Source organism: Neltuma alba, unplaced genomic scaffold (genome assembly GCF_004799145.2).
Source record: "Neltuma alba isolate B1F8T4 unplaced genomic scaffold, ASM479914v2 tig00012201_pilon, whole genome shotgun sequence".
NCBI classification, from domain to species: domain Eukaryota; kingdom Viridiplantae; phylum Streptophyta; class Magnoliopsida; order Fabales; family Fabaceae; genus Neltuma; species Neltuma alba.
This window is the reverse complement of record NW_021636740.1, coordinates 427,689-665,328: the sequence shown is the minus strand read 5'-3', so window position 1 is coordinate 665,328 and position 237,640 is coordinate 427,689. Positions and strand designations below refer to the sequence as shown.

The window sequence follows — 237,640 nt, the reverse complement described above, 5'->3', positions numbered from 1 at the left end:
TATATTACTCAGAGGTTATAATAAATTTTGATAGGAAAACAAAATATATTGCACCAAGTAGAAAAATCTAGCTAGTAAGCACGAGAATTCGTGAAGAGATTGAGAAATTGGGTTAAGTCGACATTATTAACCACCTGATCAGCACTGGGAGAAACTTTCTTCTATTTAAGGTCCAATAAGCACATATCTTCCACATCTCTGTCCTTATCTCTGTAGCTTGCTAGCTAGCTATCAGAGACATAGAGGCTGGCTCTCGCCGGTACCTTGGAGGGTGAAGTTGAGATCCATTCGCCTGCTGATAAGTTCTTCAACTTCCTTGTAACTCAACTTCACCATGTTCAGAACATCACCGATCACGTCCATGAAACTAAGGTGCACCAAGGAGACTGGCACAGCGTTGGTCCTGATCACGTCAAGCACTGGACTTTTACCGTCGGTAAGCCTTCCTCATAGTCAATTCATTCTTCAGTCCTTTCGTTGTTTCAAATTAATTTTCTCTCCATGCAGTATCTAATGCTTCACTCATATATGGTTCACTTATTTAGTAAGCATTATTGACGATCATTATTACAGATGGTAGGTGGAAACTTGTAGGGAGCACATTGAAGAGATGATCGAGAGAAGAAGTCGATCACGTTCAACCATTTTGATGGACATGTTGGTGAGAAGTACAAGACTTTAAAGTCTAAGCTTGAGCGTTTGAAAGGGGCATTAATAATGGGGCCGTTGCGAAATGGACTTACCAGTATGAGCAGCTCCATGAGGATGTGCCTCCTCCACAAGCCTACTTGGACTTTGTCATTAAGACCACTAAAGATATCGATGCTCATCTTTTAAAAGCATAAACATCAAATAAAACTACGGCTTCATGTTTTGCTTCTTCAGGAAAAAGGGAATCTATCTATAATAATTATATTTTAAAGCCAAGCGTGAACTCATCTATAATGTCGTTATTGGTGCCGAAAATTAAATAAGATGCGTGTAATAAAGTGTTTGATCTTTGATTCGTGTGCTTAATGACGAGATGTTGGTTATATTAGGTATAAATGAAAATGGTGCGAGTGATCTTATGGCCTATTAATGATACATTTCCATGATCCCCTGAAATTTTTTTTTTTTTACTTCATTGGCTAAAATAATCAGTCGATCGACTTTGCCTATTCTACAGGAGCGATGATATAATTAATTAACATGAATGCAGAATTACAACTCGTTGATGATCTCTAATGTCAGTGGGCCGGGTCGACTCCTTATTATGTTCACCCAAAAAAAAAAACTGTCTTCAATTAAATATTTTAGTAGTTGATCTTAAATTTGAAATATTAATCTGTATCCAATAAAATTATATGTGCGCGCGCACACGCGTGCAGATAAAACACTTTTTGTAAGCACAATAACTAGATATATTATATATATATATATATCGTCAAGTGAACTAGAGTATGTTATATTAGTACAATAAGCCATTGCTTTTACAAGGAAAAAAAATAACGAAGCAAATTTGTGGTAGTTTTACTATTATTTTTAAAAAAATTCTGAATTTGAGTTAAGAATATTTTGAATTTTCAAGCAAAACACATGAGGTTGCCTTTACCTCGCTTGACATCATACAAAGTCTTTTGTTTTTTCCCCGACCAGTCTGATCACTACTCTATTTTTCTGCATATGATCTTCCTACTGTGTGGCTGTTCTTCCATTTCACGCACTAAAAAGGTTTGGTTATAGCTACATATGGCAATTGATGTTTTGGGCGTATAATAGACCTATGGGTCACATTCAAAGTGATACAGGGAGATCTGTTGGGTGTGTACAATAGCTTCAACTATATATTAAAATTAAAACAATTTTTTTTTGTTTTTTGGCTTTTTTTTAGATATAAACATTTTGAAACTAATTAACCTTTCAATGAATCATCCAAGCAAACTTCTGTCAAACTAACATTTTATAAACATTTATCTAAACATAAATTAATTAGATCAAACTAATCAACTTGTATCCCAACCCCAATCGATCAAAACAAAAGTTACGGACGTTGATGCATGCTTAAGTTGGCAACCTCATCAAGACATTAAGCTATTGTACACTGAAGCAGGTCTTTGAAGAAAGAAGATAAGGAAAAAAAAAACTGCAAAGAAAAAGAAAAAATAAATAATAAAAGGGAATGACCACAAAAACGGGGTGTTGTGAATGAAAGCATGAGGGTAAATTGTTTGCAAATTCCATCGGGCATTTAGAGGAGAAGGGAGGTCGCCATCTTCATCCTCATTCATACGCCTTCGCCTTTTCTTCCTTGAATCATCACCATAAGCTGCCACACTCCAAAAAATACAGCAACCCATCATCATTCTTCTGGGGCGAGAAATAGGAACGGGAAGGCGATTGCGAACTAGGTGGCTGATCAAGACCAAAGACAAAGGACAATCGCGAGCCTGGTGGTTGAAAACCAGAGATTCGAAAGATACTCATGAGCCAGAGACGTTCTTGGCCAGAGAGATAATGGGAAAGAGGCATGAGAGAGAAGGGGTAAAATTTTCAGAAGACCAGTAACGCTAAAATGACTTCTCCACCGTTGACCGTAGCATCTTGTGGCTTCCACGGTACTATGCTTTTACTGCTGTAAGTCATATTGAGAAAAAGTTAATCCAAACGAACATTTGTCTTCAAACATGCCACCAACTCACGTTTTGCACATTCCAATGCATGTTTTGATCTCAAAACGGAGATCCAAACACATGCTAAGTTGCCCATATGTTGTGGGTAATCAAGTTGGTGTGCCGATTGCCAAACAGAGCATGACTTTGTCAGCTATATATGCGAGCATTTGCACGTAGCTAAGCTAATACCAGTAAATAAAATGCACCTGCGACTACTTCCTATATTCCCTAATTAATAATACACAATAGATATAGCTAATATCGTTTCTAATTGGGTTCCAAAAGTCATATGATGATGACTTGTTGAATGCTTAATATAAATTAAATAGTTAGATGGGTTGATAAGGCCTATTTGAATTTGAAACTACAATAATATGAGGTGAGGATATTAGCAGTAGCACCTGCAAAGAAACAATTAATCCGAGTCACGTTCTAAGGATACTGTCTTTAAGAGCTATTCCGTAACCACCGACAGATGAGAATGGGCACTCCCCAGGATTGAACAAATTCTTCGTGTGAAACAGGGTGAGCAGAACAACATAAGATAATAATAAACTCAGCAGGTAAAAAAACACACAAGAGGGGTAAGAGAGGAGCTCGAAAACTCTAGAGCTGTGTGTTTTGAACTTTAGTTTTTTTTTTGGTGAATATTTTGAACTTTAGATTGAAGCACCTTTTTATAGGCCTCCATGATCTAAACGTTGCTTGCCTCTTAATGATAATAAAATTTCAGTTCTGAATGTTGAAAATCATTGAATAATTTAATTGCATAATCTGAACTGTTGGAGGCAAAGGAAGAAAGCATTCTGTTTTAAATTTCATAATCATCTTTTGATACATTAAAAAAGTTTAAAAGCACCAGGATTTCAAACCTTTCAAGCCATTAGACAATTATAGAGAATTTTCGTTCAGCAATTTAAATGCTTCAATGCATTCAAGGATTTTTCGGTTTAGGATTTTAATGGGCCACTTTAAATCTCTAAGGCATTGAAAATCCATTTATAACATTAAAACTATTTAACATTTGATTTTCCTATTCCAAAATCTGTCCATGATTAATGTTCAATTTGTGTTTTTATCTGCCCACATTCCCAATTACGTAGTATCCTTTCTTTGACACATCCACACAAATATCACAACATAGGAGGCCCGTATTATGATACCTATCTTCGTATGGCATAAACCCTAAGTTATATGTGAAATGTGTGAGGAGGAGGAAGACAAGATACGCCCAATACAACTGAATTTGGCTTCTTCTGTACAGTTAAGAGCCTGTAGTATATCAGTTTGCAGTTTGATCTGGAATAATAATAATGCACAACAAGAAACGGTGTGAAATAATGATATATTCACCACGTGCAGAGAACATGGCAAACTGCTTATATAGTTATATTCCAAACATATTTGTAGTTCATTTTCTCCCAAGATTCTTCATCTTCTTTCTCTATGGACGGTTTTGGCGCTGTGGCAGTGTGGCGCTATATAGTTTCTCATTATCTGTGCAACGCATAAAGACTTGGATTATCATTTATCAACATCGTTTTATTGTTTGCCCAAAATGGAAAATAATTTATGGTCCCTAATCACAGTTGTCGCTTGTACAACGACTGACATTAAATATTCAGATTTAGATCACTGATATCTTGATGTGGTTAAAGGATGTTGACTTGGCAAAAAAATTGATGGTTGATTTAATTTAAATCAAATTGGCAAGCTAATGTTGACATAATTTATAGTAGATACTCTCATTCTAGATAAAATATTGGAGGCGCGTTTAAATTGTTGATTTTATGCGCAACTTAAGACAATCAGAACTTGACTACTAACTTCTATAAAACTAACAATTTTATGTTTGGAAGCCACAAAAATGTAATACGTTAAATCCTTTTAAATTATTCTTGAAAAGTGTAAGATATTCAAATTCAATCCATACAGTTGACTAGTATCATAACGGACAAAAAATGTTAATTAGTATAATAAGCCAATTCTCTGTCATATTTGTGGAAAAATTATTAATTTTCTACTTGATCATTATTGAGTCGATCGATATTTTTTCTTTTTTTTGGTTTTTGGTCAGCGTAACAGATATCTGGTTTTTTAAAAGAAAATCAGTATAGCCGAGGTTAAATATTCTAAAATCCAAAATAATGACATAATATTATAATTATTTATTAGATTTAACTAATATATATTCTTGTCAATTGGTCGAAGGTCCATTTAATTTCACAGTTTAATTTCGGCCTCAAAAGGATCAACCCGGCATAGGATGCCCTCTTAGCACATGAAATCAAGAATGCTCACCTGATATTAGGCCACGATCTGTGGACATGAGTAGTTAGCTAGGTCATAAATGATACTACAAGCAAAGGAAATAAAGGATGATGATAGGACCAACAAACGATGGTGGTTTAGTTGAGATTTTTAACATTTGATAATTTAGTTATATGATATCATTTATCACAATCTGATTTTCTTCATGTTTTGAAATTCAGCTTGGAGCCCGATCCCCCACATACACAGGACATGCACAACAGACAAAATCTCAAAAAGAAAAACGTGAAAGTACATAAGAAAAACGTGAAAATTATAAAACATTAGTATCACTTAAGAAAAGCAAATTAAGCGCCCTACCCTTAGCTTGGGTTGAGCCCAAACCCCTACCTAATATTTTTGCATCAAAAAGAAAAAAAGAAAATGAAATTTTAGGTGCATAGTAGAGAAAGTTTCTTGTATTTAAGGTGCAACAAGCAAGCATCTCCAACCCCATCCGATCCATATCGCTCTCTTCTTTTCTTGAGCTGAAATCAGTGAGAAATGGCTCTGGCTGGAAAATTGGAGGCTGAAGTTGAGGTTCATTCACCTGCTGCCAAGTTCTTCAGCCTCTTCGTAACTCAACTTCACCATGTTCAGAACATTAGTGATCTAGTGCACGAAACTAAGGTGCATCAGGGAGACTGGCACGGCGTTGGCTCTGATTCTGTTAAGCACTGGTCTTATACTATCGGTAACGAAGCTTTTACCAAATACCCTTACCCATCATCATGCGATTAATTTCAAGGGTTTTTGATCAATTTCGCTTATTTTGCTAATGTTGATGTATGTTAATTACATACAGGAGATAAGGTAGTGAACTGCAAGGAGCACTTTGAAGAGATTGATCATGAGAACAAGTCACTCACATTCAACCTGTTTGATGGAGATGTTGGAGAAAAGTATAAAAGCTTAAAGGCAAAGCTTCAAGTCGCTGAAAAGGGAAGTGGTGCCCTTGCCAAATGGACTTACGAGTATGAGAAGCTCAGCCCGGAAGTCCCTCCTCCACAAGGCTACTTGGACTTTGCCACTAAGGTTACTAAGGATATTGATGCTCATCTCATAAAGGCATAGCCCTTTAAAAGCAATATGGATTTGGCTCTGTGGTTTTTGTTAGGGTTTTATGTGAACCAACTGTGTGTGCCAAGAATAAGAATGCATGTTTCGCTCTTAGGCGAAAAAGATGCATACTTGTGTGTTAAAATAAGCACCAGACGCCGTAAAACAACTTATGGCGTCTGCTGAATATAAACAGAAGCCGAAACATGATGAATTAATTAGCTACCACTTCTGTTCCTTTAATGACAAAGCAAAATCGAGTAATTATGTTAGTATTTTGTACTAGTGTGCTTGATGTTTTAGCATTGTGCTTCGTTATGAACCGTTGGTTCTGTTAATGGGACAGTTAAGTTTATTGTCTTCGTCATTTTATTCAATTTTAACTAGTCCTTATAACTAAATCCCTATGATTTACATCAATTTTTTTTTAATTTAGTCCTTGCCGCTAAAATTTTGCTAGTATTCATTAAATTTCATTATTACAGCTCATTCTATATTGTTGACACTCTTAATATATGTAATTTGTACGAAGAAAATTAATAAAACTGTAAATAATAAAAGGAGGAAAGAGTTATGTTGTTGAAGACATTCAGTTTAAGGTACCTACCATTTTTTTTAATCTCATACCCGGAAAAGACCTGCTTTACCATGTTTTGCCTTATATATAACGAAAAGGAAATATGAGGAGTGTTAATTTTAGCCAACCATTGCCGTTTTAATCAATTCATTTTATACAAGGATCTATATATACATACATACATACATATATATATATATATATCTGTGTGGGTGCGTATAGTAGACACACAGTACACGAGAATTGAAGAGGATAAAATTATTTTAGCGTGTAGTCATTTCATAAATTCAATTAAATACATGAATCAACAACTGGGAAATGTACCTCCTAACAAATCCTCCGGTCCTTAATATAGGACCTAATTGTTGAATTGATCTTAGTCCTAAACGTAAGATTTATTTCTCATATTTATCAATTTTTTTCTAAATTGCCTCTATTAAATCTCCGTCAACCATATTCAAATAAGAGAGGAAGAAGAGCTATTAAGAAAGATGATTATAGTGTTTTAGGAAAAAAAACATATCATATTTTTTATAATTAATTAACTTATCTAATTTACTTAATCTAATCAAATTAGTTAAATATACCTCATATCCAGGACTAGAGAAGTAATTAACAACACTGCATTTGACACCGACACGTACTGTTGCTACGACATTAAAAGTGATGAGCTCTATTTCAGCAGTTGCCCTTCTAATAATACATCTGCTGTTCTCAACAAACCGTCAAACAGAATGCATGTGGACGTAACTAGTGGATTCAATTAGTGTTGAGTGGGGCTCAGTTTCTATTTGGATGAAGGCCTGGAATTAGAAGCACATTAATTATATATTCAGCACTTAAAGTGGACAGAAGTTAGATCAGGGCAAGAGAGTGAAGGGATGCTAAAAGAAGGAAAGGCAGAAAAGCACGCATCTTGCGACCCGGGGGGGGGGGGGGAACCATTCTTGTATATTCCTATGATAGTCATTATATTGATAGGATTTTATATGAATTTCATTAATTACTGGATCAGGTTATAAGTTTGTTAGCAGGTTTGAAGACATCTAGCTCCTTATTTTCAACAATTGGATCATCAATTAGTTGCTTGGATTGCCAACAACCTTATAGCGTCGATAATAACACTTAGGCCGTTAGTCTGTAATTTTGTAAGAATGTTGATTTAGTTCTATGACCGTTAGCATTCATTAGTGAATTTGATTAAGGCTCTTTATAGTTATATGTTGACAGTTGTTTTATGGGTCCACATACATGACCCGCGGTTCTTGCTCTTACCTTTGAGGAGTTTTCTCATGTTTAAGATGGTGGTGCTTCTTAATCTATTTTTACTATTTAATTTTTATCATATATCGGTTTGAATTGTTTTTCGTAGATTCCTATAGGTGATGAAAATTTATTTCTCGTCCCGTAAGTTATTGTTCCAGTCACAATGAACGATGAGCCAACTTAATCACCAATTAATACTGCAAAAGTACAGCAATATAAATTAAAATAAATCCTCAGCTAACTATATGGATTTTTTAATTATCATAGAATAAAAATATATATATTTTTATAAACCATCATTTCATTCATTTAATAAAGTTTATTTTTCGTAGATTGCAGGTTCATCACATTATTATTAAATATTGATGTAATTATTTTATTTTTAATAAAAAACTTAAGTATAACCATATGGCCCTTAGTTATGCTATATCACTGGTGCATCTATTAGCCTAATCTTATTTATGATGAATTTAATAGATCTCGTCTCCATGATGCTATTTTTTATTATATCCAACGTCATAATATTATTTATAATTTAAGGTCCCAGAAACACACTAAAGATAAAAATAACATCAAAATGTTATGCACCATACGTTAGGATGTTGGATGTATTTGAAAAAAAAAAAATCAGGAGATATTGAATGTTCTTTACCCTAAGAAAAACGTGAGGGAACATACAAAGAAAGCAACATTTAAGGTATAGTAAAGAAAGTTTGTTCTATTTAAGGTCCACCAAACAAGCCTCTCTCCTGCCACATATCCATTACTCTCCTTGTTTCATCTTGAGCTCAATATCAAAGAGAAATGGCTCTCTCTGGAAAATTGGAGGCTGAAGTTGAGGTTCATTCACCTGCTGCCAAGTTCTTCAGCCTCTTCGTAACTCAACTTCACCATGTTCAGAACATTAGTGATCTAGTGCACGAAACTAAGGTGCATCAGGGAGACTGGCACGGCGTTGGCTCTGATTCTGTTAAGCACTGGTCTTATACTATCGGTAACGAAGCTTTTACCAAATACCCTTACCCATCATCATGCGATTAATTTCAAGGGTTTTTGATCAATTTCGCTTATTTTGCTAATGTTGATGTATGTTAATTACATACAGGAGATAAGGTAGTGAACTGCAAGGAGCACTTTGAAGAGATTGATCATGAGAACAAGTCACTCACATTCAACCTGTTTGATGGAGATGTTGGAGAAAAGTATAAAAGCTTAAAGGCAAAGCTTCAAGTCGCTGAAAAGGGAAGTGGTGCCCTTGCCAAATGGACTTACGAGTATGAGAAGCTCAGCCCGGAAGTCCCTCCTCCACAAGGCTACTTGGACTTTGCCACTAAGGTTACTAAGGATATTGATGCTCATCTCATAAAGGCATAGCCCTTTAAAAGCAATATGGATTTGGCTCTGTGGTTTTGTTAGGGTTTTATGTGAACCAACTGTGTGTGCCAAGAATAAGAATGCATGTTTCGCTCTTAGGCGAAAAAGATGCATACTTGTGTGTTAAAATAAGCACCAGACGCCGTAAACAACTTATGGCGTCTGCTGAATATAAACAGAAGCCGAAACATGATGAATTAATTAGCTACCACTTCTGTTCCTTTAATGACAAAGCAAAATCGAGTAATTATGTTAGTATTTTGTACTAGTGTGCTTGATGTTTTTAGCATTGTGCTTCGTTATGAACCGTTGGTTCTGTTAATGGGACAGTTAAGTTTATTGTCTTCGTCATTTTATTCAATTTTAACTAGTCCTTTATAACTAAATCCCTATGATTTACATCAATTTTTTTTTAATTTAGTCCTTGCCGCTAAAATTTTGCTAGTATTCATTAAATTTCATTATTACAGCTCATTCTATATTGTTGACACTCTTAATATATGTAATTTGTACGAAGAAAATTAATAAAACTGTAAATAATAAAAGGAGGAAAGAGTTATGTTGTTGAAGACATTCAGTTTAAGGTACCTACCATTTTTTTTAATCTCATACCCGGAAAAGACCTGCTTTACCATGTTTTGCCTTATATATAACGAAAAGGAAATATGAGGAGTGTTAATTTTAGCCAACCATTGCCGTTTTAATCAATTCATTTTATACAAGGATCTATATATACATACATACATACATATATATATATATATATATCTGTGTGGGTGCGTATAGTAGACACACAGTACACGAGAATTGAAGAGGATAAAATTATTTTAGCGTGTAGTCATTTCATAAATTCAATTAAATACATGAATCAACAACTGGGAAATGTACCTCCTAACAAATCCTCCGGTCCTTAATATAGGACCTAATTGTTGAATTGATCTTAGTCCTAAACGTAAGATTTATTTCTCATATTTATCAATTTTTTTTCTAAATTGCCTCTATTAAATCTCCGTCAACCATATTCAAATAAGAGAGGAAGAAGAGCTATTAAGAAAGATGATTATAGTGTTTTAGGAAAAAAAACATATCATATTTTTTATAATTAATTAACTTATCTAATTTACTTAATCTAATCAAATTAGTTAAATATACCTCATATCCAGGACTAGAGAAGTAATTAACAACACTGCATTTGACACCGACACGTACTGTTGCTACGACATTAAAAGTGATGAGCTCTATTTCAGCAGTTGCCCTTCTAATAATACATCTGCTGTTCTCAACAAACCGTCAAACAGAATGCATGTGGACGTAACTAGTGGATTCAATTAGTGTTGAGTGGGGCTCAGTTTCTATTTGGATGAAGGCCTGGAATTAGAAGCACATTAATTATATATTCAGCACTTAAAGTGGACAGAAGTTAGATCAGGGCAAGAGAGTGAAGGGATGCTAAAAGAAGGAAAGGCAGAAAAGCACGCATCTTGCGACCCGGGGGGGGGGGGGAACCATTCTTGTATATTCCTATGATAGTCATTATATTGATAGGATTTTATATGAATTTCATTAATTACTGGATCAGGTTATAAGTTTGTTAGCAGGTTTGAAGACATCTAGCTCCTTATTTTCAACAATTGGATCATCAATTAGTTGCTTGGATTGCCAACAACCTTATAGCGTCGATAATAACACTTAGGCCGTTAGTCTGTAATTTTGTAAGAATGTTGATTTAGTTCTATGACCGTTAGCATTCATTAGTGAATTTGATTAAGGCTCTTTATAGTTATATGTTGACAGTTGTTTTATGGGTCCACATACATGACCCGCGGTTCTTGCTCTTACCTTTGAGGAGTTTTCTCATGTTTAAGATGGTGGTGCTTCTTAATCTATTTTTACTATTTAATTTTTATCATATATCGGTTTGAATTGTTTTTCGTAGATTCCTATAGGTGATGAAAATTTATTTCTCGTCCCGTAAGTTATTGTTCCAGTCACAATGAACGATGAGCCAACTTAATCACCAATTAATACTGCAAAAGTACAGCAATATAAATTAAAATAAATCCTCAGCTAACTATATGGATTTTTTAATTATCATAGAATAAAAATATATATATTTTTATAAACCATCATTTCATTCATTTAATAAAGTTTATTTTTCGTAGATTGCAGGTTCATCACATTATTATTAAATATTGATGTAATTATTTTATTTTTAATAAAAAACTTAAGTATAACCATATGGCCCTTAGTTATGCTATATCACTGGTGCATCTATTAGCCTAATCTTATTTATGATGAATTTAATAGATCTCGTCTCCATGATGCTATTTTTTATTATATCCAACGTCATAATATTATTTATAATTTAAGGTCCCAGAAACACACTAAAGATAAAAATAACATCAAAATGTTATGCACCATACGTTAGGATGTTGGATGTATTTGAAAAAAAAAAAATCAGGAGATATTGAATGTTCTTTACCCTAAGAAAAACGTGAGGGAACATACAAAGAAAGCAACATTTAAGGTATAGTAAAGAAAGTTTGTTCTATTTAAGGTCCACCAAACAAGCCTCTCTCCTGCCACATATCCATTACTCTCCTTGTTTCATCTTGAGCTCAATATCAAAGAGAAATGGCTCTCTCTGGAAAATTGGAGGCTGAAGTTGAGGTTCATTCACCTGCTGCCAAGTTCTTCAGCCTCTTCGTAACTCAACTTCACCATGTTCAGAACATTAGTGATCTAGTGCACGAAACTAAGGTGCATCAGGGAGACTGGCACGGCGTTGGCTCTGATTCTGTTAAGCACTGGACTTATACTGCCGGTAAGCTTTCACCAAATACACGAAAACTACCCGTACTGATTAATTAAGCTCACTTGCTAATGTTGATCGATCTTAAGTACAGAAGGTAAGGTAGAAACTTGTAAGGAGAGCTTCGAAGAGATTGATCATGAGAACAAGTCATGCACATTCAACCTGTTTGATGGAGCAATTGGAGAATAGTATAAGAGCTTAAAGGCAAAGCTTCAAGTGGCCGATAAGGGCAGTGGTGCCCTTGCCAAATGGACTTACGAATATGAGAAGCTCAGCCAGGAAGTCCCTCCCCCACAAGCTTACTTGGACTTTGTCACTACGGTTACCAAGGATCTTGATGCTCATCTCACAAAGGCATAGCCCTCAAAACATCGAACAGAAGGAATATATGTAATTTGGCTTGTGTGTGGTTATTAATTAGAGGGGTTTTATAATCTAAATAAAGTGCGTGAACCTATAATGTTGGTACCTATAACTAAGGATGGGAATTTCCTTCCACCAGCAGGGAGAGAAGCGATTCCTTCACATGTATTAATGTATATTAAAGTGTTTGACCTTTGTAAGTGCGCTTAATGTTATAAAATATATGTTGATTATATTAATGTGATGCAGAGATCATATCTTTGTCCCTATGATTTTAAATGTTAGCTTGATCCTAAAAGCCAGTTGAAACTCAAATCTGTCAATATGATTGTCATAAATCTCAACCAAGCTCTATCAATAAATTCTCTGAAAGCTCAGCTGGTTTAGACGGGAAGGCTTGTGTGTGGCTACTGGCTCAGGTGGTTGAGTCCTAGAAAACAAGATATTCAAAGTGTCCATTTGCAGTAACTATAGAAAAGTTTACCAAGACAAATTTTTTTATGGAAACTATTGGAAGTCGTTACCAAAAATATTGTTATAATTGTACACAAATTTAAGAGGAAGAGATTTGATAGCAACTATATTAAAAGTGACGATAGATAGGAGTTATGTGCCCCTGCTAATTTGGTAAGCTTTCACAAAATCCTGCCATTCTTTGGCACACCAAAATTATGTGTCCCGTTATGATGAAGCAGTTGCAAGAGTTTAAATTTTGCTTCTTGGTTTAATAATGCAGTGAGTTTTGTCATCAAATCGTTTTATTTCTCTAATTTAAACTATGATATGCAATCCCTTGTAATTTCATATAGGAAGCAAGGAGTTCAGTCCCTGCAACATATTACTTCCGGTCCTAATTATAAGATCTCATTTGTAGTTTTTAAACAAGATCTTATAAATAAGACCGTAGTATATCTTTTGACACTTTAATTCCTTAATTGAATTTATATATTCTTTTACATGGTCTGTCCCTTATTAAAACTGTGTAGATTACGTACTTCAAATTGCAATTCCCTTCATTGCATGAGATGGAATATTTACTCTACTGTAACAATTCATACTACGGGCGAAACAGATTATTCGATCGAGAGATTAATTTGCATGTATATACACAGGAATATATTAGTTTACTAATAGCTCAGAATATAGAATTACCTGCCGGAGGGATAGCAAAGGAATTAAGATGAATTGTAAATTAGGCTTAGTTTACGCTACATAATTCTCATGCTGATTCACTTATATATAAGTGAAAAGTTTATATTGGTTAATCTACTTGATCTTAAGTATGTTAAAATGATAATTAGTGGAACTTTGCAAGGAGAACTTTGAAGAGATTGATCATGAGAACAAGTCATTCAGATTGGAGCAGCTGTTTGATGGAGATGTTAGAGAAAAGCTAATAAATAGGTGACAAAGAAGGGGCAATGGTCCCCCTCTTCTTAAATATCTCCAGTTTTTTAAATTTTCATAAGTTTCAGCATTCAATCAACACCTCATAAATATAAGGTACCCCCAACCAACTCTAATAATTTACAAATTATTAGCTCAGGTATGAAGCTGCTTCATTGTCCCTTTCCTATATGTGTCTACTATTCTTAACAAACATTCAAACAGTATATTATAAATATGTGTTAGCTAATGCAGCTGAGCTGCAAACGGCTATTCAAATCCTTGATTATTATTATTATTATTATTATTATTATTATTATTATTATTATTATTCTTTGGGTTTGGGTGGTGCTACGACCCTTGAGAGAGATTAAGTACGTAGTGGGCGCTCATCATTATATTGTGGAACTTTATACTTCATCGTTTCATTTAAAATGATAAGTGATAACGTAATTTATAGTTCACATTATGTCATTTTATTTATCGTACACTTTTTTTATCAAACTTAACATAATATTTTACTTGATGATTTAAATCATAATTAAGCAATAAACAATATTATGCAGGCTACACAGTGTAAAGTGTCGAGTCCAATAAGTTATATACTATGCTCTTCCTTAAAAGGAGTGTGTGTGTGTGTGTGTGTGTGTGTGAAAATTATAATAAATCACTTAGGGAGAATAACCTTAGGGTAACTCGTAAAAGATATTATTGATGCTTCATCATTATCATAAGCACAATTATTTGTAATTTATCCTACGGAGATTAATGACCATATCATACCTCATTAATGAACTGCTGTTTCGAAATAGGTACCAAAGTGTGTCTATATATAATTTCCTTATAAAGTACTATGCCTCTGATCTTTAATATAAGAATTAGTGGACTAATTTGAGTAGATTAAGAAAATTAGTTAAGTTAGTTATTTATAATAAAGAGGTGTTGTTTTTCCTAAAATATCCTTGCTAATCAAGTGTATTGGTTAGAACTACTGTTATTACAAGGACTATCTTAGAAACAAATGGATAAATATAAGAAACATAATGAATTATGATCTTATATTTAGGATTAAAATAAGAGTTAAGGTGCGCTCAGCACCCCAAACTATTTTCTCAGGTGTATCCAGTGTCCTAAAGTAATTTTTGGTGCATCCAGTGTCCCAAACTAATTAAAACGGTGCATCCAGTGTCCCAAACTAATTAAAACAGTGCATCCATATCCCGGACTAACAGAAAAGTTAAGTTTGACCGTTAGTTGACCGAAAAATCTGACGTGACGGACATGTAGGCATCTGATGTGTATTATCTTAACGAGTTAAGGTGCGCCCAGCACCCTGAACTATTTTCCCAGGTGTGTCCAGTGTCATAAAGTAATTTTTGGTGCATCCAATGTCCCAAACTAATTAAAACAGTGCGTCCACATCCCAGGCTAACAGAAAAGTCTCGTTTGACCGTCACCTTGTTGATTCAGCTGAAGGTTGATCGAAAAATCCTACATGGCGGACACGCAGGCGTCTGATGTGTATTATTTTGACTAAAAATTCAATTTATTTCCTCCGCTTCTAACATTTATCTTCTACCAGTTTTTAAACTTAAAAAAAAGAAAGACCACCGATCTACCCTCTTAAATCCTAGTACATGTACCACCTATTCAATCCCATTTCTTCCACTACTCCGATTTGAAACCACAACTGCTGTCACAGGCTCACAGCACACTTCCATCTTCATCTCTGTCGACTCCTCATCCGACTCGCATTTGCTTTCCTCCTCGTAGAACATAGTAAACTTCCCCTTAGTCACTCCATCGACATTGTCGTCGCCTTCTGAGAAAACATCCTCCACCACGGGGCTCGTCTCGGGAGCTTTAGTCAAAATAATACACATCAGACGCTTGCGTGTCTGTCATGTAGGATTTTTCGGTCAGCCTTCAGCTGAATCAGCAAGGTAACGGTCAAACGAGACTTTTCTGTTAGCCTAGGATGTGGACGCACTGTTTTAATTAGTTTGGGATACTGGATGCACCAAAAATTACTTTAGGATACTAGGCGCACTTGGAAAAATAGTTCAAGGTGTTGGGCGCACCTTAACTCGTCAAGATAATACACATCAGATGCCTACATGTCCGCCACGTCAGATTTTTCGGTCAACTAACGGTCAAACTTAAACCTAGGATATGGATGCACCATTTTAATTAGTTTGAGACACTGGATGCACCGAAAATTACTTTAGGACACTGAGTGCACCTGGGAAAATAATTCGAGGTACGGAATGCACCTTAACCCTTAAAATAAAAGTCAAACGATTTCTTATAATAAGGACTAGAGGTAGTAGTTAAATGTATATTTTTAATTATCTGTGATATTTTAGCTAACCTTTTAGCAAGTAGCATAGATATATATTCTCATATTCTCAACCGCTCAAATAATAAAATTATTGTGAGTGATTCAGTAGAGATATGCATGTCTGTCTATTCTTTATAAGGCTCAAAGGTTCCTTCCAGTACTCCACAACAATCTCTCCCTATTCCTTGAGGTCTCGCGATGACAAATTAAAGAGCTTGAAGATGAAGCTTCATGTGATTGAGAAGGGTAATGGTGCGCTTACATAATGGGCTTTTGAATACGAGAAGCTGCATGAGGGCGTGCCTCCTCCGGAAGCCACTTGGACCCTTATCACTAACATTACTGAACATATTGATGCTCATCTTATGAAGGCATAGCCCTCAAATATCAGAGAGAAGGAATACTAGGAATTAGCTTGTGGTTATGAGAGGGCCCTTATCCCAATGGTGTCAGCTTATATACTCTTCCGGTCCTAAATATAAGACCTTTATAGACATTATATACATTATATAAGGGTTTTATATATATATATATATATATTATTTAGGGCCGGAGGAGTATATGGTCTTGTTGGTATCAAGAATAACGATACGTGTCCAAGTTCACTGCTCGTGTTAAAAATGTTTGATCTTTGTGAGTGTCTGTGATTATTAAGTTTTTTGATACACACTTATCTTTGTCAGTATTATTATAGTTTTTAGTTTATATAATCCTTAAAGCCAGATTAGTTCGTGGTATAATATAGGACTTGAATAGAGATATCATTCTCATTCTTTTTTCTGTTAAATGAAAAGTTTGGGTAAGTTGAATTTCAAAAACTTACCAAAATCAGAACATGCCTCTAGACATAACGTTAATACACCATTCTCATTTTGAAATAGGTAATTGAGGACGTTTTGTTTTTCGACCCAATTCTGAATTACAAAAGAAGTTGAGAAACAACAGTATGTGTTTTGCTCTAAAATTTTAATCATAGAAACTTGTGTTATCGAATAAAATAATCAATAAATTAAATTAACCCAAAATCATTCCCTCTCACACACACATGTATGATTTAAATTTGATATTGATATTTCAAAATTTGACATTAAAAACTTCTATCAAATGCAATAATTTTAGTAGAAGATCAAAAGACACTAAGAAATTTGATTCTAATATCCAAAGTTTAGCACTAAGATTCCAAAATTTGATAGGAGCACAACTTCAAAACATCGATGTGAAATTTTAGAACCTTCTAGTCCTAAACAAGATTTATTTTTTGTTCTGAATATGTCATTGTAGTTTCAATGAGTTAAAAATTAAATTATTAAAATTATAACATGGAATGTCCGTCATGTCGTCGGTATAACGGTGAGAAAATTTTTAAATGATAAACCCTCCATTGCGGCCTCTCCAAGTTCCTGTACTTCTATCGCCTTACTCCATCTTTTAGACTTGTTGCCTCTCAAAGTCTTATTGACTTTATTCAATATTTGAGATTAGAAATAAAACAAGCATATTTTTCATTCATATTTCAGATAAGGGTCGTAGGAAACTTTGAATACACCATAACACTTGCTTAAACCTATAACTTATTCCTCAAGACCTCAACTGACCATAAAAATTTAAAATGGACACTATAATCTTTTGAATTATATTCAATTCCAGGCCTTGAAGTGAAAGCTTTTGTGTCATGCCCCGTGGGTAGAAGGCATTTACTGAGATTGCATTCTTTCCATTCCTCTTCGAGAAAACAGGTAGGATTGATAGTGTCCCACTTCAGTATTAATGAGGTTCTTTCCTGATTTATCCATTAGTTCAGCTAATGGGATAGTTCCTCATGGTATTCATCAACCAATTATTACGCTTACCTATTCATACACCTCATACCACGAACGTTGCTTCTACTAGCGAATCAAGCAAGTGCTGCAGTTCTTATCCAATTGTTAACAATTCTCGTTTCCTCATATAATGTCAACTCTATGGCTGTACTATCAAATGACAACGTGTCTAAATTATCTAGAATTTGTGTCTCGATAAGTCCCCAAAAATTGTCATCTAAGATCATCCACAGCAGCATTCAACTCCATATTAGGAAACTGCATACCATATAAATTCGTGAAGTCACGCAAATGGATCATCGGATGAAGTCACACATATAAAATCTCGCACATGCTTCATCCAAGAGTCAATAAGTGATTGAAGATTGAAGATCGGTGCATGTCTTCATCACATTCATCATCGGTGCATATCTCCACCTCAATTTTATAACTTCATTTCCTCAATATTCATGGCTTCAAGCTGCTCCACTATACTCTCTTTGCTTTTCTTCCTCTTCCTCCTCCTCCTCCTCCTCTTGAAGTAGATGTCCCTACCCTGCATTTAATTGGTTCTTCTTTCTTTTAGCCTATGAGATTACTTACCCTCCTATCATAGCCATCCAATTACTGATATCTCCGATTCTTCTTGTAATGTGGAGCTAGGTTTCCTTTGATTAAGGATTTTTGTGGACCATTTGTCAGTTAAGCCAATTCTTATTATTGCATCCTGAGTGATGTGAGGAATTTCAAACCCTTTCTAAGTGTTAGGGTTGTGAAAAAAAATCTGGTGGTCCAGGTAACTTGGTCCAGTCTAACCCCAAAAAAACAGCCCAAGCCATAAAACCAACTAGAACAGATTGGGTGGATCATCGAGTCAGACCAGATTTCGGGCTAACCCCAAAGACCATGTAGTCTAGTATAGTCCAGCCGGACATGTAAAAAACTTAAGCAACGTCATTTTAATTCCTTACTATTTTCTTTCCTATTTACTAATTTTTTTTCTGAACCCTAGTACATCAATTCAATCGACACCTATTCTTCAACTTCTCCTCTTCCTTCGCGGCCAACACCTCTTTCTTCAACTTCTCTTCTTCCTTCAATTTACTTCTCTTATTCTTTTGCGGTTGCAATCCCCCTCTCCAGCACCTTGTTAATTTCTTCTTTCTCTTCTTTTCTCTAACATGAAAGAATAGAATAGTCGCAACCTCTTTCTCGCAACTTGCGCAATCTATTTCTTTTGATTTGGAGATGTTCACAATAAAAAGTAGAAATGATGGTTGAAGACTGAACAGCGAATAGATTTGTTAAAGAAGAAGACGAATGCTAACCTAGAGATGAAGAAGAAATCAAATAACAAAACGATCACCAACTTAAGAAGAAGAAATCAACAAAGAAGAAGATCCATCGCTTAGACACTTGAGTGTATTTTTCTTGTGGCTTCTCCCCTTCTTCTCCTTAGATTGGCAACTTAAAATTGCTTTATTTTTGTGGTGTGGGAACACTAGAAGTGATAAATCCTGATTTTAATATATTGTTTGATATCTTTTTAGAGATATTTATCAATTAAAGTGGGATAAATTGCATTGATTGTGGGTATTTTGAATCAAATACTGATTGCATGAAATTAGAGATTTAATAGGAGATCTTATCATATTTTTTATCTCTTTTTAAATATTTAATTTTAGATTTTATGATAGTATCTCAATATATCTTTTGCAGGTCTTAAAAATAAGGAGATAAAGATCATAGAAAGCTGAAAGGAAGGAAAAAAAAAGAAGAAAAGAAAAGAAAAGGAAATTGGAGACACAAACAACTTGGACATCAAGACATCAGATTATTATTTATATTTTTATTCATGAAAAAAAGGGGGGCAACAAGGAATTCCAGAAGGCTGCCAATCATCTCTGATCCTTCGGATTTGATATTGGATATAGATCCCCTCCTTCACGCAATATGACGCGGTCGCCTCCCTCAATCCCTTTTTTATATATACCACCGCAACACACAATCAGAGGAGAACTCACTCACACCCCTTCACGTCCTTCACAGCCGCACGCAAGAGCACAGAGCCATATACACAGTCACGCCGCACGCATCCTCCTTCTCTCCATTCAAGACCCAAGCCGCAACATTAATTCCACTCACACACACGGCCAATATCCTTCAAAAATTCATTCTTCAAGTTCGTACAAACACCGCCGCCGCAACACTTCAATTTCAATCTTCCAAAATTCATTTTCATATTCTTCCATCAACCACGTCCCACACATCATTGCCACCAACCTAACCGTCATCCATGGCTGCTAAATCTTTGGCACGAGTTGTGGCTTGGTTCAAGACTATGAGAGGCTGAGTTCGCTGTGCTCTTCGGGATTGATTTCAATGGCTTGAGTTTGAGAGCTACAAAGGGGAATTTAATTCTAGTCCTTAGTTTAGACTATTTTGTTGATGATTTCTGGTTTGAAGTTTGTTATATTTGGTTTAAAGCTAAGAATTGCTAGTTGTAATTCTTGGTTTGGATTGAAATTGCTGAGATTTGGATTGGTATTTATAAGTTTGAGTACTTGGTTTATACATATATTTATGTTTATGCCTTTGTTAATTCATTGTTAGTGTGATTTTTATGCGGGTTGTATAGAAATTATGCTTGAAGTGAATTTAACAAGTAATTAATGTTCTAGTTGAGTATTAATTTAAAAGGAATAACTTATATAAACCAGTCTTAACCACTTAAGTTACTCCCATATCATTAGACAAGCTAGGATGGTCATTGATTCATTCCTCAAGAGCATTCTCATCACTGATTTTCTAAAACCCAAATTTGCATTTTTCATTTTCTCTTTATTAAAAATACAAAAAAAATAGTTTAGATTTATTTCTTATTTTCATAATTAGTTTTATTAATTGAAAAATCCTTTTTCAACCCCCCCTTTTTTATTCTTTGTCACTTAGTTAACTTAGGAATTAATAAAAGGCTCCTCAAGAGACTCGACCCGAGTTGTGCTTTACTGCATAATTTGGTTTTATTTTTGATTTAACCCAAGGCGGCTAAAAAAGTTCAAATCAAGAAGTTAGTTGCAAGGAGCAACATTTCAACAACCCATTGAAGCTAGAGATGGGGTAAAAGAAAGGGAATGCTTGATCACTCAAGGCATTTAACCTTTTTTCTCTTGTTTTTACACAATGGTCTTATAGACCAATCTTGAACTCGAACGACCAAACTCGGTTTAGTTTATCCACGGGTTTGTCCTAGACCAAACCAATCTAATAATTCGAGGCATTTAACTTTTTTTTATTTTTATAAAATGGTCTAATAGACCAGTTTTGAACCCAAAGGACCAAACTTGGTTTGGTCTACCCTTAGGTTTGTCCTAGATTAGCCACACCTTGGGCAACAAAATATAACCCGAGGTAATTTCATACCAGACCTCAGGTTGAGCTTGAACCCGATCTATTTAGTTTGGTCTTTGTGCAGCCCTACTAAGTGTTATGTGCTTACTAAGTGTTATAGGACATGGCCCAAGGTGTAGGATCATCTAATCAAAGTGGCAAGCAAGTACCCTTAGGTAGGCTAATAAAGGAAAGCTTAATAAAGAGCTTGACCTTAGTAGAGATTGTCTTACCTAGGGCTATGTATATACTAGACCAATATTGAGTTAGTGCCTAACCAATGGTCTAGTCTAGAAAAAGGCTTGTGCTAAGTAAGGCTGACCATGGTCTGGTCCAACCCAGCTTAATACGAGGCTTGGTCTCCCAGGTTGGGGAACATTCTACCAGACTACATTATTATTATTATTTTAAATTTAATCATCTAACCTTAAGGAGAAAAGGGGATTAAAGGAGCTGCTAGAAAAGAAATCACTGTAGCGATGGCATTTCTGATTTATTACTTCTTCTCCTTCCTCACCTTGTCACCACTGTCTTCGGATGTGAGAGAGAAAGGGACAACGCGATATCGCGATGAATGGAAGAAAGCCAACTGAGTTCCTCACCTCACTAACAAATAATCAGTTATAGGAAAATTAGTAAAAGATGGTTATATCTAAAAAGAGGGGCGGCCAGTAGGAACCCTGCAAGTAATGAGAGACCACCGCCTAACCCCATGCAGACCCTGCTAGATCATCTGGAACAGGTAATTGAACAAGTACGAGAAGAAATGGCGAGGGGATGACAATAGACAAGATTTTGCATGTCTTGAAAATGGGTTAGCCCATACTAATTAATTAGCCCAGCCCACTTTACCGAGTTACAAACGGGTCGTACCCATTTGTACTAATACCCGCGAGTTAGAAGCAGCCCATCAAGCTTGCCTGTGCCAACCATTATTAACTCTCTTTAAGATTAGTAGTTTGCAATAGAGATTGGCTGCATGGCGCACCCCTTTTGGCAGAGGAAAAAGTGAACAGGCATTGATGCAAATGCAATCATCCTATTCGTATCTGTTTTCTACAAACATGATATTATATGCCATTCCATCAACTAGATAACTAGGAAACTACCAAGATCACTATTTGAATTGTTTCAACATCGTTGAGAGTAAAAGAAGACCACCAAAGCAAATAGTGGTGCACTGACATATATGGATCCTACGTACGCAAGGAATAATGTATCAGAGAATGAAGGAACAAGGCCAGACCATATCAGTGCTTGTCAATAAAACATTCCCTCACTACCTTGACAAAGAAAAATTCAAGACGCAAGAAAGCAAGAAATTCCAAGAGAGCAATGCCAATGTTGCTATCAGTGTTTTGAACTATGCTGGAGATTACCCTCTCTCTCTGAATTACTCTCACAGTTTGATTAGACATCACAATAATGAACAAGGGAGAAAATTCGGGAAGAAAATAATCACCAGGAAATTCAATCAGCTATATAGTTTGGATAACTTTAACGTAATAATACTGACGGGAAAATCAGCAAGAAATATATGTTTTGAATGGGAAATATATCCACCGACTACGATAAATTCCAATACAAGCATCAAAAATCATTGCCGATCAGAATCCAATGAAGCAAATGAAAACTATAAGATGGGTTCTGCTAAATGATATCGAAAGAGAAGGGAGGAAAAATCAAAGAATAACGAAAGAGCTAACGATTTGAGACCTTGCGGACCAAGAATTCACTAGCAGGAGATCTTGTTGCCGGAACCGAACGCAATCCCTTGTTGCTATACCACTAGTATAGCAGAACACAGACCCAAAGGCGATGATCAACTGCTGAAGATCTGCGATTGAAGAAAGCGGAGAAACCCCACAAACCAGTCAAAAAAGAATGAATGGCTGAACGAACAATGTATGTCGGTGGGTCATCCAACGAGGCGAGTTGAACTTTTCAGCAACAGGGGAAGCTTGCTTCTGTTTCCCGCACTGTCAAGCAAGAATTCATTCGTTGAAAAATTCCTCATTCAAGAAGCCAATCACCGCAAATTTCCAGAGAAGAGAAACAAGCTTTTCCCAGCAGGATGTGAAAAGCAGGGATTTAAATATAGCCGTTGAGAGATAAAGCGGTTGCGTGGGTGATACGCCTCCTGAATTCTTGAAGACTTATTTGTCTTTTTTTTTTTTCCAGGTGACTTAACTTTCACGCATCATTTTTTTCAATTTATGACTTTTTTCGAATAAAAAGGCCAACGTGAATACAATATGTTTAGATTAGATAGAAGGTAGCGGCTCCTTATATACAAGTTAAAATAATCACAAGCTTAACCACTTGCGCAACAAAATGATTTTGAATTGTTTGATTCGAATTATTTGATGAGCCGGATTTGAATTATTCATTAAAAGTCCTGTGTATTTCTACCCTTACTTTTTTCATTTTCATTTTTTTTTGTTTGAACCATTCATTAAGTACCTATCCATTAACACCCTTTTTTTCAATAAAAGCTTGTTTCCATTTTTCTTTTGAATTCATACCCTTGCTTTAAGTCGTACGGATTTTGATGCCTATGTTACAATAATATTTTTTATAAGGAAAAACTAAAAAAGTCATTTGAATTTCAAAATCCTATAATAAGAAAATGTATTTTCATTTATTTTTATGTATCGTTAATTACTATTATAGTATAAAAAGTAAAACTGGTTTGAAGTTATTATATTATTAATGTAATATGTGACAGTGTGACATAATAACGGATTACTATATCTATATCTATATTATATTATAGTAATAATAACTCATTTTTCCCGCTTACAATGCATGACATCTACAGATAAATGGATCAAATCGTTGAAGGTGTCGAGGTATCACATCCTCCCCTTCAATCATCCTGTATCTGTCTCTACGATAAGATGAGATCAGAATTTTGCGGAGATCCTGGCTAGATATTATAAAATACTCACTGGCCAATAGTATGATTTGAACTTCTCAACATGAATCACGCGGGTTGGGGGAAAATACAGTTTGCGAGGAAAAATGTTTTGAATACCCCGCGGTTCCTCCTCAATCTCAAAACTTAAGTTGGATCAATGTTGCTTGTTTCTAAGTAAAAACCAAATTATGATTTTAATAATAATTTTACGATATACGAAATAAATATATATATAATTATTTTGATTTACATGAAAATACTTTTTAAATTTTTTTTTTGTGACTTTCCAAACACCTCTTCTGACACACAAATAAACCAACTGCATCTCGTCATGGGCTGGGTCAGACTTCAACCTATGTTGGTTTAGGCCCATATCAACAGTCAAGTAATCAACCGTGCCGATGGACAAACCTTAGGCCGAGCCTTTAAGTGCATAGGCCTAATAAGATGGGCTTGAGCAAAACTGTAGGCTTAAACCTATACCCAGTATGTTGGACTAAGCATATTCACAATGGACAATCATATTTAGTGCCCAACAATGTCTCAAATAGGATTATCTCCAATAAGAAGATACCTATACATAGGGGGAAAAAAGGAACAATAATCACATCGCTTGGTTACTAGCACAGATCATTATGTTAACTGATACTGATTCCACATTTCTACATGACACTAAATGGTTCTGCTTCAACTCTGCCGAATATAAACTAAGCAGTCTCAGATTATTGATAATACGAATACACTCACCATCACACGGGTAACACCGTGGATTCATGATAGAAATATCCTACCAAATACAACCCTTCATGACACATGAGGAGAGTCTAGCTCTAATCCTCATTAAACATTGTGCAGAAGACTTAGATCTCAATCCCAGATAAGCCCTTGCAACCTGGAATTTCCTTCCACTCAATTTCGACAACTACGTAGCCACATTCCACGTTTCTCAAAGCAAGAGTCATTTCTTGGGTGATTTTTCCATTCTTCCATATGCAGCTGCTCTCCTCAGCAAGGTAGTTTTTCCCATCTGGTTGAACTCTCTTCACTATACAACCACTCGGCAGGTTGGTCAAGTTCATCTTCAGACACTGAAGATATGGCTTTATGTCTATTTCTGCATCCCCCATTGTGTCATCCCCGGTGAATGTGTCATGGTCGAAAACTGCCTGCAAGGGTCAAGCAAATTTCATAGCCACCATCAACAAGTGAGCATGAGGATAGGACCTAGACTTAGATTAAATTCTTTAGGTGTCTGCTATCAAATATCTGCAAAAGAAAATTCAGCAGCAGCACCATATTATTGACTTCTTGAGGAAAGCACCTCAACATGTGATAATTATTTTATCAGAGAACCTGATGGCATAAACACTCGAAGAACTTAAAAAGCAATTCCTCCTTGTCCCACTAATGACTGCTTCACCTAATAAGGATGTGAATCTGCAAACAGCAATATCACTGATGGTATGAGGCAGTTTGGTTTAGTACTTACAAGATGAACTGGAGAGTTGACATCCTTAACAGAGAGTGTCAATTCATCATCCCACTGAGGGTTGCGGTTATTCTTCACGACACGAGTCTTCACTTTCTGTTCCAACAAATAAACTTCAAATCAAGCAAGGCACAGCAACAAAATGTGGAATCAACGATACTCAAGCAGCATCAAGAAATCCAAACTTCTCGAGTTCAAAGCGTGGTGATAACCTTTCAAACAATCAGTCATTAAGATTTAAGAATATGATGATAATTTACATCTAAAAGAAGAGGCATAGAACAGGTCATAGTAGGATTATCAAAAGAAGGTATCCGTAATCCACTCCATCCTTCAAAATAGACTAAAAATGCAAGAGCTTTTACATGAAGAATCCAGATCGGCCATGAACTTCCTTTGTACTAAATTAAGAATAGTTCAAATGGCAGTGCAGGGCTCCAAAACGAAGGCTTCCTACTTGCTATTTTGTCAAGCTGCAAAACTGTTGATGCAGATATCTAGGACTTTCTGTTATTTTAATTTTCATTTTATTATTCAGTTTATCTTAATTAATTATTTATTTTGTAATCAATGACTTAGTGGGCAGTTATCAATTGTAGTAATTACGATGAAGTCATTCTCATTGTTCAACACAATTAACTAATATTATGGGCAGTTAACAGCCACATGCGTTTTGCCAAAAGAAACAGCTACACATATCCAGATATCTTTTACACATCAGGCTTCAACTTTGAATTTTCCAAATATATGATGTGCCTTAAATATGACATCAGTTCCAGGAGTGTATACTAAATAGAAGATGATTTAATACAATAACAATCACTAATGAAAATATTTAACTTTATCAGGCAAAGTTACATAAATCTTTTGGGCTTAAAGTGGGAAAAGCTTCCGTTTAATTGTGAGAAATGAAGATTGAAAAGACTGAACTCCCAACTCCTAACTCCTACTTGATTACAGGGCAGGTGAACATCGTATAATCTCAAACGATGAACGCCCAAAAGGGTGTTTTCCACCCCACGAATGCAGTACAGACCAGCATTTATGAAACAGAGAGAACTTACGGAACAAAAACAGAAATTATTAAAATTTAAAAACCTAAACATTTCAAAAGGGAAAGTTGGGAAAACTAGAAAGAGAACGAAACTCTCCAAATTCTCGGAGAAATTGAATATTATTATTGGCCACAACAAGCCATTTCATGAGGAGGCAGCCACAGAGGTAAGATAGATTGATTCAAAACCACGCAAAGAGCAGGAGGGTTCTACTGACCTGGTCGCCCAAGGTGGCAACGACATAAGGATCACTGCTACGAGTATCACGAATCGCGAGAGAAATACCTCTTTTGATACGAAGTTTGAGAAGACCCAGAACGTTATCCATTGCAGAGTGGCTTAGAAATCACAGGAGGAAGAAGGAAGGCGGTCGAGAAGAAGAGAAGCAAGAAGACTGATGAAGCAAGGAGTGAGGTGGAGCTGCTTATATGGACAGAGGTGAATTGACCTCGTGAGTCTTTATAATATCTAATTAATACATCATAGTAGTGCTGATTAGTAGCATTAGATGGGTTTAAAGAAGTAAGAATAGAGAGTCCCAGATCCTGAAAATGACATGTCAGGGCAAAAGAAGACACCGTAATGAGATGGGACGGATTATTGGGGCCTGAATGTGAGCCGAAACCATGGACACTGTCCACCTCACAAAGTTGGGTGGTTCCAAAGCAGAGCATAGAGATTTTTACTATACAAATATTAACTCCAAACGTTTTTATAAAAAAATGAATGATGAATAAATTATCATTTACTTGTTTAATTTAACCAGCATAATTTTGTTTACTCTTAAGATTTAAACCTTCAACTTAAAAAACTGTTTTTTTTTGGTGCGATCCAACTTTCAGAAAATAGATTTGAAGAGATTGTGAAGTTTTGATGTTTAAGTTAAAAAAAAAAATATTTTTGTTTTAGGTATGGATAGAGAAGAAAATTCACTTATTTTTTATTCAACGCGTGGCCACATAATAAAAGCAATTAAAGGCATTGATCAATGTGAGGACAAGCGCAACGTGAAAAACATGGGTGGTTATGGCAGATTCTGCACATGCTTGAGCGTCCCCACCTGCACAATAATCGCATCCCTGTTCTCCTGCTTTCACACTGTGTGGCTGTCCCGTTTCTCCACGCTTGTTTGCCTTTTAAATATTTGGGGGGGCAAAAAAGTTATCTCCCAAAAATAAAGGGAGGAGGACGGTCACGTAGAGATAATGAGTGTTTGGACCTTCTTAAACAAATGGAGATGAGGGGAAAGAGGTTTGGAGTGGCTCCGCGTGCAACGCGTTGGGGAATAGCAAAGTTGCAAAAAGCAAAAGGGTGTGCAGTAATATACTGTTATCTGCAACGTTCGACAAAAGCTTAACACAGAGTTTGACTTGTTAAAACCTGATGGATTGCACATTTAACAAACGTGTTGATATGAATGGATCAGTTTGGGAACATCACCAAACGGCATGTGGGGGAGTAGCCACAGATCCTAACAGCGAATGGCTTACGAGATCCCATAAAGAAGTTGGGTTGTGTTCAGTTACTGAAGCCGAACTGATGAGGGGATTATGAGCCAGATCATCGGCATAGACAGGTTGGTCATTATGGATATCAGCCAGGGACATGATGCTCCTTGATAGATTATTGGAATGTGGAGATGCACCACACTTGCAGGGAAATTACTGGACGTGCTGACTATGTGGCACAGGAAGACCCCAACATTGAAGCTCCTGACATGGGAAAATATCAGGTTCTAAAGCCGTCTATAAATTGATCTCTCTAATTACACCACAATTTATGTGTTATCCTCATCCATTTCATTCACCAGCGCTCCATCTCTAATTCTCTATTTTGGACGGACTTTGGATTCCCTCCCGCCTCCGTATGCCTTCCGCTGACGCAGAAAACGATGGATTCCTCAAGGTGTGGTTCTTGCCTTCCATCGTCCCTATCCCACCCTCATCCAACAACTCCACATTTATTCGTCCTCAAAGCAAAAACAAAACATATATCTACACATCTGCATTTCATAAATTTCACTTCACATCATATCATTTTTTTTTTACCACTAATTTTGCGTTTCAGAAATCGACACTTCAGAGCCTCCTCGAACATAACCCAGTTTTATTTTACTTTTTTAATGAAAAATGATCCCAGGTTCTGCCACGCTTCTGGCGTGCGTGGCATCCCGATAGCCGGAAAAGCGGACAGATTTCCATATATGGGCCTGGTTATTATGAAACAGGCCAGAAATATTAGGCCCATTTCCGTTAAAAGCCCAAATACAGATCCACATAGTCTGTCCAAAATATCAGGCCCAATCTATCAGCTTCGCCATTGGATTCAGTCATCCAGATGAATGAATACAGACCATGATTAGGTTTGTGAATTATAAAATAATGCAGAGTTGCGGCGGATTTGTAACATAAAATATTAATATACCCCAATCGTCATTATTTTAGTTGTACAAGTGGGTGACATCATCGTTAATGCAAAATCGAGGCTATTAAGATCTCCAAACTATGATTTCAAAAGTACTTTTCTGCAAAACGAGACAAACTTCTCTACATATTTATTTCGTAAATTATAAAAACACTTCTGAAATTATGGTTTGGTTTCTATCCAAACACCCCCTTAATAACAATATGGCAAGTAATCTCTAGAGGTCTAAATATAAACATGTTGCTTAATTTGACATCCACCACTTGTGATCATCTTTGACTGGGTTAGTTCTTAGTTGTCTAAAATATAAATTAAGAAAATAGCTTTTTATTCTTTTTAAAAACAGATTGAGATAAATTAAAACGCTCGAGCTCCATAGACCGTCAAAGGCCGAATGAACGAATCCGTCTACTTTTCCAGAATGAATCATGAGACTTTGTTTTCTGTTTGGGACTTCTTGGCTGAGACTGAGAGTATATTAATTTTATTTTTAACATACACAAATATGTATTGTATTTCAGTATTTATAGACACACAAACAATGATTGAAAATTGAACATATCTCGTTCTCATTTAATATGTATAAAATGTTAGTAAAAAAAGTTATATACAATTAATTGTTTGAAAGACTATAATTATGTTGACTATTTATAACTATGGTATTCCTCTCATCCTAAATATAAAACTCTTTTTATAATATAATTTACATTACAAAAAAAGAGTATATTAATTTTATAAACATACATCAATTGTAAATTGAAATTCATTTAAGCTCGTCATGCTGGGCCCGCGCACTGTGAAAAAACATATAGTATCTGTTTGATTGATTGATAACTTTGTCATGTTGCGTTTTCGTGTAACACTAACAATTTATCATGCTAGCGTTAACAAGTTGGATAACGAAGATGTGGAAAATGAAGGTGGGTGTGTATTTAAAACACAACACGTCAGAAAGGAAAAGGAAGGGACATTTGTTAAGTTCCTGGGTAACTTCATCAGCAGCCCACCAATCAGCAATTTTATAAACTAATTAGTTAAAAATGGTTAAACCAAAAAGGAACGTGAAAAATGATGCATTCTTTGGGATGAACAATTTAAAAAAAAAAACAAGAAGAAGAAGATATTAAAATGAATAATGGAGGGCGAAGATGAAACTAGGAAGCCACCATGGGCCAGGTTGGACCAACACAGTAGGAAAAAAGTAGAAATATTGACTAGGAAGGCGCCGTCAGCCATGTTGAGTTCGCCCGGCAATTTCCAGGAGAGCCCACATCGAATATATAATGGAATATCCTCTCCTGTGTTTTTTTTTGTGGTGAAATACAAAATCCCCGGATTATAAACAATTCACACTGAGCTACAAGATCTCATTTGAGCCACGAATCTCTGACTACTTTCGCTGTGTCGGTATCCAATAATAGCATCGCCACATTAAGTCATATGTATATTTGCTGGTGGCCAGTCTAATGTCTTCTTACCGGATAATTAATTTAAAAAAATTAATTAAGTTAATTATTTCAAATAAATAAATATCTTTTCAAAAAATATATTTATTAATAAGACTTTTTCTAGTCAAATTATTTTTTAATCGATCTTATTTGGTCCCATCCAGGATGTTCTGGGTTGCGTTTTCAATGCAGACCCGCTTTTGTGCTGACGTGGTAAGGTTGAAGGCCGGATGAAACAATACTGGCGAGATTCCACTCTCTTGTGGATTTCTTTATTTCTTTTCCCCTTATTATTATTGTTGTTGTGGTTGGCAGCTGGGCTCTCTTCCCTTTTTTTTTTTTGGCCACGAGCAGGCTCTTTTTCTGGATTTCTACTATTTTGACTGTTCTGCTGTTGAAGTTTTCGGCTGTAAAAATTGACCTTCGCTTATGAATGTGACGCCCACCAGTGAGACAGACTCCCCAACCCCCGAAAAACAAAAGGAAAAAAAAAGAGCAAAAATAACAAAAAAAATTTGGAAATTTATAAATACTAAATTAGAAATATCAACAAATTTTTTTGTTATTTGTAAATTCAGTGTTGTCAACACCAAATAAAATGTTATAATCAAATTTAATTTGAAATTTAGTAATTTTTAACTTTTTTCCTGTTATTCTCTTAAGATAAAAAGAAACAAAAAGGAAATCGTTAGAGATTAACTCCTGTTGCTTTCGTAATTTTAACATTTTAAACAGAACATCCATCCAAAACATGTGACTGCGTTTTTTTGGGGCCGAAAATTTGTGACCGCTTATAGTTTATACGGGATATATCTAGGACGCGGACCTGAAACTTTCTCCAATGTCTTTTCTGTGTATTTGATTCTTTCATGAACCATGGCCCTGTTTGTTTAGTTTAACCGACTTTTTTAAAACAGAAATAAAATCATTGGTTGCCTGGCTGGGCTAATTATATTCCTTAAGTACCTAACTCGCAAACTCGTTCATAATTTGCTCATTAAGCTTTCTTGTTTCTGGAGGAGTTAAAATCATTTTGAGATAAGTATAGTCATATGGGAATTTTATTACTAAAGAAACGGTCGGAAGACTGCTGAGTTGGATTATCCACATGGTGATGGCCATCGTGATGCTCATTCCCAGTGCAAACCTGTGCCGTCTTGACCGTGGGATGAGGTTGAAGGTTGAAAATGAAACAGTAATTGGGAGACTCCCCACTCTTTGGGGAGTTCTACCTGACACTCCCGTGTCAAAACGTAAATTGCCCTCTTTTGGATGAAAAAAAGATCAGGATATAATATTTTACGCAACCAAGGAGACCGCTATCACGTTAAAAATTAACAGGCCAGCAGAGTTGATTTATTTTACTGATAAGATGTTGACTTTTAACTTATAAGATTATGAATTTACGCAAATGAAGTCATAGTATGAAGCAGAATAAAAAGAAGAAGAAAATGTGAAGATCAGACGCACAGGGTACGTAGGGGGTGATGAGAATGAGATGGGTACGCCAAGTTGCGGGCGCGGGGCGTAAAGGGAGGAATGTGATTCCGAGCGCAAGTTGGGAGGACGCTGCCTCTCAGGAGATTGCTTGATGCTGACGAGGAGTCTGACCAATTTGGGACCCCTGCTTTATTTATTTATTTTCCCCCTTGTTTATATTTTTTCTGTAGCAGAGCATCGTTCGTCCAGTAGAATTTCAGATTGATTTTGATTGGACCCAAATCTACAACTGCATGATTCGTCTTCATGGATGACTGATATGAGATCACAGGCATTCCTGCTCTAACATGGCGTATGATTCCAACCGGCCACAGCATCTTATTATAAGCCCCTCTCTTCGAAACTCGATGCTCTCCCAGGCTGACTGTGTTCCTGTGTGGGCAGCACGCAGCAACCCTATCCTCTTCAACAAGTAAGATAGCGACACCACATGTGAAGCCTGTACGTCCATTATTCCCTGCATTTCACGGCCTCCTCCGTGCCTCCTCCGTGCCTCTCTCTCCTCCGTCCACACTGCCCTGCCCTGCCCAGCATCCATATTTAAGATTCCATGTTCAAATACAAATTCAAATTGAAAATATTCTAGAAAATATGATTACTATAAACATCACAACGATTACTATTAGGCAAATTCTTAACTCAAATTTTTTATATTCATTGTATCAAGTTTCTTAATTATATATATAAACAAGTCTTATTGTTTTTCCCATATGAGTCTTTTAATTAGATGATAATATTTTAAAAATAAGACACGTGATCATGTGTTATTGAAGAGCTAACATAATGAATATAAGAAATTCAATGTAAGTATAATATTTATTATTATTATTATTATTAAATCACACAAATTCTGTTCTTAGATTTTAAAAATTTCAAAGCCGCCTTTCAAATTAAACAGAATTTTAATAGAAAGATTATTTTGTGATTTTAATTAAGGAATGTAATAACCAAAATAACAAGCTTGAATGCCAAAAAAAAATGCATGCTGTTTATTTATTATTATGACTTTTTTCGTGATTATATTTTTGTGGGATCTTGTAGTGATTTTCTTTTCCAATGTCTTCAATAATAATTTTTCAAAAATATGACGTTCAATTGAAGGCGGATATTTTCTTCTTTCAGTTGCTACCACATTAGACCTCTCTGAGAGCTTAAAGAATGAGCTACTATTATTTATCATTGACCATCAACAAGTAAGAGGCTCCTTATGAATTTTATTTTTTATGACTGATTAGTGTTTGTTATTTAACTTTTTTTAAAGTACCCAAATCAATCATAGGTTTTTTTTTTCCTTTAAAAAAACTGTGTCATAGGTTTTCCTCGCCACGCAAAATAATTTTTATAGTCATCAAATCAACATCTTAGAATAGTTGGTTGCATATAAATAAATAAAATGCACGAATTAAACATATTTGAAGAGATCAGACGAAAAAGTTTCATTGCTCTGAACAACGGCGGAGAAAAGTGTCGACGGGTTGTCTGCAGCTGGATCTCATCCCTTGATCGAATCCAAGAGAATCATGCCGAGACAATAATTTACCCACCATCTTAACTCTATTTAATTTGTTGTTATTTATCCCTGCTCTTTATTTTTATTTTTCAAATATAACATTCACAACGTACTGTCAATGTAGGAGGTAAATTAACTACTTTACCTATTTTTTTATAATCTAATCAAATAGGTCTTACATTAGAGTATACATTTATTTATTTATTTTTGATCTTGCTGTCACAATAAACCTTTTCTACCCCATGACAACTTAATCCGATCCCTAATTGACATTTTAATTAAATACGGTGATCAACTAGCCTACGAAACATTAAACAATAAAGAAAAGCTTGCAGTGAATACCGCCTACTAAATTATGAGTTACAAATAATTAAAACATAAATTAAACGCTAAAGAGAAGTTAAGTAAGGGGGGGAAAATGAAAAAAACGGTTATAGTACAAAAACATATCATTAATTAAAAATGAAAAATGCATTAAAATTCCAAAAATTTCTATAACTTATAGAAAAATTAGAGTCATTTAAAAAATTATAATTGATAAAAAGCACATAAGGGAGTAATTACTATGGTTGTTTATTTATTTTGTTAAAAGGGGAAAGTATTCCACAATCCAAAGGCCGAATGAACGAATCCGTCTTCTTTCTATAATGAATTATGAGACTTTGTTTTCTGTTTGGGACTTTTTGGCTGAGACAGAGAGTATATTAATTTTATTTTTAACATACACAAATATGTATTGTATTTATAGACACACGAACAAAGATTGAAAATGTGAATTTATCTTGTTCTCATTTAATATGTATAAGATGTTATTAAAAAAAGTTACATATAATTAATTGTTTGAAAGACTATAATTACGTTGACTATTTGCAAACACAGTATATTAATTTTATAAACGTACAACAATTGTAAATTAAAATTTATTTAAGCTCGTCATGCTGGGCCCGCGCACTACGAAAAAACACAGTGTTTGTTTGTTTGACTGACTGATAACTTTGTCGTGTTGCGTTTTCGTGTAACACTAACAATTCATCATGCTACCGTTAACAAGTTGGATAACGGAGATGTGAAAAATGAAGGCGGGTGCATTTAAAACGCAACACGTCAGAAAGGAAAAGCAAGGGACTTTTGTTTAGTTCATCATCAACAGCTCAACAGTCAGCAATTTAATAAACTAATTAGTTAAAAATGATTAAACCAAAAAGGAACGTGAAAAACGATGCATTATTTGGGATGAACAACTCAAAAAAAAAAAAAAAACCAAAGAAGAAGATATTAAAACGATTTAAAGAAGGGCGAGGATGAAAGTAGGAAGCCACCATGGGCCAGGTTGGACCAACACGGTAGGAAAAGAGTAGTAATATTGACTAGGAAGACGCTATCAGTCACGTTAAGTTCGTCCGGCAATTTCCAGGAGAGCCCACATCGAATATATAATGGAATATCCTCTTCTGTTTTCTTTTTTAATTCTTTTTTATCTATAATATCCTCCTATCCAAACTACAAGAGACTAATGTCTTAGAGTATTGTTAGAAACCAATGCCTTGGCAGAAACCCCTCTTAACAGTATTTTTTTTATACATACTGTCCCAAGAATCGAACCTAAAACATGATATTTAAGATATCTAAGTTCTTTCTACTTTGATCAACTCTTGTTGTTTTTTTTTTTTTAAGATTATAAACATTTCACACTGAGCTACAGATGTAGAAGACGTTCGATTTCATTTGGGCCACGGATCTCTGACTACTTTCGCTGTGTCAGTATCCAGTAATGGCATCGCCACATTAAGCCATATATATTTGCTGGTGGCCAGTCTAATGTTATCGGCTCGTCCCACTGGATAATTAATTTACCAATATTAAAAAATTAATTTAATTATTCATAATAAATAAATATTTTTATTAATAACGTATATCGATAGATTTTAGACTTTTTCTAGTTAAATTATATTTTAATCGATCTTATTTGGTCCCACTCAGGATGTTCTGGGATGCGTTTCAATGCAGACCGGTTTTTGTGCGGACGGGGTAAGGTTGAAGGCCGGATGAAACTATTGGTGAGATTCCACTCTCTTCGGGATTTCTGCCGCCTCTCTTCCCTTTTTTTCCCTCTTTGCCATCGAGCAGCCTCTTTTTCTGGATTTCGACTATTTTGACTGTTCTGTTGTTGAAGTTTTCGGCTGTAAAAATTGACCTTCAATTATGAATGTGACGCCCGCCAGTGAGATAGGACCCCCCCCCGGGGAAAACAACAAAAATTTTGGAAATTTATAAATGCTAAATAAGAAATCAACAAACTTTTTTATCATTTACAAATTCAGTATTGTTTATCCCAAATAAAATATTACTCTTTTAATTTTAAATATAAGACGTATTTTATAATATAAATTACACTACAGGGTAAGTCTTATATTTAAAACTAAAATAGTATTATCAAACTTGAGTTGAAATTTAGTAATTTTTAACTTTCTTGTTATATTATTCTCTTGAGATAAAAAGAAACAAAAAGGAAATCGTTAGAGACTAACTCCTGTTGCTTTCGTAATTTCAACATTTTAAACAGGACATCCATCCAAAACGTGTGACTGTTTTTTTTTTGCGGCCGAAAATCCGTGACTGCTTATACGGGATATATGTAGGGCGCTGAAACTTTCTCAAATGTCTTTTCTATTTATTTTATTCTTTCATGAATCATGACCCTGTTTGTTTAATTTAACCGATCGTTTTTGAACAGCCAAAAAAATCATCGGTTGCCTGGCTGGGGTAATTATATTTTTTAAGTACCTAACTGGAAAACTCGTTCATAATTTGCTCATTAAGCTTTCTTATCCGGAGGTGTTGTTAAAATCATTTTGAGATAAGTACAGTCATATGGGAATTTTAGTATTCTCTCAGTTCTAAATATGAAATCCATATATACACTATAAAATAAATATTATATTTAGGACCAGAGTATTAAAGAGACGGTCCAAAAACTGCTGAATTGGATTATCCACATGGTGATGCGCATTGTGATGTTCATTCTCAGTGCAAACGTGTGCTGTCTTGACCGTAAGATAAGGTTGAAAGTTGAAAACGAAACAGTAACTGGGAGACTACCCACTCTTACAGGATTTCCACCTGACATTCCCGTGTTAAACCGTAAATTGCCCTCTTTTGGGTGAAAAGAAGATCAAGATATACTATTCTACGCGACCAATGAGACCGCTATCGCGTTAAAAATTAAGAGGCCAACATAAATTAATTTTAATTGGCAAGGAGTTGATTTACATTGTTGGCAAGATGTTAACTCATTTACGCAAATGAAGTCATAGTGCGAAGCAGAATAAAAAAGAAAGAAAATGTGAAAATCAGACGCCGAGGGTACGTAGGCGCTGATGAGAATGAGATGGGTACGCCAAGTTGTGGGGGCGGGGCGTAACGGGGGGAATGTGATTCTGAGCGCAAGTTGGGAGGACGCTACGTCTCAGTAGATTACTTGATGCTGACGAGGAGCGTGACCAATTTGAGACCCCTGCTTTATTTTATTTATTTCCCCCCTTGTTTATATTTTTCTGAAGCAGAGAGCATCGTTCATCCAGTAGAATTTCAGACTGATTTTGATTGGACGCAAATCTACAACTGCATGATTCGTCCTCATGGATGGTTGATTTGAGATCACAGGCGTCCCTGCGCTAACATGGTCTATGATTCCAACCGGCCACAGCATCTCATTATAAACCCTCTTTTCGAAACTCGATGCTCTCCCAGGCTGACTGTGGTCCTGTGTGGCAGCATGCAAGCAACCCCTATACTCCTCAACAAGTAAGATAGCGACACCACATGTGAAGCCCCCCTGTACGTCCATTATTCCTCGCATTTCATGGCCTCCTCCACGCCTCTTGCTCCTCCGTCCGCACCGCCCTGCCCTTACTACCATCCATATTTAAGATTCTATGTTCGATTACAAATTTAAATTGAAAATATTCTAGAAAATATGATTACCACAAACATCACAACAATTACTATTAGGCAAATTCTCAACTCAAATTTTTTATATCTATTATAATAAGTTTCTCAATTACACACACACACATATATATGAACAAGTGTTATTTTTTCCCCATATGAGTCGTTAATTAGATGATAATATTTTAAAAATAGGATAAGTGATCGTGTGTTATTGGAGGGCTAACCTGATGAATATAAGAAATTTAATGCAAGTATGGTACTTATTATTATTATTATTAAATTACACTAATTCCATTCTTAGATTTTAAAATTTTCAAAGCCCGGCTTTTCAAATTAAATAGAATTTTAATAGAAATATTATTTTGTGATTTTAATTAAGGAATGTAATAACCAAAATAACAAGTTTGAATTCAAAAAAAATAATAATAAAGTGCATGCTGTTTACTTATTATTAAGACTTTTCTGTGATTATATTTTTGTGGGATCTTGTAGTGATTTTCCTTTCTAATGTCTTTAATAATAATTTTTCAGAAATATTACTTTCAATTGAAGGCGGATATTTTCTTCTTTCAATTGCTACCACATTAGATTTTTTTGAGTGCTTCAAGAATGAGTTAGTATTCCTCCGGTTCTTAATATAGGACTTAATTCTTGAGTTGGTTTTGATTTTAAATATAAGACCCATTTATCATGTTTATCAATTTTTTCTAAATTGTCCCTATGGATATTCCCTCAATTATAATCAAGTAGAAGAGGGAGAAGGGGTATTGAGAAAGATGATTATAGTGTTTTAGGAAAAATGTGTCACTTTTCTTATAATTAACTAACTTACCTAACTTTCTTAATCTAATCAAATTAGTTAAATGGGTCTTATATTAAAGACCGGAAGAGTATTATTTATTATTCACCATTAACAAGTAAGAGGCTCCTTATGAATTTAATTTTTTATGACTGATTCGTGTTTGGTATTTAACTTTTTTTTTTTCAGTACCTAAATCAATCATAGGGTTTTTTTTCCTTTAAAAAATTGTGTCGTAGGTTTTCCTCGCCACACAAAATAATTTTTATAATCATCAAATCAACATCTTAGAATTAGCTGGTTGCATATAAATAAATAAAATGCACGAATTAAACGTATTTCAAGAGACGAGACGAAAAAGTTCCATTGCTCTGAACACCGGCGGAGAAAAGTGTCGACAGATTATCTGCAGCTGGATCTCATCCTTTGATCGAATCCAAGAGAATCATGCCGAGACAATAATTTACTATTTAAGTTGTTGTTATTTATCCCTACTCTTTATTTTTAAAAAAAATATAACATTCACAACATATTGTTAGGAGGTAAATTACATCCTGATCAAATTAGTTAAATAAATTTTATATTAAACTATATATTTATTTAGTTCTGATCTTAGCGTCACAATAAACCTTTTCTACCCCATGACAACTTAATTGATCCCTAATTGACATTTTAATTAAATATGTGTGATCAACTAGCCTACGAAACATTAAACAATAAAGAAAAGCTTGCAATGAATACCACTTACTAAATTATGAGTTACAAATAATTAAAACATAAATTACAAGTTAAAGAGAAGTTAAGTAAGGGAAAAAGTGAAAAAACGGTTATAATGCAAAAACATATCATTAATTCAAAATAAAAAATATATTAAAATTCCAAAAATTTCTATAACTTAAAGAAAAATTAAGAGTCGTTTAAAAAATTATAACTGATAAAAAGCACATGAGGGAGTAATTACTACGGTTGTTTATTAAGTTTGCTAAAAGGGGAAAGTATTCCACAGTGCACGGTTACTTACTTTCGATGCAAAAAAAAAAAAAAAAAGGGCCGAGCGACGGGCGACTGAGGCGCGCAGATGAAGGGAGAATATATGTGAGGTGGGTAAAATTAGCGGAAGCGGTTACCTCGCCACGCTTCAACTCAAAAGCAATTCCGCAACTTCAGATACTTCCAAACCATGAAACCAACCGATATCCATTGGTCAACCAACCAGGGGAAAGAAAAAAAAAGAAAAAAGATTGATTTCCGAATCCCACCTCCGCCAGCGCCAGCCTTAGCCCTAACCCTAATCCCTTCCCTCAAGCTTTCCCTCCCGTTTAAATATCCCCCACCTTCTCTGTCTCCCTCACCCAAATCCGCCTTCTTCTCTTTTCCCCCATCTCCATTAACCCCCCAACTTTCTCCAATTGATTTCTGGATTGGTCTGGTTCCTGTTCTTCCACTGGGTTCTTGTCCCTTCAATCCCAATTTCCCACCCACGTTCCCGAGTCTCATAGTTCGTTGTGAATGGTAGAAACCCTGAGTACCTCCGATTTCATGCTCTCCCTTCTCCCGTCGAGGGCGAGCGCTCTTCTCCCTGCTTCTGCTTTCGCTTTCGGCTCCTGCAAGGAAGGCTGGTACTACCGCTGCCTCGGCGTTGACCCCTGAACTCGCCGTGCGGACCCAACCCCCTTCGTTTTGCTTTTTTAATCAATCCTGCGCCTGATTCGTCATCTCTCGCATCCTCTTCTGATCTCCGTTCGGTTCAATTCTTAGATCCTTTCTTTCTTTGGGATTTTGGGTCCCGGGTTTTCGATCGCTGATTCGTGATTTGAGATTTTGATTCGTGACTGTGACACAATGTTGCTTTCCAAGCCCAAGAAGAGCCAGAACGCTAATGGCAAGAGGCTCTTGATCAGCATCAATGTGCTCGGTAGCGCCGGCCCGATCCGCTTCGTCGTTTATGAGGAGGAGCTTGTCGCTGCGGTCATCGACAACGTCCTGAAATTGTATGCGCGTGAGGGTCGGCTTCCCGTTCTGGGGTCTGATATCAGCGGCTTCTTGCTTTATTCCCCTCAGGTTGGATCAGATGGTAGGTTCCATTCTATGTGAACTTGTTTTAAAATATAATCTGGGAATTTCAGCTTCATTATGTATTCATTTGTACTTCAGATAATTCATGCTTCTTCTTTGTCCTGAATTTGGATGTTATTTCAGCTCTTAGTCCATGGGATACAATTGGATCATTTGGAGCTCGGAACTTTATGCTCTGCAAGAAGCCACAGCCTGCGAAGGAGGCAGAGCAAGCAAGTGTGGCTGCAGCACTTGTGCGCAAGGGGGGCAGTGGCAGCTGGAAGAATTGGTTCAACAAGTCCCTCAGCCTGAAAGTTTCTTCCCATTGATCGTGGTTTTGAGCTTTCCCCTGATTCCACCTTGTGTTCTTTATTGGGTCAGTTATCTTGTGTTGCTGTTCACTTCTGTTCTTATTAGCCAAAGGCTTGTGTGAACTCTGAACTCTAAATAACTCTGGCTTAGAGATTCATTGTGTCCTCGGCCTTTGATATAATAAAGTTGAATTAGCTATTGGTGTCTGTTCGCCTTAGCTAAGATTTTTTTTTTTTGGAGTCCTTGACATTGAGTTATGTCGGAAATTATGACCAATTACGGCTTCCTCTGGGCAGCGAACTCTTGCCGGATTCATGTTGTTCTCGTATCAGAGATTCATTTTTATTTATGAATAAAGCTGGAATATTGGTTGACGTTTATTGTTCACCATGCTACTTTAGCTTGGCACATTCTCCAAGTTTTTGTAGTTCTCATTTTCATTAAGGCAATGAATGGGGCAAATATTCTTGGGTATATTCTTGTAGTTGCATGGAACGGAGAATTTGGATGCCCCTGGCATCAAATATGTTATGTTTGTTGACTTTGTGGATGAGAAAGGAATTAACATCTAAACAAATCCAACTATTGTAATATCTTTTATTTGGATCCTACTTCTGAGGCACGTAGCAACTTGCACGGTAGGTATGTACAATCTTGTGCAAATTAATTGATGGTACAATATTGAATTGACACAAAGCACACTAGATTCAGTGATTGGCGAACCGAGTATTACCTAGCCAGAAAATCATCCCCAAGTAATTAGAAATGTGGATTGATTTTGTGTTCCTTTCTAGTTTGGAAAGGACTAAAACCATAATCTTGGTGGAAACAAGTTGCCATATGCCTCTTTATCTTGTGTTATTTAAACTGAGTTCATGTTTCTATCAAAACTGTTATTTTAGTAGTTTTTAACGTGAAATAGAGGGGGTCTATTAATTGTACCGTGACCTAACCAGTGTATTGGGTCTGCAAATAAAACGAAGCCATGAGTAGATATTACGGGATCGTGTGAAGCACGGAATTGGGGACGTCATGGACGGTTGTATATTGGTTCCATGGGATCGGGACGTTTTTGCGCAACGTCATCTTGAAGGGTTGGCAACCAGTAAGCACTCTGGTTGGCCGTAAAAAATCGTATGGTAACTGCCCTCCCGCGTCGTGCATGATTCAGATAGTTGTACTAAAGTAATGTCTCAATCAATGGATGATTATTTTATTCGCCCGAGCTTTTGATGTGCCATGTATAAATTATTGTTTTGGTTCAATTGGATATTCTAATCACAAAAGCATGTCGATTTTTGTTATACAATGAAGTAGTAGTGATTTAGGAGGGGGTTTTTTCTAGGCAATGAAATGGTATGATCGGTAGTGATTTAATAAAACAAGCGTACACTAGGATGGTGTCTAGTGTCTAAGTTGAAGATATAAACCTCATGTAATCATAGATTGTGTGTGTTAGGGTGTGTTTGGTATGAGGGATTTGGGAGAGGGGGAAGGGATGGGAGGGGAGGGATTTTAATCATTTCCTCTTGTTTGGCAACACACAAATTTTAGGAGGGGAGGGAAATTTTTTTAAAATTTCTCCTCCCCTCCAAAATTGGGAGGATTTAGAGGGAAAGGGTAATATTTTGTCATATTATGACCATTATGCCCATATTTTGTCATGTTGTAACTATTATGTTTATATTTTGTCATGTTGTGACTATTATGCCCACGCCTTAAAAAAAATAAGAGCAAAATTGTCCATATTAAAATATTTTTCCCTCCCTTCCCTTTTTTTTTTATAAATCCAAACAAGATAATATTAAAATCCTTCCACTACCCTCTCCTCCCCTTCCCTCCATTAAAATCCCTTCCCTCCCCTTGGTCTCACCCTTACGCTGTGTTTGGCTCAATGGAGGGAAGGGGAGGGGAGGGATTTTAATCAAGGGAAGGGGAGGGGAGAAAAGGGGAGGGTAGCTACAACGGGGAGGGGAGGGAGAAGGAAGGGAGGGGAGGGATTTTAATGATCTCCTGTTTGGATTGATTGGAAGGGAGGGGAGGGAGCAATTTTAATAATACCTTATTTTGTTCTAATAAAAAATTGACTATTTTAACCTCATAAAATTTAAATGAATTTTCTCACTTTTTTATTTTGTTAAGATATAACTATATATATATATATAATACAATTCACCAATTTTGATTTACAAGACATAGTCACATACTTATAAAATATCAAGATAAAAAGTCACGAGTGATAGATTTCAATCAGAGAAAAGACCTTGAAGGTGAAAGAAAATACCAACAATCTCTTGGAATTAGAAGAAGAGAAAAAAAAAGTTTACAAATGCTCACTAATTTTGGAGACAATTATCTTAATAACCTCTTATTAAATACTCAAAAAAACTCTTTTATGTAGAAATGTTTACGACTGATTAGAGATTAACAAATCAAAATGGTATATAAGGAATTAAAATATTATCTCTCATCTCCCCTCCAAAAAACCCTACTTTTGGAGGGGAGGCTAGAAGGGAAAAGGAGGAGAGAAGAATCCCTCCCTTCTTTAAAAAACATCTTAACCAAAAGAAGGAAGGGGAGGGGCTTCCCTCCCCTCCTAAAAAATTACACCAGCCAAACAAGGAGAGGGGAGCAACTCCCCTCCCCTCTCCTCTAAAAATCCCGTACCAAACATAGCGTTAGTGTCGGAAGAGAAATGGGGATTGAGCGGGGAGGGATGTTATGGGGCAAACAGGGGGGAGTGGGGAGATGGCAGAGGTGAAACGGGAAGCAGGGCAATACAGTGGCTGTGTTTGATTGTATTAGGAGGAGAGTGTGGAGTGAGGCTCACGTGTGCCGTTGCGCCGCGGCATATGATACGGTAATGGGAATGGGGGCGTTTGCTTCTTGTACTGTAATTGGAGTCAAATAATAATGGATAAAAAAAGCACGGGCAATATGCACACGTGTTCGTTTCTTATTCCGCCCCTTCCTCTTCCCCATGAGCCATTTCACGCACGCCTCTCCTTGCATCAACTTGTCTTCATTTCTTCTCCACCTTTCGCTCTCAAACTCCCCACCGCTTGAAACCTCCCGTAAATCAGCAGATTTGCAGTTCAACTCATCCTCCTCTTACGCACTTTTAACTTCCTAACCTAAAACAAAACCAAAAAGCGCTACTCGCCCAGTCCTAAATATAATACTCTCTCTCTTCTTTATTATAAGAGACATTATACTCTCTCTGTTTTTTATTATAAGAGACATTTGATGCTTATGGCATGTTCCTATATATAAGAGACACTTAAAAGTTGTCTTTATTTTTTTTGTTGATTTCTTATTTTATCCATATTTATTATCTCCAACTAACACTCTCTCTCCCTCTCACTTCTCTTTCTTTTAATAATTTAATTTTTTTTTCTCATGCTCTCTCTCCTTATTAATGAGGGTATTTTTAGAGAAAAAAATTATACTTTTTACACATTAATTGTTCGTGACTAATTTTAATTGTTTTTTTATCAACATACTTCGGTTATTTGTCTCTTATAATAAAAAACGGATGGAGTACCATTTTAATAGTATAAATTACACTAAAAAAAGTATTATATTTAGGACGGAGAAATATTTTTAGAATAATATGTGTTGTTGGCATGACCCGGAAAATGGATCGTCTTCCAACTCTTTTTGAGTCATGAAATAATTGAACAGGCAAAAGATCTGCCAAAAAATCAAGCAAAGATCTCGTATCGTTGTGTTTGTCATGATGTAAAAAGTGAGGCTAAGGTTGCCCCAGTAATATGTTTTGGAATCTCTGTATCAGCATGAAGGGCGGGTACGGTAGGCAACTCCTTTTTGTACCCGATCAACAGCAAGTGATCCCTACTTATCTTTATGCCTTTCTCTGTTGGCCCTTCTTTCCCGCCTCTCACTCTCTCCACTCTTCTCCTCCGTCCTTTTCGCCATCATTTTCCAGCTCTTGCCCGGAATCTTCTCACCCTTCTCGTCAATTCCAATTCAATGACCCTCTCCTCACCTGTCATTTTCAACACCCCATAAACGCCATGTGCACCATAATTATCAATAACAAAATATCACCAACAAATTAGCAAATTAGCCTTCGATTAGTCTATTCAAAACTTCATTCGTTTCAAACCGGGTCTTAGATCACCGACTCCGTGCACTCTGCAGCAGACTGAACTCCAACAAATGTAACATACTTACCAGCATAAATAGTAGTATCAAGTATTTTTCTAATAGGACTAAATTATCCTAAATCGATTTTTAATTTTTTATTACAGCCACCTCATTTTTCAATAGCATTCTAAAGTAGTTTTTTTGTCATGCACTTCAAAGTATTGTTTTCAATTGTACTCGGTATTTTAAGTTCGAGATACTTATTGTTACAGAAAAAAAAATTTAACTTGGACGAAAAGTTATTTTAGGATATTACGTGGTAATTGATGAAATAAGAAATCAGTTTAAAATAATACGTGCTTCTGGAAAAAAAAAAGCTAAATGCAATTTAACCCCTATAAACTATAATTTAGGAAAAATGGCAAAAAAAAGGCCATCAAAATAGAAAAATTATAAATAAAGACACATAACAACATTGGTATGGGTTTTGATAACGATAGGATGGGTTTTAACAATAATTTTACAAACCGGTTCTTGTGTGTATTTTTCTATTTCGGTGGTTTTTTTTGTCATTTTTCCTATAAGTTATTGCACATTTTTTGTATAATCGGTGTGATCTGTACATTGCGCTGCCTACATTCAATAACGAGTTGAGATTGTAATTTATACAAAAATTTATTATGTTAAAATAGATAGATCCAGGGGTAGGTGTGCAAGAGACAGTTTAGTTAGAGTATAGCGTCCGCGTTACAAACAAATGAAGACTGACCTGACCTCTCCCTTTAAATAACTTGCACATGGCATGGACTGACACTGGGCTCCAAATATGCCATGCTCACATGCTGCTGGTTGCGGCAATTGTGTCTGCTAATAAGAAAACATTAAACAATAAGGAACTCAAGATTATTTATACAAAACCTTGAACTAAATATTTATAAATTAAAACATTAGTAGATTTATCCGTTTTTAGTTTAGAATAGTTTATAACACTAGATATTAGATGATTTGATTAAAAGAAAATCTAACTCACAGTCTAAATCAACAGAACATTCACGAGTTTGAATCGTCAGTGTGTGCCTGTGCCAATCGTCACCAATGGATTGGGGTCCGCACAGCCCACCCCAGCCTGAATGGGACAGTAAACGATGAGGGGCAATATGGACCGGCCTGGCCCATTCTCGTTGGCCCAACATACAGTGGACATTTAGTGGGCTCCCCTATCTATTTTCACGGCCCAGCCCATCAGCCCACTTGCTCTTGTTGTGTCGCATTACCTGTCGTGTTTATAACTTTAATTTTTTGCCAGCAATACGTTATATTCCAACTTCATGATGCGATAATCTACGTAATTTCCTCCTTTATTTAATACTTTTATTGTGGGTTTTTATCTGCGTTTTTCAAATTTTAGGATTTTTTTTTTAAAAAAAATGACAGCAAAATACTATGTGAATTTTAAAAAGACAAATAAGGCAGATGAATAAGCAAAATGATAAATAGGGCATTTGGTACCAATTTGGAATTTTATTTTTGGCCTAATGACCGAATTGCCCCGATAAGTGAGGTAAAAAGGAGCTGAAAGTGAGAAGAAAGCAAACAGAAGAAGACGTTGATGAAACACGGGAAGAAGGAAAGAAGAATGCTGGAAGTGCTATTATCTTATTCCTCTGCATCGCTATTCTGTAGAAATTGTTGATTTGGTCGGTTTTGGTTGTGGGAAAGAGGATTTTTAGTAAGAGAGGGAGTAAACCTGTGGGATTACATGAGTGAGTAGAAGTTGATGGCATGATTTAGATTATTCATTTTTGTGGCTGCTTCATAGTGAAATAGGAACAGGATTATTGCATTTGAGGGTTTATATTCAGTATTTGGTGAATGATGAAGCAGAAATCAGAAAATGGCGGCAAGCAATTACGTAATATAACTGTTGTCATATGCCTACTGGTTTTTGGTAATTCCCATTATGTGAATAGATTTTATTATACATGTAGTTAATTATGAAAGTTAATAGTTCAATGTTTATTGTGATGTACTTCAGGTGCACGTTCACCGAATGATTTATTTATACTTACAAGTTGCCCTTCCGGTGAAAACGGGTTTACAAAACCCATTGAAGAAGTTGTCACTTTCACTATAAAAGTTGTAAATCCCATTATGTGTTTTGTAAAATTCAGTATGAAATTTTATTGGTGGTGAAAAATAAGTTACTCATCCCCCAAAAATATGTTGCAAAACCTATTAACAAAGCGGTCACTTTTATTACAAAAGTTATAAATCCCAGTATATGTTTTGTAAAATTCAACATGAAATTTTATTGGTTTTTAAAAATAAGTTACCTATCTCCTGAAAACAGGTTGCAAAAGCCATTTAAGAAGTGGTCATTTTCACTATAAAAGTTGTAAATCCCACTGTGTGTTTTGTAAAATTCAGCGTGAAATTTTATTGATTTTTAGAAACAAGTTGCTCATCCCCTGAAAAGAGGTTGCAAAACCCATTTAAGAAGTGGTCATTTTCACTATGAAAGTTATAAATCCCACTATATGTTTTGTAAAATTCAGTGTGAAATTTTATTGATTTTTAGAAACAAGTTGCCCATCCCTTGAAAACATGTTGCAAAACCCATTGAAGAAGTGATCATTTTCACTATGAAAGTTGTAAATCCCACTACGTGTTTTATCAAATTTAGGGTGAAATTTTATTAGTTTTTAGAAACAAGTTGTCCATCCCCTGAAAACAGGTTGCAAAACCCATTGAATAAGTGGTCATTTTTACTACAGAAGTTGTAAATTCCACTATATGTTTTGTCAAATTTAACGTGGAATTTTATTAGTTTTTACAAACAAGTTGTTTGTCTCCTGAAAAAAGGTTGCAAAACCCATTAACAAAGTGGTCACTTTGACTACGAAAGTTGTAAATCACAATATGTGTTTTCTAAAATTCAGGACAAATGGTTTAATAATACTAGAAAACCAGACAGCTTCATATTGTCTGAAAACGGTTTTATGCGAAGAAAAGAGATAGAACCAAAAAGAGGAATGCTAGACAATAACATGTTAAGCTGTGGAGACCCATCGAAAATGCTCTATGAATAATAATATTTAAGCTTCCTACTTGTTTCTCACAGCTTGTGTTACTTCAGTGACCTCTTTGATGATGACAATCTCAGGGAGCACGAGTTATTTCAGACAGGGTAGTGTATTTCAACGATAGTAACCAAATTCAGCGACGGTAATCTACTCCTGTGACGGCGGCAATGTGATTTTGAAGAACCCTTTTTGGTGACTAGAGGAACTTGGATTTAGTTTCGTTTAAGGAAATCAGTTTCTCCCTTTCTCTATCGCACGAATACACTACTCAGTGTTCAGAAACAATCAAGTTTATACCAAAAATGCAAATTCCAGATCAGTACCTCATGTCCATTTGGTCATTTTATTTATTCAGCTGTCTTATTTGTCTTTTTGAAATTCACATGGTATTTTGTGGTTATTATTTTTTTTAACGATTTCTTCATATTTATCATCGACTAATCTCGAAGCAAAAATAAATTAAATACAGGTAAGGTGGTTAAACTCGTTTTGATAAACCCTAGTGAAACGGCGCCGGCGGGGTTAGGCTGCGATACCACAAGGAGAAGGAAATGAAGACCGTCGTTAGAAATTGAAAGAGGCATGTTAGCAGCTACAAGGGCAAACCTGCTGTCTAACTTCACCTTCCTTAGACAACTTACCCGTCCTCTAATGGCTGACGCTACCGCTAGGTCTTCTGCTTCCTTCTCCGCTGCTTCTCCCATCAACTCATCTCTCAAGCGTGTGGGCACTCACAATGGAAGCTTCCACTGCGACGAGGCCCTTGGCTGCTTCATGATTCGTCTCACTGATAAGTTCTCCAGCGCCGAAATTGTGCGCACCCGAGACCCCCAGGTCCGTTCTCTAAGCTCTCCAGCGAATTGCTTCTTGTGTATGGTTCCTGGGAAAATGTAAAGGTGGATGCTTTACATAAATTCCATTGGGAAGCCTTCCAATTCTGAAAATGCTGCCAATAACCTTCATGGGAGAGCAGCTATAATGGAGCAGGAGGGGTGGGGGGACGGGTTTAATTCCCTCAAAATATGGAAAATGTAACAGAAGCTTAATCATTCTTATAGTAGATATCTTTGACAATTTGTGTTTGCAGGTGTTAGAGGGTCTTGATGCTGTTCTTGATGTGGGGGGAGTTTATGATCCCAGTCGAGATAGGTATGATCATCACCAAAAAGGATTTGAGGAGGCTTTTGGGCACGGTTTCTCTACTAAACTAAGTAGTGCTGGTCTTGTTTACAAGGTAATCTCTTTTTGAAAGAAAACGTGTACTCAGCAAATATTTCTAAATCCGACTTGAAAAAGAATTTAATTTTATGACGTTACTGTCCTTTTTTCCCTGCCTATAGCATTTTGGCAGGGAGATTATAGCCAAGGAACTGAAGGTGAATGAAGATCATCCAGATGTGCATCGATTATATCTTGCCGTGTACAAGAGCTTCATGGAGGTAGCCAATGCCCAGTTCTGTGTTTTGAGTTTTATCCTCTTCATCCCCCCCCCCCCCCAAAAAAAAAAACAAAACAAAACAAAACAAAACAAAAGGCTTCATAAGAGCGATACTTGAATTTACAAATAAAAAAGATCAGACAACATCTGTGACTTTTATACGAAAAGGAACGATATTAGACTTAATGGCATGATGGAAATGGACAAAAGGAATAGTTTATGGGGATTAGGGGAACTAAGTTTGTGCCTTTGCACACGATGCTATCATACTGTATACAGTGACTGGTATTGTTGCATGACGAGTGTACTAGTTACTTTGCAAAATATGGCAATCAGTAGGTAAAGCTTTTTCACAAAATATGCTCATATACAATATAAACAGGAGTGTGCAGTCTACTGGCAATCGGGTTATCATTCATTGTGGGCATCGGACATATCATTAATTTGGAAGCTGCAGAAGTCATCTTGATATGTGTCAATGTATCTTCCTTATCAGGGTTAAGTTGGAGAGATCTGAATTGCTGGAATACAGCCCTATAATAGGGAAAGGTTTCCATGTTTGGTATATGGCTGGTATAATCTGAATTTAAGGTCCAGTCGTTTTGATTCAACATTCAATGGCCTCTTTGCAATAGAACTTTGATTATGCTTGTGTTGTGGGAGGGACATTGAAGCAAACTGAATCTTGAAGTACATGTTATCTGGTTTAATAAAGCAGGGCTCATATAACTTATAGTGCGTTTGTGGTTTATAAGTCCTCCCACAGTGTTGATCATTTTTGAACAATAATCATGTTCTTTTATATTCATGTCAGGCAATTGATGCTATTGACAATGGAATCAATCAGTATGAGACAGACCAGCCTCCAAAATATGTGAATAACACACATTTGTCCTCAAGAGTAGGAAGGTTTAACTTAGATTGGACAGATCCTGATCAATCACAGGAGAAAGAGAATGAAGCATTTCAGCGAGCAATGGCTCTTGCGGGCAGTGAGTTTCTGGATGTAAGCTCTCTCTTTCTCCTCTTTTATTTTCAAACATTTTAATGAATAAGGGGTTAAATATAGTCTTGCCTGGTGTTGGATTATGAACAGCTTGTAGCTATCTCAAGGCAAAAAGGATTTATGTATGATGTGCTATTGTGACTCTTTGAATTTGTGTTTTAGCAAACTTTGTTATTAATTTTGCAGAGTGTCCGGTTTCATTTGAAATCATGGTTACCAGCTAGGTCAATTGTAGTGGAGACCCTTGAAGCAAGGCATGCTGTTGATCCTAGCGGAGAAATATTAGTTTTGACAAAGTTCTGTCCTGTGAGTGGAGAATTCTTGTATCCCTCTTGTGGTGCTGTGGTGGTCCCTGTATACTATTTAAATTTTATTTCACATTCATTCAGATGTTATTTTCACAGAAATCATAATTTGAATTCATAGGATACTAACTGTGGTGCTGTGATGGAGCGTGCACACTGCTAATTACTAAAATTAGCATCTTTAAGTATCTATTGAGTGATAACTGAAATTAGAAGAACTAGAGACACATTTTGTTAAAAAAATAGCATTATTATAATGACATAGAAGTATGCATAACGGGCTTAATACAAGGAAAACACATTCTGGAAGTAATATACATATGCTTTCATAGTTGCTGCTCATTCTCTTAATTTCTTTAATCTATGCACTTTTCTTTACCCGATCTTGGTAGCCATTAGTAGACTTTCTGGGAGAAGCTTTTATTCTGACGGGTTCTGTGAAAGCATGAAGATTGAGTGTGGCTGACAAAATTAGTGACATTTTATATGTTTTGTTAGTGGAACCCTCTTTAACATGCAATTCAAATTCATATTGACATAAAGCTGCCGGAATGTAGGCCTAAGCCAATGAACTACACAGAAAAAACAATGGAAAACGCAGCACGCACTACCATTTTAGAGGTCAATACTTTTCCAAACAACTCATGAATTGCCTCATTCTAACCATAAACCCCGCTATACATTGTCCACTCCCTCTCTCGCCCACATTTCACGCCTCACAGCCCATAGGTTAGTGAAGTCCAGTGCAGTGGGCTTGGGCCCTTAGGCCTTTCGGACTTCTAACATGATGGAACCCTCTCAAATATTGTATTCAATTTAAGATATATATGCGGGAGTGTAGGTCTAATCAAATGAACTGAAAACCAATAACAAATGCTGCACACACTAGCATTCAAGAGGCTGGTTCACTCCTCTCACCCCCCCACCTCACCTTGCAGCCTATACGTTAGTGACAAGCTTGGCCCGTAAGCAGTAGGCCCATCATTTATAAAATCATTCATGGTTAATGTCAGAGATAGTTATGTCTTGAAGAACATTTTTGAAGCCGTCCATTATTCTGAGTGGGGCAGATTAGAAATGGTAGGGGGCAAATATATTACCTTTGAAATTTCATGTTGGGGATGGCTGCCGCTCACTCCTACTGTATAGGACCCTCCTTGATATTAATCTCTTCAGCATTTCTTTATTGTGAAAACGAAAAATCGTGTTTTTCTCATAATCTTGTTATTGCAATTTTTTCTAAAAGAGAAAGATACAATTAGCAGAAGCCACCTTTCATCTGTTGATTCTGTTCATTTTCACCAACTAGCTGATGACTCTTACTACCAAAATGATTTTTCTTCTTCCTTGCCAAGTTGAGATTTGTTTTTAAATTTTAATTCATTTTGCTGCACTTAAACTAGTGATTCGGTAGCAAGACAACTTCCTGGATGTTAGCTCGCATGCAACGTCTATGTTGATCTTAATGCATGATAGGCATTAGCTAATATCACGACATAAAAGAGCAGACAAGCTGCTGTTGCTGCATATGGTCTAGAATGCATTAACATGAGCTACACGGTGTGTTTGTAAGAAAATTGGAACTTCTATGTTATCTTGCAGTGGAAGCTTCACTTATTTGAGCTTGAGGAGGAGATGAAAATTGACCCTCCCATCAAATATGTTCTCTATCAGGTATATTCATCATCACTGTTTTCTTTTTGGCAACAATGATTTGGTGCTTAGTACAACGATCAATCCAAATTTCAGCAGTGTTGAGTGGGGTAGTTATCCCAACGTCGTTTGTTCTTATTGTGTTTGGCTTGGTGCCTGCATGTAAGGGTTTCCACACTATTTATTTTTATGTAAGAACAAGATCTTCGATAAAAATGAACTCCTATTGAGAGAATATTTTTAAGAGGACAGAAAAGAATAAAAAAACTATAGAATTTTTCACCGTAACCAATGCAATTATTTTATTCTGTAGCGTGGATGGATGAACAAGTAGGGTCAATATTTGATAACGCCTTGGCTTGTTTTTGGTCAGCTGAAATTCATATCCCATGAGTAGGCTTCAGTCCTTATATCATCACCAGAACCTCGACCTTTCCTTGTTAAGACCTGCTAGGTTGATACATCCGTGGTATTTTGTTTTGACATTTGAGCTGATTTTTCCCTTAACTGAATGCGTTTTACAGGATGAGAGAAGCAAACACTGGCGAGTTCAGGCAGTTGCAGTGTCTCCCGATAGGTTCGAGAGCCGAAAACCTTTACCATCACAGTGGCGGGGTCTAAGAGATGATGAGTTGTCAAGGGTATCTGGCATTCCTGGTTGTGTTTTTGTGCACATGAGTGGTTTCATTGGTGGAAACCAAAATTTTGAAGGTGCCCTAACCATGGCCCGGGCTGCTTTGAAGATATAGTAGAAAAGATCCTTAGTCAAAGTTGTGTTTTTAATTTTGCAAGAACTTCCAGGATTTGAGGATATAGTTTACCATTTGAATTTCACACAAGCCTAAATTTTACATGCAGACAGTGGCATGTAGGGTGGGCTGAAACGGTATTAATCGATTCAAATGGCATTCCAGAAGCTCCTACACTCTGTATGTGGAAGGCAGATTGATTCTGTTGCTAATGGCGTCATTGTTTCTAAAATCCAATTTTCTGCTGGGATAGATTAATCAATAAGAGGCCGAAAGAGATAGCTGCATAGCTGCCCTTTTGCCTTGGTCAGATGCAAATCATATAAAAGCGAAAGTTTAATGTGAGAAGCCAATTTTACTGTTATAATTAGTTGAACTAACAAAGAAGGGAACATGAAAAAATTGCAATGTATGATGAATTGAAATGGATGAGGACCTTCCAAACGAAACTGACAGAGAGAAATTTCAACGAACAAAATCAGTAGAACAAACGTGGAAGACTCGAACTATAGAAGCGAAATTTTAAACGACTACTTCTATGTGGCATCAGAATTGCAGATTCAAAAAACATGTGAGGCTAATCCTATTGTCATTCGCTTTAATTTTTTCCAGAGCTCGATCAATATTAGCCAAGATAATCCAAACACACTCATAATAATTTGCTTTGCTTGAAAAATCAAAACTGCTAATGGCAAAAAGATTTGAAGGGAGGGAATAATATGAGGATCAGGATTTGCAGACAAACACTATTCAACAAAGACAGGAAGTCATAGAAGGGTCCCACAAATGCTTCTCACTTTGACTGTTCATACCCCACGAGTGGGAGTGAATTAGTGATTCAGATTCAGATCATAACAGATCTCTCTCTCTCTCTCTCTGAGAGATATTGCAGCGCCTCCGCCGCATTAGCAAATACATGCGGCCTTCCAATCTCATATTTCTTATTCACCAACCATCACCTCACATTTCAATTTTCTTTAACTTAAATTCAAATATTTCTGATTCTGATTCCCGACATATAAAAGAGAAACGTATGAAAATGAAAATGTGTAGAAATCTATCTCTTCTCTTTCAAGACAATTTTGGTACAATTTTTAAATATTTTATGAATATTTATCTTTGAGAAATCCGAAATGTCATAGCTTCCTCTCATTTAAGAAACTGCAAATTAATTATTGCTTTGACCGTAACTCTAAAATTCATACACTTTGTTCCTTGATCCCAAAAAAATATACCTTGGAACCCGTACTTCTGCTTTGACTTGGCTTCTTTTACTTCCACTCACTTCTGATTCATCTTCAAATGATTTATCAACTTTTTTCTTTTTCTTTAAATTAATCCTCTTCTTATTAACAGAACTGAACAACTACTCCTGCTTTAGAAGGCGATCCATTTTCTTTTTCTTTTTGACCTTTTAATGCTTTCTTTTAAAACCGCAGTTTAAGTGTATAACTGAAAGAGACCTCATCGACTTTCTCTGGCTGCTTGAAAAGGATATGCGAAATTAAATAAAAGGTGAATAACAAAAGTATGGGCCTCATGTGGGCCATTGATTTTGATGTGTAAGCATGAAAGAAGGATCTACATTATTCAAGTGGACAAGTTGGTCTCAATTTTTTCTTGTTGAGAAAAATATCAAACTCAAACGATATATGAACTGGGAGAAGAACAACAAGAAAAGGTTAGGGAAATATTTCGATACCGGCTGTTAAATTCAAATTCAAGAAACTTATCTTTACAAAAATTCACAGTCATTTGTATTTGATTATTGATTGGAAAAGAAGACCCCTGAGTTGCAGAGAAAAAATAGGAAAAAACGACTTATCATGTTGAAAATCATGACTAAGAGTTGGTATCATGCTAAATAAATTATTTTCAAGCAACAAAAATTGTGACTGAAATCTTCAACATTTCTTTAGGAAATTGATAATGTCACCGACAACATTTGAGTTTGAGATCGTATTAAGAACTTAATTCACCAAAAAAAAACCAATTATTAGCTATAAAAAACTTAATACTGCTAATCCATGACTTTTCTCCATTATAACACACAAGTGATCCTTCGCATTAACTTGACCGTATTTGCAAGAACTTATTTTATTAATCTATTAAGGTAGGTGGCCAAAAAATTAATTTAGATGATATTGGAAGATGGTCCAATACGCAGAGATGAATATGGATGTTTCATGTGTGTGTGGTGGTACATATACACACATATTTCATGTATTCATTTTATTCAATTCAATAATCCAATGGCCTGCCCTCCCAAACACTAATTATATTTAATGCCTCCTCCTATCTGTATTGACATATGCTGATGAATCACTCTCTCTTGGTTCTTCTAATTGTTTCTTCTCACCTTTTATTTATCTATATAGCATCGGCATTCTGGGATGTGCCACCTTAATGCTTTTAACATGTTGCTGTCATCACTCTATTATTGTTCCTTTTTTTCCTTCCTCTTTTTAATATCCACATAAAGAATGGGTCAATCAAATGAGATATTTGGTTGTTGAGGATCAATTCAGGAATAAACTGAAAATATTCTCCGTCTTGTGATCATCCTAGGTGGCCTTATTTTTATTGTGTTCCAAATTCATTTAGTAATATTGGTGTTCAATATCTGATAGGATTAAAAAGAAATACGGGTTAATTAATGGAGACACAAGCAAGTTAATCTAGACTCTTTTTATTGTTAATATCACTGTTGTTGTTGTACTAAGAAATAAGGAGATGTTTCAATGAATACACGTTTGCTGCTTAGATTCCAAGACATTACCACAGAGTTTGCATTTGCATTTGAGAAAGCTAATGTTGTTTATTATTAATGTTTCGGTAATTGTGGATCATAGGGAATTGCAGATGCAAGTTGCCAGAGTTTTGAGGATTTAAAAAATTTGGGGAAACAGGATCTGTGAGGAGGACAAGAAAAACATGGAGGATCTTATATTAATTATCTGCACCTCCTGGCAAGTACAATCATGGTTATCAACAAGTAAAATAAAAAGAATAAACCAACTAGGAAGATCAAGATTCTTGCTTTGACCAATGATCTGGATGCTGCTTCATCTTTGAGTATCTTTCACGGTTTTACATGCTCTTTTTTATTACAAAAATCACATCTTTTGGAGATAGATGAGACATGGCATTATCTCTTCAGCATGCAGGGGGAAGAAGATGAGAAATGAACCAGAAGACTGCAGGTTGGAACCAAGTAAAGAAAGGAAAAGGTATAAACTTTATGCGTAGTTATTTCAAATTTTATGGGAATGTGTCACGGTTTCAAAGGGGATGGATCCAAAGCGTGCAGAAAATACAGAATCTGAAATGAACCCGGAAACTGAAAAACGGAAACTGAGAGTTGGAAAAGGAAAAGATTGAGTAGAAGAAACCACGAACAGTGAATAGCAATATGATTGAGAGAGAGAGTGAAAGAGAGCCCTAAAAAGTGCAACTTTTTCAACTGGGAAAGCACCATGAACCATAAAGATCTTGACATTATACGGCTTAGGTAATCCCTTTTTTTAAATTTTATTTTCACTTTCTGGTGATTGTGCTTTCCCCAGGACATTAAAGAGGATGCTGTTTTATCACACTAAATTTGCATAACACTGAAACAGTCCCATTCCATCAACCACATCGATGGCATTGGTTGCATCAAACTCAGTCTCTTTCTTGAAAGGGAAGCCCGCTTTCCCTGCACTCGCTTATGCAGATCAGCTAGCACCACATTCTCCATTTTGGCAAATTAACAACTTGCATGCACAAGATTAATTGTGACGAATAAGTTTATCATGATTTACCATTCATCATTTCCCTTCTGCATTCATCATTAAATGGCCCCATAAGAAAAAAGATTACATTTATTAGCAGCGAGCTATTTATATCAAGAGATAAATACAGCATCAGCCCTAGTTTTGGATTCAACCCTGAAAAATAACAAGAGATTCCAGTCCAACCCAACAAAGGAAACAAAACTGGTAAAAGAACCCTAAGCAGAAAGGGGAATGGAATTGTAACAGAGTGAGAGAGAGGAAAAAGAAAGGCAAGGGGGGAAGGCATAGACATTGGTGGGTCTCAGCCTCTCAGCGAATAGCTGTACAAACAGCTCAGCATCACACTGCACCCTCTTCCCCACAATCGCTTTCTTTTCTTTCGGAAAAAAATTGGGAATTTCGGAAAGTAAAAAGGACCCAACTCGCTGAGTCAACTCAGCGAACAGCCCCCGGTTTCTAGGCGAGTCGCCAGGCCGATGTAGCGATCAATGGCCGAGTATGCCAACCCAGCATCAGACAACCGCCGTTTTCTTCTACTCTGTAACCATCTCCACCGGCGAAGAGAGCCAGAAGCATGCTTGCTTGCTTAAAAGCGTTAGAGCCCAGGTGAACCGGAGCGAACCCGGCAGAACCCAACCGGTTCCTCCACTGACTCAGTGTCTCGTGCCTCTCAATGCGGTCCACTCCTTCACAGGCGACCACGTTACAGATTTGCTTCCCCAGATACACCTCCGACATGATCTTATCCTGAGTGTCCACGGATCCCTCCAACGAGTCGAACAGGGTCGAGTAATAGTGTAGTGACTCGGTGAACCGGTCCAGAAACCCCGGTCCGTTGTGGTTCGCTTCTTGCTCTACAACAGTGACTATTTCCGGCTTCATCTGCTTCACCACCGATAACACCTTCTCGATCGCTCCGGGTCGGGCCAACAATTTGTGAAGCTCGAACACCGAGTTAACAGCCACAGACTCAACTTCACTCGGTCTCAGGTCGAGCATAGAAGCATCTAGATCAGCTAAACTGTTCGCAACAAACCCTCTGTACTCAAATTCAACATGAATAGTTTCTGCTAGCTGAGCGAGTTTCCAACCCACTTCCTGGAGGTGATCTGAGTTATCCGGAGCGGGTGGTCCAATTCCTGTTAACCGGAACGCCGGTGGACCGCCAGGTCGGAGAGCCAGTGCTTGCATGAGAGCCGGCCACTGCATCCCTTGATTCATGCTGAAATCGATGACATGAACTCGCCTTTTGCCTTCAAAAGCTTCGAGGATGGCTTGGTTAGCTGTGAAATGGGCGAATTTGAGGTATGGACAGGTCTCGTAGAAGTGAATCTGAAGCATGTCGGAAAGAGAATGATCGAGGGGGTTTTCTGGGTAAAGCCGATATATACGGCGAGCAAGCGCTTCCGCGAAGTAGGTCGCAACCTTGCGCATAGCTCCGGCCTGAGACACCGCGAGGAATCCGATCTGTTTGACCAGAGCTTCTGCGAGAGAAAAATTGTTCTGGTGTACGGCATCCGCGCAAGCCATCAATGCATGAACGAGTCGAATTCCGTTTTCTTGCGAATCGACGAGGACGACAGGACGAGTTGACTCGTTGGGTAAGGTATAAGACCCCAGAGGGGAGGACGAGAACAATGCAGGGTTGAACGCAGAAGAAGAGGGTTTCAAACGTTTGCTTTCTCGGGAAGGAGATTCGAGCTGCTGCTGGTGCTGGGTTTGAGTCTGACTGCTGTAGATAGCTTTGCCTGCAATAGCCTTGAGATCATAATCTGAGGAAGATGCGTCTTCGAAGATTAAGCTATCTTGGTGCTTATGCAGAGGATTCAAATGCTGCTGCGGGCTATGGTCAGTGAAATCAATGGAGGTAATAGTTGATGATTCCGCCGGAGCCAAGAAGGCAGAATCATCAGCCGGGGGAGGAGGAGGCGGAGGGAGCCGTGGCGCAGAGGCGGCGCCGGCGACGGCAGTCAAAGAGTCGAAATTAGGAGATGGGTTGAGCTCAGAAAGCACGCTTTCAAGCCAGGTAGAGAGATCAGAAGGGTTGTAATGAACAGTTTCGGAGGAGAGTTGAGAGATACCGCCCTGAACATTACCCATGGCTTCTTCAAGCTGTTCAAGCTTCTGGGCAACATCGGCCATGTCCGACGCCCTTACCTTGTAGCCGAGGACGGCGAGAAGCTCGTCCATGCCACCATCTTGGGCCTCATCTTCCCATAGCGTTGATTTGCCGCTAGAGCTGGCGGTCATGAAGGAGTCGCCCGGGTTGGGACAAAGCTGATGATGCTCTCTTTTCATGGCTGGTTGCTTTTCCTCGTGATTTGGGGCTGAAGATTTAGTTTCAGATTCAAAGGGGGGTTTTGGCGATTGAGAGTGATTTCCCTTCCTTCGATTAGCGGGTGCGCTCAGAAACCCAGAGGGTGAGGATGGAGATGAGGCAGTCGCTATGAATGGTGAAGAATCTGAGCATTGGGGATTGGGGCTCTGTTGCTCTTTGGCATGGTTTTTTCACCACTACTAGTACTGCAAATTCCTCTCAACAGCAAATAGGAATAATTTGAAATCCACAAAATATATCAAATCTAAAGTATAAAAATTAATATTATATATGTCACAGAAAAAAGAAATGAGAATGCTATTTGAAAACGCTCGTGATCAGGCGCGACCTCCTATGAACCCATCAGGTAAACAATAACAACAACAGCATCAGCTCAAACAGATAAGATCCAAATGATGCATTTTTGGGTTTTTGTTTTTTTTTTTTCCTTTTTAACTTTTACCCTATGCACACTTGTATGAGTTGGAAAAATTGGATGATGAGGTATTTTCTTGGTTACCATGAGGTGACCAATTGAGGGATTTCATTTATTTTGTAGTGTAGCTTGATTGAGGCCAGAGTCCAGAGTCACTGCGAAGAATGTACCTTTGGCATTAAAATTACAAATTTATTAGCTGCACTTGGTGTGGCCTATTTGATACATTTGGGTGTAACGAGCCAACGATAGTGCCATTTGAGTGTCATTTTATGTAGTAGTCTATAACTTATTTCATATAGTGCGTGCATAGATATTGAAATCTAGTTCACAATTATAGATAATTCTACTCCCATTCTTAATATGGGAATGAGTTTGACATTCAATTTGATTCTAAATATAATACTATTTTCGGTCCTAAATATAAGAGCTAGTTGACTAATTTGAATAGATTAAAAAAATAAGTTAAATTAGTTATCTGTAATAAATATGTGTTGTCTTTTCTAAAATATCTTTGCTAATCAGGTTTATTTATTAGAATCCCATTGTTAAAAAATTATCTTGAAAATAAATAAATAAATATGAGAGAGAAAGTGGATTGTGATCTTATATTTAGAATTAAAATAAAAATCAAACAGGGTCTTATATTAAAGGCCAGATATAGTATCTTAATTCATTTTATCTCTCATTTTTATCTTTTTTTCCTAAAGTAATTATTGTAATAGTCATATATGTTAAATATTTCATTAAATGATAGTTCTAAGTAATACGTATGATTAGTAATGACATTTTAAGAAAAACAACACATATTTATAACAGACAACCAACATAACTAATGTTCTTAATTTATTCAAATTATTAGTCAACTAACTTTTATATTATGGGCCAGAAATAGTATAAAAGGCTTGATATAAAATATTTCATAAAATATACTATTCATGAATCACAAATAGATTAGCCCGTGTTGAATTTCTCTCTTTCATGTTATTGCATGAGTGCACCGTCTAATTATTATTTGGATTTGAAAGTAGTTTCTTGTATTATTTTAATTCAAGGATTCCATATAACGCAGGCTGAAAGGGATACTAAGTTTAACCCGTGATAAAGTCTCGTTTTTCTCTAGGGATTATATGCATTTTTTCTTATTGATAGTCTAATATCTTTTTCATATTCATTTCAATTTATAAGTCAATTATATAAATAAATAGAAACTATCACTATATTATTTCGCACGATGATTAGTTTATTATATAACAAGAAATTTTTTAATATTTGAATTGTGCCCTCGAGTTACAAAGCTACAATATTACTTTTAATCTAGAGAAAGTTCTGAATTTGATAGTCACATATGAGCCGATACCGTGTGTTTTTCAAAATAATTTTTATAGATGGTAAATGTGAAATTTTAAGCATAATGTGCACTAAGCACCCAATTTTTTTAATGGTGTAATTTTATTGAGTTTTTTATATTATTTTACTTATGATCTTTTAATTTGGCACAATCAACATATAATTGTATCAATAAAAAGATCATAGGTAGAATTGTAACATTACAAAAGATTGGGGCGATATGTGCAGTTAAAAAATAAGATTAATATTAAAATCACACATTTACCCTTTTATAAATACAACATCAATTAGCAATAATATGAGGCTTTCGCTGATACTGCTAAAAATGCTCGTGGCCGAGCAGCAGTTGATTCGTGATTGAGGGTGACAAATATGAGAAGCATCCATAAAAGTCGTAGCTGATGAAAATAAATAAGGCGCAGAATCGATAATTAAGGTGTAATTAAGTCAAAGCAATCGATCATTAATCATTCCCCCCACTTTACTCCTCCTGATGATCTGTACCTATCACAATTTATTTCCCCAGAAGCGCGTTGGCATGAGCGCGTGGAGTTGAATTCCCATTATGATTAATCTAATGTCAACTCTGCCCCACACAATGGAGACCGTTTGACAACAACGGCCCCGCCGTCGACGTCACACGCCACCAACGGCCGCCCAAACTTCATCCTCTCAACTATAATCCCCGCTTTCCCATTTCAACCCTAACGCCGTCACTTAACTAATCTCTTCCCCTTTCGTTTATTTGCTGTGAGGCCGGCTTTTACGTACCCTTAATAATACCAGTAATTATTAGAGCTGTGTGGTTTTAACTTAAAGTTGACAAGATTTACCTTAGGTTTCAATTCAATTTCTTAATTTTTTTTAAACTATTCATTTTGAGAAATCCTCACTACGAGTGAAAGAAAAGAGAAGGGGCTTACCAAAAAATAAGTTAAAAAAAAAGGAAAAAGTTATGGTATTTATAATTTATTAACAGCATACAGTGGATTCTCAATTTCTCATGTTCGATGTCAGGTAGGAGACTCACGTCTATCCAGTGCAGTGTAAATCGAACACGAGCCCCACACATGATTACATTCTTTTTTATTGCTCGTGTTGTTCTAATATAAGATTATTAAAAAAATAGGATTAATATAATTTTCGGTATTTAAATCTGTCATCATTTCCGTTATAATCCTTCAAATTTAAAGTTATAGGTTTCAGTTACTCAAAAAGTAAAATAATCCCACTTTTTATTAAATCATAAGAATCAATATTTTGAAGGACTAATATTTATGATTTAAAACTTTAAAGACCAAAATAAAAATAAATACAAACTTAAACAATCTGTATTAACCCAGAAAAATACCATCCTCTCGATAAGGACTTTTCACCTTTATGCATTGTATTTTGATGTCAGGTATGCTTCACCAAAATAAGAGAGAACATAATAATTATAAATGAGATATCTTGAAAAATATTAATCATTTAGTATATTAAATTATTTAAAGGATTTTATTAATAGTTATAAAAATTGGAAGGAATTTTATAAACGCAGCTGGACGAATCAAATAGTGATTAAAAATCTGCTATTTTTCATTAAAATACGAATAAAAAATAATATTTTTTTAAACAAATATGAATCAAAGGCAAAGGAATTTTCAGTTGCGGGAGGGACGAGAGGGGAGCGGAAAAGAGCGGAAACTGGACTGACACACACCCCCACCACCATCCTGAACTGTCAGTACCAGCTGTAAATGGGCCCCACACCATGTGATTTTGACACGTGTAACCACTAATGATCCCCCACGTGGGCCCTCCCACATTGGACGCTGTGTCCCCCCACCCCCTCGTACTGTGCCTCTGCCTACTCCTGTCTTTCTCGTCTACTATAAAAATTTACACTTCACATTATTATATGTATTCCTCGCAATTTCATGGCTATAATATTATAAGGACCAGATATACTGAATTACGGATGAATACTGATTATGGGACCATCAGTGCCACGTATTGATTTCTTTTTTTTTTTTGGGCCCCGATATATTGATTTCACATCAATCCTAACGATCAAATGAATAACAAAAATTTGTAGTAGCATATTGTCTTACTCATGAATAACAAAAATAATACTCCTCTTATTTTTAATATAAGATCTATTTAACTAATTTGATTAGACTAAAAAAATTAGGTAAGTTAGTTAATTATAAAAAAAAGTTATACATTTTTTCTAAAACACCATAATCATCTTTCTTAATACGCTGTCTTCCTCTTCTACTTAATTATGGTTGAGGAGTATCTAATTTAGAAAAAATTGATAAATATAAAAAATAGATCTTATATTTAAAACCAAAACTAACTCAAAAATTAGATATTATATTAAAGACCAGAGGAGTACAATTCATGTTTTCGATTCAGGGTGTGTTTGGCAACCCTAAAAAACACTTTTAAAAAGCACTTTTCCACAAAATAAGACAAATTCCTCCACATATTTATTTCTTAAACTGTAAAAACACTTTTAGAACCGTGATTTGAGGGGTGTTTGGATGAAAACCAAACCATGGTTTTAAAAGTTCTTTTACGATATACGAGACAAATATATAAAAAAATTATCTCATTTTACGAAAAAGTGCTTTTGAGAAGTATTTTTGGATGCTTCCAAACACCCATTTAGTTGCTATCTAGACACCCCGGTTAAAATGATGTTTTGAATTCCACGTAACATGTGGATGCTTTTTCCCCACTTTCAATGTGTGACCTCGTACATTCATCTCTTATATATGGTAACAATATTTTCTCAATTTATCACTCAAAAAAATATTTTCTTAATTTTATGCATAATAAGCAAGATCATCATGTTTTTTTTAATATTTAAATTGGTTCCTTTTCATGTATTGCTGCTTTTTAAATTAATACCGAGCAAATACACGAGGAATTATTAGAATGAAAACTATTTGATTTTTATTTTAATAAAAAATATAAGATCTCAATTTACTTTTTTTATATTTATTTTTTAAAATGTAGTCCTTATAATAATAGTAACTCTCACCAATACACTTGATTAGCAAATATATTTTAAGAAAGACAACACATATTTATTATAAATAACTAACTTAACTAGTTTCCTTTTATCTAGTCAAATTAGTTAATAAGCTTTTATATTAAGAATGTGAGGTAATAGTATATATATATATATATATATATATAACTTGTAGTCTCTCGTAATTTCATTCCATTAAAATTCTTTCCTCCAAATGAAATTAGATGGGGCTGAAGCATATTTATTTGCCTTTAGAATTGTCTGTACTTCGGTGAGTTTTCATGATTTATTGTATTATTCGCCGGTCTCTGTTCATCGTGCTATATATTTAATTAGATCGAGCTGATTGATTCAGTTTATTTTATTATATTATAGCGAAGAAAATGATATGATTCATTTATGAAGTGGGCAGCTTGATATAAATTCTACACCATATATATAGTGTTATGTTGATTGATACGTAACTCTAAAGAAGAGCGAAATTCAACTCCCATTAATCGGGCGTGGACTCGATAAAAGATTGCTGATGTATGTCCCTTGCCAGTTGCTACATCTGTGGAGAAAATCTTATAATTAATTACTTGCAACATTCATTATGTGGGGGATTTGATCATAATTCTTCCAAATAAACTATATTTCATATATAAGACCGGAAGTGGTATTTTACATTGAATTATGATGTTTCTATTCTCTACTCTTCATAATTTCCAGCTCTTCTTTTTTATCTATTTGATTGCCACGCCCAGCAAATATTCTCACATCTTCAAATGAAAAGGAAAACTTTATAAGCTCCAAGGGTTAATCGTGCATTACCCATTATGTTCTTATTTACCAATCACTTTTAATATTTTTTGTTCAAATTTAAGAATCATGTTTTTTTTTTGTATAAACATTAAATAAATTCTTTATTCTTTCTATATTGAATGTATATATACATACATCGTTAGAAAGTTTTTTGCCCTCAAACATCAGCATTAATTATGGATAAAAACAAAATATAATAATTAATAAATAATCAATATGATGTATTATAAAAGAAACTCTGATGAAATACTTCATATAAACATCTCAATCTCGTGAATAGAATCAGAGAAAGTTCATGATGACTTAAATATCAAGTACTCCTCCGGTCCTTAATATAAGACCCATTTAACTAATTTGATTAGATTAAGGAAGTTAGGTAAGTTAGTTAATTATAAGAAATGTGACATGTTTTTCCTAAAACACCATAATCATCTTTCTTAATACCACATCTCCCTCTTCTACTTGATTATGATTGAGAGAGTATCTATAGGGGTAATTTAGAGAAACTTGATAAATATAATAAATGGGTCTTATATTTAGAACCAAAACCAACTCAACAATGGGGTTCTATATTAAGGACCAGAGGAGTAACTTATAAATGGTTCCAGTGGCACGAAGAGGATAAAAAAGAATAGGAGTCAAAGCATTGCTTTCTATCATTGATATAAGATCCAATAGTATCTAAAAAAGTCATGTACAGGGATGAATGTTTTGCACCACATTCACTTCTTATTACAAGAGTCAATTTGATATTTATTCTGATTCTAAATATAATATCTCAATCCACTTTGTCACTCATATTTATTTATTTATTTTAATATAATTCTTGTAGTAGTTGTATATTAAATATTTTATCAAATGATAGTTCTAACTAATATATAATACTCCTCCGGTCCTTATTATAAGACCCAATTTGACTTTTATTTGGTCCTAATTATAAGACCCAATCCATTTTGTTTCTTATATTTATGCATTTTTTTTCCAAGATAATCCTTCTAATAATGATAGTTTTAGCCAATATACTTAATTAGTAAAGATATTTTAAGAATGACAACATTTATTTATTATAAATAACCAACTTAACTTGCTTCCTTAATCTCCTCAAATAAGTCAATTGGATCTTATAATTAGGACCGGAGGAGTGTTAATAAATGTATTTTAAGAAAGAACACTCATTTATTGTAAATAATTAACTTAGTTAATTTTTTAAATCTATTCAAATTATTGAGGATCAGAAGTTGGTAGTACATAAATGGGTCAAATATCGGGTGCGATGCGTGACATGTTATTATATGTTTATCTTTAATTTAATAATACACGTACATGTGGATTATAGGGATGGCTTCAAATTTTAAAACCCACGGCATCATCGAATGAGCAGCAAAGACCAAGTTCAAGGAATGTAATTAGAATATGTATTCAATGAATAAGTTTAGTTCATAACTACTTAGTTAATGAAATGCATTCCTATCTCCTCCAAACACGCTAAAAAAAAAAAAAAAAGCCTTCTTACCTTAAACTCGTACAAGCCTGTCCCTTGTTTCCTTCATAATCAAAATATCAATAAATAGTCAAATACAAATTTAAGTATCAAACCTAAATGTGTCTTTAAAACTGGATATATATATATTATATATACTGGTGGTCGTTTCTCCCCCATTCTGGAAAAAGAAAAAGGAAAAGAATACTACTTGCTAATTAAAGCCACTTTTTTACAAAAATTACAAGGGTGTCCAGAAAAGTTAATTGATATTTTCTATTACTAGTACCGCATTTATAATTCTCGCTCTAAGCCGCACCTAAAATTCTATAAATAGGGGCAAATTGGACAGTGAATTACAAAAAAAAAAAGTCTTCTTTAAAATTCATTTTTAATTTGGTGCAACTATTTGGCATATACATGATTATATACGAATGCTTTGAATAAATACTTTGTACGGTCTAACTTTATGAAAACTTTTATTTGCTTATCTATATAGCTAGATTTTTGGAAGGAAAGAAATAAATCCATAGAAAACATGGTGAATATATTGTTTCCCTAAAAAATAAGATTAGGTTATTATTTACAAGCCCAAAAAAAAAAAGTAAAACACAATGAGATATTAAATTTGAGAATAGTTTTATATCACGGCGAAAAACATATGTTCTCAATTTCACGGCATCATGTGAGCGTTTGGGACAAAGGGCATCATTGTGCGCCTTCCATGTCGACGAAAAGGATTTTAGTTTACGGCAAAATAAGATTTATCTCCGAAAAGGAAATTTCGGCAGACTGCCCCAAAAAAATTATTTTTCAGTTTTTACGAATATTTCTCCATAGAAATACTAGTAACTGTACGCTGATGAGACATGTCGAATAAATGATGAAACTTGGCATTTATATTTATATTTCATACTAAATATTACTGATAATAATAATAAAGTTGGGAGTCGATATTTTCGAATTGTAAAAACTTTAATTTATTCAACGAAATTCCAAACACACTGTCATGATTGGATTGGCATTTTTATATACGCTAATCACCGATTAATTTCTTTCCTAATAATACATAATACTTAGTCATGTCAGGCGGGATTAAATTAATTCCTTATAACAAAACCTTAATTTATCGATTAATTAAAAAACCGGTCAAGAAGGATAACAGCATTAGCACGAAGGTTATTTTAATTGAAGTCCACGTCATCCTACATCCCAAAGACCTATCACTGGAAATAATAAAGTCTTAAAATAAGTAGTAATCAAAGTATTGAGGATAATATATATAAATATAATTAATTTTTCTCGGGGGGAAAAAAGTGGTGTCTTGTTGGCGTTGGATGTAAGAGACGGCATTATTAACAATCTGGACAAGTGAAAGCAACCATGCATATGCATGCTCGTTATTAAAATTTTTTAAAAAGATTAAAATAAATAATAATGGTGCAATAGGAGAGAGATCGACTGATTGCTTACTAATTTTGTTGGTTATTTGCGTTGTTTGCGATAGTATTTCACAATGTGATTGGTTCAGAAATTAATGGAGCTTATTCACTTATCAATCATTCATATATGTGTATGTATATATTCTTGTCCAGGCTGGGATTCTTCTATATGTTTCACATGATGACTCATTATTCTCATTTGAGATGACATTTCTAGAATTTAACAAATCTGAATTTCTAATCGATAAAGTCAGCACTAATTTCTGGCCCATGAGTTATTGAACATTTTCAGGTTCATTTTTAGTTTATATTCTGCAAGTTTTACCTTCATTTTTTAATTAAAAAAATAACTTTTTTTTGTCAGCCTTTATTTTTTAATACGACAGATCTTAAATTATTTCTGTGAAACGCTTCATAGCTAAAATTATACAATCGTTATGTATAAAAAGTTCTAGATGATTGTTCGCTAATGTTATGATTTTTCTTTTCAAAGGTCGACCTTAACTTCCAAAGGTCATCATGATTTCTTTGAATATCAAAGATGTCTTTTCTCTCTCTTTTTTTTTTTAAATTATTTAGTTAAGAACTTATATTTGTAAAAACTACATTGAAGTAGTAATTGCTTAAAATTTACTCTTCTGATTCTTAATATAAGACCTAATTATAAAATTAATTTTGGCTCTAAATATAAGATTTATTTCTTATATTTATCAATTTTTTTCAAATTATCCTTATTGATACTCCCTCAATTATAATCAAATATAAGAGGGAGGGAACATATAATGAAGATGATTAAAATATTTTAGAAAAAACATGTAATATTTATTATAGTTAACTAACTTATCTAACTTTCTTAATCTAATCAACTTAGTTAAATAAGTCTTATATTAAGGACCGAAAGAATATATTAAAAGACTTTATTTGTAACGGGAAGACTCATTTTTTAATACGTGCATTTTGAAAACTATTGTTTTATATAAATATAAAATCATCCGCTTTAAACATGTTTAAAAACACACGAGAAAGTGATACTATTTTGGTCCTTCATATAAAAATTAGTTAACTAATTTGAGTAGAATAAAAAAAATTAGTTAAGTTAGTTGTTTATAACAAATAAGTGTTGTCTTCCTCAAATTATCTTTGCTAATCAAGTGTATTGACTAGAATTACCATTATTATAAGAACCATCTTGAAAAAAAATAAATAAATATAAAAAATAAAGTGGATTACCATAGTTAAAGGACTTTATATTAAAAAAAATAAATAAAAATAAAAGACAAAATTTCTATATATTAAAACCATAATAAAAGTTAAATAAGTTCTTATATTAAAGACATGATGCAATAATACTCAAAATTCAATAATCAAATGAGTGAAAATGTTCATGCACGGTAGTTGAAAAGAAACAATTAACTAAGGATAATAGCATCTGGAATGAAATAACTTTTGTGGATGCTAGTTAAGGTTGTCATATGCGGGAGAAAAAAGATGTGGGTTGATCTAAATTGGATAATGACTATAATTGATCGCAGCTCTAAAAAATACTACTTCCAGTCCTTAATATAAGTGTTAATTGACTGATTTGAGTGGATTAAAAAAATTAGTTAAGTTAGTTATTTGTAATAAATATGTATATTTTTTCTAAAATATCTTGCTGATAAAGTGGATTGGTTAGAACTACCGTTATTACAAAGAGTACATTAGAAAAAATTAAACATATGAGAGACAAAATGAATTAAGATCTTATATTTAAGATTAAAATAAAAATCAAATGAATTTTTATGTTAAAAAACGGAAGTAGTAATTTGCTGCATACATTGGCTGGCCAAGAAAGTAGCTTATCGAGTGGAAATTGGTTATGTTATATGTCGTCCTTACTAGGAAGCCCTCAATAGTTGTAGTCATCTATTAAACCACGATTATGTATCCAATAATTAGCCTTTGTGCGTGTTTTAGCATGATAGTAGCATATCATAAGAACAAAAACAACGTAAATTTAAACACTTGAATCAATTTTTCATTTTGAATTACCCGGCGTACAAAAAGATTAAATATTTAACAACGATACTAATAGAAGAAGAACGCACATTTACCAGCAATAAACCCAAGAAGGAAAGGAAACAAGAAAAAAAAGAGAGGATAAGTCAAACAAAGTGGCAGAAATGTTGAGGTGTCCAAAGGAGAGAGGTTGCATTTGAAAAGGGCATAAAGTTACGTGTTTAAGCAGAGTTGGAATTGGAACAACAATTAATGAAAAGGGCTAAACATTCCATTTTGCTGATGTTTCATTATTCATCGTCCTTTTGTCTGTGAGTGAATATCCTTACTCCTTAGTACCACGTCACATTAAATTAATTAAGACGTCCAACCTTCACTCCTTTCTCATAATTCATTTTCAAACCGTCCCAAAATCTCTCCATCATATTATTATAAGTACCTACCCAAAATGGCGAGCCATTAAGACTGACCAACTCAAAAAATCCACATCCACATTTTTTCCCAACACTGAATTATATGATTCTATTTTAATTTTAGGACTTAGGTTCCTTAATTTCTCTTCACACCACGCACAACACTGCGGTGCATGAATCTCCATATGAATCATATATACATATATAGAAGGCGTGCTCAGGAGAGAACGCCACCCAATCTGCAATCTGAGTATATATGATTCTGATTTCTGAACCTGAGAACATTCCAGAAATTAACAGAACATTTTGGGTAATTTTGAACGTAAAGTATTCCAGAAATTAAATAACAAATTCATATCAAACGCAGCTTGGGTTTTTAATATTATACATGGACATGCACGAGCACAAGATCGCGCGCCCATTGAATTGAATTTTTGTGTGGAGAGACATGTGAAAATAAAGCATCAAATTAATAAAAACACTGTAACTATACGCATAGGAAGCATCCGAGAATGAAGGTAATTATAGGCTGATGAACGCAGAATTAATAAGTTAATTAAAACGTGAAAGCAATAATGACTTCTCATATCATATCAACCAACTGTGTGTGTGTGTGTGTGTGTGGCAGTCGCAAGTGGAATTTGTTTGGGAAGATGAGAGGCAAAAGAGGGAGGATAAGTGAAAGGGTTCTTCGATGCAGAATTTATGATGGAAATGAATTGGGAAGAAAGCTACATGGGACCTGTAATTGTTGAGACTCAATGATTTTCCTGAGAAAGTAAGCCGGGGCTTTCCGGGAAAGTTGAATAAGTTCATGCACTCGTACCCTCCCCTACCTGATGACCCCCCCTTCCCCATTATTTCTTTCACCTTTTGTCCCTCTCCGGATAATATCAAACTGTGTGGTTAATTATTCATATAATTACATCCCAACCAACGCATTCATTATGTGCCCATGAATATACCTCTCTAAATATCAACACACCTCATCAACGATGTTGAAAGCTGGTCCAACTCATGAAGCCATCCACACACATATATAAATAAATATTAAAATTTTGAAACAGTTATCTCAGATAATAAGTCTTATTCTATTAAGTGGATCGGTTATATGAATTGTACAAAGTCATTGTGCTCTGTTAGTAACCGAGTATTACAGATGATGAGTGTGGAGTGAAATTATGAGTGAGGTTTAGAAGAATTGAAACACGCTGCAATGGGTGGGGCAAGGGTTTTCTTTTCTATCCGTCCTTGAAGTCTATATTTTAAGATCAAAACTAGTTATTTAATTATCTCGTTCACGTCCGCATCTCTTTTGTTGGAGGAAAAAGAAAGAAAAATCAATATCGCTCGACTACATAATGAGACCTTGGACTATTCAATATTCCCCGCGACCACCATGTAACTTTCAAAGATTCCTTTAGTATTATTATATATATTATTTAATCTCAATTACGTTTGCTGTTAATTATTTTTTGTCTGCGGAAATTTGTGATCAGTTAAGTACGAGAAAAATTATTAAATACACTTGATTTACAAATAGTATTGACTTCTTCAAAACACATTTTACCGGTGATAAATAGCTGACTTGCGGTCACTTAGTTAAAAAGTGGATTTTTTTTCTTCTTTTAGGTGGTTGAAGCAAGAAAGGGAGAAATAAAAGAAGGGGGGGGGGGGGCCACATAAGCAGCATCCAAGTGTGCATTATTGTTCCAAGTTCTCTGCATCTTCCTTCTGAAACCTTCCGTTTCTCCCTCTCCTTCCTCTTTCCCTCTTTGGGGTCCTCTTTTTTCACATCTATATATATGTACTTTTTTAAATTGTATATTAATCATGCATGTTTTCTCATATTTTATATGGAGTCCGAAAATGAGTCAGCGTGTCTTACTTGTTAATGCAAAGAATGAAAAAAAAAAATGATCATGATGATAATAATATACAAATAGTTGCTGAATTATAACAAAACTATAATGTTGTGTGGATGATTATGAAAATAATACATCATTTTTAGGAATTGCTTTCTTTCTTCTTTTTCATTTTTGTTCACTCCTCACATATGAATGCAAACAAATCATAGGCGGCCATCTAGTGCGGCTTACCCCGGATTACTGATACTTCTTTTCCTTTTATTTTCTTTTTCTTGATTAGTGATAACTATTAAGAAAAAATAAATACACTGATTATAATCTTTTAAACATAAGAGATAAGTATTTAGGATGCTGATATCCCGACGAGTATTTACCCTTAATATTGGTGACCTATATATATATATATATATATATCCTCTTTGTTTGAACTGAAACAAAAGAGAAAGTTGAAATCATTGTCCACACAAGTTTAGCTTGAAGTTTTATTTATATTTTATCAAATCTTTTCGGGTCATTCTATTAAATAACTTGGAGTACTCCGTAGTAGGAGTTTTCAGCTTATTAGGGTATTAAAAACAAACAAGACAAACTTGGGCTTGAAACGCCGCTTGTCATAAGGCCTAGCCCAATATGTACCCTAAATGATAGGCCTGGGAAAAGTTATTAACGAGGCCCATTCATTAGTTCACGAATCGCCTAACCAATTGTATATCGAAATGACATTAATAGTCTGGTTTGACTTCAGCTACGAATGTTTTAGCCGCCTCCTGAGGATAAATCCTTATGACTTGCATCATCTACATTTTTTGGCGCAATTTAATTGTGAGCTCATTACAAAATTGGGAGATAGTTAGAGCCCAAGGTGCATCATTTGGTGAGGAGGCATTGGCGAGTAAAGATTGCAATGGGATTGGGTAGGTGACAAAAGCCCATTCGGCAGCAACCATTCTCATTGACTATTAGATTTGGAGGGAACAAAGATGGCTCCATCGAATTCACGAACACTAGTCATCTTCCTCGGTGAACGCAGCTGATCCGGGTGCTTCTGGAGCACAACCAGGTAAATCCAAGCCTTCCTCCTTCTTCCCTTCCCTCTTCTTCACATTCTCTTTCATATTCCTTTATGCCCATTTTCTATTTCGCCATCTTCGCCTTGTTTCAGTTATTCATTTTCTCCCATGCTGCGAAATTTCTCTTTTTTTCCCATCCGGATTCAGTTTTTGTGATGTTATTTCTCTCTTTTACTGATATCATTTTCTGTTCGCCATTTTATTTTGCTGTCCATTTTTTCCTGGAAAAATAAATTGTGGCCCAATGCAATCGTTCAGGCCAAGGTCGTGGTTGTTGGATCTGTCTCCCTGTTACCTGACCCCTATTCTGATTTTCCATCCGGGTGGTTCTGCGTATGTGATCTGAATTTTGTTACTCTCTTTAATTTTGAGCTGTTCCAATATTAAAGAAGTCTTGAATCTACCTTCATTTCTTTTCACAGGTTTGAAAGATATGAATTGGGTTCAGCGCAAGATCTACCTCTACAATGTAACTTTTGGGCTTTATATGCTAGACTGGTGGGAGCGTTGTCTTTTCAGTATCCTCTATTGTTTCTTTACTGCTAAAAATAGTTTTTGTTTGTCAACTTCACAGTACCAGAAATAGATCCTTTTGCACTGGTGGAGCAGTCTCGCATGTAACGATTCCATAATTTAGGAACCCATTTTGCTCATTGCTTAATGCTTGTATATAATTGGAACTTAAATTTTGTAAAATACCAAGTATTGATTGTTCCCAGATGATTATATGGAATCTTGAAATTGTGAAACTAAGATTCAGGGTTTTTTAATCTGTCTGTTCTGCATATTAACTATTTCGACGGCCAGTCCAAGTTAAGAGATATTTTCTTTTTCAAAGAAGTTGATGATTTTCCTGAGTTCACAAGCAATCATGCTTGCCGTGCTTTGTACTTGTGACTTCCTGAATTTTTTGTTCCAGATATCTTGGTGATTGTACTTCTGTGGTTTGTACTCTACAACTGGTCACGACATGTTAATGAATTCCTCAAGAGGTATCATGCTCTGCTTATAAATTCTTTCGGACGCTAAGTTGTGTGTGCACATGTAATCATCTCTTTCATTTCTTAACATGCATGTAATTTTCTGGCTTGGAGAGCTAAATATTATTATTCCATGCTAATTTTAATTGCAATATTTTTATGATTTACAGTATTTACTTTAATGAATTCAAACGAGTGCATGGCGCATGATATTTCTCAGTTCTCAACCTATCTGTGCGTCGTAACATTCCTACATATAGGAAGAATGTTCTGCAATCACCCTTCCTCTGTATGAGTCCCTTGACTGAACTATTAGTGAAATCAGCAAATGTTATAATTCTATGTTTAACATCTATATCAACTTTAAAAACCAGACCTTCAGGCAAAACTTTGAACAGATGAGTATTTGCATGAAATATTTTTCTGTCTCTAATTGTTATAGACTAGAGACTTCAGAAATTCAAGCCAAAATGGAGTATGAGAACATTCGATTATGAAGGAATATTATAACTGGGCATCGAGCTTCCATTCCCAATTATGTATGCATATAGGGAAAATTAGAAGAGGGATAACAGGTTATACTATTGAGAAGGCAAGTTTATGTTGCATTACAGTATCGCAAATTTATAAAAATATACATCCTTTCATGTGGTTTTAGAACATTTTTGTTCACTGTTGTATTGTTTCATGTATTGCGGCTGCATACTTGCTTTGTTATTTTAATGCCTTTATGCTCTTCCACTTTTCTTTTTTATAATCCCTGCCATTATTGGAACAACCATGACTATAACTGATTGACTTACTAGGGATATTTTCTTAGAGTTCAGGCCTACTTTAGTGTAGGGAGATGTCAACTGGATTTGCGTGTGGGTGTGAGAGAGTGAGAGAGAGAGAGCAAAAGGCTTTAAAAAAAGAGTTCTCTGTAAGTGGATTTTTGCTGAGCCTAAGATTGGATATATATAAAACTTCCACATGAGAAGGCACTGATGGATCAGTTCAAAATCCTAATAAGATTATAAACTAAACGCGAGATAATCATACTTACAACTACCAGGTAAAATCCTAGTTTTTCTGACAGGAATTTTAGATAGCTAGTTGTGCACCTATCACAGCTACAGGAGAATATAATACTGTTTTTAGTTTTGAATTTACATTAATGGTGCGGAGGGTGCAAAAATAATTGCTGCTTCACTTGGGGGTTAATCTATATATAGAACTCCAGCTTTCAGCTGTCAGATTGTTTCACGGGATTCATGAAGGTAATAAAATATTCTTCGTCATGAATCTCGAGCTAATGACACTGCTGGTGCTCACTGCTAAACCCTTTTCTTCTCTTAACTGTGATATTTTCATTGCAGGTCTGTATGGTGAGAATGAGAGAATCATTCTCTTTAGGAAGGTGCCGATGTGGATTTTGATGCTGATTGCCGAGATGTTTAAGTATATTGCAGCTGCACCGTATATCTAGATATTCTTGGTATTCATAGTTTTACTTATCTAGGTAAGCTAATCCAATAAGTAGCGGCCATGTGAATCTGCGATAAGGACTCAGACTCACTTTTGAGTTTTGACATGTGGGAAGTGCAGCTTCTCTTAATTGCCGTGAAGAGTTTTGTTTTTCAGCCAAAAAACTGCCATGAAGAGTTTGGCTGGGAAAGATTTGTTAATAATTTAGTTGTTCGTTTTCTTTTACTAGCGACTAAAACATTTGGTTGTAGAAAAAGATTTAAGTAAATGTGCTTTACAATTTATTTGTAGATTAACTCATAACATGTCAAGTATAAGCATTTCCTTAAAATTAGATTTATTTATTTTCTTTCCCTGGTTTTTCCAACTATAATATTCAGGTTTGTTGCCCAGATCTCAGGCTCGGCTAGCCAAACCTGCTCGAATGCAGAGAGATTAAGAGAATATAAAGAAAATATTTTTATTTAATGCTTTCAGCTAATTGAATGTTAAATTTAGTCTTAAATATAATATTTTAATTAATTTTATTTTTTTTATATTTATCTATTTTTTCTAAACTAGTTAATTTATAAATTAATATATAATCTTAATTATTTTAAGGACACTATGTCATATTTATTATAAGTAATTAATTTATTTTATTTTCTTAGTTTAACTAAATCAATTAAATGGATTTTACATTAAAAATAAAAAACAGAGGTGGTCTGATTTGATGTGTTATGTTCTTGTTGTTGCCATTTTTTTTTTCGCCAGAATTCTTGCTGTGCTATTTCAAACTCGCACTAAGAGTGGGAAAAAATAAATTCTTCACGTGACACAAATTAAGACGGTATGAAGGCTACAGCTAACTGATCATTTTAAAATCAATATATTCTTTTAGTTCTAAATATAAGACTTATTTTATTATGTAAATTACACTATAATATGAGTCTTATATTTAAGATCGGATGAGTATTTCTTTTTAAGAAAATACATGAGGTCATCTTCAACCAGAAAAATAGAATTTCACCTGATGCCTTGTAAAACCAATTTCTTGAAAGTTAAGGATTTCTTTTGACAAAAAATTGTTTCCATTTAGTTTTTAAATCATTAACTATTTACTATTCTATAATAAATTTAAGCATTATCTAAAAGTTGGAGAAAAAATAGCATGCCTACTAATTAATATGTCATAAAATATAATTCACTACAATTTTTTTAAGAGCATTAAAAACAGACTTTATTAAAAGGAGAATTGCTAGAGTCCAAAAAAAAAAGAATATAAGTACTAAATGTCTGTTTGGTACCCCTAGTCCGTGGGTTCAACTGGCGAAGGGGTTAAACTCTCTTACCAAAAGGAAAGGGTTTGATCTTGAGGAGTGCCACTTTGTTGTGGCTCCAGTTGCGGCCCTGGAAGAGGTATCACCACAGCGTAGTGAAATTGAGTGATTCCTACCTATTGGGTCAGAAAAAAATGGCTTACTTGTCATTCTCCTGTGCCCATAGGGACAGACCCTAGTGGATCAAGCGTTAGGTGTCCAGCTTTTGGATCGTGGGTGAACCCAACCCCTTTCCTAAAATTTGTGTATAAAAAAAAAAAACTAAATGTCTGTTTGGTTGGATGCATTGTATAAGGATTCCCCATAATCCTGATGCAAAGACCTTTTTTAAATATTTGGTTGGCACATTTAGATTGTAAAAAAAAGAAGGCTAAAGTGTACATTTGGTCTTTTAACTTTATGTAAAGTTTTATTTTGATCTCTTAACTTTAAAAAGTATACTTTTAGCCCTTTAATTTCAAAATTATTAGTCTTAAATGATATTTTTTATAACAATTATGATTGTTTTGAATATTAAACTTAATATGTTAGTATTTACTAATGTTTTATAAGTATTTAAGAGCTCAATATCATTATTTTTTGTTAACAGTTTTAGAGTTAAAGGGCTAAAAGTTTACTTTTTAAAATCAAGAGACTAAAATAAAATCTTGTATAAAGTTAAAGGACTAAAAATATATTTTAGCCTAAATTACCATTCAAAATCTTGCTTGCAGCATGGACATGATTCCGATTCCCCCCCTTTCTAATACCTATCTAAGCTTGTGTCGTGCATATATCATCTACAACCTTTTCCTTGTGTATCGAGTAGGTGGTGAAGGACTCGTAATTGATATATACAAGTTGCCCAGAAAAGCTATGCTACATCGTCCATAGCTTTGAGCTGCCATGATTTCAAAAGATGTTTCTTATATTTGTAGGCATTTCTGAACCCTCCTTTTTCATTCGTTGTTGTCCATCATCTTCTCTTAGAGAAGATGCATTTTGATAATTTCCCTATTGATGATGCAGAGGCCGCATAAAAAAAATTAGGTTAGAAGCTTTCCTTTCCAAAATATTTTGAAGGACTCATGCAAAATATTTTTGGGTTAGTAATTTGGTGATATATGACTTTGTTGCCAATTTTGTTTTATATCTTCTTGCGTAACCGTCTTAGAGATACATGTTTGACTCTGCAGATAAAACACGAAGGATAAAGTCGTGCTGAGAACAGTTTGGAGATGCAACATTTAGGAGGAAACCTTGGGTCCATGTGTAACATAATATGAAAGATGGATATCTCCTCACTTTGCAGAAGTTCTGTTTCCTGCAAAAAGCTAATTTGGAATATAAATGTCACATGAAGAATAATAATTTAGTGGTTAGTATGAGCAACAACTCCCATTAAGTACCTTCCAAATACATTTTTTCAGTTTTCCCCATTCTACTTTTACCCTTATGAATTTGGATTTGAGGTGGGAGGATGGACACCCAAAAAAAAAAAAACTGCTAATTGAATGTAGATTATAATTTCAAATTAATTATATATTGTCAGTAAAAAAATTACAGTATAAAATTAAATTATTATTCTCCTCCTTTCTTGCTTTCATATATAAGAAAATGAATCATAAACCTTATCCAATTGTCCGACCTTCCAATGAACATATACTTGACCCTGTTAATAATGCAAATAAGCCTAATAGATTTTTAGCGGATTTGCATAGCTCAATGTCAATCAAATACACGCAGTTAATAAGCCTAATACATTTTTGAAAAGAAATGCAAGACTAAATGTGGTCGCATATGTCCATAATAGAACACAGTACTTGTGCATTAATCCAATTAGCATTACATTTATTTATATAACAGTATAAGAGTTTAGCTCAACTATATTTGCACATATTTTTAAATGGACAATACTTACATCTAATTACTTATCCGTCATGTTAAGTCATTAATCATACATGACTAGGTGTCTTATTCTTAAGATATTGGTATTTAATAGTATTTAATTATAAGTTTACATGAAATAAAAATAATTACATAACTACTCCTCCTATCTTTAATATAAGACCTATTTATCATATTTATTAATTTTCTTTAAATTACTCCTATAGATACTCACTCAACCATAATCAAGTACAAGATGAAGATGAGGTATTAAGAAAGATGATTATGATATTTTAGAAAAAACATGTTACATTTCTTATAATTAACTAACTTACCTAACTTTCTTAATCTAATCAAATTAGTTAAATGAGTTTTATATTAAAAATCAAAGGAGTATGTCTGATTAAGGAACGTGACATGATAAAAATAAAAAACTTAACCTAAAGTTCTTCCCTTTTCAAATCACTTATCACTATCCAAAGCTCCTTTTTAACAAGACAAAGTAACAGCTGCAACATCAAGGACGTCTCAATACGTCGAAATGTGAGTTTAAAACATATGCAACTTATGAAAGGGCAATGTAACTTTATAAATTACGAGATCCATAGCAAGTCTTATTTGTTGTGACGTTCTATTGTCGAATACAATTGAACTGCTTGGAATTGTTCGCGAATTGTATACGCCCCGTGCAACACAAGCCAGTTCATTCACAAGTATTCCATTGAAGCCTGTCTAATTAAAGAGAACAGTATTCTTGTGGGCAACTATTTTGGAACATCAATTATGATAGACACTTCGAATAAGGGGATCTAAAAAGATCTTGACGTAATTCCTCAAGGTAGTATAACCTAAACACCCCATAAAATTGGCAAATCTAAATGCAACTAGAATCATTGATGTAAATTTACTCTTGTTTGGCAAGATAGTAAACTGTCAGATCTTTACAAAAAGAAAATATCCAGAAACCATCCTTCAAAAACCGAAGGATATTTTCAGAAACTATGCTAACATGTCAATTCCTTTAATTAGAGTTACTAACACTAACAAGAATCATTTCTTGGTTAGAGAATCTAGATTTGTCGGAACCTGAGCTGTGGAATCATAAATCTCATGAATTCGGAACTCTTCACAGTCTGTAGAGCCATTTTTAGTGAAAAATGCAATAAGTGTGTTCATCATCCTACTCACTGCTGACTGGAATTCACTTTTGTTATCGTCTGTCGAACCTTTTATACTCGGATCAAAATTATGTACAACCGAGCCAACTGCGTTGCCCTCCACATATGACTTACATGCCGTCAGTATGTTAACAGCTCGGTTTCGAAAGTGCCCAACAACCAACTCCTCGAAGTGCTGCAGAACACAGGAGAGAACAAAATTGAGATTATGACTCATAGACTAATTCAAGTTCCTGCCACATCAGCATAATCACATGCTATATACGCTATCCTTATAGTTTGAAGAATATAGAGAGGATAGCTAACGAATCATTGTAGCCAACAAACCTTTGGCGGTTTTCGCAGCATATACATCATTGTCTTCAAAGACAAGATGAATGTATTCTCATTGTACTCCTTGGATTTTCTCTCCCCCACTGAACCAACAAAGGTTGATGAGTAGCCGGGCTCATTAAAGAAGGGCTTCTCATTTAAAATCAGAGCTTGTATAGAAACCAGAACTTGAAGCATAGTTGATTTCTCTGGAACCCAGTTTTCAGTACCCTTGCCATGCCAAGTGCCCAAAAGACTAAGGCAGACTTTTCCACATTGATATAAATTTGGATTTATCCTTAGGCCACCTGAGTGGTAGTGCACCTTCTGCAAGAGTTCAAGTCCAACTTCTGTCATCCACAGCACAAGACATTTCAATACAAGGGGAATATACGTAATACTTACTGGTGGACCTGCAGGATAAGATGAAGGGAAGAGGCAATCAAAAAAGAAAAGCCCATCATGGTATGGAGTGCCAGAAGGTCCAATAATGACAGCCCTTAGAAGCTCCATCCTTGATTCACAAACTCGCACAAAAATTGTTTCTGTAAATACAAGTTTGTGAGATAGAGACAAAATCAATGATGATTAAACGTCAAAGGATCAAACCCAATTTCTGTACAAGGTTGAATTTCATCACAAAGCAAACTAATAGCAACGGTAAGAAAGATACAAATGACATTGCGTGATGATTATACGAGTTTATTGTATCCTCAACAAGCAAAACAGGAACAATGAAAGGAAACAAAAACCTGAAAAATTATTAGGATCCATAGTTATAATAACAAGGCATGGGCATCCTTCAAAAAATAAGAAGGAAAAAAGAAAAAAAAAGAAAAAGAAGTGAAAACTCACCTGGCAAGTTTTCCTCCAAAATTTTCCACTCCTCCTGGATTTTTTTCGCCCAATTCTTTGATCGCTGTCAGCAGAGCAAGATTCAATTTAATCAAATGAGTGAAGCCATTAGTCAACAGGGGTTGAATTTTCAACAAGTTTCTAATATATGCTACCTGCTGCTCTGAAGAGCCCTGTTTATCATAGAAGTGATCCTGAAAAGACTCAATAACGTCAAATTGCTTAAATTGCTGGGACTCTTGGATGACGGCATCTTCAGTTTCTTTTCCTTTACCCTTGGAACTGGACTCTGCATGGCCCAAAGTAACGTCCTGCTTGGATACATTTATATCAAAATCCTTCAACCATGGCAGTGGTGCCTCTACCCCAGAAGGTAAATCCACGTGGTCAAACTGATCCTGCATACTCGTGTAGTCATCTTCATATATAAAATCATCGTTGTCATAAAAGTCATAGTCATCCTCATCCACACCATCCACATCATCATCATCATCATTCATTTCATCATTTTCATCTTGATATGAAAAATCAGAATTGGGACTATTAGCATTATTTGAAGACATGGAACTCTTGGAGACATCACCACTTCCTGATGATTCTCCCACAGTCACGGAATTTCCGTGATCACTTGTAGAAGCATCCTATGAAAAGAAAAGATCAAAATTAAAAACCTTTATAAAGTCAGAAAATCATGTTAAGAAAATAGATAGATTCATCAAAATTCATCACGTAAAATAACATCGTATAGCTTGATATTTCCACTCCTGAAACTGATTTCTATTATTGTTCATTTGTTCCCCTCGATTAAATGAAAATCATAAGCCCTCCCCTGTAAACAGATAACCATGCACGGAAAAAATATTAATAATTTCTCTTGCAAGAAATTCCTAATCCACACCGACTAGCAGAGTTGTGAAGTTTACATGTACAGCTGAGCAACGGCCTGGTGCATGAGACCCAGCGCAGCAATAATGCATTGGTCACTTGTAACGTTCCAAATAAGCTTGCATTGCTCAAACACTTTACTATTCCTAAACCATCGTATTGCCATATCATGATGATTTAGCCACTTGACACTTTTGTAAAGCACTTTTATTACCTTGAAGCGCAAATTAACATTCGTCCTACTAATATACAAGGAAACTAAAGATTCACCACATAATCAAATCTAGAACTAAGCTGACTTAATACTTCAATTGACTGCCCAGTGTCGTTGAATCTTCACCAGAAAAAGGCAATAGCTTGCACAAAATTGATCGCACGAACCAACATCTTTTCAAATCAGCTATTTGCTAATCCTTTTTATCAAAGAGAAAGGGAAGCCTGGGACAGGAGAGGAAAGTGTAGGGCACCACTTGATTCCAGCAGTTTATTCTCTTTTTCAAAAATCTAAGACAAAGCATTAAAAGACCAAACCAACAAAACCCACACAGGCAGGGAAGGACGCATCCCCTGACAACGTTCGGAAAAGCCGTTAACGTTGTTCTTGCTCACAGAAACTTGACAGCAGTAACATTATACATGGCAGCAAGGAGAAATCTAGATTGGCTCCCAATTAACCCAAATCAATCTATTAGTGAAGAAGAAAAGAAACTACATATAAAAAGGGGGGAACATCAACAGTAAGTGAACAACAAACTCCAACCCAATTTTTAAATTAAAAAATAAAGCGCATGCGCACACTCTACGCTGTATAAACGATCACCAATGAACGCTTAAATTGAATGCAAGCGAACCAAAGCCAAAACCGGAAAATGATCGAAATTGACCAATAATGTGTCGGCTGAAGGGCATACTTGAGTACACCCAGTGAGGGAAAATATAATTTGACCCAAATACAGACAAAAACGCTTAAAACCCAAGCTTGGCATGAAATAATTTCGAAAAGAGTACCTCTTCTTGTTTGCGTCTCTTCGCCGTCCCTGATTTTACAGGATTTTCAGGGACGCCGTCACCCATCTCAAGATCCATGAGCAATCGATAAAAACCCACACACACGAGAGCCCGAAGAGCGAGTACGGAGAAAGAAAGAGACGTTCACTCTCCCAAGAAAGAAAACAATATCGAAGCGCGTGGGACAGAAGGGTGGAGGCGAGGGAATTATAGTGATCGAGTCAAGTGTGAGACTCGGAGAAATTGCCAATTAGCGGAAGAGAGAGAAAAGTTCAATTCGCAGCCTAACAGATATTGCAATTGCAAGGGTAATCGGTTTCCTTTCGAAGGAAGACAAAACCCCCCCCCTCGCCCCCCCCCCCAAGGGGAGGGGGATGTTATATCACACGGCAGGATCCACGAAATTACCGATTCGTTTCGGTGTTTCATTGGTGAGCGGAGAACGTAAGTTTATGTACACGTGGAGGGTTGGCAGCCGGGCTCCATGTGTACTCTTTGTGAGCGTTAGCGCACTCGATTATTGCTCCGGAGGAATTTGCTCGTCTCCCAAGTTTTTCTTGGGAGAACCGAGAAAGACTCATAAAAATCATCCGCAAAATAATGTTAATTTCATATTATTATTCTAGATAAACGGTGATTCGGTAACTCTCGATATTCAAAATCATTATAATTATGTAAATAAAGATATTAGCCGTATTCATTAGATTAATTAGGTTTTCTCAGAGTTATTTAATTTGATAAAATTAAATATCAATATTAGCTACATCATCTATCATCCATAGTTTAGATTTAAATTATATTATATTATGATAATATTTGATTTAGATACTTAAAATCATTTGATGAGAAATGTTTGAAAATGTTTAATTAGAAGGGGTTTGTTCCTGCTGGTCAAAATAAAAAAAAAGAAGGGGTTTGTTCCTTATAATTTGATGATAAATTTTTATTGGAAAATGTATTTATATTTAGCTTGTGTTTGTATTGGCATTAAAACCAACAAATGTGTCCTGGGCAGTATGAAAAGTAACTTGGTGGGTGGTTTTAGCATTTACTCTTCTGATCTTATTTATAAGATGTTTTTAGTATGTTTGACATAAACTAATAAAAATTTTAAGCTTTATGAACTCTCATTTAAAATTTAATAACTTTTTAATTTTATTCCCATTTAATATACATTATACATTATATAAATAAAATCAACACAATAATAAATAAGGGATAAAATTGTACATCATGAAAATTTTTTCCCTTAATATCTTATAAATAAGATTAAAAAATATTTTTTTACCTTATAAACAATTAGAAGAATATTCTTGTTTAGGCTAACTTTTTCTCTAATGAGCTTTTGGGAGGGGGGAAAAAAGGTACCGCCAAAGCTAAAAATTTGAGCTTTTTGAGTCTGTACGGTGGATAGAGGAACAAATGAGGATGAAAAGAAAGAGAATGGTATTTACGTGGTTCATACATTGACCCAAAAATTTGATTTTTTTTTCCTTACTAGTAATAATTTTTTTAATACTTACAATTTTTTAAGGAAAATATCTGGGTCAAATTACTTATATTTGTTATGTTAATTCTCCAATCACACATAGCCATGTGTTCTATTTTTTTATGAGTTTATAATTAAATACTATTACATGGAAATATTTTAAAAATAAAGCACATGGTAGATATAAGAAACCTGGTGTGAATATTGTTCTTTTTTTAATAATGTATTAACTCTTTTAATTTTTATTATTTTTATTTTTATTTATTATGTTTCTTAAATTTATCAAATTCTATATAAATGAGATGTGAGATATATGTCATAAAATCCACAGTTTTTTCAGTCATTTTACATGTAGAATTATTTTTTTTTATTACTCATCCCAATATGTTTCAATTCAGCAAACTAACTTTTTATTAAAAAAACTAACCCAAATATAAATTACATTATACTAACTGTCTTTTAAGCTACCTGATTTTTTGTAAAAATCAGACAAAATAAAAATTAGTTTTGTCATTGCTAATCCATACACATTCTTAACAGCCGACAATGTATCAAATAGAAGGATATGTATGTCTTGGAAAAAAAAAAAGGTACAAAACTAAATCACATGACTAGTGCATTCATGAAATAAGAGGAACAGTGCCTTAGTGTAATTCCTCAGTCCTTTTTCAATTAAATGAAACGTGTGATGTTATTACTTGATTTTATCAAATAACTGTGTGTGTATATGTGTGCATATATACATTTTAAAAAAAGATGTTATGTGTTACGTACTTATTATTTTTGACTAATTTTAAACGATATTTTGATTTAAGTGAATTTGTTATTCCTAACTTCGAAAGTGACATGGAACCTAATTCATCTCTTTTCTGTTCAGAGGCAGTACTTCATACTTATGCCTGTTGATTTTTGAACCCTCCTTTAAAGGATACAAGTCAAATTATGATTCTTAATAGATTGTGTTGTCTTCTGATAAACACTCAATATTGCGATTTTCATTTTTGCGGGATCGCCATTGGTCCAAAGCACCTTGTTGAATATCGTGAACCAACGTTTCGCAACTCATCAACCTTTTTTTTTTTTTTAAATGGGAGTCGTGCATGATTGCTACCAAAAGATATTATTCGAAGAAAAAAGAAAGGTGTTAAAAGTAAAAGAGCATAGAAATCAGAAAAGAAGAAAGAAGCCAAGAAACGGGTTGCTTCAATTTGCACATTTTCATTTTTTTAATAGGTCTTATAGGATGATCATTGGTCACAGTGAAACTTGATATTTTTTTTAGCTGCCTGCTTTGCCCAACAAGAGCTCCCCAACCGCCTTTTGTTAGCATTCAGCTACATATCTTTATTTTCAGGTTGTGCACGTCAATACCGAGATGAGATATGTTGGCCAGATATTTCATCTTATTTGCGACTTTAAATTCATATATATATATATATATATATAATTATTATATCACCCATTCAAGTGTTACTCTGACCGATTGAATTATGAATCTATTAAACTATTAACATTTTTAATGGGACGTCCAATTCGGAGTTTTATTTATACATTAGTTCTTCCTCTTCCTCAACCATTGGTTTTCAAAAATTATGACGCCTCATTGTTCATATCCTCCAGCCTGATTCATCATTGCAATCATAACAGTATAAATATGTTTTAAACATATAATATTATATTTGTATGTAATGTTCTTTTTTACTCAAATAAGGTCTACCTTATTTGTAAATTACAAATAAAATCTTATAATTAAGACCGGAAGTATTATTTGATAACAATTATTTTCCCTATAAATGTGGCATAATGGTAGTATTGTGTTGATATGTATGTGATTCATTCATTATATGCCTCATATACAAAGGAACGTAATTTAATCACAAACATTGATAAAGTAATATACATTAACACAATAACATTGCATAATTCATCACTTGTTCCGTCACACCCATGTGCAGGACTAGAGTTTACTGCATACAATTTCAGTATCTAAATCCAAATCTTTCTCTTCAAAGCCTTCTTCTGCTTTGATTAAATCTTTTCTTGTCATCTCAACACTTTGCTCCGTGTTAGCAATATTTTCTTTCACCTTGATCATCTCTGTCTCCAAAACCAGAAGATTTTCTTTCATCTTGTTCATTTCTGTTTCCAGAACCACCAATTCTTGTTTTAACCTTTTCACCTTTGTTGCCTTCTCAAGGTATCCCTTCATACTTAAAGCAGATTTAACTTGAGGTTCCAACCAACTCAAATCTAATCTACTAATCTCAAGTTCATCCCATAATTGTTGAAGCTGCTCACAGGCTTCCTCGTTCATATCTTTCCATTTCTTGTTCTCTAGAAATTGCAGAACTCGACCCAAGCTGGTGAATACCCACTCTGTAAACTTGCGACTCCTCTTATTCTTACAGTCCATCAATGAGGGATGACACAAACAAGCCTCCTCTAGCAGTGGAACCATCGCTTTCTCTATTTGTCCCAAATCCTTGAACTCAGTGGCATCATCATTCTTTGGGACCAATGCTTTCTTAATTTCAGTGCCTTCAGAGATTACTTCAGAAAATTCAAGTTCAACAATACATGTATCATTCAAAATATAGCCGTTAGAAGGGTTCTGAAGCTTAGCCAATTCCATAAAAGATGGATAACCCCAGTCACATTCATTCGCAGTGAACTTGCTGTTTGAGCCTGCATTCAATTCCCTCAAAAACAGAGGAACATCAGTGGAAGACTACCATAAGATTCCCATCCCATTCCAATACAAAATTATAATATACTTTCAATCAGGTTGTTAGGCCTTCACAGTACAGTTTAATATTTTATTTACTTTCTCTTTAGGTTGCAGGAGAAAATCAGCGTCCACCGCCAAAACAAAAGCAGCTTTTAGAAGAAAACACAATGAAGTAGCATGAAATGATACCTCTTTTAACAGATTTTTTAGTGGAAGCTTGATTGACCACCGTGAACCTGTAGATTGCATGTATACTCCAACCTTGATGCAAACTCGATACATCAGCTACTTTCAAATATATAGCCAAATTCTTCCCATCGTTTTTCTTTGTTCCTTTATAGAATGCAATTTTCCTGCAACCATTCTCCCGTCCAGAAAAAAAAAAACAGAGCGATTACATTAAAACATACATATATGAGAAACAAGGAATTTTATTCATAAAATAAAAGATAAGAGATTTTCATGAAAATGAGGGATGAAGGACATGTGTATATGATAGATGTTCACTAATACCAAGCACATCCACCGATATTGAAAACCTCAGAATGGCGCGCTTGATTGGTCTTCAATGTGCTAAAGTTTTTGATCGTCCATGCTACTTTCTTATAGGTTATATCCTTCAGTTCCTGCTTCTTCATCGTGCTATCACCTTGCGATATCTCCATGTTTTATAAAAACCTGAAAGCCGTAAACCCCACAAGACAAAAACTTGAAACTTCGAGTACGAGAACTAGCCGAAAGTGAAGTAAAATTGAAGTGAAACCATAGCAAATTATTTGAAAGGTAGACCACAAAGTGAATGTTGGATTATACGAACATATGACTACCTTATTGATGAAGCTCATAGAAAGCCTGTCTTTCTAGACATTAATTAATTGTAGCAAGAAAAGTAAAATACAAAGACGCATCAAGGGGAATTGGAAATAGAAAAAACAAAAGCATGAAGGAATGTACTGAATAGAGGAAATAAAACTGACTGTTACTATTCTCTAGGATCAGAAATTCCAAATGCAGAGTAGGCATTAGGTAATTCTTTCACCATTCGCAAAGTTCTTTACTGCCTTGCATATCCCAATATTCGGCTATACCCGTCATATATGTATACACTTTCTTTTAATTTTACTTTGAAATTTTGTAAGCTTCTCCAATGTTATCCTAGATGATACCACTTTGGCAACAAGAAATATTGCATCAAACAGCATAGCCTTAGCGAGGAGGACAAAATCTATGGATGGGAAGCCTTTTGAAACAGTTGAATCCTTGATTCATATGATGCTGGTCAAAGGGTGTCTGATTGAAATCGTTTGAGTCAGAATGTTCCTAGAGTCGAGAGACATGCATGCTTTCGTATTCCGGTCTACACCTGAAGAAAAGACTGGCTATGGAAAATACCCTACATAAATGGGGGTTAACAACCGATGATGTCTGTGCATTTTAAAATCAACATGAAGAAAACACATGTACCAAAGTTTGTAATAGCCCATGCCATTTTCTTTTGCATGTTACATCCTCCTGTCCTGATTCTTCATCGGACAACCACCTCGCTATGTCTACTTGTTTACCTAAACACAAACCGAAAAGCAACAACGCAACGGATGAACCAACTAGCGAAAGGAGCAGTGTTCTAAAAGCCTAGCCGGAACAGACAGCCCGGCCGGCCAGAGTTGGGGACGACTCGGATTGAGCCGGAAAATAGCCGCTTTGACTCTGGAATCCGGCACCGATTTTGGAAGACCGGGCTGCTTCCAGATAGTATGTACAGTAGCTCCTCGATATGTGAAAACAGAGAAGATGTAGAAGAAAAGGGACAGAAGATAAAAAAATCCCAACAAATCCATCTTTTTTTTTCCTTCTCAGTAACAATAAAATGTGAGGAAATTCGAAGAAAAACACTCCATATACTCACTAGCGGGAAAGGTCAAGGCTTGAGGTCCTGCACGGTGTGGTTCGTCAATCGAGGGACTCTGAAAGCGTAAAGGGAAAAAAAATGAAACTTGAACTCAGAGAAAGACAAGGCGGAAGCTACATTCATTTCAAAAAAAGAAGAGAAGGGTTAAAAGAAGAGGAAGATGGAAATTTAAATTGAAAAAAAAAACAGAGAGAGAATAAAGTAAGATGCAAATAAACTGAAAGAATCCGCATCACCCCTGATGAAGCCAAAAAGATCAGAGCTTGAAGGTCGCTGAAACTGGAGTTAAAGCGGAATAGCACTGATGGAGGCAAGATATTGCATGAGGAGTCTCATCCAACAGACAAGAGAGAAAGTCGTCTTGACTCTTGAGATATGAAGAAATATGCCCCTGAAAAGGATCCGCACGCTGGGAGTCCAAAGGCAGATCATAGTCAAATATCCTTCGAGCCTCCGCGTTTTTCATTACAACCTCTCCAATAATTGTTGACTATTCAATATTCATTATTCATTATTATAAGAAAAGGTCTGTCATATGATAACAAATAAAAAAAAAATACCCTTTCTTATAAAAAAAAAATTCCGACATCTCATTTTTTAAAGAATTTAAAAGAAACTTTTTACTAATTAAAATTTATTTTCTCAACAATATTTTATTATTATGATCATAACTTTTTTTCACATGACTTTTTTTTTTGAGTAGATTTATGTTTGATAATATAAAAATATTTTGGACAAAGCCGCACCAAAAAAATATAATGAAGAAGGATACAAGGAAACTAAACATAGAAAGCATAAATGAGCAGCATACCACTGGATACTAGGTAGAATGTTGTCATTATGGAGGATCTCTCGAACTCCCAATCCCAGTAATACAATGTTTCTCTCAGTTAATGACTTGCATGCCCAGAAGATAGAGAAAAACTCACGTGCCTTATTTGATGATTTTTTTTTTCTCAACTCCTAACAAATGATTTTACCAAACACAACCGCAGATAGTGAAAAACGTCAGAACGGTGTTGGAGATTGGCGTTCAATGTTTTAAATTTTTCGATGGCCCAGGTCCTTCCACCCTGATTCACTTCATCGTACTATCACCTTATGATTTGTATGAATTATAAAAACCTGAAAGTCGTTGAATGATGCACAACACAAAATTTAACTGGAAAGTTTGAACATAAGAAGCAGCAAATAATTACGATAGGAAAATTAATTGAAACCATAACAGCTAGCTTGTTTGAAAGTTAACCACAGTGAATGAGGATTTACACAAATGTAACTTCCTTATTGATGAAGCTCACAGCCTTCAGGCACAGAAAGCCTGATCTTTCAAAGACGCATGAACCTTTATACGAAAGTAACTCCCTCATTGATTCATAGGATGTCTGTCAAAGTTTGTCCCATGGAAACTTGCATGGGTCAGTCAGATCAGAATATATGTCTGCAAAAAAAAAAAGGGTTGGCCCATGAATAAAGACCCGTTTTTGTTGGATAGAAAGTCATGCTATAATACACATTATATATAGAGCTCGGGTTTCCCATAACCAATTTCAGTATTCAAGTCTTTCTCCTGAAAGCCGAAGCCTAATTGTTCTTTGATTAAATTTGCCCTTGTCATTTCAAAGGCTTGCTCTGTTTCAGCAAGATTTTCTTTCATTGCGTTAATTTCCCTTTCCAAGATCAGCAAGTCTTGTTTTAGCTGTTTCACCTTTGTTGCCTTCTCCAGATATTGTTTCATATTCAAAGCAGATTTAACATGAGGTTCCAGCCAACTCAAATCCAATCTGCTCATCTCAAGTTCATCCCACAAAGTTTGAAGTTGTTCGCAGGCTTCTTCATTCATATCTTTCCACTTGTGGTTTTTTAGAAAATGTAGAACTCGCCCCCAATGCAGTAAATGCCCACTCTGTAAAGCGACGACTTCTTCTCTTCTTACAATCCATTAATGAAGGATACCACGAACAAACTTCTTCTAAGAATGGCACCAAGGCCTCTCAATTTGCCCCAGATCCTTAAAATCAACACTAAGGGCCTCATCATCCGTCGGATTTGCAAGGGGACTTGGCTGAACACTTTCGGACTTAAGTTCCAAAAAATTCAACTTCAACTGTCAAATAATCATTCAGAATATAGCCGCTGGATGGGTCTTGAAGCTCTGTCAAATCCATGAAAGATCGAAAACCCCTAACGTGTTCGTGTGCACGGAACTTATGCCTCAAACCCTGCATTCCATTCGCCAGAAACAAAGGAACATCATTGAAAGACTGCTGTAAGATGGGTCTGTCCCATACCAATTTAAAATTTCAATTCACACATTTTTTTTGGCGTTGGTAATCTAATAGTTTATGCACTCGATCAATGAGTTGAGGAGAAATCAGCTGTTTAGGGAAGAACTAGCCCATTAAGTTAAGCAAGGGGGGGAAATACCTTAAAATGACACCAGCAGAGGGAAAGCAATTTTAGTCAAAGAAATAAAAAATGAAGACGTGCGCATGGAATGATATACCTTTTGCATAAGATTTTTGGCTGGAATTTGATTGATCACCATGATGGTGAGGTATGCATCTATGCTCCAACCTTGAGGCAGAGTACTAGTATCTGCTACACACAAAAAATATACCAAGATACTTCTCGTCTTCCAGTCCTCGGTAGATTGCAACCTAAACCTCCTCCTGCAACAATCACCACAAAAGAAAATTATATTAATATGCTAAAATTCATGTATCTCGTTCTCTGCCCATTTATGCAATTTTTTTCCTACTAGTTTAGCCATCGACGAATTTACATGATTTAAAAAAAAAAAAAAAACTATTTTCTACCGAATATATAGATATGGAATCGTCATATGGAACTGAACAGATATATATATATATATATACACACATATGATATACTAGAGGAAACGAAACGGGTGGGGAATGGTAATGTAGTATGATAAAGAAGAGCTTTAATTGGAAATATTAAAATAGACGTTGATAAGTACCAAGAACAATGGCCAGCGGTGAAAGGATCAGAATAATGTGGGGCATTGGTCTTCAGTGAACTGAAATTTCCAATAGTCCATGCTATTTTCTTGCTTGTTACCAGTATATCTGTCGGTTCCATTGTGCAATCAACTTGCTCTGTCTATATGTTCACCAAACACAATCAAAACCCAAAACCAAGAACACAACTGGGTGGGTCAAGTGTAAAACGGTTGAAGCAACCAGTGAAAGGACTAATGAAGAAGAGAAAAGACAGAAGATAAAAATCCCAACAGATTCCATCACTCTTTCCTTCAAGAACAAAAAAACTTTGCAGACATTTGGAGGAAAACACTTCAAGTACTCACTAGCAAAGAAGGTGAAGGTTTTTGAAACAGTTGAATACTTGATTCATATGATGCCCGTCAAAGGTTGTCTGATTGAAACTCGCTTGTGAGTCAGAATGTTCCTAGGGTCGAGAGACATGCATGCTTTCGAATTCTGGTCTATACCTGAAGAAAAGATTGGCTATGAAAAATACCCTACATAAATGGTGGTTAACAACCGATGATGTCTGTGCATTTTAAAATCAACATGAAGAAAACGCATGTACCAAAGTTTCTAATAGCCCATGCCATTTTCGTTTGCATGTTACATCCTCCTGTCCTGATTCTTCAGCGGACAACCACCTCGCTATGTCTACTTGTTTACCTAAACACAAACCGAAAAGCAACAACGCAACGGATGAACCAACTAGCGAAAGGAGCAGTGTTCTAAAAGCCTAGCCGGAACAGACGGCCCGGCCGGCCAGACTTGGGGACGACTCGGATTGAGCCGGAAAATAGCTGCTTTGAATCTGGAATCCGGCACCGATTTTGGAAGACCGGGCGCTTCCAGACAGTATGTACAGTAACTCCTCAATATGTGAAAACAGAGAAGATGTAGAAGAAAAGGGACAGAAGATAAAAAAAATCCCAACAAATCCATCTTTTTTTTCTTCTCAATAACAATAAAATGTGCAGAAAATTCGACGAAAAACACTCCATATACTCACTAGCGGGAAAGGTCAAGGCTTGAGGTCCTGCACGGTGTGGTTCGTCAATCGAGGGACTCTGAAAGCGTAAAGGGCAAAAAAAGAAATGAAACTTGAACTCAGAGAAAGAGAAGGCGGAAGCCACCATTTTCGAAAAAAGAAGAGAAGAGTTAAAAGAAGAGGAAGATGGAAATTTAAATGAAAAACAAAAAACAGAGAGAAAATAAAGAAAGATGCAAAATGCAAATAAACTGAAAAGAAGCCGCATCAACCTGATGAAGCCAAAAAGATCAGAGCTTGAAGGTCGCTGAAACTGGAGTTAAAGGGAAATAGCACTGATGCAGGCAAGATAATGCACAAGGAGTTTCATCCAACAGACAGGAGAGGAAGTCGTCTTGACTCTTGAGATATGAAGAAATATGCCCCTGAAAAAGACACGCACCCCGGGAGTCCAAAGGCAGATCACAGTCAAATATCGAGCTTCGAGCCTCCGCGTTTTTCATTACAACTTCTACAATAATTGCTGACTTCAATATTCATTATTCACCATTCATCATCCGTGGTTTTTTTAAAATTATAAATTAACTGAATTAAAATTTTATATTTTTAAGAAAAGATCTGTCATAATGATAACAAAATAAAAAAATACCATTTCTTTTCAAAAATTCCGACATCTCATTTTTTAAAGCAATTTAAAAAACTTTTACTGATTAAAATTTATTTTTGTCAACAATATTTTATTATTATGATCATAACTTTTTTTTCACATGACGTTTTTTTTGGGTAAATTTGTTTGATAATATAAAATTTTGGAGAAAGCCGCACCAAAAAAAATATAATGAAGAAGGATACAAGGAAACTAAACACGGAAAGCATAAATGAGCAGTTGACCACTAGAGACTAGTACAGTGTTATCATGCTGGAGGATCTCAAGCTCCCAATGCAGAGCATAATTTCTTCAGTTAATGACTTGCATGCCCAGAAGATAGAGAAAAACTCACGTGCCTTATTGGATAATTTTCTTTCTCAAGTCCTAATAAATAATTTTGCCAAACACAACCGCAGATAGTGAAAAACGTCAGAACAACGTTGTTGGAGAATCCCTGGTGGTCCTTCGACACCTGATTCACGTCATTGTACTATCACCTTATGATATTTGTATGAATTATAGAAACCTGAAAGTCGTTGAATGATGCACAACACAAAATTTAACAGGAAAGTTTGAATATAAGAAGCGGCAAATAATTACGATAGGAGAATTAAATTGAAACCATAGCAGCTTGTTGAAAGTTAACCACGGAGTGAATGAGGGTTTACACGAATGTAACTCCCTTACTGATGAAGCTCACAGCCTTCAGGCACAGAGAGCCTGATCTTTCAAAGACGCATGAACCTAAAGTAACTCCCTCATTGATTCATAGGATGTTTGTCAACGTTGTCCCATGAAAACTTGCATGGGTCAGTCAGAATATATCTCCGGAAAAAAAAAAAAAGGGTTGGCCCATGAATAAAGAACCGTTTTTGTTGGATTAGAAAGTCATGCTATAAGACATATTATATATAAAGTTAGGGTTTCCCATAACCAATTTCAGTATTCGAGTCCTTCTCCAGAAAGCCGAAGCCTAATTGTTCTTTGACTAAAATTGTCCTTGTCATTTCAAAAGCTTGCTCTGTTTTAGCAAGATTTTCTTTCATTGTGCTAATTTCCCTTTCCAAGATCAGCAACTCTTGTTTTAGTCGTTTCACCTTTGTTGCCTTCTCCAGACATTGTTTCATATTCAAAGCAGATTTAACATGAGGTTCCAGCCAACTCAAATCCAATATGCTCATCTCAAGTTCATCCCACAAAGTTTGAAGTTGTTCATGGGCTCCCTCATTCATATCTTTCCACTTGTGGTTTTTTAGAAAATGTAGAACTCGCCCCAGTGCAGTAAATGCCCACTCTGTAAAGCGGCGACGACTTCTCTTCTTACAATCCATTAATGAAGGATACCACGAACAAACTTATTCTAAGAATGGCACCAAGGCCTCTCAATTTGCGCCAGATCCTTAAAATCAACACTAAGGGCCTCATCATCCGTCGGATTTGCGAGGAGACTTGGCTGAACACTTTCGGACTTAAGTTCCAAAAATTCAACTTCAACTGTCAAATAATCATTCAGAATATAGCCGCTGGATGGGTCTTGAAGCTCTGTCAAATCCATGAAAGATCGAAAACCCCTAACGCGTTCGCTTGCACGGAACTTATGTCTCAAACCTGCATTCCATTAGCCAGAAACAAAGGAACATCATTGAAAGACCGCTGTAACATTGGTCAGTCCCATACCAATCTAAAATTTCAATTCACATTTTTTTGGCCTTGGTAATCTAATAGTTTATGCACTCTATCAATGAGTTGAGGAGAAAATCAGCCGTTTGAGGAAGTAACAGCCCATTAAGTTAAGCAAGGGGGGAAAATACCTTAAAATGACACCAGCAGAGCAAAAGCATTTTAATCAAAGAAATAAAAAATGAAGACGTGCGCATGGAATGATATACCTTTGCATAAGATTTTTGGCTGGAAATTGATTGATCACCATGATGGTGAGGTGTGCATCTATGCTCCAACCTTGAGGCAGAGTACTAGTATCTGCTACACACAAAAATATACCAAGATACTTCTCGTCTTCCAGTCCTCGGTAGATTGCAACCTTCCTGCAACAATCACCACAAAAGAAAATTATATTAATATGCTAAAAATTCATGTATCTCGTTCTCTGCCCATTTATGCAATTTTTTTCCTACTAGTTTAGCCATCGACGAATTTACATGATTTTCAAAACAAAAAAAAAACTATTTTCTACCGAATATATAGATATGGAATCGTCATATGGAACTGAACAGATATATATATATATATATATACATACACACATAGAATACTAGAAAACGAAACGGGTGGGGAATGGTAATGTAGTATGATAAAGAAGAGCTTTAATTGGAAATATTAAAAATAGACGTTGATAAGTACCAAGAACAATGGCCAGCGGTGAAAGGATCAGAATAATGTGGGGCATTGGTCTTCAGTGAACTGAAGTTTCCAATAGTCCATGCTATTTTCTTGCTTGTTACCAGTATATCTGTCGGTTCCATTGTGCAATCAACTTGCTCTGTCTATATGTTCACCTAAACACAATCAAAACCCAAACCAAGAACACAACTGGGTGGGTCAAGTGTTAAAACGGTTGAAGCAACCAGTGAAAGGACTAATGAAGAAGAGAAAAGACAGAAGATAAAAATCCCAACAGATTCCATCACTCTTTCCTTCAAGAACAAAAAAACTTTGCAGATGAAGGCTTGAGGTGCTGCCGGTTGTGGGTCGTCAATGGAGGACTCTGAAAGCCTAAGATGAAAGACAAATTTGAACTCTGATCTGGAGAAAGAGAGAAGGCAGAAGCCGCGATTTTGGAAAAAAAGAGTTAACAGAGGAGGAAGATAGAAATGAGAAAAGAAGAAAGAAACAAACTGAAAAGAAAGAGTCGTAACCTGAAGAAGCCAGGAAGATCAGGTCCTCGTCCCTGGATTGGTTAAAATTTTAGTGTTAAAAGGAAATAGTCCTGATGATGTACTCGAGATATTGCAAAATTAGCTATCTTTGGAGTTTACCTTTGACTGGTAGTTGCCTTTTCCATTTGTTTTTCAAATAATACGGGCCTGAGACCATTTTATTAAAACTTCACAGAACGTGGGAAAATATTTACACAAAGAGCATGTACAGATGCTTCTGAACTCTTCTTGGTGGGGCCTATCAATTTTTCTTTTTAATTTTCTGTTTCACTTCTCTTTCATTTCTTTTCATGTTGACCGAACTCTTAGGGGTCATTTTTCAGTCAATATAATTTTTGGTTTATTACATTTTGATTGAACGTCAGGCCAAAACAAAAATTGATTGAGCGAGCATGATTAAGAAAAAAATTTACTCTTGACTCTGGCAAAACAAAAAACTCCTGATTGACTTAAAAAGTACCAATATGAGGACTGTCGAGGCAATTCTCAATCAAATATTAAAATACAATACCACAACAACACAATTCCTCATCTAATTATTTCATCTCCATTCCATTCTAGTTGTCATGTTTAATATTTAATTCACATTGGATCGTTGCTCTATTCCAACTTCCGGGAAGACAGAATAGAAAGTTTTTGGCTAATACTATAAATTAACTTTAGATTAATATAACATTTGGCCTTTCAAGTTTGCATGAATTTTGGTTTTAGGTTCTTAAATTCAAATCACAGGTTCTGGTCCCTGATAGCCAAAATAGTTTTTTTTTAATATAAAGATTAATGATTTAAATGAAAAAAAAAACTTGAGAAATAAAACTTATTATTTGAAACTTGAGGAAATGAGATCAAATAAAATTGAGATATTGAAAATTATATTAACCCATTAATTTTTTTTTTCTATCATGATTCATGAATATAAATTGTCCAAATTAAAGTTTAATAATTTAAATTTATTTAATTATATTTTAATAATATTATGATATAATAATATTTTATGAAATATTATATTTGCACTATTTTTTTTTATCTTCTTTGATATTATCATCCGGCATCCCATGCCTTTTCTAGATCCTATTATCAAGTATGTGAGTATTGACTAATCCGGCTCGGGATTCATTATTTTTCCTCCTAATATATGTGTATCCTTTGAAACTTGAATTTGAGACTCAGAGAAATTTAGTGGGCCATGTACTGTTAGACTATTTACTATTTTATTTTCTATCTAACCATAAAGAAAGAAAGGAGTTTGAGAGGAGAAGAAAGGGAGAAGGTCCAAGATGCAAATGCATATACTGTTTGTATTGTATGTATGTGATGCTTGGAGGTGGCCTCCAGGATGAAGCATACGAACAGAGCTCACTTTCACTGTGGCAATCAATATTTTTTGTTCTGTTTGGGGGTTTGGCCCGGGGGGGGGGATCTGCAAAAGGAGGGATCGTTATTGATTGTTTGGTCTGCTCATTGTGTGGATGGGAAATGGGATGGCTCGATCTCTTACTCTTACCGATTATGATAGCCTCTCAAGGCAGTCTCACTTGAATTCAGATACTCCCAGTTTTGTGCAAATGCAGCTTTTTGCCTTTCGACTTCCCTGGTGCTGTGGTGCGTATCTTTTTTACCAAGACAACTCTCTCCCTGGCTAATATTCCCTCTCTGCATGTTTGTTTGGCTCAAAGAAGGTTTAATGTCAGATCTGCACATGGGGAAGCAAAATGGGCATTAACAAGTCAAAGTGCTCAGTCTGCAGCTCACCAAACTCTGGTGCCGTCACCTCGCATGGCTAGTCTTTGGGGAAGTGATTAAAATTAAAATAATACTATATTTTAAGGAGAATGTGAGTGAATTAAAATAATACTAATATTTTAAGGAGAACGTGAATTAAATTAATAATATTTAGATTTAATATTCTATAAAAAAAATTATTATTTTACTTAAACTGTTAAATTCTGAGTTCATGAGTCAAAACGTTTTACAAATGATATTTTGGATTCAGATCAAAATTCATTCCATCTCTAAACAGTGACAACATATCTTTAACATAAGTCCTAATTTTTTCCGATTAATTTTATTTTAGTTAGTTTATTTCTTAATTTATTTAAAATCAGAACAAAATTTAATTCAAAAGTATTCATGTTGAATCTTTTAATGGCATTTCGCATAAAAAAAATAATCAAATAACAGCATTGTTATCTCCGTACATATATCTAGGATGCGTTGAATTGGTTACATATCCATGTACAGGATTATGGTCTTCCATATCAATTTCTACATCCAAATCCTTCTCCTCAAAGTCTTCCTCTGCATTCCCCGATCTTTTCTTGTCATCTGAACACTTTGTTCTGTGCTAGCCAACTTTTCTTTTATTATGTTCATTTCGGTCTCTGCAACCACCAAGTTTTGCTTCAACTCTTATTTATCCCCCTTCTCATCATATCCCTTCCTATTAAAGCAGACTTTACAAGAGGCTATAGCCAACTCAAGTCTAATCTAATCATCTCGAGCTCCTCCCACAATTGTTGAAGCTGCTCAGATGCTTCCTCGTCATTCATTCTTTCCGCCTCTTGTCCTTCAAAATTGCAGAACTCGACCCAATGCAGTAAATGCACATCAGTAAACCTGCGACTTTTATCCTTCATACAGTCTAGCAATGAAGGATGCCCCGAACAAACCTCCTCTAGGAGTGGAACCAACGATTGTCCATTTTTCCCAAGTCCTTGAAATCAACGCCATCACCATCTTTTAGAGGTTCAATGCCTTCAAATGTCACGGAGAATAATCAACTTCAACAATACATTTATCATTCAACATATATCCTTGTATGGCTCCTCAAGTTCACTCAGGGCCATAAAACTAGGGTAACCCCAATTACGTTTGTCTGCACATTATCATTCAACATATATCCCTTGTATGGCTCCTCAAGTTCACTCAGGGCCATAAAACTAGGGTAACCCAATTACGTTGTTGCACAGAACTTGGCTTGTACATCTACTTCTGCATATTCAATCAAATCACCCAAATATAATAATTTACCGTTTCAAATTTAGAAAAAAGGATCTTACAGTTAAAAATGACACCATCGAAGCGAAAAAAACTTTTTAGAAGAGGAAAAAATATGAATAATGAATATGCAAGATACCTCCGCGTGTCAGAGATTTTTTCCGGGAAAGTTGATTGACCACAGTTATGCGAAGGGCTGCGAGTACCACTCGCCCTTGAGGCCAACTGGAAGCATCGGCTGCTTCCAGATATTATGCCCATTGAGAGCTGCTGTCTTTCTTCCTCTGTACGCAATAAGTCTTCTACGGACAATCATATCATTCTATTACATATTTGATTATTAATATATTAAATACATATATTCTCCTCTGTCTATGCAAAAATTTTCATCTAATGCCACATATACTTGCACAAAGATTGAGATGTTCTTAGAATAACACGTAATTATAATAGTATATGTCACAGTTGCTAAGCCCAATTCCAGGCCCAGGAAGAGACAAATTACCAAGCACAATGACCGACCGTGAAAACCTCAGAATAGTATGGGACATTGAAGATGAATGAACTGAAGTTTGTTATAGTCCATGCCATTTTCTTGCATGTTATTGTATCCTCGGTTTCTGGTTCTCCATCTCACAATCAACTTGCTACCTTTGTATGTTTACCTAAACACAATTGAAACCCGAAAATCAACAACACATAACTGGGTTGGTCAAGGGTATAAATAAGAACCAAAAGCCTCTTAATGACATAGAAGACCAAATTAATTAATGTCAAACTATATCGCAAGTGAAAATAATCCAAACTTAAAATAAAATTAGATCTCAGCATATATAAACAAATATCACAAGCCATCAGATGAATAGGATTTAAACCAACACGTCAAAGCCAGCAATATGAATGATGGCAGGAGAAAAATCAATAGAAAGGCCGGAGGATTGGAGGAATAGAAATAAAGGAAAACAAAAGGAATCTGAACGTAAAGAAACATGAAGAATTAAGGGATATTCCTTTCTGGTATTCCAAGATATGTCATTGTTCTTGATGGAGCAGAGACTCCCGGTTTTGTCTTCCCCTCTGTACAAGGCAACTATCCCACAACAATTCTTCCAACCACCATAAACAATGCTTAAATTAAATTTTAGAAACAAAAATATGACAACTGAAGAAATAAAGATTTGTTATATTTATAAAGAAGAGAATTGAGATAACACGAGAGATTTGAAAATTACACAAGATAGATTTCAGTTGCCAAGCACAATCGTCTATAGTGAAAGTTTTAGCATAATAATATGCACCGAAGTTTCTAATTGTCCATGTGCTATTTTCTTGCATGCCATATCCTTCGTTTCCTGATTCTTTACCGTACAATCTCCTTTTGATATTATATATATATATATATCTATAATCACTTAGTTGAAACTCATTTAACGCATGCATAAGACCAGAATCAACTTGAAGCTTTGAATATAGGAACCTAAAGCAACCATAATAAAATATAATTAACCAGAAACCGAAACCTGTAATAACAGTGGGAAGGAAATGAAGCTCACAGACCTTCAAAACGCAGATACTGATTGCAGCAAGACTATTACAAAGAAGCACGAAGAGATCATTATAAAGGAAAGCAGAAGGAACCAAAATGAAGATATGAAAAGGGGTAATCCTTTCTTGTTGCAGAGACAAAAAGGGACTCCAATATTATTCTTGGGGACTAGGTAATTCCAAATGCACAGTAGGTGCTAGGCAATTATTTACCCATGCCCAAGTTCTTTTTATTGACTTGCATAACCAGAGAGTCGGCTATATATCAATTCATTATGAGAAAGGGAGCACGTGGACAAGTAGGAAAGAAAAGAGAACTGTATAATACACGGCGATGGTAGCATGAAATATAGTCAAAAAACATGGCATTAATGCTCATGAAGAAGACAATCTATCAGAAGCCTTTTAAAACAGTCGAATACTTGATTCATAATGCCAGGATGTTTAATTTTAAGGAATCTTGTTCAAAGGTCGTCTAATGGAAACTCTTTTGGGGAAGTCAGAATATTCATAGACGCATGCTTTCAATAATCTGTGGTTTATCTGAAGAAAAGATTGGCTATAAAAAATAGATTGCATAACTGGATTTGTTTGAAACCAACATGAGGGAAATAGCTCTTCTATTCTTTGATCGTTGCTTTTGCAAAAATATTTAAAAAGATTTGCAGAATTTATATAATTCCCTGTTGTTGGATTACGCATGCAGATCCGTTTCCAAACACTCAGTTACTTTATTTTTTTTTCATGGTTATTTTCTAATTAATACTGTTGCTAGGGATATACCTGATTAATATTATTATTATACTTAAGTTTTACATTCTCTATTAACTATTTCTTTTATTGATCATACTTCTATATCCATTGATTCAAAACTTAGCTTCTTCTCATAACAGTAATCAGCAAATACATTAAAGCTCGGGTACAAGACGCAACAAAATATGACATAAGAGGTGATCATTTTTCAATTTAACTATAGAATGTTATCTTTAATTTGTTAGCATTATAGTAATGAACATGGAATTAATCGGAAATTATGGCCAAACATAAGTTGGCAATAGTAGACTTCTTCAAAGTAAACCATCCTGAGACGTAATCCATAGAAAAATTGGCTTTAAAAAAACCGTATACATAGAATAGAAAAGAACGATTCAACACTTGGTATAAACTGCTTATATATATACAACTTCTTTTTTTTTTTTTTGTTTAAAAGGTACAGTTTTGTATTAGACACTTAATTAGGAGAGTTACAGGAGATTTACGCAAGCATCACGCAGGAAGCATGTTACATTATCAAATAATATTAGTGCTATCGGATTGGGTCTTCCCATATCCGATATTTGCATCTAAATCCTTCTCTTCAAAGTCTTGTTCCGCATTCGTCAGTTCTTTCTTGTCATCTCAGCGCTTTGTTCCGTGTCAACCAGCTTTTCCTTTATCTTTTTCATCTCTATCTCCAGAACCACTAACTCTTGCTTCAACTTCTTCACTTTTCTACCTTATCAGCATATCCTTCATATTTATAGCTGATTTGACAAGAGGCTCTAGCCAACTCAAGTCCAACTTACTCATCTCAAGCTCCTCCCACAGTTGTTGAAGCTGCTCACATGCCTTCTCATTCATATCTTTCCACTTCTTGTTCTTTAGAAATTGCAGAACTCGACCCAATGCAGTAAATGCCCATTCAGTACACTTACGACTTCTCCTTTGCTTATAGTCCATCAACGAAGGATGCCACAAACAAGCCTCCTCTAACAGAGGAACCAATGCTTTCTCTATTTGTCCCAAATCCTTGAACTCAATGGCATCATCATCCTTTGGGACCAACGCTTTCTCTATTTGTCCCACAATTTGAGTGCCTTCAGAGCTTACTTCAGAAAATTCAACTTCAACAATACATATATCATTCAAAATGTAGCCATTAGATGGGTTCTGAAGTGTAGCCAAATCCATAAAAGATGGATTACCCCAAACTACCACTATCTGCACAGAACTTTTTGTAGAAAGCTGCATTAAAGGAACAAGGAAAAAATAAAAGATTATTGTAAGATTGACCCATCCCATTCCAATATAAAATTATAATCCACTTTTAATTATTCTGTTAGGCCTTCATAGTACAGTTTATTATTTTATTTATTTACTCTTTAGGCTGCTGGAGAAAAAAGAATAAACAATGAAGCAGCATGGAATAATACCTCGTCGTTCAGATTTTTCAATGGAAGCTTGATTGACCACCGTGAACGTGTAGGCTGCAGATATACTCCAACCATGAGGCAAAGCCGAAAGATCAGCTACTTCCAAAAATATAGCCAATAATTCCCATCTTGTCTTCCTCGGTATAAAACAATTTTCCTACGATCATTCTCCCACCCAAAATATTAAGAGAGAGAGATGTTAGTTTAATCATCTTCTATGTGAATGGATGAATATTATGTCATCGAAACGAAAACACATACATATATGATGACTGAAAAGAATGGAGAAAGAAATTAATGAGGAATTGTATTCATAGAATAAGAGATGAGAGGTTTTGATGAGAATATATGATAGATTTTCACTCATACCAAGCACAACGGCCAATAGTGAAAACTCGGAATGGTGTTGGTGATTGGTCCGCAATGTACTAAAGTTATTGATAGTCCACACTACTTTCTTGCATGTTACATCCCTCGGCTCCTGATTCGTCATCGTACTATCTCCTTATGATAGCTGTATGTATTAACAAAACCTAAAAGCCATTAACTCATGAGACAAAATTTAACTTGCAATACGAGAAGCGGCCGATAGTGATTATAGTAAAATTAAATTGAAACCAGATTTGATAGGTTACCACAGAGTGAACGAGGGATTGTGTGAAGGTAACTCCCTTATTGGTGAAGCTCACAGCCTTTAGGCATGCAGAGACTGATCTTTCTGGATATTAATTAATTGCAGCAATTGAAATATATACAAAGATGCATGGAGGGGAACTGAATATATATGAATACAGAAGGAAACTGCTGAATAGAAGAGAAAACAAAACTGATCAAATAGAAAGGGATAATTCTTTCTTTTTGCAGACAACGAAGAGATGCTTCGCTGTTATATATTATTCTTGAATATCAGAAATTCCAAATGCAGAGTAGGCACCGGATAATTCTTTGCCAATACCTCATGGTGCCGTTTGGTACCAAGCATTAAAAATGAAGAATAGGAAGTGAGATTGTAATTAAAAAAAATTAGTAAAAAAGTTCGTAGTATGAGTAATTACTTGTTACATGATATTAAACAAACTCATGTATGTGAAATTAGAAAATGCCATCTCTTCCCATGGCATTATTTATTCTCACGTACAAAGGTTTATCAAATCCCATGCATTAAGTAAACTCTCATACTAAATATCTTTTTAGTAGATTTTTTTAATTCCAATTCTAATATCTATCTCTTATTTTCAAGGCCATTTTGTTAAAACTTCACAGAACGTGGGAAAAAATATTTGCACAGAGCACGTACAGATGCTTCTGAACTGTTCTTGGTGGGGCCTATCAATTTTTCTTTTTATTTTCTGTTTCACTTCTCTTTCATTTCTTTTTCATATTGACCGAAAATCTCATGAGTGATTTTTCAGTCAATATAATTTTTGGTTTATTGCATTTTGATGAACTTCAGGCCAAAAAAAAAAAAAATGATTGAACGAGCATGATTAAAAAAAAAAAATCTTGACGCTCGCAAAACAAAAAACTCCTGATTGGTAAAGTACCAATGTGAGGACTGAGGAGGCAATTCTCAATCAAATATTAAAATACAATACCACTACAACACAATTCCTCATCTAATTATTTCATCTCCATTCCATTCTAGTTGTCATGTTTATATTTAATTCACGTAGGATCGTGCTCTATTTCGTTGCTCTATTCCGCCGACTTCTGGGGAAGACAGGATGGAAAGTTTTGGCTAATACTATAAATTAATTTTAGATTAATACTCCTCCGGTCCTTAATATAGGACCCAATTCTTGAATTGGTTTTGGTCTAAATATAAGAGCCCTTTTCATATTTATCAATTTTCTCTAAATACCCCTATGAATACTCCCTCAATCATAATCAAGTAAAAGAGGGAGATGAGGTATTAAGAAAGATGATTATGGTATTTTAGGAAAAATGTGTCACTTTTCTTATAATTAACTAACTTACCTAACTTCCTTAATTAATCAAATTAGTTAAATGGGTCTTATATTAAGGACCGGAAAATCTATAATATTTGGCTTTTAAGTTTGCATGAATTTTGGTTTAGTTTCTCAAATTCAAATCATAGGTTCTGGTCCTTAATGGCAAAATAGTTTTTTTTTTAAACATAAGGATTAATGATTTAAATGAAAAAAAAACTTGAAAACCAAAAATTTACGATTAAAACTGAGGAAGTGAGATCAAAATGAGAACAAAATTGAGAGATTGAAAAATTATATTAACCTATTAATTTTTTTGTTTTCGTGTCATGATTCATGAGTATAAATTGTCCAGATTAAATTTTAATAATTTTAATATATTTTATTTATATTTAATAATAATATGATATAATAATATTATGATGAAAAATTATATTTGAACTATTTTTTTAATCTTCTTTGATATTATCATCTGGTATCCTATGTCTTTTCTAGATCTTATTATTAAGTATCTGGTAATTTGGTCTTGGATTCATTATTTTCCCCCTAAGATATGTGTATCCTTTGAAACTTGAATTTGAGACTCTCAGAAATTTAGTGGGCCTTGTACTGTTATACTATTTACTACTTTATTTTCTATCTAACAATAAAGAAAGAAAGGATTTTGAGAGGAGAAGAAAGAGAGAAGATCCAAAATGCAAACGTATATACTATTGTATTGTATGTAGGTGATGATATTGTATTGTATGCAAACGTATATACTATTTGTATTGTATGTAGGTGATGCTTGGAGGTCGCCTCCAGGATGAAGCAGAGCTCACTTTCACTGTGGCAATCAATTTTTTTTTTTGGGGGGGGGGGAGAATCTGCAAAAGGAGGGATCATTATTGATTGCTTGGTCGGCTCATTGTTGGATGGGAAATGGGATGGCTCGATCTCTTGGTCTTGCCAATTATGATAGCCTCTCAAGGCAGTCTCACTTGAATTCAGATACTCCCAGTTCTGTGCAAATGCAGCTTTTTGCCTTTCGACTTCCCTGGTGCCGTGGCGCATATCTTTTCACCAAGGCAACTCTCTCCTTGGCTAATATTCCCTCTCTGCATGTTTGGCTCAAAGAAGGTTAATGTCAGATCTACGCATGGGGAAGCAAAATGGGCATTACAAGTCAAAGTGCTAAGTCTGCAGGCTTACCAAACTCTGGTGCCGTCACCTCGCATGGCTAGTCTTTTGGGGAAGTGAATTAAAATAATACTAATATTTTAAGGAGAATGTGAATTAAATTAATAATATTTTAGATTTAATATTCTATAAAAAATATTATTATTTTTCTTAAACTGTTAAATTCTGAGTTCATGAGTCAAAACGTTTTACAAATGATATTTTGGATTCAGATCAAAATTCATTCCATCTCTAAACAGTGACAATAAATCTTTAACATAAGTCCTAACTTTTTTCGATTAATTTTATTTTAGTTAGTTTATTTCTTAATTTATTTAAAATCAGAACAAAATTTTAATTCAAAATTACTCATTGTTGAATCTTTTAATGGCATTTAGCATTAAAAAAAAAAAATCAAATAACAACACTGTTATCTCCGTACATATATCTAGGATGCGTTGAATTGGTTGCATTATCCATGTACAGGATTAAGGTCTTCCATATCCAATTTCTACATCCAAATCCTTCTCCTCAAAGTCTTCCTCTGCATTCCCCGATTCTTTTCTTGTCATCTGAACACTTTGTTCTGTGCTAGCCAACTTTTCTTTTATTATGTTCATTTCGGTCTCTGCAACCACCAAGTTTTGCTTCAACTTCTTTATTTTCTCCTTCTTCTCATCATATCCCTTCATATTTAAAGCAGACTTTACAAGAGGTTCTAGGCAACCCAAGTCTAATCTGATCATCTCGAGCTCCTCCCACAATTGTTGAAGCTGCTCAGATGCTTCCTTGTCATTCATTTCTTTCCACCTCTTGTCCTTAAAAAATTGCAGAACTCGACCCAATGCAGTAAATGCACATTCAGTAAACCTGCGACTTTTATTCTTCATACAGTCTAGCAATGAAGGATGCCCCGAACAGACCTCCTCTTGCAGTGGAACCAACGATTTGTCTATTTTTCCCAAGTCCTTGAAGGCAACAACATCATCATCTTTTGCAGGCTTAATGCCTTCAAATGTCACGGAGAATAATTCAACTTCAACAATACATTTATTACTGGACATATATCCCTTGTATGAATCCCCAAGTTCACTTAGGGCCATAAAACTACCAAAACCCCATGTAGGTGTAGCTGCACAGAACTTGCATTGTACATCTACTTCTGCATTATTCAATGAAATCACCCAAATATAAAAATTTGCCGTTTTCAAATTTAGAAAAAGGATCTTACAGTTAAAAATGACCCCATCGAAGTGAAAACAACCTTTTAGAAGAGGAATAACAATAATGAATATGCAAGAATACCTCCGCGTGTCAGAGATTTTTTCCGGGAAAGTTGATTGACCACCGTTATGCTGAAGGCTGCCAGTACCCTCCCCCCTTGAGGCCAACTTGAAGCATCGGCTGCTTTCAAATATATAGCCATTGACTTGCTGTCTCTTTCTCCTCTGTATGCAACAAGTCTCCTACGACAATTATATTATGCTTATTATATATCTGATAACATATATATATATATATATAGAGAGAGAGAGAGAGAGTTTCCTCCTCTGCCTGTGCAAAAATTTTTTGTCTATTACCAAGCACATTGACCGATCGTGAAGACCTCAGAATGGTGTGGGACATTGAAGATGAGTGAACTGAAGTTTGTTATAGTCCATGCCATTTTCTTGCATGTTAATATATCCTTCGATTCCTGGTTCTTCATCGCACAATCAACTTGCTGTGTTTGTATGTTTACCTAAGCACGATAGAAACCCGAAAATCAACAGCACAGCTGGGTTGGTCAAGGGTAAAATAAAATTAGTTTTCAGCATTTATGCATATATCACAAGCTATCAGATGAAGAGGATTTCAACCGACACGTCAAAGCCAGCAATGAATATGGCAAAAAGAAAAATCAATAGAAAGCCGGAGGAGGATCATAGGAATTATAAACGAAAACAGAAGGAAAATGAACGTAAGAAACATGAAAAAAGGAGGATCATCATTCCTGATGGACCAGAGGCTTCCAGTTTTGTCTTCCTCTATGTAAGGCAACTATTCCACAACAATTCCCCCCACCCCAAAACCATATGCAGCGTTTGAATTAAATTTTAACCGAATTTAGAAATACTGTATCATCCACAGAACCAAGAACAAAAATATGACAACTGAAAAGTGGAGAAGAAAGAAATGAGGATTTGTTCTATTTATAAAAGAAGAGATTTCAAAGAACACGAGATGAAAAATACACAAGCGATAGATTTCAGTTACCAAGCACAATGGCCTATAGTTAAAACCTCATAATGGTATGCAATGAAGTTTCTAATTGTCCATGTGCTATTTTCTTGCATGACATATCCTTCGTACAGTCTCATTTTGATATTTATATATATATTCAATCAATTGCTTGAAGCTCATTAATGCATGCATAAGACAAGAATCAACTTGAAGCTTCGAATATAGGAACCTACAGTAACCATAATAAAATTTAGTTAACCAGGAACCAGAACCTGTAATAAGTACGGGAAATGAAGCTCACAGCCTTTAGATGCAGATACTAATTGCCGCAAGACTAATACAAAGACGCACGAAAGAGATCATTATAAAGGAAAACAGAAAGAAATCAAAATGAAGATATAGAAAGGGGTAATCCTTGCTTGTTGCAGAGACAAAAAGAGACTTCAAGATTATTCTTGGGGCTTAGATAATTCCAAATGCAGAGTGGGTACTAGGTAATTCTTCACCCACACCCAAGTTCTTTTTATTGACTTGCCCAGCCAAAGATTCGGCTATATATCAATTCATTATGAGAAAGGGAACACATGGACAAGTAGAAAATAAAAGGGACACGTCATGATATTTCTTGTGCTAAGGAAATTAGTAATCCCAAATTAAAGCAATGTTTAGTTTTCTTAAATTCGGAAGACCTAGTAATTAGTATTTGATTTTTTTTATTTGGAATTTGTGGAAAATTTTCACAACTAAAAACTTCATTTTGATTTTTCTATCTTACTTGTACTTCCTTTTGAGATTTTGAAATTTGTAAAGGTTTCTCTGATGTTTCGAAGATATGTCACTCTAGGCGCGGCATTAAATAGAGTCAAGCAACATTGCATTAATCCTCATGGGGAAAACAAAATACATCAGAAGCCTTTTAAAACAGTCAAATACTTGTTCATTAAGATGTTTTGATTAAGGAATCCTGTTATAAGGTTGTCTAATGGAAACTCGTTTGGGGAAGTCAGAATATTCCTGGACGCATGCTCAATATGTGGTCTGTATCTGGAATCCTTGAGAACATCCTTTTAGACATTTTCTAAAGAAGCACAGTTCTGTATTTAGACGCTTAATTAATTAGGAAAGTTGTGGCAGATTTACCCAAGCATAAAGCAGGTAGCATGTTACATTATCAAGTAATATTTGTGCTCTGAGATTTAATTTGGGGCTTCCCATACCCAATGTCTGCATCCAAATCCTTCTCTTCAAAGTCTTGTTTTGCATTCACCAATTCTTTTCTTATCATCTCAACACTTTGTTCCGTGTCTACTAGCTTTTTCTTTATCTTGTTCATCCCTACCTCCCAAACCACTAACTCTTGCTTCAACTTCTTCACTTTCTCCACCTTGTCAGCATATCCTTTCATATTTATAGCAGATTTAACGAGAGGTTCCAGCCAACTCAGGTCTAATCTGCTCATCTCAAGCTCCCCCCACAATTGTTGAAGCTCCTCACATGCCTTCTCGTTCATATCTTTCCACTTCTTGTTCTTTAGAAATTGCAGAACTCGACCCAGTGCAGTAAATGCCCACTCTGTAAATTCAAGACTTCTGTTTTGCTTACAATCCATCAACGAAGGATGCAACAAACAAGCCTCCTCTAGTAGTGGAACCAATGCTTTCTTTATTTGTCCCAAATCTTTGAACTCAACAGCATCATCATCCTTTTGGACCAATGCCTTCTCAACCTGAGTGCCTTGAGAGCTTACTTGAGAAAATTCAAGTTCAACAATGCATTTATCATTGAGAATATAGCCGCTAGATGGGTTTTGAAGCCTAGTTAAATCCATATAAAATAGAGAATCCCAATCGGGGTTATTTGCAGCATGGAACTGGCTTTCGTAATCTGCATTCAATTCCCCCAAAAGCAGAGGAACATCAGTGAAAGACGACTATAAGATTGGGCCACACCATTCCGATATAAAATTATAATCCAGTGTTAATTATAATCTTAGACCTTAATATCATAGTCTAATATTTTATTTACTTACTCTTTAGGTTGCAGGAGAAAATTAATTTTTGAGAAAGAAAAGGGATACCATAAAAATGACACTGCCAAAACGAAAGCAGCTCTTAGAAGAATAAACAACGAAGGATCATGTAATGACACCTTCTTTGACAGATTCTTTAATGGAAGCTTGATTGACGATTGTAAATGTGTAGGCTGCATGTATACTCCATCCTTGAGGCAAACTCGAAGCATTAGCTACTTCCAAATATATAACCGTAATCTTCCAATCATCTAGTTCTCTGAGTAAAAGATTTTCCTAGTTCTCTGAGTAAAGAATTTCCTATGACCATTCTCCCAAAAAAAAAAAAAACACACACACACACACACACAGAGAACAGTGAGTGATTGCATTAATATGTTAATTTACAATCTTATCTGAATGGATAACTATCATGTCATTGATCGAACGAAAAAACATGCATACGTGATGACTAAAAGTAATGAAGAAAGAGGTTAGATGGTTTCCTTGTATTCTTTTGTAAATTACGTTAATACTTACTTTTCCATTGAAAAATAAAAAGAAAGGAGTGAAGAAAGAAATGAGGCGCATTCATATAGAATAATAGATAAGAAGAGGTGAAGGATACGTGTATTATGTGATAGATTTTGCAGCATGGAACTGGCTTTCGAAATCTGCATTCAATTCCCCCAAAAGCAGAGGAACATCAGTGAAAGACGACTATAAGATTGGGCCACACCATTCCGATATAAAATTATAATCCAGTGTTAATTATAATCTTAGACCTTAATATCATAGTCTAATATTTTATTTACTTACTCTTTAGGTTGCAGGAGAAAATTAATTTTTGAGAAAGAAAAGGGATACCATAAAAATGACACTGCCAAAACGAAAGCAGCTCTTAGAAGAATAAACAACGAAGGATCATGTAATGGCACCTCTTTTGAAAGATTCTTTAATGGAAGCTTGATTGACGATTGTAAATGTGTAGGCTGCATGTATACTCCATCCTTGAGGCAAACTCGAAGCATTAGCTACTTCCAAATGTATAACCGCATACTTCCCACAGTATAAAATAATTTTCCTATGACCATTCTCCCAAAAAAAAAAAAAAACACACACACACACACAGAGAACAGTGAGTGATTGCATTAATATGTTATTTACAATCTTATCTGAATGGATAACTATCATGTCATTGATCGAACGAAAAAAACATGCATACGTGATGACTAAAAGGAATGAAGAAAGAGGTTAGATGGTTTCCTTGTATTCTTTTGTAAATTACGTTAATACTTACTTTTCCATTGAAAAATAAAAAAGAAAGGAGTGAAGAAAGAAATGAGGCGCATTCATATAGAATAATAGATAAAAGAATAAACAACGAAGGATCATGTAATGGCACCTCTTTTGAAAGATTCTTAATGGAAGCTTGATTGACGATTGTAAATGTGTAGGCTGCATGTATACTCCATCCTTGAGGCAAACTCGAAGCATTAGCTACTTCCAAATGTATAACCGCATACTTCCCACAGTATAAAATAATTTTCCTATGACCATTCTCCCAAAAAAAAAAAAAAAAAACACACACACACACACAGAGAACAGTGAGTGATTGCATTAATATGTTAATTTACAATCTTATCTGAATGGATAACTATCATGTCATTGATCGAACGAAAAAAACATGCATACGTGATGACTAAAAGGAATGAAGAAAGAGGTTAGATGGTTTCCTTGTATTCTTTTGTAAATTACGTTAATACTTACTTTTCCATTGAAAAATAAAAAAGAAAGGAGTGAAGAAAGAAATGAGGCGCATTCATATAGAATAATAGATAAGAAGAGGTGAAGGATACGTGTATTATGTGATAGATTTTAACTCATACCAATCACAACCGCCAATAGTGAAAACCTCAGAACAGTGTCTGTGATTGCTCTTCAACGTACTGGAGTTTTTGATAGTCCATGCTACTTTCTTGAAGGTTATATCACCTTGTGACATCTCTATATGGTACTACTATTAAAAACCTGAAAGCCGTTAACGCCACAAGACAAAATTAAACTTGAAACATCGAGTATAAGAACCGGCCAATAGTGACGATGGTAAAATTAAATTGAAACCATAGCAAGTTATTTGAAAGGTGACCGCACAATGAATGAGAGATTATGCGATCGTAACTCCCGTATTGATGAAGCTTGCAGCCTTTAGACGCAGACGCAGAGACCCTGATCTTTCAATGACGCATGAAGGGGAACTGAATAAATATATATATATATATATATATATAAATGAAAACAGAAGGAAACTGCTGAATAGAGGAAACAAAACTGAAGATAGAAAGATAATCCTTTCTTGTTGCAGACAACGAAGACACTTCAATGTCACTATTCTTGAGGATCAGAAATTCCAAATTTAGAGTAAGAACTAGGTAATCTTTACCAATTACCCAAGTTGTCCATTGGCTTGCGTGACCCAATATTTAAAGGTTGTCTGATTGAAACTCTTTGGGTAAGTCATAATGTTCCTAGAGTCTAGAGACATGCATGCTGTCATTTTCTGGTCTATATCTCAAGAAAAGATCGGCTATGAAAAAATACTGCATTTATAAGTGGGGATTAAGTGATTAACAGCCGGTGATCTTTGTATATTTCAAAATCAACATGAGGAAAATATATATGGTTCATCTTTTCTTTGATTATATTGTTGCTTTTACAAAAATATCTAAAAAGTTGTTCTCAACAGTTACAGAACATAGAAGCCCTTTTCGTTGGATTAGAAAGTTTAACTATAGTTCGGTAGAAAAATAAATGTATTAGTTTCAACTGGTTCCGTTTAAAGGTATATTATTCCTTGCGGTTCTAAATAGTGACTCAGTGTATTTACTTATACGACCTAATTGTTGAATTGATTTTAGTCTTAAATATAAGACGTATTTATCCTATTTATTAATTTTTTTCTAAATTACCCATACGGATACTCCCTCGATCATAATCAAGTATGTACAAAAAGGATAGAGGATATTAAAAAAGTTGATTATGGTATTTTAAGAAAAACATGTCATATTTTTTATAATCATCTAACTTTCTTAATTTAATCAAATTAGTTCAATGGGTCTTATATTAAAGACCAGAGGAGTACTTTTCAATTTTCTTCACACATAGGTATTTATTGCGTGCATGTAAACTTTATGGATTGAGTTTTACATGTAGGCATGGTCTCAGTATCTGCTAAATCATTCTTTTATGTAAAGTAAGTTGTTTTCAAGTGCATATTGGACAGTTAATTTGGATTAAATGATTTATGATTTTTACATATTATGCAATTTTTTTTTTGTAATTTTGTTATATTATACTGCGTATAATATGGATTTTTTGTTTTGAGAGAATATACGTCTCTGTAAGAAAATAACAAAAGATTCGGGCAAATATAAAACATGAAACGTTGGATTGGCATAAAAAGTAAATAATAATAAAAGAATTCTACGCATCCAGTGGTCCTTTTACATTAGGTAATCATCCACATCCTTATTTTAGGGTTTTCCATATCCAATTTCTGCATCTAAATCCTTTTCTTCGAAGCCTTCTTCTACATTGGCCAAATCTTTTTCTTATCATTTCAACATTTTGGTCTGAGTCACCCAGTTTTTCCTTTAACTCCTTCATTTCTGTCTCCAAAGCCTCCAAGTTTTCCTTCAACTTCTTCACTTTTTCTGCCTTCTCCTCGTATCCTTTCATTTTTAAAGCAGATTTAACAAGGGTTCCAACCAACTTAAGTCTAATCTACTTATCTCAAGTTCTTCTTCTCTATTCGCCCCAAATCCTTGAATCAACCACATCATCATCCTCAACCACTTTGGTTCCTTCACGGGAACTTGTTTGGATTCCTTGGACAAGGAAGGATAAGTTAAATGGCTTGGAGGCTCAATGCGATCAGGTTTGACCACATAAAATTCAACTTCAACAATACAATTATCTTTGAAAATAAACCCACTGGATGGGTCCTGAAGTACCCTCAAAGGCATAAAAGATGCGTAACCCCTATTAACTGCATGTGCACAGAACTTGTGTTTTACATCTGCATATTCAATTGAAAGACTATTATATGAGATCGAGCCATCCCATTCCGATCTAAAAATGAGACCACCGAACCGAAAACAAGTTTTAGCGGAGTAAATAATGAACAAGTATGAAATGATGGTACCTCCTTTTGCAGATTTTTCCCTGGAAACTTGATTGACCACAGTGAGAGTGAGGTCTGCATCTATGCTCCACCCTGAAGGCAAACTCGAAGCATCGGCTACGTACAAATATATGGCCAAAAACTTGCCGTCCTGTCTTCCTCGGTATACACACACTTTCCTGCATCATTTACGGCAAAAGAACAATTGTATGAATATGTTAATTAAATTTTATCTATTCCTCAGCCATGCAACTTAGCTTTTTCGATGATCTGACCATCAACTAATTACAGTCTTTTTTATTTTATTTCTACCCAATTATTATAAATATTGAATTCTCAAAACGAACACGCATATGACAATTAAATGAGGAATTGTATTGTAGTATTTGAAAGACAGATTCCAGTTACCAATTACAATCGCCGATAGTAAAAACCTCAGAGTAATGTCGGGTATTGGTCTTCAATGTCCTGAAGCTTCTGATCGTCCATGCGATTTTCTGGTATGTTATGTCCTTCGGCTGCTGATTCTGCATGGTCCAGTCGACTTATGATGATGATACCTGGCCAATCAAAATCAGAAACCTAGACAACAAATTAGTTTCAAGCTTATGATCAAAAAAGAAATATCATGTCAAAATTAACCCATGACGTCAAAGTCAATAGTAAATATATATGACGGGAAAGTCATATTGCCACCAGCGCATGATGAGAAACCCATACACACTCATCAGTCAAAATTTTCAGTGACCATTAGCTGGATAGAGAAAGGGAAAAAAGGGTTATTACAAGTGAAGGAGCTGTCAATTTTGGGGAACTGCAGGAAGAAAAGTGGTCAGAGAAAACAGGAGGAAGAGGGACTATATAAAGGAAGAAGGCAGAAGGGAAGGGAACAGAGAAAACAAAAAAGGAATAATTCTTTGTTGTTGCGGACAAGGAATCAAGAGTAGTCCAATTAATGTTAATATTCTTGAGGATCACGAAATCCAAACATGCAGAATAGGTCCTAGGTAATCCTTTACCGATAACCAAGTTGTTCAATGTCTTTCTATAACCAAAGATTCGGCTATACATACTAGCAATTATCTTTAAGAAATTAATTAACAGGATGTCTACTCTCGTTGGTGCAAAATAAAATGGACACGTCATCGTGTGATTCATGCAATGGCTTTATCTTCCCAACTCAGTTTTACTAATCATTCGTACGTCCCTCCTACAGACTTCCTTTTAACGTGACGGCGTACATAGCAAAGCAGATGGTCCTTTTTTCAGAGCCGTGGCCGCCAAGAGCTTTTCCCATGCAATCCGAATCAGCAGGCACTACATAGAGATCATCTGAAAGAATGAAAGTTGCTGCCCAGCCAGACTTCATTTCAAATCACAATTAAAAATAGTTATAATTACATTTTATATAATTTTAGATAATTTTTTTTATGTATTTACTTTATATTTCAAATTATGACCAAAAAATTACTTATATACTCATAATTGATCATGTCACAGTAAGCCCATGGCCACAAGGAGCAATATGGAGGTGAAGGGGTAATTAGGGTGTTAAATGGCTATTGGGTGATCATTAATTATTGTTGATTTAATATTAATCCGTCCTCTTCTAGATGCGAAAGCTCATCTTTTGTCGATCACACTCATACCGTCACAGATCACGTGCTCCTGGCCCCTTCTTGGTTTGATATTCAAGAGACGTCTTCTACTTTTCCTCAATCTTCCTCTTGGTTTTTTTTTTTAAATTCCTTTTTTTGCCAAAAAAACAAGAAAAATTGAGACAAAGTTTCTGATTGAAAAACTTAATTGATGAATGTTACCTCCACTTTCAGATCTACCATTCACTAATTAATTTTATCAATCACATACTTTTTCTTAATTTGTCCCTATTGGTCTTTTTAATTTAAAAAAGCCGGAGAACTCTTTCCCTTTTTGTGATTGTGATGTGAACTTCTTTTTTTCAATTATTATTACATGAGAGTTAAGTGAGATAGAGATCTAATATCACAAAAGCGAGTGTCACACGCTCACACCAACCTGTTTCTTTAATTATTAAACACTCACTTTATCGAGTTTGAAATGTGAACTATATTCATGGGGCTCTATCTATTTTATCATGACTGAATTTTCATATCCTTCACTGCTTAATATAAAGGCTAAATGCTTAATTTACAATTTCATTAAAAATACTTAATTTAAAAAATTAGTTAATTTAATTATGTATAATTAATGTATCCAATTAAGTTAGTTATCTCTAACTAATGTATTTTGACTTTTTAAATTACCTTACTTAATCATATACATTGAAATTATATGCTCCTCGGGTCCTTAATATAAGACCCAATTCTTGAGTTGATTTGGTTTTAAATATAAGACCCATTTCTCAGATTTATCAATTTTCTCTAAATTACCCCTATAGATACTCCCTCAACCATAATAAGTAAAAGAGAGAGGGGGTATTAAAAAAGATGATTAGGTGTTTTAGGAAAAATATGTCAATTTCTTATAATTAACTAACTTACCTAACTTTTATCTAATCAAATTAGTTAAATATGTATATATAAGGACCGGAGGAGACTTGGATAAAGATGCCTCACAATCAATAGGGATTTTTTTTAAAACATATTATCCATTAAAAAACAAGTGAATTGAGTATTATATTTAGGACTATTAATTAGTAGCATTTTACTCCTTGGTTCTGATTAGAGAGCAGAGACAAGACATATTATAGTCCTGTTTATAAGGATATTAAGAGAAATTTTTTATATGGATATATAATTTTATCTTTTATTTATTATTATGTTGATTTTATTTATACGAGATTTAATATATATTAAATAGGAATAAAGTAAAAAAATTATTAAATTTTAGATGAAAGTTAATAAAATTTAAAATTTTTATTTATTTATATAAAATATATTAAAATAAATTTATAAATAGGATATATCGCTCAAGATAGATATATATATATATTTTGTCATGTGCTCATAATATTATTCTGCCTTTCTGCGTACTCTGCATGGTGATTAAATTGACACGCGTTCTATAACTATTGGTTAAAACACGTGCCGCCCTTTTTGTTTAACACCTAGTTCGTGGCAGCGTCGTAATTCAGACCTCAAATAAAGGTGAAATTCAACAAAGTCAACTTCATAAAATTCTCTTTAAAATCGACCCTCCTCAATTCTCTTCTCCCCTCACGGTTCCCACCAAAAAGAAAAAAGTGTGAGGAATCGAGAAGCCTTGCTCGCCACAATGGAAGAGTGCATGCGGCTTTCGAGTCAAGCGCTAGTGAAGTAAATGGGGTCACTGCTCCTGACCATGGCTGGCAGAAGGTCACCTACGCTAAGCGACAGAGGAAGACTAAGCCCGCCAACAACTCTGATTCCAACGCGAATCCTAATAGGATTGCTACCAGTGAAATCGTGGCCGGTACTGACAACTTTTTCCGGTCCCTGGAGCAGCAGTCAGAGGACCGGCGCCGGAGAATTCTCGAAGCACAGAGGGCGGCCAATGCCGGTGATGTTGATGTACCCCCCAGATCGAAGCAACGGCCTGATTACGATGATTACGAAGAAGATGAAGATGGTGATGCACCGGAGAATGGGAAAGTGGAGGAAGTGAAGAAGGTGAAGCAGAAGAAGCCGAAGAAGCCTAAGGTGACCGTTGCCGAAGCGGCTGCGAAGATTGATGCGGCTGATCTGGCGGCTTTTCTTGCTGAGATATCGGTGTGGCATCTTACTTGCTTTATGGGTTGTGAATCACCCACGACTGTGTGTGTGTGTGGGTTTGATCTGTTGATTCAGGGAGGAACTGCGTTCGGTTTAATTGTCTGTTTGCTTTTTCCAACAGACATCATACGAGTCGCAGCAGGACATACAGATGATGCGGTTTGCTGATTATTTTGGGCGTGCATTTTCTGCTGTGGGCTCTTCACATTCTTCTAATTCTTATATGATCCATGCATCCATGTAATTATAGTCGTGATGATAAATTTGGGAAGACCGAAGTTTTTTAATAAAAAAAACGGCGCCTTGATAAGCTTGTCACTGTTGCTTAACTGTGATAGATCAACAGTGTCAAAGATGGCTGATGTGAGTTATCCATTCTTCTAATTCTTATATGATCCATGCATCCATGTAATTATAGTCGTGATGATAATTTGGGAAGACCGAAGTTTTTTAATAAAAAAACGGCGCCTTGATAAGCTTGTCACTGTTGCTTAACTGTGATAGATTGCATCAAAAGACATCTGACATCGACTTATAAGCCGCGCATTTTATTTGCATGCATGTAGTTATGGTGAAAAGCGCTGACCATTGGGAACTAGATTGCGAATGTACGCGCTGAAGTGTGAACCTTTGGTCACCTTCAAATAAAAATGGGAACTAGGCCAGAGTGTCTTTGTTCCTTGAGGTTCTGTATTGCTTTTCAAAATAAGAATGCTTTCCAATGTATTGCTTCTTTCTTTCTTTGATATTCTTTATTCTTGATGATGAAGTGATTGGGAATTTAAATTGAAATGCATATTGATTTTAATTCTCTGTGCCACTAAATGTGGTGCGATCTTATCGGCGAGTATAATATGATTGTAATTATGAACGTTAAACTTATCGGAAACCATGTATCGCGATTTTTCCCTTGAATATTCTAAACATTGAATGAATCAAGTGAAAGCTGCCCATTATACAATATGATAATGTTCTAATATCTTTCTGCTTGTGTTTGTAGACCATCATGCCTCACGACATTCTTTGGGGTAGTGATGAGATCATACAATATTGAAATTTCTGAATGTGTTTGTAACACGACACAATTTTTTGCTAATTCCTTTCTATTTGTACCATTGTAGATTTTATTATGCCTTGTAAGATTACTTGATGTTATGGTAAGATAATGTTCGAACAAAATCTGATGGACATCATTAGCATTCAAACTCTTTCTTATGTGACCATAATAATTTTCGTTTTATTTATCTGACTTTCTCCTGGGAAGCTAATTAACAAGTTTACATTTCCAGATGCCGCTATCTCACATTTCTGACCTTGTATACAAGACATCAATTGACTGGATCAATCAACGTTCTCTTGAGGCACTTAGTTCCTTTGTGCTGTGGTCTCTAGACAGTATTCTTGCTGATTTGGCTAGCCAGCAAGCTGTGGCCAAGGGCTCCAAAAAGGCTGTACAGCACATGACTGCAAAATCTCAGGTAACTTGATCCCACTGGTGAACAGTGCGGTTTGCCTTGAATTACTGATGTTTGACTAGTTCATCAATGAGTTCTTTATATTTATGGGCTTTCCATCTCTGAACGAGATTTGATATTTTCTTTTAAATTATGTCATTAAGTCCTGTATGCCATTCTGGGGCTATTCAATGGGGTTGAGTCTAGTTAATGTCAACTACAACTATGTGCAAGTAGCTGATGTATGAGTCAGTGTTGATGATTGTTTTAGTATTATCGTTGTTTTCATTTTCTTATAGGGTCTTTGTGACCTGTAGATCCCATAAACTAGAGAAAATAAATAAATGAATTGCCAATGACGTGCTCTCTAGCACCTAATTCATTTCCGCCTTGCATCTAGATATATGGCTAAAAGAGGAAGCTTGAGTTGAATTTATGGTACAATCTTCATGGGGAATTATAAATATTTTTTGAAATGGTAATATATATTATCTTTCACTTTGTATTGGCATTTCTTGCAGGTTGCAATGTTTGCAGTCTTAGCTATGGTGTTGCGGCGGAAGCCTGATGTTCTAATTAGCCAGTTACCCATATTGAGAGACAATTCAAAGTATCAAGGCCACGATAAGCTTCCAGTGATTGTATGGATGATATCTCAGGTGAGTGCTGAATGCTGAAACAACTATACGAGTCCCCCCAGAAAAATGCCTAAAACATTCAATTTGACTTCTCTTCCCTTCAGTTTTATAATGCTGAACATTGAAGTACTTCTGTCCAGGCTTCAATAGGAGACCTCTCAGTAGGTTTATATGCTTGGGCACGCAATCTCCTGCCAATAGTGAGCGGCAAAAGTGTTAATCCACAGTCCAGGGATTTGGTTTTGCAGCTTGTAGAGAAGTATGTAATTAAGCAAGTTTCTTATTAGCCTTTTTTCCTCAGTGGTATTGCAATTTCTTGATGCCATTGTTATTTTTTTGTATTGGCAGCAGAATTTTGTCTGCTCCAAAAGCACGGCCTATTTTAATAAATGGTGCAGTCAGGAAAGGGGAGCGATTAATTCCACCATCTGCATTTGAAATATTAATGCGGGTTACATTCCCCACATCTTCGGCTAGAGTAAAGGTGGATTTTCATCTGGTTGCATGTTTGCAATTCAGTTGTTGTAGCCCATAATGTGCTTTCAAGACTCACGTCATCTGCTGTTTCTGTATAGGCTACTGAAAGGTTTGAGGCAATATATTCCACTCTGAAAGAGGTAGCTCTCGCTGGTTCCCCTGGAAGTAAAGCAATGAAGCAAAATTCACAGCAAATATTTAGTTTTGCAATCAGGGCAGCTGGAGAAGGTATGTGAACCATATTTTATAGCTTCATTTGTTGTTTCCTTTTTTTTGTTCCCGCATGAAATATTAGAGAGAAGTAAATATATATTAGAAATTATATGTAGCGTAGCTGTGTTTTCCAGGCAATCCTGAGTTGTCAAAAGAAGCGGCTGACGTCATACAAGATTTTTGCATGTTTTATGTCTTGAAGGGCAGTTCGATTTATTTTATTTTATTTTAGTTAGTCTCATATTTTATTGATCACGGACAGGAAAAAATTTATCCAGACAACTTAGAAGCAAGTGTTTCCATTCTGAAACAACTTTCTGAAGATTGGACTGGGCACGCAGCAAAAATATCTCCTTTCGAGCCCCTGAGGGAAACTCTAAGAAATTTTAGGCAAAGGTAGTTTCTCATCCATATACCTACATGATATTGTCGATTTAAGTAATCTGGAGCTGCTTACCCATACCCCTGACATGGACTGATTGGCCGTGCTGATTCATTTATATATGACTGCTTCATAATATGTGAATTTTTTTCTTTAAATAATGACTGGCTACTTTTTGGCTACAGAATGATAAAGCGTTGTCTAGTGGGACAGATGCTGCTCAGCTAGCACTCCTTGAGGATGCTGATAAGTATAGCAAAATAATCCTAGGAAGAGTATCGCGAAGTCATGGGTGTATGACATGTTTGACCTTTACAGCTGTTGCTTTAGCTTTGGGTGCTGTTGCATTCTCCCCCAGTATGGGGACATGGGATTTAAGGAAACTCTCTGTAGCCTTGAGCTCTCAGCTCACTTTCTGAAAAATGAGAGTAATTCTCCAGCGCTGGCAGCAATCGCTTTTTTCAGCCCACCACAAATGCAACGAGTTAAATTGTGAATTCGCCTCATAAAGTGCACAACGTGGAGGCTGTATATTCTAGTCCTCGTCGGAGGCCAGAGTAGTTTAGGCAACACCGCTTTGAGAATGTGTGTTTTAGTTGACCATTTAGGACTCATTTTATCTTTTTTGTTTCTTTTATATTTTTCGTCCAGTTTCCAAATTTTTTTTACTCGCGGCTTAAAAATGGCAGTGCTGGCAAAATGCCAGAGAGGTAGCTTCCCCTGTATTCTGAAGTCAGTTGTAGCTTTTCACAAAATAGTGCAAATTTTTCTTCTAAGTTTGCATGGTTATGGTTGTAAGTGTGGCCTACTCCATTTGTGCTCGCTTTTTACTATAATCTATAATTGATCATAATTGCCTCTGCAAATCATTATCTGGCTTTTTTAAAAATCAGTAATTGATGACTGCTGGAAGAAAAAAAAGGAGAGGGTGGATGTTTCTTTGATTAACTCAAAGTACCTAGCCTTTTCTCTTCTGGCACTGATGCATGATTCAATTTTCATCCGCTGGACACTGTTGAATTTGGACCTATGATTTTGCCATCATATGCTGGACGTAGGTTTATGTTTTGAATTTGGCCCCTGCCCTTTTCTTTTCCCCCCTACTCTTTCGTCATGAACCTCAAATTGGAAAGTGAAAAAGAAGTATAAAAAATTGTGCTTGTATCCCATTCAATGAATTCTCTGATCACACGAAGAAAAAGTATACTTTTTTGCCATTTAGAAAACTGTAGACATACAATTTGATCCAAAAATCTCCAACTAGATATTTTGTGCCGTGAATACAGTTTCATGGATAATCTTCAGGTTTTGCGAACGGGTACTTCGGATATGCATTTCTAATCTTTGAAGGATCTTCAGGCGTAGACCAAGGGTACTTCAAGGATGGATCTCTTGGGAATTTCCTGAAGTTTAGAAATGGTGCCCACAGAAGTACCCTGCAGAAAACAACAGGCAAATAATTTAACCATTCATGGTGGCATAATAGAATTCTTTTTATGGTTCTAAGAAGGGAGGAAGTTTTTGGACAAATAAAATATTTTGGAAAACGCATTGCTATGTAGGAAGCAAGTAATAAACACGGTAGAACCGGTACCCACAAGAACTTTACAATTTGAAGTGTTCATATATAACTAACAAATAAAGTCGCCCCGTTCAGTTTTCTTAAACAGCATTATTTATTTGAGTTTTTATATTACATATAGACCCGAAAATTTTTGTAATCACGTTAGTGCATAACTATTCAAAAGGAGCAGAGGAATAGCTTCTCACCCTGGGAAGAAAATGAAGACAAACATGAATTGCACATACAGCTCGAGAAGGTTTCTTCTGTACCATCTTATCCTAAGCCAGTTCAATATAATTGGCTGCAATTCGCCCGCAGGCACAAGGATCAGAATTTCGGGATAAGAAAAGCAAGCAAAAAGTTCGCAATCTGTATTGAAGGAGAGAACTTACAGGCATAACTATGAAGTACCCAAAGAGAACAATCGCCAATTGTATCAGAACCCAGCTGAGTTCTGGCTCGTTATTCACCCCAGTTACAGCAAACGCCGGTTGCTCAGCCTGTTCAAATGACCACAGTCAACCTTAACTTAAAGCTGCAAGAAATTATTGAAACTTTTGGTAAATCCTATTGGTTGATTTCTAAGATCATTAATGTTATACTGGTATGCCATGCCACCCCGATAATCATATGTGGAAAAGAATATCTCACAAAGGCCAGGAGAGCTCCTATTTGTAGAGCCAAACTTGGTTTCTGCAGACTGATGGACTCATTTGGCTTCAGGGAACTGCTTGTAAGGGTCTGTAATTGAAGTCATGGATCTTGTCAGAGGAGAAATTCAGCGAAAAATATAATTAACCCAAAACTGTTGGCAGAACAAAGAGAATCAGACTATGCCTTTTGGGCAGGAGTGGTGGTGTGAGATGATGGTTTGTGTTGGGAAGCAACGAAGAAAGAAGGAGCAGTCCCACATCGTCGAGAACAGGAGAAGAGAGGAGGTAGAGCTTTGGGAAAATGGAGGTTGAATGAGTAGCTCATTTTTCCAGAGCTCTCTTTCTCTCTCTGTCCGATTTCTTATCCTTTTTATTAGTTCAATACTTCAAGTCGATGGCCACCATAGGATGGCCTTTCAGTTCAAAGAGAAAAAAGACAAAATCTTCAGCAGATGCCACGTGGATATCAGACTCATCCGCTCCCACTGACAGGAGAACTATAGTTTTTTTGTTTTTTTTAAAAACAGTTATGACATGGAAGAATGAAATGTATCAGATGGGTCTTCAGACAGTCGGTCAGCTACGTACTGATGTTTTATTATTTTAGGCCAGTACTATATCCTGGTTTTTGCTTCTGAATTTCTGGTCTTCTGAAGTATGGATTAGTTGAAGCTGAAAAGCAAGATTCAGAAACCTCCTGTTGAAGACTTCACATCAATGTACACAACCAAATTTCCGGAGCAAAGGAAGGAAAGGGAAGAACAAGAACTAGCACATCAAACACATTTCCCAGAAAAGGAGGGGTTTTATCCTCGGATCTCATGACTTGCGAAACAAAACTCACAAATGTGGGGATGAAAACCAGCAGCTGCAAACAGAAGTTATTGATCCTGTTCTCTGAAATTTTGTTAACATTATAAATTTATTTGGTTGGTTATGGCCTTCTAACATTATAAGTTTGTTTGCTAAGATGTTTTTGGTGCTTGATTACAATTTAAAGTATTTGCATTTAAGAAATTAAATTGAAAATATTTCATTGACAAATAACCAGATTAAAAACTTTATAAAGAAATTCATTCAACAAATTTATGTTTAAAAAAAAAGAAAATTCATTTTATTACTTTTTCCTATTCACAGTTGACGGATGTGATTTTCGTATTAAATATATGAAATGATGGTTGTAGAGCCACGAACACTTAAAAAATCTAGAAGTTGAATTTTTGAGATGGTAGTTATCCTTACTTAAGTAATTAAAGTTATTGCTTCTTAAAGTGAAATAATTATTAATTTACCAATTTTTAGAAAGCTAGGAGCTGCATTTTAAGAAAACAGTTATATATACATGTATATTTTGGCCAGGATATACATACTCCTCTGGTCCTATTTATAGGGCAGAGAGAGAAGTTTTTTTTGGTCCTATTTATAAGTCACCTCATTAATTTTACTATACTTTACCATGTTGTCCTTCATTTATTATAATGTAGATACTTTTTTGAGTATATATTAATAGGGGTAAAGTTGGAAAGTTGCTATATTTTATGAGGAGTTAATGCAGTTTATTTTTCGGTCTGTGAAACTTTGGACCTTATATCCAGATATAAAACTTTGTATTTATCTTGTATAATTTGCCCTGTATTGTGTATTAAGAAGTATCGGTAATCCAATCGATCCAATAGTTATATAATTTTTGTGATGGCAGAAAAATTTTTTATGATTTTTTGTGATCGAAAGGTGACGACCCTTGCCCTGAAATTTCCAATCTCAATGTCAGTGACGGCGGCGGTTAGCTATTGAAGCTTTCGCAGTCCGCAATAAAATTATTAATTTTTCTTAACTTCAAGATAATTATTTTTTGACCAGCCTTAACTTCAAGATAATTAGATCATTCAAAACAATAATTTTTAAATAATTTTTAGAAATTTCATAAAAATCAAGCCAAGAATTATCTTGACATTCCCATATTGTTTTTATATCTCTTTAATTTATATTAATGCTTTGCGGAACTTGACAAAAGATCAGGGGAGTTACTAACCATGATTACTGGCAAAAAAAACAATTTTTTACTAACTATATGGCTGATATGATATGGCCATGCGAACCAATTAAAGAGGTGCTGACTCAAAGGAGCAGCTAAAAACCACTACCACCCCTATCTGATGGTTCCAGAGACACTGGGAGTGAGAAAGGCAGAAAGCCCCCTCCGACTGTGAAGCCTTTGCTGCAATTCTAGCGATCATATATTTGCTTTACTTCGTTATCTTTTTCCAGACTGTCCTCCGTATCGGCTGACATGTTTGCCTCAACGATCCTAACACCGTCTAAACTGAAACCTTTGCATTTCGTGTTACTCCCCCCAAACAACAACATTGAAATCTTCCCATCTGGAAGCAGAATATGCCGGCGAAGCAGAGTGTCAGTTTATTATAAATTAGCCCATCAAAGTTGCAGTCTTTACCCGAAATCGAACACTAGACCTATAGTGGCCACGAGGGTCAGTAATGGCGATGATGGCGCGTTTGATGCTGCTTCACAACAGTCTTCCCCTCCTCCTTCTGTACGTTATCAAGTACTCTTTCTCCGTTATGGGTTCTTGTTTCAATCGGTGACCATTTTGAAGGCGTTTATGGAATGCATATGTTTCGGTAGTCGTAACATGCTAGGGAAACGGGAGCCTTATTTGTATTATCTGTAACACTGTACAGTTTATTCTTTTTGAGTCATAATGCATGTGTACAAAGCTAGACAATTCCGAATCGAACGTACTTAATGCTTTGCTGCTGGAAAAAATGCCATGATTCACGAGTGCATTATTGGCTTTTCTCCACCTATGGTAGTAAGGGGTGGGTGTTACTTACTGTCTCATGCGTATTGTAACATAAATTTCTGAGTTGTTTGTGGGGCCAAAGGTTCTCCTCTCCACCCTTGTGCTGGCATACAGTAAAAGCACAAGTGATGTGGCTTTTAATTCCGGATATTGTGATGTTTATCGCTGGGATTGGTTCTCTCAATTATATTTTAGATGCTGCTATTTGAGCATTTAGTTGTGGCAATTCCGGTCACGATTAAATTTGTTTAATGCCTGTCTAGTGCATGCACTGAGCTAGAGCATGGGATACTATGTGATTTGTATATCTTCGTACTCTATGATGTATGTAGCGTTTATATTCTTTTGGGATTTGGCTGGCTATGGTCGTTTGAGTTAGAGCACAGTCCATTTCATAGGCTATATATTTTTCTTTGTTTTCAGGACATTGAAGAAGTGAAGAGTACCTCTTCTGGTCTCGGTGATGGTTATGTGGCCTTATTTGTTCGAATGTTAGGCTTAGATCATGATCCTCTTGATAGAGAACAGGCTATAATTGCTTTGTGGAAATATTCACTTGGCGGAAAGCAGTGTGTTGATACTTTAATGCGGTTTCCTGGCTGCGTTAATCTTACTGTGAACCTCCTCAGATCAAATTCTAGTTCAGCATGTGAAGCAGCTGCAGGCCTCCTGCGATCTCTATCTTCAGTCAATCTATACAGGAATTTGGTAGCAGAGAGTGGAGCAATAGAAGAGATAAATAGACTGCTGAGGCAGTCTTCCTTGGCTCCTGAGGTATCGGAATAGGTATATTGCCGCTTGGATTTATCCATATTTCTTGCTGTAGAATATTGAGGATTATGTGGACGTCATTTCCATAGGTAAAGGAGCAGAGTATGAGTACATTGTGGAATTTATCTGTGGATGAGAAGCTCCGCATTAAACTTACAAAGAGTGATATCCTGCCATTGATTATTAAGCACCTTGAAGAGGAGGATGTAAAGGTGAAGGAAGCTGCAGGAGGCATATTGGCAAATTTAGCTTTGAGTCATGTTAACCACAGCATTTTGGTTGAAGCAGGTGTTATACCAAAATTGGTGAGACTTCCTTTGAGTTTACATCGTAGTTAAAAGATGGTTATTTCCATAATAAAATGTTTGCATGACATGCTGGTTTTACATGCATACTGATCGTAGGCATGTAAATCCAGCCAGCATAAATTCACTAAATCCCTTAGGAATATTGGAGGGAGGGGGTGAATGAAAGAATGGTAAGAAGAATTTCATATTTTCTGTGGGACTTAATTCTTGATGCTTACAAAATTCCAGATCAATTTTTCCTGCAGGCAAAGTTCCTGACTTCTGATTCTGAAGGATCCAAAGTCATTAAAAAGGAAGCAAAAAATGCATTGCTGGAATTTGTTAAGGATGAATATTATAAAATTCTTGTTGTTGAGGAAGGTCTGGTTCCTGTGCCACTGATTGGTGCTGAGGCATACAAGTCGTTCTCCCCTGGTCTGCATTCATGGCCCAAATTACCAGATGGTACAGAGATTGAACGGGCTTCTCTAAAACCTTCCAGGTATGGCGCATCAGAATTACTTCTTGGACTTAATATTGATGATAAGAGAGCTAACATAGAGGAAGCAAAAATGAATGCGATTGTGGGACGGACACAACAACAATTTCTTGCCCGTATTGGGGCTATAGAATGGGAAGGAAAAAGCACATCTGATTCCGAAAGCTCTGATAGACAACAACTTACACTTTTACCTTGGATGGATGGTGTTGCTCGCTTGGTACTTATGTTAGAACTGGAAGATAAGTCTCCCATAAAAAGGGCTGCAGAGTCAATAGCTGATGTATCCATCAATGAACATATGCGCATTGCATTCAAGGAGGCTGGAGCTGTTAGGCACTTAGTTCGGCTTTTGAATTGTGATGATGATGCTGTCAGATTGGCTGTAACTCAAGCTTTGGAGAGGTTATCCGCCAGGTAATTGAAATCCATCAATCTTTTTGAAAGAAAAATGAAGTGAAAGGATCGACTTCAAATGAAAGTATTCTAAATATAAACATAAAAATCATTATGAATGTTAATTTTTTATTATTTAGTTGTACTTGGAATGCATGGTTTAAGGATTACATTTGTGAAATCTTACTAGTTTAGTCAGAGAATGGTAGAAGTGAATAGTTTATTTTTATTTGTTTCTTGCTGGTTGGATCTTGGGGCGTAGGGCCTCAATTGAAGTATTTATCTCCGCTTGTAGACTGTAATTTCTTCTTAATATTGAATGCAAAGACCTACTTCTAATGATGATTGCCACCAGCACGGGTGCACTAGATGGTGTGAATTTTGATGCACATGTAAATATGCAGATCAAATTATATGGGCGCCAAATTACTGTTTATGATATACTTAATTGTTGATGTCACTTAATCATTTTTATTCATTAACACCAACAATTTACATTTAATTTACATGCTTGACTGATGACATATTTTCCTTATATAATGCAAATAATTCGAAGTTTTGTTTTTGCAGCAATGGAGTCTGCCAGAAAATTGAATCTGAGGGAGCGTTAGGTCCTTTAATTAATATTCTAAAATGCTCAGAGGTTTCTGAAAGTGTTGCAGAAAAGGTATTGTTATTTCCTGTCAAACAAATTATTTATGTTTGATAAATTAAATTTACCAGGATTCTGATGACGTTGTGGTTTTTTTCTACAGTCTTTGAATACAATTGCTCGCATACTAGACCCCAGTAAAGAGATGAAACTGAAGGTTTGTATCTCTGATCTTGCAGCAAATGTGGAGAACCTTTTTCCGTAATGACAATCAAGCACGGTTATTCTTTTCAGTTTTATGATGGACCAGTGAATGGATCTGAGAAGGCCTTAAGGGAAGTTAGAAATGATGCTGTTTCAGCTAGCTTTGGTACCACTGAATATCCGACATCAAAGACCACTACCAGGTTAACTTCCCCCTGCTTCCCTCTTTCGATTTATAGTTTATTTCCTTCAATATTTGTCGCTACCTTTTAATTTTTGGAATTCCTACTGTTGCTTAAGTTAAGTTCCGTCCAGTTACAGTCTATTGTAATGATTGACCTTCTCTTCATATGTTCTACTAAATAAAAATAGGGAGATTAATATGCATTGTTGTGTTTTACTTATGATTGATGTGGGACCAGTAGGGAGAAAGGCTAGTTTTGTCCTGTGGGTGATGTATACTTCCGAAGGTCTTTAGCCTAAGAGAGGACTTGGATTTCTTGATGTTCCGATCTATAAGTTCCGAGATTGACTCTTTTGTCATATTAATACAAATAGTTAACTACACTAGCTTCCCAAGGTAGTTTTTTGTAACAAGAGTGGTGATTAGCTAACTGCTGATTCCACGTAACAATAACTCTCTTGTTTTCAAACATTATAGCCAGCTCCCCTCCAATTTATTTTCTATTAACGAAGCACAATTTCAGCACTTTTTTCCGAAGATAAAATTATTACTTGATGGTATTGTTGTATTAAGAATAAAATCACAGTTTTATGTACCTCAAGGAGGCTAGCGTAATTTATTCCAATATGATTTTTTCGTCATCACTGATATGATTGATTAAAGAATTGATAATAAGTGCGGTGAACAGTGATCCTTAAAGTTCACTTGCATTTGATAACTATTTCAGGAATGATGTACTGGATTCTGCTTTTGTAGCTCGCCTTGTTGAGATTCTGAAGTCCTCTTCTCCCACTTTACAAGGAAAAGCTGCATCAGTTCTCGAGTTTGTTGCATTGACGGACCCAGCTTTGGTCTCCATTACATCTGTAGATATTGAAACTGCTCTCAATGCTGTCTTTGAGCAAAAATTTTGAGAATTTCAGGTCTTAAATTTCTTCTTTGTGAACATTCATTCTAGAAAATTATAATACATGTTATTTAGCTTGGTCTCTATGTATAATATAGTTAATAAATTGTCCGGTGACCAATGCTACCTATGCCTCCGCGATTGCATTGACATTTAAATTGCTTTTTACCTTCATGATTAACATTTTTCATTTAAAATCTGCAATCTTGTTTATCTGCCTTCCTTGCTTGGTTCTAGTTTAACTGTGAATCACCAATCGGGAACTCATTTGTATCTAGAGATTTGACTTCCACAAGCTGCAGGTGGAGAACCTGATGTAGAAGATCAGTTTCAGAAGCATACCCGATTGAAGTCGAAGAAGCTGGCCTTGCCATATCTGCAGCATCCCGCTTAATGACGAGACTACTCGACTGTCAGCTTTTTCGCGACAACGTAAATTCTTTCCATTTCATTGGCTTGCTTCGAAAAATCCTCAAGTCCTGTATTCCTCTCCACAGCAAAGACTGGGTGGCTGCTTGCCTAGTTAAACTCAGCTCTCTCTCCAGTGACAACCCAAGTATTGATCCAATCAATGTGGAAGTTACACTTTATGAGACAATCCCAAGACTGGTAGAACAGATAAAAACTTCGTTCTCTCTGGAAGCACAGAAGCTGCTGTGGTAGAACTGAACAGAATAATATCTGAAGAAGTAGTGCATTCTGCTAGAGCTATTGTGTCTGAGGGGGCCATAGACCCATTGGTGATGCTGATAGGAGGAGGAACTGAAAGGGCCGTTGAAGCAGGATTGGCTATATTGTATAATCTGAGCATGGACCCTGAGAACCATTCATTGATTTTGGCTGCTGGAGCAGTCCCTGTATTGAGAAGGATTGTGCTCTCACAAAGGCCACAATGGGAAAAGGCTCTTCATTTACTAAGAAATTTGCCCACTTGATGATGGGTTTCAAGCATAGAAGTCTTCAAATGATTTTCTTGTAATGGATCATTATTTCCAATTTTGTAAAATAAAACCTGTATTCCCTCTTACAGGATTTTTCTTAAAATTTTAAATATACAGTCAGTAATGATTGTGCATATATAAACTCAGTTATAAAAGAGACTTGCAAGGCTGTGCGATTTGACGTTAAAAGGAAAAAAAAAAACATGCCTATCAACTGAAGAAGTGATTTGTTTAATTAAGACCTTTGTGCAGAGAAATTTATACTTAAAACAGATTTTTTTTGAAAAAAAAAATTTTACCACGTTATTTTTTACAATAAATTGTCATGATTGTTAAATTTTAATATTTATGTGAACTTGCCTGCACTTCTAAAATTTATTTGGTCAGAAAATGGTGACCCGATTTTTAAAAAAAAAAAATGACAAAAGCATCTTTGAAGATATTTTATTATTTTATAGATCTTTATCTTATCTGTGTTCAACGTTGTATGTGGCGCTTAGTCGTATGATATCGTAAAGAACAGGGAATTTCACAGTAGAAGACGACCCGCCATGTTTTGCTTATCTAACTTTTCCTCCATAACTAAAACTGTTGCTCAAGCCAACCTTCCCGAAAGCGATTCATCTTCCCCGCCCGCACGAAGCAATGATCCCAAAGCTCCACTTCTCTCCGCAAAAACCATTCCTTTACCAAGAAAGAGACGCAGACCTTCTCCCCCACGGCCCACTGTAGTCCAAATCGAACGCATTGTCGGTGCCGGAAGCTTCCGCGACGGCCAGCCAGCGTGCGTACTTCTTCCCTTCACTTCTAGGCAGAGTAGGACTGTTTGTTTGCAGAATAATATAACGTGTTATTTTCACGTGGTTTAATTCATTATTGTTATAAATGCATATACATTTGCGCGCGAGCGCGCAATTCTGGGTTTTTCATTTTAATGAACAGGGATCCGGACGTGAGGAAGTCCATATTTGACTTGTTCTTGGGCAAGAGATTTGAGGGACCGGTGGAGAAGAAGCTGCGGGAGACTGGAGAGTGGCTAGTTAACAATACCGAGCAAGATTTCCGTTCATCTGGTAACAATTCCTTTTTAGGCTGTGATTTTTGTTTTAGTTTAGGTGATAACTTTGAGATTTTATGTTTTTGGGTCCCGGCGAGCGAGGAGAGTTCCCCAAAAAAAAAAAAAAAAGGTTTCATACTTTTACTTGTAGGACCAAACTCTGTTGCTCGTTGAACTCAAGAGGTAGCTAAGCTTGAGATTGAAATGCTTAGGCCGAGACAGAAATATGAAGTAAACAGACAGCTATAATTTCTTTAGAGCAGTAAATTTGGTAAATATTACGATATTACTGGAAAAGAAGGCTTTGAATTTGACTAGGCAGGGATTGCTGAGAATATCAATCCCAACTTGTCCTTATTGAATTGCTGGGAATGACTTCCGTTAACTTGTGGCACTATAGTGTCAATAAGATTTAAGTCTGCAACAAGGAAAAAGTGTGTATAACTGTCTTAGCTTCTTTGCTTCATGTATGCATGTAGGTAGGTAAGCCAATTGGGCAGATCAATGTATAGTTGTGGGTTTGCAGGGAAGATTCAAAATCCAAACATAATATTGGAATTAGACCTAAGTCTAATATGAGGTTAGATTGTATGTAGCTCTTGGTAAGTGCATTGTGTCTGATTGTTTGTGGCTGGATTTGGAACTTGATTGCAGGAAAAAGGATTCTGTTTTTTGTGTTGCAATGGATACTACCTATTTGGGCTATGTCACTCCTGATAGCTTCTGGGGCGATCAAGTTACCATTCAACTCTCCTTTTCTTGATGACTTGATCATGTAATCATATAGTCCTCTCACCAAAGTGCAATTACTCCATATTTAGAGTAATCAATCAGGATTCAAGACTCTATTGAGCCACTGTGCTGTCACTATGCAGCAGGATATAAAAAGAAATATGAGATGAGTGAATCCCACTTATTTTTCACCTGGTAAGTGGGATTAACCTCTCTTAATGTCTCTTTTTGTTTCCTGTTTCCTGGTGTAATGCTTGGATAGGATCTAAATCCGAACAGTCAACATGTATCACTTGTTGTACATATACCCTACGGATCTCTTCTCTTAAGAAAAGTGTTCTCTTCGACTGGTTTATGTTGGAATATAATGGAGAAAAATTGTACATTAAGGTCAAGGATGCACGCTTTAGTTCCATGCAAATCTGTTCAGCTTACAGAGATGAATAGATGGATTTACCTTTCCTTAACCACTCGATATTTTATTCCTACAAATAGTTTGGCTAAATTTGTGAGGTGAGCAAGTATTCAAAAGGTGATGAAAGTAATGTTTTGTACGATGTCTTGTATTGATGTTTGGGTGAAAGATTCTTGAGTATGTTACTCAACTTGGAGCACATTTCACTTCAGAGGATTGCAGACTTCCGGGGGAAGTTGTTCTTGTCTCGCGCCAATTAAGGTTCACTTTAACTTTTATCAACATAATCAAGGTAATTACAAAATATACAGTGTATTTGCTTTTAATTATATGCTTAGTTAATATGCCTCCCCCCCCCCCAATTAAAAGTGGGAATATGTTTTAATGTCGGAGCGGTCTTTTTAAACTACTGCGCTGATAGAAACGATCTGGTTGCATGAAATTTTAAGGGGGATTAAATTTTTGTAAATAAAAATGCTACTTGCCCCAAAACTAATGATGTGTTTAATAAATAATGGTGTGTTTTTCTTTTTTTAAAAAAAGTAGTATTTGATTTTACTTGGCGGTAAATGTTAGCCGCCTTAAAGGCAATATCCTTGAAAGCAACAGGTTGAATAAGAAATGCCGAGAGAGAAACATTGTTTAATTTATGGGGCATATATCAAATTTTTTGGGGCATCTGATAGAGGGTGTTAACTCAAAACAAAATTTACGTTGCGTCTATTAGGCTGTGTTTGGATTAGCAGTGACAAAATTAATTTTTTTATAGTGTAATATGATTTATGTTTACCCTTAAAACTATATTACGGGGGTGTTTGGATAGAAATCAAACCATAGTTTCAGAAGTGCTTTTACAGATTATAAAATAAATATGTGGAGGAAGTTATCTCGTTTTGCGAAAAAGTGTTTATGAAACCAATGCCAAACACCCCATACATATATTTGAAGTGAAAATATGCAGCTCTGGCTTGGATGATGGTAAATGATAATCACTTGCGTACAATTATAAACTTGCTTAAACAGTTAATTGTGTTTTAAATGCTGAGTCAGGCCAACCTCTTCTTTATTAATGAACTATTTTAGTGACTTTCATTGGAATTAACGATTATAATATGCTACATGCCCAGAAAGGTAGATGCCAGGCATCATCATTAGTCACATGATGACAATAAATGGCACATCCTTCCTCTTCCCACCTTATTTACTGGTATTTATAAGGAAAAAGCAATACACAGACTCACCTCTATTTAATGTCCTCCGTGCTATTAAAAACAAACAATAATTACACCATTATTCACCCAAAAAAAAAAATTACATCATACAATTTGAAACAAAATTTATACCTAGAAAAAAATAAAAATCTAAATCTGGACAAGTACATAGGTTCGAAAGAGAAAAAAAATGAATAGCCGAATTAATATTAAGAAAAATAATTAAAAAAACCTGGAAATTACTAAATTCCAAATCAGGTTGAGTAACAATATTTTATTTGGTGCTGATAACACTGAATTTATAAATAACAATCTTTTTTTTTTTTAAATTCCTTATTTGATGTTTTGTCATTTTTTCAGCTTCTTTTTCATATCTAATTATGTTGTAAGTAATTTTGAGTTTTTCTATCATTTTTTTAATATTATTATATTTAATTATGTTTTATTTATTTTTTGATCAATTTTAAAGTAAATATGATACCCATAGGTTAAAATTTAATCAGTTAATAAAAATTTCTTAATACTTAATTACTGGATTAAAATACGTGATTAAGCCTTAATGAAATAGCAATGATGACTGGATCAACATAAAGAAAACAGAGAAATTTGTTAATTAAAAGGTGAAGGATTGATGATGACGCACAGCGAAGTAGGGGCCGCCAAAAACCCAAGGTGGGAATTCCTTCCCCCGGTGCGAAGAAAATTACGCAAACAAAAATTGAAACGGTGTCATGCCACTCTAATTCCATTGTTTCCCTTTGATCAGATTCTTCTATTCTCTCTCCTCCGCTGAATTGCTACAATATCCATCTCATACACATAGAAATTCAAGAGCTGATTACCACTTGTACCCTGACTCAGGGGCGGTGGACATAGAGTGAGAGGGATCAGCGCTCAGAATTTAGATATGGGTACGCTTCAGACTTGGAGGAAAGCTTACGGTGCCCTCAAAGATTCCACCAAAGTTGGTCTTGCCCATGTCAACAGCGATTACGCGGTATTGAGATAATTGTTCATATTCTAAATATAGATTGTTCCGATGGACCGATGCCTCATAAAGTTTTGTCGATTTGATTCCTTATTTTCTTCCAAATTTCTTATGTGGGCATGGTTCAATTGGTTCCTATTTTTAGGATTTGGAGGTTGCCATAGTCAAAGCCACGAACCACGTTGAATGCCCTCCTAAGGAGAGACACCTTAGAAGTAAGTCGTCTGTATTTGTCGATCCAAATTGTTCTTCTAGGTTTTAGCTTTTGTATGTAAAGAATGAAAAAATTGCATTTTTATTCGTGTTGTATGCAGAAATTTTATTTGCCACGTCTGCTGTTCGACCCCGAGCCGATGTTGCTTACTGCATTCATGCACTGGCCCGCCGACTGGCCAAGACACGAAATTGGACGGTATTGCTATTTGTTGTCTGATTCAATTAATATGATGAGTTTATAGGGCCAGAAATTGCCATTACGAATGTGATTTGAACACGGCATAACTTGTTTATTTGCATTTTATTGAACGCAAGCATTTCTGGTTTGTGTCTACCTGGTCTTATCCTAGAAGTTGATGAGATCCACGTAACTTATCTTGCTAAGCATTTCAGAATTATTCTTTAGCCAAATTTACCTATGTCTGCTCACATCACATGCTATATGTTGCTTTAAAGTCTGGTTTCGCTCTTGTTTCCAAGTTCAAAACACGTCTAAACTGAATTTTTAGTATGCTTTTTAAACCCATGTTATCTCGTGGCTAATTTCATACTTATGAATCGCCTGAGACATTAATGACTGTTTAGCTTATGAACATTGCAACTGTTGAAAAATTCAAGTCCCAACAATATGGTGTACAAGGAAACGCTATTTTTGTCATGGAAGGGGATGTTTCAGTTTGCTTTTGTTAATTTGTCACCATCTATTTAGAATTCACTGCTAATTGAACTTGCATTATATTGGTTTCTTTAAAGGAATTACGCCTGGTTCTGAGCAATGTCTTTCAGGAATTAACTGATGTTATTACTCGTGATACCTTAGCTGTTGACTTTTTAGGAGTTAGATAAATCTTCTACTTCATCTTGCCTTGTTAACAGGTGGCACTAAAAACATTGATAGTCATCCATAGGCTATTAAGAGAGGGTGATCCCACTTTCAAAGAAGAATTTCTGAATTTCTCACAAAGAGGGCGCATTCTCCAACTTTCTAATTTTAAGGATGATTCTAGCCCAATTGGTATAATTGATTGCTTATCCTGCTTATTAATTTCATTTTTTTTTCAGAATGTCTTTTTTTGGTTCTAGTTACCAGCTTTTACTAGGTGTTTGTAGACTTCTGATACTGGTTCAATTTCAAAATCAAGTTATATATATTATATAATATTTCTGGCTATTTTATTTTCTTGCAGCTTGGGATTGCTCTGCATGGGTACGCACATATGCATTGTTTTTGGAAGAGAGGCTTGAATGTTTTAGGATTTTGAAGTATGATATCGAAGCTGAACGTCTACCCAAGCCAGCCCAAGGGCAGGATAAGGTACTTAACTTCATGAAACAATGACTATACTTCTTTGCAATAATGAGTCAACCTTGAGTTTGTAGCATCCCCAGTGTTATCATTAAACTCATAATTGACAATGTTGTCTATTATAGCTGTTGTTCTTATTTTCTTACTTCTTTTTATTTCTGATGGACATTGCAACAAAATTCCCAATGGTTGATTTTATCAATAAACCATTTATTACTGAAATGTGTGCCCTTTTAAAACATATAACTTTCTTCTATTGAACTAATTTTTGTTTTTAAAGAGGTTTCATGTTTAGTTGTTTTTTTATGAGCAGGGTTACAGCAGAACTAGGGATCTGGAAAGTGAAGAACTATTGGATCAGTTGCCTGCTTTGCAGCAGCTTCTCTATCGGCTTATTGGTTGCAAGGTAATGTTGCAAGATACGTGTAATGTTATTTCTTTTTCTTCTCGCTTTGCCGCTTTACCTTACATATTCATATAATTATTGTTAACTTTATGCTATTTTGTAGTATTATCATTTCCAAGTAACACAAACTGATTGTGTGCTGCAACTTTACAGCCAGAAGGAGCAGCTGTTAGCAATTATGTGATTCAATATGCTCTGGCTCTGGTATGTCTTTATCTTCTTTGTATAAAGCTATTTGTTAAGAGTTTCAAGTAGATTTGAGAAATTTTTGGGTCGTTGTGATAGATTTCTAACTATGTTGTGTCTTCATCATTTACTGATGTCTCTACTCTCGAATGTTGAGCTGGGAAAATGATTTACATTGGGTACTTTCTATTGTAGGAACTAAGTTTCAATCATATGCTTGAATGTGTTGTTTAGGATAGAGACAGCAGTTATGCTGACAATTTGCATCTGTGTTTAAAGGGTGAGGGCCCCTGCTTGGTAGTTTAAATTTGAACAGACGCTCTTTTACAGATTTTGTGGCAATTTTTTTTCAATCGTACTTCTGGTTGGTGAGATGTTTAAACCTTTTCATTTTGTCACATCTTTAGTTATTTTTGAAGTTCTATAAGTTAATATTTATTATTTCCTCTTACATTGCTTGTAACTGCTATTGTAATGGTTTTTATGTGCATATCAGGTACTGAAAGAGAGCTTTAAGATTTATTGTGCCGTTAATGATGGAATCATCAATCTAGTTGATAAGGTAAACTGTTTTGTGGTCATATGTAAAATAATTCTCTAGGTTTTAGTATTATATGCATTCATTTTTCTAATGTAACTGTCTCTTTGTGACCTTGTAGTTTTTTGAGATGCCGAGACATGAAGCTATCAAAGCCCTTGATATCTATAGGCGTGCTGGCCAGCAGGTGATTATTACTATTACTATTATGATGATGTTGTTATCAAACATGTTGCACTCTACACTTTTGTACAAAAAAGTGCAATGCTTTTGCACTTTCATTCTCAAAGACGTTGTATTGATTATTTTGAGTTCCTACAGGCAGCAAATTTATCTGATTTCTATGAAGTATGCAAAGGTTTGGAACTTGCTCGGAATTTTCAGTTTCCTGTCCTAAGAGAGGTATGTGATTTTGTTGCAGTGACTTCATTCTCTGATTTCACGATTTCGTTCTCATTTTGTTCCAATCATTGCATTGTTGACCATTTCAGCCTCCTCAATCTTTTCTTACAACCATGGACGAGTACATAAGAGAGGCACCACGAGTGGTGACAGTGCCAACTGAGCCATTGGTTAGTACATTACATGTTATGTTTAGAGAGCATATATGGTTTCTGTTTTTGCTGACGGGATGCCATTAATTATATTTCTCACTGCAATATTGCTTTTAGAATTAAGCTCTACGAAACTAATTCTTTTTTCTTTGTTTACAGCTTCAGTTGACATACAGACCAGAGGAGGAAGTTCCTGCAATTGAAGACACTAAAGTGTCTGTTGAAGAGGAGGAGCCGTCAGTGCCTGCAGATGATGTTGTCTCCAATTCTGAGACTGTTCCTCCTCCACCACTTCCATCTCAAAACAATTTTGACGCTGGAGACTTGCTGGTAAGTTTCTTCTTCCAGATTCAATATCCCAGGCCATTCCTCTAGTTTATTTGTCTTGTTCATATCCTGGTTGCAGGGTTTGAATGACACTGTACCTGATGCATCATCGATAGAGGAAAGAAACGCTCTTGCCCTAGCCATAGTACCCACTGAAAATGGTTAGTTTCTGTTGGCTTTTTTGTTTTTTTCCTGCAAATTCTGCCACGTGGGATGTTAAATAATGTGACTATTTTGTTCATATTAGGCACAACATCTGGTTTTGAATCTAGTGCCACTCAAGCAAAAGATTTTGATCCAACTGGATGGGAGCTTGCTTTGGTAGCCACTCCGAGTAGCAATATTTCTTCAGTCAATGAAAGACAATTGGTGAGTCTTCATATGTCCTTTGTGGGCTTTTAAATATAAATCAACTGAAATTGGCGATATATTAAACTGAATATTACACTGTGAATGAGTTTGTGTGGGATAAAATCTATAGTTGAAAAAGACCAAATTGGATATTCTCTTTGCTACGGTATCAGGGCTCTATCTTGACATATTTCCAATGTAGTTGTTTTAAGAAATGAATTTGTCGGGGTTACCTCCCATTCCATCATGGGTGGCATGTACAGTAAGTATTACCTTTTCTTACCATTATAATAGCATTAGCAAGTATCCCCCCACCCGCCAAAAAAAAAAAAGATTTGATTGATGCGAAAGAGGAGATTATGTGCGGACTTGTTTATTGTTTGATGATGAGAATAGCACGTCTTCCTTACCTTGGCAGTTTCAACATTGTATTTGTCATTGAATGTCAGGCTGGTGGAATGGACTCTCTCACTCTTAACAGCTTATACGATGAAGCAGCATATAGATCACAGCAGCCAACGTATGGAGCACCGGCTCCAAATCCATTTGAGGTCCAAGATCCATTTGCTTTCTCAAGTAGCATCCCTCCTCCTCCTGCTGTCCAAATGGCAGCCATGTCTCAGCAGCAAACGAATCCATTTGGTCCATTCCAACCTTTCCAGCCTCAACCGCAGCAGCAGCAGCAGCAGCATCTGCTGATGAACGCTGCAAATCCTTTTGGGGATGCAGGATATGGGGCGTTTCCTGTGAATCCTATTTCTCACCCACAAAACAACAACAATCCATTTGGTAACCCGGGCTTGCTATGAGGACACTTTTTGAGGAATGCAGTGTATTTTTAGTCTATGAAGTTGGTTCGGCGCATTCAGAAGTGAGTAAAATTGGTTTACTTGTTGCTAGATAGATGGTATTTTTGGAACAGACGGCCGGACATGTTTCTCTTGTAAAATGGAGACAACACTGAGAATGTCACAGGCAGTCAGCCATTTTATAATGCTCTGACTGATGGGAATTTTAACTTCCTAGTTCTTTTGATATGTTCTTTTAATATCCTAATATCCTTAAAGTCGTGCATGCTCAAGTATTCATGTTCTGGTAAATTCCTAGACTTGGTCACAGAAAGATAAACGAAAATAATTGAAGACATTGAACATTACTTGGCTCGCTTAATTTTGGTAGACAGTGAAATTTTTATTTCTCTTTTTCTTTCTTCTTGTTTTTTTGGGAAAAAACTAGGTTGACTTGCAAATTTTGTTGAGACTAAGTCAACAAGATTGCTTCTGTCACTTGAGTAGAATTGGCAGCATACATGGTAACTGCTGTGTTGGAAAGTTTCATGGTTGACATATATAAACTGAAGCCAGGGAAGCAGAAAAGGGAATTGAGATGGGCAGCCTGAGTGATGGCATTGTTCATGTGGAAGCAACGTGAGTGGTTGTTGGGAGCATGTGTAGATGTCAGTGTGGTACAATGGAGAACAGATGAGATCATGTTGTTACTTTGTGTGATGGATGACAAATATGGATGATCATTGTGTGACATGTCAGAACCGATGTTATCCATTAGGGCTTCTTTGGTAAAGAAGGACTTGTATTTTCAATGAGTGCACATGGCAAAGTAAAAAGGGAAAGTGAGCATTGCCTCAAGTTCAATGATCAAGCAGTTAAGGCCGTCAGGGCATGCCTGCCCTCCTATTCATTTGCTAGTAGGTGACAACACTGCTTTTGGGACAATGGTTGCCTCCAATGTCCCCATCGATGAGAGAGAGAGAGAGAGAGAGAGAGATTTCAGAGAAAAGGTATCTACAAAGGGAACAAGAGGGAGAGAGGGGAGTTGGGGGGGAGAGTGAAGGAAGAGTGAGTATTAAAGTCCTTGCCCCACGTGTGCCGCCATCACTTGGGTTCCTTGCCATCCTTGCTTATTACTATCACTCCAATGACTCTGCGATTAGGAGATTGCCAGATTCTGGTTATTAAATAAATAAATAAATAAAATTTTTAACACATTGACTATGGCTTCTAATAATAAAAAAAATCCCTATACATAATATTTGATCTTTGTTTGTTTATTTCGTCATAATATATTTTAAAACTTGTTAATTATATAAAAATCTTAAATACGAGACAAATGAATATATCCTTATATTTAACTTAAAAGATTTTATTTCAAATCTTAATTAAATCCTGCTGAAATACTTAAATTTAAATTGAGGCCTACACTTTTAACAAATTCTTAATCAGGACATAAGACCTAATTAGGAATTGCTGAATATTGTTAAATAACTATAATGCCCCTCTTTAGTTAAAAATGAAAATTGATTATTTTATCCCTCTAAAGTGGTTCATCATCTCTTATTATTAATATTTAGACAAAAAAATATAAATAATTTTTAGTGTTTGAAATTTTGTAATATAACTAAAATCTTCAAAATATTTTCATAAACATTTCAAATTATAATATAAGTAATCTTTAAATAAATATTTTTTTCAGGTTGTAAATATTTATTTTAAAATATTAAAATATTTAAATTATAATAAAATTTTAATATTAAATCGTAATTATTTACGTTTTCAATTGGATCCAACATTGTTTAAATAAATAAAACTAATGTAAATTATAAAAACTGAAAATAAAAAATTTATTAAACTTTACTTATATTTATAATTTTACTTATATTTGTAATTTAACATGTTTTGTTAAAATATTTTTAATAGTGTAAGTTATATATACAAATTTCAAACATTGTAAAATTACTTATATGTTTTTTGGTCTAAAAAAAAAATCATAAGAGATGAGGAATTACTTGGGAGAGGTATATTAATCTTTTTTTTTTAATTGAAGAAGGGCATTCTGGTTATTTAACAACATTTAGAAATCCCTAATTAGGTCTCATGGCCTAATTAAGAATTTGTTAAAAGTGCAGGCCTAAATCTGAATTTAGGTATTTCGACTGGATTTAATTAGGATTCTCCCTTTATCATATTCCAAGAAGTTAACTTTTTTTTTAAAAAAATATTAAGGAGATAAAAGTATTTCATTTTGTTGAAAAAGAAATAGAGATAGAGAGGATGAAATTAAATTGAAATATCTACAAGTCTGAAATGCTAACATAATTTATCTTTTATAATTAACAGTTTTACAGTTATTTTAAAGATTCCATCCCTTTATCCAAGCTTCTTCCATGCAAGGACCCACCACTGGTATCCTATATACAAGTAGCTAAACGCAGGTTCTGTCGCCATTCTCGCCTTCTCTCTTTATGTTTGTGATCTTTTCTTCTCATTTTTCTTTTTCTGGTAACAATATTTGTGAGGTTAACTACTGTGTATAGGTATGATTAGAATCCTAAGTTATAAAAGAAAACAAAACAAAAGGCCAATATTCCTTCCCAACGAACAAAGGAGAAATTACAAAGTACAACGTTGAGGTGCTTAATGCTTTTGCCGTCCGTCCAGGCCATGAAGATGACGACATATCATAACATCCAACAACTTCAGCCATCAACTCAAAGCTCCACCATTTTGTTTCAATCAAACAAAATGTTCTGATCTACCAATGACATTAATGCTTCTCTCTACGTGGGAGTGGGAGCAAGTGAGTATGCAGCAATGAAAGAGAAGAAGTCTCCATCTATCCATTAAAGGATGAGAAATCAAAACGGTACATCTAACTGAGGCAACGGGTCAGCATCATTGGAATTTACTTCAGTTAGTTGCCCATTTGGTCCGAGTAGAAGGACTTAGACACCTTAAACATCATATTCTGGGTTCGATCCTTAAGAAGGCATATATGAGGGGGAAAAAAACATTGTTAGAAGGGGTCCTTACTACGGCTTCCAACAATAACCTGAGAGATTAGTCTCTTACTGTTTGGTTAAGAAGATACTCTGGGCAACAACAACAAAAAAGATGTGATTTGAAGTAATTATTTTTCGTTCACTAATAAAATAGTAAAAATTGATACCATGAATTTTGCTTGGATTCTCATCTAAGGACCAAAGATTTGGACATTCCAACCATCATCCATGCTTATCCCGTCTATATGATTAACTAATGATCAATTCCATATTATATATAGTAATGCTCACACCCCGAATGAATTATACACACACACACATATTGTGCGTGCAAATAATATTCCATTCATTGTAGGCCGTTTAGGCTTTTTAAATCACTCTCTTCAATTAGGCTCCTTTTTAAATCAAATCTATTAGAATAATAAATATTTTAATTACTTTTTTTTCCTTAAATCATCTTTCATCCAACAGAAAAACTCCCATATCGGATTGAATTCACAATCTCATACTTTTTAAAAAAAAAATTAAGAAGATGTTTAGTATTGTTGAGATAGAAAAGCCAAACAAGATGGTCAAGCAGTTTGATGATCTAAAATTTCTTTAAGTTTTGCCTGGATAGTAAACTAATGTTCTTTGCGAAAAATAAAAAATAAAAACTGGCTAAAAGGTGGAGTTAAAGGTTATCATTGGAAATTGGAAATAGGCTCCATATTGATTAGTATGCACGATTAAGCAAACTAGTTTCAGATTCATCCCCATATTTTTTTAATAATTAATAACTAATAATGATAATAATTACTTTTTTAAGATGGTGTCGTCGTGCCCACGCGAGCCGTTTCTATGATGCTGTAGGGTCCTCCTATCTAATTGAGTAATTTCACAATAATGCTACATTCATGAATCATCAACCATATATTTTATTTATTATATATTTAACATTTTATGATATAATATTATGTAATGTGTTCATGTGTTTGCCTGAGTCGTCATTTTTGAATTTTTCAATAAAGCTTTAGTTGGGAGCTATTTTGGCACATAATATTTGACTATTTTTTCAGCAATGCGTGGGCCAATATAACCTAATCTTTATGTGATTTTTATTTTTTTATTTTTAAATGTTTTTAAGAAGTCATTGTAGCTTGATCTTTTAAACATCTCGCGCGCATAGCAAAGTTGAAGGCAAAAAAAATAAAAAGGTACAGTTTTTAAAATGAAAGATTTTCGATTATAATAAGAGAAATTGTGATTAAAGCAACACAAAATTGTTAGTGAAAGTGTAATTAAGGGCTCCCACCAGTAATACACTTCATTAAGTGAGTTTTGCTTTAATGTTCTTTAATCCCAATAAAGATAATTCATAACTATGACACAATAAAACGTTCGTCTTTAATTTATCTACTCCAGCTCTCTGATTAATTTTTCTTACTGCTACGTATTAAATTGAATTGATGAAAGCCATCATGTGTTCTAGAAATTTAACATGATTATTTTTAAAATTCATTTTCAGATAATAATTAGGTGCTGCAATTTTCCATGTGACAACAATAATTTGCATCTTAAATTTGTATCTAGGTTCTGAGAATGTTTGCATATGTTTCTCTGGATTCAAATATTTTTCATGAAAAGATGAAAAAAGTTGGACGTTGCTTTGATCTTTTTGGAAAACCTTTAAGCTGGCATATTTGTACTTAAATTAATTTTGTAATGGGAGCATAATTAGGTTTAATTAAATTAGCTTTAAGGTGGGGGTAATGGAGGCATCTGATGAATTATAACCAGTGGGGCCAAATGAGACACTGAAATACTTAATGGTGCAGATTTGATGAAGGCATAAATAACAAATTTTAAGCAGATCTAATCTATAAAATATTAAATTTAAATATTTAAAAATATTTTATGACATTTTTCCCCCACAAAAAACATGATGATAATATAAGTCGGTGAAGGGCGGTGCAGCCCTAACCCAAAACCATAACAAAACAAGCATGACTTGTGAGGTTTTTTTGGCTTCCTTTGGCTATCCTTCTTTTTTATCATCATAAATTACCTTGTCAGAAGTGATTCATTTCATTTTAGTTGCAAGTTGTTTTTTTTAAAAAAATAATATCCGATATTTGATATTATTGTATTAGATTTGAGCATTGTTGACTTCACAAATCATTTGAATTACTCCTCCGGTTCTTAATATAAGACCCATTTAACTAATTTAGTTAGATTAAGGAAGTTAGGTAAGTTAGTTAATTATAAGAAAAGTGACACATTTTTCCTAAAATACCATAATCATCTTTCTTAATACCCCCTCTCCCTCTTCTACTTTATTATGATTGAAGGAGTATCTATAAAGGTAATTTAAAGAAAATTAATAAATATGAGAAATGAGTCTTGTATTTAAAACCAAAACCAACTCAAGAATTGGGTCATATATTAAGAACCAGAGGAGTAGCTTATTTTAAATAAGTTTAGGTTATACAAAATAAATACGTGAGAAAAGTTTCATATAAGTTATTTATAATAAAAACAAATGAGCATATAAGGATAGCTTTCTCAATAATCTAATCCTTTCATTTAGAAGGCTAGAATCCTCAGCTTAAAGTTAATATTTTAGGGATAAGTTGTAGGCTTCAACAATTTTTTAAGAGAAAACAGATGAAAATGTTGGTGAAGAATAATGAAAGGAGAAGATATTTCTGTGATGACAAGAAAGTTTCCATTTGATGAAGGCAAGAGGGTTGTCCAGAATATGAATTAAATACAGAACAAGAAAGCTTGTTAACAAAGCAAGATTGGTGAATTAGAAGTTGTGAGGAGTAGCAAAAAGTGAATTTGATTAATTGAAGAGAGTGGGGAAGGAAATGTTAAAATATTAAAAGCAGAGAGCCGCTTAGGAAACAAATCCACATTATGAAATCAAGCATCTGCAGCCACAAAATAGGTCCCACCCTTCAACTTTAGGGTTGGTCCCACCACTTCATTAGAGGAGCTGGCATGAATCAATCCCAAAATAATCCGCCTCCATGGAAAATTCCAGTGCTCTGTTTTGTGTCATTACAGACTCAGATTATTTTGACCTCAACATCACACCAAAAAACAGAATCCCTATCATATACATTTATATTTATATATATATATACCCAAAAAACATATTTCTCCGATTCTAAATATAAAACCCATTTTATAGTGTAAATTACATTACAGAATAAGTTTTATATTTAGAACAAGAGGGAGTAACATTCTTTAAATTTCTTTGACTTAAGTTCCTTTCTTTCTTTTTCTCTAAACTCAGTCCCCTCTTATTTCTAGTTGTCAGCATGTTATTAAATACCATGAAATTATATGAGATCAATATGGAATGTATTCATTATTCTATTTACTTTCTCCCCCCAAAAAAAAAAAAGGTTTGAACCCAGCCGTGGCTAATTATAATCTCAGCATGAATAAAAGCATACAGCTACTTCTTATAAAACTTAAACAGTTTCCTTCGCTTGTGTTATACTCTGCCCACAATAAAAGTTTGCACATCTTGTCTGAAAATTCTCTTCCCTCTGAAACTTTGTGCTAATCTCTCTCTCACTTCCCCCATACCCCCTCCCCCTCTCTCTCTGTCTCTGCAACACTTGACTCAATTCTTATCTGATTTTCCTTCCAAGTCTTTTCTTCTTTTGTACATATCAACAACACAGCATCATCTATCCATGGCTGCCAACAAGTTTGCTACCATGTTGCATAGAAACACCAACAAAATCACTCTTGTTATCGTTTATGCCATCCTGGAGTGGATTCTGATCATCCTTCTTCTACTAAACTCTCTCTTTTCTTTCTGTATATTGAAATTCGCCGATTACTTTGGCCTCAAAAGACCTTGTGTGTGGTGCACTAGGATTGATCAGATCATCGAGCCCGGCAACAGCAGGAATTCTTTGAGAGATCTTGTGTGCGATGATCATGCCTCTGAGATTTCCAAACTGGGTTTCTGCTCGACTCATCGGAGACTAGCTGAATCGGAGGATATGTGTGAGGATTGCTCATCCTCATCTCAGACAGATTACGTCAAAATTTCGAAGAATTTTGGTTTCTTTCCATGGATGAAGCAGATTGGTATGATTCAGGATGCTCATGATACGGGAACTGAAGATGAAAAGGAAAGTTTGAGTTGTTCTTGCTGTGGCGTTCGCTTGGACAGCAGACCCTACTCTCCTTGTATTCTGATTAAACCTTCTTTGAGCTTTCTGGATTATACCAAACAGAAGAAAAATTTTATTACAGAAGGTGGGGTTGATGCAGAGCTTGATAAGGATAGTCTCTCAGATCGTATCAGATTGGATTTTGCAGCTGATCACCATGAAGATGAACGAAGCACTGAAGAAAACAAGAAAAGTCACATGGTCTCTGATGTTGACGGGGGTTCAGCTGGAAGGGGAGAGGAGGATGACGACACTTGTGCTTGCTCTGTTTGTGATAATTTGAAGGAGATTATGGATGATCAAGATTACAAGTTGGATTGGGATCAAGATAAAGAACAAGAAGCCGCTGAGGAGCAAAATCCTAATATCCCCAAAGATGATCAATCTTGCGACATGTCCTCAGCTCAAGTTTCCGCAACTGACGAGAAAACTCAGGGAACTTCACTTCGGCATCTGGAATTTTTAATTCATGGTGATGATTGCAGATTGATCCCTATTGAGAACCAAAATCAAAATGTGGGAGATCATGGAATTGACAGCAACGAAGATGTTATTTTGGACTTTGACATGCAAGGTGATGCAGAAGCTGAACCAGCTATGGAGAATTGGCATACTTCGGTGAATTCTGAGGCAGTATCTCCAGCTCGTGAGAGTACAGAGGCTTCCGATATCAATTGGCTTGAATCAGTTGAAGTAAGAACCAGAGAGGAACCCTCAGGATTTCAAGAAGAAGAAAATTTGGAGCAGAAGCACCAAGAAGACTCACCTATGGTTGATAATGTTGAAGCAAACAAGGAAACAAGAGAAGAAACATGTACGAATATTTCTCCAGGTTGTAATAATATGTCTCCTCTGTTCTCCTTTTTTTCTTTTCCTTTTTTTTTTTTCCTGTGGTTATTGTCTTCCTTGGTTTTCATACACAGTTCTAATATATGGCCATGTCTGCAGCATCTGAAGAGGCGGCACAAATGCAGGGTGATGAATCTGAAGCAGATGTCTCAATTGGGACTGAAATTCCTGAACATGAACCAGTGGATGAATTTCAAAGCCAAGATATTCTCTTGGATTCAAATCAAAATGAAAAAGGCGAGGCTCGAATTTCTATCTACTATCTTCTTCCATGAGTCTGTACTTTTATTTTTCTAATACAGAAGTTTTTAATTGAGTTTATCTATCTTCAAATATATGATTAGGTCATGACAAAGACGAGGAAGAATTTGTAGAATTTAGAACCATGGTGATTGAACCAAAGATACCAGTGGAAAACAATAATTTGTCATCTTTGGAGATTAGTGAAAATGAGAATGAGAAAGTTCCAGATACCCCCACTTCTGAAAATGAGGATGAGAGAGTTCCTGATACACCCACTTCTCTTGAGAATCTTCATCAGCTACACAAGAAATTGCTACTACTTGAGAGGAAAGAATCCGGAGCAGAGGATTCATTGGATGGAAGTGTCATTAGCGACATTGATTGTGGTGAGCTAACCACTGAGAAATTAAAATCAGCATTGAAGGCTGAAAGAAAGGCTTTAAATGCTCTATACGCAGAGCTAGAAGAAGAGAGGAGTGCATCTGCCATAGCGGCCAGTCAGACAATGGCAATGATAAATAGGCTTCAGGAAGAGAAAGCGGCAATGCAGATGGAAGCTTTGCAGTACCAAAGGATGATGGAAGAACAATCTGAGTACGATCAAGAGGCTTTGCAGCTTCTGAATGAGCTTATGGTAAAGAGGGAGAAAGAGAACCAAGAGCTTGAAAAGGAGCTTGAAGCATATCGAAGGAAGGTTCAAGAGTACGAAATTAGAGAGAAAACTATGATGTCAAGAAGGGATTGCACAATAAGAAGCAGAACTTCATCTCCTTGTTGTAGCAATGCAGGAGAGAGTGATGGACTATCTATTGATCTTAATCATGAAGCAAAGGAAGAAAACGGCTTCTACAACTATCAAGAAATCAGCAGCAACAAAAACACCCCAGTGGATGGTGTTCTATACTTGGAAGAATCATTGTCAAGCTTTGAGGAAGAGAGGGTATCAATTCTAGAGCAGCTGAAAGTATTGGAAGAAAAGCTGGTGAAGTTGAATTACGAAGAAGAACATGATTCTGATGATATCAAATCCACAGAACATCTTTGTGTTGAGAATGGGAATGGATTCCATGATTATGACGATTATAGAGATCAGGTAAATGGATTTGCAAATGGTCATGCAGAGGAAATCAATGGTAAGCATCATCAAGGGAAGAAAATCGTGGTTCCAAAAGCCAAGAGACTTCTTCCACTTTTTGATGCAATTGTTGATGCAGAAGCCCAAGATGGGGTGTTTCATGGTAAGGAGAACGGACTGCATTTTGATTCCTTGCAAAATGGTTCAGCAGAAAAGGCTGAATTGGAGGAGGAGAAACTTGTAGTAGAAGAGATCGATAACGTTTACGAGAGACTCCAAGCACTTGAAGCAGACAGAGAGTTCCTTAAGCACTGTATGAGCTCCTTGAGAAAAGGGGACAAAGGCCTAGACCTTCTCCAAGAAATTTTACAACATCTTCGTGATCTGAGAAATGTCGAAGTTAGAGTCAGGAATATGAGCGATCTTACTTCCTAAAGAAGTTTATTATCAGCTAAGCCACTACATTAAAAAGAGGTAAAATTCCTAATCTTCCTTTTCGTTGGAACGCCATTTTCTCTTGATTATTTATTGGGACAGAACTTGTTGATTTATTAAGCCCTTGTTAAATGCAGATTTGCCACGTTGGAGTTGATCGGCAAGTTGCAAATCAGGCATGCATCATATAGAACACCAAAGCATCAGTTCATTTTTATCATTAAAAAAATGCCAGCGGAAGTTCTTCCCTGATGGAGAAGGGAGAATCCGGGTATGGTCTGTTTGAATCATGGTGGACAACAAAATGGAGCCTGCCATTTTCTGTTCTATTTTGAATCCTCGTTTTATTGTCCATGTAAACCCAAATTTTTATGGGTTGCGTCGAGAACTTTAGGTAGTCTCAACCTGCTAAAGATAAGTAACCTGAGTAAATTATGAACAAATATATAGGCATGTCAGGTTCATTTTTAGTGAAACTCAAACTGACCTCTGCATGCTTATGTATTTATTTATAATTTCACTTGGTACACTTATTCTTTGGTAGGTGGGGTCTACTGAAGAGATTGAGAATCTCTTTGGTTGTGTCCATCATCACCTTCTAGGGGAAAGAAGGATGATGAGAGTATGTGTGTGAAGGCTAATGAGGAAAAGCCACCCTGTCAAATTGTATTTTGTGAGGAAAGGCCTGGCTTTGCAGAGCTGGATTGATCCAACAAAATGTTGCTGTGCCAGGTAAATAGGGCATTAGTTTATTAGACGGACAGAATTAGGACCCACTAGTTTTGTCAACTTTTAAATCTTTTTTTGGGGAGCAGGGAAAAAGGAGAGGTAAGGAGCCTCTTTCTTGTCCCTTTGTCTCATCTTTTGCATTATTGCATCATATGAGAGTTTGTTTTTATTTCGGAGAGGGAAAATTGAGCTGAGTCACTTGTATACTACATGTATTCATTTTTGTAATTATATAAAAAAGTGAGTGTTTGTTTTTGTTATTTGGGAGTAATCTGGGCACTGTGGCTTTTGATTTGGATGGATGTTGCAGAGCACTAAAAAATTGAGATCAGAGCCAAATATTACTTTCACAGTTGATTTTTCTTCAAGAAGAAAACAATTTTTTGGGTAGGCAGAAAACAACAGGTTCATATACTTGTATGTTTTTTTCTTGAATGCGGTGGAAGTGAAAACAACAGGTTCCTTCAAGGAGAACACTTTCCCAGAAACATATATCGCCGTCGAAAATACTACCTCCGGTCTCAATTATAAGATTTCGGTTTGTAGTTACTTCCGGTAGACAGGATCTTAGTAGTGAGCTAACATTCTTGGACTGGGTTTGAAATGAAACATTAACACAATATTGGTCAAGACTACAAGCAGATATTTTAAGTAAAATGAAGGAAATTACATGGGCGAGCAACCAGTGAGGGCCATCGATTCAAAGAAGAAACCAAGTTATGCGAAAGTAGGATGTGATCGCAGGGTCTTGAGCAGGGGAGGTTTTCTCTGTAAGTTCTTTCATGGAGGTTGCGTGCTTGTATGTCTGAGTTGACGTCTCCTCTCCCGTCGGGCCAAAATGAATATCCCTTTGGGCTTTGGGTCACCGTATCGGCCCATTCTGCTTGTGACTGTCCTGATGTTGTGGACTCACCTCGTTCCTGTCTATATGGGCCTGGCCCACTTAATTTATGGCCCAGCAAACATGATTACGGGTTCTCAAATTCGAGTCTATCTATATAAATATGTAAAATGTGATCGGGAGGGTTATTCCTAATTAGGCCTTGAACGGGAGGATCAAACACTTAACCCTTTCTCTGGATTTTTTTGTTGGTTAATGATCCTCTGATACAATTAAATGGCCATATATAAAAAGGAGAATAACATAAAAATAATACATAAGTGATTTTAACAGATTTTGACTTGTCAAACACTCATTTATTTTTTTGAAATTCAATCATTATTTTTCTATGATTGCATGAAATGGAATGGAGTAAATCACATAGGCCACCAACCCGGCAACCCGCAGCGGTGAGTCCAGAAAATACTGCGGAAAAAATTGCAGATGGCGCTGTGTTGTTTGGTTGGCATTTCATATGGCGTGAGAAGGAAGGGCCTGGAAGCCTTGCTTCGTTGTACAAACTCAGTCAAATGAGAGAGACGGACCAAATTTTTCAATTAATTTTTAAAATACTGTTAGTGGGATTTGACGAAGATATTAAGCTTAACTTATTTAGCAGTGGCCAAGCAGGCAAGGCACTGAATGTCATATTAAAACTTTTTTTTTTTAAATGTCTTCTTAACGTCTTGCTCATTGGCATTCACTATTTAAAAAAAAAAAAAAAGGAAAGGAAAGCTGATCAACAATAGCCTAAATGAAAGGCCATCTTAAGACAATTATCTGTCATGCGAATTAAATTCTTTATATATATATATATATATATATTTTTTTTTTTTGCCAACTAATTTAACTTTTAATGTTGAAATATGCCAAGATGGTTTTAAGTAGGTCCTTTAAATCATGAAGTTACTAAATTGCTTTGGAAATGGTTTTGGCTGTGCTAATAAATGATACTCCTCCTGTCTTTGATATACGACTCAATTGTTGAGTTGGTTTTGGTACTAAATATAAGACTCATTTTTCATATTTATCAAGTTTCTCTAAATTACCTCTATAGATACTCTCTCAACTATAATCAAGTAGAAGAGAAAGATGGGATATTAAGAAAGATGATTATGGTATTTTAGAAAAAAACGTGTCACATTTTTTATAATTAACTAACTTACTTAACTTTTTTAATCTAATTAAATTAGTTAAATAAGTCTTATATTAAGGACCGGAAGAGTAATATAGTTTGATTGGCTTTTTTTTTTTTTTTGGACTGAAATAGTTTGATTGGCTTTGCTAGCGGTCAAAAAGTTATGGAGAAAAGTATTGGAAGATAGTGGAATGGCCAGCTAATAAGGTTAATACTTAATGGTTCCGTAAAATACCAACTCAACCCAACACCATTTATTCTTGATAGGGATTGCATTAAAAAAAAATAATTTACGCATGGGTCATAGCATCGAAATTTTTAATTAAGTTTTCACCTTACGGAGTTAAAAGAATACATAAACCAGGACAGTTTGCTGCCTCTCAACATTCGGTCACCCAAACGAATCCGAGCGAATACATGACCAATACAAATAATTAACATTTAATTAAAAGTATAATACTCCTTTATTATAAATAATTAACTTAAAAAGTATTTAAGACCAGAGTAGTACTATTTTTATTGTTAATAAAAAAGTTAGTTGGATATTTATTTTAGTTTTAAATATAAAATTTTAATTTATTTAATATTTAATATTTATTTATTTTGTTTCCAAGTCATCCATGTGATGATCACACATATTAAAGAGTTTTCAAACAACATTTTTGATACACATAATTAATAAAAATATTTAAAAAAAAGACAATATTTATTTATATTTATTATAAATAATTAACTTAACTAATTTTATTAACATGTGTAAATTTACACATGGTATAAATTTTGAACGATACTGCAAATTTATAATACGATGCAAAGCATAGAGGGGAACACAATTAACAAAAAAGTAGAAACGAACCAAAGAAGAATTAAGGCTCGCGGGTAGATGAGCATTCTAAGCAGGGACGAGTTGACGAGAAGGAGCTTTCATGGGGGACAACGACGAAGTTTTGCGGCATTTGGTAGTGACGGGAAAAGTAACAGGCTGTTCTCTCTTTACTCGGGGGGATTAATGTGAAGTGAATTGTGAGCCTTGACTTTTCTTCTAGTTTCCACCCGTTCTGCGGCCTCGTGGCATAAAGGCAAGCATCAGCACCAAGTCAAGCAGGCGTCCCTGGGTCACTAAACACGCTTCCATTTTCATATTTTCCACATTTTTTTGTTATGTTCTCTTACTCTACAATCTCTCTTCATCTCTCTTCTTCTCCTTCATAGTATCCAATTTTCCCGTCCTCTACCCCAGTTCTCATTTTCCCCCGGCAAATCAATTTCAGAACGCACGGTGATTACTACTCTCATTGGGGGGGTTCCTCTGTTTTTTGTTCCATGGGCTGGTTTTGGGAAGCAAAAGCAACATGACCAAATCTCTCAGTTTTCTGCATAATCTGATTAAACCCTTCAGACTCGGTTCTAGTAAAGGTGAAGAATATAATCTGATTCCTTCTCTTTTGGTTTCATTGCACCTTGTGGTCGTTAGGTATTTGATTCGGATGGCCTCACTGCTTTTGTTCGGTTGTGTTTGATCAGAAGGAGGCAACGAAGAAGAGTTAGAGAGAATTGCTGCCCAGGAACAAAAGATCTTTACCTATGAAACCTTACTTGCTGCTACAAAAAATTTTCATTCTCATCACAAGCTTGGTGAGGGAGGTTTTGGACCTGTCTACAAGGTACGATCCAGGATGGATTTCCCCAGTTGTTTATGCTTGGTTGCTAGGTAAAGCGGGACAGAGAAAATTGAGCGGGAAGAATTCTTTATTCTTCTTGCAATGGTTGAGGAAGATTCAATCTTTCATGTTTATGAAACTCTAAGAGGGGTTGGACGATTTTGAAATTTTGGAAAGTTTTATTCCGCCCAATCAAGATTGGATGCAAGGAATTCGCTGATCAATTCCTGAAGCTTCAATGTTTTGCAAAATGTCCCACAGAAAATGAGATTTTTTGTTCCCCGGGGGGGGGGGTGCTTTTACCTGGTAAACAGAGATCCTTAGACCTATTCCAACTGCTGTTGATTTTCTCTTCTTTTGTTTTCTTTCCCTTTTTCACTTGCAGGGGAAGTTGGACGATGGAAGAGACATTGCGGTAAAGAAGTTATCGCAAAGCTCAAATCAAGGGAACAAAGAGTTCATGAATGAGGCCAAGTTGTTGGCTCGTGTGCAGCACCGGAATGTGGTGAATTTGTTGGGTTATTGTGCCCATGGCACAGAGAAGCTACTTGTGTATGAGTATGTTCCTCATGAGAGCCTTGACAAACTTCTATTCAGTAAGTTTTTCTGTTCCTCTTCTGTTCAATAATCATAGATGAATGATATCCGCTGAGATGATATTTATTTTGAAAATTCATACAGAACTTGCATTTCTTATCTCAGATTTTGAAATGTAAAACATTATTTGGCCCACAGATATTTAACCTGGTATTCTTTTTTGTAGAATTTTTCTCATATTATCTTTCTTTCTCATTTTCTTTTTCTATACCTCCTCAATTGAGAGGAGTTAAATTTAATTCCTGCTTATTGCTTAAGCTAACCTCTGGGTCCAAATTCTACCACCGATGAAGTGAATGGGTTGTTTTCCTTAAACCCGTTTTCAGTTAGGCAGGCTGACTGGCGATTTGGTATTTACGTTTGAAATCTCTATTAGGGTCGAACTAATTCCTCTTTTCCATGGCTTTTCCCATAGAATCAAAAAGCGGTATTTTTTATCGCAGACTCCTGAAATTTTAATGTCCAATTTCGTTATCAGTAACAACCCCGTAAACCTTAGGCCTTCCATCCTCCTATCCATCTTCTTTTCCTTTCTGCACTCTTTGAACAAATTATTTCCTGGGAACTCCCAAAGCGGCTGCACTTAAGATTAAGAGTTAAGAAATTGACTTTGCATGAATAGAATTCCTCAATGGATCCATTAATTGCGTAGATAAAATTGTGCTAAGTCAAACACCCCTTTTGACTGGTCTTTGCACATCCATCATGATTCAAATTAGAAGAAAAAGCCCTTCAATCTCTGTGTGTGTGTGTGTGTGTGTTTCTCCCAAAAATTCATATGTTGCTGTTGGCTAACCACTAAGATTAAATTTGGTTTTCCAATTTCTGTGAAGAAAACAGGATTTTTAAAAAAAAAAAAATCCTCCCCGCACTCAATCCGGTTAAGCTATAATTTACAATGGGAAGTGACGCTGAGAAAGATTGTGATTGATTGATCTCAAAATTTCATGGTAGGCCACAAATTATTATAATCATAAAAGGTACAACTTTAGATGGATGATATAACAAAGCTTGGTAGATATCCCTATCTGTTGTTGGGAGTTGTCAAGAATATGTAATACTCCTCCAGTCCTTGATATAAAACTTTTATACACACTAGTATAGGGGTCTTATCTTTAGGATTGGAGGAGTATAATGTAACAGTTGCTCGTGTAAGGAGTCAGTATAAACTAGTTTATGAGTTCCACGCAATTGAAGGGATGCACTGATTCCAAGAAATTTTTATTTTCTCATACAAGTACTTGGTGCAAGGAACATATTTAAAAAATGTTTCTTTTAGGCACAAGGGCAAGGGCAAGGGCTAATGGCATAAAATTTGTGAAGTGTTATCTTGCTATTGTTGGACCTTGCCTCTGTACCATTGGCCTGCAGAGTCTATGCCTGTCAAGTCAACATTTAGTGCTATCCGTATTCTTTTGTGCGGCTGTTAGACAGAGAGTTTGATAGAAAACGTGCTTTTTTTTTTTTTTGTTAATTGCAGAATCTCACAGAAAAGAGCAGCTGGATTGGAAAAGGAGGTTGGACATAATCACAGGCATAGCAAGAGGCTTACTCTATCTTCATGAAGACTCGCACAGCTGCATCATCCACCGAGACATCAAGGCCAGTAATATCTTGCTCGATGACAAATGGATGCCCAAGATTGCAGACTTTGGCATGGCTCGTCTCTTCCCTGAGGATCAAACTCACGTCAATACACGGGTGGCTGGCACCAAGTATGCTTTTCAACTTTGACCTCTTCCCTAGATATTGCTTGATGGAAACAAATTTTGGTTACAGGACCCCACCAAACTTTGAGAAATAAGCAGCAAATCCAAGATTCATTGTTGACAATTTAAGAATAGTATCAAAACATCTATTGATTAGTCAACTATTTTAAAAAAAGGTTGAATGACAATTTAAGACCTCATGAAAAGGTTAACATCAAACCGGGACCTCATAACAACTTAAATTCTCAAATTTTAGTACTCAGTATCTCATATTTCAGAACTGACAGATTTTGAGAAGTTCCAATCTGAGATTAACTTTGTTATCAGGTCCATATTTGTCATTCTCTCTTTTAAAAATGAAGTTAGCATGGTCATGTGAATAAAGTAGATTTGTGTCTTATAAAATTGTGAATATACAGTGGATATATGGCTCCAGAGTATGTGATGCATGGGCATTTATCAGTGAAGGCAGATGTGTTTAGCTATGGGGTTTTGGTTCTGGAGCTGATAAGTGGCCAAAGAAACTCAATGTTTAGCCCTGAGATGGATGCACATAATCTCCTTGATTGGGTAAGATTGATTTATCCAATGTCTTGGCTTCTTTATGAGGTTTTAGGTGTAGGCTCTTTGACCTTTCCGGTTTTCCAATAACCTTTTTCTTTTTTTGTTTGATTAATTTATGCTCATGGTGGGTCACAACCGCGTGACATTCGTTCACCAGCACTGAAAAGGATATAAGCCCCAAAATCCAAACCCCACTTAATTATTCGTCCCGCGTTCATGCGTGCATAGCGTTTATGACTTTGCTACCATCAAAGCCTTTGGGTAGAGAAAATTCAACAGCCAGATTAATCGCATCTTGAGAAGCCTCCAAGAAACTTATCTGCCCTACACCCTCCCGGGCAAAAAAGTTATTCCAATAATCCTAGTTGTCAGGTTTTACAGTTTACACGATAATAAAAGAAAATTAACTTTTTTAGTTGCTGAAAGGATTTGCCTTTTGCTCGTTTGTTCTGCCCCGGAAAAAAAAATCCTGAAAAATATTTTAATATGATAATAGATGAAATTATTAGCATCCTAATTTGGGAAAGAAATGAACTAAGTATTGTGTTCATGTGTGAAGGAAGAGCTGTGAATGAAGTTTCCATATCAGACATATCTAAGAAATAATGTGTTGTTGCCTTTGTTCAGGCATACAAGCTTTACAAGAAAGGGAGGAGCTTAGAAATGGTTGACCCTGCAATAGCAGGTTCAGCAGAAGATCAAGTAGCAATGTGCATACAACTGGGTCTGCTATGCGTTCAAGGGGATCCACATATCCGGCCAAGCATGCGGCGCGTGGTGGTGATGCTGTCGAAGAAGCCGGGCCACATGGATGAGCCGACTAGACCAGGAGCGCCTGGTTCCAGATACAGAAGACCTCGCAGGCGCTCCACATTTTCTACCGCAGCTGGTACTTCAGGTGCTGACTCTGATTCTCGGACTTCTGACTCAAGCAGTAACTATACCACCATCGCAACAACACCGGGAACAAGCTCCAGCGCTCGGGAAATTGACCCTCGTGGAAAACGTCCCATGCATGAGGCTTAGGCTTACTCTGCCTGGAGAGGGAGATTGGGGCTAATGTTGGTTTTGTTATTCCTTCTTTTCTCTTGTCTGTGATGTAGAAATATATGAGATAGAGTGTAAATAATGAGAGGGATTAGCTATGGATTGGAGAGGATTAACTTAATAACAATTGATTCTTTTTTCCTTTTCTTTTTTCAGATATGGTTAAAGGATCTTAATTCTTTGTGTAAATAATGCTGGGAAATTAATTGAATTCTTGTTATTCATCTTACCCCAGGACTCGTAATTGCTCGTTCTAGATCTTCGCCACGCAAAATGTCAATCAAACGAGTGAATCTAGACACGTTACGCTCTGCTGAAATTATCATATCTGTGCCTTCATTCATGGCCAAGTGATCATAGTAATGCACTTAATGGCTGTTAAGTTGAATCAAACGAGATTTCAGGCAAAAAAAAAAGAATCAAACGAGATTTAGTCATTAAGTTATCCGAGTAACAGCTGGTTAATGTTCGAGATTTAAACTCGACATTGGCGTTTTCATATGTGTGGGTGTTTAAAATATTATATTGTGAATTTCTGTGGAGCCAACCATGCTCAGATATATAACAAAATAATTGTTAAAAGAAAAATTAAAGTGATAATTTAATGTTTCATTTTTTCATTGTCATTTATAATTTTTTCCCCGATCATCTCATATTGTGAATTTATATGGAGCCAACCATGCTTAGATATAACAAAATAATTGTTAAAAGAAAAATTAAAGTGATAATTTAATATTTCATTTTTCATTGTCATTTATAATTTTTTCCCCAGTCATCTCATACTTTTTCTCATACTCATTCATAATGTTAATTAAAAATGTATTGATTAGAGAAACATATCCCACACCACAACAAAAACAGAGTGAGTAATAATAATCAAATAATTGCTATAATTCATCGTCAATCATCATGCTAAAAATTAAAATTAAAGTTAAAAACAGACTTGCAAAATTCCAAGTTTTCCTGTTATATTTTATGTTTTATACCAATTTATTTTAGTAACAATGAACTTTTTCGAAAGTTAAAAATGTGAATGAATTTCCAATATAAAGAATATATGACCAAAATTTAAGTTCTCATCCTAATGCAGGGAATGATGCCTTCTTCAACTGCTCCGCCTCAGCCGTCGTTCGTCAATACTCTACAGTGAGCTTCACAGACTGAGCAGGCTCTTCCGAGACAGGGAGAAAATGGATATGGCCGCAACTATATCGACGAGCTCATCCCTCTCCTCCATTCTCAGAAACCCTCAATTGCTCGCACCCTCCAAATTCAAATTCACGCCCCTCACATCGTCGTCGCCTTCTTCCTTCCCTCTCCACTGTCCAAAACCCATCTCCATCTCCACGAGATCCAGTGTTTCGCCCATTCCCAAGTCCTTAGCGGATGGCACCGCTTCCTCCTCCTCTCTCACATCCAACTACCCCCTCTCATCTCCTAAGAACCTCAAATCTCGCCTCCAAAGTGGCGAATCCCTTTATGGCCTCTTCCTCCTCACCTTCTCTCCCACCATTGCCGAGATCGCAGGTCTCGCCGGATACGATTTTGTTGTTGTCGATATGGAACACGGTCACGGCGGCATCTCTGATGCGCTGCCCTGCCTACATGCACTCGCTGCCGCCGGAACCGCCGCGATTCTCCGGGTTCCCGAAACTTGCCCCACCTGGACTAAGAAGGCTCTCGATCTAGGTCCACAGGGGATCATGTTCCCAATGATTGAGAGCGCGAGAGACGCTAAGGAAGCGGTTTCGTATTGCCGGTTCCCGCCCGCGGGAATTCGCGGCTCCGCCCACCCGATTGTGAGGGCATCAGGGTACGGGATCGATGAAGGGTATTTGAATAATTACCAGGACGAGCTGCTGATCATGTGTCAAATTGAATCGGAGAAAGGGGTGAAGAAGGCTGGTGAGATCGCGGCCGTTGATGGGGTTGACTGCATTCAGATGGGTCCGTTGGACCTTAGTGCTAGCTTGGGGTACTTGTGGGACCCTGGTAACAAGAAGGTGAGAGAAGCGATGAGGGCGGCTGAGAAAGCAGTGCTCGAGAGCAAGAAGGACAGCAATGGCGGTGGCGGCGGAGCTTACTTAGCTGGGTTTGCGATGCCGCATGATCCGGCCCTGGATCTACGGTCACGTGGATATAGCATGGTGTCTGGTGCTACAGATGTGGGGTTATTTAGAAGTGTCGCGGTGGAGGATGTGCTGATATTTAAGACGAGCTTGATGGAAGAGAGCTCTGATGATGAGCGTGGAGATGACAAGGATGGTGATGAGAAGTATTGGAGTGAATGAGGGACGCCTCTGCTTGTTGCTTTTTGGATGGTACTTTCTTTGTTTATTTTTCTTGTTAGATTACCTCAGCTTTGTAAATGTGGCGATTTTTAGTGTTTTTGGATTATTCACTCTGAGCTTCTTAGTTTCCTTGTCATGCATTGGTCTTGAATCCAAGCTACATGTTGACGGCTAAAAATCTGTAATGTATTTGAGTAATTTGACAACACCATTGTTTTTCCTCGTAAATAATGGTGCAAAGGAGTATCCTTGTTTGTAATGGGGTTGTGTCGATTGCAGACTTTTGGCATCCGTCTAAACGCACCCTTAGGAATTTCGTGTTCCATTTTGATGCTGGAGAGAGAGAAATAGAGAAACATTAGTCTTGTTTTCTTTTGAACGATTCAACAAGGAATACATCAGTCTGGTAAAAAAAAAAAGACAAGGAATACATCAGCAGTCCCCCCCCCCCCAAAAAAAAAAGAGGAATAAATCAGCGGACAAGTTGTTGAACCATTCTTCAAACATGGGAGCCTCCCGAACTGTGTGTGAAGGAGTTGCTTGCTGACTTGGCTCTGTGGAATTGCTCGGAAACCCTCGTTGTTTGCTTATGGACGCACATTCCGTGATCTGTCCAATCCTGGTACACTTGCTTGAGATGATATAATCTTGCAGCCACCAGATGCTTAACAAGCTTTGAAGAACGTACTGTGTAACAGTTTAAAGTTTTCAAAACTCAACCCATGATGAGACGTGGCGAGTGATTACTATCGACGTGTTTATGGAACTCATACGATATCAATTATCCTGAACCACATGAAAACATTGCCTTAGGCTTGTTCAAGTTTCGGTTATTCGTTTGGTAGACTTGAGGCTGATGTTAACTGCAATCATTTGTCAAATTGTGATCTACCACAGGATGATTAATGAGCGACGACGTACCAGGCAGGTGGTGCTTGAAGTCTTGAACAACCAAGTGAAAGCTCTTGAAAAAGATATACTGGAAGAAATATGGATGAGTAAGATATATGGGATGGGATCAACTAGGTTTAAAAGCACAGGAAGTGAACAGTTGACAAATCGAAGCAGGCCACTTATTCTGGGCACCCATGGTTGATCATTCTTTATCAGAAAGATGGCATTCATTTGAAGGCAGAATTGAGAACATAAAATTTGGATGGCCATTCTTCGTTCTTTGCCTTTTAGTTTTACCAGCAAGATGGAACATGAGGTCCTTGAATTCCTCCCTTTTTTTTAATTCTTCCTCTCTCCACAAGTTGGTCGTAGGATAAAATAATCAAGAAATCCAGTAAACTAGCCACTGTTGCATGAATAGGTGGATAATTTCCGGGCCTTGTCAGAATAGTCGTTGCAGTCTAGTAAGAGGGGCATGCTGGTGCTTGCCATGGATGGACTCATGGACATTTAAGGACTTGGGTGGAAGCCCATTGCAAGTCATTAGTTGCTACTCTAAAACAGAGACTATTAAGTGAAATTAGAAAGAGTCATCATGCTATTTTTGTAGTTCTGGAAAAATTGATGGACAGGCTGGTTCCCTTTTCATGGCCCTCAAACCTCGTTCAGTTTGGTGTAGTCAGAGGAGAACATGAATGTTGGTGAATTGTTATATTTTTGGAGTGAAAAACAAAGGTTGAGACTGTAGAATATAGAAACAAAAAATATATCATGTATTCATGTGGTGTCTGTAACCAGTGTATGCGTAATGTGATGTCACTTCGCCAACAGAGAATTGAGATCCATTTATCCTCGGCAATTCTTAACGGTGTGACTGTATTAATCTTGACAAATGAGAAAAATTAATGAATGAGGGAAATTGACGTTATGAGTCTTTCATTAGGACTTTATAAGTGTAGTGGAGTTTATAAGTTTAATGGACTCTTCTTTTTAATGAGTCAGTCTTTTAAGATTGAGTTTTCTTATTAGACTTAGGGAGTGTTTGGCAAATCTTAGAAAAGCATTTTTGAAGCTCAAATCAAAGTTTGCCTCCAAAAATATCCAAAAATCCCTCAATGTTTTGAAACTATGATTTTGTCATGAAACCATAGTTTGGCCATCAAAACCATGGTTTTGTCGTAAGCAAAAAATTTTCACTTTTTGAATGAGCATGGACGTTGTCAGCCAAAATAAGGAGCCCTATCACTGTAATCTTCACGTCTTCACATTTCTCTTTCTTTCTTCTTCCTAATTCTTTTTGTTTTTTGACCTTGAAATTTTTTTTCATTTTTTTAAAAACATATTTATCTTATATATTTAATAATTTTATTCCTTCAAATTAAAATATATTATAAAATCTATTTTTTATGTAATTATCATATTTACTTATACCCTTTTCTAGTAATTTGTACATACAAAAAATACTTCTGATAACAACTATCTAAACACTCTCACTTTATTAGAATCACTTTTTTACAAAATCTATTCTTCACAAAATTTGTTCTCTAGAAACTATTCTCCAAACCATGATTTAGTCTCATCCAAACACCCTCTTGAGGCTCATCACAATTGCTTTTAATAGTTTAACGTGCGTGAGAGAAAAGCAGATGAAGAATTCAGCTAGCCGCACATTCCACAAATATTAACATATCAATATCAATTAATATAATATTTTGACCAAGTTGCATTTGTACTACCTTCGGTCCTAATTATATGAGCTAGTTAACTAATTTGAAGAGATTAAAAAAATGAGTTAAGTTAATTATTTGTAATAAATAAGTATTGTCTTCTCTAAAATATCTTTGCTAATCAGGTTTATTAACTAGAACTACTATTATTATAAGGACTACCTTAAAAAAATGTATAAATATGAAAAACAAAGTGGATTGGGGTCTTATAATTAGGACTAAAATAAAAATCAAAAGAGGTCTTATATTAAGAACCGAAATTAGTATAACTTAATTTCTTATGTTAAAAACTTAAAACACAATCACTTTCAAAATACGTTAGACCGTTTTTTCTGTCTGCGTATTTTTTATTTTATTTTTGGGCCCGAAAGATATAAATAAATTTTCACCAGATGAAGCTCTTAAAAATACATAGAAATACTTCGGTCAATTCCCGCGAGAAGCGCTCTCGGTTTAGGCTCCAACTTTGTCATAAAGCAATCCGTTGTCAAAAGGAAGAAAACAACTATAAACTGAAACGAAACAAGCGAATGTGTCGAAGACGTGCGCAATAATATTAAAATTCTCGTGGTCTCACAAGCGTCATCTTATCACGCATCGTTTCAGGGCACTATACTCTCTTGCTGCAACACGACGCATCCAAGTTACACTTGTCCTCCTTCTCTTCCCTCTCCACCGTTAATACGACATCTCTTTCATTCTTCCGTCTCTTCAATCTGAGGTTCTGCAATTCTTGTTGCTCTGGAAGCTATGGTGCTCTTCAAGGTTGCTCGGGTAGGCACTCGGCCCATCGATGGCCAGAAGCCTGGTACCTCTGGTCTCCGTAAGAAGGTTGCCTTCTACTATGTTCTGTCGTTCTCCATTTCCTGCGCCACTCTTTCTGTTGTTTCTGATCCAACCTTTTCTTCGATTTGACCCTCTCTTTTTCTTCGAATTTGCTAGATCATAGTTAGTTTTTCTTGTTTCTGATCCAATCTTGTCATTCGAGTCTCTTTGCGATCGTGCTGATTCGATGTGGTAGCTGGCTGCTGCCGATGTTAAACTCCTCGCGTTGTGTCAATTATGATTAGATCAACACTTAGCTGTGGACGTACAAACCAATGTGTGTCTATTGAATATTGCACATCAAGTGATCTTCTTGTTATCACATTTGACGATGTTTCCTTTTTTTTTCGTACACTCCTCTGTTCTTCAAAACTCCAATTATTGTTTCATTAAAAGAAATGATTTTATGATTTTGTTTCTTTGGAAGTTCTTTTCTTTTTTCTTTTTTCCTCCCTTCTACTTTTGGCTGTAAAGAAGCTAAGTGGATGATAAATGATGTTCGTAAATGCAGCTTTAATGTTCCCTGCTTTTACCGCATCCTATGCCAAGAATTCAATCTATTTAGCTAAGTCTGACTTTTTATGCTATGTCAGCAAACTTAAGTCTTAAACTGCAAGGCATTAGGTCTTCACAGGGCATTACGTCTTCTATTAATGCAGACACGGTGTATGTGCACATTTCTTTGTGTCAAAATATCATGTCCATTTAATAATGATAAATATAATCTTTTTTCGTGCAATTTGAGTCATTAGGAGAGGCCTAACCAGATTTTTCCTGTTGTAACATCACTTACACATGGTTTATTAAATCTTTTTCCTTGCTTTGTTGTTTGATGAATCTAACAGTTTAGTTGGCGGTCTTCTCAGGTGAAAGTTTTCAAGGAACCTCACTACTTGCACAATTTTGTTCAGGCAACATTCAATGCTTTAACAGCAGAAAAAGTCAGAGGTTGCCTCATAATCAAGAGCGTGCCTTATTTTCGTTGTAACTTGCAATAGCCTTATTTTGTTTCCTTCTGATGCAAGATTTTACGAGATTAGCCAAAGATATGTTGCTCTTTACTTCCTGAAGATTTTGCTTCGCCTCGTTTATTCGTTGCCTTCGTAAGCCCATATTAGAAACATGTATAAGCTTTGTTGCTCTGTGGGGCCGAATGCTCTCTTTTTCTATTATTGAGGTGGTAGACCAAATTGTTTCACCTAATTGATGGGATGAATCTCTATATTGAAAAAAGTGACAAACTTTACACTTTCTGGTTTTTTAAATAAATTGTGCGGCTTCATATATTTTGATTACTGCTATTTTTCCTTTTGCTTGTTTCCTTTGCATGTTTGAAGTATTTCGTGCATTGTGTGCAAATATGCAGGTGCTACACTGGTTGTATCTGGCGATGGTCGTTATTTTTCAAAGGAAGCTATTCAGGTCCCCTTTTAGCCATATATATAAATATTGAATTCTAACTTCTTAATGTCAATATCATTTAGTGAATTACTTATAATTTCGATGAATTTGTAGATCATTATTAAAATGTCAGCAGCAAATGGAGTAAGAGGTGTTTGGGTTGGTCAAAATGGATTGCTTTCAACTCCTGCTGTATCTGCTGTTATACGTGAGAGAGCTGGAGCTGATGTAAGTTATCTGTCTGTAACTTGCATTTGTTTATCCTTGCTTATTCTTTTAAAAGGAAAGTGTACAATTTTGTGATGACATACAAATAGAATTAACAATCTATTTCCTTGACTCAAAGCCTAACTTTTGCATCCAAAATTCTATTCTTTATCACAGGGATCCAGGGCAACTGGTGCATTTATATTGACTGCAAGTCACAATCCTGGTGGTCCTGATGAGGTGGGTGCTGCCATTTGTTCTTTATAATCTATTTTTAACTAATGAAATTTGCATTACTGATTCTGATGATATTTGGCTCTAGGATCTGATATTTGAAGCTTATTGCATGAATAGATATTTCTAAAGCTTGCATTGAGAAGTAATCGTTAATGAAATGATTCAGAAATAACAATCTTGTATTCTTGTTTGTTGCCATGGTGGGAACTTGTTTGATATAACGTTGACTCTGGATCTTCATTTGGTTTTGATAATACAGGATTTTGGAATTAAATATAACATGGAAAATGGTGGGCCAGCTCCAGAGGGAATTACTAACAAGATCTATGAGAACACTAAAACAATTAAGGAGTACTTCATTGCTGAAGATCTGCCTGATGTAATGTTCAAAACCTGTTTGTCAATTTTCCCTTTATATTTTCACTGACACTGTGGCGTGTTTGCATTACTTGAACAGTCATGCCAATTCTTGATTTGTTTGCTCAGGTGGATATTGCTACAACAGGTGTTACAAATTTCACAGGACCTGAAGGACAATTTGACGTTGAGGTTTTTGATTCAGCAAGTGATTATGTCAAATTGATGAAGTAAGATTTATATATGGGATCCATGTCTTACTTTCTCCTCTTATATATGAAGGCAGTATTGCATGATATTATGTTATGTCCACTTGACCCAGAGAAACTACACAATTTGGAAGGAACAAAATGTTAGAAAAATCACTTCGTGCTGCAAAACTTCGCTTTAATTAATTTTATGCTCTTTCTGTTGTTGATTATCAAGTAGCGCTGGTTTGATTTGTTGGTCGGTAGTCCTTACAACTGATAATCTTGATTTTCATGGAATAGCTAAACATTCTGACCATACTATGCATTTTCCAGTTCTTTTTCTAACCTCAATTTACAATTTCACAGGTCAATTTTTGATTTCGAGTCCATCAGGAAACTACTATCATCTCCCAAATTCACATTCTGGTATATTTTGTGAATGAATTTGTCTAAGCGTGTGACATGAAATAATCTTCTTGCCTTTTGGTTATGTTCTTTCTCTTGAAAAATGAGTTCCTTGATCTGTTGAAGCTACGATGCTCTACACGGTGTTGCTGGAGCTTATGCAAAGCCTATTTTTGTGGAAGAGCTTGGCGCACAAGAAAGCTCTTTACTCAACTGTACACCAAAGGTCCTATTTTCTTGTTGACAGAGTCCATTCATCAGAGCAAAACTTTATAAAAGCTCAAGTTTTTAACTTTCGTGAATGATTTTCTTTGATACAGGAAGACTTTGGAGGTGGACATCCAGATCCTAATTTGACATATGCAAAGGAGTTGGTTAACCGCATGGGATTGGGCAAATCAGACCCACAAGGTGAGCCCCCAGAGTTTGGTGCTGCTGCTGATGGTGATGCAGATCGTAACATGATACTTGGTAAAAGGTGGGCAGTAGTGACCTTGGTTAATCATATATCCAGATCTTCTATTTCAGCTTATAATTTATCACGTACCTTTTTTTCTGTTAGGTTTTTTGTTACTCCGTCAGATTCAGTGGCCATCATTGCTGCAAATGCTGTAGAGTCTATACCCTACTTTTCTGGTGGCTTAAAAGGCGTTGCCAGGTAGTTTTTGGTTCCTCTCTCTCTCTCTCTCTCATTCTCACACGCACGCACACGCACGCACTCCTTATCTATGAACATGCTTGTAAGAATGTGGGTATTAGCAGGGTTTAAAATTTTGTATTCTAATAATAATTAATTCTGTAGTAACTAATTGGTCGTTGCAAAATTACGTTTGATTATGCTGGCAAACTTTTTGAAATAAACTCGCTATTAGAAATAACATCGTTTTAATGGGCATGACGATGCATCTGTAGGTTAATCGAATGGATGAAAGCTCCTTGTTAGGATATATTTCTCCGCTTACCCAGTATTCTGAACCTACCATTTTTTTTTTTCATTGCGCATTTTATACTAGAAGCAGAATATTCAAATTTGTTGGTTATCTACTTCTGGTGGGTATTTCTGGATTCAAACAATTGTCAAAACAGGAAGCGCTCTCTTTTCTGTTATCTCAAGCATGGTTGATCTTGTGAATTTCAATCGATTTTAATTACCACCATTTTATTTTAAAGGACAGCATGAGTTCATAGATGGTTCAATGGACCAAGTGTTCAAGGCCTGTTTAACTAGGATGGACTGAGAACGTATATACTTTGCTGCTCCCAGAGAGTAGTGAATACGAAATATATGAACTAAAACTGTTATTTGCCACTGGATGTGATTGGTCTAGAAATTTAAGAAAGAAAATGCATTATAATCTTGAGAAAGTATGGCATTAAAAGATGATCCAAAGCCATTATAAACCCATCAATAATATCTTGCTTCAAAAGCTCCCCAAAAGGTGTACTAGCTGCAGGCAGGAAAAGTTCATGACTAATGTTGTTTGTCGGACACATTCAATTATGGAAGTTATCATGCTTTTCCTGAGTAGTTTATGCAAAGTAAGCTTTCCTTAAGAAGTACTGCGTTAAAGAACTATAAGTGACAATTGCTGTATCTGAAAGTACTTCTAGCAACTTGAGGTTGATTGCTTAAAATTAGTGCCAAGTTAACATTTTGGGCTATATGCTTTATAGGAGTATGCCAACCTCTGCTGCCCTGGATGTTGTAGCCCAACACCTGAAGTTAAAATTTTTTGAGGTAAACTGTCACTCCGTGCTTGAAATTCGTAAATGTTTTTGGGGTAGTTAGATGGACTTTTTTTGGGCCTCATAACGAATTATAATTCTATATTACTTCTTCTGAGTCAGGTTCCCACCGGCTGGAAGTTCTTTGGTAATTTAATGGATGCTGGGCTGTGTTCAATTTGTGGTGAAGAAAGTTTTGGAACTGGCAAGTATCCGCTGTTAGCTTAACTGGACTGTACGATGACTTCAATAATTCTCAATCCTTGTTCTATTGCATAATAATTCCATTTTGTTTGTAAATAGGTTCGGACCATATTCGTGAGAAAGATGGAATATGGGCAGTTTTGGCCTGGCTATCTATCCTTGCTTATAAAAACAAAGATAATCTTGGCGGAGACAAGCTTGTAACAGTTGAAGACATAGTTCGCAAGCATTGGGCTACTTATGGGCGTCATTATTATACTAGATATGACTATGAAGTATGCTACAATTACATTTGCTGTACTTTTTTGTAATCCATCTCACGGATCACTTAACCTGTTCTTTTTTTTTTTTTTTTTTGTGTTTTTAAAGAATGTGGATGCAGGGGCAGCGAAGGAACTGATGGCATATTTGGCCAAACTGCAATCGTCTCTTTCTGAAGTCAATCAGTATGTTGTTTATTTTTCTTATTTTGTGGTCCATAGTATGTTGGTTTTTAAAATTTATTTTCATCCGAAATTGTCTTCGTGTTTTTCCTATGTTTTAAGGTATTGCTCAATTCATCTTAGGATGATACGATATTCTTTAATCGTACGTTTTGTGTTAAAGAATGGGCCTTATTTCTGTAGTATTTATGTTCCCTCCTGCTAATCCTTAGTATTTCCTTGCATATGTTACGTTTCTGACTAAAACAAGCACATACCTAAGCTTAATAGTTTTTTTCCCCAAAAAAAAAAAGTTTTCTCTAATCTTATTGGCGCTTGAAAATTGTTGTCTACTTTACGTGAATCATGTATATCTACTTCAATAAACTGCCAGGTATGGGCACTAATATCCTTAGAAAACTTATTTCACAAAAAAAAAAAAAAGTAAAAAATAAAACCTCAGTAGAAGAGCCTCAGTTGAATGATTGACAAGCAAGAGATTGATCGCCATCAAAATAGTTCAACAAGTCAACGGCTCATTATGTAATGCTCATTGTACAAGGGCAAGATCCTTTGTCAATCTCTAAATATACATTTGTTATGGCAATAAAACGTCAGGTTCGTTTGAGACATGAGAGTTAAGTAGGAAATCGGATATTTGATGGAAATTCTAATGATCAGTCTACTATTTACCTGTACATTCGTGGGCGACTTCCAAATCAATCAGTGGTCTGAATAATCTCATTCTCCGTCTCTTTAGGATAATTAAGGGAGTAAGGTCAGATGTGTCGAATGTTGTCCGTGCTGATGAATTTGAATACAAAGATCCTGTCGATGGTTCCATATCATCACATCAGGGCATCCGATACTTGTTTGAGGATGGATCACGATTGGTAAGTTTACTTCTGAAATATTTCTTACTGTTTTTGGGAGAATGAACATCAAGTGGACTTGCAGAATTGTCGATGATAGACAAATTGTTGTGACTTGCGAATGTATATTCCCTTGAATTTATATTTTCAATTCATCTATCACTTGCATGACATCCACACATAAAGTCTGCAAGAACTTTAATATCCAAAGTTAGCCCTCACATCCTAGTTGAATGTGAATCGTAAATAATTACTGGGGTAATATGTTTTTTATTTTTTTGCTTATCTAGACTGTTCATCCTTGCTTGATGCCTATAAATCCATCCAATGGTTGATGGAAATAAGGCAAAATACTTCTAAATATTCCTTTGTCTGTCATTATTATGAGGCTTACTTTATTCCTTTCCCTTCTTCAAATGCAAGTAGGTTTTCCGCCTGTCTGGAACTGGATCAGTCGGTGCTACTATTCGCCTGTACATTGAGCAATATGAGAAGGATTCATCAAAAACTGGGAGACTTTCACAAGAAGCACTTGCCCCGCTGGTAAGATTTTTTTTTTTTTTTTTTAACCTTTTCTTTCAATTTTTAGTGACACATTCCCCCTCTTGTAAGGTTTTGTCCTTTTCTTATTCAGTACTGACGTTGTGAAGGACTGAACCAAAGACCTTTCACAAACTATCTAAACATTGGTCCATATTCTTGAAATTTTGATTAAAATTCGTCATTGCACTATTTGCAAACCTTGACTGATGAGCGCAAACTTATGTGAACAGGTGGAGGTTGCATTGAAACTTTCAAAGATGCAAGAATTCACCGGGCGATCAGCTCCTACTGTCATTACATGATGCATACAGCTGAAGCTGGCTCAGATTTATTTCCCACAAAGTCATCCCTCTTTCCCGAGTTTAACCCAGTTTATAACCCTGTGACAAGGAAAAGCCCTCGTTTATGGTTCTGTTGTCATTCACTGTTCCTACAGGGTTACCTTAAATTTTGTCGTGCTAAATAATCTCAATTTGAAAATCTTGCTGATACGTATTCTCAAGATACTGCTTCCTCGTCGTTGGTATAACCTCTCTCGTCCATTCTTTTCCCCTCCTCTTCTCTTTCTTGAAGGCCAATATTTCACCACAAAAGCCAGGTTAATTTTGGAAATGAATTATCGTTGACTAATTAGATTCATGGGCCAATCGATATAAGGTCGCTACTTGGAAGTTATGCGAACCCACCCTTTCTTCTACCTTCTTGACTAAGCATTGAAAAGTCAAAACTGGATCAAGAACTCCTTTTTAAAGCGGAAGGGGTTCATAAAAGTAAATTAGTCATTCGGTCAGTAAATGCTTGAGAAACGACAAAATAACAGCGCCCGCCTTTTTGTTTTTTTTTTTTTTTTTTTGGGGGAGGGGGGGGGGAGGTCATATTTTTATGTAAAAACATATAAATATGGATTCATCCCAAGGCATCGTAAAGCCATTTATTCAAAGAGGCGGACACTGTCGGTTAAATTAAAGTACATGAAGGTGCCTTATAAGAATGAGTTAAAATTCATATAGGGCGTAATATATACGCTGGTTCCACGTATATAGCAGAGAATGTGCTTTCTAAAGTGTGCTCTCTGGCTTCTACAGTTTAGAGTAATGTTGTTTTCTATTTACCGTTTTTGGAATATCTGAAAGTCTTACTGATGCCTCGGAACAGCTACAAATGTCTGAGGCTAATTAACACAGCAATGCAGAGGGTGGTCGAAAGAGAGTAAATCAGTAACCACAACAAATTAACAATCTCAGGAATCGTAGAATCTTCATTAATACCACATATGTTGACAAAAATAAGACAACTCTTAGGATTTTGACATATCGATGTTTCGAACGAATCTATGTGGTTAAGTTGTGACCTGATGACCAAGACTAATCCATTTTGAATTAAATATGAAGCATAAATACGATAATAATCCTATCCACACAATGCCAACCTCCTGTTTTTGAACTTTTCCAGCACTCTCATGAAATGGATATGAATTTGATGTTATTCTTTTTCATTGAAAAACACACACACACACACACACACACATAATGGATGATTGATAGAAGCCAATGCCACCAATGGAAAAGAGAATTATTAGGAATAAAAGGTGGGTCATGCAGCTCTCAACTCAAAACATATCTAATCTGATTGTAAGTCACAACCTCTCGACCACCTTCTCTCCTTTTTTCTGTAATAAACCTTTCATAATTGTGAGCCAGAGAGGTTCTATTCAGTATTCACAGGTTGCTTGCAGCAAGCAGCTGGCCGCTGACTTGTCTTGCCAATTTGATTATTGTTGTTATCATCAAACCAAAGGACCACATACAAATGCACCAACCATGTATAATTGGATCATCAACGCCTCATGTAATCTAGTCAGGTTTCCAAAACAAATTAATCTTAGCTTAAACACTTCTCCTCCGAATGAACGTTAACTAACCACTTGATCAACTAATTAATCGCATATTTAGTTAAACTCGGACATAATATAATTAGTTAAACCCTTCCTCATGTCCCCTAGCTTAACAAATGCTCATTAACCTACTTTGAGGCGATAAAGAAACTTCAAATGTCTCGTATGCATTAAAAAAATTTTGTAGAAGTACTTCTAAATATTCAAAACCACATGAAACGAAATTAAATCAAATGCCAGGAGAAGACTCGACAGTAGGCACGAATGCACAAGACTACGAAACTAGGCTATGATTATGAAAGCAGAGGCCAGAGAGAATATACAATCAACTATTACTTATATTACAGTTTCATACATATATCCTTACAACTTTGTTCACATATTCAAGGGTCACTTTTCCACAAAAATTAAACGTATTATTACAAGTTTAGTGGTTATATTAATATATGTTCCTATATCATATATTTTCCTGCCTTAGCTTCTTGCGGTTGGATAAGTTTAACAGTCACTCCATACACATCAAAGACAACGAAACACACAAAGAATATATGGCAACCTTCTGTACCGTCTATACAACGAAACCCTGACATCGCACACAAAGTCATGCTACGTGACAATTTCTCTCCTTTCTTGTCTTCTTCATATCATACAGCCACAGTCACTATCCACCCTTTCCCTTTACTATTTTTTTTTTTCATATAATAACCACCAACTCCTCTCTTCCACCGCCACCGCCACCGCCACTTTCATCTTCTCCTCACAACCCTGCATCGAAAGGGACGCCGGTGCCGGCAATCCACGACTCGCCGGCCAGAAAATTCCCAACTGTGAACTTTCCGGCCTCCAGCGGACTCGTGATTACATGAAAGCCTGGCCATTTCACCCTCCCACCAGTGGCTGCTCCTGCTCCTGCGTTCATATATTCGCCGTAATATAGAGTCTCAAGAGCGAAGCTTCCACTCCACGGCATCCATCCCGCCGGGTCGATCAGCCCGCCGTCGAGGTTACTCTTCATCACCACCACCCTTGAGTACTCCTTCCACGGCCGGCCCAGAAAGGTCTTGAACGAGCTCTGCACCGGCCTCATGTCTGATGACGCAGTCACGTGGCAGCCGTGGAGAATAATGCCGGTGTTCTCATTTGGGTCGGATCTCCCCTGCGCCGTCACGGTGTTCTGCTGGTTGCTCGTCGGCCTTCTCACGTAGATGTTGCAGTTCTGGAGGATAGCGACGGCGTCGCCGAAGATGAAGTCCACGGTGCCGTAGACATCGCAGTCACGGTAGAATTGGCGCTGTGAGTAGACGTACAAAGTGTCTTGGTAGCCCTTGAAGCTGCACCGGTAGAACACTGAGTGGTCGGCGCCGGAGCGAAAAGCCACCGCCTGGTGATTCTCAGGCCCGGCGGTGTTCTGGAAGGTTATATCGCGGGCGATGAAGTTGTCTCCAGAAACAGCTATAACAAATCAAAGAGATGAATTCTTCAAGTGAGTTCATGAAAAATTAATGGCAGAATTTTTTTTTCCCCCTTGTTTCGAAATATCAAATATTTAGATGTTTGTTTCGGTATTTTCTCATCCAGCTGTTTGTTTCGCTTGATGAGAAGTTAGAAAAGTCACTTGTTTTGATGAAATTTAGATAATTCGTGGTACCCAAAAGTAGTACTTCTTCGTCCCATTCTTTGTTTTGATGAAATTTAGATAATTCATGGTACCCAAAAGTAGTACTTCTTCGTCCCATTCTTATGTGGGACCAGGTGATAATCATATTTAGATAATTCCTCAATTATTTTACTTCTCTTGTGGAATTAATTCTTTTTCTGGCCTAGGAGCACTAATTTTTCTTGATATAAATCTTTTTCTCTTTGCCTGAATATAGCCCAAACTAAATAATTTGGTCAAAAAATCAATTTATAATTAATTTCTAATCATTATGAGGATTTAGAACTGTCGTCCCCGCAATATATATTAAGAGCACCTGTATTGGATAGTCTGGATTTAATTTATACATTTTGAAATTTTAAATAATTTCAATATTTTTATCATAAAAATGCATATGATATTTTAATTATACATCTTTCAAAAATGATCATTAAAATTGAACATGAAAATAGAACATTTAGTACATTACAGACTAACTCCATGCATAGAGAATTCAAATCCATTGAGATAATGTTACGTGTGTGTGTGTGTGTGTGTTCTTATTTGACAAGTTTAAACATTTTATCTATTATATATGCTAAGCTCGTTTCTGTTCCATTTACAAATATATCAAAAACCAGTTTTAGGCTATACATATATACACATAATAAAAGGATTCACAATACATAAACATAAGACTTACCAAATGTAGCAGAACGAAAAGTGGTAGTTTCTTGGGCATTCTTGCCATCCGAAACAACGGTAACATCAATCCCATCTCCAACGATCATTATGTTCTTCATTTTCCTCTTAATCTCCACATTCTCTTCATACAACCCCCCTCTTACGTGCACCACCACTCTCCTCCCTCCGCCGCCGCTCAACTTACTTGCCGCCTCCACTCCCTCCATTATCGTCTTATAGTTCCCACTCCCATCTTTCGCCACCACCACATCAGCCCTTGGCGCCACCTCCCCCGCTGCCGCCGCAAGAAGCCTCCTATCCGAGCTCGAAACCCAGTCGGGGAATCCTTCGAACAACAACTTTCTCCCACCATTATTATCCATTTGTCCTGACGACGACGTCGTCGACATGGCTTTGGTAATGGCTAAGGAATTGCTGATCAATTTGGAGAAGTTAGTTAACATATTTGGGAAGAAGCTGAAGTGTGCATGAAGGTTGAAGTCACGGAAGCCATTTTGGCAAGTTTGGTGGTTGGCAATGGAGGCACTTAACCAGGTGAGCCTATCGTTGAGATTTTTGGAGCTCGTAACAGAACGGTTCAGCTGGTAAACAGTGTCTTCATATAGCTCTAAGCAATCTGTCCAGGCTAACTTGGCTCGCTTATTGTCTGTGAAGTGATTGCCCAGTTTCATGGCTGAGACAAGCTTTTGGGCTTCAATGGCTTGGTCCAGAGTGACCTTCAGAGCCATATCATGGAAGGAGGAAGAAGAAGAAGATGATGAAGTAGAGAGTGTATTAGAGGTCATATAGTGGTTGCACACATGAGGGTATGGAGTATGGAGGCATGATAACGAAGCTTCAGTACCATGCAAAACTATCAAAGAGTAAATGATCAGAAACATGGAAGCTAAGGAACAGTTGAAGGCAAGCTTGTCCATATTGATCATAAATAAATGTTGAAGGCAAAGGGTCTAAAATGGCAAGATATATAGGAGTAGTTAAGAAGAGGGGATTCTCTCCTTGGGATTGCTTGTGAATGAAGAAAGAAAGGGGCATTCTATTTATAGGCCGCGCTGACTTGGTTTTTGGTAGGTCGTGCGTGTATGGCTAAAGCTCATCAACCTAAGACGTCACTGTTATAGGGAGAGTTGATTCACAATTTAATTTAGAGGTGAGTGTGAGTCAATATAATATCAATATCAACACATAAATTTAAAGAACAAATTTTATGTAAGAAAAATTTCTTTTAATTAATTTATGTGTCGGACATACTACTTTAGCTCATTAGGTCAATGTTTACTTTTCTCTTCTTTTACTGTTTTTCAATCAAAGAGTTGGCTACTTTTCTAAAACATCAACACTACCAATTGAATATGGTTTCGCACCGGTTATATGATTGACTTCAAGTAAATAAAATCCTGAGAAAAGAGCAGAGAACCAAAAAATAACACATTTTCTCTCAGCGATCATTTTTCTGGGTAAAAGTGTGTTTAAAAATTTAAAAAGAAAATTTTCAATGATCATCATTACTTTGGTTGCTCAAGCACAAGGTCTCAAATTCAAATTCGTGTAAATGCATCAAATGTTTTTGATGAACTATCCTCAATTAACTAGACAATATTCAAATATCAATGAAAATAGTGGGCAATAATGTGGCAGAATTTTGAAGACGTGGAAGTTGGGGCGGATGGTAGGCTTATTTAATTAGGGGGTTACATTTTCCAAATAAAATGATGCTGGGTGGGCTATTGAAGAACCATGCACCTAAATGTCTGCGTAGAAATACAGTGGCGGAGGAAGCTTATATTACTTTAAGTCCATCAACTCAAAGACAGCGACTGGAACAGAATCTTGTGAGGGTTTCATGGAGATTATAAGATGACGATGAAATTAAACTTTTAAATTCATGACTTTTTAATTAAATAAATAATTATTTGAAACCATGGAGGACTAAGCCCGCCCACTAGATTAGATTATGGCTCTTTCTTTAATTTGTGTTTGTACTGTACGTCGTAAGGTGTGTTTTCTCTAACGTACGTAATAACTAATACTCCTCCGATCCTTAATATAAGACTCATTTAACTAATTTGATTAGATTAAGAAAGTTAGGTAAGTTAGTTAATTATAAGAAAAGTGACACATTTTTCCTAAAATACCATAATCATCTTTTTTAATACCCCATCTCCCTCTTCTATTTGATTATAGTTGAGGGAATATCTATAGGGATAATTTAGAGAAAATTGATAAATATGAAAAATGAGTCTTATATTTAGAACCAAAACCAACTCAAGAATTAGGTCCTACCGGAGGAGTAATACATTTGAGAAAGTTGGGAGGGATGGATGGGATCACTACGTTCTTGTTCTCTTTCGAGACTTTAGTCAACAAACTCCTCTCGTGGCTCTCATCCTTTCATATTTCATTTCATCCAATCTCTTCCACTAAATTCTTCAATCCCTCTGTCAATTCATACATCACTCATATATCTTAATTAAGAAAAGAAAAGCCTATATATATATATATATATATATAACAATTGCATGGGGAAATATATATATAAATATATATATAAATACACACACACAAATTAATTAGATGACCAAGTTTAATGTAGCTGGCCAAACCCTGTGGGGTTAGGGGGGGTAGGTGTCAAGAAATGAATGGATGAATATGGAAAGCAAGTGATATAATAAATCGATTCATTTAATTGAGCTGGCTTTATGGCCAGCCAGTGAATAGGGATGAGAACCATACACTTAGTCTTCAAAACTCGTGAACGTGATGCTATATGGACGTATATGGCGTTTCGATTCGGAGATGCCGTTTTCGCTTTGTAGGAGAAGATGAAGTCCGTGCTTGACTTTTTTCTGTAAAGTCTTGCTCCCTTCTTCACTTTTCCCTTCGTACTTAGAAACGTTAAATTAAAACCTCTCTTTTATCATCACTTTAAATTAATTAATCTTCTTCGAATCCAAATTTGCCATATACTTCACTTCTTCTCATGCCACGCGTCTTCCTTTTACTCCCTCCTATCTCACTTTAACTTTACACTCTACACTTGTTAGGCTACCTACCTCTCATCCCTACCAACTTACGTATTCGTTCATCACTTCCCAAAGTCTATAATTATCATTACTTCCTTCGGCAACCAAAAACAAAATGTATAATTATCATTACTTACTTTATACCAATGCAACCATCGTCCCTTCACTTTTTGAAAATCCTAACTACACAGACATACACAATTACGATAAATATATGTATACAAGCAAAATATATGTGCACGCACACGTATATATTTATATATAGAGAGATATCTATATCTATATATATATACCTACATATCTTAACCACCACGAAACGATTTGATCCTAGGCACTCTACCACCTCATCAAAAGCTTGCTGAGATGTGCGTTCTAGGTTGTAGTGCTCAATCAACTGAACAATATGTTATTGCTATACTATAAATTAATAAGAATTAGACATCGTATTTACTACGGATTCGTTTAATAATAATGTTATTGTTTACCTTTATACAAATTAAGTATTATCAAACCACTTGCCACCGTATGTGCTACAACGAAAAGAGAAATTATTTGTTCATATAGATATATATATATATATATATATATATATCTCAAGGTCTAGAACATTATTCTTTGATTTCAAAAAAAAATATATACCTTAAGAATTAGAAGAATAAATTAACTATAAATTCAAAAACATCCACCTTTGCAGATATCTGCGATTGATGTTAAAGACAGAGGGGGAACCCACGAGCTTTTAGATTTCAATGGAGGAAAACTTGAAATACTAAACAATAATAAAAATATTGAAATATGTAGATTCAAAAAATCAAGAAAAATGTTCATTGGATGCACACTATCTAGACAGCTTATGAAAATGTTGTTTCCTGAAATTTGTCTTATACAATGACCATTGGATTGATAATATTATGGCATGCGTGATCGAATTTTTTTTAAAAAAATAGAGTAATTGTGGCTCAAGGTCATTAATGATTTAGTGTTGAAAGGTACGTATGATTAATTTGTAGCATCGGCCAATCCCAATGCAGCATCAGATTTGCTTTCGTGCTTTCATTTTCTGCAATAATGTTGCTCCCCACTGCAATTTCATGGTCATTATTCAACTTTCCTTCTCCTTATCGTAACTTTTATAATAATAATTATACGTATATTAGCTGGAATCCACATATATACATATATGCTCCATCTTCACCTTCATTTTAAGCTGGCTTCCTCACCATAATAATGATGGTATCGGAATAATACAGCAACACCACTTAAAAAAGATTCCAATATTACACAACCAGAATTTCGTATACGTATTACAGTTTATATATATATAAATGATAATTCGTTAATTATCGAGTAGAGTGTGGCCGCCCATCGAAGAATTATCATTCCCGAGTTTAAAATTTTAGAAGATGACACATTTTGGTGATGTCATGTTGCAGGTCCACTTTTTGATAACACAGTACTGAAGCAATAATTATTATTAGCGGCTTAAAGAAGACAGCAGATGAGTTTTTTTAATAGAAATCAACTTTATAACCCGAGGCATAGCCATAGGATTGACTCCCGAGTGCAAAGGTTTGAACGTATGATGAACGTAAATGTTTAGCTCTCCAGCCTCGGGTTAATTTAAAATACTACTCAAATTCATATCAACAACATTTACCCAAAGAGATATTATTACCACCAATTATTAATATAAAAATTAGTTTGAGGTTCAATTTAATTATAAATATAAAATCTCAATCCACTTTATCTTTTATATTTATTTATCTTTTCTCAAAGTAATTTTTATAACGGGTACAGATATTAAAGGTTTGTATGAAAAGATGATTCAAATACATATGATTAGTAAAAATACTTTAAAAAAAAAATACATATTTATTATAAATAACTAACTTAATTAACTTTTTTAGTCTCCTCAAATTCATTATCTAGCTCTTATATTAAGGATCAAATGTAGGAATATTGAGAATAAATAGTTTCTGACGATGGCGATCATATCTTTTGCTTGAACTAATCATTACTTTCGTCTTCACATTAACATCAACGAATCCTCAGTGAGCAACATGGGTGAGAGTGGTTAGGGCTCCCATATGAGTAAGTACAAGCTGGGCACAGGAATTAAATAATTGAAAATGAAAATTTTAAACAAGTGAAGTAGAATCTAGAGTCTAAGTGAGAGATCCTTGAGCTGCTGAGGATCCACCTCTGAAGGACTTCTGGTGAGGGCACACTGAGCAGTGGTGGTTTTTGGGAAAGCAATGACATCTCTGATGGAATCAGCCCCTGCCAATAACATCACCAATCTGTCCAATCCATAAGCTATTCCACCTGCCACATTGCATCTTCACCATTATTAACCAATCCACTCACACTACAACTAACAATTATTTTGTTTTTATTTGGGGCTATGACTTAATTTGCAGACATGAAAAAGCTGCATACCATGCGGTGGAGCCCCCATCTCCAGTGCTTCGAGAAGATAATTAAACTTTGCTTCCGCCTGAAAGACAACGGAATCATGTCACTGAAAAACTCACATCTTCCACAATGGTAAAACCAAAATAGCAACAACAAATAGCATTTTAAGTGGATCAGATCACTGGGGAAAAAAAAGCACTCAACTAAATTTTTCCACAAAGACAGTTATTATTCCCAATACACAAAACATGAATGTATCCAACAAATTTGGACTTGTTTGTTGACTCAAGGCATCAGTGCATGTCTATGTCAAAGCTCAGCTTATTTATATCATCAAACAAACGAAATCCCACTCACTGTTTCACTGGATTATAGGCCCACTAACCTGCTCCATTGAGATGCCAACAATCTCCAAAACCTTTTGTTGTATTTCACGTTTATAAATTCTCAGACTTCCTCCACCAATCTAAAAGATAGACACAATAAAACTAGCAGTTATCAATATAGACAACGGTGATACAATCATCATGCTTCAGCCTGCACAAGGTAGAGAATTTAGATTTTTGAAATAACTCAATTACCTCCACCCCATTGTAAACCATGTCATAAGCCAAGGCCCGAGCAGAAGCAAGATCATTCATGTCTTCAGGGTTCGGAGCAGTGAAAGGATGATGCAAAGCCTGCACTAAATAGCAATGTTAAGCATGGCTGCAGAAGAGAAACCTAAACACCCCACCCTCAACAAAAAAAGGGGTAAAATAAACTGAATAGCAATCATTCATTAATCAGAGAGGAAAATTTGCCAACCCATATCACCTAAGTCTCTTGTGTTTGTGTGCGTGCGTGCACGCGCGTGTGTGTGACAGAGTAATTATGACACTGCAGAACCAGATAAGTCAATAGCAAAGGAAATAATTGCGGGATTATTTAATTAAAAACGGAACATACCTCAAGCCTCTGCTCTGGGTCATTCCACTCGAACATTGGAAAATCAGTGATCCATAGAATTGAATGCTTGCCCTACTCATACACAATACAAATATCAGAGGAAGGATTTAGACAAGGAATTTCTTCTTTTTGAACATAGGTCAGATCATCAACTTACATTGTCAATCAAACCCTGGTCATGAGCGACATAAACTCTAAGACGATCTAGAGTTTTATTCACAGATGCATGATGACCCACTGCAAACAGGATAAGATCACCTGGTCCTGCAGAGCACTGGCCTAGTAACCTCTCCTTAGTAGTTGGGTCCATACTTGATACTAAAGCAGCGATCCCCTCAACCTCCCCTAGAACAAAGTATACATTAAGTAATGGAACGCTTCAAACATGTCTCAGGAAAGAAAATTTTGATCGAAGATTCATCTCTGTACCATTATCCAAGACCTTGAGGAAAGGCAAACCCTTGGCTCCAGATTTGAGAGCTTTATTGTAAATATCACCCTTCTTAAGAGCTGAATTTGAGTAACTTTTTGCACCAGAAGGTACACACAACACTTTGATAATTCCCCCACTGTCCAAGGAGTCAGAGAAAACCCTGAAGGAAGATCCCAGGAAAATTTCCGATACCTGCAGCCGAATGAAATTTTTATTTCAGCAAGATCAATTCATAAGGAGAGATAGATAAATAAAACATTATCAACCCAATCTACATTACAAAAAATAATGATTCTGACCCCAAGACTAGAGCAAGCTTTATTAATTAAAGAAATTGTGAATATGAAGGGAATGTTCTAATGTTCTATAACGAATAACTAGAAATATGCAACCAAAATACCCCAAAGTATTAAGGAGAAAGTCAAAGAAAAGATCACTACATCTTTTAATTCAAGATCATATCTGGTATCTGGCCTGTCAGAACCGTATCTACTCATTGCTTCCGCATACGTAAGCCTGGGAAATGGATTTGGTAACTCCACTCCTTTGATTTCAAGAAAAACCTGCAACAAACACTTCCTATTTACACCCAGAAAAAGAGCATATATTTAAGGTGATCGGCATCATCAAAAAACAAAAACAAAAAAAGTGCAATTGTATGAATATTCAATCAGTACCCTGTGCCCTATACAATTTCCCAGTGGTTCAGATTCATACATAACCGTTGTCAATCATCCGCCCCCTAGGTCCTAACTACATTACATTCGATTTAATTTGCAACTGTATGATTTGAAAAACTTCATCCAAAATACTTTGATTAAATTATATACTAGCCATCACCCACAACTCTTGTCTATTTTCAAGGCTTGGGCTAAGCGGCTAAAAAAGTTCAAAAAGGAAGCTATTAATGGAATTGCAAATGTATACTTCCATCTCTTTGTCCCTAATTTTAGATCTTAAAGTGGATTTTCTGGAAAGATTTTGGTGTCCTTAATTCCACTCCACTAGTTTCCCATATGTTTACCTGCTTCCAAAATCTTCAACATCGTTGGTTTAAAACCACTAGGGATGTTTAGGAGTTAGGAGGAGAAGGGAAAGGAAGGTAAATTGTTAGTTTCTCATTCTCGTCCTGGATGTCCAAAATAAAAAGGGCAAGGAAAATGAAATATTAAAATGTCACTTTACCATTTTTTTCAATATAATTTTACCATTTCCAAAGATGAGGACAGACATATAAAAATATAGCTTAAAATTGATTTAACTGACCCATTGACCATAGGGCTCTGATAAAAACGGGCTTTGTTTTTTGGCATCATGTCCATAGATAGCATCTTCATCATTATTAGAAGCTCGAACTGATAATGCATTAATCCAAGATTTTAATTAGTTTACATAAATTATCATAATCTTGCTTACCTCCATGTATGTGTGCCCACGCATATATGTGCGTGTATGTTCATAGGCATGCAGGAATCTGTTTGCATTTGAGTCTATATATACACAGTAAACATTTGCAAATGCTCAAGACTATTATATGTATAACTGTATGAATATACACGTGGCCACGTATGATAGGGTCTTTGTATGTAGTGTGCACGTGCATGCGTCTATCTGTGTGAGAGTGTGGGTAGGTAGTATGTGCATATGTAAATACGTAGCATTTTTTAAAATGTATTTTCATAGAAAGGCTTCTAAAAACAAACAATAAAAGCTAACCTTTCTGATCAAATCTTCATTAAGTGCCAACATGTCCTCTAAAGGAGTAAATGCCATTTCCATATCTAGCTGTGTGAACTCGGGTTGTCTATCAGCTCTTAAATCTTCATCACGAAAACATCTGCCAAAATCAGCACATGGCATCACCATCATGCGCAACATTTAAGATGGATTCGCCATATATAACTTTGAATAAACAAGAATCATAACTTCTAATCTTGTGTCCTATCAAAAGAAACAGAACGTATTTATCATACTAAAGCTCAAATAGCTATCTCAGAACTCATGTCAGAAACTACGTTTCTGTTCAATTAAGTAATGAAAGCTTGAATATATCTTGGATAGCAACAGAGGTTTAAACAACTAATTAAAGAAAATCCTACCTCGCTACTTGATAATATTTATCAAAACCAGCCACCATAAGCATTTGTTTAAAGAGCTGTGGACTTTGAGGCAATGCGTAGAATGTTCCTGGCTTCAGAAGTCACATAAGAACTAATTTAAGAACACTAGCATGAAGAAACTATCTCGAGCAAACTGATAATTAAAGAAACAAAATTAGAAGTTGTTCTCAATGTTATGTTTATGAAATATATTATTCCAAACGACTGGGCATTTTTGAGAAACAGACCTGATACCAGAGATAAGCTGAGGAGTTTTAAGGTCATAGTCTTTTGTTACCATTTTGAGTATCAATGACTAAAAAGCATAATTGTGAGGTTGTCAAAATCTGAACAGTAGTAAATACCTGGATTCTTGAGGGGACCAAATAATCTCGTGCGCCTTCTGGAGTGGATCTAGACAGTATTGGAGTTTCAATCTACCTTGTACCCATAAAAGATAAAGATCAACAGATGATACCAACCATCAACCTCAAAGCAGCATGGGAGAGGAGGAGGCACTATAACCCAAATGGTGGAGATGCCAACACAAATAATGCACTCACTAGACATTACCTCCACAAAACCGTGTGTATCTTCTAGATATCTTCGAATGAGTTTAACAACTTTATGTCGCATCAATATGTTGGAACTCATTTGGTGCCGCCTTAGATCCAGACATCGGTACCTGCCAAGAACAAAAATTAAGAATAGATTTCTCACAAAATAAATATAAATTTATAATACCTAACTTTTTAACATGTAAAACAAATCCCCCAAGATCCAGTACCGCATAAGAGTACGGGTATCAAGCATGTAAACTTTTGATACAATACTGAATGAGAAGTTTACTTTCCCAAAAGTTGACCAAAATAAATTAGAGACAAAATTTTCATATTTAACGGAACAGCTACCAAAATACATATAGATAAATCATGAAATTCTTGCATCTCTGTAAGTACCTCAAACGGATTTCTTCTTTAAGAGAATCTTTTGTGTCATCAGCTGTAGTCACTAAGAATGGTAACTTTGACTTTACAGCATTTAATATTTGAACACTCTCAGCAGCAACCTACCGCACACAAATACTTGGAACATTAATGGGAAAAGAAAGTAATTTCTAACTCAAGGAAACAGAACACCAAGCACCAATTGGTTCGGTACAAAATGGCTTTTTTCTTCAAATGCTAAGTAACGATCAAGGAACATGGGAAAGAATTGAAGAAAAAACAAGGAACTTTCATGTGGAGAGAGGAACTTTCAGAAAAGAAAAATTATTATAGCAGGCCATGCCATTCTTCCTAACTAAGCCCATCAAAAGGAACATATCAGGAGCGAGCTCAAGCATCATAAGGCTATCAAGGAGAACAAATTTCAAATTGTAGTCCAATCTATCTCTTACTCAAATTTGAAAATCATTATAAAGGAAAAGGCAATATATTAAACTCGCCAATAGCCTAGAATGCATTGGTCAGCGTTCCAGGCTTCTCCATGAGCAACCAAGGGATCGAGGAATTTAAAAGAAAAAATACATTACAGAAGTTGTCCGAGAGTTTAAGATATGCACTGCAGAGTTCGTACAATACCAAAAGTTGCAGAAACTCACAGCAATTACTGTCAATCCTCCTCCCAACAGAAATGTGATGCCCTGATTAAATATTAATGCATACCTCAATAAAGCCGGTTTTCATTTTCTTGTTGATGGACTCATTTGGCCGAGACCGGACAGTACCTTCGATGGCTACAACGTATTCGAGTCTCAGGTCATTGATTGTTGAATGAGCATCAGGAAATTCGTCTGGAAGGGTCGTAATCTACATTTTAATATTAATGAGTACAAATGCCACTGTACAAATCATTGCAATGACAGAGTAGAAAACGAAGGATGAGTGCCGAAACTTGCACTAACAGCAATAATAGAAACTGCGCTATCAGCAGCAATCCTACAAATAAGAAACGCGCTATAACATATGCCAGCTGAGTACCTGAACGATACCGGTATGATCTCTGAGATTAAGAAACGTGAGGCCACCATGAACACGGTGAAGAGCAACCCACCCACAAAGGTGGACCCTTTTACCTACATCGTTTAAAGACAATTCGCCACAACAAGCATTCCTAGCAACCCATTCAAGAGATTCCTTGAAGTCAACAGGCGGTCGAGAACTAGATGTTAGTGTTTCCGGAGCAGAGGCAGTTGATTGTATCGACGGAGATGGAGACGACGAAGCAGAAAAAACAGTTCTGCATAAGGGAAGTACTCTGTGAAGGGAATTGGAAATGCTGCTGATCAAGAAGAATGATGGCTTAGGGCGGAGGGCTATCAAAGGCAAGGCTTTGAGAAGCACAGCCATGTTGCTTCCGAAAGTCACTAGAACTGATATGTATAATAGTATAATTTAGAGCCTAAAGACAGGATTCAGGCTCGGATAGAGGGAAGTGGTTGAAAAATCAAAGCAAATATATAATTTTTATTGAAAGATTCAAACTTGCTGAAAAATCAAGCAAAGAAAAAACTTGTGTTCATTGAGAACATGGAATGAAAAGAAATCCAGATAAGTGAGTGTAGGAATAGAAGAACCCTCGAATACCCATTGCCAAGAATATAAGAAACAGAAGTGGTAGAAAAGAGAGCGCAAAACACAGGCAATTGAGTAGCGCGGGCAAGATGATGCGGTGAGGACTGCCTCCATGGACAAACCTGGCTCGCAGCCGCGTGTGGGGAAAGAGATAAGAGGCGCCAAACGACGTCGCTTTTTCCCCTCCAAGGAAGTTGGGCCACGTAGTTGGATTTGGGTGTCATGATATCATGGGCCAATTATTTTTTTAAATACATATCATGGGCCAACTATAACCATATTGAACATTCAACGATCTTTCAACTTAAAACAATAGTTGTTCCATCTAGCATAAGGAGTTAATCCCTTACAACATAACGAATTAATGTTTAAAATTTTATTAAAAGATATACTCATGTTTAGTACATAGCAATGCCTAAAACAAGATTGCCTCTGATAACCAAAAAAAAAAAAAGAATAGCTGTACCCGAAAACAATGGTTAATCCTGGGCAAGTATTTTTTTTTATAAGCACAGGTATCCTCTTATTAAAACTAATCATGTTCGAAGTACTGTAGGAAACTAAATGTAGATACTTCTTCCAGCAGGAATTCAAATATTAGTTCTTCACATTATGGGGAACTAATCTCTTTCAATAGACCCAACCCTGTCATTAAACTTGGGCCAGTTAACGCTGAAATGTTCAAATCATAAGTTGGCAAAAACAAAACAAAAAAAGTTCAAATGATTAAAAAAAATGACAGAACAGTGTTAGGATCGCCAGGTAAGGTTGTGAAAATTAAAGATGGAATTTAGTTGTTACATTCTATTTAGTTTATTAATCATGAAGCAATTTCGCGTCAGCGTTTCATTGCTAATTTTACACGAATTGACGAGGTTAATTAAAATTAGATATTTTATGTAAGATTTGAAAATTACGTTCGATCAAAATCATTAGTTAATCAGATGCGTTTAGTTAATTTAGTTAAGAAAGTTTATAGTTATTTACGGATATTATGTTTGATATCTTAGACAAAAACATGTTATGTTATGAAACGCTTGTAATTGATAAAAGGGATGGGAGGTAGTATATGAGCGTGGTCTAATTGGCATTTAGCCAGTTCCCTGAGAAAAGCGGACCAGATCCAGGCCTTAACATTCACGTGCAAGCATCAAATCCTGGAGGGACCTATATGCAGCAAGTGCACTTTGAAGCTTCTGCCCAGACAATGCCTTTACAGATTTAAAAATATTTTTATGTGATAATACCTCCGATCTTTAATATAAATTTGATTTGATTTTTATTTTGATTATAAATGTAGGATCCCGATTCACTTTGTTTCTAATATTTATATACTTCTCCAATCCTTAATATAAGACCCATGTAACTAATTTGGTTAGATTAAAGAAGTTAGGTAAGTTAGTTAATTCTAAAAAAATGACACATTTTTCCTAAAACACCATAATCATCTTTCTTAATACCCCTTCTCCCTCTTCTACTTGATTATGGTTGAGAGAGTATTTATAGGGGTAATTTAGGGAAAATTGATAAATATGAGAAATGGGTCTTATATTTAGGACCAAAATCAACTCAATAATTGGGTCTTATATTAAGGACCGGAGGAGTTTTTTTTTTTAAGATAGTCCTTCTAATAATGATAATTCTTACCAACACTCTTGATTAGCAAAGATATTTTTTGAATGACAATACGTATTTATTATAAATAACTAATTTAACTTATTTTCTTAATCTCTTCAAATTAGTTAACTAGCTCTTATAATTAAGATCGGAGATAGTATTACACAAGTCTATCAAGTGTTGATGTTTGTGATACGTTCACTAGTCGTCTTCAGCCAGTGAAATTAAATGGATTAAAATTAATCTTCAAAGAATGAAATTTTTTCTATGTGATACCAGTGGAAGTTGTCACTTGTGTGTATATATATATTTATCTGATTCTTAATATAAAGCCTAATTAATTAATTTGAGTAGATTAAAGATATTACTTAAACTAGTTAATATCATTTTTTTTCTACAACAGTATAAGCATCTTCCTTAATTCTTTCCCTCCCTTTGTTATTTAATTATTGTTGAAAAAATATCAATAGGGTTAATTTGAAATAAATTGATAAATATATGAAATAGGTCTTATATATAATATTGATATTAATTTTTTAATTAAGTTGTATATTAAGTAACAGAGGAGGGATCTATTCATTTGTCTCAGAAATTGAATTTTTGTCTGCGTTGTCATTTTTACGTGCAGCAGAGTTCTGAAGCCTAATACGTGAGCAATGGGCCTAAGAATAATACGGTTTGGGATGTTGAGAAAGAACGGACCAGAAGAAGTGAGCATTGGTCATGAAGTTAATGGGCTTATGGATTTGGGCTCACATGAAGAGGTTTGGAGGCAGCGAAGAGGACTGCGATGATTCCCCTCAGTCGTCCTTGAGTTCTTAATATGTTCCCTTCCTGTAGCTTCGCATCGATTTTATCTGTAATGCTTCTGACTGATCATAACAAGCAGCTTAGACGTACTTGTTTGCAATCGCTGTGAATAAAATAAGGGAAGAAACAAGTTCCATAAATTTGTGCATGTGATCGTGTACGTGTTTCGCGGGGGCGATGCAGATTCAAAGATTTCAGGAATTAAAAGTCGCGTCTCATATCACACAACACCTAAGCGTTGCAGAAAATTAAACTGCAGATGATTAGAAATAATCAAACCTCCAACTAACTACTACAGTTTTAAGGGTGAAGTGGTTATGGGGCTGTACGTGTTAATTAAAATATATATAAGTAAGATCCTATATATGTGTGATAGGAACTGAAGAAGTGCATGTGAGTCCTGAACGTGAAGCATCGTATCTGCGAATATAATGGCACAGCTACTTAATTAGGTGTATGCCTGATGTGTTTGAAAGACAATATGTTTTTGTTTCTTAGTTTTGACTAGACTAATATTATCGCTCAACCAGTATATATATGCATGTGTAGGTAGGAGTTGGGGTCATTTTCATTTCACGGGTTGGCTTATATATCCTGCTGTCCGGATTTGTATAATTGGAGGTGGGCGGGAGGGATGAGTGGCATAGAATGGCTTTGGGTTTGGCATTTCTTGAGGCTTCCCCAATGGTAATAGTTACGTTGTGTGCATGTGAGCCTTCTGCCGTACCCTTACGATCCATTCTTTTGTTTTGTCTGAGTTCCTCCCCCCCGCCCTCCCTCTACTTCACAATCCCATCCCTCTCGCTCCTCTTGCTACAAACACGCACAGTAACATCATGTCAAGGCCAATCTAGTATTTGATGTCGGCTTTCCTTACCTGCATTTGTTTAGTCTTCACGTCCTCTCTCACTCATGGGCCCTTCTATGTATGTATGTGTTTACAAACTCACACGCGTGAATCCGGCCGCATCCATCCGTCCATCACTCATTCCTTCACACTTCTCTTCATAATAATCCTTCTCATCACGTCCCCACCCTTCCCCCTCCCCTGCCGACTCCCCCCCCCCCCCTCTCTATAATCTAGTGTCACAAAATTTTACATATCCTATTATTTAATTTCTCGCTAAACTAAATTATTTTCATTACCCAAACTTGGTGACATGCTTTACATTACTCTCTCTCTCTATATATATATATATATACCTTTCATAATTTATGTAACAAATCATTTATATACGAATCATCTTTTCTGGTGATTTATGCCTACTACCAGTTTCATCTTATTGATATTTCCTCAAACATAATCAGGGAGGAAGGGAATTAAAAAACATAATCAGGGTGTTTTAGAAGAAAAAAAATCATATTAACTAATTTAACCAATAGTCTTAATATATTCAAATTAGTTAATTAGATCTTATATTAAGAATCAGTATTAAGAAAAACTAACCCGACAGCTGTTGTGTTGAACATATACTGTGAAATCACAGGAATACAAAGGGCAGAGGACGGAGCCAAAAATCCATGCTGGTGGTGTGCATATATTTGTCGATTATGGTTCTTATATATATACAATGAATATGAACCAATACCTAACTATTATGCTCCTCAAATTATAACATCTCATTAATTCAACAAAGAGCGAGCTCTCACAATCACGAGCCACCCCAAAGTGTCAGCATATTCATTTTTAAAATTGACGCCCTTGTTACTCTCTCCACACTAAAAAAAACGTATAACAAGGGGAAAAGAACGGACAGCATCGTCATGCCTATAAAGAGACTAATGCTTTTCTAAACTAAAATTTATGTTTGTGGGTTAATTTCGGTCGGTTGTAGTTTTTAATTTATGTTTACTGATGAATTACATGGCTTCTTAATTACCATAATAATCAATAATCAGTCTTGTTCATCTCAACTTAAATATTAGGTGCTGCTTTATTACTTCAATATCATGTCCCGTGTTTGAGTTAATGTGCAAGCGCACGCAATCTCACTGTCGCTTAATAGAAACGAGTAATATTTTGGAGTTTAACTAGCTGATTGTGTCATCCGCACTGATATCGATTTTGATGGCCATTGTATACTTCAATTGAAACATTCTTTTCTTTGTGGAAACCAAATTTTTCCCTATGATAGGAAGCTGATGAATGCATACACATTGTGAGTGAAAGTAATTTAATTAGTTTTGGTTGGCACGTAATTTTCCGATATAATAACGAATTGATGATGAGGAAGCTGTATGTGCGTAAAAAGTTGGTGTTGGACGTGTTATGGGGCGGGCGATTGATGATTGGACTAAATAAATTAGATTCTCTTTCTATATGTTGATTAATCAGGCAGCCACACTATCATATCCTATATATATAACATTAATTAAAAACAGTTATATATGTATTTATATATTCATGCACTGCCTGTTTTAGTTTGTTTTGTTTTGGCCGAATAAAAAATAGTGTGTAATAATTAAGAAATGAAATTAAAAGGCGTGTGAACATCATAATTGGAGGGGAAAAGGGGGGGTTGTTATTCTTGTTCATGCATGTGAACATAATCAAAGCATGTGTGTGTGTGTATCTTTATTGTCCTTGCAGTTTCTATCTCTAAGATTGGAATCTCATCGATAGGGATCGTTGTGGACCATCTCACTGATCATCTCTCTGGGCTATTGAATCATATCGTGGTTTTTCATCATCATCCCGGTGCAAAAGAAATCAAATACTTCCGACAATACTTTTTTTATTCTTTCACATGGGGTACGTTCACTATATAGATAAATGTATATATATAGCTGACAAGATTAACTATACGTAATCATATCGATCATATATAATTCCTATTAGCTAGTACACCCAGCCTGAAACAATTAAACTTATAAAGGCATATCAAGCAAAATTAAGAAATCTAAATTGACGAGCGCACTATTCTATTCTCGTACTGATTTACAAAGTGATAACAAGCCAATAGTGTTGTGGACCATCTCTATTGTAAATGGAAGGCGGTAAGTTTGATTCCACTTATAATTTCAAGCCATTAATAGTTGACACTCTGAGTCAAAAAACGATCAATATAATTGTTGGTTGATGGGTACTATGAAAGTAGAAAGGAAACAATTTCAGTTAAGAGAATGGCATTGAATGGCATCTTGTGATAGTGGTTGTGGCGTTATGATAAAAGGGCCAAAAAGCTGAATGTTTCCTAAAATGGTTGAAGGACGCATGCGAAAGTTACCATTTACCAACCACACATCATGCCCACTTTATTCATCATCCAGGTAATGTATTCTCTCCGCAAAATTAATTCAAACTGAAAGCCCAAAAGTAACTAGAAATTCGGTTTGGTAAAAATGAATAAAGAAAACCAAACTCACCCAAAAGGAAGAATCGAAGCAAGCATTTCCATTTCCCTATTTCTATTGGTTTTAGCGAGTTTCTGTTTTTCACATTTTCTATTCTGATCAGATTCCACCAAAAGGCTAACAAACACAAACACACTTCATTTTAATTTTTTCGGTTTTAGTAAAGAAAAAGCTACAGAAAGACCAAAATATACGTACAAGGAGGATTCACATTCACAACAGTCCATTTGACTGACGCAGTAACCTCTATTTTAATCACTCACAGAAGAAGCCAAATCTGGCTGTGTCGACGTTTTCAAGGCGTTCCCGTGTTAGCGTAATTATTTACCAGCGCTAAGGCGTTACTGGTGAACTTCTTCAAGTCCGTGACCTTATCGCACACGTCTGCCTTCACCGGACTGTCCGGTACGTCCTCGAAGCCGTCCGTACACGTCTCCTCGTCCGTCAGCGCCGCGCTCATCCACGTCTGCACGTTACTCATCTGGAACCTGAACGACTCCTCGCCGGAGCCGGCGGCCCCAATCTGCCGCATCTGCTTGAGAGAGCCGCGGATTTCGTCGACGGCGTCTCCGACGTTGCTGAAGCAGTCATGGAGGGCGGAGGAGGCGCGAGAGTTGGCTTCGTATTCGGCATCGCGAGTGAGGTTGGAGATGTAGGAGGCCATTCGGTGAGCCTTGGAGAGGCTGAGGGCGATGGCGACTCGAGCAAGCTGGCCGGGATTCTGCTGGACGGCATTGGCGTAGCGAGAGAGGGAGGAGTAGCAGACGTCAGGATAGAGAGTGGTGCCGCAGCTCGTGCGGATGTAATCGGTGGAGTTGAGGGGAGAGTCGGCGGGACCGCGGGCGTAGGATTCTCCGGCGACAGAGGATGGATGGAGGAAGAAGAATGCGGATGAGAAGAGGAGGAGGAGGAGGAGGCGCTGGGTTGTCATGGTTGGTTATGTTTCGGTTACTGATTGGATTCGCGTCGTCGTCCTTAGGATTGGCGTTTAGAAACATTTGGTGGGGGAGGATCTAAGTAGGCAGGAGTTTACGGGGGGAATTTACTTTTATGGCCCTGATCATTGAAGAAAATTACATCAGTACAGCTCATTTCTGTTTCGTTCGCCCACAAAGCAAAACGGCATTGAGGGAGTAAATTAGAGCGGGGGAAAAACATGCGGTAATTATGGGTGAAAGAGGCCAAGAGGGGCATTGTGTCGTATGAGGATTCTATAACGTATAATTTTTAAAATATAGATATCAATTATTATTCCCAAGCTTCGGCTTGTCGCTTTGTTCAAAAAAAAAAAAGATATCAATTATTATTTATTTTTATTTTTTTTTAAAGGGAGAGTGTGAGTGGAAGGAGGCGTGTGATGTGAAAGGAAGGAAGGGTAGTGGCACTTTGAGGTTTGCGGCTAGTAGTGCTGGCGCTGGGATACTGAATCAGCGGTTGAGGTCACTTTTCTTTTTATTTTATTCAAATTCACACAACCTTTTTTTCTTTTTGTCTTTTCACCCCTCCCAGTGATTTCCTTTATACTATATTTCACAATCATTAAATAATATCACACTGTGTCACACTTTATGTGTATTTAAATTCTACAAAATGTATATATGCTTTATATATAACATGTAAAGGCACTGATAATTTCCAGTGACTATATATCTATATAGTGTGATATATTTTTAGACTCATGTACGGTTGAATCTTAGTTATGTGAAATATCATACAGTCATTTATTTTTAATTAATACCAAAGTCTGTGCATGTTTTTAATACCATATTTAATTATCCTGAAATATCAGCGACATGATCATTATATTCTTCATATGTAGGCATCTGGCATGGCGTCTACAGTCCATTAGAAGGCTCTCTCTCTCTCTCTCTCTCTCTCTCTACACACACACACACATCTTCATCATATAAGAAAATACATCCTGAAATTTTTCGAAAAGTGTATACACACGTTTTAGTTATGCATGATATTAGAAATAATATCCTGACTAAGCAAAACAAAAGAAGATAAATGATTAAACCATCCTTCTTAGTTATTTACTTTTTTTTGGTTTAATCTAATCAATTTTTTACGGATTTAATTACAAAGATTTAAAAACGATTTAAACAGGGGTTAATTTGTTTGATTGTAACATCACTAAAACTAAAACTTAAGGGAAAAAAATTGTAGCTTTCAATAGATGGGGAGAATCAAAGAGGGAGTAGGAAGTCTTGACCCAAAAAAAAAAAAAAAAGGAATTCGCGTTTATACAATTTTAATTGCGAAGTAAATAAAAATGATTAACACGCATTTTGATACGCCCCAATCCGCTTACACATGTCTATGCGGATCTACAGTAAACGATTTATTTTATTGAATATAGCTAAGATGATGCTAACTTTTTTTTTGTCCTAGGTGAAATCAGGGTTTTCTCAATTTGCATTGAACTTCACACTAATTTTTTTCGAACCGGAAATGATTAAGGAATACTCCTCATAACAAAATGATACTAACTCATTAATTAAATAAAAAAAATGGATTGAAACAGATAGAGATAAACATGAGTGAAATTGTGGAACCATGGGCAGTTGCCACATACAGACATCATATTTATATTATTTGGCCAAATGCATTAATTCATGCATTTTTTTTAAGGGAAAAGGGATAAGTGTTCTACAGGAAGAGATGCGAAAAGTAAAATAAAAAATATTAAAGGAATGAAGGATTTATAATGTAAATATGTAATGCTTGCACTGTTGTCTCTAAGTATGGAGTTGTAGAGGCAAATGAATGGGCAACAGCCTAACCAAGCACCCAAGGCGCACGCCACCTTCCCTTTATTTTTATTTTCCATATTTTAATCTCATAAGTTTCTAAAATATTCTTTTAATAAGCCGTCATATATGTGAACGATATAATTGTTTATTACTACAACTTACAAGGATTGGGCAGGAGGAGTAGGCCTTGATAATAAATGGAACATTGGATTGCGCTTATGCTTCTTCCGCTCTCATCTACAAGTCGTTAATCAAAGTTTTTTTTGTGACTTGGCAAAAAAATTAAAAATTATTAATTCTATTTAAAAATTATTTTACTCGTATTTAATACATTCTTAAAAAACTCTGTTATCCTATTTCGACATCAAATATGGTTAAAAAATTATAATAAATAATTAATAAAAGAGAGTTTGGCACAGTGGACCAGCAGCCCCATGACGAGAATGAGCAAGCGTGACACTTTTAATATTGACCTTTATACACCTTTTTTATATTACTTTATGCATAGTGCTTTGCTTCCACTCCCACCCCCCACATCTAAATTCCGTATACCATTTTCCACCACTTTATAGATAATGCTCTCTTCTTCCCACTCCAATTCAATTATTCTTCAAAATTTTATGTTATTGCATATATTTCCACATAATTATCATTCCATGCCCAAAATATATGTGTAATTCATAATGAATTTCTTATCATCAAATTGGATACATAGTTACTCATACTTTAATAATTGAAAATTTAAAAATTAATTAGAAGTATTTTTAATTTCAATCATGTGTATTATCAGGGTGCGTTCTTCAATATTATCTCCGATCCTTAATATAAGATCTCATTTGACTTTTATTTTGGTCCTAAATATAAGACTATAATCCATTTTGTTTTTCATATTTATGTATTTTTTTTCAATGTAGTCCTTCTAATAATGATAGTTCTAGCCAATACACTTGATTATCAAGGATATTTTAGAAAAGATAACACGTATTTATTACAAATAACTAAATTAACTTATTTTCTTAATATCATCAAATTAGTCAACTAGCTTTTATATTTAGGATCAGAGGTAGTATACAGACTTCATATCGAGACGAAGTTGAAAATAATTTTTTTCTTATTGCAACAAAATCAGAATATGGCCACTGGGGACTTTTCTGCCATGGCCGGAAAGCAAATTAGAGTTCTCTAGCCACTATCGAGTATGGATTGGCTTGCAAGCCAAGTCCCTTTTTAATGTGTTTCCAGAAAGAAATATGTTTAGTTTGATGCATGATGCCGAAAGTAAAATAATAGAGTCAACCCTTAAACTTGTTGCTTGCACAACCACAGATATAATTCCTACCGGTTATAAAGGTCGTCTTTTGTTCATGAAATTATTAGGATTATGTGATGAATATAAGCTTAGGTAGAGAGCCCAATTCCAAAATACTAGCTTGTTAGAAGAGATAGTTCTTTGAACTTATAAACCCTACAACACTTGTGAGATTCTCTATCTTCAGTTGGTCGACTCTCAATGAAAGTATCAATATAATGAATATAAGCTTAAGAGAAGAGTTCAACCTCAAAAGACTAACCTATTAAGAGAAACAGCACGTTGAACTTATAAACCCCACAACATCAATAATATTCCCTAATATGGGACTCGTAATAGATTATAATAGAAATGAAACAAAATTTTATATTTATATTATGTATCATGAATTGCTTGATACAATATTAATTTATTTTGTAAACTGTAAAGTGACGAGCATAATTCTAAAAGAAAACCCAATCCCAAAAAACTAACCTTTTAAGAAGAAGAGCTCCTTGAACCTATAGCCGTTTCTGGTTGGCTGACACTAATGTGATGAGTATAAGTTTCAAAGGAGAGCACAATCTCAAAAAACTAACCTTTTAAGAGAGAGAGCCTCTTGAATTTATAAACTATATAACACTTGTGAAATTTTTAATATGGGACTCATAATACTCCTCCGGTCCTTAATATAAGACCCATTTAACTAATTTGATTAGATTAAGGAAGTTAGGTAAGTTAGTTAATTATAAAAAATGTGATATATTTTTCCTAAAACACCATAATCATCTTTTTTAATACCTCCTCTTTCTCTTTTACTTGATTATGGTTGAGGAAGTATCTATAGGGGTAATTTAGAGAAAATTAATAAATATGAGAAATGAGTCTTATATTTAGGACCAAAACCAACTCAACAACTGGGTCCTATATTAAGGACCGGAGGAGTAGTTTTTAAAAATGAAAATGGATGTCTTATCAAATTACCCTTCCGTAGAGAGAGAGAGAGTAATATGATTCATTCGTTATAGGGACAGGGACTGTGCGTAGGCATTAGGAAGACATCACCATTTCATGAAATCTAGCAAGCATGTCCATGGAAATATGAGGATTGATATATACTAGAAAAGATAAACCAGACAAAATAAATGTGAGAATATGATTCTCATTTATTAGAAATTGGACGCGAAGTAAGTGAACAGACTCTAAAATGGGTCCCAAATGGGCGCACTAGCGCTGTTTAGCGTTCACTAGGAGTAATAAGTAGCAATTATGAATATATAAAAAAAGATTTGTGATTTACTGGCCAAAGCGTTTGAGACCCCACATATACTTATTGCAAAATCCAGAGGAAAAAGAACCTAACTGGGGGCTAGGCTTCAAAAGAAAAGGTGGAAAGCCATCCATTGATACATATCTAAGATCATATCTATCAAATGATGCCCACCAAAGCGATGGAGCCCAATTAATTAAACAAAGCTGATGCTTAAGTACAAAGATGTTGTAAGGACAATGCAATAGCTAGTGAGATTTTCTCTAAACAAGAAAAAAGAAACAGCATCAATACTACCTTTAGTTTTTAGCATAAGAACTAGGTAACTAATTTTGAAATACTAAAAGAAATTAGTTAAATTAATTGTTTATAACAAATATGTATTAGTTTTTCCAAACTATACTATTCAACAACGTGCATTAAAACTACTCTAAGAAAAAATTATAAATTTGAAAAACAAGATGAATTGAAATATTATATTTAAGACTAAATTCAATCTCCCATCTAACTTTCAATCAGAGTTATATTCTCCGCAATATATTCACCAGCACATATGATTAGTTAAAAAATTAACACTCTCCAATCTTCATTCCTGCCAATTTATCTAGAATGTTCGGTGTTTGAGTGTTTTGAATTCTGAAACAACAGATTAAAATTAAAAAGTAGCGGCACAATAACAATGAAAGCAAAAAGCGATGCGTTTGGTTTGAAAGACAACCACTTGTATTCACCGAATCACGGACGCAACGGCGTAATTGATGAGTATTCTCTTTGGTCGCCCAAATGAAACAGAAGCTAAATTTTAATTAAGTCTATACTATAAGTGAAATTTAACATAGCGAACATTATTTTCTTTCGATGTTAATATACATCCTTCTTATATCACGAAAATATGTTATTATATTACTACCTACGCTTTTAATTATAAGGCATCGCTTAAAAACTATAAGGGATAATTAATATATAAGTCCTTATAGTTTCAACTAGTTTTTAATCAGGTCCCTATAATTTTTTTTCTTTTTATCAAATCCTTATATTTTCATATATTTTTAATCAAGTCGTTATAATTTTTTTTCTTTTTATCAGGTCCTTATTGTTTTACTTTGTTTTTAATTAGGTCCTTCTAGTTTTTATTCTTTATTTTACAAATAATAAATTATTGTAACAATCTTATGTTAATATTCTTTTAAATTTTTAGTTAAACAAATATATATTTATTTTCAATTCAAATTTTTATAATTATAAAATTCAAATTATAATAATAAATTTATCTAAAATTAAAATATGATTATAAATAATTTATATTTAAGTATAATTATTATTCTGATTATTTATTAATTACTAAATGATTATATTAATTATTTTGTCCAATTATATAATTATTAATTTAAAAATGAAATTAATTTTAAAGAATAAAGTTAATAAATAATTTTTCAAAAACTACAAAGCACCTAATTAAAAAATAAGTGAAACTATAAGGACCTGATAAAAGAAAAAAATAGAAGGACCTAATTAAAAACACACGAAAGTAAAAGGATCTAATAAAAAGAAAAAATTTTATAAGGATCTAATTAAAAATCAGATGAAACTATAAGGATCTGGAGATTAATTATCCCAAACTATAAATAGGGTTTTATAGTTAGAACCGGAGATAGTACTATAATTTTCTTACACGTATAAATAAATTAGGGTATTAAAATAGCTGTCGGTAATAGTGGAGTGTTTTGGAACAACAGAGAACGTACAACAAGTATTATCTTTGGTCCTATTTATAAGACTTTATTTGTAATCTACAAAAAAAATCTTATAATTAGGATCAAAAGTAGTACATGTTACCTGTGACAATAATTAAAGCACAAAGTCGTGTTTGGTTTGAAAGGACACAGTGATTTTATGTCGTAGGTGAGAATTCATTGACCTTTAATTAGTTTATAATCTAGCCAATCACGGATGCAATTGCAACGGCAGCGTCGTAATTGACTATTTTTTGAGAGAAAAGAGGAAGGATCCATATTATTCAGGCTTGGAATCATGTGAAACAAAACAATTCATGAACAAATGGACATCTGTTACGACTTGCTTCTTCACGATTTCATATACTTTTGTTCATGATAAATATGAACACGAAATTAATCTCCTCATCATAAGTTTACGTTATAATTAAACACAATATTCTAATTTTCACGCACGAGGCAAGACAAAGAAAAATGTGGTTTTGTTTGTAAGGATATGGAGGAATCCCAGAAAAGGCAATGAAAGATATGAAATTTTGATCTCAAAATAAAGAAGAAAAAAGTGGTTATATATTTGATCATTTGGATGTGCATGTGGGAAAGAAGGTAGTTCTTGCGTGTGGACTTCTCTCGCTCGTCACCGTCGAATTTATGAACCATTAAGAAGGCGAATAAGACTCCACCAATTAATGAGGGATCATCACAACATTTACCTTTTAATATGATATGATTTTGTGTTGGTGCCAATGGTGCGTGGCTTCTCCTTCAAATACTAAAGTCATGTCCCATTACATTGCACCTACAAAACAGAGCCTTAAAACTACATGACATGTATTGTAGGAATTAACGTACGACGGTTACGAAATAATAGTCATGGTCAGAAACTTAATTAACTATGTTAGCAGATTATATCAGAACAAACCCAGTTAATTAAAATCTTTCAAATATGTATATATGTACTGTATGATTCTGTACGTGTGACAGATCGGTGAAGGCTTTTGAGCAACTTCTTTGACTGATAGGTTAATACTAGCGTGCACTCTAGCTTCTAAAAAGCTTCTGCGAACAAAACTTTAGCCAGTTTAGTTAAAAGGAGAGTTGGAGGCGAAAGGAATATCTGTTAAGTGGAAGAACCTTCACGACATGGAAGGACTAATTAGTTATCATGAACTAATTCGAAGAACCCGAACCTAAACGGAAACTAACCTATTAGTAAAGTTTAGGTAACATTTGTAGTCTTGAAGCAGTGAAGAGCCTTCATCGTGTTCATCACAAGAAAGTTTAGATATGCTCTAACTGATAAGCCTGGGATGTCACTCTTTTGGATGTCGGAATAATTAATGTCAAAAAAAAAAAAACCAAGGAAAACGACTGTGTTGAAGCGTGAATTATATTAAAAATTAATAATTTAATTGAACCTCCTGGTATGAACTGGAAGAGAAAGATAAATGACAGTTAGGGAAGAATGTGAAACCGAAAAGTGGGGAAAGCGATATAATATTTATATTTATCAAGAATAAAAGCAATACTACCTTGCCTACTTAATATAAAAACTAATTTGATATTTAATTTAATCGTAAATATAAAACCTCAATTCATTTTATTTATCATATTTATCTATTTTTTTCTAAAATAATTCTTATAGTAGTTGCAGATTTTAAATATTCTATCAAATAATAGTTCTGACTAATACAATACATAATTAGCAAGGATATTTTAGAGAAGACAATATTTATTTATTACAAATAACTAACTTAATTAATTTTCTTAATTTACTCAAATTAGTCAGCTAGTTTTTATATTAAATACAGACGGTAATACTGTATATGTTCTCGGCAGTCGTACACATAATTCCTTAAACTCCCTCGATCCCTTAGCTACAACTCGGTCCTGTTCAATATATTTTCGTTCTTATTAACAGATTATATGGAATTTTTTACTGATTGAGCTGAAATACGAGCCGCATATTATTCAAATTGTCGTAACATCTTTCGCTATGATTAGCTTTTGGTTTTTTTTTTTAACAACTATGATTAACTTTTGTTAGTTAGTTATAATGGGGACATATGTTTACCATTTTGACCATTGCTTTTTTTAAGCTAATATAGCAGCGGATGCGACGGCGCAATCGTCTCTTTATCTTTTCATGACAGAGAAGGAAAAGAGAGGTTTGTGGGGCATCTTTAAACATAATCATACGAGATTTATGAGCATGTTTTTTACAATCACAATTACTGCATGTGATGTGAGAGTCTATCTATCCAACTGCTGAGAAATGACTCAAAAGGAATATTATTCCAGAAAACAAAATTTCCAGGGCTATAGATTGACCTTGCTAGCGAGGATCCGAATAAAAGTATACAGCAACGCCTTAAAGCCAAAAGAAGTCTAATATTTGGAGCAAGAATCGTACGACAGACATGTGAAAATGTTGTAGTGCTACGGATAGACATGAATTATGGAAAAGTTGATAAAGAGGAGATAAAAAGGAACTGGACCACCCCCACCTGCAGGCCATTCAAGATAAAGCAAGGCCCCACGAAGGAGGCAAAGTTTTCTTGTTCATCAGTGCCAATGATTAAGTTTCATGATATTTGAGTTTGGACGCAATCATGTGACTATACGGCCCAGTTTGAGAGGAGGCCCAAATGAGTCGCTTTCCTTCGTTTTTGGGTTTCATGAATTGGACTAACGGGAAATATTCAGACAACCAAGAAAAATGGATCTTGGTTTTGGGAATCGGAATAACGGGGCATTCACATAACCGAGACTGGATGATTTCAATTGGTTTCATGAACTGGAACTTGGAAGCAAAGCAAATGGATGCTTTGAATATCTCTGGCAATCGTTCTAAAGAAAGAACACAAGAATGAGACGTGTTTAATTTGTTCATAATTTCTGCTGCTGCAAAAGTTGCAGGCATATCCTTTTCCGGCTGGTGCTTATCCAACTCCATATGTCCTCACCCTTCTTTTATTTCTAGTGATCAGAGTAACAGGATAACAAAGTCAACTTGCTCGTATAGATTTTAGAATTTTGAAGCCATTGAATCCCGACTCTCACATTTTTTGGCTATCTCTGCTACAAATATAACTCTAGTATTTTTAATTTATTGGATGATATTTGTATGCAGATATTCCTGACAGGGTTTGAAATGAAGCAGGCATTTGGATTTTATTGTAACGTATTGTTGAAGAAGGGAATATATATATATATATATATATAATTGATGTGTGTTTGTCTAATTATAAGCGTTTTTTTTTTAGATCTGATCGAAGAAAAAGGGAATGCCCCCACAAATTGCAGTCTTGCATGATTGGAAGCATTATTGGAGAATATCATACTGTTTCCTTCCCTCGCTTATTTTTATCAACTACTGCTTTTCCATCACGCAAATTATTGTAATATAAAATTTAAAATCTGTCACAAATTATATTAATTATTTTATCAACAATGCATATAGCGCAGCTTAATCCGGACTTAGTAAAAAGGACGAGATTTAATTAATTTGCGTCCTAATCGATTTTTATAAATTAGATATTATGACATTAAGTACACAGATTGCGTAGCGTTATCAAAATATTTTGCAAGTGGACGAGGCGTATTTTAAAGTATATTTGATGGAACTTTTACGCCAAAACATTATTCTGACTTAATAAATGACAACTATTAGCATATATGCCCAAACAACTTACATACCCATAAAAATTTAAGTGTCTGGTTGTGCTTAAATTTATATAGTATTTTAGCAGGCATACTCACAGTCAGAATGGGCAAGTGGAATCTTTGAGTTGTTGCCTTCCACATTAATTGCGTGTCCCTGGCATCTTACATATGGAAATACCATGAAATATGAAATACCCAAAACAAAGCAACTGGCATGGAACTTGTAAAAAAACAAATACATGCCAATAGTGATGTGTGTGTTGGATTTAGGGCGTGTTGGATTAAAAAAAAATCATGGTTTCAGAAGTGGTTTTTACGGATAAAAAGACTAAATATGTGGTGAGGTTATCGTTTGCGGACAAGTGCTTTGAAACCACGGTAGGGAAGACAACAGAATCCAATTTTGGCAAGCAATTGGAATGGCGATTGTAATCTCTCTCTTTCTTGTCTATCTCAGTTTGACCGTTCTCTCCCAAAGGGGGTGTGATTTCTTTGTTTATAAGCTGAAGGCCTGAAAGTTTGAAATGTATTTGTCTGTATGGCATTGTTAAGCTGGTAGTGTTGCGTTCTGCCGTTTTTTCATAGTAATTTTTTAATGTTATCTCTAGTGATTGTGGGGATCAAGACAGAGACATTCACTTTTTCCGATGCAAAATTGCAAGAATCTACACTCCTTAATTATTAGTATTGCTGCATTGTATTTGTGTGGGGGCACATGCATGTTAGGGCTATTATCACTTCCTCTATCTGTACATATAATATTACCCCCATGCTAACTTATAAATAAGACCTTATAATTAGGATCAGAGATAGTACAATTGATTCAATAAAATTTATTATAAAAATGTGAGTTTTACTTATTTTCTTAAATCTCCTAGCGAAACTATTTTTCTGTACATATAAAAACATGGATGAGTTAACTTCTAGTGGCTCATTAAAATTAAAACATGTTTTATATAACTCAAAAAACATTTATGAATGACCCATTAACAACATCAAACACACCCATAGCATGGGATTTCAATCAACACCTTTGTTCTTTTGGAAGTAAGTAAGAAAAATTTCAGTTGGAGATAGCCGGATAGGGTGAGGGGAGTGACAGGATGAGATCCCATGTGAACCCTGGCTTGGACTAGGAGTAGGGGCCACTCAATCTAACCATCGGACGATCCAATTGGCTCGCACAATCCAATCATACACCGTTGAAGTTCTCAGGTCGTGAATAGAAAATAATAGAAACAATTATATAAAGATGAACTGTTCAACCACCCAACTGAAACTCACATGCTCTCCTGTTCCCCATTCCTCATAAGTCATGACCACAACTCAACAAATTAAAAATAATTTCTTTTTCTTCCATTAACCATTCCCGAATTGGTATATTTGCTCTCTTGTCTCTATGGGTCCCAACCACCCTCCAGGCCTACACGCGTCGCCAATCAATTGGCGGTGGTTATCACATGCCCTCATTATTTCCAGCCTTGACCTTTATCCACCGACTCACATTAACTCCATCTCCATGTTCCATACCCGTTCGGTTTCCGACCGGGCCCGGTCAAAACCCGGGACTATCGGTCAAGCCATGCCTGCATTGGGGTCCGAACTCCGACCAGTGTTCCTTCTCCACGTGGCTTTATATCATTGGAAATTGGACTGGAATCCAAGGACGCTTTTCGATTATATAACCACCCCCTCGACGGTTTCGCTTCGTCATTCGCAACTAACTGCGGGAAGCAAAAACAAAATGGCGCGAACGGCTCAGCTTCCTCTCTCAGCCCTTCGCGTCCTCACTGTGCTCCTCCTTCTCCTTCCTCTGCGGCCAACAGCAGCCGGACACAACTACGCAGACGCCCTTCGAAAGAGCATTCTCTTTTTTGAAGGCCAGCGCTCGGGCAAACTCCCTCCCGATCAACGCCTCAGATGGCGTCGTGACTCCGCATTGCACGACGGTGTTACTGCCGGGGTATATGAAGCTTCATTTCGTTCAGTTTTCACTTCTACGACTCTATTTCTAAACGTGCATTGTGTTTTCACTTTAGGTGGACTTAACGGGCGGTTATTATGACGCCGGCGATAACATAAAGTTCGGGTTCCCGATGGCTTTCACTACCACAATGCTGTCTTGGAGCATCATCGACTTCGGGAGGACAATGGGGCCGGAGCTGGGGGGAACGCCGTGAAGGCGGTGCGTTGGGGGACCGATTACCTGCTGAAGGCGACGGCGCGACCTGGCGTCGTTTTTGTGCAGGTAGGCGACCCGTACTCGGATCACAACTGTTGGGAGAGGCCGGAGGACATGGATACGTTGCGCACAGCGTACAAAATCGATGGGGCCCACCCGGGATCCGACGTGGCGGGCGAAACAGCGGCTGCGCTAGCGGCTGCATCCATCGTGTTCAGATCACGTGACCCCGCATACTCCCGGTTGCTCCTCAATCGAGCCGTTAGGGTGCGTCGCCCTCTCTCTTTTTCGTTTCTTCTTGCCTTTTTAACCTTTTGGTGAAAGTTTCTGAATACAGGAAAAAAATAGCAGGTAACAAAATATAGATTGAATTTCCCAAAACACGAAAAAGAAACTTTCACTGGTGACATGAAATGGCTTTTGACTATTTGCACGGAAATAATAAAACCAATTCACTTTACTGGGAATTGCATTCTCTTTTGTTTTGTTTGTTACATGTGATCAAATGAGTGTGCCAATAATCGCATTGAAATTTTATTCCGAGGAAAAAAAAATTCTTTGTTAGTATTCATTGGCTGGTTAACTAATGACTAGATTAAAAATTATTTAAATTAATCAATATAATATTTTTTTAAACTATCCTAAACATTTTTGGTAATTTTCTTTCTGTCCCTCTTCTACTAAATTATCATTAAATAAATATAATAAGATTAATTTTAAAAAAATAAAAATATGAAATAAGTCTTATATATCAATACCGACTTTTCAATTAAGTATATAACTCCATGCAAAATTATAAATCATTCACGTTCCAGATTATGGTTACTTATAGTTTATTAGTTGGCAAAAAAAAAAACTATTAGTAAGTTTTTGAGAAAGAAAGGTTGTTTTTTAGTACAAGAAATTTAGGCATTACGAGCAGTAAAATAGAATAAAGTGGTTGTATAAAAAAAAAAAAAAGAATAAAGTACCTTCTTGTAAATGAACAAATACTAGTGAGGAGCATTCATTTATTTTTATTTTTCCGTTAAAATATCGCGATAAAATGACCGTTGATGGGAAACGGCGTGACTATGCCATGTGCAGGTGTTCCAGTTCGCTGACACGCATCGTGGGGCGTACAGCAATAGCCTGCGCCGCGCCGTGTGCCCATTTTACTGCGACGTCAATGGTTACCAGGTAGGTCATGCTACAATTCCTAGCCGTTGGATTGAAAGAGAAGGAAGTTGACTCTCACATCAATTGTTGATGCCGATGTTGATAGGACGAGTTGCTGTGGGGAGCAGCGTGGTTGCACAAGGCTTCCCGTAGGCGTCAGTACAGAGAATACATTGTGAAGAACGAGGTAGTGTTGAGGGCAGGAGACACCATTAATGAGTTTGGTTGGGATAACAAGCACGCTGGGATTAATGTCCTCGTCTCCAAGGTAACAACGCGCTTCTACTATATTTACTTTTTGTCCACTTCGCATAAGATTCTCAATCACGTCAGTTTTTGATGTTGTGGTAATTATGTAATATGCGATTTTAATCTGTAGGAGCAATGTGTGGGCGCTTATCAAATATCAATATATATGCTTTTGTCTTCTATGTGTTGTTTTTAGTTCCCTTTTTTTTTCCCGTTGTGTCCTGTTTGCCATGTGGAACTGCAATCAATCAAGCTAGGAGAATATGATTAGATAAAAAGTCCTGCACATCACGTGGGTGAGGAATGTGATTCACTTGCCATATTATATTTAGGTGGCAACTCACAATTCCATTGGACCCTACCCTTTTCAACTTTTTATACACACACACACAGAATATAGTTATGATCCATTATATGAACTTGGATGCATGGAACATTATCCGTATTTATAATGTTTAGAAAACAAAGAGATCATTGAAAACTTGATGTACGGCATACTCTTATTGGCGGGCCAACCAGGGAATGTATGCCATCTGAACAATAATGTGCAATATAGTACAACTAGATAAGGAAGGCATATGAATGCGTATTGGATTTTTAGAAGCTTAATGTATTGCTGATCTGTGTGCATATGTGAAAAGTCAAGATGCGGAGAGATAAAAGGGGTCGGTGTGAGAAAATGCTGATGATGGCACATGATGTTCATTGGGTTTTCAGGTTTCATGTCGGACCATCGTCTAATTTTGTGAATCCAATCTGGACATTCTCTAATAATTGGTATCAAACTCTCAAAGACAAAACTGCCCCTGATTTTGCAATCATAATTTGGACAATGCTGGGCACATTCGTCGTTTAGGTAATTAATCATTAGAGTTAGAATTACCGGGGTATGTGTTTATAACGTAATGCCCTGCCCCTTCAATCTGAACAGGACTGGCTCCTAAAGTCATTGCCATCAAAATAGTGAACATCCGAAGCAAAAGTCTTCGCCTTATTTCTAAATAGCCATCCCTTTGTGGGTCTGGCAAGAGAGTGGGTCCCGTCACCATCAGTTGCTGCTCCATGCATGTGCTTAAAAGCTGGATCTATGGCTCTTCCCATACTCTCAGCCATAATTTTCTGCACAGCCACTTTCCTCAAAAGCGATTGAGACTTTACTGTCTTCCTTTGCTATGCCTGCTTGTGTTTTTGAAGAATGAGAATGATTATAGAAGGAAGAGAATGTGAAAATGATTATCGGCACATTATGAACGAGAAAAGGGAAAAACTTAATAAATGTTATCTCTACTGTCTGCAATCTGCATGAATACAAGTTTATTGGGTTTTGCATTCCGTTTAGGGTCAGATCTCTTTGCCAAAATCCAAATGGTTCAACTATATGATTTTCTTCCTTTTTTTTTTTTAAATTACCGCAGGAGGTGTTGATGGGAAGAGCTGAGTATTTTGAGTCGTTCAAGAGAAACGCAGATGGATTCATCTGTTCTGTATTGCCAGGGATTTCCCACGCCCAAGTTCAATATTCTCCTGGTATATATTTCTCCTCATCTCATTTTTTTTAATGGGCCACATGAATGATCGAACTACACATTCATCTTATTTTATGTAGTCTGATAAAATAATTACCCTACGGAGCAAACGGCACAGTGCTTATGAATGTGAGGGGGGAAAAGCATCATGGCCTATTGCCAAGGCCATTAATCATGCTTTACTTTTTAAAGAAAACCAAAAAAACAAAGAAATAAAGAAATAAAGAAAAGAAAAGCCTTTGATTGAGTGATTCTGTATTTACTGGCATCGGAAAATGCCCCTTAATTATTGCAGTGGGGAAGGAGCACTGTTGTTTTAGGCAACCAAAAGTGAGTAAAACTAATGCATGTCGTGGGTTCATTTTTGGAAACAGGCGGCCTCATATTCAAGGCTGGAGGTAGTAACATGCAGCATGTAACGTCGCTGTCATTCCTGCTTTTAGCCTATTCCAATTATCTCAGCCACGCCAATAAGGTCGTGCCATGTGGTGACACCACTGCCACCCCTGCCCTGCTCAAACGCCTTGCCCAACGCCAGGTACTTTCACTGTTATCTATGGTCAGACTTTTGCTTAGCTTATGCACAACACAATTGTTTGGGTTTCCCTCCTCCTCTTCTTCTTTTTTTTTTTTTTTTAAATACGATTTTTTGAGTTAATGTTTCTCAATATATTGAACTATAAGAAAATATCTTACAAGCCAGGAGAACATTTTATTTGTCAAAAAATCTAGCAGCTTAATCTGAGAAGGAATCTTTTGTGTGTGTATTGGTTAGTTTTGTTCACAAGTCTCTTTATGACTGTGTTTTATAATTGCTTATATTTATTTCTTTAACTTATAATGTTAGCAAAGTCCCCTCATGAATGGGTCCCTACTAGTGTGACACCAAACCCTTCACTTATTCCCTTTCTGAAATTTCAACATCAGACAAAAATTAACGGCTAGAATTTGTCTTTTCTGGGTTTATAGTAACTGAGTGACTGTAGGCGGGTCCCCGAACCGGGCCACCTCATCACGAGGCTAATGGTCACTGCCGATTGAGGGACAATGTGGTCATTTTACTCGAATCATGAGATAATCATGACGATCAACTAACAAGTGAATTGCACGTGGCTTAGGTGGACTACATTCTCGGAGACAATCCACTGGGAATGTCGTACATGGTGGGATACGGTGCACGCTATCCACAAAGGATCCATCACCGGGGCAGCTCTCTTCCTTCGGTGGCTGCCCACCCGGCCCACATCGGCTGCAAGGCTGGGTCTCGATATTTCCTGAGCCCAAATCCAAACCCCAATATACTGGTGGGAGCGGTGGTGGGCGGGCCCAATAATAATACAGACGCATTCCCCGATTCAAGGCCCTTCTTTCAGGAGTCGGAGCCCACTACATACATCAATGCTCCTCTCGTAGGCCTCCTGGGTTTCTTTGCAGCCCACCCTTGATTGACACCTAATGTAAATCCGCTATTTCTAGTGGTTGGCAAAGTGGTCGCCCTGTAGAAAAGATTGAAGTTATAATAGAAGGTAAATTGTGGGTAAAAAGAAGGGGGGGGGGGGAAGCAAAAGAGGTGTCATCATGGGTGGTAAGCATTATGGTTATTTGTGAAAGATTTGTGGTCATGTAATGTCCATCAATTATGAATAGTAGAAGTGGAATATGCATGCATACTAAAGTTGAATGATGAGCAATAATTTGTTCCAAAAAAGAAAAACGATAAAGGGCAGTGTTAGATTTTTAAAATGAAAAGAATATGATAACTGTGATGAAGGGGTTGTTCCAGATTACCACATCTGAGACGTTAAAATGCGCTAAAGCTTGATGGAGAAAAATTGTTAATGCTGCAAATCTATTCAGAGAAAGAAAAAGGGGTGATGTGAACCGTGGATGATGTGGGTTAGACACTTAAAGTTGTGGCAGATGTCAGAAGAGGCGCCGGAGCTTTGTGTAAGTGGAGATTGAGTCATGGTAGGAATGAAGGCCCATCACTTTAGGATCCCTATCTAAATGATCGATCACTTCATATACACTGCTCCCACCCCTTTTTATATATATATATATATATATATATATATATATATATATATAAAAGAGGCTAATTTGAAGATGTTGAGAAAGTAATGAAATTACTTAATAGTATATGTTAAATGATTTTTTTAAAACATTCATACATATTATCAGATTGACAAATAAGTGTGGAGTGTTGGGAAAAAAAAAGCTAAATAAGTTTGAAGAAAAACGATAAATATAAATATTTTAAAATAAATTAATAATTTTTTTAGTATTTCAAAATGAGTCAAATATGTATTATATCAAAGACTAAAGGTAGCATATTAACTTTTGAATTTTCTTAACCATTTACGAGTGTTGGTTGGCGTGTGATTTGCGCACAAGTTGGGAGGGAGATCATGGAGAAGAGCCATGGCGTTTACTGTTATTTATTGAAGGGAATAACTTTGTCTCTTCATTATTTAGTTATTAATGGTTCTTCCATGCTGTCGGGTCTTCAGGTCGTTCTCCATCATTTGCCCGAAACTCACTGGAAACTTGAAAATTAGTTTCCAAATTCCAATTCCCTGAACGCGTGAAAATTATTAAATGCCTTGACCAGTGAATGGGGTGCATGTGAATGAAATATGAATCCCGCGTGCTTAAAGATGACTATAAATTGATGACATTATTAACAAATATTAACTTATAAGACCTCATTTGTAAACTATAAACGGGTTTTGTAATTACATGCGTTCCATCACCCAATTAATGCTAATTAATGAATCCTATGGATAACAGTATTTCTCTTGTTTTGTTGAATTTTTTTTTTTTAAAAAAAAAGCGGCACCAAAAAGTGACTAGGAGAACCCTCAGAGCATTATTTGAGCAGTTAGTTTGGTCCCATCCCTTGCTAGGAGTATCCTGTACACTGCACACACGGCTCATGAAAGTGCCGAGCTGCAGAACAAGGGCGAAGACTTTGAAGTCCACCTTCCTAGGTCCACACCGTCCGTCCCTTTCTTTATAAATGCATTGCCCTTCACATATTTTGCCTTATCAAAGCTTCACTCAACCAAACTTGGCCCTCCACGTATCCCTATTATCTTTTTCCTCGAACTTGCTTCCTTTTTTTCTTTTTAGATAAGTTTTATTTATTTTTTTCCCTTCTTTCTTTCTTTATGCTCTAACCTTAAGTAACCCAGTCCTTATATGACTTCAACCATCAAAATCATCTCAAATGATTAATAATAATCTAAAAAAAAAAAACTGAGAATAGAGAGGTTGGCCAAGAGAGTTCTTGAATTTAATTTCCAAAAAATCTATATACACACCACCAGTAATATTTATAATATTCACACTTTTCAGGAGTAGTGAATTTTCTATATTACAGCATACCTCTGTTGAGTTGTGGCGGTCTTGTGATATTATTCTATGATGCAGACACGCCTCAGATGGGACCTGTGCATCCAAACTTGACTTTGACTTGGTATTGTATCAAATATCAATTCCAGAATAGCAAGGTAGTTAGAACCGGTCCTTAACGCTGCTTGCTTCTTCCTTATCTCCTCCTGTCCTGATACATAATGCCCCACCCTCCATCCTCATCCTCCTTATTATCTTTACCTTTCTCCTTTCTGCTCTGTCTGCATATCTAACTCTCTCTCGCTGGCATAATTATATTGCCGAACCATCATGTATTCCCAAAACCCAAATGCCTACGGGAAGCCCAACAACGCCCCGGCGGCCGCCACCACCGGCTTCCCCATGAGCGCCCCCTCCAACTCCTACTACTCCACCGACTCTTACAGCTCCGAACCCACCACCAATTCGCAGTACCAGCCTTCCACCCTGCCCTCCTACCATCTTCGGTCCAAGCCCCGAGTGGACTGGTCCACCGGCCTCTGTGACTGCACCTCCGACGTCAAGAACTGTATGTAACAACTCTCCTGTGCTAGCTCCTGATGACTGGGCCAGAAGTACAATTTGATGATATTAATAATAGCCAGGCCATATGCATATATATGTTTTTGCAGGTTGCATCACGTGCTGGTGTCCTTGCATCACGTTCGGGCAGATCGCAGAGATACTGGACAAAGGCTCAACATGTACGTGATGAGTTTGAATTAAAGTTAAGCAATTCCCTTAATTAATATGTCTGGAAACTTTGAATGAATGAATCTGTGAATGGAATGGATGAAATATGCAGCTTGCGGTGCGAGCGGGGCACTGTACACTCTGGTGGCGTGCGTGACGGGATGTGCGTGCCTGTACTCCTGCTTCTACAGAGCCAAGATGAGGCAACAGTTCTCCCTCAAAGACCAGCCTTGCTGCGACTGCCTGGTTCACTGCTGCTGCGAGCCCTGCGCCCTGTGTCAGGAGTACCGCGAGCTTCAGAATCACGGCTTCGACATGCTCATCGGATGGCATGGAAATGTGGAGCAACGCAACCGTGAATTGGCCATGGCCACCGCGCCGCCGGCGGAGCAGGGCATGACACGATGACTTTCTTCCTCCTATAATGGCTTCTGCCTCAATATTCTTATTATAATCATATTTTTAATATAAGAGCTAGTTAAACGTGTTAACTAGAACTATCATTATTATAATGATTACATTAAAAAAAATAAATAAATATGATAGATAAGATAGATTTGAGTCTTATATTGTGGACCAAAATAAAAATCAAATAAACTCTTATATTAAAGATGGAAGGCAGTATCTATTTATGTACCAACATCCAGACATTTTTCTTAGGTCGTTGTGAGCTTTTTTTTTTTTTTTGGTAATTATGTAGTCTCTCAACTACGTCGTCAGGTTATAGTAGTATAGTTTTTCACTTGGTCCGGAATCTTTGGTAGACGCCTGTCTCATGAAATTGTCGGTCTTCGAATAAATTTCCCCAAATGTATTTATAAATCAAATTTATTTTCTGGTTAATTAGGCCCAGTTTCATAAAAAATGAAGTCCAATGGAAGCCCACCTTGGGTCCAGCTATTAGTCAGATTCAAAGTAAGAGGGTGTTTAGCAACCTCCAAACTATAGTTTCAGAAACATTTTTCTGTAAAACGAGACAAATTCTTCTACATATTTACTTTGTAAATCGTAAAAACACTTCTGAAACCATGATTTGGTTTCTATCCAAACACCCCATAAATAACACGCCAGAAACTCAGTCACATCTCAAAACGGATTGTTGACCCAAGAAAAAGATGACTTGAAAATTGATACAGCCACAGGTTTAGATGAAATTTCTATAGTAAATGGTCAGCAACTTCCCCTATGTGTCCCCATTGTGATTCTGATATGGAAAAGGTTGTACATATTCTTAGAGATTGCAGATATGCTGGAGATTTGTGGCTCCGGCTGCTGCACCCAAGGTACGTGCTATTTTCTTTGCCGCTCATTTGAAAGACTGGTTTGCTTTAAATTTCAAGAGCGATTTGAGTCATTACTTGTCTGGTATGTGGAATCTGATTTGGGGGTGGCCAAGTGACATTTATGGAATTGGAGAAACAAAAGTGTGTTTGAATAGGACTATGATAAGCCGTCTAATCCTGCCTTAATTATTCTTCAAACTTGGAAAAGATTTAACCAGGTGCAAGATCCTGATTTTCCAATTGTTGTGACTGATGGTTGCCGTTTAATTTGGCAGTTGCCACCTATTGGGTGGGTTAAGATTAATGTTAACGGAGCAGTAAGCTCTTCCAATAGGAAATCTTGTTGTGGGGAAGCTAGTCGGGATCATTCTGGAAAATGATTGTTGGTTTTACTCATTTTCTCAGTTATTCCATTACTTATGAGGCAGAGGAGTGGGCTGTTTAAAAGATTGGAAATGTAGTGTAGACCCAACTAATGTTACTATGTCTATTTTATTCATATAATTTATGCAAACCTTCACTCTGGTCCCACCTTTTAAAAGTTTTCAAGTTAGCCTTTGTTATTTTTCATGCTCTCTAAGCTACCCCCATATTTGACTATATTGTTACCAAGTCTGTAACCAGATGTGGGGAATTCTGGATTGATGAGTATGGACGAAGGGAGAGTATAAATCCATGTGTTGGTCCCGACTTCTTTTTCTCCCCATCAAAAATTATGTTGAAGATATTGCCACATTAGGTCCAAAGCAAGAGGTTCTGCGCTTGAAAAATACTCCAGTTGATCTCACATCCATCATATACTTTCAGGACTAGAATTTATAGATATCAAAATTAGAAGTAACCTACCAACGGGATTGGGTCTAGCGATATGTGTTAGTTTTTCACAGCGTGGTGAATCAAGGTTCGAATTCTTACTGAGAGAGGTGTTCACATTTAGTGCCCTACAGTGTCTTGAATAGGATTGTCTTCAATAGGAGAATACCTATACTTTAACCAAAAAAAAAAGAAGTAAGCTAACATATTAATTAAAAAAAAAGCATGAAATAAGTAATTTGTTGAAAAAAATCATTTGCCATGATTTCCTTTAAATAAAGTATCTATAATAGCTTAAGCACATAAAATAAACACAATGCCATGGCCTTAAAATTTCAGAAAGATAAGTACTTTGTATTAAAAAACAATTATATTTGAACCATGGTTAAATACTAAATATAGCTATCTCCCACAGTCAAAATAAAGAATTTAGATGTTAATTCGTCATATGCTACGTGTCGTTATACTAATATAATATAAGAGGGGCCAACGTGACCCTCGTCCCGCAATCATAGTTGTACTGTCCCAAAAAGTTTCAGTGTCCCCCTTGAAAAAGGGCACCGGCCTTTTATTTCAGCAATTTTAATAGAAGGAAAGATTTCTCACCTTTTTTTTTTCAAGAAGAACTAAAAAAAAATTTCTCATTACAAATTGAATTAGCAAATTTAGAATAATTAATTATATAAGAAAAGATTAGTTGTATACAAATAAAGATAAGTTGCATAAAAAGAAAATAGTTTCCACCAAATATTATTTAAATATAAGAGATTAGTTTACACATAAGGAAGATGACTTGTATATAACAAAATTTTATTTGCACAAAAAAAAATTGAGTTACAGATATTATAAAAAAATTATTACATATAAAAAAAGATAAATTACAAACAAAGAAATTGCGTTGCACACAATAGAAATTAAATTTTATAAAATCCTTAAGTCTTATTTACCCGTTAATTTACCAATACGGGATTTATTTCCAATTTTTTCAGGAACTAATTAACCTCTGTGCATGCGTTCCATTCCACTCTCTGTAATTATAAATTAATCCCATAATTTTGTGAAATATGATGACGAAATTGGCATGTTTTAACTTTCAAGAGATTCTTTTCAACCCCAGTTGCTCTGTTTACGCTGCTACAAGACCATGGACAGCGTGAGGTACGGATATTTATCTATTTATTTGGAGAGGATGGCAAAGTAACTTTGTATATTTTGGCTGGAAAGATGGCATCATAATTAAAATGGACAACTCGTGGGAAGGATGGGCCACCATTACCGGTGACTTCGATTTGACTTTTTTTTGTTTTGTTTTGTTCTGGAGAGGAGAGGGGGGTGTTTCCAAAGTGGGGCAGGTTTCGATTTTTTTGTATCCTGTGATTATTACGTAGAATAATTAAACTGTGCAAAATATTTAGACTTCATGTATGGATATTTTGTATATTTAAACTATATATTTTTCCCATGCCATGCATGCATTAGAATCAGAAGATAATAATTTAGTTTTTTAGATGACTGTATTCAGTGTTCATCTTTTTTTCTCCTAACATTTAAACAGCAATAAAATATTTAAAAATTTGAAAGAACAAAAAATGTTGCCCAAAAATACAAGAGAAGAAAGGTTGGGGGAAAAGAATTAAATTTAAAAATTTATTGGATATTGTTTACTCTGAGAATTTTTTATCAGAAAAAATAGATGAAAATCCCTCATTAAAATGTTTGTTGCCCAAAAATAATTCACTTTATTTAAGGACCTAGATTATAAAAGACATTCTTAGTCATTTAATTGTTAATTAGATGTTCTCTAGGCCTAACAGGACCTAGGTTATTAAAAAGATTCGAAAACTTATAAGCAACACATTTTTCAAATGGAGATTTGTGGGCAATTCCTCCTTCTTCTTTTTTTTTTAATAACTTCCTAACCTGTAATAATAACTCGTATTATTTTATCTATAAAATATATGATGTTATAATTTTTTTTTGAAAAAAAATTAATTTTTCATGCATCTAATTAACTATCAATTATCAGCTATACTCTTAAAAACTTATAATCCTCAATTCATTTGAAAATGGGTCGGGTATAATATTATTGGATCCAAATATATTTAATTAATGAAATTTGAATAACATATTAATTGAAATTTGAATATATTGAATTAAATGAGAAACATTATAAATAAATGAAATTCAATTAGAGACTTAAATGAAGAAATTAATAATTAATTTTAAATTTGAATAATATCTTAATTGAAATTTCAATATATTGCATTAAATGCAGAGTATCATAATTAAATAGTATGTCAATTAAAACTTTAAATGGAAAAATAAATAAATGATTTTAAATTTTTATAGGTTCCTCCTAAATTCTGCATTTCTAATTTAAGTTCTATTTGAGTGAATAAAAAAATATACTTCTCTAAAAAGTAGGTCTTGAGCTATAATAGATAATGTAATTTATTATAATTTTAAATATAATCAAATATGTTAATCTGTATATTGTGCGGGAAAATTTTCTAGTTTCCCTTTAAATTTTGAATTGCATGAAACCATCGCATTCAACTCATTACCAAAAAAAAAAAATTCCACGCACATAAATGTAAACGGTGTGAGAAAGTGAAGTTTGAAAATAAAAAAAATTATTTATGCATAATTCAAAAGATATAAAATACGTGGAATATAAATATCGGCTAATAAATTCTCCGCAAATTGTTTATTTGTAGACTGGGTCAACGCTTTGCCCAACGATTTTGTCTACACGCAATGGAGACAAGAGAAAAACGTATTAAAAGAAACAAAGCGATAGATAGATAGATAGAGGTAATACGCAAACAAAACCCGGTGCCCGAATCCAACGAATACATTTATTTGCAAACACTTGTTTCTTTCTCAATCTTCCTCTGTCTCTGTACACTTCCCTCTTGCTTTTCTTGTCTCTTTTTCTTTTTCCTTCCCTGGGGCCTTTTAACAAACTGATGGAGGGCACAGCCTACTTCCTTTCCTTTGCCATTGCTTTAAGCTGAAATTTCAATTTCTGGCTCTCTATCATCTGAAGCATATACTGGGACAGAGAGGAAAAGGGATCTTCTTTCTGTGACTGATGAGAGAGGATGGACGCAGCAGGGGAGGAGCTAGAGAGAAGAAGCAAGTTTCTAAACAGTCTGATACTGAAGAAGAAAGCCGTCGACCAGCAGGAGCATCATGATCGCCTCAATGTTCGTGTCAGAGCTTGTGACATGCCTCTCCCTCTGCAGAACCGCGCTTTTCGTTGCGCGCGTGACCACCTCGATTCCATGCCTGGCAAGAAGCTCGACAGTAAACGTCTCGCTCTAGCACTCAAGAAGGTAGCTTTTTGTTCATTATGTTATTTTAGTCTCCTTGGAAACTTTCCTTTTTCTAAATCTGTTTCTGGGTTCTGAGTTTTTATGTATCCGTACGATGTCCTGTATAATGGTTTATTTGGATTTTGGAAACTTTTGGATTTTATGGAACGTAATCAGATATCCCACATAGGTTAAAATAAGTCTAATCTAAAGTAATCTGAAGTTTCCATAAGTTAAGGATACTCATTAATGGAAGGGACCTACTTTTCAGACTAGTTTTATTCAGCTGGATGGAACTGAACTATCATTCTGGGTGGTGTTAATCTATGCTTATAGGGCTTCTGGTAGGAATTGCATGCTAAAATGCACATGATCTAATTGTTTCTTTCTATTGGCAAAAAAAAAAAGGGTTTCTTTCTGTTTGGTTGGGTAATTTTTGCTGGTGATGTGAAACAAACTGGATATCAGGACACTGCAAACAAACTTGTAGTGCTCACATAGTGGATTCACACGCTCTGGTACACTGTAGGGGGTTTGAGCTGTATAGTTTTTCTTATTCTATTGGAAAGTCCATTAAGCTGAAGATCTTATTAAAAAGGGAAAGTGTCTTTTTAGGTTTGGCCCTTCTCTGGTTCCCTTTGGATGTGAGTTTTTAATTATAAAGCATGAAAATGTGTTAAATAAGTACAATGTATAATTTAGACCTTTCCAGCTAACATTGAGTATTGAAGAAACTTGAATGACCAAAAGATATTTCATGCTCATGACCATTAATACATTCACGTGATTTGTTAGATTCTGCTGGTGATATTGAGAATCTTGTTCCTCATCTCATTACTAGGGCACCAAGGTTGCTAGACGAACTTTGGTTATACCTTTACGCTGCCTATTACTTGCACAGCTTGCTGATCTTGTTTGTCTTTTGTATGCCGTAGAATGCGGGGTCTTTTATGAATGAATTAGGGTATAGTCGTTGCAGTTTATGTCATTTTGACCCAGTGGATGCTTGATCTTGCTGTTTCTAAGAACTGTGTACAGCTAGTCTAGAATGCATTGGATTCGAGTATGCTGTTTTACAATGTCATTAAATTGAAAAAAAATTGCAATTCATGCTGTTAATTTACGTGGAGTTCATTAACTTTGGTTTAGTTATCCTTTGATCCTAGCCATGGAAAATGTCTTAAACGTAATATCGCCATACTGGTTTTGATATATCATGTCAAAAACTATGACAGAACAACTTCTTTGACAAATAATTATTGTTATAATATGTAACATGTTTCACTTTACAAGAGGGGATCTTTTAATCACTAGCTAGCATAGTAGGGGTTGATTGGCCCTTTGTTGTAAAAATTAGTACAGAGGGGTCCTTTGATCTTATTCTCCCTTTGTTTACCTCCAACTTTGCATTGTGGAAATAAATGAATCGCTTGTTGGAACTCTACTAGTTTTAGCATTGAGAATTTTTTCTAACCTTGGACAAATTTTGCACATCTTCCTTAACTAATATCCTTGGATAGAGGTCATGATGTAAACTTACTGGTCTTTACAGGAATTCGATTCTTCTTATGGTCCAGCTTGGCACTGCATCGTGGGTACTAGCTTTGGTTCCTACGTTACACATTCTCTTGGTGGTTTCTTGTATTTTTCCATCGACAAGGTTTATATCCTTCTCTTCAAGACAGCTGTTGAACCGTTAGTTCATTGATGAATTCTAGTTGGTTTTTTTTTTTTTTGGCGTCACATGTTTGTCTCTTTGCAGGATTATAACTTCAAAAAGATTTACCATTATGTAAAATCACAAAATGGAAATATCAAGACTTCTATAGTCTGTGGTGTATTTGATGCGCTTCAATTTGTAACTGTTTCTTGTTTTTCCCCCTCCTTTTCTTTTTGGGTTTGGTTTATGCCTTTATGGGAAGGTGTTGAGTGTAAAATTTGGGGTGACAATGCAAGTCACAGCACACTGGTTCACCACAGAACGATGTTTACTGAATTTTCTTGGACCGATAACAAAATACTGTTGCTAGCTGGTCCTGATCCGTACAGCAGGTCGTGCTTTATGAAGCATCTATGATCATCAACCATGGCTAAAACTTAGCCTACAGTTAAGAAGGACGGAGACTGATATGGATGCGGGTAATAACATGGAAATAAACTGTACTGATCCCGAAATATCTGGTAAGTGTTTGTGTTTAAAGTATTGTGTTAAATCTAATAAGAAGCTTAATGACGCAATGATAGCCTAAGCATGGTTCATGTATATCAGAAGAATTCAAGATTTGATCTTTCAGAGATGAATATGTAAGAGCAATATTGATGACCATCGCCCCAAAGTATATAAATAAATGCGACGGGTCTGTGCTGAACCAGTGATGCTCTTCCAGCGAAACATCAATAACTCTCTGTGTTTGATGTATCCAGGAAAAAGATAATTGTGTCGTTTTAGACAGAATGTATGGACCCCCCACAAAAAAAACCACCACCCCAATATATGCATGTAGTTAGTATTCATGATTGAGTTAATTAATTTGAGGAAATTTAAAAAAAAATAATTTGAAGTATTTATATTTATTATTTTTTAAAACTAATTTACTTAATTGATGAATTAATATATAATTTAATTACCCAAGGTAGTAATGCAGTATTGCTGTTTTTGTTATTGAGCACTCTCCTTTATGCGCCTTGGATATACATGGACGCAAATTTCTCCCACATAAAAATTGGAGGTTTTTCTTTTCGTACATTGAGTCCGCTACTTGAAAATGTAACTCCACTGATAGGAATAGGATGCAGTGGATGTTTGGACGGAATTAAAGTAATGATTTTAAAATATTTTACAATATAGGAATGGAAGAGTTTATTTGTAAAAAAAAAAAAAATTTTATAGCTGCCAAACATCCCGTGAATCTTAAGACCGCCTCTCTGATCTTCTTCGTTAGCCAACCCAGTTCTTTTACTTTTGGCTGGTCAAATACGGGCCTGATGCGACGTCACATGATGATTGTGTTCAGCTCCAAGATTTCACTCATTCGTATTTTATTTTAGACTTTTAGTTACAAAAAAAAAAAAAAGTTAAGCACCCATAACACAAATGGCATCTATGGTTAAGCATCAAGGCGGGTAAGTTTCTGGGAAAAAGGGCGGGGGGTGGACGGGTGATAGCAGTGGGGGGTCCCCCCTTATATGGAAGAAAGGTTTTAAATTGTTAAAATAATAATAATAATAAAACATAGAAAACCCTAGGAAAAATGCCATATAAAAAGAAATTAAAAATTATAATATTCTAATTCAGACGCTTAAAAGTTAAAAATTTGAGGAAAAAAAAGTAGTGTCTGACCTGATATTTTATAAATATAATCAAATGACTAAAATACTCTTATATCATGTTTAAAAAAAAAGCTATCAAATTTTTCATGTTAATAATTGTTATTGCCAGTTTACAAACTTATTAATAAATAATTTGTCATTATCAGTATATTTCTTGTTATTTGCTATGCAATACTTGTCATCATCAATTACAACTTATTAGCAAACTTTTTGATACAATGCTATTTTTGTCATTTCACTATATTTATAAAATATCCAATTAGTATCACTTCCTCTAGTGAAAATTTGACATCTTAAATACCTGAATTTGAAGATTGTTTTTGTGTTATTTTTCCAAAACTCCAATAAGGGTCGAGTGGGTTGCCATGTGCTGGTGTGAGTGAAAAGTTTCGGCCTGATGAACTTAAAAATGACCTTCTGAACTCGATCTTTATTCTGACCAGAGCAATTAAGGAACCATCTTTTTCACTCACTCACACTCATGTCCTGCAACCCGCCCAATCTTTACTAGAATGTTTTTTCTATAAAATTAAACAATTAAAATTTCGTGCCTCCCCGTGAGAGTGAAATCCCAAGCCAACAGATTGCATGCGTGCGCCACGACGGAAGCTGCATAATTAATTACGAACTCATCCTTCCGAGAATTACATTCACATCACTCTTTCTCGTAGATATATGAAATTTACAGTTCCGTCACATATAAGTAACAGCAAAGCATCAACCAGCAAATCGGAATACTGCGCAACATCTGATGGATTCGTCTTTGTTCTGTTCGCGTCTGCTTTGTGTTTGTCTTTTGGGAATTTACTAAAACAGTCAACATAAAAATTCATCAAATGTCGCCCAATTACTTTGGAGCCACACATTTCTTCCTCTATCTTACCGACATTTGTCCAAAAATGACTATGAATATTCCTCACCTTGATAAGCCAACATAATTCCATTAAAACCATGGAGGAGTTTCCGAAACCTTCCTCCTCTTGTCTCGGCCTGACAATTTCGCAAGCAAAAGCAGAGCCTCCTAATGAGGCTCTGTTCCTCGTACTGCCTTATCTTTCTGTGGGGGAGCTTCTCGCCTTGTCGCAGGTTTGCATCTCACTCAGAGACGCAGTGAACGAGGATGTTCTGCCCTGGCGCAACTTCCTTGTTCGGCCCCCTCTCAGTTCCAATCTCTCCGATCAGATTTTGGTCAGGCTTGCTTCTAAGGCTAATGGGGGCCTCACAACTCTTGGTCTCATCAACTGCACCAAGATTACAGATTATGGGCTTCAAAGGGTTGTGGAAGAAAACCCTTTTATAAACAAGGTTATCATTTCCAAACCAATGCTTTAGCCTTTCAATTTTTGGTGTTCATTTCATGCTCTGCATCTCAACTTGAATTGAAGTGTTAAATTGGGTTGAGGGAGCGAAGTTGAATGGATAACAAAGGTCTTGCTATCTTATCCTTTATTTTCTGTTGTGTGGGCTATTGAGTAAGTTGAAAATTTGATGTTAAGTTGAAATAGATAGAAATGAAATTCTTTTACCGCCCAAGGGAATACAGAAAGTTACGTTTGCATTAGTTTATTTTTAGTGATTTTGTCAAAATCAATAATTCAGTGACTTGAACAATGTCTCATTCTTGTTTCATATGATGAATTATATTCTTCTCATTTGAGTATATCAAATGAGGACCCCAATTAAGGCATGGAAATAGACAAAAGAAACATGAGTGGGGATATGTCTAATTGGGCGCAAAGAGATCCCAATTGCAAATTCTACATGTGATGTTTATATGTCAACTTGGTGAAGAAATCTGCATTTCGGCTGATGAGCTTTGAGATTCAGACTTAGAATGTAACGCTATAAAATTTATGGAAACAGAATACAGTTCCTTATACCCTTATGTTCACATCTATGATTACCATCTTGACAAGGGTTCACTCGCTAGCTCTTGACAATCTTGACTCTCTCCGGAAAAGGAGTCTAAAGTCTGTTTGGGTGAGTGAAACGAAAGGGAAGAAAATAAACCATTGAAACATATTTCTCGTTTTGCTGTCATTAATAAGAAAGAGCCAATAATTAATGATTTTAAACTAAGCTTTTGAGGTTCTTCGATGTCCTCCTTTCTTGTATTTTGAAGCTCATCATTTTGGAGTTTGAATTCTATGTTTCATTTGGGTGTAGCTCTATCTTCCATCATGCACTGGCATAACCCCTGAAGGACTTATAAGAGCAGTTAAAATGCTGTGCCAAGGAAGCCATTCCCTAAGCACACTAAGGATAAATGGAATCCACACCCTACAGAAAGAGCATATTGACATGCTTAAGCTTTCCCTTAAAAGGACCCTGCCATTGGAGCCTATGTACTACCATGAACGCAAAAACTTGTCAGCATTCAGGAACAGAACAGAAGAGGAGACCGAGCGAAACATGGATTTGGAAATCTGTCCAGGATGCTCTGAGGTGAGAATGGTCTATGACTGTGCAAGAGAAACCTGCAAGCGGAGAGACCTGAATTTGGGTCGGTGCAAGGCATGCATATTTTGCATTCCAAGGTGTGAAAACTGCGGGAAATGCCTTGGCTATGACGGAACAGAAGAGACTGCTTGCGCAGATTTGGTGTGCTGTGAATGCTGGCTCAAGCTTCCCAAGTGCAATTTCTGCAACAAGCCCTACTGTAAGCAGCACACAGATTGGTGGTGCAGTTTCTCGGAATCCGGACTCATCTGCAGAATCTGTGACGAAGAATCTCATGAATACATGTTAAGTTCTGATGTTTTGTGATTAAACTATGAACATCTAGAGCAATTCCGTTCATTCATATACCGCCTAGAGCTGGAGATAAACCACAATGTTAATGACTTCTATGTAGTATAACTTTCTCTACAACTTCTATTAGATATGTTAATTCGCAATTGATAATGATATGTAGGGCTTTCACTTTCTTGCTTGGAGCCGACGAATTTCTATAACTAGTACTATAGATTTTAATGAGAGAACCAGGATAAGAAATTATGTCTCTCAATTTACATTGAACCTGTTCATTCGTGAGATTAAGAAAGGAAGAGGCTTAATAAAGTATATACTTAGCCGATTATTAGTATAAGACTTATTTAACTAATTTGATTGGATTAAGAAAGCTAGGTAAGTTAGTTAATTATAAGAAATGTGACATATTTTTCCTAAAATACTATAATGATCTTTTTAATATCATCTCTTCTTGTTCTACTTAATAATGGTTGAGGGAGTATCATAGAAGTAATTTAAAAAAAATTGATAAATATGAAAAATATGTCTTATATTTAGAACTAAAATCAACTTAATAATTAGGTCTTATATTAAAGACCGAAAAAGTACTTATTTTGCCCTCCGTGAAATCTGATTTAAGAAAGAGCGATACTTTTTGCAAACTATGAATAATTCAATTTACCATAAATTTTATAATATCTCTGGCCCAAAAAAAAATTATAACATGTCATTTAGCCCTTTATCTAATGTTTGATTGAGCGTATGCCAGGTAAGATGATTGATGATATTAAAAAAAAGAAAAATGTAATTAACTTTAATAATAAAAAATAATGATCATGCCCCTACTTCATACAATAATTAATAAAATATTAATCACAAGTTACATACATCGATTAACTTCGTTGTACATCAGGTTAGGCTTTGGTATAATTTCAACTAAGCATCATGCGAGCGACAATTTAATAGAACTGAGATCATACCAAGGTCATTCTAATGGATACCCGAAGAAGAGAGCGCTGATTGAAGATCAAAGAATACAAACTCGTCAAATAATACCTTGGGTTTGTTTGTACAAATTCCAGCGGACAACTCGTGATACAATTTGCCCATATACATTTTAGTCACCCTTTGCCATTCACAGACAAACCCTCTACCTGAAGAACACAAAACTGGGTTTGCTAGCAAATCTTACCAGAAGGCCCCTGGAGAGAGCATGCCTCCATAAATTATAGTCCAAAATGAACCTTGTTTACATGACAAGTGCACTCAGATGTAAAAGACCTATTGTAATCACGAAGCTTGGCAAAGAACCATCCTTGTAGTAGTATTGTGACAAGCAACCTGAATCTGTCATATTGGACGAGGGAGCCAGGGATGTGCCATTTATGCTCGTGCCGTTTTTACCATCACTGTTTTCCCAGAAGAAGAAGAAGAATAGCTCAGCATGCATGTATAGTAGCATATTTCAAAGCTTTCTCTTTTGCGTTGAAAACTAGAATTAAAAAGTGAAATTGCTACGGTGCCTGGCAATTATAAACAACTAAACAGGAAAAGCACTAGTCCAAAAGCTAGAGATCATACCTTCCAGGAAACACACAAGAACCATGACCTGTACCAATTATAACGTGTTAGATGCGTTAGATTCATTCTAATCAATTTGAATCTGACAACTAATGCGTGCTTGCTTTTAAAAATGGCCACAACATAATGTGGTGTTTCAACAGACTCTTTCAGAAAGTCAATTGATAAGTAAGAATTGAATTCGAAAAACTTCACATGCGAAGCATGCTTTTTGACGCATAACTAGTTTTAGTGAAACAATAAAGTCCATTTGGCAATCTATTATTTTAAGAGTATTTCATTCACCATCGTTACCACACTTGTCAAGTGATCATTCAAATTCTCTAATTATTGTGCGCAAACACGCATTTTCCCTTTTCTACTTAGTGTTCTGCTAACTTGCCCTCAAAATGTACATAAAGAGACGGCATACATACTTGGGTCTGTAGTGGTGACACTGGCAACCCCTTTGAAATCGCAGGTCCCAGCAGACTTAGCCATCATCTGATAATATGCATTGAACGCATATGTGGCATGCGCTACCACATTATTTGGTTCGTAACACGGTTGACCCTCTAGCAAAGAAGAACAATCCACCTTCCCCGGTCCACAAGCCCAATCAAGTCCAGCCTGGAGCTTTTTAGGGTCAGCATCATTCTTGGCAACACAAAAGGTCTGGTTTGTAGTATCATTTGCCAACACAGCGCCAGCCCCAGTCAAGTGTAACATGTAAACCGGTGCACCATTGGCATAAAATAAACCCCAGTTCCTCTCGGACACTGGACCTGGTCTCAAGTCTTCATTAAACAGCTCATAGATATAAGTACTAACAGAGATCTTTGGATGTTTGGGAGTGCCCGTGTTGTTGAGGACATGTCTAATCAAGTTGCTGTTGTACGTATTGGCATTGTCAATAGTGGCGTCTCGCTCAGAGGAATCACCTCTTGAAGGCCATCCTGATTCAGTCACTACAATAGGGATGTCGGAGAAGTTCAAATAGGACATGGCAAAATACGCAGCATCAACCACAGCATCAAACACATTAGTATAATGCAGGAGGGTGTTGGCATCAACAGCCTCTTTGTTTGGAGGCAAAGGGCGAAACAATGCGTAATCAAGGGGGATTACACCTTTTGATTGCATGTAATCATAGTAAGGATATACATTAAGCATGAAATATGAATTTGTAGATTGCAAAAACTTAAGCAAGGGAACTAAGACTGGATTCCAAGTGCGGTTAAAAAATGCTTGTGAAGGAGGGAACGAGTCAATGATGATGGAAGATGAATGAGGAGTAGAGACCTTAATTTGTTGGTCAAGATTAGCAGCAACGAGGGCAGAGTGAATGAATTTAAGGGCAGAGACCAGGACAGGAGCTGCATTTGGGAGGGTAGTAAGGACTTCTGATCCTACAGCTATGGCCGTTATGTTGGTTGAAGGGTAATGAGCTATGACATTGCGAGTAACCCAGTTTGCTGCGGTGGCATTGGACTGACCAATGCCAAGGATCTGGTCGTTGGGGACAGAAACAGTTACTCGGATTCCTGTGTTGGCAAGTGCAAGGAGCATGGCTCGGTCAGCATCGTAGAGCCTCACATGTTGGATGTTCTGAGACTTAAGTAAGGTTACAATCTGTGTTGGATTTGGCATGTCAGAGACATCTGTCCCAATGTTGGCTCCAACAAAGGCATCTGCAAGGGCAATAAAATGACTATAAATGAAGAAGGATCTTGGACAGTAAGATCATTCAAGACAAGGAGGGGTTACAATATTGAAACGAGCGAGAAGCAAATGACCACATCAAACTAATCTCAAACCACAAATAAGAGACAAAAGAAAAAAATTATGCAAATGCAGCAACCATCCACAATAGATAGAATAGGAAGAGCAAATCCAAATATGTAGTTTTTTTCTTTTTTTTTTAAATTTCCTATTCTTTTACCAATCAAAACATTTAGCTCTCTTAGCATATATACATATGTCACAGTTAGATAAAGATTATCGGTATCAACTTAAGGCAAGTTATTTTCTGTTGCTGCTATTTAAGGCAATTTGAAGAACGCAATTCAATGTATTATACTTCCCATGGAGAAACTAAATACACAAACCTTTAGAAAAAAAATAAAGAAAAAGAACTAGTAGGAGATTGCGCAATGGCCAATGGGGATGAGTTAGGGATTTAAAATTCATTTTCCTTTTCCACCATTCACTTGCCCTTTTAAGGATTCTATTCTATCCTATCCCTAAGAAAAGTTTAATTTCCTCCTTGTTCACCAAAAAATAAACTTCTTTCGTAAAATCTCAAAATAGTGTACCAGTACAGTCTTCTTACTGCAATCAAGGACAAATCAGCTTGTCGTTAGTGGGATTTCAATGAACCTTACGAACAATGTATGAAATATTTACATTCAAAGAAGTGTATGATTATATTTGAGAAATAATGATTCCAAAGGTGGAGAATGATTTGCTCATCAGAAAAGTAAGGCCTAAATTTCTGTATTCTGCTAGAGCCTCACAGACGTTTAGCAGCAAACAGTTAATGTGGCAGTCTGCTCGACAGGCGGAACAATCATGAGGGAAAACTTTAGTGATAGGCGATAGCTATCAACATCAATATTATTTTTTAGTCTTAAAAATATATAAGCTGGGCATACGAGGAAGAAAAGCCTTTGACTAAGAATAAATTAAAAAAAAAATTGCCACCATATATAATCTAGAGAAGATGCTGTATCTGTAAGCACATATACTGTTCGCGTGGACCATAACAAAATTCAAGGTCACTTTACCTGTCATCCCATGTGGGCTTATTATGTCCTATCTATAGGCTACGTAGGACATATATTTGGCTGATTCTTTTGGATTTTAATAAAAGAATAAATTTCTCGAAAGTTAAGAGGAAAGTAAATATACAACTTGAGAGAAAAGCTGAAAGAACTGAGCTGATATTACGCTAGCATAATCAAACGATAAATGGCTAGAACATGCTTCACATGCAACAGATTCTCACAAATTTACTTATTTCACACGAAGTACCAGTACCTGCTCTATTAATGGTCTAAACATACCCTGGAGTTGGTTGGGTCGTCTAAGGATCCTCTGGCAAATATCTCGACCAAACAGTTGATATGTTAAAAATAGTAAGATGTGGGTCCTCTGTGTTCATGTGAAACACTATTCATAACTTATGAATGTGCAGCTTCCTATGATTTAGATATTTCTAAAGTTTAATGGAAAAAGAAATCTAGATTTCAAATTGATTGGAAGAGACTAATTTGTTTAAAATGGGTTATTTTTCCCATCTTAAATGGAGGGAGAGTCCGGACTAGTTCGTCTATTAATGTTGTGGACCAACTCTGCATTTGACATCCCTGTTGGCAGGCAGCTTATAATGGTACCGACTCAGGAAGACTATTGCAGACCTGCCAACTCGGTACCTACTGCTCCTGGACCCTGCTGAAGCTGAATATTTTACAAATTCGAATCCAACCCCAATAAATTTTAAATTTTTCCATCACTTACATCCTCATATTGGGGTATTTTGGTCCCTTGACACATTTTAAAAAGAGATAGAGTCTGTACCCCGTAGGACCCAACTCTAAACAGTTTCAGGGAGAAAAACAAACAGATCTCACATAATGCGGCCTTCAATGCCATTGAAGCAAAATTTATTACTCAGTATATCTCAAATTGTGAAGGTCAATTTCCAAGGACGTTGAGAGGATTCAAATCCAACCTCTTCAATAAATTATATGTAACGATCCTTTGCGAACCTAAAAGAATCTATCAACTAGCAAGGAACCCAGGAACTGTCAGACGACCTGGGACGCAATAAGACTATGAATTAACAATAAAGAAAGGGAAGGACAGGTCGGAGATTCTCCATAAAATAAAAAAGATTTCTTTTTCTCAAAGAGAACACCTCACTTTGGTCCCTACAGAAAAGAGCAAAATACCATTTAGACCAATCAACTCTATCTCTCACAGATTTCCGAAGGTCCCATAGCAAGATTGCGACTTTGAAGTTTAAACTCAATGACACGTCTCTTTACCCAACATAGACAGATACAGAAGAGGGACGAAAGCAATCACACGATAGATACTGATGCTATCAGCTTAAAGGTTCGTCTCGTCATGAAAGATCGAATGCCATTCTTAATGGAGTCATAAAAGTACCGATATGATATAAAATGGAGAGAAACAAAACTTGACCCCCTAAAGGTAGACGGGAATGAAACCCATTGAGCATTAAGATTTGAGAAAGAGCATTAAAAAGACAAGTTAAACGCATCGAAGAACGGCGAAAGGACAGGGAAGTGACTCGAAGACAGAGAAACGGGAGAAATGAGAAGGAAGAAACGAACTTACCTCCGTCAGAAGAAGCAGAAGCATAAGCCGCTAAAAGGAGAAGAAGCAGCAGAACAGCCATTAAAGGCTCTCAGAGAAATGCACTATGCACCAGCAATATTATGCTATGTGGACCGCCTTCACTTCAAATTTCAAAGAAACCCGGAAAAGAGGAAAAACAGGGACCCAAAGAGAGAACCCAAGTAAAAAACCTCGAAAGGAGCTTGAAAACTTGATACTTTCGAGGCAGTAGGAGGGAAAACGATGAGAGAGTTTGCTGCTTTAGAGGCTCTTCGTGGGGCGAGAGATTGTGGTTCGACTCATATGGCTTGTCAGTAAATCGGACGGCCCAAATTTGGATTCAAACTGCTCATTTATTGCGCAAAAAATACTACGTATGTGTACTGCGAACTCGTTTAGAGTGTCTGTGGGTTCCGCAATAATGAATCCTTCAAATATTTTTTCAAAAGATTAACAGTGACGATTTAAACATAGAGCTTGCGTGAAAAGATGATGCAGTTCTCAGAGGAATAATCGTGAAATAAAGTAGAGAGATCGCGTGAACCTAACCACAGCAGAGTAATAATAAATTCTGTCACCTCCCCCCAAAGATGTTAGTTTTTCTTTATCCAGTTTTTTTTACGTTGTCAAGCATCAGGAAAACATAAAAACTAGAAATTTCTTTATTGATATTTATACTAATCATAAAAATATGGGGTTTTGGATTCAAAAACTTGAGGTTGGGGCCTGCAGGTATGCGTGGGTGAAGCAGGGCAGGGTAAGCAGGCTTTAATAGCAAATGTTTGATGCAGTGTTCGTATTTGTATAGAGCTGTATATGGCGCAGGGGGTGGTGTGGTGGGGCTCTATCTTCGAGGGGAAAGAGGACCCGAGGAGCTGGCGTGGCTGCTTTGCTGGCACCAACGGTGCTGTTTCGGGTTGGGACAAAGTTCTTCATGTGCTTGTACTTCCATTTCTTTTATAATCACATTTCGTTTTCAGGGCTGCTTCCTTCCTTCATCTCGACAATTATGACAATTTTTGGTTTTTTGCTACCTCTAAGTCATTTTAGGCGCAGCCAAATTACATGTTTCACTGTCTTGTACTTCTTGTTTTTACCCAATAAATTTCTTCACGCCATTCTTTTTTTGGTTGATACATAAGAGGGCAGAGCCCAAAAAAATGAAAACAGAAAACTAAATCAAGGGAGACTAGATCCCAAACATTCCTTTAAAGCCAGGCCCTGCAGTGGCGGTGGGCAGGCAACAAAGACGGAGGATTTCAATAAACCCTCCTTTGCAAGTTTATCGACAAGCTGGTTCTTATCCCGAGAGGTATACTGAGTTCTGAGCTTCCAAGGACACATCATTACCGTCTAAATCTGGAGAACTAGCATACTGGCATTAGCCATTAGGTGAGAGTTTTCCATTCTATAGCATCAAAATCACGTTTAGAGCGTCAGATTCAAGGATGACCCTTCTATAACCCAGATCCCAAGCGATCTCAAGTCCCTTCAAAATTGCCCACTGTTCGGCTTCAATTGCAAAAGCGATACCTATTTTATGTGAGAATCCCACGATCCAAGCACCTGTATGATCTCTAAGGACCCCTCCACAACTTGATAAATTATTGGATCTTGCCGTAGCCCCATCAACATTCAACTTAACCCAGTCTGGAGGTGGTGGTTGCCAAATCAACCTTGCATCATTGGGGGGAGCTAAACAATCCTTATTAACATAATTTTTCTAGGATTGAAGAATAATAGCAGCAGGATTAATCGGTTTGACAAAACTATCATTATGCACTGATTCATTTCTCTAATACCAAAGTTTCCAAATAGTAAACCCCTATAGTAAATCCCAGTTCTCAGTAGCAAATAAACCCAGATTCCTTTTTAGATTGAACGCAAACCAATCATGAAGAGGTGCTGCAAAGAAGGAAGCCATATACCCGGGTTGTACAAGTTGCAGCCAAATGCCTCTCGCATAATCACAGTCCTAAAGAATGTAGAGAGTGTCTCCAATTGAATTATGTCAATGAGGACAAGCGGGGGAAGTAAGAGGCTAGGAACTAATTCGAGCATTGGTAGGCAATCTGTTATGAAAGGCTATCCACATAAAGATTTTAATACGCTCGATCTCTTGCCATTTCCATATAGCTTTATATACTTTGCCATGAGGATTATCGGGGGTTTTTTCCAAAAGAAAATAGGCACTTCTAATGGAGAAGCTTCCATCACTAGTCTCCCCCCAAGGAAGAATGTCATCTCCTGCATCCTCCAATGTCGGTGTTGTAGGAATTAATCTCAACAAGATCTCATTAGGCACAAGGCCAACTAATCGTTGCATATCCAACCACTTTGATTTATCCAGTCAGAAACTTTACTCTGCTCTTCCTGCAGTGTTAAGGGTCTTAGACAAGAGTCACTAATCGCATTACCAACAAGAAGCCAATGGTCAGTAAAAAAGTGGACAGAATGCCCATTTCTAATATTCCATTTGGAGCCCATTTTAATAATTTCCTGTTGTTGAGAAATAAATTTCCAAATCGAATAGTCTCCCTTACGAGCATCCAATAGATTCTTCTCGTTTCGAATCATATATTTCTTAAATAGGACATCAACCCAAAGACCTTTCTCCCCAATCAAGAGCTTCTAGGCCAATTTTGCACCACAAGCACGGTTCATACTAGTCAGTTTACAGAACCCAAGCCCTCCATGGGACTTAGGGAGTGTAATTTGTTCCCAACCAATGGGATGAAATCCATGTCTTTTATCCGAATTTCCCTAAATAAAGTTCCTTTGGATTCTTTCTACCTCTTCACAAATAGAACCAGGTAATTTAGCCACTTGCATGGGGTATAGAGGAATAGTATTGATCATAGATTTGGCTAATATTACTCTTGCTGCCACTGACAAGGATTTTTCCTTCCAAGAGGACAACTTAGCTCTGACCCGATCAATTATATAATGAAAGTAATCCCTAGGTTTCCTCCCTCTGATGATTCGAACCCCTAGGTATTTCCCTGTATCTGTAGAAATTACCATTCCAGCAATCTCTTTGATTTTCCTCTTCAGATTGACTTCTACCTCAGGGGAAAAGATCATTGAAGATTTGCTAAAACTAATCTTTTCCCCAGAGGTAGCATAGAAGTGATTCAGGTAGTCCATCATACACCTTGCCTACTTCTCAGAGGCCTCTCCAAAAAGAAGTAAATCATCTGCAAACATGAGATGAGAGATATAGGGACCCTCCTTGGTTATCGAAATGGGCCTCCACTCCCCCTTGTTTACAACATCACTAATGCAATGAAAAAGCTTATCCATACACAACACAAATAATAGAGGGGAGAGAGGATCCCCTTGTCTAAGACCCCTTTGAGGTTGGAAAAATTCAGTTTGAGCCCCATTCCATAAAACATTATAAGAGACTGTAGAAACACATTCCATAATAACACTAATTAACTTTTCTTCCAGTCCTGTTTCTCGGAGCACCTGTTAAAGGAAATCCCATTTAATTTTGTCATAGGTCTTCTCCAAGTCAATCTTCCGAACCATAAGACCTTTCCTTCCTTTGGTTTTTTTCACTAATTGTATTATCTCCTGTCCTATAACAATGTTATCCTGAATATGTCTCCCTTTGATAAAGCTAGATTGAAAAGGCGAGATCAACTTATCCATATATTCTTAAAGCCGACCTGTAATGAGCTTTGTTAAACATTTATAATGTATCGTGCACAGACAGATAGGCCGAAAGTGGCTAATGGATTTAGGCCTCTCCCTCTTAGGAATAAGAGAAATTAAGGTTTTATTAGCACTAGCTAGAGATCCTTGATGGTCAAACATAGCTTTCACAAACTGACATATAGACTTGCCCAGTTTTCCCTAATTAGATTGAAAGAATACATGAGAAAATTCATCATACCCAGGTGCTTTGTAGGGCCCCATAGAGAAAAGAGCCTTTTTAACTTCCTCATCCGTAGGAGTGGCATTCAAAACAGAGTTTTGGATCGGATCCAAAATTGGAAAATTACTCACCGTGTGTAATTAAGCAAGCAACAAGTTATCATTTTGATACAATTGGTTAAAATAGTTGCCGACCAATCTCTACAACTCTTCTTTATCTTCTATCCAATTACCATTATCATCCTTCAGAGTAAGAACTCTATTCCTCCTTCTTCTCATATTTGTTTTCAAATGGTAGTAATGAGTGTTCCTATCTCCCTGATTGATCCAATCCGCTCTGGATTTTTGAAACCATTTAATTTCTTCTAATTTTAATAACGTATCCAGATCATTTTGCAATTTAAGTTCCAACTCACACAGGAATGGAGAGAAAGGGTAGGCCGCAGAATTCTGTATTCCGGCAAGACGAGAAAGAATAATTCTTTTCTTTTTTTCTACTAACCCAAAGGTCTCCTTATTCCAAACCAATAGGGATTGCCGCAAATTATCAAGAGATTTATCTATATCATCCCCCTCCAACCAGTTCTCACTAAGAAACTCTTTAAAATCTTCATGTGATAGCCACATTGCTTCAAATCTGAACGGTTTCAAATTCACACTCACACAGGAGGTTTGATATTGGAGTAGAATGGGATTATGATCAGAAAAATGAGTTCTAGGAAGTACCTTGATGAAATAATCAGGTAGTAGCGAAAGGAATTCAGTGTTACCTAGACCTCTGTCCAATCTCTAAAAAAGCCTGCTGCATCCCGAGAGGCAAGGTCCCTTCCAAGTGAATTTTGGACATTTATATCCCATGTTAGTTAACCCACATTCGTTTATGCAGTCTTGGAACCAAGCAATTTTATTAGCCGAAATGAAGGATCTGCCCCCAATTCGTTTTGTGGCGTCAAGGACGTCATTGAAATCTCCCAAAACCACCCAAGGCATAGAAATATACTGCGCCATATTCTGTAACTTTTCCCATAAAACCTTCCTCAGATTTGAATGAGGAATGGCATAAATGGCTGTAATGAGAAACGTGGGCTAGTTAGAATATTCACATTTGAGGTGAATAAATTGCCGATCCACTTGCAAAATCATCACCTGTCCACCACCACTCCTCCATACCGCCATTAGGCCCCCTGAACGACCAACACTAGGCACCACCTCCATGGAGTCAAAATCCAGTAAGCGGATACACCGAAACCTTTCGTCATTCTCACATCTTGTATCAGAGAGGATGATGATACTAGGCTTAGGACCACTGTAGACAGCTTTAATATTCCTAAGGAGACTTCCAATAGAGTATATTATCCATAAAGGCTACAAAAAGCAACAGACCAAAGAGGCCCACTAAGCCTCGAATTGAGTCTCTGGACCACCGTCCCCTCACAACCAAGATCCATATGCTCAGCCTCACTTGGGCTCCCACACGACCCACCAAAAATCGTTTCCCATATCCAAATGTCTATCCTTTTCGCCTGAGTCTAAATAGGGATTCCTTTCCTGGGCTTGCTCTTGCCCAGTTTGGTCCTTATGATCCAAAGGGGAATATTCCTACTCCATGTCATCCACCTGATTCTCACTATCCATAGTCTCATTATTGCTCTCAAGGGTCAACACGAGAACCTCACCGCTTTATGCATGTTTTTGATACATCTCCCTTGTCCTCTTCACCTTTCTTCTCAAAATTAGTTGCCTATGTAGTTCCTCATTACGCACCTCTTTCTCTGCCATGTCAGTGGTCCCTTGTTGGCTCTCTCTCTCATGCTACTGGCATCCTTGGTCTTCCTACCCATACTACTGTTTCGCATTAGCAAGGAACGTACACTGGTAATGCGCTGAGGCAGGGTGAAATGGGGTCTTGTTGTTGTTCACTCTGGGGAACAACGATCATGCCGTTTTGGGCCTCCTTCATGTCAGCAAGTATCTCAAATCGTGATTCCTTATTCTTTGGTCGAGTTGACTCACCTTTACCATCTCTGTTTTTCCAGTTCTGGTGAGTTTTATTCACAACTTGCCATACAGCTTGACGACTCGTCGTCTCTTCTCTCTTGTTCCTATTTACCTGCTCTTCCGCTATTCTAGGCTCATTGGTTTCTGGCATAACATTTTGAGCTTTACGCTGAAGACAAGACTTGCTGCGATGACCATAAATACCATACTTTGTACAGAGCATGTGTAATCCCTCGTACTCCAGATAATAGTCTTCTCCATCCAATGTAAATCCAGGCATCAGTTGATGGTTTAAGTTAACTAGGACACAAATTCGAGCATAATGACCCCTTAACTGACAAGAAGTATTCATATCAACTCTTATTGTTTCATCGATTCTGTTACCAATACAGGTTAGAGCTTCTTCATCGTAATATTCTAAAGGAACTCTTGGCATTCTAACCCAGACTGCCACTTTGTCAATTGTTGCTCTCTCAGGTTGGAAGTTTGGTTCCTAAGGTCTAATAGTTAGATAATAGTCATATATCATCCAGGGTCCCCCAGTTAATGCATTAAAATAGTCTTCTCTATTTGTAAGTTTCACCACAAAAAAACCATAGCCAATATTGATAAGGTTGATCACTCCTTTTTTCGCCTAGACTGTTTGAAGACGTGTTGGTAGGGCCTTGTATCCCACATGCTTATCTAGTAGCTTGACAATAATTGCTCTATGCCAAGCTCTGTATAATCATTTCTTCATTCACCCTGAAAAACAGAATGTAGGAAAATTCCTACTATGATTTTCAATGGTTTTGCAAATAGGCTCCTTCTCTTTCTCCTTTGAATGAGAATCCTCAGACATGGAATCATCCGAGTGTTCACTGTCATCCTCAATGTCTTCTTCAGTGCACTCCCCTTGCTTCTCCACTCCTTTCAATTTATCTGCAAATGATGGCCGCCCAAAGGCAATCTGATCAGGTTTAGCTCCTAGCTTCGGCCAATGCCCTTGCAATAAGTTTTCTGTTCCTTTGGTGGCAACGTTCTTAGTCCTCTTTGAGCTATGATCAAGAAGGTCTTCTTCCTCCCGTGAAGGTGGAACCAAAGTCGCATTCTCTCCAGACGAAGCCATCATTTCTTCATGCCATTCAGTTTACAATGAGGCAAGAAATTTAAATGGCTGGTTCACTTAGTAGGCCAACATTATTGGGATCTGGCCCAGTATGGGACTATATATCTGGGCCTAACACATTTCAATCCAGTCCCTGTTGCTCTTATTTTCCACTTGGGTTTTTTTTTTCCTAAAAGAAAAGTGTAAGTATTTGAGTTGCAGGACTCACCAAGATCAAGACATACCTTTAGACTTAAAAAATACTTACCGAGATATTTACAGATAATCTATCAATAAGATTTTTACATCGGCAGTGAAATTCAAACTCTTATGAGTTATGAATGGATTCTTTACTAACTGAATCAATATTTTGTTGGTTCGTTTTCTAATTTTTATTACTAGGCAGCAAGCGGGCTCCCATGTATTTGATAATAATAAGTAGTGATCCAAATACTGATGATGATTTTTTATAGCCAATAATTTTTTTTATAAATTACGTAGTACATGTGCCTCTAAACATCACTAAGTGACGCAGATTTACGATTATAGTATCAGACTCCAGTGTAATAACATGTAAAAGGAAACAAATAGCCAAGCACATAAAAAGGGAGACAGTTAATTGTACTACTATTATGATCAATGATTAGAGTTTTTAATTATTGCCTGGGCATCAACTTGCTATAGATCGTCCTTACCAAGAGGGGAAAAACTTACTATAGGCCAAATGCAAAC

General features: G+C 35.9%; 27 protein-coding genes and 2 pseudogenes across 30 annotated transcripts; 18 read left to right on the top strand and 11 right to left on the bottom strand.

Annotated features, from left to right (window-relative positions):
- Positions 1-243: 243 nt before the first annotated feature.
- Positions 244-903, top strand: LOC114724831 (MLP-like protein 43; the record flags this gene model as incomplete). The annotated part of the gene is made up of 2 exons (XM_028911281.1): positions 244-436; positions 697-903. Coding segments are annotated over 2 exons (342 nt in total), but the record flags the coding sequence as incomplete, so codon positions are not given.
- Positions 904-5,381: 4,478 nt separating this feature from the next.
- Positions 5,382-9,526, top strand: LOC114724830 (MLP-like protein 34). The gene is made up of 5 exons (XM_028911280.1): positions 5,382-5,658; positions 5,770-6,032; positions 7,616-7,634; positions 8,654-8,860; positions 8,972-9,526. Exons 1-5 carry the CDS (start codon positions 5,469-5,471, stop codon positions 9,238-9,240), a joined length of 948 nt encoding a protein of 315 aa, XP_028767113.1. The 5' UTR covers positions 5,382-5,468; the 3' UTR covers positions 9,241-9,526.
- Positions 9,527-11,874: 2,348 nt separating this feature from the next.
- LOC114724829 (MLP-like protein 43) lies at positions 11,875-12,415 on the top strand. The gene is made up of 2 exons (XM_028911279.1): positions 11,875-12,096; positions 12,245-12,415. The coding sequence occupies exons 1-2, from the start codon at positions 11,875-11,877 to the stop codon at positions 12,413-12,415; spliced, it is 393 nt and encodes a 130-aa protein (XP_028767112.1).
- Positions 12,416-24,863: 12,448 nt separating this feature from the next.
- LOC114724810 (protein C2-DOMAIN ABA-RELATED 7) lies at positions 24,864-27,213 on the bottom strand. The gene is made up of 3 exons (XM_028911265.1): positions 27,016-27,213; positions 25,744-25,839; positions 24,864-25,420 (listed from the first exon to the last, which is right to left on the bottom strand). Exons 1-3 carry the CDS (start codon positions 27,124-27,126, stop codon positions 25,115-25,117), a joined length of 513 nt encoding a protein of 170 aa, XP_028767098.1. The 5' UTR covers positions 27,127-27,213; the 3' UTR covers positions 24,864-25,114.
- A 12,487-nt stretch (positions 27,214-39,700) lies between these two features.
- LOC114724803 (uncharacterized protein At4g22758) lies at positions 39,701-41,267 on the top strand. Its single transcript, XM_028911259.1, has 2 exons — positions 39,701-40,504; positions 40,630-41,267. Exons 1-2 carry the CDS (start codon positions 40,273-40,275, stop codon positions 40,812-40,814), a joined length of 417 nt encoding a protein of 138 aa, XP_028767092.1. The 5' UTR covers positions 39,701-40,272; the 3' UTR covers positions 40,815-41,267.
- A 7,246-nt stretch (positions 41,268-48,513) lies between these two features.
- LOC114724895 (UPF0160 protein) lies at positions 48,514-53,373 on the top strand. The gene is made up of 7 exons (XM_028911350.1): positions 48,514-48,824; positions 49,078-49,224; positions 49,331-49,429; positions 50,243-50,434; positions 50,621-50,740; positions 52,342-52,413; positions 52,917-53,373. The coding sequence occupies exons 1-7, from the start codon at positions 48,573-48,575 to the stop codon at positions 53,139-53,141; spliced, it is 1,107 nt and encodes a 368-aa protein (XP_028767183.1). The 5' UTR covers positions 48,514-48,572; the 3' UTR covers positions 53,142-53,373.
- A 2,699-nt stretch (positions 53,374-56,072) lies between these two features.
- On the bottom strand, positions 56,073-59,606 carry LOC114724865 (DELLA protein GAIP-B-like). Its single transcript, XM_028911316.1, has one exon. It carries the CDS (start codon positions 59,213-59,215, stop codon positions 57,374-57,376), a length of 1,842 nt encoding a protein of 613 aa, XP_028767149.1. The 5' UTR covers positions 59,216-59,606; the 3' UTR covers positions 56,073-57,373.
- Positions 59,607-72,943: 13,337 nt separating this feature from the next.
- LOC114724832 (uncharacterized) lies at positions 72,944-75,913 on the top strand. 3 transcript variants are annotated; one of them, XR_003738355.1, is made up of 6 exons: positions 72,946-73,107; positions 73,376-73,450; positions 73,540-73,635; positions 74,037-74,109; positions 74,268-75,356; positions 75,456-75,913. XR_003738355.1 is itself a non-coding variant. In XM_028911282.1 (5 exons), the coding sequence occupies exons 3-5, from the start codon at positions 73,551-73,553 to the stop codon at positions 75,466-75,468; spliced, it is 171 nt and encodes a 56-aa protein (XP_028767115.1). In that variant the 5' UTR covers positions 72,962-73,107; positions 73,376-73,450; positions 73,540-73,550; the 3' UTR covers positions 75,469-75,913. The 3 variants fall into 3 exon arrangements, 1 of the variants encoding a protein (XP_028767115.1); XR_003738356.1 differs by lacking the exon at positions 73,376-73,450 and having other exon boundaries at positions 72,944-73,107; XM_028911282.1 differs by lacking the exon at positions 74,268-75,356 and having other exon boundaries at positions 72,962-73,107.
- Positions 75,914-79,614: 3,701 nt separating this feature from the next.
- Positions 79,615-83,316, bottom strand: LOC114724808 (putative ubiquitin-conjugating enzyme E2 38). Its single transcript, XM_028911263.1, has 6 exons — positions 82,988-83,316; positions 81,250-81,735; positions 81,095-81,158; positions 80,645-80,784; positions 80,255-80,566; positions 79,615-80,102 (listed from the first exon to the last, which is right to left on the bottom strand). Exons 1-6 carry the CDS (start codon positions 83,063-83,065, stop codon positions 79,800-79,802), a joined length of 1,383 nt encoding a protein of 460 aa, XP_028767096.1. The 5' UTR covers positions 83,066-83,316; the 3' UTR covers positions 79,615-79,799.
- Positions 83,317-86,433: 3,117 nt separating this feature from the next.
- LOC114724828 (MATH domain and coiled-coil domain-containing protein At1g31390-like) lies at positions 86,434-89,057 on the bottom strand. The gene is made up of 3 exons (XM_028911278.1): positions 87,718-89,057; positions 87,394-87,557; positions 86,434-87,161 (listed from the first exon to the last, which is right to left on the bottom strand). The coding sequence occupies exons 1-3, from the start codon at positions 87,867-87,869 to the stop codon at positions 86,434-86,436; spliced, it is 1,044 nt and encodes a 347-aa protein (XP_028767111.1). The 5' UTR covers positions 87,870-89,057.
- Positions 89,058-90,629: 1,572 nt separating this feature from the next.
- Positions 90,630-90,956, bottom strand: LOC114724827 (uncharacterized). Its single transcript, XM_028911277.1, has one exon. It carries the CDS (start codon positions 90,954-90,956, stop codon positions 90,630-90,632), a length of 327 nt encoding a protein of 108 aa, XP_028767110.1.
- Positions 90,957-94,675: 3,719 nt separating this feature from the next.
- On the bottom strand, positions 94,676-95,089 carry LOC114724826 (uncharacterized). The gene has a single exon (XM_028911276.1). It carries the CDS (start codon positions 95,087-95,089, stop codon positions 94,676-94,678), a length of 414 nt encoding a protein of 137 aa, XP_028767109.1.
- A 530-nt stretch (positions 95,090-95,619) lies between these two features.
- Positions 95,620-122,224, top strand: LOC114724825 (uncharacterized; annotated as a pseudogene).
- Positions 122,225-122,945: 721 nt separating this feature from the next.
- On the bottom strand, positions 122,946-124,367 carry LOC114724896 (NAD(P)H-quinone oxidoreductase subunit L, chloroplastic-like). Its single transcript, XM_028911351.1, has 5 exons — positions 124,207-124,367; positions 124,021-124,110; positions 123,762-123,869; positions 123,576-123,670; positions 122,946-123,241 (listed from the first exon to the last, which is right to left on the bottom strand). Exons 1-5 carry the CDS (start codon positions 124,345-124,347, stop codon positions 123,094-123,096), a joined length of 582 nt encoding a protein of 193 aa, XP_028767184.1. The 5' UTR covers positions 124,348-124,367; the 3' UTR covers positions 122,946-123,093.
- Positions 124,368-126,171: 1,804 nt separating this feature from the next.
- Positions 126,172-131,782, top strand: LOC114724852 (uncharacterized; annotated as a pseudogene).
- A 369-nt stretch (positions 131,783-132,151) lies between these two features.
- LOC114724851 (probable NAD(P)H dehydrogenase subunit CRR3, chloroplastic) lies at positions 132,152-133,977 on the top strand. The gene is made up of 3 exons (XM_028911301.1): positions 132,152-132,411; positions 132,570-132,700; positions 133,339-133,977. Exons 1-3 carry the CDS (start codon positions 132,179-132,181, stop codon positions 133,461-133,463), a joined length of 489 nt encoding a protein of 162 aa, XP_028767134.1. The 5' UTR covers positions 132,152-132,178; the 3' UTR covers positions 133,464-133,977.
- Positions 133,978-135,783: 1,806 nt separating this feature from the next.
- LOC114724853 (putative clathrin assembly protein At2g01600) lies at positions 135,784-141,070 on the top strand. Its single transcript, XM_028911302.1, has 15 exons — positions 135,784-136,039; positions 136,176-136,245; positions 136,345-136,442; positions 137,123-137,261; positions 137,434-137,561; positions 137,866-137,958; positions 138,112-138,162; positions 138,641-138,706; positions 138,804-138,869; positions 139,004-139,084; positions 139,174-139,254; positions 139,396-139,566; positions 139,643-139,724; positions 139,811-139,932; positions 140,364-141,070. The coding sequence occupies exons 1-15, from the start codon at positions 135,950-135,952 to the stop codon at positions 140,721-140,723; spliced, it is 1,698 nt and encodes a 565-aa protein (XP_028767135.1). The 5' UTR covers positions 135,784-135,949; the 3' UTR covers positions 140,724-141,070.
- Positions 141,071-147,211: 6,141 nt separating this feature from the next.
- Positions 147,212-151,482, top strand: LOC114724878 (myosin-binding protein 2). Its single transcript, XM_028911332.1, has 4 exons — positions 147,212-148,723; positions 148,840-148,977; positions 149,085-150,532; positions 150,631-151,482. Exons 1-3 carry the CDS (start codon positions 147,403-147,405, stop codon positions 150,491-150,493), a joined length of 2,868 nt encoding a protein of 955 aa, XP_028767165.1. The 5' UTR covers positions 147,212-147,402; the 3' UTR covers positions 150,494-150,532; positions 150,631-151,482.
- A 2,942-nt stretch (positions 151,483-154,424) lies between these two features.
- LOC114724805 (putative receptor-like protein kinase At4g00960) lies at positions 154,425-159,047 on the top strand. Its single transcript, XM_028911261.1, has 6 exons — positions 154,425-154,656; positions 154,765-154,904; positions 155,287-155,497; positions 156,979-157,213; positions 157,627-157,777; positions 158,399-159,047. Exons 1-6 carry the CDS (start codon positions 154,593-154,595, stop codon positions 158,795-158,797), a joined length of 1,200 nt encoding a protein of 399 aa, XP_028767094.1. The 5' UTR covers positions 154,425-154,592; the 3' UTR covers positions 158,798-159,047.
- Positions 159,048-159,886: 839 nt separating this feature from the next.
- On the top strand, positions 159,887-161,556 carry LOC114724806 (2-keto-3-deoxy-L-rhamnonate aldolase-like). Its single transcript, XM_028911262.1, has one exon. The coding sequence runs from the start codon at positions 160,009-160,011 to the stop codon at positions 161,107-161,109; it is 1,101 nt and encodes a 366-aa protein (XP_028767095.1). The 5' UTR covers positions 159,887-160,008; the 3' UTR covers positions 161,110-161,556.
- A 2,717-nt stretch (positions 161,557-164,273) lies between these two features.
- On the top strand, positions 164,274-171,648 carry LOC114724894 (phosphoglucomutase, cytoplasmic). Of its 2 annotated transcripts, XM_028911347.1 has the most exons (19): positions 164,274-164,372; positions 164,474-164,561; positions 165,422-165,503; positions 165,922-165,977; positions 166,071-166,184; positions 166,341-166,403; positions 166,660-166,779; positions 166,887-166,987; positions 167,315-167,374; positions 167,480-167,579; positions 167,674-167,831; positions 167,916-168,011; positions 169,028-169,091; positions 169,202-169,283; positions 169,382-169,557; positions 169,652-169,728; positions 170,465-170,597; positions 171,003-171,119; positions 171,350-171,648. In XM_028911347.1, exons 2-19 carry the CDS (start codon positions 164,481-164,483, stop codon positions 171,419-171,421), a joined length of 1,752 nt encoding a protein of 583 aa, XP_028767180.1. In that variant the 5' UTR covers positions 164,274-164,372; positions 164,474-164,480; the 3' UTR covers positions 171,422-171,648. The 2 variants fall into 2 exon arrangements, with proteins under 2 accessions (XP_028767180.1, XP_028767182.1); XM_028911349.1 differs by lacking the exons at positions 164,274-164,372; positions 164,474-164,561 and adding an exon at positions 164,673-164,832.
- Positions 171,649-173,331: 1,683 nt separating this feature from the next.
- LOC114724835 (pectinesterase) lies at positions 173,332-176,365 on the bottom strand. Its single transcript, XM_028911283.1, has 2 exons — positions 175,353-176,365; positions 173,332-174,465 (listed from the first exon to the last, which is right to left on the bottom strand). Exons 1-2 carry the CDS (start codon positions 176,278-176,280, stop codon positions 173,771-173,773), a joined length of 1,623 nt encoding a protein of 540 aa, XP_028767116.1. The 5' UTR covers positions 176,281-176,365; the 3' UTR covers positions 173,332-173,770.
- Positions 176,366-180,336: 3,971 nt separating this feature from the next.
- On the bottom strand, positions 180,337-186,943 carry LOC114724809 (aspartate--tRNA ligase, chloroplastic/mitochondrial). Its single transcript, XM_028911264.1, has 15 exons — positions 186,255-186,943; positions 185,940-186,083; positions 185,232-185,341; positions 184,846-184,957; positions 184,638-184,709; positions 184,273-184,364; positions 183,890-184,010; positions 182,614-182,736; positions 182,170-182,365; positions 181,898-182,085; positions 181,741-181,812; positions 181,374-181,472; positions 181,178-181,258; positions 180,817-180,874; positions 180,337-180,702 (listed from the first exon to the last, which is right to left on the bottom strand). Exons 1-15 carry the CDS (start codon positions 186,621-186,623, stop codon positions 180,536-180,538), a joined length of 2,004 nt encoding a protein of 667 aa, XP_028767097.1. The 5' UTR covers positions 186,624-186,943; the 3' UTR covers positions 180,337-180,535.
- Positions 186,944-192,651: 5,708 nt separating this feature from the next.
- Positions 192,652-193,620, bottom strand: LOC114724888 (21 kDa protein-like). The gene has a single exon (XM_028911342.1). It carries the CDS (start codon positions 193,558-193,560, stop codon positions 192,925-192,927), a length of 636 nt encoding a protein of 211 aa, XP_028767175.1. The 5' UTR covers positions 193,561-193,620; the 3' UTR covers positions 192,652-192,924.
- An 11,458-nt stretch (positions 193,621-205,078) lies between these two features.
- LOC114724840 (endoglucanase 8-like) lies at positions 205,079-210,138 on the top strand. Its single transcript, XM_028911288.1, is given in 8 exon segments — positions 205,079-205,305; positions 205,382-205,507; positions 205,510-205,791; positions 206,611-206,703; positions 206,789-206,950; positions 208,347-208,458; positions 208,832-208,995; positions 209,576-210,138. Coding segments are annotated over 8 exon segments (1,485 nt in total). The 5' UTR covers positions 205,079-205,086; the 3' UTR covers positions 209,903-210,138.
- Positions 210,139-212,013: 1,875 nt separating this feature from the next.
- Positions 212,014-213,034, top strand: LOC114724842 (protein PLANT CADMIUM RESISTANCE 2). The gene is made up of 3 exons (XM_028911290.1): positions 212,014-212,379; positions 212,483-212,554; positions 212,656-213,034. Exons 1-3 carry the CDS (start codon positions 212,142-212,144, stop codon positions 212,949-212,951), a joined length of 606 nt encoding a protein of 201 aa, XP_028767123.1. The 5' UTR covers positions 212,014-212,141; the 3' UTR covers positions 212,952-213,034.
- Positions 213,035-217,561: 4,527 nt separating this feature from the next.
- LOC114724845 (dynein light chain LC6, flagellar outer arm) lies at positions 217,562-220,282 on the top strand. Its single transcript, XM_028911292.1, has 2 exons — positions 217,562-217,977; positions 219,509-220,282. The coding sequence occupies exons 1-2, from the start codon at positions 217,744-217,746 to the stop codon at positions 219,662-219,664; spliced, it is 390 nt and encodes a 129-aa protein (XP_028767125.1). The 5' UTR covers positions 217,562-217,743; the 3' UTR covers positions 219,665-220,282.
- A 1,808-nt stretch (positions 220,283-222,090) lies between these two features.
- LOC114724841 (F-box protein SKIP28) lies at positions 222,091-224,212 on the top strand. Its single transcript, XM_028911289.1, has 2 exons — positions 222,091-222,591; positions 223,453-224,212. The coding sequence occupies exons 1-2, from the start codon at positions 222,238-222,240 to the stop codon at positions 224,050-224,052; spliced, it is 954 nt and encodes a 317-aa protein (XP_028767122.1). The 5' UTR covers positions 222,091-222,237; the 3' UTR covers positions 224,053-224,212.
- An 866-nt stretch (positions 224,213-225,078) lies between these two features.
- LOC114724839 (glucan endo-1,3-beta-glucosidase 3-like) lies at positions 225,079-230,063 on the bottom strand. The gene is made up of 4 exons (XM_028911287.1): positions 229,942-230,063; positions 226,014-227,267; positions 225,598-225,625; positions 225,079-225,425 (listed from the first exon to the last, which is right to left on the bottom strand). The coding sequence occupies exons 1-4, from the start codon at positions 230,000-230,002 to the stop codon at positions 225,266-225,268; spliced, it is 1,503 nt and encodes a 500-aa protein (XP_028767120.1). The 5' UTR covers positions 230,003-230,063; the 3' UTR covers positions 225,079-225,265.
- Between the last annotated feature and the right edge of the window lie 7,577 nt (positions 230,064-237,640).

Excerpts from the sequence above, each read along its gene's own strand:
- LOC114724832 (XM_028911282.1), top strand. The coding sequence starts at position 73,551 with ATGAATTGGGTTCAGCGCAAGATCTACCTCTACAATGTAACTTTTGGG. Across the intron at positions 73,636-74,036 it reads GTGGGAGCGTTGTCTTTTCA|ATATCTTGGTGATTGTACTT; the intron begins GTATCCTCTATT and ends TTTTTGTTCCAG.
- LOC114724851 (XM_028911301.1), top strand. The coding sequence starts at position 132,179 with ATGTTTTGCTTATCTAACTTTTCCTCCATAACTAAAACTGTTGCTCAA. Across the intron at positions 132,412-132,569 it reads TTCCGCGACGGCCAGCCAGC|GGATCCGGACGTGAGGAAGT; the intron begins GTGCGTACTTCT and ends TTTAATGAACAG. Across the intron at positions 132,701-133,338 it reads GCAAGATTTCCGTTCATCTG|GAAAAAGGATTCTGTTTTTT; the intron begins GTAACAATTCCT and ends ACTTGATTGCAG.
- LOC114724878 (XM_028911332.1), top strand. The coding sequence starts at position 147,403 with ATGGCTGCCAACAAGTTTGCTACCATGTTGCATAGAAACACCAACAAA. Across the intron at positions 148,724-148,839 it reads ATGTACGAATATTTCTCCAG|CATCTGAAGAGGCGGCACAA; the intron begins GTTGTAATAATA and ends CCATGTCTGCAG. Across the intron at positions 148,978-149,084 it reads TTCAAATCAAAATGAAAAAG|GTCATGACAAAGACGAGGAA; the intron begins GCGAGGCTCGAA and ends ATATATGATTAG.
- LOC114724895 (XM_028911350.1), top strand. The coding sequence starts at position 48,573 with ATGTTAGCAGCTACAAGGGCAAACCTGCTGTCTAACTTCACCTTCCTT. Across the intron at positions 48,825-49,077 it reads TGCGCACCCGAGACCCCCAG|GTGTTAGAGGGTCTTGATGC; the intron begins GTCCGTTCTCTA and ends TTGTGTTTGCAG. Across the intron at positions 52,414-52,916 it reads TCAAATATGTTCTCTATCAG|GATGAGAGAAGCAAACACTG; the intron begins GTATATTCATCA and ends TGCGTTTTACAG.
- LOC114724841 (XM_028911289.1), top strand. The coding sequence starts at position 222,238 with ATGGAGGAGTTTCCGAAACCTTCCTCCTCTTGTCTCGGCCTGACAATT. Across the intron at positions 222,592-223,452 it reads AAAACCCTTTTATAAACAAG|CTCTATCTTCCATCATGCAC; the intron begins GTTATCATTTCC and ends ATTTGGGTGTAG.
- LOC114724803 (XM_028911259.1), top strand. The coding sequence starts at position 40,273 with ATGTTGCTTTCCAAGCCCAAGAAGAGCCAGAACGCTAATGGCAAGAGG. Across the intron at positions 40,505-40,629 it reads CCCTCAGGTTGGATCAGATG|CTCTTAGTCCATGGGATACA; the intron begins GTAGGTTCCATT and ends ATGTTATTTCAG.
- LOC114724808 (XM_028911263.1), bottom strand. The coding sequence starts at position 83,065 with ATGGATCTTGAGATGGGTGACGGCGTCCCTGAAAATCCTGTAAAATCA. Across the intron at positions 81,736-82,987 it reads AGAGACGCAAACAAGAAGAG|GATGCTTCTACAAGTGATCA; the intron begins GTACTCTTTTCG and ends TTCTTTTCATAG. Across the intron at positions 80,785-81,094 it reads TTTGGAGGAAAACTTGCCAG|AAACAATTTTTGTGCGAGTT; the intron begins GTGAGTTTTCAC and ends TTGTATTTACAG.
- LOC114724842 (XM_028911290.1), top strand. The coding sequence starts at position 212,142 with ATGTATTCCCAAAACCCAAATGCCTACGGGAAGCCCAACAACGCCCCG. Across the intron at positions 212,380-212,482 it reads CACCTCCGACGTCAAGAACT|GTTGCATCACGTGCTGGTGT; the intron begins GTATGTAACAAC and ends ATGTTTTTGCAG. Across the intron at positions 212,555-212,655 it reads ACTGGACAAAGGCTCAACAT|CTTGCGGTGCGAGCGGGGCA; the intron begins GTACGTGATGAG and ends TGAAATATGCAG.
- LOC114724810 (XM_028911265.1), bottom strand. The coding sequence starts at position 27,126 with ATGGATAACGTTCTGGGTCTTCTCAAACTTCGTATCAAAAGAGGTATT. Across the intron at positions 25,840-27,015 it reads TTGCCACCTTGGGCGACCAG|AAAGTGAAGACTCGTGTCGT; the intron begins GTCAGTAGAACC and ends TTGTTGGAACAG. Across the intron at positions 25,421-25,743 it reads TCAACTCTCCAGTTCATCTT|GCAGTTTTCGACCATGACAC; the intron begins GTAAGTACTAAA and ends TGACCCTTGCAG.
- LOC114724896 (XM_028911351.1), bottom strand. The coding sequence starts at position 124,347 with ATGAGCTACTCATTCAACCTCCATTTTCCCAAAGCTCTACCTCCTCTC. Across the intron at positions 123,870-124,020 it reads TAGGAGCTCTCCTGGCCTTT|GCTGAGCAACCGGCGTTTGC; the intron begins GTGAGATATTCT and ends TCATTTGAACAG. Across the intron at positions 123,671-123,761 it reads GGTACTTCATAGTTATGCCT|CCAATTATATTGAACTGGCT; the intron begins GTAAGTTCTCTC and ends GGCGAATTGCAG.
- LOC114724809 (XM_028911264.1), bottom strand. The coding sequence starts at position 186,623 with ATGGCTGTGCTTCTCAAAGCCTTGCCTTTGATAGCCCTCCGCCCTAAG. Across the intron at positions 180,875-181,177 it reads TTGGCATCTCAATGGAGCAG|GCGGAAGCAAAGTTTAATTA; the intron begins GTTAGTGGGCCT and ends GTTGTCTTTCAG. Across the intron at positions 180,703-180,816 it reads GATGGGGGCTCCACCGCATG|GTGGAATAGCTTATGGATTG; the intron begins GTATGCAGCTTT and ends GCAATGTGGCAG.
- LOC114724865 (XM_028911316.1), bottom strand. The coding sequence starts at position 59,215 with ATGAAAAGAGAGCATCATCAGCTTTGTCCCAACCCGGGCGACTCCTTC.
- LOC114724839 (XM_028911287.1), bottom strand. The coding sequence starts at position 230,002 with ATGGCTGTTCTGCTGCTTCTTCTCCTTTTAGCGGCTTATGCTTCTGCT. Across the intron at positions 225,626-226,013 it reads TGTCACCACTACAGACCCAA|GTCATGGTTCTTGTGTGTTT; the intron begins GTATGTATGCCG and ends TAATTGGTACAG. Across the intron at positions 225,426-225,597 it reads TCTTGTGTGTTTCCTGGAAG|TGATGGTAAAAACGGCACGA; the intron begins GTATGATCTCTA and ends CTGGGAAAACAG.
- LOC114724829 (XM_028911279.1), top strand. The coding sequence starts at position 11,875 with ATGGCTCTCTCTGGAAAATTGGAGGCTGAAGTTGAGGTTCATTCACCT. Across the intron at positions 12,097-12,244 it reads CAAATACACGAAAACTACCC|TATAAGAGCTTAAAGGCAAA; the intron begins GTACTGATTAAT and ends ATTGGAGAATAG.
- LOC114724853 (XM_028911302.1), top strand. The coding sequence starts at position 135,950 with ATGGGTACGCTTCAGACTTGGAGGAAAGCTTACGGTGCCCTCAAAGAT. Across the intron at positions 138,707-138,803 it reads TCATCAATCTAGTTGATAAG|TTTTTTGAGATGCCGAGACA; the intron begins GTAAACTGTTTT and ends GTGACCTTGTAG. Across the intron at positions 139,085-139,173 it reads AGTTTCCTGTCCTAAGAGAG|CCTCCTCAATCTTTTCTTAC; the intron begins GTATGTGATTTT and ends TGACCATTTCAG.
- LOC114724828 (XM_028911278.1), bottom strand. The coding sequence starts at position 87,869 with ATGGAGATATCGCAAGGTGATAGCACGATGAAGAAGCAGGAACTGAAG. Across the intron at positions 87,558-87,717 it reads AATATCGGTGGATGTGCTTG|GAAAATTGCATTCTATAAAG; the intron begins GTATTAGTGAAC and ends GAATGGTTGCAG. Across the intron at positions 87,162-87,393 it reads TAAAAAATCTGTTAAAAGAG|GCTCAAACAGCAAGTTCACT; the intron begins GTATCATTTCAT and ends AATTGAATGCAG.
- LOC114724894 (XM_028911347.1), top strand. The coding sequence starts at position 164,481 with ATGGTGCTCTTCAAGGTTGCTCGGGTAGGCACTCGGCCCATCGATGGC. Across the intron at positions 166,780-166,886 it reads TTGCTGAAGATCTGCCTGAT|GTGGATATTGCTACAACAGG; the intron begins GTAATGTTCAAA and ends TTGTTTGCTCAG. Across the intron at positions 169,558-169,651 it reads ATACTAGATATGACTATGAA|AATGTGGATGCAGGGGCAGC; the intron begins GTATGCTACAAT and ends GTGTTTTTAAAG.
- LOC114724888 (XM_028911342.1), bottom strand. The coding sequence starts at position 193,560 with ATGACAACCCAGCGCCTCCTCCTCCTCCTCCTCTTCTCATCCGCATTC.
- LOC114724830 (XM_028911280.1), top strand. The coding sequence starts at position 5,469 with ATGGCTCTGGCTGGAAAATTGGAGGCTGAAGTTGAGGTTCATTCACCT. Across the intron at positions 5,659-5,769 it reads GCACTGGTCTTATACTATCG|GAGATAAGGTAGTGAACTGC; the intron begins GTAACGAAGCTT and ends AATTACATACAG. Across the intron at positions 8,861-8,971 it reads GCACTGGTCTTATACTATCG|GAGATAAGGTAGTGAACTGC; the intron begins GTAACGAAGCTT and ends AATTACATACAG.
- LOC114724845 (XM_028911292.1), top strand. The coding sequence starts at position 217,744 with ATGGACGCAGCAGGGGAGGAGCTAGAGAGAAGAAGCAAGTTTCTAAAC. Across the intron at positions 217,978-219,508 it reads TCGCTCTAGCACTCAAGAAG|GAATTCGATTCTTCTTATGG; the intron begins GTAGCTTTTTGT and ends TGGTCTTTACAG.
- LOC114724805 (XM_028911261.1), top strand. The coding sequence starts at position 154,593 with ATGACCAAATCTCTCAGTTTTCTGCATAATCTGATTAAACCCTTCAGA. Across the intron at positions 154,657-154,764 it reads CAGACTCGGTTCTAGTAAAG|AAGGAGGCAACGAAGAAGAG; the intron begins GTGAAGAATATA and ends GTGTTTGATCAG. Across the intron at positions 154,905-155,286 it reads GTTTTGGACCTGTCTACAAG|GGGAAGTTGGACGATGGAAG; the intron begins GTACGATCCAGG and ends TTTCACTTGCAG.
- LOC114724835 (XM_028911283.1), bottom strand. The coding sequence starts at position 176,280 with ATGATCAATATGGACAAGCTTGCCTTCAACTGTTCCTTAGCTTCCATG. Across the intron at positions 174,466-175,352 it reads TTTTCGTTCTGCTACATTTG|CTGTTTCTGGAGACAACTTC; the intron begins GTAAGTCTTATG and ends GATTTGTTATAG.
- LOC114724806 (XM_028911262.1), top strand. The coding sequence starts at position 160,009 with ATGGATATGGCCGCAACTATATCGACGAGCTCATCCCTCTCCTCCATT.
- LOC114724826 (XM_028911276.1), bottom strand. The coding sequence starts at position 95,089 with ATGGATTGTAAGAAGAGAAGTCGTCGCCGCTTTACAGAGTGGGCATTT.
- LOC114724827 (XM_028911277.1), bottom strand. The coding sequence starts at position 90,956 with ATGAATGAAGAAGCCTGCGAACAACTTCAAACTTTGTGGGATGAACTT.